Source organism: Dryobates pubescens, chromosome 29 (genome assembly GCF_014839835.1).
Source record: "Dryobates pubescens isolate bDryPub1 chromosome 29, bDryPub1.pri, whole genome shotgun sequence".
Classification (NCBI taxonomy): domain Eukaryota; kingdom Metazoa; phylum Chordata; class Aves; order Piciformes; family Picidae; genus Dryobates; species Dryobates pubescens.
Genome location: NC_071640.1, coordinates 3,595,965 through 3,816,106, shown reverse-complemented (window position 1 = coordinate 3,816,106; position 220,142 = coordinate 3,595,965). Strand labels below are relative to the sequence as shown.

Here is a 220,142-nt window from a genome sequence, read left to right as displayed (position 1 = left end):
ATGAAGCAAGCGTGACGCCTCAGGGCTTTGGGGCCACGACTGATTTCTTCCTGTTTAATATTTAATCCTAGGGTTGTTTTGGTTTTTAATATTTAATCCTGTATTACTCCACACCTCTCACATCTCCACATTTCCAAGAGAGACATGGAGGAAGGGATGTCAGGAGCCTGCTGGTGTTCTCTGCTGAGGAAGGAGACAGTAATTCTTTGTCTGTGTGCCTGGGTCCAGGGAGCTGTAGCTGTAGCTGGAGGCTTCAGTGGTGTCCCTTGGTCTGGCCCAGGTGTGGCAGGTTCTAGAAGTGGTGGAGATGGATCCTGCGGGGGAGCAGCTGAGCAGAAGAGGCAATTGCTGCCACCTGAGATGTGCCTCAACCCTGCCTGAGTCTGCAAAGCCACGAGAGGGGCAGATCAGCAGCTCTAACTGCACTCACCTGATGCTTTTTTGTGTTTCCTTGGCCACCTCCCAGTGTTTTGCTTCTGTGCCCCTTGTGCCAGGGCTGACAGTCCCTGTGAGAGCATCAGCCCCATGCCTGGCAATCCCACCCACAACTAATTTCTTTCTGTTTAATATTTAATCCTAGGTTTTTGGTTTTAAATATTTAATCCTGTATGACTCCACACCTCTCACATCTCCACATTGCCAAGAGAGACAGGGATGAGGGGATGCCAGGTCTTAAAAAGCCAGCATCCCATTGGAAACATTAACTTGCCATACATGTTTGGTTATGTGTTTTTAAAATCTTAGAATGGTCCATTGAAAGAGCAATGCAGAGGGCATGGCAGCCCCTAGAGCAGGCTGGTGTAGCCCTCACAGCTCACTTCTGCTCTCAGGAGCCTTCAGTGTCGGTGTTGTCGCTGCCAGTGGTGTTCTCCCAGTCCGCCTCGTGGTGCCGGTCCTTTGGTACCATTCTCATTGCTCTCTTTCTGAAAAGAAGAGGAGAGGTTGAATTTTTGGAGGTTTTCTGCAAGCAGCTGGTATCTGAATGCTTTGGGGAGTTCAGTGGGGAGGTTCAGTAAGTGTCAATCCACTTGGTATTTAAGTGAACATCACACACCCGACGTTAAGCAAGCACAGGTTAAAAATGGGTCTACACTGATAAGGGCATTCTTACATTTCTTGAAGAGTGGTGTTGTGTGGCTGATACTCAGTTAAAAAAGCTGAAAAATCCTGCCCAAAGTCCTTTCTTTAATAAAAGAAATAGTATTGGCAACTATCACAAGCATAGTTCACAGTGTCATTAAGAGCACTTCTATCTACTGCTAGAACTAAGGTCCCTGGCTGACAAGTTTTCATGTCTCATGCTCCACAGAGGCAGTGACTTCACCAGGCACTTGGAGAAAAGACCTTCAAAACAAGCTTCTGAAGAGGGCAGAGGGGAGGAATCTACTGCCACTCAAGTCATGGGAGCATGGACTTGAATGTCAGCAGTATGTCAGATGGACAAGGAGTGTCACACAGATTTTGCTCACATGAGAGGAATCTATCACATTCATTGAATTAGAAATACTTTAGTCCAGAGCTAATGGGATCATTGCTATCTTGCCTCCCTCTGGTACTAAACCAGGAGGCTCAACCAGTTCAGCAGGAAGCATGAACCTCTGAAGATAAGGTCTAGAATGAATTTATGCCCTCCATGAATCAAGCTGGGGGACAGGGGATGGACAGGAAAGGAGAAATACAAGAAGTTAATCAGTCAAGTCACATGGGTATGTTTAAGTTAGTCCAGCTTACTAAAGTCCAGACCTTCGGTAGCGCTCAAAGCAGTCCTTCATCCTCCTCCTCTCCTTTTCTGCCAGATCCTCATTGGCTAAGCCACACTCCTTCAAGTGGAGGGGGAAAAAAACAACAAAGAGAATCCACACAAATATTAAACTGTAAACTCAGAGATCAAGACCAGAAAGTAATCAGCTGATGTTTCTAAGCACAGGTAGAGAAATTGCCACCATAAAGTGTTTCTGCTGTTCAGAGCTCACCCTTTGGGGAGGGTGAATTTGGCACAAAGTGCTCAGATTTTCAAAGCTCTGCAGCTGTTTACAGGCTTCTCAAACCATCACTAACAAGAACATAAAGATCCCAAGCCCCAGCCACAGTAAAGAAGAGCCTACAAGATGGTCTTACTGTGGGTGACTTTGGAGGCAAACCGCTCTCTCCAGTGCTAAATTGCTGGGTTTGTCCTTCAGGATAATCTTCTGAGAGAAGGAAAAAAATCACTGCTTTAGTCACAGTTGCCATTGCAAAGTAACTTCCTCCCCCCCTTTGCCAATCCCTCAAACAGCAACAGTTTTACTGGAACAGCTACCCAACACTACACAGAGTCAACAGCAGAACTGAAACCAAGTCCCCAAACCTTCAGGATTCATTCACAGGCCTGAGTCACTTCTCATTTCACTCAGACCCTAGATCTTGCTCAAGACGATGAGGTTTCCCATCAGGCTCAGAAAGAGGCAGAAGCTTTCCAATTCCTGCTTGTGCAGGAACAAAATGAACCTTTGCAAAGCAGCAGCTCTGCTTAGCATCATTTAAAACAAAGCCATGTTAGAGGTTATCATGAGGATTCAAGTTGATCATCATTTTAACCATCATTTGTCCCTCCCCCCCAAAAACTAAGTTGTCCATATCACATCATCCTGCATTTTAGTGAAGCCCCTTGTATCGTGAGCAGGTATTGTGAGGCATGTTTTGGACTGAGTGAAGCAGAATAGAAAAGGGCTTTTGGGATCAGTATTGTTCAGCTTTGGTGAAAAAATCTCCCATCTTAAATTAAAAGATGATATTGATCTTCCAGGAGATCAAAGCAGAAAACTGCTGCTGCTGCTGTGCCAGTTTCCTTCATTTCTGAACATGTTCTGAAAGAGAATTTCAGGTTCTTAGAGGAGCCTGTTCATTGCTTTTTCCCCACACTGCTGAATCATTTCCACTGGGGATGCCACAGAAACAGAAGCAGTGACAGCATTAACTACACGGTTCTGCTTTTGTGAGCAGAGCCTGCAACAGAAAAGAGAAGAGGGGAGGGACAGATCCCTGGAGAAAGCCACAGGGTCCAGCTGAAATGGAAGGATGTTTGTTCTGTTCTAGGCTCTGACACAAATGCAAGAGGAGTGAGGAGAAAAAAGGCACCCAGGAGCTCTCTCTCAAAGGCAGCAGGTGCTTTTTCCTGGACAAGTTCAGCAGGCAGATTACCTCAAGAAAAAGCCTCAGGGTCCCAGAGATGGTCTAATGATACCACTTCTCCCAGGTCATTCAGCTACATGAAAGACCCTTTCAGAGATTATGGTAGTGAAAAGCCTGTGGAGCTTTTTATCTTAGAAAAGCTTTCCAGGCATTCACTGTTCCCAGCAGCTGGGGACATGTTCTTCTTTTATAGGTGAGAGAGCTGCTGGTACAGCAGAATGCCTTGATTTATGGGTACCTACTTTGAGTCAACTCAAGGAGGTCTTACTCAGAGTGCCAAGCACACCCCACTGAGAAGCATCACTCCCAAACCAAGTCCCCACTTGGACTACCTGTTCTTCACTAGAAATAAACCCCAGGAATGTCTTTTCCTGCTCTTTTGAAGCACTGAATCATCCTCTCACAAATTTTACTCTACCTGTTCCCAAGCAAAGCCTTACTTTTAGCTGGTTCTGTATCTTCATCTAGATGACCATGAAGAGTAAGCTGTGGGACAGAAACAAAGCACAAATGTGAGAGCTGTCCCTTATTGTGTCTCAGAGTGAGCAGAAACAGATGGAAGAATATAAGAGACCTGACCTTTCCCTAGTGCAGCTTGCTGTGACCAAAACAAGAAACTGAGACAGAAGTTACAGAGCTACTCATCCTCCATGGATAGATCCTGTTCCTTTGGTCTCATTTATACTTTCAGCCTCCAGACACTGTGACACTCACTTCCACACTGAAGTTATGAACTAAGTGAAAACCATTTTTACTACAGATGTCCCTGGGGTGAGATTTATTTTAGCCTGTTCTCCCACAAGGCAGACAATTAGAAGCAACTCAAAATAAATCAAGTCCCCTGATGTGCTTAGACTCAACAAGTCTTGTTGATTGAGGCCATAACTGTGTCCTACCCTTGAAATCTCAGGACACAGGGAGAATCAGTCACTGGTCTGTTTTGCTGCCTGTGTACTTTTTGGTATCACAGAAATGGAGCCTGAGCCATGGACTGAAAACTGCTGTTACCTGGGAAACTCTGAGGAATGTGAAACCATCCCAGCAACATAGTAAAAGGTAAACAGGGCACTGTGCTCACCTCCTGGGAATCTCTGGAGGAGGCATCATCCAGGTCAGAGGTCTGAAATAAAACCAGCATAAATTGTTGGAACTGGAACAGGTTGCCCAAGGAGGTGGTGGAGGCCCCATCCCTGGAGATACTCAAGGTCAGGCTTGATGGGGCTCTGAGCAACCTGATCTACTGAGGATGTCTCTTCTCCCTGCAGGAGGGGTTGGGCTAGGTGACCTCTAGAGGTCCCTTCCAGCTCAGTGCATTCTGTGATTCTAAAGTAATCATTCCTTCTAAGCAAGAAGTGGTACTAAGGGAATAGACAGCAGCCTGAAAGCTCCAGAAACCAGAGAAGTGTGGACTTCCTCCCTCCTACACTCCTGTCTGATGGCTTGGAGAAAGTACACCAGATACCACCCTAATTAAAAGGCCCAATGTATGGAGTTTCATTCCAGAAACCTTTGCTCCCATTTCATCCAAATGGCTCAGACTTGGTCTCTAAACAGAGCTCACTCTTTGGGGCTTGAGGACCCCCTCATCATCTCTGGACATGCTTCAAACACAAAAGGCCTCAACTTGCATCATCTGTGCCTGGAACCAGGGTGATGTAACAGAAACCATCACTTCATTATTCTAAACTCAGCATTTGCAAGGAAATGGTCACCCACACAGCTGCCTGCTGACTTCAAACTGCTCTGGGGCAAAGCCCTCAGAACTGGCCCCAGTTCTGGCCAGCTTCCCAACCCACACCCAGAGGACAGCTCCACAGACACACCGGTGTGGGTAGCTCCAGCTGCAACCTTTTCAGTTTGGCTTGGGTAGCCAGTAACTGGCTCTCCTTCTGGAAGAGCTGCAGCTGCAGTTCGTCACAGCGCTCCCCCAGCTCCCGGACCTGCTTGCGGTGAGCGTCCCTCTCCACCAGGCTCTTGGAGTACTGCGTGTAGAACTGCTCTCGAGTCAGGAGTGCCTGGCGGGAGGGACAGCGTGGTGGCACGTCACACACCAGCACAGTCAGGGTAACAGTACCTGCCCCCCATCAGACTGCAGAGCAGGGATCAGCAGCAGCTCCAAGAAGAGTGTTTTATCACCTGGTCTCTTTCTGAAGCCACTTCCTCCATCTGCTGCAAGACAGCTTCAATTCGCCTTTTGTACATCTGGGAGTCCTTCCTCAGAGATGTGCACTGTAGTTCAAGCATCTCTTTTTCCTCTGCATACTGTTGAGACAAGGTCAAAAGCACCCTGCTTGGGGGCAGAGTCTGACCTGGACTCTCTCCATTCACAACACAGATTGTTATGGCCAGACCTCCATGCAGTGTCAAAGTTTGGCCAGCCTGTCCAGTTGGGGAAAAGCCAACCAGAAGGTTGGTCACCATCACTAAGAGCACTGCTAACATGATGGATTTATGTCAATCATGATAAAAGCTCCAGGCTGAAGCAGGGACTGTTAATTAACACAGCCTTTACCAGGTAACAGTTAATGCCACAGGCAGAGCATGCTAGGACATTAGGGAGCCTTTCTTCAACAAACCAACACAGACACTAGAGTAGGAGCAGCAAGGAATGCTGCTGAGCAGCACCTCTGCTCCACTGGCAAGACACTGCAGTTTTTCCCTCTGCTTATCTTACTTTGTCCTGGAACACCTCAGCTCGCTGCAGCTGCTTGCGAAGGTTGTAAATGGTCTTCAGCAGCTCCCGGCGCTCTTCCAGCATCTGGCTGCAGTCATTCTCCAGAGTCTCCCTGGAGAGGCTCTTCTCCAATCTCTGTTCCCTGGCAACCTGCTGGACATGAAAAAAAAAAAAAAAAGTGAGATACAGCAGCCATCTAACTCCATATGAAGTCTTTTCTCACAGACCTACAAGCTCTATTGGACATGGGAGGAGAAGGCCAGAACAACCCACGCGGTCTTCAGTGCAGCCTCATCACTGCCCTGCCTGCTACAGATAATCACTTCTCAGGAGTCCACTCCCAGCCACTCTCACCAACCTGGAGAGTGTTCTCCAGCTCCTGATTCTTGGCCAAGAGCAACTCCTTCTCCTGCTGGATCTCCCATACCACCTCATGGCTCGGGCGCTGCTCCATGGCGTGTTTCAGTTTCATGCTGTGCTTCCGCTCCAGCCGGCAGTCATCCTCGGCCTTCATGAGGCTGTGCTTCAGGCGATCGATCTGCAGGAAGGTTCAGAGCTCATGAGGAACAGAGAGAAAGCTCTGGACAGCAAAAGCAGTTCTTATTCCCTTCCCCAGACAAAACATGAGACAAGTTTCTCCCCAGCTTTGTTTTCCCCAGGATGCTGTGGTGACCAGAGTCCTGCCTGTGTGCTAAATGGATACATGCTGCTCTTGGGAGGGAGCCCAGTCTTGAAGGAGAGGAAGACTTAATTCTCCACAGCACAGCTTGCAATACGTGGGCCTGCTGAGCTAGACACCACCAGGACATGCCACTGCTAGAGAAGATGCACAGAATCTAATGCTGGACTGGTCTGGACCATGCTGAGCAAAGACAAGTCTGGTGCACAGCCTTCCAGGGATCAGACAGGAAGAGGGAAGCTTTGGACAAGGTTGCCTGACCTCCAGCACCAGGTCGTGGTTCTTCATGAGGGCAGCGCTCTTCTCCTCGCTCTGCCTGGCGTAGTTCATTGCCAGGCTGTAGTTCTCGTCCTTGCACTTCCGCAGCTCCTTGCTCAGGCTGTCCCTCTCCTCCTTTATCTTCTGTGCCCGCTCCTGGTGCTTGTGGAGCAGGCTGTCCCTCACCCACATCTCTCTGATGGTGTCCTCTTTACTGTGCAGCCACACGGTGAGCTCCTGCACCTTCCGCCGCTCCTCCTGCACCGTGCTCTGCAGCTTCATGATCTCGTTCATCAGGAGCTGGCTCAGGCCGGATTCCCCAGCAGTGTCTGTTTGGTGGGCAGGTGTCAGTCCCTGCTGTCCTGTCTGCTCCCCAGCAGCACCTACAGGAGGGGCTCCCACCCACGTATCACTGCAGCTCAGGACCATCACATGCTGTGCACAAGCGTGCAAACCCTGAAGGGGTGTGATCAAATTATTCCCGCAGCTTCCCCCCTGCTCTGTGCCCTTCTGTATCAGTTTCCCTGACAGAACAGGCAGAAGAAAGAATTGATCCTTCTGCTTCCTTTTTCACCCCTTCCAGGTCCAGCCTGTGATGCCAGCAGGGCCCTTCTGTCCAGAACCCTTCAAACCACACAGACTAACCCAGGGAACCTCCTGACTCTGCTCACCAGAGGTGGGGAGAGGCAAAAGGGGAGGTGAATCCCACTTGCACAGCAACACCAACGAGCAGAAGCATTACCTATAATCGTAGAGAAAACCCTGCTGGGCTCCTTGCCAGTTATTTTCTTGTACAGTTGTGGATAATAAAGCTCAAGACTTTCCAGAAATGCCTCAAAACCCTTGTGTCCTGTTCTCTGAAGAATGTCCAGAAGAACACCTGAAACAACAGCAACAGGGTGAATATTCTCTGAGTTTATTGCTTTACCTGTTTCTAACATAACAGAAAATTGCTCCACTTTTTCCACATGCAGATTCAAGGCCCTGGGATCAAATCCCCTCAGCTAATCCTAACCTGCTGTTACTATACAGAAGCATTTTAGTTGTGAACAGTTAAAAGTTAACCCTCGCACCTAGCTCCCATTCAAAAAGCAGATCTCAGAAGAGCACTTTCTGTTACCCTGCTGATAATCACACAAAAGGGGAGTTAAAACAAAGCACCGTGGCTGTTTCTGCAGCTCAAGGCTCCTCTTCCATGTACCAAAGGCAAAAATAGGGGGAAAGGGAGCACTGGTGTAAGAACTCTGCACAAAAGTACAGAGGTAGCAGGGACAAGCCCAACAGAACCTGGACTAAAAAGACTTTGAGCTCAGTTTCCTACTTTGGCTAGAAATACTCTGTACCAAATCAAGGCTGGAAGGGGGGGGTGGGGGTGGTGGTTCTTTTGTGTGATGCAGTTTCCCAGTCTGGAAAACAGGGGAAATAATATTTATTCTTCTTTTTTTCCTGCTCTCAATGACCCTCAGTAATTTATCTGCAAGAGTTAATCCAACCCAGAAGATGTACTAATAGCACAACGCAGTCTTCATTCTCCCTGTCTGGAAGAAGCCCAGCACTGTAAAGAACAGTCACAAAGAGTTTACTTCATGTGCTGCCAGCATTCCCTCAAACCCCAGAAGATAGGAACAAGGGACAATAAATGTGAATTCATCTTGGAAATCTCCCTCTGCAAAAGTATTACACAAGAAAAGCCTCATGGGGGAAGCCCAAGCAACTCCCTCCCTTATGCTAATCAAGAGGTGCAGGGCACCAAAAGGCTGCACACCCCCTCTGCCCAAGGATGCAGTGACAGCTTGAACATAGAAGATTTTACCTCAACATGAGAAGAAACTTCTTTATAGTGAGGGTGACAGAGCACTGGAACAGGCTGCCCAGAGAGGTTGTGGAGTCTCCGATTAGGTGGTGTTGGGTGATAGGTTGGACTCGATCTCAAAGGTCTTTTCCAACCTATTCCATTCTATTTCTATTCTATTCTACTCTCTGGAGACTTTCAAAACCCACCTGGATGCATTCCTGTGCAGACTACCCTAAGTGACCCTGCTTTGGCAGGGGGTTGGACTGGGTGATCTCTTGAGGTCCTTTCCAACCTCTAATGTACTGCGATATTGCCATCTCCATTCCTCCTCTCCCCACAGTGCTGGAGAAAGTGGAGGGGACAGAGGCTGCACAGCAGTGCCTCCACCATTTGTGTAATGCTGTGGTAGCCTAGGAGCAACGCATTCCTTCAGGCCCAGTCTGTTAGCACTCTTCCAGTCTGCTCCTAGGGGGTGACAGAGCATGGGAGCATCTAAGGGGCCAGCAGGTGCTCCTCACCCACCTGCCTTCCGTTTGCGCACCACCAGGCTGGGGTCGTTGAGAACCTGCTCCTCGTCGTCGTGGCCGATGACCTTGCACTGGCGCAGGTAGGGCGTCAGGCGGCAGGGGTCGATCACAGAGATCAGCTTCACACGGAAGTTCTCCAGGTCGTTCCAACATGCCTCATCCTTATCTTCTTCCAACATGCTGGTGAGTGAGCAGCGTCGATGGGCAGCGCTGCTCCGCCTCGAGACAGCAAAGCGGAAGTCCAGCGAGCAGACTCCAAGCCTCCAGAGCAGCGGGGGATGTGTGAAACCAAGAATGTTAGCAGGCTGGCAATGCAAAAGCACCCTTTAGATACAGGAACACGTCTCCCACGTGGGCTTTCACTCAGGGCTTGCAAGTCACCTGCAGAACATGGGGATACAGGACAGCTCTACCTGACAGAGAAGTGAGGAACCAGGCTGGAGGTCTCAGCAGCTGTAAGGCTGGTGCCAGTGCTGCTGACATGTGCAGGAGAGCCAGAAGGAAATCCTGAGAAAGCAGAAGTCACCCAAGCTTGATGATTTTGGACTTGGTGATCTTGGAGGTCTTTTCCAACCTTATTGATTCTATGATTTCCCTCCAACCAGCTGAGCATCTCCCAGATCTCATTGCAAGAGGAAAGCGAAACCATTTAGCAACAGGCCCACAGGTGACAGTCATTGAGGACTCCATGAAGAGAGAGAAATCCAACTCAAGATTCCCAGCAGCCCACCCCAAGGAAGTGCTGTCAAATCTCAGACATCACCATGGACTCTCCAGCTTCTCAGCTATGCTTAGAATTAACTCTTTAATCCCCATAAGCAACACAAAAGGGTGGAACAGAACACAGGGTAAGCTGACAGCAAACCACAGCTTTCCAATTTGAAACTAAACATCCTCTGAAGAAGTGAAAACCTCTCTGAAGTTTTCCCAACCTGCTGTAGCTTCTGCTTTACAAACAGGTCACACTCTTCCTCCTTCATCTCTCAGGGTTCCAGAGGTCCCTGTCTTATCTCTGACCACACAGTCCCCAAGTCCAACACCTACAAAAGGCTCTGTGAACCCCCACCAATGGTGACAGCTGCTGGTTTTCTGCCTGCTGTAACTTTATCCACGTGCAAACATGGAGTTGTCACTTCCAGTGGCTCAGGAAGGCTCTCAAAAACCTTAGCAGTCACATTACAGTATCACAGTACCACAGTATAACTAAGGTTGGAAGAGACCCCAAGGATCATCGAGTCCAACCTGTCTCCACAGACCTCATGACTAGACCATGGCACCAAGTGCCACGTCCAATCTCCCCTTGAACACCTCCAGGGACGGTGACTCCACCACCTCCCTGGGCAGCACATCCCAATGACGAACGACTCGCTCAGTGAAGAACTTTCTCCTCACTTCGAGTCTAAACCTCCCCTGGCACAGCTTGAAATTGTCACCTCCTTAAGGGACAGAGAGAGCAGGAACAGAGTTCTGCACATGGCTGGAATTTCACACACATCTTACTGCCCCTCTCTCCAAGGCCAGCTCAAACCTTCATTGCTTTTCTGCTCCAGCACAGAGAAAGACTCCCAACACCTTCAGCACACACTTGTTACCCATCAGGCTGACAGGTCACTTTACTGACCTGGACTGACAGAGAGTAATTATTGCTTATCACAGAGAAAATGCTCTGCCTGACATCAAACCAGCCCCAGCAGGTTAAAAGAAATGCATTCCCCTGTTGATAAACACCACACCCCTACATCAGAGCTGTAAAAGAAAGGTATTTCCCCTCTTAACATAAACCATTCTGCATTGCAAGGACTGACCTTAGCCTGTGCAGTCAAAAGTCTCCTTGTTTCCTCTGCTGGTCTAGCAACACTTGTCTGTGTCCTGTCTCTGAGCAAACTTGTCTTGGATGCAGCCTCCCTTTGGCTAGAACAAAGATCATTCCAGGAGCAAAACTGGTTTGAGAAAGAGAAAAGGGGGAACTACTCAGCTGTACTCTGATAGGGAAGGGGTGAAAAAAAAAATAAGAAACCCAAAATCCACAACAGATATTTAAAAAGGGGAAGCCAGAATGGGTGACAGGGAAGGAGGGACAGAGCAGTCCCACCGCGAGTCAGCAGCATCACACACGCAGTGGTTTCAGCTTCATTCCTGCTTTGTTTTCCAATCTGTACAACCCAAGCCCCAGCTAGGGTCCAGAAAGTTTCTTTGTGTAGTAGGCAGCTAGACTAGAAAGAGTGAAGGTCACAGCACAGGTCTGTCCAGCTGATTTCAGGGAACAAAACAAGTCACAGTTAAAAGAAAGAGACTCCACAAGTGGCCTTTTAGCCGTTAACACCTTTCCAGAGGAAAGCAGGTGGCAACAAGAACTCTCTCTTGGTTTAGAGCTCAGCTGAAAAGGATGATTTCTATAATGATGCCTCTAATTTTGGATGTCCTTAAGCTTCAAGTATAATTGTGACAACTCAGTATTTTGAGGGAAAGGGATTCAAGTCTTGGCAAAGCAAGGAACATAACCCACGATTCCCAAATTACAGGCTGTGGCTCTAACAGTAATTAAAGGAGCAGCAGAGCAAGCAGCATTGTGATGATGTGAAGCATCAACATCATACCTTTGACTGCCTCCCCGCCTTCCCACAGTCCTAGAACTGGAGCTGCAACAAGAACTCACCAACAGTCTTAAAGCAGACTTGAAAAAGTCTGAGGAACATACACTCTCTGATACCATGGCAGCATGACACATTTTCCCATCAGCTTCCCACTCTCCTCTTTGTTCTGCTTTCTAAGTTTCTGGAGAGTTTCTCCATGTTATCATCAGGAGTGGGGCAGAGATGCTTTAAGCCTCTGCTTCTTGTTAGGCATTACATTAGCTTTAGATTAAAAAGATACAGTACCTCTATTAGCTATGCCCTTGCTGAAGGTAATCAGAATGTCTGCTAATTGACCAATCTAGCCTCAGGAGTTTTTTGTTCTGCAGTGACTGCTCACTTTAATCCTGAAAAAGAGCAAGGACAGCTGCTGCTTATGGTTGCACAAAGTTTTTCCACAAGCTGTGAGATTACAAGGGCATCTCTTGAACAGCATTTGCAAAGGGCAACAACCACCTAGAGCACAGATCACATTCACTACCCACGCCTCATGCCAACAGCCCTGTGGTGAACAGCGCAGAACTGCATGGCAGAGCCTCTGCCACCTCTGAATTTCTTGTGGAAACATTATCTGCACTGGCATATGGAAGAGAGAGCACACTGCAAGAGGAAAGGCACTGCAAAATCCTTCCTTCTGCTCCATACTGTCTTGACACTCAGTTACAGCAACGTTGGTGCTCACTTGTCCCCCTGACCTCAGCTCTGAACTCACAGTGCTCTGAGCTCACCACCACTACACCGTCAGGAAGCTCTGCCAATGCAGTGGGATGAAGCTGTCTGCAGCACTTGCCCACTAGATTTTATCAGCTTTGACTCAGCTAGTCTTGCACCTCTCTGTAAGAGAGAAATTGCTGGGTTATGAGGGAAGAAATAAGTTTTGAAGTGATTTGCTAATGTCTGTATGGGGCAGGCTGTGGAAGGCTCCAAGAATCCAAGCCTAATTCAATGCTGCTATTTTAGCCACATGCATTATTCATTTTCCACACTCTCCCTGCTCTTCAAGCAGCTTGCAAACTTCATTTCTCTCATTAGCAATCCCACTCAGACACACATTTATTAAAAGCACTATTTACCAGGCCCAAAAAAAACCATCCCCAAACCCAAACCACCAACACCCCCAACAGCACACAATTTGTAAGTGAGAAAAATAAAACATCTGTATTTCAACAAATACTCAAGGCTCATTTTGATACAAAATTAAGCTGCTGCTTATTCAGCAGCATCCAGACAGTTAGCTATGGAGCAAAACCACTGTCACAGCACTGAAATAAACCCCCAACAACAAACCCACCCAATGAACAACATATTCTGACTGTGGGTAAACATTGACATAAATAGGGGCTGACTCAAAAAAGGAAATAAATAACCATCGTTGCTGCTTCCCCCACATCTCAGCCACCTTCCTCCAGGGCAGCCATGGCAGGGGCTAGTTTGAAAGAGGTTTGGTCTGTGCCTGAAAGATTTTCCTTCAGCCACTTTTGCTTCACTGTTTGCAGCTTGTCTCAAGGTGCAGACACTTTGTCAGGTGATTGGAAAACCAGTCCAGACATTTCCTTCTCTTCCTCAGCTCTGGCTGGGTCAGTTTGATGGAAGTGTGAAAAGTGAGTAGTGCAAAGAGTCCTCCTAACTGCTGCGTAGGAAGGCAGAGCTCATCCCAGGGACTCCTGTAACAAAGCACAAACAACTCCTGTTAACCACAGCGTTTTCAAGGGGCAGCAGCATGGACCAAAAGGCTGTCAGATGTTGGACCTTCAAGCCTTTGGTGCACACTTTTGTCACACAGACAGCAACTTTCCCTCCCCCTGAGAGTCCAAGTTTTAGGCTTAGTCTATGATTAATGGGTGACTGCAGAACTCTGTCTCCTAAGGGAACAAAATTGAGGTAATTTCAGTCCTTTCCCTAGGGTCATGATTCACTGTCTAAGCTGTACCACAGACAAATGTTTCAGGTTCTCTTCTCAGGCAAGAAAGAGAGGATTCAGTGAGTAGCTACTAACACATTTCCTCCTCAGATCCTCTTCCTTTTCCTGAAGCGAGCACTTCTCCTGATCGGCAGAGCACTGCCATCAGCCACATCAGTGCAGGAGGACAAGGCAGACTGTGCAGCATTCTCTTCAGCTCCCATGCCCTGCAACACAAGCAGAAGCCTATCAACACCATGACTACAAAAGAACCCCTTCAGCCAGCTTTTCATTTTAGAGACCTCAGCAAGATTCCCAAAGCCTTCCATTTACCTTCAAAGTTAAGCATGGGGTGAGATTCTGTTACCATTGTCACAGTGCGCACAGAACACCCTGAAGTTTTCAGAGCTAACCCTCCAGCCAACACTGGCAATTCTTTCTGTTTCTGCTACCAAAGCAGAGCAATTCCTGCAGTAGTTTTCTGTCTGGGCACAACCATTCATTAGAGAGGTCATGTGACACTTTAGTTTCCACTGCTGGAGCCAGACAGTGCCCCAGACAACAGAGGTCAGCACAAAGTTCTGATTCTCACAACACCTACCGCAGCACGAACATTTTACTGGACAGCAGCAGGAGAACCTGGCTATGGTGTTAATAAAAGGAGTGGGAGAGAGTCTGGTGGCAGATGACACAGGACAGAGGCAGGCAGTGAAGAACTGCTGCTGATTCTGGACAGTTCAGACTACACTGAACTTGCTCCAAGTGTAAAAGTCAGAGCTAGAACAAAAGAGAAGTGCTGGCTTCCTATGGGAAAGCTCTGATTTTCTAGGCAGCTCTGCCATCTTTCTGTACAAGCAGCCATTTACCTTGTTTATGCATCTTCATTACTGTTTGATTTGTTTATTTTGGAGCCACAATGACCTGAAATGCAAGGCTGAGCTACACAACCCTCCTGGCATGCTCTGCAGAAACAGTGCTGGCCAGTACTGGCTTTGGCTGAAAAATCAGGGTGGGTTTTAGGCTGGCATGATGGTTTACATTGCTCCTCATGCTCCAGTAATCTCTAGTCATATAAAATAATTTGGGATGAAGACATCAAATGGCAACAGAGGCAAACATAATTCCCTTGGTATTATTTGGAACTAAAGGACACATCTGATGAAAAATAAGGGCCTGATCCCAAAAGCACCAGAGTCCCTGCAGCAGATTCTAAAGTGTAGGAGGAAAGGAGCTTTGATAGCCACTTCCAGGAACTATCATGTCAAGTCTAAAGTGCTACATAAAGCACAGACATTTACCCCTATGAGGACTCAGGGCTCCCAGCTGAGCTTTTCATTTCATCAGCTGCAAAACTGCCTACTCAAAAGGAGCACGTTTCTGCCACACTTCAGAACAGTGGGGGGTTCCCCCTGGGTGCCAGTGCAGCATTTAGCTGGCAGTAACTTTCTGCTTTTAGCCTCTGCACCTCTGCTTTACCTGATTCAGTAAATCAGTGTCTTTGTCTCCAGGCTCATCACCAGCTGTCCCATCTGACTGGTCACCTGTGGATTCATTCCCATCGCTCTCTTCCTCAGACACTTCCTTCTCACTCTGCCACTCTTCTTCATCACTCTCTCTATATTGCTTCCTGCTGGTGGACAGAGTTGTTGTGACTTTTGGAGGAGGCAGAGTTGCTAGCACAGCTGGGAGTGTAAAGGCTGCTAGGAATCTGGCTTTCAGCAGGAGGTAAGCAGGGTTATCGCCAAGCTTCTGCTGCACCAGTTCTGCAATGGCCTGCAAATCCACCCCAGTGCCCTCAGCCTGACTGGCACCAGAAGGCAGAAGATGTGCTGCTTGCTCTTCTAGAGCTGCTTTCTGCAGAAGCAGCTTCGAGAGGGTTTTTAAGTTGCACAGAAAAGGCGGCAGATAGGGCAGCCTGGTTTGCAGTGATGGTACCTGGACACCTTGTTTCCCACTCAGCCACTCCTTCACTAGCCCCTCAGGTTCCAGGGAGATCAGGCTGAAGTCAAGCAGATTCTTTTCTGCACTGGAAGTGGCTGGCTGGGCTGGACCATCAGCAGGCTGTGTGCTCGGAGGTTTGGAGGCAATAGGTCTGTTTTTCACTGCTTGTGCAGCAAGGCCATCAGAGTTCCTGGGGACACTGTTATGGGGAACTGGATCTCCTGGCTGGAGCATGACCCCTTTTGGATTGGAGGTGGTACTGGAGTCTTGGCTCTTTCCCAAACTAGCGAGGCTCGATGCACCTTGGGAATCAGCCCCTTGAGTGCTGGCAGGCAGCTGTGGTTGTGGCAGCAGCACAGCACACAGGCTTGGTGCATCAGCTGGAAGAGCAGTCTGAGCTGCAGAGGAGTCAGAAGCCTTGGAGAAGCCACCTGAACATGCAGGTGCTGCAGAAGAAGCGGTGGCTGTTGTGGCACATGCAGGACTGGCTGAGGTCACAGGCAAGAGAGCTGTGGCACAGTTAGCTGTCCTTGCCAAAGGTACTCCTGCTGCTGACTGGGCACTGGCTGCTTCAGTCTCTGCGCTGCTGGGCTGAGGCAGATCTGCTCCTGCTGGCACAGGAGGCACTGCTGAGCTTGAAACGCTGCCATTGGAAGTCACAGTGGTCTGACATGGACTTCCTACAGCAGCAGCTGGCAGGCCTTGGGGAACACCCACCACAGTTTGTACAGCAGTGGGGAGCAAGGCCTGAGGTGTTACCACCCATGTGAAGGGCAGGAAGCTGTTGGGAATCAAAGGTGAACCAGTCTGGGGAGTCACAATAGCAGGCAGTAGGTTGACTGGTCTCTGCTGTGGTCCATTGCTGCTCAGCTCACAGGTAACTGGTGCAGAAAGAGACAGCTTGCTGGTGCCAGAATCAATGCCAACAGGCACCACTGTAATCTGATGTGGCACAAAAGCTTGGTTTTGCAACACTACTGAAGCTGAGCTACCAGCCAGGACCTGACCGTTGCACCCTCCCTGATTTGGGACCTTCTCTGCTGCAGCTGGATTCACCCCTCCTTCAGGGCTGCTTTCCAAAGCTTGCTCTTGTATTTCCTTACTGGATTGTACTTCTGTTCCTTGCAAGGAACCAGGGTTTTTCCCAGTTTCTGGTACTGATGAGGAATGGTTTTCAAGGACAACAGCAGAAGTTGAACCTGCAACAGAAGTAAATGCTGGCAGTGGAGCTGGTGCACACTGTACCTGGCTATTTGTACAACCAACTGCTGCAGGTTTGCTCCCTGCTTGTGCAGAAGGAATGATCTGCTGTGGTGGGCCCTGGATTATCAGAGGCCCTGAAACCAGCACCTGTGGAGCAACAAATACTGTCCTCTCCATAGCTTTCTTAGCCCGGGATTCCCTGAGCCGCTTCTCCCTCAGCAATTCCGAGACAGTTTTAGGCTTCTGCCTTTGGGCTGGAATTGCTCCCTGTGTGGCAGGAGTGCTGCTTTCAGAGGCAGCAGCTGAAGTCTCCCTCACTTTTAAGGCTACAGGTCTCCTGACAGCATTCCTTGGTATGCCCCTTTGGGAGTTCCTCTGAGTACAAGGTTGTGATGAATTGCCTATGGAAGAAGGGAAACAAGATTAAAGGACTCAGCAGTATTTTCCAAAGCCACTCCTCAGCTATTTAAGTATCAAATACCCTGCATGGGAAGCAGCAAAATTCCTGTTTGTGAGAGTTTCTACAATGCTCTAAGTCTTGATTTAATCAAGTCCAACCCTAACATCCTTCAGGTAATTGATGCAGCAGGCTTGCCACTTGTTCAGTAACGATGGAATTGCCCCTAGAAGTCACACCAGGGCTCGGAATGCACCTTAAGAGTGCACAGGAGGAACTGTCCATGGACACCTTCACACCAGCCAGCATGACAAGGAACTGGGCTTTTGGTTGGAGACAGGCTGAGAGAGCTGGGGCTGCTCAGCCTGGGGAAAAGAAGGCTCCAAGGAGACCTCATAGCAGCCTTCCAGTACCTGAAAGGGGTTACAAGAAAGCTGGGAAGGGACTTTTTACAAGGGCTTGTAGTGATAGGATGAGAAGGAATGGATTGAAGCTTGAGGAGGGAAGATTTAGACTGAAGATTTGAAATAAATTCTTTAAGAGTGAGGGTGGTGAGTCACTGAACAGGTTGCCCAGGAAGGTTGTGGATACCTCCTCCCTGGAGGTGTTCAAGGCCAGGCTGAATGAGGCCTTGAGCAACCTGGGCTGGTGGCAGGTGTCCCTGCCCATGGCAGAGGGGCTGGAACTAGATGATCTTTCAGGTAGCTTCCAACCTAAACCATTCAGTTACTCTATATTCACTACAACCAGCACCTTGCTGGAGAAACATCTAGGAGCAACAGTCTACAGAACTGGTGGCCCAATGCCACTGGTCCCCCAGCCCTTCAGTGTTCTTTCCAGTCCTTACCAAAGGGTAACATGTTTAGCCAATAACTGAAAGATCCAAGAGCTAGGCAAAAGGAGCATGACAAATGCAGTTTTGTTCCACAAGCTCTCCTTCAGTTACACTGGTCATTAACATAATGGTGGAAGAGTTAAGCAAAAGCTCTTGCACATCACAAAACAAATGTTCTGGTAGGTACCTGAAGAAGTCTCCACACTTTGGGAAGCCTGTCAAAAAAATTATATTAAGTTATACTTCTGAGGTATCTGAAGATCATTAAACCAGCACAGATGTGAATTAAACCCACACCTGCCAACACCCCATACAAGTAGCCAGCACTGGATTGTGCTTCTGGGCCAAAACAAAGACTTCCACTGGCCACACAGTTAAAAATCTCTGCTTCACTCAAGCCTTCAGTGGGAAAAGCTTGGAAAGAGGCCATGGACAATACCTGCTGAGGCCTTCTTGTGCTAGCCCGAAGCAGCTCTGCCTGCCTCAGCCTTCTCTCACGGATGATCTTCATGCAGCCGTTGGTATCAATCTGAAAGAGCTGCAAGATGAGAATTGCATTAAGATTTAATTGAGGACAAAAGTGTTCTGGTAGGGCCAGTGACAGTGTGAGATGGATGAGAAAGGCTTCTTCACATGCAAAATTCTGGGGACATGTTTCCATTTCAAGCCCTGCCAGAATTAGATTTTGGATGCAGGACTGATTGAAGAACCATCACCCAAGAGGCAGGAGGTCAGATTAATCCAGCAATTAGAGGACTTGTTTATCAAACAGAGATTTAAGCATCAAATTTCATTTAACCATCAAGCACAGAAATAAAGATCATCACTGTCTGAGAGCAGCTAATGCTGTTAAACCTACCTGAATGAAAAGTGTGAAGAGGGGAGTGCTCACAAGACTGATGGACTTAATCTTCTCTTGAATAGCATCAGCTAGAAAAGGAAATCCAACATCAGGATCAGCTGGGTATTTGCTCAGGGTGTCAGAAAACAGGGACAAAAAGGAGGAGAGTCCTGTCCCTGCTGGGTCACCTCTACCTTTTGTCTGACGAAAAGCCAGCTTCCCAGTTTGCAAGGTGCAAGGCAGGAGCACATTGCCCACCCAAGGTGTCACTGCCATGAGAAGCTTTCTGTCCAGGTTCATCCTCCTCAGCCGCTCTCTCTCTTGCCGAAAAGCCTTCTCTGTGACGTTCTGCAGCCCCTGAGGCTTCTGGCCAGGGGTGCAACCTCCAGATGGCTTTGTTACAATGGCAGGAGGCTTTAGTAACTTTGATTGCTGTGCATGAACAAATACACAATGAAGAGTTCCAGTTAGGAAGGTAATTACTGTAATTTAGTCCCAAGACAAAAATATTCATGGAGGAGTTATGAAATAAATACATGAAAACAATGGACTTGCCCCCTTGAGGCTACAGTGCAGGAAGACTTGTGATTCTGTCAGAAAGCATTTCCCACTAAACATAGCCTGGCAGTGCTCACATCACAAAAGCAGACAAGATAGAAGAGCCACTTACAAGCTTCCTCTGGAAGCACGTGTTGTGTCTCAGTACTCTCCTCACATCCTCCAGGGTAACCCGCAGCACTTGCTTCCCACATCTCGAAGCCTTACAACAAAAGCATACAAGAAAAGATGAGAGAGACACCACAGTTCACTGGACCACACTGCTTTATGAAGATCTGCACAAGCTTTGCCCCTCTGACACTATATGCAGGAAGGAACACTGCTGTCTTCCAGGCAAGGCATGGGGAGGCAGTGCTAGAAATTTCTGCTTAATGTCACAGCTCAGCTGCCAACAGCTCCACCCAATGGCACAGTCAGAAAGCAGCCCAGAGAGGCACAGAAGATTTTGCCATCTCCTCATCACATACTCTCTTTACTGCACTCCCAGGCTGCTCCTGGTCTAAGCTCTAGTCCCACCAAGAACAGACTGAGAATCCCAGGCTTCACCTTGCTCAGGACTTCTGCTGGATTCTTCACAGTGACGTCTGTTGAATGCGGCCGTGCAATGCCCCTCAGGAGGGTGTTTAGCTCTGATGATTTACCAGCAATGCTGCCCTTGTCTCCATCACATGCTGCTCTTGGGACTACACTGCTGCTGCTGCTCTGTGCATCAGCACTTGCAGGAGAGAAAAGGGATGGAGTTTGGTATCTTCCTTTGTTTGACTCCTGTGTATCTGTCCGTGTGGGTACCCACAAATCAATGCTAGGAAAGGCAGGTTTCTCCTCCTTGCTTCTTGTCTCCTCCTCCTCTGAGCTGTCTGATAAGTCCAGTTCAATGTCTTCACTGCTGCTTTCTGAGGAGCTGGAGCTCTCCTCCACGTGCTGGCGTTTTGGTGGCCTGTATTTTTTCTTCTCAAAGGAATCACAGACAAGTTTGAGAATCATAGAATCAACCAGGTTGGAAAAGACCTCAGAGATCAAGTCCAACCTATTACCTAATCCCTAACACCTCCTGACAACTAAACCATGGCTCCAAGTGCCACATCCAAGCCTTTTTTGAACGCTTCCAGGGATGGTGACTCCATCACCATTCTGGGCAGCACATTCCAATGGCCAGTTACTCCTTCTGGGAAGAACTTTCTCCTCACCTCCAGCCTAAACCTCCCCTGGCACAGCTTAAGACTGTGTCCTCTTATTCTGGTGCTGGTTGCCTGAGAGAAGAGACCAACCCCCACCTGTGTATAGCCTCCTTTCAGGGAATTGTAGAGAGCAGTAAGGTCTCCCCTGAGCCTCCTTGTCTCCAGACTAACACCAGTGTTCACCCCTGACTCATCCACCTCTCCAAACAGTAAGTTAAAGTCTCATGGAGCAGTATCCTATCAGTAAGGTGTGGCTTCCAAACAGACAGCTCTGCTTTATTTCTCCTGAGACTAACTACATCCACTGCAGCTGACAACTGGGCTCAGATTTTTATTGGTTTAGACTCTTGTATGCAAAGAAAAACTACAGATAGGGACAAGGCTGTGTTAAGAACTGGTGCAGGAGGAAGTACAAACTAAGTACAGCTGCCTCATCTCGACACATTGAGGCTTTTCACCTAGAGCAGGTGCTTTGCCCATGGGAACAAGACTGTCTGCTTAAGACCACCTAGAAGGTACAGAATTCCTGCAGTGCCTGATACCAAAACTGGGAACTCATGAGGTACCTACATGAAAACCTACATACATCCCATCATAACAGGCACTTCGAAGCAGTCAAGAAATTCTGGATGCTGTACAAGTGTGCAGCAAATCAACTTCAGACCTCCAGGCTGCTTTCACGTATCAAAAACCAGAGCATGAACATCCACACCAAAACACTGTGTGAAATCCCTGCCACTTTGTGTCTTGATTTCACATTTTGGTTGCTTTTAGTTTGGAGAATCCTGATTCTAGACATGGGATTGTGACACTGCAGGATTTGGTACAATACCTTCGAGCCAATCATGAGCTTCCACTTGCTCAGACACTGGGAGCCATTCCGATGTGGCAGTTCAGAAGCTATTTTACTCCAGCGACCTAAAAAGGACGCAGAGCAGAGCACATCTCTGAATGCAACAAGGCCTTGTCAGTGCAGAACATTATTCACACATTAGACCTTTCCCTGTACAAGGCAGTTACTCTGTGAATGGATCTCAAAGCCTTATTACTCATTAGTCGTCTTTGATCAGACTTTGTGCTGCTACACACTCAGCTCAAGTTAGAAACTCCCAGAAAAGGAACCAGTGATTAAAAACTAGAGCAGAGCTACACACTCCCTTGCAGCAGTAAGAGAAGTCTTAGAAGAAAGCTTAAACTGATGTTGAAAAGCTTCTGTTTGTTAAGGGAGGTCGTCTCAGTGTCCTAGGTTAACACAGCCTGCTCTCACAAGCAAGATCCCAGCCCCACGCACACAGGGAAGAGAAAGTAGCACAAAAAAACCCAACCCTGGGTTGAGATAAGGAGTTCAAGGAGATCAAACTATACAATTACTTCAGCAGAAGCAGCAGAAGCCAGCAAGAAAACAGTTCCCCCCCTCCCAGGCACGCAGCAGCCAGCACTGTGGAAAAGCCCAACAGCCCCAAACTGGAAACCAGAAGCAGCAACTGCAACAGGAAGACTCTTGTTACAATTTGAACTTCAAGCCCCCATGGCACTTTGCTTCAGCCAGCACTGAATGACAGCAGCATGGTACTGAACACTTATCAGCAGATTCAACTCAACCCAGGACACTCAGAGGAAATAAGAGAACTCTCACAGGTTCTTTAGAGGGAACTTGCCCCTCTGACACCTTCCAAACACAGCCACACAACTCTTGACCACACAGTCTCTCAGTTAACTTAATATCCAGGCACAGACTGCACACTACAAGGAAGGCTGCAATCATCAGGAGGAAGCAGAGCCTGCTAGTGGCAGCTGCATGGCTTAAAATGAAGGAGGAGAAAAATTAAATGATAATTCTTTAATAACACTTCTCTAAGCTGCTAAAGATCAAGGCACAGAAACACTTACCCAGGCCATGCTTCTGAACCAGTTCAATTAGCTGCTCCTCTTCCTCTAAACTCCACTTGCCTTTCTTCACATCATAGTGCAATGCTTTTAAGTACCTTCAAAATGAGAAAACATTAAAGAGCATTCCCTTCTCCTTGTAAAGCTCCACTCATCACTGCATACTCTGAAGCTGAACAAAACCACCATTCATTTGCAGTCTGTCTTTTGTCTGAAGGGTCCCAGCCCTGCTCCCTTAATTCAACCCAGCCACAATCACTTTGTTCTCCAAAATATCAGGCCAGATGATTAAGAACTACAAGCAGCTGGAGAGCAGGTCACTGAAATTAGGCCATGCTGTACTTGGAGTCTTCTGAAGTTGAGTCCAAGGCTGAAAACTGCTCAGCAGCTCATTATGCTGTTCAGTGACAAGAAGTGACTGTGAAGATCATTTTCACAGATGCACAGACAATACCTGGAGGCCAACCTTCCCTCCCCACAGGCACTTATTCCTGTTTAATGACCCCTTTGCTTTATTTTGCACAACATTCTTCCCAATTTCTGCTAACCCAGAGGCAACTACACTGAGGGAGTAGCACTCCACAGGCAGCAAAGCACATTCTCTGTCAAACTCCCGTTTCACCTCTTTGACTTGTGCAACTACAAATGCAGGGTTACATGGAGGGCCACCAAAATGATCAGGGGGCTGGAGCACCTCTGTTATGAGGACAGGCTGAGGGAGCTAGGGTTGTTGAGCCTGGAGAAGAGAAGGCTCCAGGGAGGCCTAAGAGCAGCCTGTCAGTACCTGAAGGGGGTCTACAGGAAGGAAGGAGAGAGGCTGTTTGCAAAAGCCTGCAGTGATATAATGAAGGACAATGGTTTCAAACTAGAGCAGAGCAGATTTAGAATGGATGCTAGAAACATGTTCTGCACCATGAGGGTGCTGGAACACTTGAAATGAGGCTGGTGTAAGCAAATCAGGTATGTTTATAGAATCAGTGTAACAAAGGTGAAAGCCTGCTGCTCTGAGGGGCCTCACCGATCTCTGCACTGAGCATCGCTCCTCCCCGGCACCTCTGTCCGGATTTTGTACCAGTCACGCTCTCCATACTTCTTCACTGCAGCCAACAGCATCTATGTGGATCAGACAAAGCAGAGGCTGAAATTCTCATCACTCATAATCCTAGCAGGCCTGTGGCAGAAGCAGTTGTATTTGTTTCCACCATGTAGTAAATCTCTCAGAAGAAGTGCTCAGGAGCTTCTAAGCCCTCTAGAGCAGGGTAGATTTAGATGAGGTGTTAGGAAGAAGTTCTTCACCCTAGGGGTGGTGAGACACTGGAACAGGTTGCTCAGGGAGGTGGTGGAAGAACCTATCCCTGGATGTTTTTAAGGCCAGGCTAGATGGGGCTCTGGGTGACTTGATCTAGTGGAGAGTGTCCCTGCCCATGGCAGGGGAGGTTGGAACTAGATGATCTTTGGGGTCCCTTCCAACCCTGACAATTCTGTGATTCTGTAAACTGCCCACCTTGGTCCATTCTACACCCCTTTGTGCCCCTGTTAAGCTCAGATATGTGTAGCCACGGAGCAGCCCAACAGTTTAACCTCCCTACTTCTGCACCCTGCAGTTCAAGGCATCAGAGAAGAGAACTTACAGCATCTTCCTCTGGTGTCCAGGGGCCCTTCTTCAAACTGGGGTCCACGCTCTTTGTCCATCGATAAATCAGCTGAGCAGAATCTCTTCCTTCCATGTAATAAGCAACTAGAAATACAAGGGTGTGTTTCAAAGCCTGTTGCAAGCAGGGTTTCTTCCTTCACATTGTAACTGTGGCATTGTCAAACAGTGGATGGCCACAAACAGCATTTACATCTCAGCCTAAATCCTTCACAATGGTACACAGAAAGAATGGGAAGAGCAAGGCCTACACAACGTGTTGCTGTTCATCGTGGCACTGCCCATGAGACACAATGGCCCAGCAACACACTTCCACCAGCAGAGAACTAGGAAAGGTTTCAGCTCCAGTACACATCTGAGAGGTTCAACATTTGCTGACTCATGGGTGTTACAGGTTTGGATTTGGGACTTTAAATATTTAGTGACTTGGGAGAAGGGAAAAAAAACCCAAACCATCATGGGTGAATGGAAGATAGGAAGACATTTTCACTTGTAGGTCACTTACTTTTCTTGTATGGGATATGACTTCCTACTCTCATCTCTTGAACAAGCTCTAAAAGCATCTGATCTTCACTTCTGGTCCATTCTTTCCTTTTCAGATCTTTGTTATAGACTTGATACTTCTGCAGGCACTGGAAAGGTGTCCTGTTTGTCTTAATACAATGAAAACAGAGCTACTCAGGTCACTGGGGGTTTATGAGGATAGAAAGCAAGAGAGCAAGGCTAAAGTATCAAACTTTTCTGGTATTGTCCTTCAACTCTTCTCAGAAAGGCAACAGCTGACAAGAAATTAACATTAATGTGTCCTCTGAAAATTGACATTAGACACCATGAAGTCAGTCAAGTGACTTCTCACCTCTGGAGCCTGAGCTCAGAAGACCTTACCCCCAGCTCCTGGGCTATTGCCTGCCAGTCCAGGTAACGGTGTTTAGAAGCTATCTTCTTCAGCCTCTGTATTTCCTCCTCAGTCCATTCCTTTTTGTTGATGCTTGGATGCTCCCAGTTTTGCCAAAACTTCCTCAGCTCGTCTGAACTACGTTGTCCATCAAACTAAAAGAAGCAGCAAACACCTGGTTGGTCTTACAGCTGGGACTGAACTTCTGGACAGAAAGGAACACTAAGCCAAGGAATGTATTTTGCATTCCAACTATGTCTTACTGCACTCTGCCAGAATTAAATCAAAGTCAACCTGTGACAGCAAACCTTCAGCACTTCTGTGCTTGCCAGGTTGAGATCACACAACAGTCAGCTTCAAGAAATGCAAGATGGGAATGGTGGATGCAAAACAAACCAGAGCCAGGGAATCCTCAAGAGAGGGGACACAGATAGCAGCAGTAATAAACCAGTTGATCTCCCAACTTACATGGATGTTTGAAATTTTCTCCCAGTCATGCTCATCAAATCTGCTCCCCAACAAGTCACTTTCTGGGAGTTTGCTAAAGCAGAAGGTACAAAGAGAAAGAAAGAACCCCATGAAATGGCTAATTCAGCAGTCACTTTGTCTTGATCTTCCTTCATCTTATTCCTCCCACCTGCTACTGACTTCCAAGCCAGCTGAACACTCGCTGCCTAAAAGCAGCCCAGGCTCTTTAACACACTGACTTTGCCCCAAACTGTATTACTTCTTGAAAGAGTTGCCTACAAGAGAATGCTGGTTCAGCAGAAGCAGCAATCCATGCAGCAGCAAAACACATTGCTCTAGACACATTAAAGAGCAAAAGCTCTGGGGAGATGAGTTTGAAGAGCACTTCATTTTTTTGCAAGTCCACATAAACAAGTGTTCTCCAACATCCTATTTAGAAGGGCTTGAGAAAAGAGAGACTTTTAAAAGGTAAACTATAAGAATAAACTCATTTTCAAGAAGATAAAAGGAAGACATCTCACTTAATTGCCTCTATTTCTTGCTCCACTTCTTTGATTTGCTTTTCCAAGACCTGTTTCTCTGTTTCAGTCTTGACTTTCTCCAGTTTCTGATTCCAGTAACTCATCCTGTTCAAAGACATTGCTATTGTTACTTAACATGACTAGAAGGGAATGAGGTCAGTGGCATCAGAATATACCTGGCAAAGATGATTTCCCCATCAGCATTGTTCTTCCCTTCACATTTATTTCCACACTACACAGAAGTGTTGCTGGTTTAGCTTTTCCCACTCATTATCCTGGTTTTGCCCCTTTAATGCAAATCATCGACCCAGAAGAGGCCTCAGATTAATCATTTTGGTGTTTACAGAGGGAACCAATGGCTGCTGCAACAACAACAAAGCCAGGCCACAGCAGCTCCAGGCAGAGAAAAAACTCTCTCACTGGACACAGCATTATCACAGAACTGCAGAATTGTTTAGGCTGGAAAAGACTTTTTAAGATCTTTTGAGTCCAATCGTTAACCCAGCACTGCCAGGTCATCACTAAACCATGTCCCTCAGCACCACATCTACACAGCTTCTCAATCCCTCCAGGGATGAGGACTCCACCACTTCCCTGAGCAGCCTGTTCCAGGGCTTGACAACCCTTCCAATGAAGAAATTGTTCCTGATGTCCATCCTAAACCTCGCTAAATATCACTATTTCAGCTTCAAGCCCTGTAGGCTATTTTAAGCTCTATCACTGTGTCAGTGGGAAGAAACAGATGGGCAGAGAATGCCACAATACAAACCTAAACATCTCCACTTGCCAGATGCCTGCAAAACAATGATGAAGCAGTTACAGCCCAACCTGAATGCTGTAACCTCTCACTTATGGGCAGAAATTTGCAGGCACCCTTTGGAGCATTGCAGGAACCCTTTGGTTCCACATGCACACACAAATACAGATGTCAAGAGAGAACAGAAGATGCTGCTATCTCCAACAGTATCATCCTCTGCACTGGTGTCCACAGGACAGGGGTGTTCAAGATCACTGCTGTGCTTCACAGAGCAGCTCTCCCAGGCCCAATGCTGACAGTCAAAGTATCTCTGCTATGTTTCATAACCTTAGTGAAGCTCAAACAGTTAACACAAGAGCTCACTGAAGGAAGGTGGAATCTCCCCATATATCCTTCCCTTCCTTCATGTATAACTCCCTCATCAGGAGATTTTTGCACAGTACTTACTTCAGTAACTTTGGCTGAAGCAGGCGCTGCAGGCGGTCACTTACAACTGATTTCAGCAGCAGTGTCTTCTCCCGGCTTTTCCCTAGGCAAAACAAGGCAAGGGAGCATCAGATCAGTGCAAAAACCACTGTCAAAAGAATGAGCCACTGCTTGCAACACCACTATTCAAGCACCCCCCAGGTTTTCAGTACCAGCTCATCTTCATCAGCTACACGATTTTGTTGAGCAAAGCATCCAGGAGAGGGGAGGTAAACTGATCCTCCTCTCCCCCACAATGACTAATGGCAGGTCTGACTTGGGCAAGTTGCAGCCTTGCAAGTTACAAAGAGGTGAAAACAAAGCTCAACACCCATCCAGAGCTGTAAGTGCCCCTTAAACCTCTCTCATCTCAGCACTACCCTTGCACCAGCTCCTTTGGTTTCAGAGTGCTCAGAGCTGTTGTTTAATGATGCATCAAAACAAATGCAAATCATGAATCACTCACTGGATTTACAGAGCATCCCATTTACTCTGAACTATTCTTTGTGTGTGTGTGGAATCAAGTATGAACTATCAGAAATGTTGATGTTTATCAAGTGCAACTGGGAGGGAGGAATTAACAGTATGAATGTATGTGTTTGTTCTAGCTCTTACAGAATGCTGAGCAGCCAATATTGTGACTCACATTTTGCTGAAATCAGTTGCTCAAAAGATTTTATCCCCTGAGCTGCCTTTTCCTTGGTGTCTTCATTGGAAGGAGGGCCCTAGAGAAGGTTAGAAGGGTTAGAAACATTGGAGGAGTCAGACAGGCAGAGAAGTTGATCTTTCTTCTTAGAACTCTAGCGTGGCCTGCTATAGAGAGAGACTGGCAGCTGAAACTTGTGCCAACTGTCACATCCAAACTGCTCAGCTACCCTTTGAAGCACAGGCACCCAGATCATCAGAAGACAAATACATGAAGGAAACAAATACAAACAGATCCTTCAGGCAGGTGAATCTGTCCATGGTTACACAGCAGGCTCAGCTCAGAGCCAGCTCTGCTCACATTAACTGAAGTGGTTGGTTGAAGGAGCATTTTAAATGTGAGGAACACACACACACGATGCACAGAGGTAGCCACTTATGATGTGCTACCAGCTTGAGTAGGATCTAACAGGAAAACTAGCAGTCATTGCTTGCATATTGCATTAATACATGTATGGTAACAGCTGGAAGAGAAGTCATCTCCTTTTGCTAGTGACACTTTAAAAATACATGACAAAAAGCAGCAATAGCTTCCTCAGAAAGCTCTCTTTCAAAGACAATCAGATTTCAGTGAGTACTTTAAACAGCTGCACAGAATCAGACCGTGGAGATGAAGACAAACAATGAAAGTTATGTTGAAAAACAGAATGATCAAGTGCCCCCTAGCTGGAACATCTCTCCTCAGAACTCACCTGCAGATCATAGAATCATAGAATCAATCAGGCTGGAGAAGACCTCAGAGATAAAGTCCAACCTATTACCTAAAACCTAACACCTCCCAACAGCTAAACCATGGCTCCAAGTGCCACATCCAATCCCTTTCTGAACACCTCCAGGGATGGTGACTCCACCACCTCCCTGGGCAGCACATCCCAATGGCCAATTACTCTTTCTGGGAAGAACTTTCTCCTCACCTCCAGCCTAAACCTCCCCTGGCACAGCTTGAGACTGTGTCCTCTTGTTCTGGTGCTGGTTGCGTGAGAGAAGAGACCAACCCCCACCTGGCTACAACCTCCTTTCAGGTAGCTGTACAGAGCAGTAGGGTCTCCCCTGAGCCTCCTCTTCTCCAGGCTAAGCAACCCCAGCTCCCTCAGCCTCTCCTCACAGGGCTGTGCTCCAGACCCCTCCCCAGCCTCGTTGCTCTTCTCTGGACACCTTCAAGTCTCTCAATGTCCTTCTTAAATTGAGGAGCCCAGAACTGGACACAGGACTCAAAGTGTGGCCTAACCACTGCTAAGTACAGGGGCAGATGTCACAGCCAGACATGGAATGAACAAACATTCCCAAAGGAGGGTAAGCAAGCAACAAGTGAGGGGAAAGAAAAAAAAGGAGAGCTGTAACTCAGGAGTGAGTTGGAACTCCCCAGTTACACAGCAGAAAGACAACACAGTTTTAACACAGAACCACAGAAACATTCAGGTTGCAAAAGACCCTCAGGATCACCAAGTCCAACCAATAAACACACTCACAATTTAAATCTATCATTGAGGGACATACCAGGATGCAACTGAGTTATATTTACTTACAATTCCTGTTGTTTTGTCCTTAAAGTAGGGTTTCATAAAATGACCCAAGAATATATTTGCTGGTAGATTTCTACCATCTCCTGCTTTTGCTATCTTTGGACCACTCAGCTCACCCATGAGTTCCTTCTGCAAGACAAGAATGAATTAACCAGTATTAGCATCTCCTTCAAATTCTTCATTGCAGGGAGCAAGTGGCTAAGCCACCACAAACATCCCAGGCAGGGTTCTAAAGAGTCACTGTGTGTGTTAAAGACAGGATTTGGAACTCCCTAAGTTTGTACAAGAACACTGCAGTCAATTAAAACAACAAACAAACAAACACACACAAACCACTAACTTGCTACAATGAGCTAAATGGTGAGCTATCAAATACCCCAGTGGGAGCATTTTTGGTGATAACAAGGCATGGAACCATCAGTCAAACCACATGAAGGGCCAGTCAGTTGACACTGAAGTGCCACAAAGAAAGTGAACCTGGTTCCTGGCCAAGCAAGTGGAGCAGTGGCTGCCCCAGCACATGAGCAAGGGACCATGGCTGCTGCAGCTGATTCCACTGGGAGTAGTGATGGATTAGGAATGTCCTGGAAAGTTTTACTGGGGAAAGTGGCAGATGGCAACCCAGAAAAGCAGAGGAATAAACATTTTACTCCTGTTTCACTCACCTGCTGCTCTCTGTTTTGTGCAATGAGAAGCTCAACCTCCTCAAGCTTCTCCTGGATGACTTCCTGGTACACATGGTTCATCTGCAGACACGTTTCTGGATCCTGTGGCAGGCTACTTTCAGTATCATCATCACTACTGTCATCTTCCCTCTCCATTTCCTTGAAGCAAATAAGGCATTTTAGAGGGGGGGAACTGCTTGCTTTAGAAGCAGGTACCTAAGGCAATTCATTTTGTAACTCAACACTGCCATCACCTTACAAAACTCAGTTCAAAAGATCTGGAGGCTCATAACTGTTTGTCTCCCCCCAGCAGCTGTTCTGAAGACACCCAGAGGCTGTTCCAGGCCTTGCCCAGCTCCCCTTTGCCCTGTTCATTAGTTCAGCCTGCAGCTATTTGACTCCAAACCTTGCCAATGCCAGGTCTTATGCCACCAACTTCAAAACTGTAAGTCAACTGCAAAGAAGCAGCTGCACTGAATTGTCCCCTCATGTACAAACCCAGTGTTCTGCAGGTATGAAGAAAAACAAGATTTATTGATCACAAGCTGATGATTTGTTTCTTATGTGCAATTTCTCAGTGACTTCCTCAGAAGGTGAAGTTTCCAGTGACAGAAAACAACAATCACTAGGACACAGGGCCTCTGGTTTTCACATGAAGTCCCTCTTCCAAGTGAGTTACAAAGTCTTGGGCAGGAATAACTAAACCTCCAGGTCTGCATTAAACCTTCCTGAGCTATGTAGCCAAGTCATAAGCCTGTATTTCCCCAGAAAAGAGTGAAATTCCCCTTCCTCCTGCTCCCTTCCATAGACAAATGAAAAGATGAGCTTAAAAAGAGAAAATGGTTACCATTTCAACAGGAGAATCTGAGTCATCATCTTCACCATCATCATCTGTCAGACAACACAAACACAAAAATGCTGACTGCAGGGAGACTAAAAACAAGTTTCAAACCCAATTAAAGCACACAGAATAAAGCACAGGAGCATCCCAGGCATGACCATTAGAGTTTTCTTCATACTGCCAACACTGGCAAGTAAAAATGAGATTTAGCTACACTCTGTGCATGCACTTCGTTGTTGTTGTAGGGAAGGCAAAAAAGAGCAGCCCCTGCTAACTGCAGATCAATGCAACTACATCTTGGTCTTTCACATCAAGACAAATTACAGGCTCCAGAGAGTGCAGCTTGGTAAATATTTTAACCCAGCAGAACCCAGGAACTTTGTAAGCACCTAACTGCCCTTCCACCCTCTTCAGCAATATTTGGTTTTCCATTCAGTGTGGCTACAGATTTCTAACGTGTTATTCAGACTTGCATGGCCAACACGCAGCTAAATGTTTGTGACAGCAACCACAGGCAGAGAACCTGAACTATTACCACCTCCTCTTCGCTTTGAAATAAATTAATGTTAGGAGACACAGGCAGGCTGCGAAAGGGAGCGGCTCCCACAGCAGAATTTGTGGTGTTCGTTCAAACCGCGTGGAAAAAGCTATTTGGGGAGCTGCTACGTTTCGTGAGTCAGCTCCTTGCCACCTGCCCTGACTAGAAACCTCCATCAGGAGGCGTGACAGCTCTCTCTGCCTTCCCGCTAGCTTCCCGTGGGTTTCATAACGAAAATACGCCAAACGCCGGTGCAGGACGCTTCTCCCGCTTGCCAAGGAAGCCCTGGGAAGATGCCGCGCCTCAGGTCCGCCGGAATTCCTTCCCAGCACCGCCTGTGCGCAGCGACTGGCACGAACGGCGGGCTTAACACGAAAGCGACGCGAGCCTCTCCCCGCCACGCCAGACGAGTCTCGAAGGCCAGAGCAGAAGCACCGGAGAAGGTGAGAGACGGGCGAGCCCGCGCCGCACCGTACCCGTGCCGGAGCTGAGGCTGGAGTCGGACACGGCCATCTCGATGTTAGCCCCGCCGGGCTCCAGGCTCCGTTCCAGCTCCTCGATCTCCCGACGGATCTTCTCCCGCTCCGCATTCAGGTCGAGGGCGGCGGGGGACAGCGCGGCCTCCATGGCGGGCGGGCAGCGGGCCCCGGGCGGGCCCGTCCAGCGGGACATGGCAGGACCGCGGGCTCAGGACCTCGGCCTGGGCCGCGCAGCCCGCCGCTGGGGCCCGCCCCTCTCCCCCCGTTCAATCACTGCCGGGCTCCGTCCCTCCCTCAGTCCAATCACTGAGGAGTTCAGCCCTTTCCTCCGTCCAATCACTGCCGCTCTTCGATACTCCTTCCACCCAATCACCGCCGCCTTCCCCTGTCAGCTGAGCCCCATCCGCGCCACACCACCCAGCCAATCGAGCGCTCCCCGGTGCCTGCTCCCCTCCCTGGCACCACACACAGACCGTGCGGCCACCTGCGCAAGAGTGGCTACACAGCAGCCGGGAAAGGGGTGCAAACCGCCTCCCGAGGCCGAGCCCCGCAGGGACTCACCCCGCCGCATAAACACCCCAACCCCTTTTCTGTCCGCGACGAGAAGACTGTGAGGAGGGCCCCAGCCAGAACCCTGGTAGGGTCCCAGGCAAAACTCGGGGTGCTTGGTGAAGTTCCCAGGCTGAATCTGGGGCTCTCACGGGAACACGAGGTGGGAGAGGAGATGGATTCGAGGGCCCAGGTGAACAGAAGGGACATACTGTGGTCGATTCGGGTTTTAGTGGCTCGTTGGCTGTGTGGTGGGGAAAGAGCAGAAGCCAAGTCTGCAGCAGCACTAAAAGCTTCCCACGTCGTAAATAGTCTTTTTAGAAATTAACTTTTGAGTAGTGGTTTCTGCATAAAAGCAAAGTTCTCCATTTGAGACTGTTTTGAGTCACTGTCCATCCTCTGAGACTTCAGAAATTCTGTCTATTGATTTAAGAAGATCGGCGACAAGCTGCAGCGATTCTGCTCCAGAGACCAGCTGCCTGCAACGTGGGAGAGACAGAGTTAGACTGAAGAGGAGAGCAGGAGGGAGCCCATCATCATGATTTTTGCCCATGCATTGATTTTTCAAGTTTATCTGAACAGAGTATTGGACAAGTATAAGAGAGTTGGAGCATCTAAGTACATCCACAAGTGCCTCGTCCAGTCTCTTCCTAAACACCTCCAGGGACGGTGACTTCACCACCTCCCTGGGCAGCCCATTCCAATGGCCAATCTCTGTGAAGAATTTCTTCCTAACTTCCAGCCTAAACCTCCCCTGGTGCAACTTGAGACTGTGTCCTCTTGTTCTGGTGGTGGTTGCCTGGGAGAAGAGACCAACCCACACCTGGCTACAACCTCGATGGACTTTACCAACCTGGTTAATTCTATTCTATTCTACCTTAAGTGTAAAACTAAGACATCTTCTATCTGTTTGGAGGAAAATCCATCACAGGTAGGTAGGAACATAGATGAGCTGATGTGGCACACAGAATACTCAAATTTCAATCCTAAAAAACCCACTGTTGACATTCAGGTGTGACCTCAGTGATTAGACAAGCATCTGGGACAGTGTTAGGACACTCATCTTAAACACTCACTTGATGGAGGACTGGGAGTTGGTTATCACTGTGAGAAGGTTCTGGAGGGCCAGGTCTGCATTTCGTTTCACTGCAGCCAGACTTGATGACTGGCCCAACCTCAGGGCCTCATTTTCTGTCTTGTAGTTCTTCAGCTGAACCTAGAGAGGGAAAAACTTCACCTGAAAACAGCTGCACCACTGCAATAGATACAACTAAAGCAATGAATGAATATATTGGTACACTGATTTATTAGGTACGACAACTCATGACCAGATCCCATTACAAGCCTGCCTAGAGAGAAGCTATTCCCAGCTCTGCAGAGCTCTCTTGGACAAAGACCTACAACTTGGAAGCCTTGATTTAAACTGAAGATGGATGCAGTATTCTCATGACAGCCTGTCTGCCCTCAAGTGTGCTTGCTTCACAGAACCAATCCAGTGTTGGAGCAGGATGGAATGTGCAGGTGGAAGCTTGACACCGACACTACCACCTAACACCCCACAGGCTCTGCTGAGCTATCTGTAGTATCCCTCAAGCTTCTCTCTCTTCTCCATCAGGAACCTTCCTGCAACTGAACACCTGTTTCCCCTGTTGGATCATGCCATTCACAGGTCCCCAGTGTCAAACAGCATTTGAACACCACACAAAACTTCAGCAGCATTGTACATGAAGCACCACATGGTGCAGAGCTGAAGCTGACAGCCTGTGTGGAGCTGAAATCTTCTAGTCTAAAACATCTTCTGGAGCATTCACTAGAAAAGATGAGGTGCAGTTAAAATTCTTCAGCATCCTTTTTTGGCAGGCTCCATTTCCAGATGTAGACTTTCAACCCTGGTACATTCAGCAAGGCCCTGAGGACACTGCTGCATACCTGAAGGAGTGCGTTCTCCTGTTTCAGTTTTGCAGCACTGTTCTCTGCTTTAACAGCTCGTTTCTGCAACAGAGTAAAGATAAGTTACACTACAGCAGAGCTCAGGGCACAGCAGGCAGCTTGAGCTTCATAGAAACACTTCATTCCAGCACATAAATGGAATAGGTGTTACATCACCTCATCTTCTGAGTGCTTTACACGACAGGGACAGTGCCCCCGGAATGCCTCATCAGCTATTTCCTCCTCATTTCTCCTCACAAGGGTTAAGGAATCACTTCAGCTCCCCTCCCTTTCCTAGGGGAAGAAGGAAAGGGAACCACACAGCTCCCACTACTATGGCAAATACCCACACTTACAGTCATCAGCTGGAGATTTTGTTCCACGTGCTGCACCATTGCTTCCAGATCCTGCGCTTCTTTTTCTTCTTTGATTTTGTTTTCCTGGAGCTTTCTTTCCAGCTTCTTCATCCTTAAACCAAGGGACATTGTACAGTAAGCACTTGCAACAGGAAACAAATTGTAGAGAAGAATTAAGAAACTCTTTTTTGTCTGTTATAAGAAAAATGAAGTCTTCCCACAGAACTCCACTTCCAAGGCTGTGGTTGAGGGGGTTTCTCTGTTCAGCATCCATTGGTATAAATGGCAACAATACAGCTGAAGGCAGAAAGGCCCTACAGACACCAGGGTTGTGTGCCATCAGCCTAGAGAAGGGTAATTCTGAAACAAAGAGTTACCCCATTACCCCAACCCCATGGAAATACCACTTCCCTGAGAGAAACAGCAGAGTGCAGAGGATTCAGATGGGAACTGAAGAAATTGCCAGCCCTAGCTTCTGGAACTTCAGATAATTCAAGTTTCTCCAAATTGCTCACCAGCAAAAACTTTGTGGTTTTTTTTTTTTACTTTAAAAAAGAATGATTCTTTTGTTAATCTGAAGCTCCATAGAAATGCATCCTGTCAAGCCCTACCCTTTCCCTAACCACCTAAGCTGCATGAAGCATAAGCCACACACACACACTAAACAGTCATCAGCTTGCCACTTACTTTCCAAGCCTTTTTCAAGAACAAAACCAAGTTTCTTAAAGCTGTTTTAAAACAAATAGCACAGATTTCAACTACTTTTTTTTTCCCCCTTCTTTAAAGCTGTTGACTCTTCCCACTGAGGACCTCTTCTAAGCTCCTCTCTTATGTGGTTACTTTCCCCCCCTACTGTGGCTTACGCACTTGTCTGCTTGAGTTTCAGAGAGCATCTGAAGCTTATTGATCTTGCTTCTCAAGCTGGCATTCTCTTCTTTTAGCTATAAAAATAAAAAACCTCTCATTAGAAAAAAAGAAGTAACATGGAAAAAGTCTTCAGCTAATTCTAGTGCTGTCTTACACTTCCTACTACATTCACCTGTTCCTTCACACCTGGTTTTTCCCCTCTTGACTACACTAACCCTGGGAAGGGGGTACAAAAACGTGGCACCAAACCATCACTACAGAGGTTGTCTAATCAAATACTGTTAATTCTAAGCTAGTAACACTGCAAAAGCACGAGGAAGCCACCTGGATCATGCCAAAAGCAGTTGGACAGAAAGGTGCTGGATCTGACTCATGCTGCAGAGCAGCTTTTCGAACCTGCTGCTCTTTTTCAAGCTCTTCTAACAACCCTTCCTGACAGCACACTTTGACATCAAGTTCTGCATCAGTCTGACACAGAAGACAGAGCCCGCAGGCGGCGTTAAGGCCCGCACTGAGAAAGGTGCCGAGAGGTCGGCGCAGGTGCTCACCTCCTCGTAGCTGGGCTGCCCCTGGGAACGAAACCTCGGCCCTGGGGGGGCTCCGAGAGAGGCCACGCTCAGGTCCTCGCTGCCTGCCAGCCCCAAGCTCTCCGAGAAGAAGGAGCCAGCGGAGGGTGAGGCGGGACCCACGGCGGCGATATGGGCCTGCTCCACGGCCAAAGGCTGGTAGCTCTCGCTCCACTCATCCTCTTCCTCGTCGTCCTCCGCCTCACCGGGAGGCACTGAATCCGGGAATAAGAGGGGGCCGAGGCTGGGGCCGAGGCTGGCGCCGGGCGGTGCAGCCTGCGGACGGGACGGGAGAGCAGAGCTGAGGTGGGCATGGGGCGGACGCCTCAGCGCGGCGGGGCTCAGGCGCGTCTCCACCTCGGCCCTACCTGGCAGGTGCCGGCCACCTCCTCACCGCTGCGGGCCTTGCTGCGTACAAATTCGCGGAAGGAGAAAGGGTTGGGCTCAGCCGGACCCGCCACAGGCAGCTCTCCTGCAGCCATGACCGCCCCAATTTGCTGCCCCCGCACCCTCGACAGCAGGAAGGGTCCCGCTCGGAGGCAGGGCCCCGCCTCCCCTTGTATCGGACCAATAAACGAGTGCCTGCTGCGGCCGCACCCAATCGCGGCCTCCTCCCCGTCCCGCCTCCCTTCCCAGGGGTCAGTGCAGCCGCGCAGTGGCCGCCGTGCGCACACGTGACCCCGCGGGGGCGGTACCGCGGCTCCCGGGTAACGGCAAGATGGCGGCCGCCATGGCGTGGCTGCGGCGGGGTGTCTGGGCCCCGGCTCGGCGGTGAGAGCTCCCTCTGCTACTATAGGGGCAATTGGGCGGGGAAGGGATGCAGCGCCCAGTACCAATGGCGGGGCAGGTGCTGCCGGGGTGTCTGGCCTCGCTGATCCCCTCTCCCGCTGTCCCGCAGGTGCGGGCTGGCGGCCGGCCGGTGCTACAGTGGCGGCGGCGCTTACCCCAACGTGTCGCTGACCTGCCCGCTGCCAGGCGTGCCCAAGGCGGTTTTCGCGGCGGCGGAGGGCCGGGAGCAGTTCGAGACGCGGGTGACGGTGCTGGAGAACGGGCTGCGCGTCGCCTCCCAGAACAAGTTCGGGCAGTTCTGCACCGTGGGCAGTGAGTATCCGCGCATGGCAAAAGGGGGTTCGGGAGGGGCACCGGTCCGTGCGCTACCCAGGCCTAAGCTGGCCTGGCTAGGGACGTGGCGGTGACACTTCACCTCCCCCAGGAGCCGGGGGTCTTGTCTGTGTGTAAGGACTGGGGTGCCGGTAAAAGACACTGCTGATTTCTCATCTTCTTAACGCTAGTTCTTATCAATTCGGGATCAAGACACGAAGCAAAATACCTCAGTGGCATCTCTCACTTCTTGGAAAAGTTGGCCTTCTCTGTGAGTACCCTACTTGGCACAGCAGTGGCCTGGGGGCTGTGTGAAACAGAAATCTGAGCAGTTAGGGAACCAAAAGCAGCTGAGCTGTGCACCCTGTGATCTGGACTGTTTAAATAGATGGGGGTAGTGTTCCTAGTTAATTATTGTGACCCAAATTACGTTTTGAAAGTCTGTTGTGCTTTCATTTCTAAGCTTTGTCAGTGTTTAGCAAACCCTTTGTAGAATGTAGAACGTGCTTGTTCTGGGCTACACCAAAGGATTACAAAGAGCTGTTGTTTTACTAATTAATAACATTGTTGTCTTCTTTCACAGTCCACAGCTCAGTTTGGCAGCAAAGATGAAATTCTCCTCACATTAGAGAAGCATGGGGGCATTTGTGACTGCCAGGCATCGAGGTACTGTGCTCCTTCCCTTGCTGTTATCTGAGTGGTTTTAACACTGACAAGTTTGAGTTGATTTTTCTGGTGCCACTTTGTGTTTCTAAGGAGCACAAATCCATTTGTGGTGGCTGCTAAAAAAACTACCTTGAAAGGGTTACGCAACTCAGTTCTGTTTGCTTCCAGAAGCATTTAGTAACGGTCAAGAACCTTTGTGCTTACCAAATGATCAGAGAAATGAGTTCTCAGTGCAGATTCCTCTGCTTGTGCTGCAGGGACACCATCATGTATGCTGTTTCTGCTGATGCCAAAGGCCTGGACACGGTGGTCAACTTGCTGGCTGATGTAGCACTACAGCCCAGGTTATCAGGTCTGGAACATCAGTCTCTGCCTCACAGCCAGACTCCTGACACATCCTGCTGTTAGATTTCAGAGTTCTTCACTAGACTGTGCTCACTGAGAAGTTCAGATGGGGTAATCTGTGTGGTGGGTGTCATTTCCTGCTTTCTCTCTGACTACAGATGAGGAGATCGAGATGACTCGCACAGCTATTCGGTTTGAGCTGGAAGACTTGAACATGAGACCTGACCCAGAGCCTCTGCTCACAGAAATGATCCACGCGGTAAAACACTGAGCTCTGCCTCGGGTGCAGTCCCCTGCATCAGCCCTGCTGCCTTCTCTTCTACATAGAATTGTTAGGGTTGGAAGGGACCTCAAGGATCAGCCAGTTCTACCCCCCCTGCCATGGGCTGGGACACCTCACACTACAGCAGGTTGCTCACAGCCGCTCACAGCCACATCCAGCCTGGCTGGATGAGGGATGAGGCTTCCACCACCAACCTGGACAACCTGTGCCAGTCTCTCACCACCCTCATGGGGAAGAACTTCTTCCCAACATCCAATCTGAATCTTCCCATTTTTTTTTTTCCATTCCCCCCAGTCCTATCACTCCCTGACACCCCAAAAAGTACCCCCCCCAGTTTTTCTGTAGGCCCCTTCAGATACTGAAAGGCCACAATAAGGCCTCCTCAGAGCCTTCTCTAGACTGAACAGCCCCAACTCCCTTAGTGTGTCCTTATAGGAGAGGTGCTCTAGCCCACTGATCATCCTTGTGGCCCTTCTCTGGACACACTCCAGCACCTCCAGATCCATCCTGTAATAGTGGCTCCAGAACTGGGTGCACTTTCTCACTTCTTTCTCACTCTTCAGGGTTTATATTCCACTAATCTAAAATCACATTTTTCTGTTATTCAATGAGATTCCAGTGCTGGGAGAGAGAATTTTGCTGTGCTGTCACTTTGAAGTCCTACACACATGAAAGATTTTAACTTGAACTGCCTGGAACTTACCTTTGTTGACAACTTGAGCAACCTGGTCTAGTGGAAGGTGTCCTTCCCCATGGCAGAGGAGTTGGAGCTAGATGTTGTTTAAGGTCCCTTCCAACCCAACCCATTCTGATTCTGTGAGCATGTTAATTTCACATGTTTCTCATCAGTGAAATGCTCAACCTTTCTTCTCTTACATGTCCCAAACAGGCAGAGAAGGTTTAGATGGGGGGGTGTGTGTGAAGTAATATTTGTTACTTTTATCATCTCTCTGTCCTTTTAGGCAGCTTACAGAGAGAACACAGTGGGGCTGAACAGGTTCTGCCCCGTGGAAAACACTGACAGGATCGATCGCGGAGTCCTGCACTCCTACCTGCGCAACTACTACACTCCGGACAGGATGGTGCTTGCTGGGGTGGGCATCGAGCACGAGCAGCTGGTGGAGTGTGCAAGGAAACATCTGCTTGGAGTGGAGCCAGTGTGGGGCAGTGGACAGACCAAGGATGTGGACAGATCTGTGGCTCAGTACACAGGAGGCATTGTCAAGGTAAGAGGGAGGGGGAGGTGGCTTTGTGCCTCTTTGTTGGTGCAGCAGGTTTGGGCTTTGGCTGCCTTCTTTAGGGGCTTTGCTCCTCTAAAAGAAGACATTGTTCAAGAATACGAGTCCCAGCTGGCCATGTTGCTCTGGGCAACCTGACCTAGTTGAGGATACCCCTGCTTACTGCAGAGAGGGATGAACCAGATGACCTTTAGAGGTCCCTTCCAACCCAGACCATTCTGTGATTCTATGACAGTTACCTGGGTAACGAGTTAATTATTGGGAATGTATCAAGCTGGATACAGTGGAGGTGAAAATTGGTCCTCCTCATTTGTGTGCTCTTCCCACAGGTTGAAAAAGATATGTCAGATGTGAGTCTGGGCCCTACTCCCATCCCAGAGCTCACCCACATCATGATTGGGTTAGAAAGCTGCTCATTTTTAGTAAGTATCTACCTAAAATGCTGTGGTTTGGGTCCCCTGTACTTGAAGAATCCCAGGACCCTGTATCTCATCATTCAACATCAGCACTGATGCTGCATGTACAGACAAGCAGCTTTTCACTGGCACTCTGATGAAGGTGCTGACCTTCACAGTCTTCCTGTGCCATGTTTCTGACTCTTCTCCTTTTTCACTCATCCCAGACCATTGAGAGTTCTGCTGTTGACTGAATTTCTTCTTGTAATTCAGGAGGAAGATTTCATTCCCTTTGCAGTATTAAACATGATGATGGGAGGTGGTGGCTCCTTTTCAGCTGGAGGGCCTGGCAAGGGCATGTTCACCCGCCTCTATCTCAATGTGCTCAACAGGTTGGTTTGCCTTTCTCTTTAAGGGATAGCAAAAAAGTCTTCTAAAGAAGGTTCACACTGAAGCCTTCATCTTGAGATAGCAAGCAATGGCCCCAGGTTGTTGGTTGTTGAAAGGTGTTAAGATTCATCAATAGGCATTTTGTGAGGGTGAAAGGGTAGCAGGAATCCTGTCTTCTTCCACTAGCCTATCCCATCCTTTAATCAGGGATATCCTTCCACCTTGAGGTAATCCAGGAGACTAACAGAACTGGCAGTAGGTACCAGTGATACAGCTCCATGTTGCTCTGGGTTTGGTCTCAGGAATGAAGCAGAGAGCAGGAAGCAGATGGCACATACATAGGAAGAGTCACAGGCAGGAACTGATGATTCTCACTGGCTCTGCTGAATATCCTGGAAATGCTCTAGGAGGGGACTTGCTGTCTATGTTTGGCTAATTTTGACATTTCAATTCAGCTTTTAAAATGTTTAAATACTGTTTGTGCACTCACAGGCACCACTGGATGTATAATGCAACCTCTTACCACCACAGTTACGAGGATACAGGTCTCCTGTGTATACATGCCAGTGCAGATCCAAAACAGGTACAGAGTCCTGCATTCAGCCAGGGGCCCTTCAAGAGTAATCACCTCCCTTGCTAGCAGAATAAGCATTGTTCTCATCTTCTTTCAATGACCTGTTTGTCCTAGGTTCGAGAGATGGTGGAAATCATCACCAGAGAATTCATTCTCATGGCAGGAGCAGTAGGAGAGGTCAGCAGCATAACCTGCAGAAGGTCTTTGAGCTGAAATGTTGCATTGCACTGGCAATGGATTTTTGTAGATGAGTACCTTACATATGTCTGTAACAGAATACAGTCATTTCAGCCACACCTTCACCACGAGGAAGGTGCTTGCAGAACTCTTGGGTGGTATCTTGTGTTAGAGAGCAGCAGCCAGGCTCTTTTGAACACCTGTGTGTGCTGCTCACCTACAGGTAGAGCTTGAGCGAGCGAAGACGCAGCTGAAGTCCATGCTCATGATGAACCTCGAGGCTCGGCCAGTGATCTTTGAAGATGTGGGAAGGCAAGTGCTGGCCACAAACACAAGGAAGCTACCTCATGAGCTCTGTGCCCTGATCAGTGAGTAGATGGTGCTTTTCCTCCTTGCCTTGAACTGTAGGTACAATGGGGGGTGGGAGGGAGCAACCTGCAACCTATTCCTGCAGCACAGATGAAGTACCTTAAATAGCCTGGGGCTGTACCTACTGCAGAGAGAGATTTCAAACTGCTAGTGCAATGCCTTTTTTGGGTCAGAAATATGGTAAAGAAGGTCTAGAGTTAGTGATTGGTTTTTCTGAGCATCTGGAGAACAGGTCTGGTGAGGAGGAGCTAAGGGAACTGGGATTGTTTAGTCTTGAGAAAAGGAGGTTGAAGGGAGACCTCATTGCTCTCTACAACTCCCTGAAAGGAGACTGGAGCCATGTGGGGGTTGTTCTCTTCTGTCTATTAACAAGTGATAGGATGAGAGGAAATAGCTTCAAGTTACACCAGGGCAGCTTTAGGTTGGACATTAGAAACTTCTTCACTGAAAGGGTTCTCAAAGACTGGAACAGGCTGCCCAGGGAGATGGTAGAATGCCCATCTCTGGAGGTGCTTAAAAGGTAGAGAGATGTGGTGCTGAGGAACATGGTTCAGTACCAGATGTGGTGGAGGTAGAGAATGGTTGGACTCAAGGCTTTTTCCAACCCAAACAGGTCTGTGACGGTATGCTTCGAAAGCTGCTTCTGGCTGTTTCAGATGTAGTTGTCACAGATCTGGCTTGGTTTGGTTTTTTTCCCTGCAGGTCAGGTGAAACCTACTGATATCAAGAGGGTGGTCACTAAGATGCTTCATAAGAAACCAGCTGTGGCTGCCCTGGGTGACTTAACAGACCTGCCCAGCTACGAACACATCCAGGCAGCGCTTTCCAGCAAGGACGGGCGGCTGCCTCGGCTGTACCGCCTCTTCCGATAGGGCAGCACATCCTGCACACCCTGGACAGACCTGGCTTCTGTTTTAAAGAGGTTTTGGAGATGATAATATTGCTGCAAGCCCTTCCCCTCCCCACCCCGCCATCTTTCCAGGCATCCTGTGCAAATGTGGAGCTATGCTACGGCTGAACAAAGCTGCTTCGGGACTCTGGACTGTGAAGAGGACTTAAAATGCCAACCTGGTTCTGGATGCAGACTTTGACCCTCTGAGTAGGTTAGAAGAGAAGATGCATGTATACAGCTTTCTCTTGGCACTGGGAAGGACACAGCCAGGCAAAATCTCCACCATACAACTGAAAGCTTGTAGCTGGGGTCAGTCAGTGCTGTGTGGTACCACTTCATCACATCAGCAGTAGGAGTGGAGCTGTCACAGTGGAGGTCCTGATGTGTCTCCCATCCCGAGGAATGTGGTGGCCTCTTAAAATCTTGGCTTACATAGCTGAAGTGAAAGGATATTTCTAGTTGTTACCAAAGTGAACACAGACTTGCACAAACCACATGAAGAAAACACTAGGTATTATCCAGGTGAAGCTAGGCAACAAGTTTCCTGCAGCTCAGGTCTTGTTACAAGCATCATGGATCTGTTTCATCAGTGAAGAAAGTTATTGATGTAGTTGCTGCTGCTGTACCTTACACTCACCCACACTTTCTTTGTTGTCACTCAGAAGAACTTAAGGCCTTGCAAAAAGCAGATGTAATGGTCACACTTTGATGTTGCCCAGGTAGGAGTCAGGATCCACAAAATGACAACATGTAGAAATGTTATGATCTGGAAAGTGACTGACCTCCATGTGACAGAGAGACACGAAGCAAAGTGCCACAGACAAGAAATGCAGACCCAAGAGAGGAACAAAGCATTTGATTTAAATAATCCCTTTACAGATGGGCTGTAGAGAGCTGCACTGCACCCCTCCCTGTGCAGTGTAAGGAGCAACCAAACTGGGAGCAGAACTCTGAGGCAGCTGTTACCTGCTTTACCCCACACCTTCCCTCATGCAACAAGGAGAAAATGCATTGCATTGCTTCTTGTGGAACCCCTGGTCTGGAAGAGTCCTGTGCAGTTGTGTATGTTTGTAAGAAAATAAAAAGAGACCTCTGAATGACTGGAACAAATAGTAAGAATTGTGAAATGCATCAGCTAACAGCTGAGTTTCCTCACCTGGCAGGTGAAAAGTGCTTTGTTTCATGCAAGTGAGCCCAAAGAAATCTATCCCCATTTCCCAGCTGAAGACAAAGGGCTCAGGTCCCCCCCAGCACTTGGCACGCACCGCCCAAAGAACTCTAGTTCTGACTCCCCCTCCAAGAAGAGCTGGGTCTCATTTCAGGTATTGCATTAATTTATTTATTTCTTTTCAATTCCTTTAAAAAGAAAGGAAATCCAAGTACCTGATGGCTACAGCCAGGTCAGTGCCAGAAACGTTTGTACCGCAGAACAGAAGCTCTGTCTTGGACAGGTTGCATAGTTAGCAGCACTTCCTCAGAGTTTGCACTGTGGCTTACATACTAAGGTGATTAAAGATCCAGCCAATCTGTGCCCATGAAGAGTTTTTAAGCATTTAGCTGTACTTGACATTTTCCCAGTGCCACACTGGTCCCTGTAGTATGTTTAGCCTTAGGATGACACTACTTTAAAACCAGCAAGGTACTCACAGTTGATTGAATTGGGAAAATGAACCCCAAAGGAATTTACTATCATCAGAGGTAATGGAATTGAGCTGATGTGCTGCAGTGTCTCTGCATACTTCCCTAGTACTCACTTTGGTGAAGCATTACACAGTGGCTGGACTTGGACCATTATTCCCAGCTCCAGTGTCCTGCTGCTGAAGGCAGGTGGTATTTTTACCACCCCTGGGGAGGGTGGGTGAGTTAAGGAAGGGATTGTTTCAAACAGTCTCAGCAGCCAAATACATGGTGTGAGAGATTAACATTTACCCCCTTAGTAACAGAAGGCCTGTAAAATCATTCTTGAAAGGCAATGTTTCTACACTTCCAACATACAGTAGTACATTCACACAGAGCTCGCTGTAGACCAAGGAAAGCCCAACATGGGAGCACCATCCTTGCACAAAACTGCTGAAGGTCCCCTAGCTGGTCCCTGTTACACATTTTACACAGTACTGAACACTGGGCTACAGGTAAGGAAGGAAAAAACTCGACCCCACAACATACATAAGCAAACCAAATCAAAGAGACAGACAAAAAGGTTCACCTTTCTGCAGGCTTTGCTCAGGTCCCCAGTCATGCCAGTTCCAGAAGCTGTGTCCCCTGGGTGGAGTCACCTTAGAACCAAGAGACTGCATCTGATTGCTTCCAAAGATAGCATAGTTAAAAATAAATCCACTTACATCTGTTGGGATGGATGTCCTAAATCAGTGACTCCATTTTCTTCAGCAGAAGCACTTGAGCTACGTGGATTAGCTTATGCAGATGAATCCAGGCTGAGGTTTAAGACATTCTTCCCAAGCCACAGCAACTGCTGGAGGTTCTTAAGCAGACCAATTCCCTGCAGAGTTTGCCATGGCCTGAAATCCTCTTTTGGGGGGCACCTCCAACACAAGCAGAGTCCTCAGCTCAGGAAATGCTACAGATGCTGCTGGATCTTTGGTCCTTTTGCTCTCGCCGTTTCTGAAGCTCCCTTGTAATCCGTCTCTTTATTCCAATTAAATAGAGTTCTCTGTCAAACTGCCCTGCAGCAAGTGGAATGCTACAACACAAACACAAGCAGTGAGAGCAGGGCACAAGAACCTGCTGCTTTGCCCTGTATTCCCCAGCTAGGGCCAGAAACCTAATTTTTGACTTCTAAAGGCATTCAGATACTGCTGTGGGAGAAAATAGGTAAAACAAAGTTGCTCTTCACAGCAACAAGGGGGGGTCTTTAAGGAGGAGTTGGGGACCTGGCAGCAGGGATTTCAGGTATGAAGGGCAAGGTTTAAGCTTTCTTACTGCTCTCACCACTGAGGTGAGAGAGGTTGTGGAGTCTCCTCCTCTGGAGGCTTTTGAAACCTGGATGCATTCCTGTGTGCCTTGCTCTAGGGGATCCTGCTCTGGCAGGGGGGTTGGACTTCATCTCTGGAGGTCCCTTACAACCCCTAACATTGTCTGATTCTGTGATCTCTAGAGATCCCTTCCAACCTTTTAACTTTGATTCTGTGATCTCTAGAGATCCCTTCCAACCTCTTGATTCTATGATCTCTAGAGATCCCTTCCAACCTCTTAACTTTGATTCTGTGATCTCTAGAGCTCCCTTCCAACCTCTACCATCCTGTGATATTTTAGAGAGTATACATTGGGTAAAAACCAAACAGGCTGCAGACAGCTACGCAGGATAAACTATTTCAGGGACTGTCCTGAGAGGACAAACTGCAAGCAGGAGGACTGGAGCATGTGCAGCCAGGGAGAGTGAGAGAAGCAGGTACTCACTTGTCTCTGCCAGGCCTCACTTTGACACGGAACAGGGCGAAGACGGGCCGGTGGTCGGAGGTTTTGATGACGGGACAGGAGGAGTACTTGAGAGCCTGGATGTCATCTTTGTACCGACTGCGGTACACCACTCGGTCCTGGGGGGCAGAGAGACCAGGGAGACTGATGGAACTCCCTTTGCACACCCACCCTGGAAAGAAGCACTGCTCCACAAGAGACAAATCCATTCATTTCTCACGCTCCAGTCAGCAAAAGTCAGTGTCTAGGACAGGGATGCAGTCGTGATGAATGTGAGTCTGATCCCAGCAGTGTCCAGAGAAGGGCAACAAAGCTGGGGAGGGGTTTGAAGCACAAGCCCTGTGAGGAGAGGCTGAGGGAGCTGGGGTTGCTTAGCCTGGAGAAGAGGAAGCTCAGAGGAGACCTTATTGCTCTCTACAGCTACCTGAGGGGTGGTTGTAGCCAGGTGGGGGTTGGTCTCTTCTCCCAGGCAACCAGCACCAGAACATGAGGACACAGTCTCAAGCTGCACCAGGGGAGGTTTAGGCTGGGTGTTAGGAAGAAATTCTTCACAGAAAGAGTGATTTGCCATTGGAATGTGCTGCCCAGGGAGGTGGTGGAGTCACCATCACAGGAAGTGTTTAAAATAAGCCTGAATGAGGCACTTAGTGCCATGGTTTAGTTGATTAAATGGTGTTGGGTGATAGGTTGGACTTGATGATCTCAAAGGTCTTTTCCAACCTGGTTAATTCTGTATTCTGTGCCCAACTCTGAGTGCAGGGCAGAACACACTGGCCAGGATGTAAGGCAAGGAAAATGAGATTAGCAGCCTGTGCCAAACTCTCCCTGTCCTCACAGATCCTTTCTTCCAAACCAGTTTCACACACCCATTGCCTTTAAGCAACAAATCTCAGCATGGTGTTCTCTCACACAGACCAGCTCTGGAAGGCAGCTTTTTCTCAGAGGTGAGGACCCCCTGTGGAGGCAGCCATCAGGCTGAGCAGCCCTTAGCAGCAAGCTGCTCTAGAGCATCCCTTACCGTGTAGGAAGGAGTCCTTTGTTTGGAAGTGGTGTCGTAGCTGTCCTTTCCTATGTCAAACTTGTAAGAAGGACGGAAATGAATGTCAGCCTCTTGGAATCCTTTGAAAATAGAGCCTGCAAGGGGAGGGGAAAACAGCATGAAAACCAAATCCCTCCCTTCTAAGAACCCAGCACACTTTCTGCTTTTATTCATCACTGTTTAACTAACGCTGGCTAGAAACAACAGCCATCTACATACATGACTAGAAAAACCTGGGCTTGGGCTCCAGCAAGGCAGCAAGCTCAAGTTCTTACACACTGAGGATAAAAAGTAGTCAGTGGCTGTTCAGTTAGTGGCTTCTGAAACAAAGAACACTTGGTGCATGCACATCTCTTTCCACTGAAGCTGATGATGTTCTGCAAATGCTAGTTACATCTAAATGCCCAAGACACTGTGTAGGAATCCTGCCCAGTTTATAGAGGAGTCAGATGAAAAAGCAGGAAATTACTTGGGAGCTTACACTAACTACAGCAAAATGTCCCTTGTACAGACTCCCACTGTATTTGACAACAGCTGACTTCCTTTTGTAGGGACCTTAAGAGAAATCAGGAAAGGCCTCCAGGAAACAGGGATTTGGCTGCAATGATTTCTGTGCGTAGATATCTTTGTTCTTGGTGGCTAAGGTGAAAAGCAGCTGTCCCTCACCCCTGCTCATTTCACTAGTGAGTTGGTCATAGGCCAGTAGCTTGGACACATCTGTTCCTGGGTTCTGGTTCAAGATGGAATCCACAGTCTCCCGATCCTTGTTGAGTCGGAAGTTGAAATCACCAAACCAGAACACTTCATCAAATCGAGTTGTGACATCACCTGCAAATTGAAGCCAGAAGTGTCAGCATAAAGGTGAACAACCTGAAAAGTTCTGACAGCAAGAAAGGGACCTCAGCCTTTTCTCCCTCGAATCTCCTTTAGAGGAACATGAAAGTTTATGATGCAGCTACATGCTTATTGAAATGAAACTCACTTAATTCTTCCCAGGTAAGAGCTGTATGATGCACAGCTTACTGAAAGTGCTGCTAGGTATGTGCAAGGAACAGGCATCAATCCTTTCCTTTTTACTACCAGGAGATACTATACTTCATTGAATCCTAGAATGGCTTAGTTTGGAAGGGACCTCAAAGATCATCTACTCTCTACTAGACATGGCTGCTCAAGGTCTCATCCAGCCTGGCCTGGAACACCCCCAGGGAGGGAGCATCCAACTGCCCTGGGAAACCTATTCCAGAGTCCCACCACCCTTGTACTGTAGAATTTCCTAAGACCAGTCTAACCCTACTCCCCCTCAGCTTCAAACCATTCCCTCTTGTCCTAGTGCTAGGCACCCTTCTGAAAAGTCCCTCTCCGGCCTTCCTGTAGGATCTCTTCAGGTAATGGAAATAATCATATGAGTAATAACCATCCTCAGACAAAAGGCCTGTGGTCTCTTGTTATGCCATCTCAAATCAAGACCTTTCTTCTCTCTTCTTTAGTGTAGGCTGGAAGGCAGTGCAGAAGCTCTGCCCTTCTGGGCTCCCACACAAGCATGGTTTCACTTACTGGAACTGGACCGATAAGGGTTTGTGTCCGGAACGTTCTTGGGGAGCGTAAGGGCTTGAATGGTTTTATTGTAGTCCAGTTTCCTCTCATTCACCTTACTGTCCCCAGCTGAAAGACAGAAATCCCATCACTGCCAATGATGCATCATTTTCACTCACTTACCATTTCTACTTAGCACAGGCCATCAGACATTTTCCACATGTAAAATGCTTAACACTCCGACCCAGGAAGCAAACTGAAAACCACTGACAGGAAGTATGGCAAAGGAGATACAACTGTGCAGAGTTCATTTGGGCTTCCTAAGCACAGCTCTTTTGCAAGTTTGCTATTCAAAAATCATAGAATTGTTAGGGTTGGAAGGGACCTCCAGGATCATCTAGTTCCAACCCCCCTGCCATGGGCAGGGACCCCTCAGCTCAGCAGTCCTGAGCTTTGACTTCAGTCTGTCCTGCTCCTCTGCTCCTCAGCAGCCTTTTTTTCCCTTTGTCAAGCAACCCTCTTCCTCCTCCCTCAGTCAGGACACTTCTAACAAGGTTGTAAATGTCTCACATGTAAAGTGGGAGGTGATGAAGAGAAAGGAGGTCCCAAAAAACGTGAAGCAGATTCCCAGAGCTCCCTTGGTTTTGATCTGGGATACAATCCGAGTTGTCACCGTGGCATACTCCACTTCTGGAAAGAGAGAAAGAAGCTGCTTTTACCCCAAAGTATTTAGAGACAGCAAGCAGGGAATCAGGCAAGGGGCAGCCCTGGAGAAGAAGACAAGACAGCAGCAGCCCCTTCACCTCCCTGCCCTCCAGCTCTCACTGGGCCACACACCTGAGCAGAACCAGATGAGGTCCCTCCGGATGAAGACCGACATGTACAGCACGCCATGTGCAGCAGAGTAGAGCATGACGTAGTGAGGGCCCAGCGTCTCCTGCAGGCGGACCTCCCACTCCCTCCTGCAGGAAAGAGCAACAGCTGGACCACAAGGACAGCACGAGAGACCAGGAGAGGAAATCAGTGTGGTGAAAAGAGAGTGATCTCTCTGATAAGGAACACCAAGGAAGTGTAAGCAGAGCCTCCACTGCCACAGCAACGCTGCGGTGGAGGCTCTTCAGTTTGATGTGCAGCTCCACACGTGCCATGCAGCCAGCTCTGCATGCTGCTGAGACAGTGTGACTGCAACTCGGAGGGAAAAGCAGAGGAGGCCACAGAAATTATCTGAGGGCTGGAACCCCTCTGCTGTGAGGACAGACTGAGAAAGCTGGGGTTGCTCAGCCTGAAGAAGAGAAGGCTCCAGGGAGACCTTCTGGTGGCCTCTCAGTTACTTAAAGGGGCTGATCAGAAAGCTGGGGACAGACTTTTTAGCAGGGCCTGTTGTGACAGGACAAGGGGTGATGGTCTGAAACTAAAAGAAGGAGATTCAGACTAGAGAGAAGGAAGAGATTTTTGATGCTGAGGGTGGCCCAGGTTTCCCAGAGAGGAGTCCCATCCCTGAAACCATTGCAGGCCAGGCTGTCTGGGCCTCTGAACCACCTGCTCTGTTTGCAGATGTCCCTGCTGACTGCAGAGGGGTTGGACTAGACGACCTCTAAAGGTCCGTTCCGACCCAAACCAGTCTGTGATTCAGTGAGGCTTTAACCTGCTCCTCTGGGGTTGGTCAGTCTTGGACAGACTTGAAATTTGCAGCAATGCACCACTGATGAGCACGAGGCTGCTATGGCTCACAGCCAGCCCAGCAGACAGCTCACAGGCAGCTCAGAGAAATCAGAGCAGAGTTCTGCTATTAGCTGCCTGGACAGCAGGACCAAGTTCTCCATTTACAGACTTTTATGGCATTTTCTTCTGAACACCATCTCCCCACATGCTCATGCAATGGAATTCAACCTCATGAAGTGAGCTGTTGATTGAAAATATTAAGAGCATGATGATGACTACTTCCAGACTAATTAAACCCAAAGTAATTAGTTAACAATAAAAGAGGATGGTTCATTACATTGTTTTTGCTACCTGTCTGGACAGCCTTCCTGAACCCCAATGACATACATGTCCTGGGCATAGTCAGGATCTGTTGGTAGTAAGAAGTCATCCAGGTTTGCTGGAAGTTCCTATTATTAAAAGAAAAAAGGAAAATCAGAGTATTAGCTATGCAAAAATGTACTAGAAAAGGCCAAGAAAAGTCCAGGGGAAGCTACAAATTCCACAGCACATGCAAACAATTCAGGCTTCAACAGGCAGGCTAAGTGACAGCACTACAACTTCTCCTTCCCAGAGGCAGACTTTGACTGCTGTGGCTCCAGCAGTACCCAAGATTCCACAGGGCAGCCCCGTGACCTTTGGAATTCCCTGTGATTTTGGCCAAGCTTGTGGGGTATTTACTGAACACCCCAAGGGCTGCTTGTGTTCCTCCAAGCACAGCTTCTCAGTCACCTGCTAGAATCAGTCTGGAATCCCCAGGCTATGCAAAGATGTAGGCAGGAGGCTGTGTTCCTTTATCAGAGACAGAAACATTAAATTATCACAGAATCACCAAGGTTGGAAGAGACCTCAAAGATCATCAAGTCCAACCTGTAAGCTCAACAGCCCCAGGGCTCTCAGCCTTTCCTCCTCAGAGATTCTCCAGGCCCATCAGCATCTTTGTAGCCTCCACTGGACTCTCTCCAGTAGTTCCCTGCCTATCTTGAACTGGGGAGCCCACTGGATTCCTGAAGTATCAGCTATCTTCTTATGAAAATGAGACCTCATTGGGGCCTTCCAGTATCTGAAAGGGGCTTAAAAGAAAGCTGGGGAGGGACTTTTGAGGGTGTCAGGGAGTGATAGGACTAGGGGGGATGGGAAAAAAATAGAAATGGGGAGATTCAGATTGGATGTGAGGAAGAAGTTCTTCCCCATGAGAGTGGTGAGACACTGGAAGAGGTGGTGGAAGCCTCATCCCTAGAAGTTTTTAAGACCGAGCTGGATGTGTCTCTGAGCAACCTGATCTAGTGTGAGGTGTCCCTGCCTCTGGCAGGGGGGGTTGGAACTGGATGATCTTTGAGGTCCCTTATAGCCCTAACAGTTCTGTGATTCTGTGACTTTAAGTGCAACAGAGCATAAAGGAGATGCCACAAAAAGCCTGAGTGGCACAAGCAAGCTCACTGCTTTCATACCTAATGTCTGAGGAACCCCATTCCAATAAGGTGAACAAGCAAGAGAGAGGGCCTTCTAATTATATAAAGATGATGAACTCGAGTTGATGAAGAGCAATCATCAACAAAAATCACAGAGCACAGCAGAAGCAGCAGCACATCACACCAGCCCTTGCAGTAAAGCTGGGGGGAACTTCACCACTGGCAAAAGGCCTGGGGACACTTCTGTGCAGCAGTACATCACACCAGTCCTTGCAGTAAAGCTGGGGGGAACTTTACCACTGGCAAAAGGCCTGGGGACACTTCTGTGCAGCAGCAGCACATCACACCAGCCCTTGCAGTAAAGCTGGGGGGAACTTTAGCACTGGAACTTTACCACTTCTGTGCACATACCTTCTGACCTTGCATGTTCCAGGTGGCCACAAAAAGTCCAACAGTCCGATCAGGGAAATATCTGCTAAGTTCTTCTGCTCCCAGTAAGGCACCACTTGCCAGAAGGCTGCCTTCCAAATAGCTTCTGTGGACAGAAGAGCAGTAAAGGAGCATCTAAGGAAAGGGAGTAACAGTTGGAATGGTGACTTGTAACACTTGAGTTAATCAGGAACATACTTTTAGCTCGAGAGAATGGCAGTCAGCATTTACATGCTACATTTATATCCTGTGTGACCTGCTCCAGGTGATCCTGCTCTGGCAGGGGGGTTGCACTAGATGATGTTTCAAGGTCCCTTCCAACCCCTAACGTTCTGGGATTCTGTGATGTATTTCTCTGCTTGCCTGAAGTTCCTCATGGAGTTTCAACCCTTAAAGGTTCATGGAGCATATGCAACAGAACAGAATTCTTGTCATAAACTGATGCTGCACAGGTTCTGTGACAGGAAGACTGGAGCCACTCCAAGCCTTCAGTCTCCCCCCAGTACTCAGCACAGGCACAAAATGCAGAGATGACTTTGATGGTTGAGCATCCTGCAGCAGCTCAGTTTACTTAAAACATGAAAACAGCTCTGTCATTCCCATTGTTCTGCTCCTACAAGGATTCAAACTGACGCTCTCCCTTCAGTTCAGCTCCTCAAATTAGCTTTCGAATAAATGATTTATCGAGTCTGGAATCAGAGGATCACACTGGGAAAGGACAGATCTGCCCCAACCTCCTGCCTCTCCAGACAACACACTGTTTATAAAACCAAGGGGGACTGGCAAAAGGGCTCCAAGTTGAGTAAGCATTTCTAATCTTGCTTAAGCTCTGCAAAGAACGATGCCCCTGCGATGCCAGGAGGCACTCTGCAACACACTGCTCTGCCCAGAGGACTCCAACAGCTCCGCAGCAGGAAGTGAAAGAAAATCTCTCATGGCAAACAAGTAACAATCTGCCCTTGGGGCTGTCTTACCAGGCAGGAACTTCAATTCATCTCAGAATTATTTCCCCTGTACCAATGGCTCCCACTTTCTGGATCAAGATCAGATTTAGCCCTCAAGGTCTTGCCAGGCTGTTGTGTGTCTGAAATGTACAACCTTTAGCTGAGTACTCAGTGTCCTTTGCCTTTTAACCTGCTTCCTCACCTGCAGGGTTATCAATAATAATTGTTGCAGTGTCTGTGCCTCAGATCCCTCTAATCAATCATTTAAACAACTACAAATGAACAACCAGAGTAGGAGGTCAGGGTCACTCTAGGAGAAACTGCTGAGATCTGAGTGGAATCACACTCTTCCTCAAAAGGCTCCTGGAGAAGCTGGGGCAGACCTCCTGTGGGAGACTGAAGCAGTTCACAGAACATCATTTCATCTTGCCTGAAGCCAGACAAGAAATTCCTCCCCATGAGGGTGGTGAGGCACTGGAACACATTGCCTAGAGAGGCTGTGGAGGTTCCAAGCCTGGAAGTGTTCAAAGCCAGGTTGGATGGGGCCTGGTCCAGCAGGAGGTGTCCCTGCCCGTGGCAGAGGAGTTGGAACTAAGTTCTTTACGGTCTCTTCTGACCCAAACCATTCTGTGACTCCTGACACTAAACATTTCAATTCAAGCCCAGTGTATTTTCAGATGTAAAAGAGAATAGCTTTCCCAACTCCTTAGCATGTACAGCTAACACTTCCTCATTTTCACACCACATTACTTCAATATTATGAGCAAGCTGACAACTAATCAAGCTTCCACTTACGCAAACCAATGCCCAGCTGAAAGGGAGCAAATAGAGAGTACCTGCACTAATCTTCTCCACCTTCACAGTTTCCAGTCTCCATGGAGGTTAACAACACAGACCAACTCCTGTGCTTTACTGGCAGCTCCCATTCTCAGCCCAGCAGGATCCTGCAGAGCAGCTGGCTCCCTGCTAACACACCCCAGACTTTGCCACAGGAAGCTGAGGGACATACCTGCTTCTGACATCCTTGGAGCGAATGGGAGTGAGGAGGCTAAAGGTCGATTTCATGGAGTCTGTGGAGCAGCTGTCGCAGACCATGCCGTTGCCATGCAGCCTGGTATCGCTCAGGCTGCTGCTCACCCTCCCAAACTTGTGCTGAGAATAATGCTGGTAATCCACACAATCTGAGTCAATCCTATTAGCCGTCCTCAGCGTGTGAGAGGCCACGTTGAGCTCCAGGGGTGGCAGAGGTCGAGCTGGCAGTATTTGGGCCAGCCGCGGCTTGCCGCCTGCGAACGCCTTTCCCCGCAGAAGGCCACCAAAGGCACTGGAGAGCTCAGAAGCTCGTTTCCCCAGCTCAGAGCCACCTGCTCCCCTGCTCTTGCCCGTGGGACTGGCTTCCGAGGCATCCGCCGAGCCGCTGTGCAAGGAATTCTGCTGGCAGCACTGCTGCCAGGGGCTCGCCCTGCCCCTGACGGGAGGGCTGAGGGATGCTTCCTGCAGAGAGCCATTGGAGGAACTCGTCTCGTTGGGATCAGTCAGGCTCTCCTGGCTGGTTCTGAAGCGCCTCCACCTCCTCCAGCTCTTCTCATCCAAAGAGGCCGCGCGCTCCAGCCGGGGTTTCCGAGGAGGCCTTGGAGTGATGGATTTAATTTTCATATTAGCTTTGAGTTCACCTGGTAGAAGCTTTAAGGCTTCATTTAAAGAGGTGCCTACCCTTGGAGGATCTTCAAAGGTAAGCAGCCCATTGCCCCCAGCCTCCTTCTTAACTGCTTTACCAGCTTTCTTAGCATGCAGGTCCTGGACTGCTCCACCCTCCATGCTCCGAGTAACGCAGGTCCCCGAGTGCAGGGGAAACCCATTTGGAGTCGTCATTTTCCTCTGGGTACCAGCTATGGACACTGCTCCATAGAAGTTCCTCACAGCATAGCTTCCTTCCTTTGCTTACCCTGTAGGTTCACAGGGCTTCAACCAAGCCAGAAGGACATGGAAACTGAAGACAGCTCAGTCTTTGGTTGAGGATGAAGAGCAGGTGTATGTGTGGGCAGATGCATTGTCTGCAGAATTTTGAGAGGGAGAAGCCCTGGATTTCCCCAAGAGAAACATGTGAAAAGTTATTGAGCTGCAAACTCTGCTCCTTACTCAGAAAGCAAGCTCCTCACAGGACCTCTCTCTAACACAAATCAAACCTTAATGTGACCTTGTTAAAAAACCAACATTGTCCTCCTTTTTCTTTCCCAGGAGCAGAGCTGTGGCTTGACCTCCTTGCTGCTGTCAGCATCACAGCTGTGTACAGACATCTTTAAAACAAGGTTGTGTACTCTGTCAGCATAAAAGGAGATTAAAACTGCACATAAATCACAGCTTGTTCTCCTTGCTGTGCACTGAGTCACAACCTCCAGTCTGCCCACAGCATTCAGTGCCAGAGGCCAGGAAATTTCCAGTGGTCTCAGCTTCTCCCCCGATCCCACAGCAGGGTGATTGCTTCCACCTCTTCCTGTCCAGCACCAGCCACTGCTGCTGAAACTGAGGGAGTATCAGAGGACTAGTTTTAGGGATACAGAATCTGGCTTCACGGCAAACTCCAGTCTGGAGAAGCATCTCATTACACTGCAGTTATTGCAAGCCAAACTTCCCACACTGTACAGCTCCATACTGGAAGCACCAAATCCCGTTAAAGCACAGTGGAACGCTGATTCTGCACCCGAGGGGAAGCCGCCCGTGTTCTGACCGGACAGGAGGGATGGCTTCCGCAGCCCCTCACACCTCCGTGTCTCAGCGGACAGGGATGGCTTCCGCAGCCCCTCACACCTCCGTGTCTCAGCGGACAGGGATGGCTTCCGCAGCCCCTCACACCTCCGTGTCTCAGCGGACAGGGATGGCTTCTGCAGCCCCTCACACCTCCGTGTCTCAGCGGACAGCGATGGCTTCCACAGCCCCTCACACCTCCGTGTCTCAGCGGACAGGGATGGCTTCCGCAGCCCCTCACACCTCCGTGTCTCAGCGGACAGGGATGGCTTCCGCAGCCCCTCACACCTCCGTGTCTCAGCGGACAGGGATGGCTTCCACAGCCCCTCACACCTCCGTGTCTCAGCGGACAGGGATGGCTTCCACAGCCCCTCACACCTCCGTGTCTCAGCGGACAGGGATGGCTTCCACAGCCCCTCACACCTCCGTGTCTCAGCGGACAGGGATGGCTTCCGCAGCCCCTCACACCTCCGTGTCTCAGCGGACAGGGATGGCTTCCGCAGCCCCTCACACCGGCCCTCCTCGCCACCACGACCCTAACAGCGGCCGCGCCAGCTCCAGACAACGACCACCGACCCGGGCAGGCCCCGCCGCCACCCGCCACGCTCGGCACTGACCTCCCGGCCCGCGGGGCTCGCTGCCGCCCGGCGAAGGCTGGCTCCGCTGCGCTGGCCTCGGCAGCGCTTCACCCGCTGCTGCGGGCAGGACCCCACCGGCTCCAGCCACCTTCGTCCCCACGAGACCTCCTCGGACGCAGACCCGGCAGCCGGCCCGGCCCGGCGGGCGGTAGAGGCCGCTTCAGCCCCGGCCCCGCTGTGCGGCCCTGGGTCGGCGCGGCCCGTGGCAACGGCGGGCGACAGACGCTGGGCCCACCCTGCAGGCGGCGGGCAGCGGCCCCTGGCGGCTGGAGGACCGCGCCCGTCACCACCCAGGGATGGTTAAGGCGGCACTTGAACGAGCGGTATAAAACATTTCACCCTTCAAATTGCTGACGTTAAGTGTACAGCTTAAAGTGCGAGCGTTCCAGTGAAGGTACCCAGCATGAAGATCATAATATCACGAAGAAATTGAGAGCAGGCCTGCAGAAAAGGCCTAGAAGGTGGAAGCACATGAGCCAGAAACATGCACTTGGAGCCCAGAAGGCAACTCACATCTTGGGCTACAGCAAGAAGCAGCAGGGCCAGCAGGTCGAGAGGAGGTTCTGCCCCTCTGTTCCAGTTTGAAACTGGAGCAGGGTAGATTGAGCTTGGACAGAAAGAAGTTACTCTCAAGTGGTAAAATACTGGGACTGTTGAGCCTGGAGAAGAGCAGCCCGAGAAGGGAATCTTTTCAATGCTCAGCAAGAGGTTAAGGGGGGGGGGGGGGGGCAAGAGGATGGGGCCAGACTCTTCTCACCAAAACCACTACACTAGAACACAGCAGGTTTCACTCAAAAACTGCTTTACTGTGAGCAGGACACTCAGGAGAGGTTGTGGAATCTCCCTTTCTAGAGACTTTCCGAACCCACCTGGACTTCATGATCCTGGTCAACCTACCCTAGGCTAACCTGCTTTGGCAGAGCAGTGGGACTAGATAACCTCCAGAGGTCCACTCCAACATCACGCCAGATCCAGAACAGAACACCCCTGGTGCGAGCCATCACTCTCCATCTCCCTTCCTTTAAATGGATTCCTTCCAAAGGCAGAGGAGAAGTCCCTCCAAGCCACTCCACTAAAGCAATAACCACAAGAAGTAGCAAAATGTGAAAGTGCTCCAGAGCGCAAAATATTTTATTTAAGAATTTACAGTGTCAAATCTTACACTTAGGAAAGATAGCAGCTCCCAGCTCAAAGGAAGCCTTCTTCAAATTAAGTTGTTTGGCAGTCTCTACTGAAAGGAGAAAATAATCAGCAGCCTGGCTGGACGAGAGGAAAGCCCAAGTGTCTGACTGGGTTTGAAATATAGAAAAGTAAACCACATCGACCGCTGCTGACCACCTCTGGAATCAAGTGTGGACCATTATGCAAAGGTTTCTAATCCCTCCCCTCCAACCCTCCCCCCAGCCCAGCATTTTTCCTTCAGCTACATACAAACCTTTCAGGACGTACGTAAGGCTCTCAAGATCTCAGAAAGGTGGCATTATCCAGGACAAAAAAAAACCACCCCCAAACCCCCCCCCCCCAAAACAATCAGGGACCCACAGTGGCAATTTCACATTCACGTTATTTCTACTCCCCGGGCAGAAAATTCAAGTAGTGAAAAAAAAAAAAGAACAAACAACAAATCAAGAGAGTTTTGGTGGCAAGTTCTAAATAAAACCTGGCCTAATGATTCAATAAATTATTTTTAAAAGGTTTATTTCTCTCTCTCTCTCTCTCTCTCTTTGCAGGTAATTCAGATCCTTCAGTGAACAGGCAACGCTGCTCAGCATGGTTTTCAACATTTCCTACGTTAAGCCTAAAGAGATCTTTTTCTTTGAAGTCCGTCGGGAGAGGTCTAAATCTGTCTACTTTTAGCATGTCTGAAATTCAGCTGTTAGCTACTTAAGACCTTGGTTATTTCAGCAATGGAAATTCAAGAAGAGAGAGCATTATGCTGATTCTGGCACTCAACAGGAAGGAAAACAAAAGAGAACAACTTCCAAGCTGTTATCACCTTAGCTGTACAGTGCCAGCAGTTTGAGAGAAAGCAAGGAACCGTATTGCACTTAAAAGAACACTCACTCATCAAATAGTACAGCATTGGCTATGATACAGGAGCTTCTGCCAGACTATACAGTTTGCTTTACAAGTAGTCTAAACCACAAACTACATACAGACTAGGAAAGATCCAATCAAGTTAGTATTAGATTACAGTCACAGTTTTCATTTGATATAGGTCAATTTATTTGGATGAGCTGTGGCTCCCTCCCTCCCCTTCAGGGAGCAAACCAACGCCAGGCCATCTCCCAGAGGAACATCTCTCATTCCAGTCCTGCTTGCTAAGCATCACAATTGTGCATGGTCCTCTTAAGGCCACAGAGTGTTATGTTACAATGTGGACTTGTTGTTTTTTTTCCCCTGCCCCCACTGGGAGGGGAGCAGCCTTTAGAAATCCCCTGAAACTGTCTCTTTCAAGGTCTCCCTAAAAGGTTTAAAATAAACATCAGGAATAAATTGCCAATGCAATTTACACAGAGTTCTTGTAACAGACAGCAACTATCTCCTCCCTCCCATCTATGCTTTACCACAGCAGAGCTATTGCTAGCCAGGGCTTTTTTAAACAGGAAAAATTACCTAGATTTCATGTTTGGTAATGATTTGAGTAGATGAGGTGCAGGCAGGGAGACCCATGGGAAAACAAAATAAATCACCCATCATTAAATTTCTGTTATGTCAACTGCAGTACTGATACCACATCCTGTAAGATTGAACAGCTCTTTGTATCCTCAGAATTCCAAGTACAAAGTCCTTGCATTCTACTTCAATGTAGGGTACTTCCTCTGTCCAATTCTTCCCAATCTTGAACTTCCAGTGACTGCAGGAGACTGGAAAAGAAGAACAGAGATTAAAAAGATCATCACAGAATGCCAGAATCCATCACAGAATGCCAGGTTGGAAGGAACCTGAAGGATCATCTGGTCCAACCTTTCCAGGGGCTAGTGTAGTTTAAATGAACTTGCCCAGCACCCTGTCAAACTGAGTCTTCAAACTGTCCAGTGCAGGGGAATCCACTGCTTCCCTTGTGAGATTCTTCTAATGTTTAACTGTTCCCATGGTGAAAAACAATGTCTTCTGAAGTCCAATCAGAACCTCCCCAGCAATAACTTGTACCTCACTTCTGTGTAAGTGTCCCACTGGGGGCAAGACAAAAGTTGGCAACAAAGTTTTGAACCTAAAGCTGTTAGCCAGGTGCTAGCCAGGTCTCTGTATACATCTAACAGCCTACATGCAACAGCCCAGACTGAGGTAATAAAACATAAAGCCCTAGGTTTGCTCAACAGCTTTGCTCAAAGTCAAGACAAGGCCTTCACTCACTTGTGCAAATTGCGAGGGATTGTAGAACGGTACTGCTCCTGCTGCAGGTCCCCCCGAGGGTGGCACAGCGGCAGGCTGGAAAGTAGAACACACTTCAGTTAGCAGCTGCAGAGCTCCACTGCCTCTCAGAAGCGGTGTGCTTAGTCACACAGAGCCAAAGATTCACAGGAACAATGCCAACAATATGGACAGCGCAGCATATTGTAACGACTGCAAGAGGTGCTGGCATGGTTTGCATCCACATCTTTCAGAGTACTGTTCAATGTAGGAACTGGCAAAACAAAGGCACATGCACCAACTGGAAACAGCTCTGAAAATCCAAAGCATGCAAAACCAAAACAAGACACCAGTGTGGCTTCACTGAATTAGTACCTTCTGCTCTTGTTAGTAGACCTTAGGACTTGCCCCCAGCTAAACATTCTACATCTCGACTAAGAAATACCAGAAAGTTTGTGTCACCCTGTTAGGGTGATCCCCCAGTAGTGGAACATACAGCAGAGATGAAGCATTCCTTTAATTCCTACAGGGGCTTTTGCAGATGAAACAGGCTGTGGCATCACTGATTTGAGACTGGCAGCAGTAGAAGGACAAAGTTTTGCTTGCGAGAGGCTTTTATTTTTATAGGAGTTTGTTTGGTTTCTGATCGTTTAAAGTTAAATGACTTTGGTATCCCAGGAAAGAGGTGATCAAAATTATTAAGTGAATCTCTTAGGAACATGAACATAAAGGAAAAGCATGCCTGGATTACATGCACTTTGATAAACAAAAGAACTCTGAAGTCCCTGTTCGAGTGTTAAAAGGAACACTACATCATGAGTTACTGATGATGTTACTTCTGTGGCATGAGAAGAGGGGCAGGGGGGGAAAGAATGACTGAAGGTAGCATTAGTAAGTATTTGAGCAGATGCAAAATAAAGAAAGGGGGGGGGGGGAAAGGTAAATCAAGTGAAGAGAAATGAGAATGGCCAGCCACATGTACCTGATTAAAATGCTGGCTGACTTCACGTGATAATGAACTCATTGAACTAGAGCGCGAAAGCTACAAAACAGCAAGAACACACAAATACAACAACAACAAAAAAAAAAGAACACAAATAAAAAGAAGTCGTCATGCATGTCACTGCCCCAAGCTTCCAGTCCTTTCATTTTCATTTGCAAAGTTTCACTGCCAAAGGTTAAACCAATTTCAAGTTAACAAAAACAAACACCACACAAAAACCAAGCTAAACCAAACGTCCGGCCGGAAGTTAGTTCAAATCAAAAGGGCTTCTTAAAAAGCACGGAAATTATGGAGGTATAGAAAACATTTAGTAGGAACAGAGGTCATGTTACTCTGCCTGGCACGTAGCAATCTGCACTCCTTGCTGTGTCTTGCACATTAGTGACATTATATGCATGCATGGAGGCAAGAACAGATCCTTGAATTGCTCCTGATACTGGACGCTGAAAAAGGCTTGTAGAAATCTGCTTATACAGGAAAAGGAGATCACACCACAGGGTGTAGCTCGCTGAGGCTGAGCTCCTTGGACAGACTGGAGAGGTCTTTCCAGAGTAGAATAGAATTAACCAGGTTGGAAATCATTGAGATCATCAAGTCCAACCTATCATCCAACACTATCTAATCAACTCAACCAAACGCCCCATCCAGCCTCTTCCTAAACACCTCCAGGGATGGGGACTCCACCACCTCCCTGGGCAGCACATCCCAATGGCCAATCACTCTTTCTAGAAAGAGCTTCTTCCTAACATCCAGCCATATGGTTGCATCTTGGCTACTCAGCAGCATCTGAACCAGCTACTTCTTGTTTGAGATGGCCCATGTTAAGTCCACTATAAACTGACAGTTTAAATACGCTGCAAGTGTCATCAGTTAACCACTTTGTATCAAGCCTTACCTCGCCTGACTGGGAGCCATCGGGGTTAGCCACGGGAAGGCCAGATCCAGGAGGAAGGATTGCAGGGTTTAAATACTAAAGAAAAAAAACAAGGCACTTCTGTTTAGCTTAGTTATGATGCTACTTTGTATTTCTGCTAGACTGATGCAAATGAAACAAAACAGCACGATACATGGAGCCGGGTGAAACATGAAATGGGTGGTGACTCCTGTGCCCTTGCTCTCTTCCCTGACAGACTGCACCCAAAGAACCTGCAGCTGTCAAAACTAGACAACAACTTTCCATGGGCTTCCCATTGTTTCACCTGCATTTGCCTTCTTTAACTACAATGTCATACACCAACATGCCTTGTAGGTACAGTGGCTGTGGAAATCCTCTTTGGAATCATGAGTGGGTTTACAGTTCCAATTTCTGATTCAAAATACAAGCCACTTTTCCTAACCCACCTCTGGTTCAACAGCTGCAGCAGGGTCTGTGTTGGGTTGATTTGCAGCTGGTGTGTGCTCTGCTGCACCACTGCCTTCCAGTGGCTGGGATTCCCCTGGAACTACAAAGGAAATGGGATTTAGTCAAAACCATGCCATGCCAGGGTGTTTGATTCTAAAGAACAAGAAGCAGAGACATCAGCAGAATACTGAACTTCTCCCAAGAAAAAGGTAATTTGAAGAGGGCAGTGTCCTTGTCTCATGATGTCCCAGTCTTCCTACCAGTGAGAGATGCATATGGATATATAGATGCATAGAGGTAACTTTGGTGCAACACAGCATGTAGTGAAAGCAAACAAAGGAGAGAGATGGGAAGGAAGTGTGCAGGTAAGACCTAGCCCCTTCTTTTGCAAACAGCAATCCTGGGACTAGGTACAGATGTCAGAAGTGAGCATGAGGTACTGAGCAGCACAGGAATACACTGCAGTTCACATTCTGCTATTTGGAAAGCCTAGCCACTCTGCAATGGGGAGAGAAAAGGCCTCAAATCCCACACCAAATCCCTTTGTTGGCAGCATGCAGAGCTGGGCTTTACAAACTCATTTGTTTTATTGCACTTCCCAGGCTGATTCTACTTCGAAATCAAACTGTAGTTAATGAGATTGAGCATTATAAAATGGCCACTGGAGGCTACATAACACAACACATCCAGTGTCAAAAGCGATTCAGATAACCACACAACCTCCTCCTCATGTCCTTACTCATTCATGACACACCTGAGTTTGGAACAAACACATTTGCAGGAACTGGCATTGGTGCCAAGGGGGCAAACAGGTCTGTCGGTGCAGGGAGAGCACCACTTGACTTGGTTCCACCTGGATTCAGGACATCCACGTAACGGGCTCTGCTTCCAGCTGAAAGAGGAAAAGCCAGGCATTAGAGAAGTGAGCCTCATCTCCATGTCTGTTTTAACAGTTTGCTGATTAAAACCAGCACCAGAAAATAATGCTGTAGGGATACCACCAATAATAGCCAAGTCACAACACACTTGTGACAGCGATCACGGTTCAGAAAGCTAGGCACAAGCAGAGCCAGCAGTAGACACAAGATCCATGATAACACTGAGCCTCCAGCGGCTCCCAGACAACTCCAGAGAAGCCAAGACTTCCACCTTCACATTTTATGCAATAGAAAATTTGAAGTGTTCCATGCTTCAAGCACCTATGTCACCTCTTACCTGCTCTTCTAGAGAAGATGTTGACAGGGGCACCAGGTGGGCCTCCTGGTCCACCTCCAGGTCCACCTCCAGGTCCAGGTGGAGCAGTCTGAGGAACTTTGGGAAATCCTGTTGGAGGTGGTGGTGGAGGCTTACTCTGCAAGAAGATCAAAATAACATCCAACCACATCACTGACCAAGATTTTTAAACCAAGTATCCATCTGACTTCTCCTTGCCTTTTCCAGAGCACTCAAAACTGGGCATACAGACCTACCTTACCTTCCCCCTGGTAACTAATGTCAGGACATTTCTACAAGCCAACCACACTCACTCTGAAAGAAAACATTTGTGGCAGTGGTTCTTATGTTGAAACAGATCCTTGATTGAGAAGGATGGACAGGATGAGTGACTTGCCTTGCTATACAATGCATTGTCCTTTCAAAACTATAGACTCTTCCTACCTTCCCCCTCTCCCCCCCCCCCATCTTCTGCTTGCAACAACTCAATTAATAATCAATTATCTAGATGATAGCAACCTTTATGAAGAGATACACTGAACTAAGTTCAAAGCAAACTCCCTTGTAAATTCAGCTGCAGGTGCTGGATCCACACCAGCAGCTACAGATAAAAATGGCTCCATAAAGATGCAGGCTGGGAACATGCAACTTGTTTATTAGCTTCAAAATGCTGCTCACTTTAATCCAAACTGAGCAAAAGGGCAGCTCTGCAGAGCCAGTAACAGATTAAAGACAACTGTTTGCTAGCACAGATTTTAGCTTTGCACTTGGAGAAAGGAGCACTCAGATTTTTACCTCTTCTTCTGGTTCATCCAGGTTAACCCAGCGTTGCTTCTGTTCATCCCAAACAATCTACAAGAACATGACAGTCAAAGACCAGGAGCTCAAAGTTGTTAAGACCAAAAAGAAATAGTTCTAACTTGTTTTTACAAGTCAGAGTTGAAATAAGCATAATCTTTAAAGCTTTACTTATTTCTCTGCTTGTCAAAACAATATTCATTTGCCATCCAGGGAAACCTTTTCATAGAATCATAGAATTGTCAGGGTTGGAAGGGACCTCAAGGATCAGCCAGTTCCAAGCCCCCTGCCATGGGCAGGGATACCTCACACTACAGCAGGTTGCTCAGAACCACATCCAGCCTGGCCTTAAAAACATCCAGGGATGAGGCTTCCACCACCTCCCTGGGTAACCTGTGCCAGTGTCTCACCACCCCCATGAGGAAGAACTTCTTCCTAACTTCTAATCTGAATCTACTCATTTCTAGTTGTGCTCCATTCCCCCCAGTCCTATCACTACCCAAAGCAAATAAAATGATATATAAAGATTTTTGTGACTTGGGGCCTTACTGATTTGTTCTTGTCATCTGGAAGGTGAGCTTCATTCTTCTTCCCCATCAACCAGCGAAGCCAGTTTGCACCAGTCTGAAAAGACATTCATCTGTTCAGTTAATTCTCTCACCACTGTCTTTACAGGCAGGTAAAAAGAAACATTCATGCAACAATTCATTTTCTCTTAGAGACCCCAACTCTGAGCCCAAAGTTGCACCCACCAGACTGAGACAGTTTAGTCAGGCCCTCTCAAATGGATACCTGGGCCACATGCACCCTACAGACACCTTTCTTAGAAATGTTACCTTCCTAGGTGCTGCTTCCTTTTTAGCTTCTTTTTTATTCTCTTTCCCTGCAGGAACAGAGGGAGGAGGAGAGGGCTGCTTTGCTGCAGAGTTGGATCTCTCCCGTCCCACAGAATGAGCAGAGGACTCTGAAGTTGTCCTGGACCTTTGCCCATAGCCCTAGATTACAAACACACAGGAAAGCATGAAGCTGTTACTGCTGGAGTGATGGATTTACCTTTCACCTTGCTAAACAAGTTCCTTCATTGCAAAGTTAGTAATAGGAAGAGATACAAAAGCATTTAAAAAGGGGAAAAAAAAACAACCCCAAAGAAAACCAACCATAAATAAAGAATAAAGATTTAGTGAATGAAAGAAGCCTGCTCATGGCATACCATAGGTGCTGAAGACTGAGATGCAGATCTGGATCTTCGTCCTGGTGCCTGGTTAGATATAAAGCCAGGACATGCATCATAAGCAAGCAGCTAAATATTTGCACAACATTCACCTTTATCAAGAATCCCCACACAATTCAAGATACCCAAACTGGTTATTTGGGTCCTTGCACCTCCTGTGGCATGGAGGAGGTACAGAAAAAGAGTTGGAGCCTGGCCAAGTACTTGCACTATGATGGAACTGGTCCATTAAAAGAGTTACATCAGGACACTGCTGCGCAGGTTAACCAGCCCACAAGAGGAAAGAGAAATATGCTACATCAAGGGAGTGGTTGCTGCATTTTCTTTTCCCCTCCAGCATCAAGTTGTTCTTCTAATGTTCATAAAGCAACCCTAGCATAAAATAATAACACAAAAAATCCAATCCCTGTTTCTTCTGTAAGTAAGATCAAGTCCAACTTGTCACCCAACACCTCATGACTACTAAACCATAGCTTCAAGTGCCATGGCCATTTTTTTACACCTCCAGGGAGGGTGACTCCACCACCTCCCTGGGCAGCACATTCCAATGGCTAACAACTCTCTCTGGGAAGAGCTTTCTCCTCACCTCCAGCCTAAACTTCCCCTGGCACAGCTTGAGACTGTGTCCTCTTGTTCTGGTGCTGGTTGCCTGGGAGACGAGACCAACCCCCTCCTGGCTACAACCTCCCTTCAGGTAGTTGTAGAGAGCAACAAGGTCTCTCCTGCACCTCCTCTTCTTCAGGCATTAGGGGGTGGGTGACAGGTTGGACTTGATGGTCTTTGAAGTCTTTTCCAACCTTATTGATTCTATGAATTTCTAGTTCACAAGTCTCCATATCCTTTATCAGTTGCCAAATGTATCCCTGTTAAAAATGTTTGTATCACAGAACCAGAGAATGCTTTAGGTTAGAAGAGACCTTTAAAGGTCATCTAGTCCAACCCTTCTTCAGTGAGCAAGGACATCTTCAACTAGATCAGGCTGATGAATCCTTTCAAACAATTGTCACTTCAGGAGACTAACTTCCAAGGAGATACCAACTTCAGTGCCATTTAAACAGTGAAAACACTAGATAGTCTAAAAAGGAAGTTGGGATTTTGATAAACACCTTCCACACTTCCACTCCTGAGCAAGCAGAAGTCAACTCTGTGCTTTTAAACCTCAGTCACACAGCTGCTCTTTAGGGCCTTGCTTGCCTCATTTGCTGATGCACTCTCTAAGTTCTTCTGGCTATGAAGAATCAGTCTGCAATGTGGGAGAGGAAGGCAGGGCAGAGAAAGAAATTGAATGTTCTCAGACAGCAGCCTGATATTCCCCTCTCCCCCTTTCCAAGAAAAATCATTCCTTTTAAAGAAAATGATGGATAAAATTCTCCTCTTAGTTTGTCATTATTTATTCTATTGAAGGCAAAAGGAAAACTAAGCTTCAAGTCTCACTGAAGAGCAAGAGAGAGCCCAAATACATTCTTGTGTTTGCAAAGAGGTGCAATGCAGATGACAGCTAAAGAATGTGTGAAATAGAGGTACCATGCTAGCCATCCTGCCATAGAAATCCTCCTCTCGCTGCTCAGGGAAAGAGCCTTGTGATGGAGACTCCAGGGCCATCCTCTGCATTCCTTCAAAACCAAATTACATCATGTTAGGAGACACATAACAACCAAAAGAGCCTCAAAAAAAGCCCCTAAACCCCCAGTTTTAAGGCAAAACTTTCCCTAGTTCTGAATTTTGTGCTAGAAAGAGGCTTTTAAAGAATGGCAACCACAGCTGCTTTGATTTTACTTCTCTCCTGCATGGCTGTGATGTTTGCTCCAAATGCAGGTCAGAGCAGGATGAGGGATGCAACCACCCTCAGAATTTAAGGCTTTTCACACCTCTAAACCAGCTTCTGCCCACCCTCACACGTGGCAGGGTCTGCTGTCACAGAATTAAACTTAAGCAGAACCCTAGAAGCTGGTGCCCAGAGGCTCCAGTCACAACCCTTGCAACCTCGACTTCCGATCCCAGTGCACTCAGTGATGATCTGTTTAGGGTCTCAACCATCATCTGCTGAGGCTGACCTCATTCTTAAACTAAGGCAAACAAGCACAATGACCTCTGTAACTTTCCCCAGATGTTTCTGTACCATCACATGGTGGCTTTATGTTTTACTACTCAAACTTTGACTTATTCTCTAAGTACTGCTGTATTTTGTATTACTCCCCAAAATACTTCATCCCCCTTGTAAGGGCAGAAAGCTGTTTACTGAGAACCCTGACCTGTTTCCATGTTTGGCTGATCTTCTGACCGTGGCTCAGTTTCTTGTGGTGGCCCTCCTGGTGGCAGTGCTGATCCTAAATACAGTGGTGGTGGTTCAGCACCATAGGTATTTGAAAATCCTGGAGGTGTAAAGCCAGGTCCTGGACCGATAGGTTGAGGAGCCACAGGGTAGAAAGGGACACTTCGGACAGCTTCCTGGTCACCAGGAGGAATCATAGCAGCTGATCCATCAAGGACAGCCTGAGATACTGCAGCACAGAAAGAAAGTTAAGAGCCATGACTCAAACATTCCAGTCTGTGAACATTTTACCTCATAAAATGACAGGATGCAGAAATGAAGTCTCCCTGTTTCTACCACCCTCTTAAGCGGCTTCTTATACCAGCAAGCTGCAAGGTTCATTTTCTGCCAGGAAGAAGGTTTTGAAACACTAACCTGAAGGCATCAGCTGCACACCTTGCATCTGTTGAGCCATGCTGGGCAATATGGATGCTAGCAATGCATTTTCAGCACCTGGAGCCATGTCACGACCAGCTCCCGCTCCGTCACATTGGCTGCCATGGTCCAGTTCAGAGCTTGGTGTACTACATGCATATGGTGTTGGGGTGGATCTGTCTGTGTTATAAGCTATTGTACCCTCCTGCACAAGAAAGCGAGATCTCACAAACTGTACAAGACACTGAGCTCATAACCAAGGCAACAGACAGCAAAGGAAGTTTTAAGAGGGAGAACAGCACCCAAGTTTTAGCCAGAAATGAGTTGTTAGCCATCTGCAGGCCAAGTTTGGCCAAAATATTTGTTTTGTTTGGGGTTTTTTTGGTTTGGTTTCTGGTGGCTTGTGTGTGTGTGTTTTTGTTGTTGCTGTTGTGGAAGCTTATTTAACTACCTCAGGATTCAAGTTTCTAACGGATCTCTTTAAACAAATGGTAATTGTTTCCACAGTTCCAGTGCAGCTACACTAATTCACACAGAACTCTGACAAGCAGATCACAGAATACATTAAGTTGGAAGGGACCCTCAAAGGTTATCTTGTCCAAGCCCCCTGCAGTGAGCTGGGACACCTCCAACAAGATCAGGCTGCTCAGGGCCCCATCAAGTTGATCTCAGCTTACAGCAGGAGTTAGAATAGAATTAACCAGGTTGGAAAAGACCTTTGAGATCGAGTCCAACCTACCATCCAACACTATCTAATCAAGTAAACCATGGCACCAAGCACCCCATCCAGTCTCTTCCTAAACACCTCCAGGGATGGTGGCTCCACCACCTCCCTGGGCAGCACATTCCAATGGCCAATCACTCTATGAAGAACTTAGTCCTAACATCCAGCCTAAACCTCCCCTGGCACAGCTTGAGACTGTGTCCTCTTGTTCTGGAGCTGCTTGCCTGGAAGTTACTGCAACATAATGAGCCCTGCAATTCTCCTTGCATCACAGCACTAAGAGAAATCTGTCTCATAACATACAGCACCTCTGGACTATCAGGGCACTAAAGTGTGGCAAATCCAGAGTTTAAACCACACCACCTGCACTTTATGGCAGGAAGCTATCACAAGCCACCTCATCTGATTCTGGAATCAGCAGAATCAAGAAACTGGATTCACAGTGATCCTTAGAAGAGGACACTCCATGCTGAGAAGTGCACTCTGTACCTTGATCTGTCCATCCACATGGCGAAGCCTCACTAACCACGAAGGCTCAATCAGAGATTCCTGCTCTGGTTTCTCTTTTATCTGCGGGTCAAAGAGGCGCAGCTGGGATGACATCTGGAGAGAGGAATGGTGGTGAAGTTGAGGTTAACCAGGCAGCAAAAAACCCAACTGCATCTACAACATGACACCACAAACACCTCATTCTGTTACCTGGATTAGCTGGCCTATAAGCACAGGTGAATAGTAATGTGGGTCTTTCAGGACAGTTCTGGAAATCACCTCACAGTAATGGAAAGCCTGAGCAGCAAGTCCCATTTCAGCCAGCCGGCAAGCATAGATGAACTTGAAAACCTGAGCAATGCAAGCAGATGAAATAAACCAATGGGGTCAGAATGTTCTCAGAGGCATCACAAGAAAGGCAGCCTGTCATTTCAGCTGAAAGCTCAGAGATCTTATTATCACATCTATACTAAGCAGGACAAAATGCATCCAAGAAATCACTTCTTTGTTTGCAGTAAAGCAGAAAGGAGCAGCTCTTCACCTGGAAATTGGGCAAGCAGCCAGGCTGAGTTCCCAGTGACTGGGCATATTCATAGGCTTCTGTTCTCTGGATGGCTTCATTGGTGGCAAACTTGAAAAATGGCAAGCTATTGGGAATGGGAGAGGAAAAGTATTATTGACCTTGAGACATTGCTGACAATGAAGAATCTGCAATGAAGTCAGAAATGGAGCTCCATCAGACACGTAACAGCAGTCCTCAGACAAGGATAGGGCATCAGACAACTGGCTCCAAACTAGCTGTGGCTAGTGATGAGGGGAGCAGCACAGTTCTCAAGTCATTAAGGTTTCATTTTTGCATCTAAAAAGTTGTGTTGAAAAAAACCAAACACCTAAAAAAGAAAACACCCACACACATCCCCAAAAACCCAAAACCCATACCAAAAAACCCCCACCAAGAAACCTAGAAAGCCAACCTGTGATTTGATCCAATTAGGACAAGCTTTGTTGTCTTCCTTGTGTACACTCCAAAACCAACTTGGGCCATAAGGTAACAGAAATGAGCAGCATCCAGCAGGCCTTTAGAAGCTGTAGAGAGATAAGGGACAGAATTCAGAGGATTTCCTCTCAGTGGCACACTGCAATTCTGTGCTCTGTGTTGCTTTGGCTTTGCATTCAAACACCTTCACAACAGAGATACACCCATATAAAACTCTTCCACTTCATGTTTTACAAAGCAATTCCTTGTTGTCAGAAACATCAGCTGAGTCATTAAAGCTTTCAGGAAGCTTTTCCTTCAAGTCATCACCCTGCTTATTCCCCAAGAGTTACCAAGAGTGTCTCCCATGGTAGCAATGGTCCTGGATTCCAAGTCCACATTATTGGTCAAGTTGGATAACACCATTGCTAGATGAGGCCTCCAGTCTCCCCATTTCTCATCTCCACAGCACTAAAATCAGAAGAATTACTTAGTCAAATCAGTGACTGGAGCTCTGCATGGGCAAAGAGTTTCAACCTAAAAAGGACCAAAACAACTTATCTGACAATTCCAGGCAAAGCACATGGAAAGATCACTGCTGTGACCTACACTACTCACTGCAGCCCTTTAGCCTCAGCTGGAGCTCACACTCAAATCTTACCGTGGATGCAGCTGGCATCCTTCCAGACATGAGCTGGTAAACAGTCTGCAGAGGGTCATTAATTGGGAGACTGTTGGCAAATCTACAGAGACAGAAACAGAACATGAAGATGGGGTAAGCAGTTAAAGTGTACTGAGAGCAGTTAAAGCCTCAGTGGCAGTTCATCTAGCTTAGTTTGAGAGAAGGAAGTACTGTTTGAAACTACTACACTGAATAAGCAGCTGTCCAGTTCACAAGCAAAACATTACTGGTTAACTGGGTCTGCTACTCTGCCACAGCTCAGTCCAAGCTGGGAGGAGTTTCAGGATTCTCTCACCAGCTGACTAGACTTAGTACATGATTTCACAGGCTCAGGAAGCTGAAAGATTTTCTGTCCATAAACATAGCAGGCACAACATCTGCTTCTTTCAGGCAAGCAGAATAAAGGGTACAGAGTTACTTGGCCTTCAACCAAGCTGGACAGTTGGGTTTTTGCACAAAGTGACAAACAGCACCTCTCAAACAAGTCCACACTGGTCAAACAGCCATTACAAAATTGGCACAGAACAACTTCTCAGGTTTAAGTTTATGGCCAGAAGGCTCCAGAATATAAAGCAGAGGATGACAACCAAATACACAGATAAAGTTCAAGTAAAATTCTTCCATAAGCTACTAGAGATAACTCATGATTTTGACATCAAGATGCCTCTACCTCATTAGCAGAGTAAAGAATCACACTGTACTAACCAACAAGCCAAAGAGTACCTGGTCATAACTCTTGCATGTGTTCTGCTGTCCATTTTGCTGGCAAGCAGCAGAGCGTGACCCCACAAACCATGCTTCATGGCAGACTCCAAGGCATCCTAATTAATACAGAAATTAGTTTACCATACTGCTCAGGTAAACAATGGTTGTTTTACTGCAGTTGTTTTACTGCAGTTGTTTTACTGCAGCACTTTGAGCTTTAAAGTGCTTGTTTAGATCAAATGCTAACAATATTAACACAACTTTGGCTTATATTAAACTGCAGGGCATAGCATTTTTTTTTCCATCTCATGAAATATTATGAGCTCTGCAAGTCACAGACAAGATTTTATCTGATGCCTAAAAATAAGTAAACAAAGCAAGACACATCAAGCGTTAGGGACAAGAGTGTAAGCGTTCACCTTCTTGCGTCCATAAAGCAGCAGCTCCCTGAATCTCTCTGTCTCTTTCTCCAGGCTGTCAATTGTGGTTATAAGACTGTCAGTGAGAAAGGAGAGCTGGGCTTCACCAGATTCCTCTTCAACTTGTTCCAAAGCCTCATTAGTGAAATCAATCAAATTTGCCTCGTTAGGAGACTTCCCAGGAAGCCACACTGTTTTATGATCTCGGAGCAAAAGTTCAGCCAGGTCTGTTCCCACAACAGTCTGTAGGAAGAGAAAAAACAAGGCCAAAACCAATTCCTGTTGTTCCACCACTGCCTTCAATTTATTTGGCAGTTCAAGAGCATTGTGTTAAAAACAGCATCTCTAAGCACCTGAGGACAAGTGACCACTCCACTGGATCCATCAATCTGTGAACTATTCCAAGATCAGTCACTATAGAATCAATAAGGTTGGAAAAGACCTCAAAGAGCATCAAGTCCAACCTGTCACCACAGACCTCATGACTACTAAACCATGGCTCCAAGTGCCACATCCAATCCCCTCTTGAACACCTCCAGGGATGAGGACTTCACCACCTCCCTGGGCAGCACATTCCAAGCGCTAACAACTCTCTCTGTGAAGAACTTTCTCCTCACCTTGAGCCTAAACCTCCCCTGGTGCCGTTTGAGACTGTGTCCTCTTGTTCTGGTGCCGCTTGTCTGGGAGAAGAGGCCAACCCCCTCTTGCCTACAACCTCCCTTCAGGTAGCTATAGACAGCAATAAGGTCTCCCCTGAGCCTCCTCTTTTCCAGGCTAAATAATCCCAGCTCCCTCAGCCTCTCCTCACAGGGCTGTGCTCAAGGCCTCTCCCCAGCTTTGTTGCCCTTCCCTGGATACATTCAAGTGTCTCAATGTCCTTCTTCAATTGAGGGACCCAGAACTGTACACAGTAGTCAAGGTGTGGCCTAACCAGTGCTGAGTACAGGAGCACAGTGACTTCCCTGCTCCTGCTGGCCACATTATTCCTGATGCAGGCCAGGATGCCATTGGCCTTCTTGGCCACCTGTAACACCTATGGACATATTTTTGTCTTACAGAGATAACCTTTTGTGTGGAATATAAAATATTTTAGGAGAGAAAAAATCCCAGCAGTGAGACATACCCCATTCTGCCTGCACAGCAAGACAATAAAGTCCCAAAGCAGACTTGCAGATTCTTTGTCAATCAGATTTTCATTCTTAAAGCACTGTGTAGCTTTGTTTTGTGCAAAATTAATAACATCCACTTTATGGGTGTCATCCCTGGGAAAAGAGAAAAGAAAGAAGAGACAAATTTAAACACAGAGGTTATTATTATGGTTAGAATGAGGAACAAATGCAAAGCTCATGTGTTGCTGAGGTAGGTGAAAAGCCACAAGTAGCTTAAATCAACTTTAATCTGCAGACAAAAGTTCAATGAAGAAATAAATTCTGAATGCATGAAAGTGATTTCTGAAATCTCTAAGAACATACTTGGCAAGAGGACCAGGAAATGCTCTCATCTCTTCTTGCTCTGGAGAGTGTTGTAACATAGTCTGAAACACAAATGCAAACCATGAGAAATTCTTGCAACTATGAGTTTTGCTTTCTATCAATAAAATCCCCAGACCTGAACATAACCTGTAGTGCAATCAAGGCTCAAACAAAACACACATGGCAACTTGCAACCTGCCTAAGGATAATAAATGATGAAATCTACTTGCCATGGAAGTCATCCTGTAGCATCAAAAAAATCATCTCCTTAATGAGAAAAATCACTTAGGTTGGAAGAGACTTTTAGATCAAGTCCAACCATAAAGCTAACACTGCCAAGCCCAAGTTTTCTTGCTGATGTTCTAGTACTTCTAGACAATTCTGTTCCCTAATAGTTCACCAATTAATTCTACCCTCACCACCTAAGCCTCTCCTTCCATAGATTCTACATCACTTGAGTACAGCATTTCTTTGTAGGGGGCACAAGAAGAATGAAAATATAGCCATGAAATCCAACCCCCAGTCCCTGCAGATGGCAGGCAGCCCCTAGCCCTGCAGAGGATGTATGAGGACAATGTTGTCTCTGCAAAAAGCAACACAGAGACAAACACAAATCCAGCCCTTAGAGGATATAAGGATTCCATCTGAACAAAATAAGGAGCTGAAGTAACTGTTTTAGTTATGGTTGCAGCCCAGACAGATAAAGGTAGATGTGTTGACATACTAAAGAAAGAAGTCAGGAAGTTCCCTGTTCACCTTCAAAAGCAACACCTCCCTCCTTCCTTTTGGACTTTACCTCCATACTGTGTATTTCAACCAGAGCTGGCTGTCCTTCTGAAGGCAGGTTTGGTAGCACTTTAATTAAGAAGCCCCCAGGACCAAACCTGGCACAGATATGAGGCACTGAATATTTCTCAGGCGTTGAGGGCCTTAGAGGTGCTGAAACAGGAAAAACACAATAAAATGATACAACAAGAACAAATAACCTGTCCTGCAACTGAGCAAACTTGCTGATGCATTTATCCAATTCACTAATCCTGCAGTATTAGTGGAAAAACCCCTGCTATTCAATTGGGCTAAGCATTCTAAGCCACAACTAATCAGTTCCATTACAGTCCTAAAGATCTGCAACACCAAGAACCAAACTTGACCTACAGCACTGATTATTTTGCAGTGCAGGAGCTTTGCTTGTATCAGACACACATCTGTAACCTCTGTACAAATATATCTTTAGAGCTAATGATACACTTTCAAATACTCTTGGGAAAGCTTTTAGCAGAGAACCAGCAACATGGTAAGAAAAAAAGAATGGAAAAACCTGGTTTAAAGTTAAACTTTAATGACTCCCCATGAAGCACAAGCAGGGTAGTTTACAAATCTAACCATAATAAAGGCATTTACAGATGGGAGTATGCAGCATTTAATAGCAAACTGTCCAGCTGCTACTGCTCTGTGACACACCCAGGTTTCAGCAACTTATTCTCACACTTAAAAGGAAACAAAACTGTTCATGTGCCCATATGCTGCAAAATAGCTTTCCTCTCCTGTCAACAGGCTCCATGAACACAGGAAGGGCATCTCACATGCTACAAACGCTAACAGAAGTGCAAACTGCTACTGCTAGACACCCTCAGAAGCACAGCATCTCCCCTCCTCCTTCCCCAGTGGTGCCAATACCTTGCTCTACAGCTGACCATCCAGTTTCAGTCGGGTAGCCATAATCTGCATAAGGCTGCTGTCCATCAAAGTTAGGAGCATATCCTCCATATGGATAATCCCCGTGGAGCGACACTGCCTGTGCAGTAGTTTCATAGGTATTAGCTGTTAGATCATGATTGCTTCTGTACAGCTGGCTCTAAACAGATCATATTAGTAACTGTTAGCAGAGCATCAAGTTACACAGAGCAAGCAACACTGCAAGCAGGACTAGAGGCAGTCAGCATCGCCTCAGCTTTGAGTCTTTGTACTGTTTATAAATCAGGGTTACAACATCCCTGCACTGGAGAAAACCACCCCCCAAGACACTTGCAGCAACAGGCTAGAGGAGACAGTTAACAGATCTAAGTGATCTCCTTCAGTGTTTTTACTGCTACCATTGGATCTCTTCAGTGCTCACACAACAGTGGCTGTGCTTGTGTGAAGATACACATTACAGGAGGAGTTACAGGTTTGAGTGTTGCTGTTGAACTCCACTGTGACAGAAAAATCTCAGCTGATCCAACCTGAGGAATGCCTAAGTGACTTCAGGTGCCAAAAGAGAAATGCCTAAATGATCACAGAATCATGGAATTGTTTCCCTTGGAAAAGACCTCTAAGATCATCAACTCCAACTGTCAAATTAAGACCACCATGGCCATTTAACCATGTCCATAGGTTTCCTGAACACCTCCAGTGATGGTGACTTCGTCACCTCCCCAGGCAGCCTGTTCCAAAGCCTCACCACTCTTGAAGTAGTTTTTCCTAGTCTCCAACCTAAACCTCCCCACAGCACAGTTTCAGGCCATTTCCTCTCATTCTGTCACTTGATAGGAGGGAGAAGAGACCAACCACCATCTCACTACAACCTCTAAGACTACTTCAAATATTACTGAATGAGTTGGAGGTCAGACTGGAAAGAAACATGATGAGCCAATACAGGAGACTAGAGCTAAAATGACACATCCCAAAGACCTTATCTCAAAAATAACCCAAAGAGTCTCTGTGGTTTTCAGGTACTTGTACTTATAGCATAAGTAGGTGAGAAATCAGTTAGATCTGGGGTTTGCTTTGGGAGTCAAAATAGCATCATACAAATATGGAGTTAGTCTTCTAACAGATCCCAAGTTCAGCAGCAGCATTCATGCTTGTGATGAGAAAAAACACAGAACACAAAGCCAGGCACATTATCAACTACAGCCAAAGCACAGGAAGGGCAAAGTTCTCACAAACAGCAAATGGATTCAGTAGAGGAAATTTTCCATTTCTCTGTGTGTGGCAACTTGCACAGCTGAGTGCTGATTTTGGTTAAAGTTCTCTTGACAACTGTGATAAATATTAAGTTCAAAACTGTATTACAGAACAGCCTTCACTCAAAGAAGAAACATTTTCAGAACACATTTCCCAAGCTAGGCCTCAAAATACATCTGTATTTCTGATGTTTCACCCACCCCTCAGGTTGAGCTAGACTCAGCTGAAAGGATACTTGATGGGACCATTGGAAACTCACCTGCTGAGAGCGAGAGCTGAAGCTGCTCTGGCGACTGTGAATGCTGCGGGAGCTACGGAGGCTGTGACCGGAATGCTCGCTGTGGACACTGCGCCTGTCAAACTCATCTCCATAAGGATCCCTGTGGGGCTCAGACTCATCATCAAAGCTCCCAGCAAAACGAGGATCGTATCTCCAGTTATCTTCATATCGGTCATGCCTGAAGAACAAAGAAATCACAGAGTCCTCGAGGTTGGAAGGGGCCTCTGGAGATGATGCATCCAGTCCAACCCCGCTGCCAGAGCAGGATCACCCCGGGCAGGACACACAGGAACATATCCAGGTGGGTTTTCAAAGTCTCCAGAGAAGGAGACTCCACCACCTCTCTGGGCAGCCTGCTCCAATGCTCTGTCACCCCCACAGTAAAGCAGCATCTCTTCACGTTGAGGTGGAACTTCCTGTGTTCCAGCTCATACCTGTTGTACCCTGTCCTATCGCTGGGCACCACCGAAAAGAGCCTGAGACCTTCATCTTGACATCCACCCCTCAGATATTTATAGACATTCATAAGACCCCCTCTCAGCTTTCTCTTTTCCAGACTGAACAGCCCCAGTTCTCTCAGTCTTTCTTTATAGGGTTCAAGTCCCTTCATAAGGTTCAAGTCCCTTCATAAGGTTCAAGGGGTGGTTGGGACACCGTCCCTGGAGGTGTTTAAGACCAGTCTGGATGAGGCTCTGGCCAGCTTGATCTAGTGTGGGGTGTCCCTGCCCATGGCAGCAGGGGTGGAACTAGATGATCCTTGTGGTCCCTTCCAACCCTGACTGATACTATGATACTATGAATTCCCTTCATTACCCAAAGCCCAAGGGAACTGACTTCACTGGACACTTATCTACCTAACTTTAGAAGAGTTTGTAGATAATTTCCTAGATTGAGGTCTTCAGTGAAGTTAATAAACCAATATTTCTTCAAGAAGTTTATCCAGCATATTCATGATCAAGACCATAGAATCACAGAATCAATAAGGTTGGAAGAGACCTCAAAGATCATCAAGTCCAACCTGTCACCCAACACCTCATGACTACTAAACCATGGCACCAAGTGCCACATCCAATCCCCTCTTGAACACCTCCAGGGATGGGGACTCCACCACCACCATCATGTTCTAGGAAAACTCACAGGATGTTCACCTGATCTGCAAACAAGTCCTGCTGCCTTAAAGCCTTTTCTTGAAAGTAACGTGGCAGCTCACCTGCTTTTTAATCTGTTAAAGCTACAGAGAGGACTGCTGAGATACATCTGTGAAATGTGTAACAGTGCTTTCTTAACTCTGCCACAGGATGCACGAGTACTGTAGAGGATTTTACTTACAAGCTGCAGGACACCCTGAAATTCTGGTGCCTGATACAATTATCACAACAGCTCATAAAATCTGAAGGCTTTGGGGCACATCTTCAGCAAAAAGCACTTCTCTTAGTGTCCAAGCAAAGCCTCAGCATTTGCCTTCACACTCACTGCCACGATGCAATTTTCTGGTGACACATTTGACTATGTGGGACTCAGCCCTGAAGAAACCAGGTTATCTTCCTTCACTCTGATATACACACTGGATCTCTGATGGTCATCAGCACCTAGGCCCTGGAAAGATCCTTAAGAATGTGGACAAACCTGTTGCCATATGGATATGCTTCTCTCTTCTGGTAAGGGTTGTGTTCAGCATCATACCAGTAGCTCTGATACCTAGGATCTCTGTACCTGGGGTCATATGCTGAGTAACGCTCCCAGTGCCTTGGGTCTTTGGAAGAGAAAAGCAAATGGTTTAGGCATTGAAAAGCATTACCTTTAAACCTTCCTTTTCCCTACTGTTTTCTCTTTAGTTACATCCTGATTTGCTCCTGAAGCATAAGGAATACATCAGAATAATGTACATAAAGCTATATAAATGTCCACTCACTTTTTGAAGCAAACAAAAAAAAACCCCAACTGAACAAAATCAATTTCACACCTTTCAGAGAAACTTGGTTGTTGGAGTTAACTCCATACTCTTCAGAGAGCAGTGTTTGCCACCAGAGACAGAAATCTGCTCCAGCAGCTTTAAAACTTGATTATGGCATGATAACTCAACAAATATTAACAAAATCTGTGTGATACTATCATGCTAATTGCCTCAGGATGTGGACAGATGTTGCTCTCTCTCTCCCAGACACTCCAGTGAGTCATTACCTTCAGCTTTCCAACACTAGTCTATCTCTGGGAGCATTCAGATAATCACAGACCAAACCAAATTCCAGTCATGAGTCAATTTCTGTTTACACTCATCTAAAATTCACTTTAGAGGTCTGCCTGCAGGTTGCACACCAGGGATACACCCCAGTAAATGACAAGTTGGAATACACTGAAGGAAACTATTCTGTAGACTGACAATGGTGTCTTTCACCATAGGAAGGTGAATTCAAGTCTGGTAAGGAAGGGAAAACTTACTTCAATTTCTCTTTACTACTTCTATTGAATAAAAGCCACCCAGGAAGGCTGGCATGGTATTAAGAACTGAAGCAAGGCCAAAGATCAATTTTGAGCAAGCATAACTTCAATTCTTGCTGGTTGTGGAAGAAACAGTCCTAATTAATATGGAAAGCCAAACCAATTCTCTGATCTTAAAAGTTTCTCTTCCCCCATAAACTTTTGTTCAAACTTGCAGTTTTCTACAGCAACCCAGAGTTCATTTTGACACCTTACCTCCATAATCATATGAGTTTGGGTAATAGCCTGGATAATAATCACTCCATCCACTTTTTCCATAATATTCATCAGGATATCCTTGCCTGAAAGAGAGAACATAGGTTTAAAAGTGTTATAACTCCTTCTGCAGCCTCTTCTGAAGTCAGCAGAGGGATAAATTATGAGTTTCACACTTAAAAGGAAAGCAAGGAATCATAAAATGAAACCTTACAAACCAATATACCACTAAACAGTTGTGTGCCATCAAAAGCTGGCAGCTCCCACCATACAGTAACTCAGGGGGGTTTGCTAACTGCTTTGGTGCTAAGTTTAACTACTAACAGACAATTAATCATGAAAACTACTACTACTATAATCAGCATCCTTTGAACTGTCTCAACAGTGAAGTCAGTAACTTAAGTGATGAACTAATTGTCCCTCAATTTGAACAGTGCTTTGTGGTACATCTCCTGGGGTTGAAAATAGGACTACAGTCTGGAGAAGGGCTTGTGAGAAAGGGTTAGGACATGAACTGCCTCTCTCATAGATAATTCATAGAATCATAGAATAGTTGGGGTGGGAAAGGAATGCCAAAGGTCATCTAGTCCAACCCCCCCTGCAGTCAGCAGGGACATCTGCTGATTGGTCAGGCTGCTCCAAGCCTTGTTGAGCCTGATCTTGAATTCATCTCCAGGGACAAGGCCTCAACTACCTCCCAGGGCAACCTCTTCCAATGTTTCACCACCTTTACGGTGCACAACTTGTTCCTAACATCCAATCTAGATCTCCTCCTCTCTGATTTCAAACCATTGGCCCTCATCCTATCACTACAGGCCTTTCACAGTTGCAACTTGGTCTGTTTGAAAGGACAAAGAACAAAGCAGATCTGCAGAAAACAGCCTGTAGAAAGAAAAAGATCCTGCTGATGAATCTGAGCAGAGGTTTCAGCCTCCGGGGCTGCTACTGTAGCCTCTGGCACTAGTATGAAACTGTAACAAAAGAGACAAAAGCAAAGTACACTGTAACTCTTAAGACTACCTGGCTGAAGAACTCAATATTCCATCACTCTGCTGACTAGGAGCTGATGGCAGCCTGTGGCTGGCAGGCACACAGAACACTAACCCTGCAGGACCAGCACTGATGCAATCCCAACGTTTTATTTCCACTCTGTGCTCAGCCTGCTTCTCAAGCTCAGCTTTTCAGCAGAGGCAGCAATGTTCTGAGTATCTGCACATCACTGCATTTAACATCTCAGTGAATAAATGAGGCATTGAGCTGCAATTTTACAGCAGGACATCACTGCAGAAATCAATTCAGACTCCCAGGTTTAATAACCTTCTAAATAGGCTCAGATGGACAGTAGGAAAAGGTTGGTTCTCATTTGTGCAATTAGAGGACTGAAAGAATAACAATACTCATTTACAGAGCCCATGTGAGAACACTGCTTGTCCAAATGAACAGAACAAGCACGAGCACCTGAATAAAACCAACACAAAAGTGAGTGTGAATACAGAAGAGGACTACAATACTTTTAAATGGGAAGAGAAAAATTATGAGCCTTTATGGCACACTTCTTTTAGGACACCATCCCACAACTTCTGAGACAAGGCAGAAGATCAATGTTACATGAAAAATGTAGTGTCTACATACACATGTGGGGAGAGGTTTACACATTGATGTGTATGGATAGACATGTGTATATGCATTACCCAAGTGTGTAGACACTCATGAGCACATGCACACATACAGGCACAGGAGGTCAAGATAATTAATGTCAGTGTGGGATGATGGAAACTTTCAGGCTCCTCTACAACTCATCACACAACTCCAAAGTGGCCAAGCAAGTTGAGTGATGTTCCTCCCTGGAATACGTGGGAAGTTTGTTAACATAGCACTTACCCTGCAGAGGAGGAGGAGGAGGTTTGATCTTATCAGATCAGGTTTATCCACTCAACCAACCTTCTCAGTCTCCTTCAGAATGATTTTATTCTTTCTCCTCAAGCAGAGTTTACAAAGCTGCATTATCAGCAATTGCTGCACCAAGGGCAAGTTTCAGCCATGCTATATCACACTGACTTAGCCACTCTTGGACTCTGCTGCCCTGCAGTACCAAACCACAGTCCACAGCTGCCTGCAACGTCACCTCACAAATCAACTGACAGAACTACTCCTAACAGGCTTTGATCTGCCCAAGGCCACCTATAGGGATTTCAGCCTCTTATGAGAATAGTAGATAAGAGCAACACACCCCAGGAAGTGCTCCCAGAGCTTCTTATCTCATTACAAGATCTCACAGTGCACTTAGATCCCCTTAAGATAATGACAGAGGTTATCACATGCAGCCATTGTTCCATACTGCTCAAAGCAAACACACACCCTCCACCTCCCCACCCCCCCCATAATCTTCTGGAGGTGGTAAGCAAAGTGGCACATTTTTAATTTGAAGGCTGCTCCATGAGTGAGCTGCCAACAACAGACAAATACTACAAAGGGTTTCATCATTTCCAGAGAGATAACTGGGGTTCTCTCTGGGAAAGCTGCAAACCCATCCACCAGATAATGCAACAGGAACATTTTGTCATTAACTTGAGGTTCACACAAATCATTTTGCTTTCTGATGATTAAAGCATGTCATCCCTGGAAGGCAATTTGCTGCTTCTTGCTTGAGGAATACTGGAGATTTAATTTCTGCTTTTGATATTTACAAGGAACACCTGAACACACCGTTGCCCTCTTTCTTTTGTTTTTCTTCCATATAATCAGACAGACTGAGGCTTTTAAGCTTCCTTATAACTCATGTGCTACCTGCATCAAAACCCATGGTGAAGTCAGTGTGTGAAACACACCCACAGAGCACCTTAGCTGCATGGAGTGGGGGTTCTGTGAGAAAGTTCACCCACACAGTGGAAGCAATTATCAAATTAACCTGACAGCACCAGGATGTGTCCACTTGATTCACCATCTCTCTTTCCCCAGTATCTGAACCATGGGTCAGTAGGTCACACACACAGCCATGCTTGTGAGGCAAGCCTCAGATGAAGGTGCTGAAGGGCTGTTTATGAAAAAAATTTCGGGCCATGGCTTCAGTGCCAGCCAGAAACTGAACCAGTACTGACTGACAAACCCACAGCCCACACTGCTCCTTCACAGCGTGTGTGAAAAAGAGCTAACCTCAGCACTCTGTCCATCAGACTGAACTCCTGCCTGGCAGAAAAACCAGCAACAACCCAGAGAACTGAATGAAAGGAGGAACAAAGAGTTAGCAACAGAGAAGGCTGCAGAACCATATCCTTTTCAGCTGTGGCATTTGATACCGAGCGTTCCTATGGCAGCACACAAAGAGCTTTTGAACTTCTCAGTGCTGCTTGTGCTCTCAAACTCCAGCAGGCATTGTGACACTCACTGCTTCAGGGCACACCAGATCTTTACTCAGCTCAGGCATTGCATACCTAGAAGAGGGCCTGTCAGAGCAGTGGCTGGCTCTGGAGCTAGGCCGCTCAGGCTCAGGATACCGATAGCTCCCAGGCTCCATGTAGGCAGCGTTGGTGCTGTCATAGTGTCTGTACCGTGGGTCATACTGTCCATAGCTATCCTAGAAAAGAGATTGGACATGTAAGGGCAGAGGCTTCCCACCTCCAAGAATACTCCTTTAAAACCAAACAAGCCACCACACACACCACAACTGTGACAGCTATACAATAGCACAGCTTTTCATAGCTGTTGTGACAAGCTCTATTCAGATCTATTAATATCCTAAACTCAAGAAAACAAAGTATCACACCTGGACTAAAGCAGCTCCACCACTATGTTTGCCACTGCTAAGCTCTTCATAATTCAGGCACCAGATAGGCACCAAATTTGAACAGCTGGGCCCCTAAAGCAGTTATAGAATCACAGAATCTCCAGTCTAAACCTCCCCATTTTAGTTCCAAACCATCATCCCTTGCTCTCTCACAACAGGCTCTGATCTGCCCTCAGCTTTCTGATCAGCCCTTTAAGCACTGAAAGGCCACAAGAAGGTCCCTCCAGAGCCTTCTCTCCTCCAGGCTGAACAACCCCAACTCTCTCAGCCTGTCCTCACAGCAGAGGGGGCTCCACTCTGTGATCATCTTTGTGGCCTCCTCTGGTCTCACTCCAGCAGAGCCAAGTGAAGTGCAGATTCATGGCAGTTGTAACTGCCCATTTTTTCCCAAAGACCCAAATAAATGGCTCTCAGCTGCTGACATCTGTGAGAACTGCAACTGGCATTAACAACCACTTGAAGTATTTCTGATCTTTGTCTAGGAAGTTTTGTGACTTGAACTTTGGCTATTCCCTGCAATCCAATACTTCACCATGAATGCTGCACTGAATGTTGACCCTGACACAACTCCTTCAACTCGTAATGCAAAGATGAAAATTCCTAGAAACATACTGAGGGGGGCAAGGGAATGAAAGAAAACATTTACCATGTAATAAAGAGCTGCTGCTCTGGGGTCTGCAGGGTAAGGCGGTGGGTACGGAGGCTGGTAAGCATCATACGGATCTCTGTAGTAGCCATAAGGGTTCTGGGGCGGCCCAAAGGCTTCCTGAGGAGTCTGAGGCAGGGATGGACGCCGCAGGTCTTGCTGCACACTTGGCATGGCTGCCTGACCAGTGGTGGTAGAAGGGGCTGTGGAAGCTGGAGCACCTGCTGGCTGCCCAGGTGCCGGCTGCTTATCAGGACTCGTCTCATCGTACCTTGCTGCGGGCTGTGCTGAGCTGGCCTCCTGGGGACTAGCAGCTTGAGGATGGTTACTCAGCACCTGGTTCTCATGCTGCTGGGATGCTGGCAGGGCTTTAGTTTGGTTTTTTGAAGGAACTGAGGACTGCCCAGATGTTGGCTGCTGAATTTGAGCTGCTTGCATTTGTGGTTGGGATGGCAACGCTCCCGGTACAGCTCTGTCTGACACAGCCTGGTGCTGTACATCTTTTGTCACCTGTTGATAGAAATGTTGTTGGTCATGCATCTCGGGACCCACCTGACCAGCACTACCAGCAGGCTGTTGAGGATACACTGGACCTCCAGCAAGTGACTGGTTATGCACCTGGACAGAATTACTTGCACTGTTTTTCTCCAACGTCCGTGAGAGTGTGAAATCAAGCGCTCCAGCAGCTTCCTCGTTGCTATTTGGATGGTGTGCAGAATTAGCAGCCTGCACTACAGAGTTACCAGGGGGGACCAGTGCACTTCCACTGGGGAGATTGGTCCCAGAAGAAACAGATGAGTTAGACCCTGGCTTGCCAGCAAATTCAGGAACAAAACCTTCCACATGAACATTCTTTTGCCCTTCTGCAGCCAAACTAAGCGGAGTTTTCATAAGCAGGTTTGCAGGCTGATTAGAGGCAGGATCAGAGGAATTAACAGGGCTTTGTAACAAATTATTTTTTAACAGATTAGTGTTTGGAAGTGCATTGACTAACAGAGATCCAACTTGCATCACAGGTAATGGCATGTTCTCCCCAGAAACAATCCCACCGGCGTGTGAAGCCTGGGGACCCGTTGCAGGCTTGTCCCCAACCCCAGAGTCCTTCACGGGCTGATTGTTTTCATTGCTGCTTAGCTGATTAGATAGAGAAAGGGAAAAATTAATTGGCTGAGCCAAGTTATAGCTTTGATTAGGCTGAGCAATCAGGATAGGCTGATTTTGCAAAGACTCTGTAGGTGGAGAAGACAACAAACTTGCATAACCAGAACTTGCCTGAGACTGGAGGGCCTCCTCTTCTCCCATTTTGGGAGGATTCTCAAGATTTTCAGAAGATATATTTCCAACCTGGGAAAGGTGCACAGCAATAGTCCCTGGTTTACTTGGCTGCTGATTAGACAGGCCTTCCTCTGGTGGCTGAATGACTTCTACAGTCTGTTTGGCAGGTACATACACTGCAGGAGCAGCAGGAGCTAGAAGAACATTTCCCCCAAAATTAGGTAACTCATTATGAGCCCACAAAGTTGTTGCTGGGCTGTCACACTTCTTAACTGCTCCCTGAGCTCTTGTTGAGGACCTTCTCTCAGATACTGATTGTATGTTTTCCACAACAGGTCCAGAGTGCAACACATTTCCAGCTTCCCCAGTGGCTGCAAGAGGCAGTGGGTGTACCTGAGGCATGAAAATAGTTTCCAGATTATCTGGTGGCTGTTCAAGATTACCTGGGGAGGCAGCCAGCACAGCTGTATTCTTCTTGATATTCTTTTGGTTTGAGTGGTTCTCTCTTAATTCAACCACCATCTTTGCTTGGTCAATCTCTGCAGGTTTTATACCAACTCCATGGGACCTCACAGGTTCAAAAGAACTATTTGCACTTGTCTGGAACACTCCTGTAGGCTTAGGAGGACTTGGAGTGGGAGGCTGGGAGAGATTAGCATGGTAGTTCTTGCTCAGGTTTAGCTCACTTGAGTCACCTCCCAAAGGAGAGGAGTCAATCTGTTTGAAGAAGCTGGCAGAAGATTCCTCATCAGGCTTCCCACTTTCTTGCTGAATAAAGGTACCAACCTGCTCTTGAGGTCTTGCTGAGCTAGAAGCACTCCTATGGCTAAGGTTGCTATAGTTTGAAGATACACTGTCTGGTCGGACAGGATGAGGTAATGGATCAGGTGCCTCCAGATTTGGTCCTCCTTCAGCATGGCTCACAACAGCATTCTTTGGAAGCATCTGACCTGGAAAGGATCCGTATCGATACAGATCAGGGCCTGCAGCAGGGGATGAAGCACTGATGTTCTGTGGTTCACTTGGCAACACCTCCTGATTCTGAATGCACTCCAGGTTCTCCACGTTTTCATACTGCGACCCTCCGTTCCCAGACAGGTCACTTGCACGTGCCTTGTCATCACTACTAAACAGAGAGTGCTTAGAAGCCTGCATCTCCTGCTGGCTTACAAGTTTGGGGAAGTACTGGACATCCATTCCTTTTTGTCCCATCTCACTGCCTGAACCTGCACCCAGCTGCCCTTGAGAGAGCACGTTGGTCGCTACCCGCTGGGGATGCGCTGTCTGACCGTACAAGGATGCTGAATTGGGCTGAGAAGCATCAAGCTCGGCTTTCTCCACCATGTAATCTTTGTCAGATGAAAGGATTTCTTCATTTTCCGCCTCATCCCCTTTGAAAAACATGGAGAGAGTTCCTGAATCTGTGGGATAAGGTCTGTTTGATGTTTCAGACACATCTGGAGGCTGGGTTTGGGGCTTGTTCTCCTGAGGTGCAGGAATGACAAAACTGGGGTCTTGGAGAGGTGGCTGTGGGTAGAACTGCTCCTGGTATGGTTGACTTGGCCACGTGGTGGGCATTCCTGTGCTCTGCCTAAACACACTGCCAGGCTGGACACTGTTCATGTGGTGACTGCTGTTCACAGAGCCACTTTTCCCGTTCTTTTCACAACCAGGTAAAGGCGCTTGCATGGTGTTCTGTGGAATACCTTGGTGTACAGGGCCTTGCTGCAAATTCATCTGTGGAGGAGGATGAGAAGCACTAACAGAAGACTGAGAAATGTTATGAACATCAATCTGAGAAGAAGGCTCAGGATAGGGCACAAAATTCCGGACTGGAGACTGCAGGTTGCCTTGAACAGGCCTCCACTGAGACACAGGCTGCTGAGGAGGTGGAGGGAAGAGTGCTGCTGCATTGGGTCCTGGAGGAACGTCATTTGGATCTCTATTAATGTCTTGCCTACCTCCAGGTTTGTTTGATGCAGGCACCATTCCAGGATGCACACTGAAAGAATTTTCAGCTGCTGCTCCTGTATTATAATGCCCAAGTAGTCCAGGATCTGCATTTGGATGCACTTCTGCAGTACTATTGATAACATACCCAGGGGACGGCGAGGGAACCGGAACGTTAGAAAAGGTACTGCTGTTCGTTCCTGGCTGAGATAGAGGAGCTGATAGATACGGATGCAGTCCATGAGGATTGTCTGCTGCACAGGATGGTGAACTCTGTGGAAACATGGCTGGGGGAGGGCTTTGCATCAGCAGTGCATTGCCCTTGGATGGATTATCTAAAGGGGGACCCTGGGGGGTTTGTCTGCCGAAGGCAAAAGGGTCTGTGACAGGCTGCACCGGGGCTGCCGCTGCTGCGTTTGCTCGCTTGCCCAGCGAGCTGTTCCTCCAGTACATGTTCCGAGCAACGCCGGCAGGAGGTGGGGCTGCTGCTCCCGCGGGAACAGCCTGTGGAGGCTGCTGCATGATGGCCTTCCCCGAGGGTCAGATGCTAGATGACAAGCTAGCAGTGGATGCCACAGAGAGATTCTTTCTTCTGTTCTGTCAAGGCAAAACAAGAGAACAAGTCAGTTGCTTCTCTCACAACACAGGCAGCACTTCAGTCACTTTTATTTTAGAACCAAAGCTACTCAGAGAACTTGAAGGGGGAAATTCTCTTTTCTCTAAAACAAGTAAGAAACTTACACCTGACATTGTGTTCCTAAATCCAAGTCTAGTACTAAGAAAGTTTAATGCTGTGTGGTGACAAGGCATATTAGAGGGCTGGAGCACCTGTCCCATGAGGACAGGCTGAGAGTTGGGGTTGTTTATCCTGGAGAAGAGAAGGCTCTGGGGAGACCTCAGAGCAGCCTTACAGGATTTGAAGTGCGCAACACAAGACCTGAAGAGGAACTTGTTACAAGGGCTTGCAGTGATGGGATGAGGAGTAATGGCTCAGAAGTGGAGAGGCTGGATTTAGAACAGACATTAGGAAGAAATTCTTTCCCATGAGGGTGGTGATGCACTGGAACAGGCTGCCCAGAGAGGCTCCAGCCTTGGAAGCAGCCTTGAGTAAGCTGGTCTAGTAGGAGGTGTCCCTGCCCATGACAGGAGGGTTGGAACTAGATGATCTGTAAGGTCCCTGCCAACCCAAAACATTCTATGATCTTTAACCATATTAACAAATAGCTTCAAGTAATTAAACACAGCTCAGTCCTGTACAAATGGTAAACCCTCCAACTGTTAAAGCACTGATGGGACTTCCACTGGTCCGTTTCCCCAGGTCTGCTTCAAGCAGAAACATGCATCATAGACACCATGCAGAAGCAGCCAGCAGACAACAGAACCTGCAAGCACTACAGCAAGCTCAATTTCATTATAAAGAGTTGAGAAATTGTTATCTAATTCTGTTAGAGTTGATCTTCAGCTCTGTTGCACTGCTGCTTATATGAATGGCCCTTTTCACAGGTAAGATGAGAAGCACCCCAAGGATGAATCCATCAGATGTTAATCCCCTCAACAGAACACAGTCTATTTTTGCTTCAATAAAGCAAACATTGTGTAGGGCAGTGGTGTTATTTACTTTGAGAAAGGCAGCTTGGTTTTCATCAGAAATATGATGAATGCTGCATAATAGCCAAACTGCATTTAATAATATAAAAGAATCAATTCTCCCCCACCTGTTAATCAACCAATATTCTTGCTTTCACACTAAGTGGGGACTTTGGCACAGTAACAGAGCTACAGCTGTACTTCAGGATGGAAAGAACAGGCACAGAAGCATTCCAGCTCTGCATTAAAACCTCCAAAAATCACCAGGTAGGAATCTGGCCCACAGGAAGCTCAGTAAATTAATCAAGAACATGTGTTTTTATTTTATCACCTCTTAACAACCTTGTGAGAAGGGAAGCTGAAATAGTTCTTCCTCAGTCCTTGTCCAGTTTAGCTCAGGGAAGCTTTAGCAACATGTGACAGTCTTGTTCCCTAATAGTACACAACAAATATGGTTTCTATCATGTGGAGCACCCACAGCAACTGTTTTGTACCAGATGCACTTCTGTTTGTAGAAGACAGACAAAAGCTGTGCAATTTTTAGTTGGAGGTTTGGTGTTTTTAAACATTCAGCATCTTGTCAGGAAGAGTAATAAAATGGGAAGCCAGGAAAGTCAGATGTTTGTAATCAAGCCAGAAGTTTGCTGTGGAGAAGTTCAAATGCAAGCTGCTTCTGGGATTTGGTTAACAAAACCACACATTGAGTGAACATTGCAAAAGTGTGCCTTTCATACAGATTCATAACGAAATAATTTCATTAAGATACATTTCAGTATGCATCACAGCATGATCTGTACAGGCTTCACTGGACACCAGGACAACCTACCCTAAGAAAAAACTACTCATCACTGCGAAGTCCAGCAGTCCACGTATCACCTAAGTCACTCTTTCAGAGGGCCTTAGCCAAGAGACTGAGGCTCTCAATTTCTCCCCTCCATCCATGTATTTCACAGCCATAGCTGAAGGTAACACTTTGGGAATGAAGATCAGAATCTGACTTCAAGAGAAAAGCATTAAGTACAATGCTTCATCAGTTTCATGCATCATCTGCATTTGTCTTCAAGACCCTTTTACAACCACAGCTATCTGTTAAACTCCTCTCAAGGAATACTCACAAAAAGGATTTAGTGCTTTGCAACCTTTTCTTCTGATACCCAAAGTGAAAGTTTTCCAGCTGCTTACTGCCAACCATGCTACCAGGAAACCCACAGGCTGAAGAACCCCCAGGACATCCCCACTTTCTGGGAATCCCCACTGATTCTTCATCCTGTTCTTTACTGTATTAACCTAACTGCAAGAACTCCTCCCTCCCCTCCAAACAAACCAGTGGGTTTGTGCCACATATTGTGAAGTGGGGAGGAAAACACATTAATTAAAACATCTGCCAGGACAGTTACCTCATGGAAAGGACTAACCTATGTGAGCAATGTTGGTACCTACTCAGCAGTTCTGTTCTCAGCAGAAAAAGCTGTTTCTGAAACACAGCTGAGCACAAAACCTGACTGTATTTACAACTGAAGTACCCACTTCCATATTTCTAGCATGGACACCCCTCCTTAGTGTCTTATCAGATGCACACAAAGATAGCCTAATACTTCACTCTATCTTTGTAACAACCAGTACCAGTAACCAGCTAATTAAGCAGAGAGTTCTACTTAAAAGCACTGGCTGGCCATTCCTCTACTAAGATCTCTGTTGCTGCATGACAGAAGTTCAACAAGAGGGTATCAGCTTCCTTCCAGAAGGCAAGTTAATATTAACAGACTGCACACAGTAGTAAAAGCAAGATGTGAAGAATTAAGTCCAAATAAAATGAACATGGCCCGTGTCAGGTAATTTAAACAGAAGATATCAGCCCGGTGATACCAGTGCTGGGCTGGGGGCAGGGAGGGCTAACAGAAATGCTGATCTGAAAACAAATTATGGAAGAGAACTAACTACCTAAATGAAGAGCAATCCATCCCTGCTTTGGAAATTCTTAACTTTCAGCTGGGGTATTAGTAGATAATACAGTGAGGCCTCCTCAGCGTTAGCAACAACAACTGCAGAAGGTGTTCCCAGACATGCCAAGAAAATGTAAGCAAAGAGAAGGAGAAAAAAGCATGGTAAAAAATACCCTCTAGACAGGGCCATCAACAAATTTCACCTGATGAGCCCTATAGCCATGATTAAACTCTCCTATGAAAATGTATCTGCATGAAGGAATCATTTCTTTGGAAGGAATTAATTTAATCCTATCCCCAAGGGACTCAAGCTAAATAAGTTGCTCTTAAACATGAAATAGTATCCTCACAAAGCACATTACAGAGCATGAATATTCTCATGTGTGCCTATGCATGCATCAAAAAAACCAACATGTTCAAGTACATGACAAGGTGAATAAAAGCCCTGCTGCAACCCCAAGGACATGAACAGCTAGAGAATGAGCTTTGCATCTTTAAAGTCAGTATCTGGGACACTAGATTTTCAGGTTTTTTCCCTGTGCAGACTGCTGCACATCTGCACACATGTAAAGGACACCCAAACTGGGCACATTCTACATCTTTAGCACTCCTGACAGCTTCCTGCTGGCCTCTTCACAAATGACAAGTGTTGTCAGAAGTGCTATACAGCGAAAAGAGCTCTTCAGGAATCAAAGGCACAGGGTTTAATGTGATTCACAGGCAGCAGCAGCAGCAGCATAAAGCATTCCCATGTGTTTTGTAAAGCAGACTGACTAGCAATCCACCACACCAGCAGGTGCCAGTTTCAGGCAACTGTACTCCTGAGTCACCACCAGTTGCTGCTCCAGTAAAGCACAGACCTACGACAAGTAACAAGCAGAAATAAAAGCCCCTGAGTTGTGACAAGAACCGGGACTTGTCAAAGAAGCACACGGCCACCAACCCCAGACAATACTTATAACCGCAGGATCTCTATTTCTCTTCCCCACCCCATAAAATATTACACGGAACGCCTGCAGCGTGTGTCTTGTTCCACCATGGCACTCGAGACGACCCACGACGACCCAAATCCCGCCGGGAAGCCTCCCCGGCGGCACAGCCCCGCTGCCTGCCGCAGCGTTCCACCGCTTCGCCCCTCCTTGCGGCACCACAACCTACCACAACCGGAACCGGGGCCCGAGGCCCGGGACTGCCACCGCCACGCCGCCTCCCTGCGCTGCGACAGCCAGTCCCGGGGGGTGCCACCGCCCTAAGGCACGGCCCCACCGGGCAGCTTCAGCCACACGCAGAGGGGCTCCAGCCCCGGGGCCCGCACCTCGGGCCCTGAGTTCCTCCCGCAGCCCACCCGGGATCCCCCAGCCCTCCGGCTGGGCGCGTCCCTTCTCTCAGCCGCCCCTGCGGTACCTGGCAGCTTCTCACACAGACAGAGTCCCCTCAGCAGCGGGCACCGCCTCCCCTCACGGCCACCGCACCGGCCCCCTCCGCCGCCGCCATCTTGGCACATCCGGCTCTGGAGCTGCGCCGCCGCCGACGTGTCACGGCGCGTCGCGCGATGACGTCACGACGCGTGCACGGCCCGGCGCCGCGCGCACTTGTTTGTGTTTCCTCCGCTCCGCCTCCCCGCGGCGCTGCCTTGCAGCGTGGAAGTGTCGGAGGGTAACAATCCAGTGAGGGCGGAAGCGGCTTCACAGCGTCCGGCGCAGGCGCAACGCCCCTCCCGACCCGTCGCGGGTTCGAGTCCCGCCTGGAGCTACCACGGAATCTGTTCATCTCCCCTTGTCCACTGCTACTACACTCCCGGCGCTCGGAGTGTAGCTGGGTCACGGCTCCGTGGGGGTCGCCGTGTCCTCAGGCAGCCGCTAGGCACGGCTTGGAACACCCGAGCCCTCGGGGCTGGCGGGGCGGATGCAATAGCGAAGGCGGCCACCAGGGCGGGACAGAGGACCGCGGGCGCCGAGCCCAGCCCGCGGCGGGCAGAGGCCGGCGCCCGTCTGTGTCCATGTGGCAGCTGCGGGCAGAGGGGTCGAGGGAGCAGCGCAGTTCAGGAGGCTGCCGAGGGGCTCAGCTGAAGCTGGGAACTAGAAAAATCGGGGAAGAGGAAGCAAATACGAGAGATTGTTAGTTGCTGCTGCAAAGTGAGGTCCCTGGAGGCTTAATTTGCGAAGGCACATTAATGATGTGAAGGGGCACGGATCAAGCGAACGCTTGGAAACCTGGTGTGGAAGCGCTGAAGAGGCGCACGGCAGAGCAGATGCCTCAGTTCAGCCTCACTGCACACAGCTATCCCTGGGATGTGTTAACTTAAAGGCTTATAAAAGCACTTCTCCAGAGAAGCACGCATTTGTGTGGCTTGGTGGGTTTTTTTCTTAGACAAGATTTGTAGCATGGTATCAAACACGAGCATGTCCAACGATTTTTGCTCCGCTGGGCTCTGTGTCAGTTGAAAAAGACCTTTAAGATCGTTGTGCCTGAACCATTACCTAACTCTACCATGTCTGGTGCTAAGCAAGACGTGGCTTGTCGTAGCTCTCCGTTGAGGGGCTGTACCATACAAAGAAAAAAAAGAGAACCTTTTTTAGGGGGAGTCCCTGTTCAAACGTAGGAATTCTGCTCGGTAAGCGCTGGGTTAATAGTTGGACACCATGATCTTAAAAGCCTTTTCCAACCTAAACGATTCTATGGTCCTAAGAAGGCTGTGCCTCGTTCACAGGCGCTGGCCGCCGCACCGCTATTGTCACACTTCTGTACCTGACAACAAGCCTCGGAGAGGAAAATACTAACAACCTAAACAAACATCTTAATCAAGGGTCATTATCAGCACAAGAGCTGTTTCTGCACGCTTGATCATTAAAGCAGGGTAATATCCTCAAATCCCAAGTCCAATCAGGGGAAGCAGCACTTTGATGCTGGTGTGGGAACCAGGGGCTGCGCTGTGATTTGTCAAGTGCCTTTCATCTCCCTCTTTTGTAGGAGCATTCTTGTAACCCAGCTTGTCAAGTACAATTTCCCAACGCAGCCATGAACTACAGATAAAGCCCTGGTCCTCCCTGACATATCCCCCAATGTGTAATTTGAGGGAACATGGTTTTAGTTTTATTTAGCCTGATTATCTTCTTTAAAATGCATTTGTTACTCTGTAAATCCCAGCAACAGCTTACACCTGTAGCTATAGCTATATTTAACCTATTTATGCTTCCCTACACAGTGCCAACACTAACGATGGGATCTCACCTTTGCTGTTCTCCTGGCAAATCTGTGATTGCAAAGAATTGCCACATCAAGACATTCAGCTCTTTTTACCTTGAAGCTTGCTAACTGAGCTGTCGTGCTCTGGGTCTGGACTGGAGAGTGACCCATTTCCAAAAGAAAGGCTTGCTGCTGGGAAGAGGACAGCACCGTGTTCTCTCCTGCTCCATCAGCTTACTTGGGGTGCAGCACAAAAGGGTACCGACCTTTCCCCATTAAATTCTGATCGTTTCTTCACCTTTAAGCTTGCAGGTGACCATAAGCACAGCCCTGCCCTAGGAGGTTGCTGTTAAAAGGATCACTCTCCGAGTTTAGAAACAGGGGAAATGGCTAATGGGGAGTATTGGCATTCTGTATTAGGTTATATCCTGTATCCAAAATTGGACAAGCTGAGCTTTATTTATTTCCCCATTTAGTTGCTGTGATCGTTCGATCTACCCCAGCCACATTAACCTGTATGTAATTCCACCTCGGATGAATTTGGCTCCTTTTGTGCATTCTTCAGAGCGTGATTTGAGCTGCAGCAGCAATTCAGCGATCAGGGTTCAAGCAGCTGGTAGCAACTTTCTGGGCAAACACCGGTAGCCTGGAGGTAAAAGCAATACAGAGTAGCAATTTCTAAACGTCCCATCTAATTGAGCAGGAATAATGAAAACAAAGAAGAAAAAAACCCAAGCCCTCCAGCATGTAAACAAATAGTTCAGGTGTTGATTCCTCATAGCATCAGCACCATCGGAATTGCTTGGTGCTAGTCTTGTGCAAACACTTCTGAACCAGTCCCTTGGCATGGGACGTAATTTTAGTGCTTCTCAGCCTCTTTCACCTGGAGTGCTTAACCAGCTGTGCTTACCGTGACCCATTCATTCCTCAGCAGCTTCCCATGACTCGGGAGCTTCAAATCCAGCTCCCACCCTCTTCACCAACATGAGGTAAAGATAAGCCTGTGGTTGGACAATTTGTTGGTTGGGAGGGACTGGGAGAAGGCAAATCCTCCTGGATAAAGAGCTGATGGGAAAGCCCTAAGTGTGAGTTTGAAAGTGGGGGCATTGCTCTTCTCTTTGATCTTTGCCTCAGAGTCTCAGGTGGGGATCTGTGGCCCCACCATCACCTCTGGCAGGAGTTTGTGGGTCAGCAGACACCTTCATAAATGTAAGAACCCAGACTGTGTATCTTTACTCCTCTACTGCTTAGAAAACCTTTTCTGACTTATTGTTGGAACTACCTGGTGGCAAACGTATTACTTCTGTTCATGTGCCAGTACAGACCTTTTTGGTTTGCCTCTTTCCCTGGTATTTAGCCCACTCTTTCCTCATTGTGTCTCTCTGACCCATCCTGATGGAAAATCACATGCTTTGCAGCCCCTCACTTCCTAAATGATCCACATATGTTTAGTTGTCTCTTGTAATGTCATATTGTTTTGCACATCCTCATAACCCCCCTTTTTGTAATCCATTCCAGGTCAAATTCCCACTTTGACTGTGAGCAACTGGAGTGTCACACACCAGACCTGACAGGAGAGAGTCTTATCAATTCCTCAAATAGGCATGAGGATCTTCCAGTCTCACTGGTGGCACCAGGGCATGCTCTGCTTGCAGCCAGCCATGGATACGAGCACTGGGATGTGTCCATGTGGGAGAAGCCTGGAAGGATGGGCTGCGTGGGAACACAGCTGGATGTTCCCAGACATGATTCATGGAGAGCACATGTGTGAATCGTGGTGAAGGCAAACACACTTCATCTAGTGTATCCCAGATGGGATGCAGCAAGACACAACTTGAGGGAAAAGCACAGCTCAGGAAGCTCTCCAGGGTGTCCCTTGGGGTAACAAAATCCTCACTACTGAACCACATTGTGCAGGGAGAAGAGGGATTTGTCCTCAGTTTAAAATACCTCTTTCCATGGAGTCTGCAGAGAGCACACTCTGGCACATCGGCTCCCTGAGCTTGGAAGGTGCTGTGCTTGCTGCTGGGTGGCACATTAAATGCCAGCACCAGCTTCTGACTGCTTGAACAGCAAATATCTGGCAGCCCTGACTCTGTCTGGGGCTGGATACCAGGTACATGTACACACACGTCCACTCCCTCCCTGGCCACTCAGTGGAAAATACCAGCATTCCAGGAGTTACCAGGCTTATCTGATGCTGGGAGGAGGTCCATGGCTCAGCTATTTATATCCACTCATCTGGGGACTTTGCTCCTGCATTTGGACTGTGGAGTCCCTGTGGGGAAGAGAAGGAATTAAATTAAACTACCTTAAAAATCAAGAGTGCATAAAAGACAGCAACCATTTCTGTGCAGTGTCTGTGCTCAGAATGAAGATGTCCCTTGGGTGCTGCTGCCCTTCATGAACTGAGAGTTGCACTAGATCACCTTTAATGGTCCCTTCCAACCCAAACCATCCTATGATTCTAGCTGCTTCCCAGTTCCCAGCCACCACAGCTGAGAGCCCAGCCATATGCTCAGTGCTGTGTGCAAAGTAGGAGGCACTACACACAACCCTTCACACTGCTTGTAGAGGGCTCTGTTTCCATAGGCACCATGTAATTAAAACCATGTGGCTAGGTTTTACCCTTGGCCACCTCATCAACCAGAGAATGCTCCAAAAAAGCTGTCAAGAAAGTTTTCAAGTGACAGAATCCAGTACCTTGAACATGCCTGAGTGACATTCTTTAAAACAAGACAAGAAAGAATGGGTTCAACTTGAATATAGAAGATTTCACCTCAACATGAAGAGAAACTTCTTTACAGTGAGGGTGATGGAGCCAGGCTGCCCAGAGAGGTTGTGGAGTCATCTTCTCTTTCAAAACCCACCTGGATGCATTCCTGTGTGGACTACCCTAAGTGATCCTGCTTTGGCAGGGGGGTTTGACTGGATGATGTCTTGAGGTCCCTTCCAGCTTCTATGTGCCACGAAAACAGCTTTTCAGTGTTTCTCCTTTTAGATCCTGACTTAACAGCAGAGGCCTGAGAGGACACCAGGGCATCTACAACACAGGCAAAAGGAGGCTAAGATCTACCTGGGCAGAACCCATCCTGGCCAAAAGCTTTGCACAGCTCCTCCTGCCTTGCTCAAACCAGCTGTCTCAACTCAGTGAGAGTTTTGCACAGCTTAAGGAGAAAATTTCATTGTCCAAAGCCCTGCTCTGAGCTTTAACACAGAGGCTAAGCTGTGAGGAAGGCGCTGGCACCTTGTGCCAAGAAGCAGCCCTGCAGTACAGCGAGGCTGCAGCTATCAAACCCCCAGCTACCATCCCACCTGGAAAAAAACCACTAAGTTCCAGTTTTAGTAAAATCTAGATGCCCACACAGCAGCTACTAAACCCCCAGCTACCATCCCACCTGGAAAAAAACACTAAGTTCCAGTTTTAGTAAAATCTAGATGCCCAGACAGCAGCTATCAAACCCCCAGCTACCAACCCACCCAGAACAAAACTTTTGAATGTGTCCAGAGAAGGGCACCGAGGCTGGGGAGAGGCCTCAAGCACAGCCCTGTGAGGAGAGGCTGAGGGAGCTGGGGTTGATTAGCCTGGAGGAGGCTCAGGGGAGACCTTATTGCTCTCTACAACTACCTGAAGGGAGGCTGTAGCCAGGAGGGGGTTGGTCTCTTCTCCCATGCAACCAGCACCAGAACAAGAGGACACAGTCTCAAGCTGTGCCAGGGGAAGTTTAGGCTGGAGGTGAGGAGAAAGTTCTGCACAGAGAGAGTTGTTAGATGTTGGAATGTGCTGCCCAGGGAGGCGGTGGAGTCCCCATCCCTGGGAGGTGTTCAAGAGGGGACTGGTCGTGGCACTTGGTGCCATGGTTTAGTAGGCATGAGGTGTTGGGTGACAGCTTGGACTTGATGATCTTTGAGGTCTTTTCCAACCTTGGTGATTCTACGATTCTACGAAAAAACACCAGGTTCCAGTTTTAGTAAAATCTAGATGCCCAGAAGCATCATTTATTGCAAATCAGTTAACCAGGAAAAAAACCAAACCAAACCAAAAAAGTACATCATTTTTGCAAACTACAACTTTGCATGTAGATAGATTTATTACAGAAGATAGCTTTTTGCTTTCTTTTTTTTTTTTTTTCTTTCTTTCTTTTTTTTTCCCCCCCCCTCCCCTCTTAAACTACACCTCTAGTTTATAAAACATAGGAAGATTCAACACCACGGGATGTCCGTATCACTCCGATTAGGCATGTCACAAGAACAGCGGGCTGAAATGTGAACTAAGATGAGTGCTCAGCAAGGCTCTGTGCCTTGAGGAGTTGCAGGTTTATTTGGTGTTCTGAGAAGAAGGAAGGAGGCTAAGGAACCCTTTCCTTAGGCTCTTCTTGAGTAACTGCTCTCTAGTTGCCTGTCCCATACACATAGTCTAGCCTTAGGGCGTCTGCTGGCCTCTGCACCCGAGTGAGTGATATTCCAACACCTCTCTAAGGTGACATATTTAGGATATATTTTTAAGACTTGCTCATTTAGATTTTTGAAACAAAATCCACCTTTTTCTTTTTCTTTTTTTTTTTTCCTTTCTTTTCCTTTTTTTTTAAAAAACCCAAAACAAACCCACAACTTCCCCTCCCCCCCTCCCCACCCCCCCCCATATTTACAAACATTAAATCTGCCACAGGCTTATACTCTATTTTACATGATACACAGGAAAGAGTGTGACATCAGTATCAAAAAAGATGCAGCACTCCAAGACTAACAAGAACAAAACGTGAAGGTTTCACAGCACAGAGCAGGCTGTGCTGTCCCTCGCCCTCCTGTCTGAACCAGCCCAGCACCACCCCCCCTGCCCACCCAGACAGCGACGGCGCTGCCAGAGGAGCCGGCTGGGGGCAAGCAGGGGGTGGTGGCAGTGTTCTAATGCTTTGCAATCTCACTCAGGCTTGTCTGCATTAACAGACACGCCTTCTGCAGAACAGGCAAGCCATCCTTAAAATAAGGATGTGGTTTTTACACGTTTATATTGGCATTTATTTCTTAAACAGCTCCTCAAACAACACGAAAAACGACGACGACGAGGACAAAAGAAAGCCAGAACAGTAAAGATACTCAAAGTAAAATGAAGTCTCCTTTGCTGCATGAAAAAAAACTCCACTGTTATGGGTTTGGTATAAACTCCACAGTCATGGGCTTGCTCTCTTCAAAGTTTGGCAAATGCACTTTGTTTTTTTTTGTGGGGTTTTATTTTGGGGGGGGGGTAGTGTTCAGGTTTTGCAGGTTGGGTGGTTGCTTTGCTTTTGCTTTTTGTTGGTTTTGTTTTCTTTTTAGCTTCCAACCTGTTCTTACAGGTCTATAATCCCGATTTCTTTCAGCTCATAAAACATTATTTAAATATATATATTTATATATATATTTTTTTATATATATATATATATAAACCCAAGAGAGAACAAAAAACGATTTCTATTATCCAGGCAAATGTACAACTATATAATACTGAAATTCAAACAAAGGCTCGTGGCTGGTACCATTAAAATGTCCTCTCAGATAGAACAGCAAAGGAAACATTTTAAAGTACATTACAAAAAAAAATCTGCCCCTAGTCATTCCCCTTCCCCAACCCCTTCCCTCCCCACCACCAAGAGTGGGCTTTTAAGTCAATTTTTCCTTCCCCTTTTCTTTCTCACCTCTCTTTCTAACTTGAAAGAGACACCCCCCCCCCCCCCCCAAAAAAAAAATTATATATAAATTAATGGCATTTCAGAATCACAAATTGCTGCTTAGAGCTTCACATAAACATTTCCTCTCCAATCAAAGACAATGAACACCCCTCCCACCCCCTCCCACCCCCCCAAACCAAAAGAGAACATCCTCTAAAACACCTAATTGATCCCTTGAAACACAACTGGTGTCCCACGTTGAGTTCTTAACAATAGAACATATAAATAAAGAAGGCAGTGTTTTCATGTCAAATAAAAAGCACATAAATAAATACTAAACAAAAAAAAAAGAGAAACAACCAACCAGACACACACACACACAAAAAAAAAAGGAATTTATTTGTTTTTTTACTTTTTTTCTTTTCTTTTTTTGGTTTTTTTTTTTTTTCCCTCTCTCCCCCCCCCCCTCCCCCTTTTTTTTTTAATATAAAAACATATTTTAAAAAGGGTCCTTTAATAAAAGCATCCAAGGTCCTTTCAGAAAAGGTCTCTTCCCCCCTCTGGAGCTTCTCGCTCCCACTGAGCACCAGCGTCTCTCTCTCTCAAACACTGTCTCTTTCACTTGAAGGCTTCGGGGATGTGTCCCATCTGTGACTGCATACTCGTGGGAGGGCTGGAGATGCCCTCAGACCAGTCGGACACGTTGGAGTGAGGAGAGGAGCTGGACCACTGGTCCGGCGACTCCGGAGACGGCGTTAGGAAAGGGTGGTCGGGCACCTGGAGCTGGTGGCTGGGGGTGTTGTCCAAGGGGGAGGAATAGCTGTGCTGGGAAGGTGGAGTTAGAAACTGCGTGGTGGTCATGGGCTGGGCGAGGGAGGATGGCAGAGACGTGGGCAGCATCTGGGAATCTTGAGGCAGGATGGTGTGGACTGCCATGGTACTGCTGCTCACTGGCTGCATGTCGGGCTGGCTCAGCTCGGTACCAAGGAAATTCTGGCCCATGTGGCCGCTCCCGTTGGAGCTGGGGTTGTGATGCTGCTGCGGCGGCTGCTGCTGCTGGGGCTGCTGCTGGGGTTGCTGCGGCGGCTGCTGCTGCTGCGGCTGCATGTTTTGCTGCTGGAGCTGTTGCTGCTGCATCTGCTGGAGCTGCTGGCTCTGCATCAGGTGAGGCTGGGAAGCCAGCCGGGTGTTGGGCATGGCCTGGTAGCTCATCATCTGCGACAAGCTGGTGGTGGGCAAGCCGTTGTGCAGGGAAGTCATCATGCTGTGCTGAAGGTTTTGCGTCTGCTGATGCGTTCCCGGCTGCATGTTGCCTCTCATGGGGTTGTACTGGTTCTGGACCATGCCGTTCTGCAGCCTGGTCAGCCAGTCACACTGCCCGTTCAGGCCGCCCGCTCCGCCGACAGAGAAACTCATCGGGGCACTGCTCATGGCGGTGCTGGGGCTGGAGACGGGCAGGTGGGAGAGGCGTGGCGGCACCGAATCGAAGGCCATCCTGCTGGAGCTTCCCATGGCCATATCCTGCTTCCCCGCCATGTTGAGGTGATTGATGCTCAGGTGGGCATCGGGCATGCCTGGCAGATGATTCAGAGGCATGGAAGGGGACTGCTGAAACGGAGAGGTCATCAGCGGCGGGGAAGCGACGTCCGACAGGTACCCGTGGGGTGACTCCAGGGAATCCACCGGAGACAACACACTGGAGTTGTCCAGCAGACATCCTTTGCCGTCTTGCGACTTTTTCCTGCGGGCTTTGAGGTCTTTGGCATCCTTGCCATTGCAGCTCAGGCCCTTGGTACTCGGCTTCCTGGCCTTCTTGCCCTGGACGGCAGGTTTCAGGTTGCTGATGTAGCTGTTGGGAGAGCAGAGCGGAGGGGACAGGGTGGGTGCCCCCAGGGGCCCGTTGTGCAGGGGTGGGCTGCGCACCAGGTTGTACTCATCCAGCAGCCTGACGATGTCGTGGTGCATGCGCTCCTGGGCGATGTCCCGCGGCAGCCGGTCCATGTGGTCTGTGATGTCGCGGTTGGCAAAATGGTCCAGCAGGACCTTGGCAGTTTCGTAGCTCCCTTCTCTGGCTGCGAGGAACAGTGGAGTCTCCTCCTGGAAAGCCAGCAGAGGTGGTTGAGTTTAAGCTCACAGATTCTCCTGGCTGTCATTATCCTGAGCTCCATGCCCAACACTATGCAGTTGGGTGGCAAGAGAGGGTAATTGCCTCTCCTCTTTGCTGCTGCCTTTTCCCACCCTGATGAGCCATGTCCTTATACTGATATCAAAGCAGTAGCTCTATGAGTGACCCAGAACACACAAGTAGAAGGCCACAAAAAAGCTTTATCATTCTGCTCATCAAGCACTGCATGGCCCCTCAACATCACCCATAGGACCTAATCCCACAGTGCTCCTTGAAGCTAAACCAAACAGCTTCATGCACAACATCAATCAAATCAGTGACTGAGTGCCAAGCAGTGCTGTATTTTAGGCAAAAATTTCCCTTTAGCAGACTCCCCTAATGGTTCTTCCCTTGCCTATGTCAGTCCAGAAGACTCCTACCTTATTGTTCTGCATATCCTTGTTGGCACCATTCTTCAGGAGGACTACTGCAGCTTCAACATTATTCACAGCAGCTGCCCAGTGCAGTGCTGACTTGCCTGCAGAGGAAGACCAGGAAATACAACATGCATTAGTGAGTGGTCAGAGTAACAGAATTCTAGCAGCCCTTTCCTTCCACCTCAGAGGAAGCCTGCTGTAGTGGCCTGCAGTACCTAGATCATCCACAGCATTGACATCTGCATGGCAGTTGATGAGATCATCCAGCATGCCCTCCACAGCCAGTCGAGCAGCCAGAATCAGAGGAGTGGTCCCATCATGCATTCGGGCGTCAAGATCAGTTGCCCTGTTCCTGATCAGGATCTGCCACAACAAAGGAGAAAGCACAGGGAACACAAATGTTAGGAGGGACAGACAGCAGATGCTCCAGGTACCCAGGTCTCAGGACCTGCAACCACCTCTCCAGAGGCTGGTCATAGAATCATAGCTTTTAGGTTGGAAAGGACTTTTCAGATCATCAAGTCCAGCCACTAACCCAGCACTGCCAGGTCACCACTAAACCATGTCCCTCAGCACCACATCTATAGGGCTTTTAAATCTCACCAGGAATGGAGACTCCACCACTGTCCTGGGCAGCCTGTTCCAGGGCTTGACAACCCTTTCTATGAAGAAATTTTTCCTAATATCAAACCTAAACCTCCCCAGGTGCAACTTGAGGCCATTTCCTCATCCTATTGTTTGTTACAAGAGACTGACCCCCACCTTGCTCCAACCTCCTTTCAGGGAGTTGTAGAGAGTGAGAAAGGTCTCTCCACAGCCTCCTTTTCTTCAGGCTAAACAACCTCAGGCCCTCTTTCAGTCCAGGGCTGCATGTCCAAGGGCAGATCTGGAATTGCCCTGAGCTAACAAGGGCCTCAGTTTTCAAGACTTTCACCCTGCACCTCACCAGGACAAACTGAAGCCCCTGGGATAAGCTCAGCTGTGTGACCGGCTCAGCAGGCAGCACCAGCGCTTGCCCCAGAAAAACCTGAGAGTGGTGGCAAAAGGACCAATTACCTGGAAGACTCCTTGGGCATCTGCAGAGACAGCAGCATGGAGAGGTGTCCTGCCCATGTTGTCTTGGATGTTTGCATCAGCACTGGCTTCCAGCAGGCGCTTGGCAGCGTCGGAGCGCGAGTACCTGGCAGCCAGGTGCAGAGCGGTCTCGCCGGTGCGGTCAGTCTGGTTGTGTAAGCTGGCTCCTTGGTAAATGAAATCTGAGATGACAGCAGGAGCATCGTCCTCCTCTTCACTATTGCCGGTCTCCAGCCCTCCTCCACTGCATGAGGCGATCATCAGCGGGGTGAAGCCATCTGAAAAGCACAGGGGAACTCAGTGGGAAAAGGCTTTTCACCCTCCTGTAATGCAGGAGGCTCAGCAAGATGCTCTGTCTGCCATAGATGTTTATCCTCCTGGGTGCATCAAGCTCGAGTTCCTGACTGGTTCTAAACATCAAACACGAATATCCTTCCTCTGATATAGATCTGAAATTCCTTAGTGGTATCTCACCATGCACTGCTTTTCCTATTTCATCTGCTGGCTTCCACATGAATATGTGAGGAGCAATTTCTAAGGAAGGCTGCTCAAAGCAAACTTGTGTATGCTACAGACAATTGTGTGGACAGCAACACAGATGTGGAGGAGACCAAATGTGTGTAACGATTTAGAAGCCTATGAACTAGTAACATAGTTAAAAACCTAAAAAGAAAATTGTGAAACGTGCAGTTTGGTGGGAGGAGAAGAATTTAGGAGTGGCAGAGGGGATTCTTTACTGTGAGGGTGGTGAGACACAAGAACAGGTTGCCCAGAGAAATTGCAGAAGCATTTAAAACCAAGCTGGATGAGGCTTTGGGCAATCTGGTCTAGTGGGAGGTGTCCCTGCCAATGGCAGGGGGGTTAGAATTAGATGATCTTTAGGGTCCTTTCCAACTCAAGCCATTCTATGATTTCATAGGTACTTCTGTATTCTCTGATTTCCAGCTCAGAGACTGAACAAAAGAGATTTCATGGAAAGCAGAATGGGACAAGGTCTGTCTCTAAATCACACACAACAGCAACTGTGCAACGCAGAATGAGTCCACACTAGAAACAGAGCCAGGCAGGGCTGTCTGGAGCTGTTCATCTGCAAGGGGTAAGGAAGGGTTTTTAGATTAGCTGACAAGCAGCCCAGAAGTCAAAGGAGTCCAGCTTACCAGGGCCTCTGACGTTGACATCCATACAGTCTGCATCAATTTCCCCCTGCGGTGGAGTAGGTGCCATGGAGGATATGCGCAGGTCAGCGGCGTCCAGGTGCTGCTGGGTCCACTGCCTGTGATCTGTCTGATCGTCTGTGTCCGGCAGCATCGCCTGCTCCTCGAACTGAGCAACAAGAGAGCAAAGCGCCCAGGGTCAGGGTGGGAGGAGGGGGTTGAGCTCCAGCCTGGCAAGCTCTGCAGGTCTCAAGGGTGCATTTGTCACATTCAGGTTTGCAGAGGAGCTATAGGCAGCAACGTGAGCTGGGCCCCTGAAGGTGCCTCTGCTCTGCTGCATTCTGCAGCACTCTGCTCCTTCTGTAAGTGACCGCAAGTGACCGACTTACTGGGCAGCACAGGAAGGGACTGTGGCAGTGAGCTTACCCTGAACTTCTTGGTGTCCAGGGTCTCCTCATCACCCCACTCATTTTGGTTGTCATCCATCAGCGTGCCATCTGAAGGATTTTTGAGGGGTCTTTAAAAATAAAACCATGCAACAAACAAATTAGCTCCTCTGCAGGAACATGATGGACAATGTTCATCTGCATGCACAAAGAAGAATCAACAAGGCAATATCCAGGAGGCTGCCCCTAGGGACATCTTTCATATTTTGACCGAGTGCAAATGGACCACAAAGCATTAAGAAACCTCCTCCAGATGGGAACAGTTTTCCCCATGCAGAACTTTAAGAATCCTGGTTTTTTTCTCCTCCCTTCCACACCAACAAGATGCACCAGAGAATGACTTCAAGAAACCTGATTTTTTCTCCTCCCTACCACACCAACAAGATGCACCAGAGAATGACTTCAAGAAACCTGATTTTTTTCTCCTCCCTACCACACCAACAAGATGCACCAGAGAATGACTTCAAGAAACCTGATTTTTTTCTCCTCCCTACCACACCAACATGATGCACCACAGTATGACTTCAAGAAATCTGATTTTTCTTCTCCCCACAAAACCAGAGAACAAAATTCAGGTGGCTTCTTTCCAGAGCCCCGAGCAGCCCTGCTGCACTGTGTTTAATGGGTTAGCAAGCAAATTACTCACTTCAGTCCAACAGAATCCTCCCCAAGTGGTTCTCGTCGCTTCTTCTTGCTCGACTCTGTCACTTTGAAGCCTTCTGGGAACCAAAGCTGCCCATGCTCCCTGCGCCGCTTCCGAGACACCAGCACTCCCACTCCAATGAAGGCAAGCAAGACCAGCACAGCCACCCCCACCACGTACATAGGATACAGCTGGGAGTTCTTTGTGGGCTCAGCTGTTTCACCTACAAAACAGCGGGGCACAGAGAGATGCTGAAACATGAAGCTGCATAGCAAACCAGTGGCAGAGTGGAAATGAAGGAAAATTAGTTAATAGAGGTACCTAAGTCTGATCTAAATCAGTTCACCACCCCACCCTACCCCCCACCCCCCCCCCCCCCAAAAAAAAAGAAGGTCATTTTATACGCTATTAATCAGAATTGCAAACTATTGGCAAATTCTCTGCTGCACAAGCCAGGCTGCATCAGGAGACAGCTTCACTTTTTTCTCCTTTAAGGAAAAGGATTAGCAAACTTCAAATCATTGCGCTTGCATTGAGCTGTTAAGACAAAAGGATTTAGGGGGGATTTTCAAGATACAAACTTCAACTCCTTGCATGTCTCTGATTGATTGGAGCTGGTTGGCTTTGCTTTTTCTTCCCTGCCTTTCCTGTTTTATTTTATTTTGGTTTTATTAACTTTTATAGTGGTAATGATTTTGAAATGAACCTGAAATAAGGAAGAAGACCAACCAAACGAAAAACAAACCAAACATTGGTTTTGCCAATTGTTTTAGAGAGCAGACTTAAAGAGAAAAATAAAGATGCAAGGTTATCAAACCCAGGCTGTGCTCAAACACTGACACGGATAAGGCTGGGACGTTTTGGCTGTCTCTCCTTCCCCAGCTGACCATAGAATCATTAAATTGTCAAGGTTGGAAGGGACCTCAAGGATCATCTAGTTCCAGCCATACTTACTTTTAACAGCTTCTATTTTGTAGGGTATGTTCAGGTTGCCAAGAGAGGCCAAGGCACCCAGGAAGGCTGCCACATCGGTTGCACTCTGGAAGCACTGGGAAGAGGACTGGATGCACTGGCGGTTATCAATCTCCAAGTAGACAATGGAGCTGTGTGAGAGAAGAGTCAGTGAGGAACGTGAAGCAATGACCACACTGTGAAGGCAGATGAGCCCCATCTCCCTTCTCCCCTCAACCTCCCCTCAGTGGGAACCAGAAGGTGGGAAGCCATCTCCTTGCTTCCCTGTGGCCCAAGCCCTGTGGCTCACACTCGTAGTCTGTTGGATTTGCCTCAATGAATACTGTGAAATCTGCCTCCTCATCTACAGGAATGGCAGGGAGTCTCTGCTTCACAGCATTGTACAATCACTCAGACACTACAGTGTCTTAAATAATGCTGTTTGGGAGCCTTCAGATCTTTTCACATCAGTTTCGCTGCTCTAACTCCTTTCCTTTCGGTGGCTTTTGATTGAGCCCACAGAGAGGGGGAAGGTTAGATCCATATGTTTATTCCAAAGATCTCCAAACACAGCTAGCTGTAATTGAGTTTTACAACAAAGCTGTAGAAAGAATTTCCCAGGGAGAAACTGAGGCTTAACTTAATGACTTCCTGAAGTCAGACAGTTGGTCAGGCCAGCCTCTGCTTCCAGGTCCCACCCAGCCCAGCCCAAGCTCCCAACAATACACAGGACTCCTTCAATGGTGAGAGCTGGTGCAGCATTGTGTCCGGGATTCCTGAGCGACCACTCGCTCTTCCCGCGTGAGAGCAGAGTCCGGCTTCTATTCACACAGAAAGCAACATCCAAATACAATCATCTGGCCTACATCCTTCCCTTTGCAGCAACACACAACCCAAACCCTGCTCGCTGAGAAAGGAACCCGTCGTTCCCCCTTACCCTCTGATGTCCATCTGATCAAGCTCTCTCTTCTGCCTTCTGCCAGCCCTGGAGTAGAGGCTGCTCTTCACTTTGTTGATGACAGCACTAGACATATCTGACCAGTCCTCTGTTGACCTCTTGATGTAATGCTTTTTCAGCTCCTCCTCATTACCATAGTATGGGAAGATCATATACTCTCCCTTGGGGTTCTTCTTGAAGACCACGTTGGTGTGCAGCACGCGGCTCAGCTCCCGCAGGAAGTTGAAGGAGTTGTTCTTCAGGTTCTCAGGAGTGATCAGGACCACCACCACCAGTGTGCCATCTGCAAGCTTCTCTGGCATGTTGTTTGCACAATCCAGACCATCCCACTCACACTCAAAGTTATTGCAGCCCTGGTCACAGTGACCATCTGAGAAGTGATCTTTGCAGTACTGATCATACAGAGGGCTGGGCAGGAGAAAAAGAAAGGCAGGAGAATGAATTAGACCAAGCACTGCACATACTGCCTGGCTGCTGGGAAAATCAGTGATGGTCCACAAGGACCTCTCTTTTGTGCAAGTACTCTTCATTCTGATGGACACTGATCCACTTTACATGGAAGGCCACTGTTTCATGCAGTGCTGTGAAGCATTCAGCAATGGGGGTGAAAGCAGCTGTTGCAATTTAGACGCCAGAAAATGGGACAAAATTACTGTGACTCAGACACAGGGACACAGAACAATTACTCAGACCAGAGTTTCTCCAGGAATCTGGGATTAAGTTCCTGCTGTTGCCAAAGACAATGTTTGGTAAATGCCTGGATGTTAACATCACTACGATGTTTTCTGGCTGCTCTTCCAGCTGGGGTCTCCCTTCCACTGAAACTCACTGTGTTACTACTCTGAGTTGGAGAATTCACTTCTATGGTGTGATACAGGGAAGCCATCTGCAATGAGCAAGACCCAGAGAGCTTCCAAGTGTGTGTAAACTCAGTAAGACCACGGGGAAGTGTGGTTGCTTGAATAGCAGCCCCACAGGCAGCAGAACAGAATGTAGGGAGTGAACAACAGGTCTGTACTTAGGAGCTTCATGAGATGAAAGCAGAACATGCTCCTAGATGACCAGCACAGAGGTCACAGAATCACATAAGGGTAGGGGTTGGAAGGGATCTCTGAGGATCATTAGGACCAACCCCTGTGCCAGAGCAGGATCACATGAAGTAGACCACACAGGAACACATTCAGGCAGGCCTTGAAAGTCTCCAGAGATGGAGACTCCACCACCTCTCTGGGCAGCCTTTTTTAGTGCTCTACCACCCCTTCTCATGTTTAGATGAAACTTCCTATGTTCCAAGTTTACGCCCAAGGTCCTCGCTTTAAAACAAGGTCACTGAGCAAGTCACTTACTTGCACTGCCCTTCGTACTTCTGGCAGTCAAAGCCGTCATAGAGGCAGCCAGCGTTGTTGCACTGGGAGTCACACTTGCCATCGTTGAAGTACTTCCAGCACTGCAGGGACTGGGAGCAGTTCTTCCAGGGGTCGTTGAAGTTGAGGGAGCAGTCGCCCCCGTCCCAGCCGCAGGCGTGGTTGTTGCACTTCCCATCGCAGATCTTGTTGCCGGCGTACCCCGCGCACACGGCGATCTCGCACTTCTCCTCAATTTTGGGTGGGATGATGTCCTGCCCGATCCCACCTTGGAAATCAAAGTCAAGGATGTGGCAGTTGAGGCCATTGAAGTTGGCAGGGCAGTTGCAGCGGTAGTAGGGAGAGGCATCACTGAAGAACTCGCAGGTGCCCCCGTTGTAGCAGGGGTTGGAGGTGCAGGGGCTGCTGGCTGGGTACTGGCACTCAGGACCCGTGAAGGCCGGCGTGCACATGCACTTGGAGCTCTTGTGGATGGAGATGCAGGTGCCACCGTTCAGGCAGTGCAGGTTCCCACAGGTGCGGGAGTCGTTCTCGCAAGTGGCACCCACGAATCCCTGGGGAGGTGACAGCAAGGAGGGAGTCAGAACTGGTGACACTTTGCTACAAGCAGCCTAACACATGTAGGTGCTTTGGAAGCTCACCACGGCCCTGGTGTGTCCTCTGAAACCAGTGATGGGCAAGAACAACCTAGATGTAAACCCTCCCAGAGCGTCCCTCTCAAAATGAAGGCAGCTCTTCTCCACAGCTGCTTGCTCCACCTTTATGTGGTGCAAATGATGATCAGCTAGGCAAGTCTGTCCTGCAGACCTCTGCATCCAACACAGAGCACAGCCATCTCCTTCTCCCTGATCCTAACCCAGTCTTACAGAATCACAGCCCCCCAGCATGGTGAAGTTTGGAAGGGACCTCTGATCACCTAGACCAACCTTCCGGCTAAAGCAGGTTGCCCAGGATCGCAATGTCCAAGTGGGTTTGGAATGTCTCCACAGGAGACCTCTCTGGGCAGCCTACTCCAGGGCCACAGCACCCTCACAGGAAAAGTTCTTTTCTCATCTTCAGATGGAACTTCCTGCGTTCCAGTTTGTGCCTGTTGCCCCTTGTCCTATTAGATGAAGTGGGGCTTTGACCAACCTGGTCTATCAGGAGATGTCCCTGCTCATGGCTGAGAGGTTGGAACTAGATGATCTTTAAGGACCCTTCCAACCCTTCAAAGATTTTTCTATGACTGTAATATCATTGGGCACCACTGAAAGGAGTCTGGCCCCAGCTTCTTGTCCCCTGCCCTTTAAATATTGATGGGCATTGAGAAGATTCCCTCTCAGTCTTCTCTTCTCCAGTCTAAACAGCCCCAGTCTCCTTGCAAGTGAGGAGGGTCTCCCTGCACAGATGTATCTCCATCCACTGAGCACCCACAGCAAAGCATCTTCCCCTCCACGCTCACCCCTGGCTATCCCAGCTGGAGCAGCCTCGGGGGCTCAGCTGTCCCCTTGAGTGTCTTTCTCTGCAAGGGGCTGACATGCAGGTCCCATGCAACACCCTGTGCTGAGAGCTGGTACCTACCGGGGGACATTTGCAGATGAAGCCACGGCCAGTGTTGCTGGCAACGGCGCAGGTCCCCCCGTTCCTGCAGGGTTTGCCTTTGCAGCCGTCCACCACGGTGTCACAGCGCCGGCCTGCCGAGGGAGAGGAGGGCGTGAGGGGCAGAAGAAGGCGTGCAAGGTGCTGGTGGGGGCTGAGAGGCTGGGGGGCTGAGCGCTGGGGGCGAGGGGGACGCGGTGCTCACCCGCATAGCCAGGCCGGCACTCGCATCGGTAGTCGTTGACCCGCTGCACGCAGTTCTGGGTGCCGCGGGCGTCGCAGGGGTTGGACAGGCACTCGTTGACATCTCCCTCGCAGCGCTCCCCTACAAAGCCAGGGGGGCAGATGCAGCTGTAGCCACCTACCCGATCCGTGCACTTGCCATTGTTAAAGCACTTGGGCCCCAGGGTGACGGGATCAAAGAAAGGGCTGCAGTCATCCACATTGATCTCACAGTGCACCCCTAGAGAAATGGGGGAACAACCCACACAGCTCATCAAACAGTATCGGGGGGCCTGGTGGTCCCTTGTGTGAGCCCTCCCTGCGAAGGGGCTGAGCCTGCCCAGCTCAATGGCAGCCTGAGCTGCTGCTCTGGCAGGGGGCATGCAGCACCACGCAACTCATGGCCAGGCTTGCCTGGCCTTGATGACTAAGCTCATGAGCAAGCACAACCCCTCTACCCCTGCATTTGCTCCTGCTAGCCTGAGCAGCTAATGAGCAGATATCTGAGGATATCAGTGCTCAGCCCACTAATGCCCCAGCCTGGGGAATTAATTTACCTTGAGTTCCTCTGGGGCAGGAGCATTTGTAGGTATTGATGAGATCGATGCAGGTTCCTCCATTCTGACATGGGTGGGACAAGCACTCATTGATCTCCTCCGAGCAGTTAACTCCATGATAACCAGCCACACACTGTAAGGAGGGAAGAAGGGAACTATTAGGGAGGTTCACTCAATTCTCACACGGCTGCAGAGCTTAAGCTCAGTAAGGGAGCACCGAGCCAGTCTGAAGCTGGGGCATCTCCACATGCATCAGAAAGGCAGAAACTGGTGATATGCATGTCTGCCCTAGCAGCACTCACCTCGCAGGAGTAGCCTCCAAGGTAGTCTGTGCAGGTGGCTCCATTCTGGCAGGGGTTGGGGGAACATTCATCCACCTGCTCCTCACAGTAGCTGCCGGTGTAGCCGGCCTGGCAGCGGCAGAAGTGAGTGTTGCCAGTGTCTACACAGAGCCCTGAATTTCTGCAGAGATGTGCTACATCAATGCCTGTGAGGGAGAGCAGAGCAAGGTATGGGGACCTGAATGACACCCTTACCATCATACATCCCACTGAGGACCACAGCTCTGGAACCGCAGCCTCAGAGGGCACACATTACAGCAATCCTTGAAGTCACTCTGGTTGTGCCAAAGACCACCCCACACGAGCATACCCCTCCACAGAGCCATTGGGAGCCCTCCCCAGCCCCGTGCGGCCTTACACACAGCAGGGACTGACCTTGCTGCTTAGCAGCCACCTCGCAGGAGACGCTGGGGACGTCGCAGTAGAGCCCTGTCCAGCCGCTGTTGCACTCGCAGCGGTACAGGTTGTTGGTCTGCCAGCACTTGCCTCCGTTTTTGCAGGGAGAGGAGTCACACCAGCGCACCAGGTTCTGCAGGGAGCAAAGCAAGAGATGGGGGTCAGGACCCAGCAGGGCTTCTGCAGGACTGGAGGCTGCAGTGATCCCCAACAAATCCACACAGCCAGCACACACAGATGGACACTGGGGTCAGTGGCTGACAGCCCAAGGCTGCTCTACCTGGCAGTTGAGCCCGGTGTATCCTTGGGGACAAGTGCACTTGTATGTCCCATAGCTGTCCTGACACGTGCCTCCATTCAGGCATGGCTTGGAGTCACACTCATTAATGTCATGCTCACAGTAGCTGCCCGTGAAGCCAGTTGGACAGATGCAGGTGAAGGTGTTGATGCCATCCACACAGGTCCCACCGTTGAAGCAGGAGCTGGGAACACAAACATCACATCCCAGTGAGTCACCACTGGTCACACTCCACACCAAAGCGCCCCCCACCCCAAATCAGCCTAGGGCTATGGGGCAGCACAGGGACCTCAGCCCCTTGCTCCAGCCCAACAAAGGCTGTGCCAGGCTGTACCTCTCCGTGCAGTCAGGTGTGTTGTTCTCGCAGTGGATGCCACTGAAGCCAGAGGGACAAGTGCAGGTGTAGCTGTTGACGCAGTCTGTGCAGTTGGCACCATTCTTGCAGGGGTTGCTGGCACACTCATTGATGTCCTCCTCACACTTGGGCCCACGGAAACCAGCCAGGCACTCACAGAAGAATGTGCCAATGCCATCAGAGCAGGAGCCACCATTGTGGCATGGATCTGGAGAGGATGGACATAGAATGGAATCATAGAATCATTTTGGTTGGAAAAGACCTTTAAGATCATGAAGTCTAGCCATGGGGTGTGTGTGTGTGTGTGTGTGTGTGTGTGTGTGTGAAAATGCAATGGGGCCAGTCCTGGTGCTGCAGCCCTGCCTGGGACCTGCCCCACAGAACTGTTCCCACATGTGCCCTGGCCGCACAGAGGGATGTGACAGAGCCCACAGACCAGGCAGAGGCCAGCCCAACCCCAAGTGACTGGGAACAAGGGAGGCATATGGGACACACTTGCTCACTGCCTGCTCATCACTCTCCCCCTCCAGCTCCTTCCTGCCAGCTCCCATCTGACCTTGGACTGATGCAGCTCAACTAGGACATGCTTGAGGTGGCCCAAAAGCCCAAGCAGGGCTTGCAGCATGGCCCAAACTGAAGCAGAAGCCAAGGCCTGCCCATGGGGAGAAGGATCCCAGCCCCAGGACTGGCAAGAGAAGCCAAGAGCTTGGGACCAGGTGTGCAGAGCAGCCCCTGCTCTTACTGGGCTTGCAGTCGTCGATGTCGGTGTCGCAGTTGCGGCCGCTGAAGCCGGCGCGGCAGGCGCAGCGGTAGCTGCCGTTGGTGTTCTGGCAGGTGGCTCCGTTGCGGCAGGGACTCTTCACACACTCGTTGATGTCGATCTCGCAGGTCTGACCTGGGGGACAGAGACCACGTGAGCTGGAGGTGCTGGGGAGAGCCCTGGGGATGATGATGATGTCATGCGCGCTGCTTGCACCAGGGCAGAAGCCCTCGCAGCAGACTGCCCTTGCCCAGGGGTGCAGGTGACAGCAGTGTCCCCTCCCCCAGGCTGAGCCATGGGCCAGGACCCTCCCTGCAGTTGGGCATCATGCAGGGCTGCTCCTGTCTGGCAGAGCAGATGGGCAGACACCTGCCCACTGCTCCCTGGCCACGCTCCCTCCCCTCTATCTTCCACTCCCCAAGCAGCCAAGGAGAGCAGGGTGTGCTGAACCCCGAGATGGGCCATGCCCCTACCTTGCCAGCCAGGGGGGCAACTGCAGGAGAAGCTCTCATAGTCTTCTGACTCCCGGCACTCGCCACCGTTCTTGCAGGGGCCACCAGCACACGGGGCCAGCACGTCCTCACAGGTGGCTCCTGCACAGACACAAGCACCCACTGACACCCTCTCCAAAACAACAGGTCACCCAAGACCCCACTACTCCTGTCCCCAGCCCTGGGGCAGGCTCTGATCTTTTCTACCACCCCATGGCAGCCCAGCTGGGGCTGTCTCCTCTGTTGCTGGTCTTCTGTGACCCCAGGCTCCCCACAAATCCTTTAGGCTCTGGCAACCTGGGCTGCATTAAAGCTCTGCACACTTCCTTTGGCAGGGAAGTGCTGTTCGGGGTGTCCTTCCCCCCTTACACTCCCCCCTGTCCCTCTCAGCTGCTTTTCCTGTTTACATCCAGCCAAGGGACACATTCCCTCCGAACTCTTATCTTCCCTGTCAGCCAGTATCTCCCCAACTGGCCTTTGCTATTTTCCAGAGCCTTCCCCTCCCTGCCTGCCCCATTCCCTGTCCCCCTCCAGGGGTTTCTATGGCCACTGCCTAGGGAAGGAAACGGCTCATGGCTTCCTGCAATTGTGCACTGACTGCTGCTCTGTGCGAGCGGAAGCTGGAGGCCAGCAAACAGGAATTGGCTCAGCAGAATCCTCCAGCCCCTCAGCCTAGGCTTGCATTTTCCAGCACAAGCATCATGGCAGGAGAATAGGGCCACCACCAGCACTGACCCCCCAGGGTGGTAGGGTGTGAGTGAGGGGTGGCTGCCCAGTGCTGCTGCCACGGGTGCAAGCTGTGGCCAAGTCACCGCCTTGGTGCCTTTCAAGAGGAGGAGGAAGAGGAGAAGGAGGAGGAGGGAAGAAGCTCTGGCTAGTTTCCCAAAGCTCCTCTACATTTCCTCCAGCTGCACCATGGCACAGGGAGGTGGAGCCATGGCCATGACTAGTCCCATGGCAGGGTGAGGGAAGCCTCTGTGCTTGGTGCTGGCTTGTGCACTTAGAGGGACCCATTTGGTGTCACAGGTGAAGCAGCAGCTCCACAGAGCCCTGGCAAGGACCTGGAGGGCATGGAGTGCTCTCCTTACCTGTGTAGGGCAGGAGGCAGTTGCAGGTGTAGCCAGCAACATCATCGATGCAGGTGCCCTGGTTCAGGCAGGGGTTGGAAGCACATTCATTGATATTGGTCTGGCAGTTGGGTCCTAGATAAACAGATGAAAAAGAGGCTGTGATGGAGGTGTGCTGGTGGGAGGGAGCTGAGACTATGGTGGAGATGTGGTGACAATAACAATGTCCCACCCATCACCCTGGAAGAGCCTCCCACTCTCGGCTCCAGCTACAGGCACCCAAAGTCAGCCCACCCACAGCTCCCACCAAGGCCCCAGAACAGTGGCTGCTCCCTTACCGCTGAAGCCTTCCCTGCAGGTGCAGATGTAGCCACTGGTCATGTCCTTGCAGGTGCCACCGTTCATGCAGGGATTGGATTCACACTCATTATTGTTAATGTCACAGTTTGTCCCACTCCAGCCTGGGTCACAGTCACACCTGTAGCTTTGGGGAAAAATTGGGGCATGAAGCACAGGATCTGGCCCAGCTTGGCACTGTTGGCTACACCAGTCACCACTGACCCAGCAAAACCCAGCTCCCAATTTGTACCCCTGCAGGGAAACCTTCCCCCAGCACTTTGCACAGAGCATGGATGAGCACTGGAACTGGGGGAAAGTCTCCTCACCCCTTCCCCAGCTTTGTGGGATCCCCCTTTGGTTCCAGCAGCCCCCCACACCCTCCAGCCTACCCATTCAGCCCGTCGTGGCATTTCCCATGGATGCAGGGGTTGCTGTTGCACTCATTCACTTCAGACAGGCACTTGGGGTCATGGAAGCCTTCAGGGCAGAGGCAGGTGAAGCCGTTGATGCCATCCTTGCAGGTGCCCCCATTGTGGCAGGGGTTGCTGGCACACTCGTCAATGTTGATGTTGCACATGCGCCCTGGGGAAGCGGGGGGTGAGGAAACGTTACCCCATAGGCTGCACAGCATGGGGGGTACCCACTGGGCAGGCTCCCCTCCAGCCCCCCCAGAAAATGGCTTCTGGAGGCTCTAATCTCTGGGAACACGTGTGCCAGCCGTGTTGGAGAGGGCTGCTCCCCAGGCAGGGAGGCTTCACACCCCTGCAGTGCCTGCCTGGCTTAGTTAAAGGTGACTGGGAAGAGGCTGTGCCTTGGGCTCGTTTGGTCCAGGAGGGAATAAGGAAGGGAGCTGATTTCAGCCTGTAACCCTACCTGCTGCAGCCGACAAAGCCAGGCTTTCTTGCGGCTCCCGGCGGGCAGGAGGACAAGGGGCCGCGGGAGCGGGGAGAGGCGGGGGCTGCTCCCATCAAAGCCTTCCGCCATTTCCAGCAGCCATCAAACAAACCAGTTGGACAAGGCAAGCAACCTGATACCCATGGGAGTGGGCACAGCAGGAGTTGAATTCGTGGCACCAGACACCCCTTTGATTTCGCCCTGAGCCGAGGTCACCCTCCTGAACAAGCAGGAGCAGTGGAGGGTGCAAAACCTCTGGCAAGTGGCATGGCAGCACCTTCCCTCACCCTGGCTGCATGAGGCACCATCCCTGCACTGCTGCAGGCACAGGGGACATCCCAGGGCTACTCAAAGCATGGCTGGATCTGGACCAGGTCCCCAGGATGTGAAGGTGGCCACCGTGTCCTGCTCTCACCTGTGTACCCTGGCTCGCAGGTGCACTCATAGCCATTGATCTTGTCGATGCACTTGCCATAGTCACAGGGGCTGCTGGCACAGTCATCCAGGTTGATCTCACAGTTGGGCCCTGAGGAGGAGATTGGTGCCATTAGGGGGTCCCCAGCCTTGCTGACAAGGCAAAACGAAGCCTGACAGCGCCAGTCACTGCCACTGCTCCACAACAAAACACCTCCGCCAGAAGCAGCTCCAGGACTCCCAGCTGGGGTGCAGTTCCTCCCAGAGCCAGGCACCAAACCAGGAGAACTCGCTTGCACCAAGGATGCCCCAGGCCAGCCCTGGCACCGAGGAGGCTGCTGGTGGAAGCCCAGGGCCAACCCACCCATGGATGGGACCAAGGTGCCACATGGGATGGCCAGCCTGCATGGAGCCCCTGGGAGCTCCCTCCCGCTCACCTGTGGTCCCTTTGAGGCAGAGGCAGTTGTAGGCATTGTTCCTGTCCTGGCAGGTGCCCCCATTTTTGCAGGGCTGGCTCTGGCACTCGTTGATGTTAATGTCACAGCGGTGGCCTGTGTAGCCAGGCTGGCAGAGGCAGGTGAAGGAGGCGATGCTGTCCTTGCAGGTCCCATAGTGGCATGGGTCAGGGTCACACTCATCAATGTCAATCTCACAGTGAGCACCTGTGAAACCTGCCGCCAGAGAGAGGGACACAGGGTCAGGATCGGGAACGTGGAATCAGGATTGGGGATATGGGGTGAGGATGTGAGATGTGGAATCAGGATTCAGGGTCAGGATGGAACATGGAGTGAGTATGGAGGATACAGGGTCAAGGATTGTGGATGTGAGGTCAGGATGGGGAACTGCACCTTGGCCAGGTACGAGGCAGTACATCAGGGTGGCTTCACCTGCCCACCTGCCCCGCTGCAAGCCCTGAGACTGCCAGGAGCGGGGTGCAGGCAGGGGAGCACCCTGGTATGCCAGCAGTGGGGCCGGTCAGACCCCGGCTCGCAGGCTTTGTCCCGGGGCACACAATGACCTGCATTAAGCTGCCTCAGCTCAGGAGCGGGGCCCCGCGCTCGCCCGCAGCTTGTCCTGGAGTGTGTGGGGGGGTTGGGTGGAGGGGGTGGCCCACAGGCACCCCCGAATAATAACCCCCCCTCGGCAGATCCTATTCTCCTGGCCCTCTCCCTCCCCACCGAGTTTGGGGGTGGAGAAGCGAGGACAAAGTACAGCTTTGACTAGACCCCGCCAAGCCCACATAGCAGCTTTTCATCGGGGCTTGGCATTAGCAAGACACTAATTAGAGGCCATTGAGCTGGAAGATTTCTGGCGGGAGCTGCTCCACAAAAGAGCCACTGTTTGCCATCGGGGCTCAAGTCATCATTCTGTGCAACCGCTCCTTGGGTTTCGCTCGGCGAGCCCCCCGCAGCCCTGCACCTTGCGGCCCCATAGAGGCAGCTTTATTCCTTCCTTCCTGCCGTCCCCCATCGCTGCCGCCCGCCGCCGAGGCGGGAGCACGGCGGGACGGCTGCTGCGGGGCCACACCTAATGAGCGCTGGGCTCCTAGCGCCCGGCTCCGAAGCCGGCGAGCAGCCGGGCTCGACTCGCTCCACCGATACCTCTGCACAGTACTACCCTACGGGAGTCACAGGGACTAACCACACTGCTGGGGGTTCAAGGACAGCCTCCACGGCAGGTGGGCACTTAGTAGTAATTCAGCAACTTTGTGGCCCCATGGCAGAGCACAAGGCAAAAGGTAGCCGGGCAGGACTCCCAAAACCCCTAGAGCCCTCACCTTCGGTGCACTCGCAGCTGTAGGTGTTGGGGCCATCCACGCACTTGGCACCGTTCTTGCAGGGGGTGCTGGCACACTCGTCGATGTCGAACTGGCACAGGTGCCCGTTGAAGCCTGGAACACAGGGAGAAGTCACGTCCCCGCAACCCGGCCGGACCCACCAGCCTCCCCCTGCCACTTGGGCAGCTCCCGCCGGGCCCCCCACGTCCCGGCCGGGGCGCTGGGTTTCCATGGGGATGGCTGCTGGGGGCCCTGAATGTGGGGCTGCGACCTGCCATTGAGAGCATCTTATTTACATCTCTAGAGGAGCAAAGTCTCTGAACTTCAAAACCTCCTTTCACAGATTAACCGTCTCCCCATTCTCCGCTCCACCCCGTGACTTTGACACCGTATTCAAAGCCGCTGGTGCAGGCCCCCCCCGGCCCCCAGCCCTCCTTCCCAAAGAGAGGCCTTTTCAAGTGCAAAGCTGTGGGGTTTAATCCTCCTTCCCCTCTCCCATGGGCCGGACCCCGAGCAGCATTGCCTGCGCAGGGCTCAGCCCCGCACTGCATTGGGGAACCTCCTACCCAAAGCACTGAGAGGTGCTCGGTTCTCTTGCTCTAAACTTTAGTGAGCTCATTTCAGCTCCTTCTTGGCTGAAGCTGGGATCCATTATGGCTTTGCATGCACCATGATGCGGTGGGATGGACGCCACGTACCAGTGGGACACTCGCAGTGGAACTCGTTGATCTTGTCAAGGCAGTTGCCATTGTGCAGGCAGGGGCTGCTGGCACACTCATCCGTGTTGATCTCACAGTAAACTCCTTCATAACCTACAGAGAGACCCAGGGCACCATCAGCACTGTGGCCTGGGACTGCATGGGATGGGCAGCTTATACCAGAGCACATCTGGTCCCCTCATCTTTACAAAGGCAGCTCAGGAGCTGTGCTACAGGTGGTAGGATCTGATGGACAAGCTGCTCCATGGTTGCCCACTCCCAATCTCTCTGCCCTTGGCTTGACTCAAGCCAACAAGGTCAAAGAGAGGAGTCCAGAGGAGGGCTGATGATGCCCAACTCTCATCTCTGGGCCCCACACTATTACAGGAGTCCATGCAATCTTCACCAAGCTCATTTATCTCAGTGCTGTCCCCAGGCTCCCGTGGGTCCACCCAAACCAACACCAAGCTGAAGTTCAAGAGCACCTAGAGCCCTCCCACCACCCAAATCCAGCAGCAGGGTAGCTGTCTGTGGGGCTGCCCACCCACCAGGCATGCAGATGCACTGGAACTCCCCAATCTGGTCCAGACAGGTGGCATCGTTCTGGCAGGGGTTGGAGAGGCACTCGTTGACATCGATCTCGCAGCGAGGGCCTGAGTAGCCCTGCAAGCACTGGCACTGGAAGGACCCCTGGGTGTTGATGCATTTCCCTGCATGCTCACAAGGGTTGGCTCCTGCAAGACACAAGTGTGGCTCAAAGAACATGCCCTCAGTTGAAGTGGTGCTTTCCCCAGCTGCTCCTTTGCCACTCATGCAAGCTCAGCCCCAGTGCTCACCCAGCGAGCATTCATCCACGTCCTGGTTGCAGGCTGGCCCCATGTACCCTGAGGGACACGTGCAGATGGCTTTGCCATTGACAGGGTTGGTGTCACAGTTGGAGCCCTCATTGCAGGGGTTGCTGATGCAGGCATCATCGAGGTGGCACAGCAAACCTGGGCAGCAAAAGACAGGTGATGGGCACACAAGTCATCACACACCAAGGTCTCAGCTAGGAGCCAGGGGACACGTGGGGAGCTGTCACCCTGCACTGCAAGCAGGGGGTAAGATGGCAAGAGAGCTCACCTGTGCGGCCGTGGGGACATTCGCAGTAGAAGGAGGCCACCCGGTCATGGCATGTGGCCCCGTGGAAGCAGGCAGCCATGGCACAGTCATCAATGTTCTCACTGCAGTCCTCGCCCGTCCAGCCATTGACACAGACACAGTTGTAGCCACCATGGTTGTTGTGGCAGGTTCCTCCATTCTGGCAGGCATTGGGCATCAGCTGGCACTCATCCACATCCTCAGTGCAGTACTGACCTGTGAGAGGACAGGGCGCCTGCATGAGGCTGGTGCTGCCCAGCTCCCACAGGCTCCATTAGCATCACTGTGAAGCAGGAGAGCTCTTCCCACGTGGTCCTCAGCATCTGCCATGGTAGGACCTGTCCTCCCAGCCCCATGCCACCCTTGTTGTCATCATTGGCATTACCTGTCCACTCAGGAGGGCACTGGCAGTTGTAGGTGTTGACACCATCCACACAGGTGCCCCCATTCTTGCAGTTGTTGCCTGGACAGTCATTTATGTTCTCCTCACAGTTCTGACCTGTGAAACCTGCACAGAGAAGACACGTCCTGTGATGCCAACCAGCTGTGCCACTGCCTCAGCCCTCTGACACCCCCCCACTGACAGCATGTTGCTTGTTACTGGGTGCTGAGATTGTGCCAGGCACTCCCAGCACAGCTTTGAAGCCACCCAGGTTCATCCCCAGCCCCATCTCATCTCTCCCGTGGCCTGGTTCCACTGCACAGGTCCCCTGCCTGGGCACCATCAGCAGAGCCTGGCAAGCGGGGCAGACAGGGCGTCCCCAGAGCCAGGCTCGCCTGCCAAAGCCCCCAGCTCTGGAGCTGCTCGCCTCGAGCAGCGGAGGATCTGGCTCGGCAGCAAGCTGGGATGCAGCGGGGCTGCTCCCACGGAGGCTTGCGGCAGCCGGTGCTGAATCACCGGTTTTTAATTTCCCATGTAAAGAGCCTCAGCAGCAGCGCTTCCCCCGAGGGGGATCCAAGTCCCTGGCAGGGTGAGCCACCACCCCACGCAGCGCTGTGCCCAACCCAGCCTGGCTCCTGTGCGGTGAGCCCGGCTTTGGGTTATCATCTCCACCTGATGGTGCAGCAAGCAGGGAAAGCCTGCCACCCCCGGCCTCTCCCCACCGTGTCTGCAGCAGAAATGAAACGGCCAGGCCCTCCTCAGGGCATCTGACAAGTCACCCTGTCCCTCTTCACTTGGGTGAAGAGCAGCATTTACTGTACCCAGCTGCCATCCAAGCTTTTGGGGTCAGGACAGCGATGCCAACCCACGGTGCCGGCATGCACCTGCAGCTCCCCTAAACTCCCCAAGGCATTCTGCAGGTCCAGGCCAGGCTGCTCGCCCGCACAGGCAGCTCACCACATCACCTCCTCCTCAAAGGGGAAGGAACTGGGTGCCCAGGCTCACCTGTGGGACCCCAGCCCCTGGCCCAGCTGGGGTTTTCTCCCCCTCACTCTTTCTGTGTTTCCCTCTCCCCCGCAGCCTCAGCCCCATCACAGCATTTGCAGCAAGAGCTGTTTTACGACGGCTGGTTGGAGCCCAAAGCAGATAACGTTGATTTGTGCCTGGTTTTTAAGCAGCTGGGCTGCGACTGCACAGCACTAACTGGCAATGTCCTAGATACCAGGATTAACTCATTTTGAACCATCCCAGTGAGTAATTAGTACTGCAATTACTTTAAACTCAGGGTTACATGCTACAGTGATGGCATGATAAAACAGCCCAGATTCGTTTAACTTGGAGAAGCCCGGCAGGGCCAGACCTCTCGGGGAATGAAAAGGGGACATTGTTTCAGGTCTGCTGCGCTGCATACCAGCGTATCAATCACCCTCTTATCATGAGAAGCAGCCCCCCCTGGCCCTCCTGCCCCTGTCTGAAGCCCATGCAGCTCCTGCAGCGAGGCAGAGGTGCCACAGGACACCCCCCCCCCGCCATCCCCTGGGAGCGGGGAGTGAACCAGCTCGTGCAGCATGCAAATCTCCTGGAAGCAGCCCACGAAGCCGCAGCTGGGTGTGAAAGCGCCGATCCCCCCACAACAAGGATGCTCCCCCAGGGCCATGCCTCACCCCAGCGTTTGGGATGCTGCAGGGAAAGTGCCTCATCAGCAGAATGGCAGGGCAGGACCAGCACCGCTCCTCCTGCCCCCTCCCCTCCCCTGTCTCTCCTTGCAGCAGTGCCGCTTAGCCAAGATGGGACTCAGAGATGCTCCTGTGGAGCATTGGTCCTGGGAGCTCCTATCTGCACTAGCTCATCCTGCATGGAAAGTCCTCCTTCTCCAGCAGTGTTCTCCTGGTCAGTCCCGACATCTTGCTGTCCATAAGGGCAGGAGTAGGCATGCAGGGCAAGCAGGAGGGCCTACAGGGCTCTAGCTATTCTGGGAGGTTAATGAGTTTCCTAGGTTACTGGAGCCACCAAAAGCTTTGGGAAGGGGATTGAATGCCTGAGACGGTGTCAGAGATCCCCCATGCTGCCCCACAGGGATTGTGCATCTTCCCTTGGCACTGGGCTGGGCTCCCAGCAGGATGCAGGTACATCTGTGTCAGCTGGGAGACCTTACAAGGACAGGCTGAGAGACCTGAAGATGAAGAGCAGCCTCAAGGGGATTTTCTGAATGCTCAGTGAGAGCTAAAGGGCAGGGGCAAGACTCATTTCAAAGGTTCCCAGCCACAGGGCAAAGGGCAATGGGCACAAAATGGAACCCAGAAGGTTCCATCTGAAAATGAGGGCAAAAATTCTTTGCTGTGAGGGTGCTGGAGCCTTGGAGCATGCTGCCCAGAGAGGTTGTGGAGTCTTCTTCACTGAAGAAATTCCAAACCCAGCTGGACATTGTGTGACTCTGCTTTAGAAGGGGGTTTGGACTAGATGATCTCCAGAGGTCACTTCCAGCCCCTTCCAGTGGGGATTGTGTGATCCCTACCCCAATGCCATATCCCCAGCAGTGGAGGGGCAGGATGCTGGAAGCTCCCTGCAGTAATGCCAAGCTGCATGCAGAGCACAGAAGCTGCCTACCCCTGGTTCCTGCAGGGTTACAGGCAACCAGAAGAGATCAAAGCAATCCCATGAGAGATTTCTCATGCAGCTCAGCACTGCCCACAGCTTCCTTCCAAGGGAGAGGGCGGATGTGTCCCCTCCATGTCTGCTGCAGCTGGCCAGCACAGCTGGCAAGGGTGAGAAATGGCACCCACTGCCCAGCAAACACAGCCTGGTCTGAGCATGGCGCTGCGTGGCTCTGGGCTGTGCTGGCAGGAAACTCCACTATTTCATTTCTCCAGCCAGCACAGGGGGGTAACATGGGGCCATGCTCAGCCCCTTCCGCTCCCTGCTCTGACCGCGCCGCAGACCGCAGCCCAAGTGCAGAAGCGAAAGGGCTCGCAGGGGTCAGGGGGCCCTTTCACAACTGCTTTTCTTTCCTCTGGCATGCAGGGTGCTGAGTGCCTGTGTAGAGTGCTAAGCTCCTGTTCAGGATGCTGAGCTCCTGTGTAGCATGCTAAGTGCCTGTTCAGGGTGCTGAGCTCCTGTGTAGAGTGCTGAACAACTCCTCTTCAGGGTGCTGAGCTCCTGTGTAGCGTGCTAAGCTCCTGCTCAGGGTGCTGAGCTCCTCTGTAGAGTGCTGAACAACTCCGCTTCAGGGTGCTGAGCTCCTCTGTAGAGTGCTAAGTGCCTGTTCAGGGTGCTGCGCTCCCAGGACAGCCCCCACTGGGCCCCCTGCTGCAAGAGCCCCTCATTTCAGAGGCTGGAGCTGGGCTGGGCTGCTTGCTGAAGGGAGCAGCAGTGAGCATGCAGAGGGTCTCCCTTCCCCACATTCATTTGCGGTCGGAAACTTTCCAAAATAGCTATTCCGGGCTAATTATTGCACTCTGGAAGTGGATAGAGCTCAAGCGGAAAAAGGCACTCTTATTCTGGAATATGAGCATCCGCAGAGGGCCCTCTGCTCAAACAGTTGTTTTGGAGGAGCTATTTTGATGAATCACCAAGTGTAAAAAGCCCCCAGATGACCTCTTTGGGCAACATCTTCCCAAATGCTCACAGTCCAGCAAGCTCACAGCCCCTGGGTTTTGCCCTGCCCAGAGCCATAACCCAGGGGAAGATTAAGAACTACTCAGTGGGGACAAAGGTGCTGCCAGGAGGTCTCCTAACCCTGTTCCCCCACCCTCCTCCAGCAATCTCCTACCTGGCAAGCACGTGCAGTCATAGGTGGTGTCTCCGATCTGGCGGCACGTCCCCCCGTTCTGGCAGGGCGAGGGGTTGCAGGGCACGTAGAGGTGCTCACAGTTCTGCCCAGTGTAGGCTGGCTTGCAGGAGCACTGGTAGGTGCCCACCTCGTTGGTGCAGCTCCCACCATTCTTGCAGATAGGTGGTGTGATGTTGCACTCATTGACGTCCTGCTTGCAGTTGGCCCCGTGGAAGCCAGCGGTGCACCGGCAGATGTAGTGGGCATCAAAGGGGACGCAGTGGCCACCATTGGCACAGGGGTTGGAGGCACAGGGGTCGGCCTGCTGGCAGGTTTTGCCTGGGGAGGGCAGGGAAGAAGGATGAGGATGCAAAGTGCAGCTCAGGCTCTTGGTGGGAGCAGATTTTTGCTGTAGGACTGGGTTTGTGAGGGTTGCAACTAATCCCCCCCAACCTCTGTCCTTGAAGAACCCTGATCCATGCAAGAGGCTTGTGGATGGCTCACCCAGGCAGAGACCCTCCAGCTCCAGTTTGCAGACCACCCCCAGCACCAGCAGAAGCCGAAATGGGAGCCAATACTCTTCTCCATCCATGGGGGTCTCCCAGGACCACCCCTCTTCCCCACGAGCAGGGTGCCAGGGCCTCACCTGACCAGCCGGGCGGGCAGCGGCACTTGTACTCGCTGAGCGTCAGCAGCTCGCAGGTGCCGCCGTTGCGGCAGGGGTTGCTGAGGCAGACGTTGTCGCGGGGCGTCAGGCAGAGCTCGTCGCTGAAGCCCAGGCGGCAGCTGCAGGTGTAGTCCACGGTGCTGCCGCGCACCACCCAGGTGCAGGTGCCGGCGTTCTTGCAGGGGGAGCTCAGGCAGGGGTTGGGCAGCTGGCATCGCTCGCCCACATAGGCACTGCTACACCTGGCGAGGGTAAGACACACTGTCAGCGGGGTCGGCCCCGAGGGGATGGTGGGCACCCAGAGACGCCCCAGGGAGCACCTCCCCGTGCCCGCCGCCGCCGCGAGCCGGCAGGTCAGGTTTGGTGATGGCAAGGCTCTGCCCTGGCTGTTCCAGGCTAAGAGGAAGATGAAAGAGGCGCCAGGAACAAAGGTGTCCCCCATGGAGGAGCCTGCGCTGACTTGCAAAACCACAGCCTTTGGTGCCGACGTCCTGCTTCTCAGCACAGTGTGTGTTTGGCACCCCTTCATCTTGCTGAAGAGGAAACCAAGGCACGAGGGGAGATGTGGTGGGGCCAGGAGGGGCATCCCCATACCAACACCCAACCAGGGCACCTAAAGACCCCATGGGAGAGAAAACCCCACAGTGACCCATGGGGACAATGAGCACAAGGGACAGCCCTGCACCCCTGCCTTCACCAGCTTGATTTTTATCCTCTGGCATCTTAAGAAATCACTCAAACACAATCAAACAGGGACTCAGCATCGGCTGGTAGCAGGTGGCACATATTACTGCTCCTCACAGCAAACTGAGATCTTCTCTGAAGATAAACCCTGCACAAGGAGGAATCAGCGGCCCTGGCTGCTGCATCTGGGGACCCTGAGAAATGGCCTCCCAATGTGGCCACCAGTTCACCCATCTGTCACCATGGGCTGGAGCTGCTGCAGGATTGGGGCAGGCAACAGAGACATGTTGCTAGGGTGAATCCACATCAGCCATCAGGATGTGGGGCCAGCAAAGGGCCTTCCAGAGCAGGGAGCTGCCCCCCAGGAAAGGGAGGACAGGGCAAAGCTGTGCACAGAGAGAGAGAGGGCACCTGACAACAAAAGAGGATCCTGGGGATGAGGCCCTTCAGCACCTCCCCAGCACAAACCCTCCTGCACAGCATCTCTTGTATCACATCTGCAACATGAGATCCACACGTTGTACCCCCGACCAGCTCTGCTCACATTACACCACTTCCAGAGTGGGATTTTCTGCCTTGGCTGGGCTGCACCAAGCTGCCTTTGTGAGCAGGGCATGGGAGGAGCGAGACAGCGCTGGCAGGCTGCTGTCCCACACCACAATGGCAGTGCCACTGCAGCACAGCAGTGCATGCCATGCTCAGCTCATGCTGGGCATGGGGGTGACATCTGGGGGTGGTTCCACGTATTACTGCAAGTTCAGGGTATGGCAATCACCACTGGAGGTGATGGGGAAGACACCACCACCCAGGCGCTGGGGGGCTGTGGACCCCACTGTGCTTTGGAATGTGCTTAGAGCACCTGCCATGTGCTTGCACCCATCGCCCCTCAAGACGGTGGGACCTTGCTTCCCCAAGCTTTGTCCGTGGTCTCTTAAGGCTCCCATGGCAGGCAGCACCCCTGGTGTGAGCAGGGAGGGTCCTGAGGAATACTGCAGCCCCACCTACAAACCCCCAAACAAGACCGTGGGGCTCCTGCAGTGAAGCAACCAGCAAACCCTCACCCTCAGCCAGCCCCAGCCCCGAGCCATGCCGGCAGCAGGACCACTTTGAGCCCTGCTCCCTCTCTCCTCTTCCTCTACTTCTTTCTTCTTTTTTTTTCTCCTTTCTTTTCTTTTTTTTTTTTTTTTTTAACCCAATTCTGATTTCATTGTTGAGGATTGTGTGAGAATTTGTCAGGATTCGGAGACATTTTGAGTTAATGAGACAGCATTATCCAGGCCAAATGAAAAAGAAAATGTGTATAATAATAAATCAGGGCATCTGCTCAGCACACAAAGGGCGGCGGGGAGCAGGTGTGCATCCTAATGAGGCAGAGCAGCTGCCGGCGCCCGCGGCCCGATGCCCGGCTCGCCGGCGGCTCCGAGCCCGGGGCGCCGCGGCCGCGGGGCGACGACGACGACGACGACGACGCTTCTGGGTGGCTGCGCCGCGGCCCCGCGCGGGGGAATGCGAGGGTTGGGGCCACGGTCGCCTTGAGAGGGGCCATTGTGCGGGGTTGGGTGGCCGGCGCAGGCACGCCGTCGGCAAACCGCTCAAGTGTGCAGTCATCTGTTAAAGGCAGCGCCGGCCCCCGCCGGCCCCCGCCGCCCCGCACCACACACGCTTTTTTTCTTAAAACAATCCTCCCGGCTCTTGCGGGCGGCTGGCGGAGAGGGGAGCGTCACGAGGTTCTCCAATGGGAGAGAAAAAGGCCGGGTTGGGAAAAAAAAATGAAAAAAAGAAAAAAAAAGGAAAAGAATAAGAGAGAAGAAAAATGATGCTGGACAAAGAGCCCCGAGAGCAGCGCGGGAATGGCTGAGCGCGCCGAAAGCACCGCTGGAACCGCCGTGGCTTGGGAACCACCAGGGCACGGGAGCCACCACAGCACGAGAACCACCACGGCACAGGAATCACCACAGCACGAGAACCGCCACGGCACAGGAATCACCACAGCACGAGAACCACCAGGGCACAGGAATCACCACAGCACGAGAACCACCACGGCACAGGAATCACCACAGCATGAGAACCATCACGGCACAGGAATCACCACAGCATGAGAACCACCAGGGCACAGGAATCACCACAGCACGAGAACCATCACGGCACAGGAATCACCACAGCATGAGAACCACCACGGCACAGGAATCACCACAGCACGAGAACCGCCACGGCACAGGAATCACCACAGCACGAGAACCGCCACGGCACAGGAATCACCACAGCACGAGAACCACCAGGGCACAGGAATCACCACAGCACGAGAACCACCACGGCACAGGAATCACCGCAGCACGAGAACCACCACGGCACAGGAATCACCACAGCACGAGAACCGCCACGGCACAGGAATCACCGCAGCACGAGAACCACCACGGCACAGGAATCACCGCAGCACGAGAACCACCAGGGCACAGGAATCACCACAGCACGAGAACCGCCACGGCACAGGAATCACCATAGCACGAGAACCGCCACGGCACAGGAATCACCACAGCACAAGAAGCACCACGGCACAGGAATCACCACAGCACAAGAACCACCAGGGCACAGGAATCACCACAGCACAAGAACCACCAGGGCACAGGAATCACCACAGCACGAGAACCGCCACGGCACAGGAATCACCACAGCACAAGAACCGCCACGGCACAGGAATCACCACAGCATGGGAACCATCACGGCACAGGAATCACCGCAGCATGAGAACCACCAGGGCACAGGAATCACCACAGCACGAGAACCATCATGGCACAGGAATCACCATAGCACGAGAACCACCACGGCACAGGAATCACCACGGCACCAAGGCTCAGGAATTGCCACAGTTCAGGAACCACTATAGCTCAGGAACTGCCACAGCTTGGGAAACCACTATGGCTTGGGAACAACGGTGGCACAGGAAGCAGCATGACACAGGATAACCACCACAGCTCAAGAACCAGCACGTCTCAAAAGCACCTTGGCTTTGGCTCATAGGTGGTGCTACCATGGGCAGCCAGAAGTGGAAAGTAATGCTCTGCATCCCAAGCTGAAATGGGATTAGGGTTCCTGCACCGTGAGGGACTTAAATGAGGCCAGGGCAAGGGGCACAGAGCTGAAAGCCCTCCCACCCAACTAGTTATGAGACCATTTCCAATTTCAGTGCAGGCAAGTGGTGCTTTGAGCTCCGGGATGGGAAGCCAGAGCAGAGCCCAGCTCAAGGCATGGTTATTAGCCAGGAGGTTAATTAGTGATTGGAGGAACTCCCCTCGGGGTTGAGGCCCCTGGCAGTGCACAGGCTGGGCGCTGGCTGCCCCATGCCTGGCTGGGCTGCCTGGGTGCTTTCCAGGCTTTTACTTCAGGAAGTCCCTTAAGTTTCACAGAGTCAGCAGATACTCCTTTTTTCTTTCTTTCTTTTTTTCATAGTTTTTGTTTTATTTGTTTGAAGAGCTGGTTTATGGACACAATCCGCTCAAGAAGCAAGGGAGGTGCAGAAGACACCAGTGAAGGGTTCAGCATGGGTCTGTCCTGGCTAGAAGGGACTGAGCTGGGCAATGGGCACATGTGGGCAGGTGGGACTAGGGTACACTCATGCATCACACCTCATTCCTGCAAGTGTTTAAGACTAGGCTGGATGAGGTCTTGAGCAACCTGATCTAGTAGGAGGTGTTCCTGCCCATGGCTGGGGGGTTGGAACTAGGTGATCTTTAAGGTCACTTCCAACTCAAGTCATTCTATGATCACATTTCTCCTCCCTGCAGTGGAGGCATTCCAGCCACTAAGAAGTGCTAGTGAAGCAACCCTTCAGACAAAAAAGCAGTATCACACAGGCACCACTATGGTCCAGTACTCACCACTATAACCCACAGAGGAGTTTGCACCCTGCAGAGCTGGGCTATGTGGCACACACCCTAAAGATTCCCAACTCACAACCATAACTGGGACAGGGACAGGGACTGGGCCAGCCCTCACATACCCACTGCTCCCAGCTCAGGGAGCCCTCTCAAACTCCCTCAGAGAATCAGAATGGAAGGGTTGGAAGAGACTTTAAAGATCATCTAGTTCCAACCTCCCTGCCCTGGGCAGGGACACCTCCCACTAGACCAGGTTGCTCAAGGGCCTGCAGAATGGTAGGGGTTGGAAGGGACCTTCCATGGCTTCTAAGTCATCTCAGTTTCTCTTCAAGGTTTCAGAGCAAAAGGTCTCTGATGGCAGGGGTATCACTATCATGATATCATGACAGTGATACTGCAGCTCAGAAAGAGCATGAAAAGAGGACACTGGATGTTCCTCTGCTCCACACATGGCAGTACGTGGATGTGAGACACTGGAACAGGTTGCCCAGGGAGGTGGTAGAAGCCTCATCCCTGGAGGTTTTTAAAGCCAGGCTGGATGTGGCTGTGAGCAACCTGATCTAGTGTGAGGAGTCCCTGCCCACGGCAGGGGGGTTGGAACTAGATGATCCTTGAGGTCCCTTCCAACCCTAACAATTCTATGATTCTATGAACATGGGCAACTTTACACCTGGTGGCTTTAGCACTGCTCCTGTATCATCTGAAGGCACTTCTACCCAGAAATTATGCTATTGCTGCCCAGGTTTCCAACAGCAAGTCTCAGAGAGGTAGGGAAGAACACAGCTGCAGAACAAAGCCCTGGGGATGAATTTCACTCTTTGCTCCCTGTGCAAGTCCCAGAGCTCAGTCAGACTCTGAAGTTGCATTTAAAAGCCCAACAACCACAAGAGCTTGAGAGTCCCTGCTGCAGAACAAAGCCTGGAGACAAGCCTTGCATGCAAAGCAAGAGATCAAAAACCAGGTGAAGAATAAGGCTAGCCCAAGACACAGTCATTGTTCAGCTGTTTCAGGTCTAGAAAGGCTGGGCTCAGCAGAGCCAGCCTCAGCTCTCAGCTGTTCTGCAACCTCAGCATGTGTCCACCTACTTCTCCAGGGGCTAAAAACTTCTCCTGAAGTTCAGCCCATGGAGCTAAGCTTTATAATATGTAAAAAGCAGACCGGCAGGCGGTGGCGTCAGGGCTCCCAGGTGAGCAGACATGGAGGATGCGACGTCCCCGCAGGCTCAGCCAGGTGAAGATCACCTTGTGGTTTTTCCTTTGGCATTTCCCAAGCAAGGGCTACCCAAACCAAACCCCAAGCAGCTTATGGAAATTACCATAAGAGACATGAAAGCTATGCTTTAATTATAGATATATGTGTCGGCCGAGGACAGGGCGGGTGCTCCAGGATCAAAACAGCTCAGAAGGGCCATTAGAAAGCAGCTCTGAGGCAGTGAAAGGTGGTTGAGCTCCTGATGACCTGAGGAGCCTCTGCAGCATCCCCAGAGAGGCCAGTGAAGCCATAGAACTGTTGAGGTTGGAAGAGATCTTTGAGATCCTCGAGCCCAACCATCACCCCAACACCTCCACACTCCCAGCCCCAGGCATGACGCAGGCCCCATCCAGGCAGGAATGGCTAAAAATACCAATGTCTGTCCTGCCCCTGAGCGTGCAGCTGAGAAACGTTTCCGTTGACTCAATAACCTGCTGAAGAGGCACCAAACACTCCAGCTGTGACCCACCCCTCCGGTTTGGATGGTGACAGGGAGTGATGGCATCCTGACTGCAGTGACGGCCAAGCCAGGCTCCCGTGCACACTGCTGCCTCTGCCGGCACAAGGAGCAAGTCAGAGAGGAGGGTCTCATAACCCTTCAGTTCTAGGGTATTCTCTACATGGCATAACCAAGGGACTGGGGCTGTCCCCAAAGCACCAAACAGGACAGGGGACAGTGATACAGCAGTTGGTCCCCAACCCTGTGGCTAGGGATGCTGCATGTGCTCCTTGCAGGTGTGAACCCACTGATTTACACCCCTTGAGTGTCTGGAGCTGCTGTCCATCCTGGTGGCTTTTTGTTTCGGGGGGTCAGGCAGAGGCTGGGGGTTGGATTCTCACGACACTGGGCTGTGAAGCATCTTCCCCCTCCGCACCGGCCCCGAGCGAGCTCCCGCGCCCGGAGAGCAAACTGCTGCGAGGGGGGAGCGCCATTAATCATGCACCATGCTCCCAACCCATAAATCTCCAGCACGATTCATGACCGATGTGAAGGGCGATGGAGAAGGCCTTGTCCAAGGTCAGACAGTGAGTCCCAGGGGATGGCCTGGGAACGGGAACAGCGGCCCCAAATTCCCACCCTGCTCCCAGCGCCCGGCCCAAGCCAAATCTGGATCTGCTCAGCGTGGGCACGTGCATTTGTTGTGTCTGCTGCACATCCTTCACGAGTTACAGTGACCCAACGCTGAAGTTAGTTCAGCTAGGCTGCAGAAAAGCTTGGCAGATCACAGAACCATGGAGCATCGGAGCAGATGATCTCCACAGGTCACTTCCAACCTCCACCTCAACCGAGCTGCAGAAATACCAGAGAGCAAACAAGCTCTGTGCCACGCTGCTGCCCCAGCTCTGCACGACACATCCTTGCCCAGGCACCGTGGCTCCCAGCACCCCCACACACACCCCCCGAGCAGTGCTGGCAAAGCTGAGGTGCCCATTTCAGACCCGCCACAGCCCCCGCTCTGGCTGCTCCCTGTGTGCGTCCCCGCGCGCGCTGCCGGCCCTTTGTTCGCTTCCTCCTCGCTCGCAGCGCGCAAAGCTTTTCCTCCACCCCACCAGCAACAGGTTTTGTCCCTCCGCAGCAATGCAGGCACTGAAAGCATCCCGAGGCAGATGTTTCTGTGACCTCTGACCCAAGACTAATGTTTTCCTTTCTGTGCTAAGCTGCCATCTGCCACGGCCAGCACAGATGACACCCAGGCGCTCCCACAGCCCACCCCGGCACGGCTCCCGCACGGCAGCACGGGGGCTTTGTTCAAATCTGGGATGTGTCAGCCCTGCACCGGCACAGCCCAAGCTCTTGGGGGGTATTTCAGAGGTGCTGGGTGCATGGGGGCTGCCCTGGATGCAGGGAGGGGGCTCAGACTGCATTAGCCCACAGCTGAGAGCAGCCACGCTCCCACCACCCAATGCTCTCCTGCTTGGCCCCAGGGTGTCCCCCCCAAGGGCTGGGACTATAGCAGGGTTGGAGTCAAAACCCACTTTAGGCTTAAAAAGCACAAAATAAGCCAACAAGCAAAATGCAAACCAGAGACAAGCTGAAGCATGAACATTGGACACAGAGGGGCTGCCCCCCATCCTCATCCCATTAAGGGGGGCAGGTCCAGGGGGCAGCTGTGGGAGGGGACAGAGGACTGGCAGGCAGCCCCATGCCGGCTGCTGGCCCCACATCCAGGCTGCCTCTTATCTGCACTGCTATCACATAACCTCTTCCTCACCCTCATCTGCTGGAAGCATAAAGGGCCCTGGCTGTTTTCCCCAAGGTATGAGCACCGTGGGAAAGCTGAGGAGGGGAGGCTCGGGTCTTTACCCAGGCCCCATTTTGGGGTTACTTGAGACTAGTGGGGCCAGTAGAGACCCCACTGCCTTTGGGGCAGCAGCAAACCTAGGCCCCCACCCTGCTACCTGTCCCCAGATGCAGGCTGGGCTGTATGGGATGCTCTGTAGTGCTCATGGCCCAGAGCAGCCACCCCAGACAAGTCATTGTCCCTGCACCCCAGAGTCCCCAGCAGCGCTACCACAGTGCAGAGCTGGCTGAGAAACCACAACTGTGACTTTGCAAGGTGCAGAAGGTCCCCACCAAGGGACCACAACACGCACAAAGCCCTCTGCAAATGCTGCATGACCAAGTGGATGCCTGTGCCAGTGTGGTCTGGACCCCATGGAGTGAAGCAAGTGGCCAAACACGAGCAGGACACTCAGGTTTCATGTGTATGCTGGCAACAGCTGAGGGAAGGAGAAATCACCACCAGGAAAGTTTCCTCACAGGACCACAGCCTCTGCTGCTCCCAGCTGCAGAGCAGTGACACCACCCAGCCCCATTGTGCCCACACCTCTCAGGGTAACTGTCAGTCATCCTTAGGCTGATGAAGGGGAACCACAACTGCCTCCTTTCACCCCTTCCCCTGCACAGCTCCAACAGGTGCAGACCCTGGGCGTTCAACTTGCTTTCCGTGAGGCATCCACACACAAGAGTCACTTTTCCAGTTGTGCCAGTGGCTTCCCACTTGGCACAGCCTGGAAGCAATACCCCAGCTTCCTCCTGAAGTTACACCCTTTCCCCTAAGACATACTTGCTTGGTGCCAGCCTGGAGGATCCTGATCTTCCACAGCTCCAATCCAACCAGAGAAAGGGCTGGTGCTCTGGGATATGTCTCCTCATCACTAAGGGATCCGCTCCTTACTCCAGCTTCCCATCCCATCTCATTTCATTGCCTCCCCACGAGCCATGGGTTCCTGCATGGAGCACCACTGGAGACCACTTTTTTGTACAACTGACTATGGGATGGCTTCCCAATGGCATCACCTCACCTCAGATATGCCTCACCAAGTGTGGGAGTGCATTCCAGAGCCAAAAAGCTTGGAAAGCAAAGCTCAATACCCTGCATCCTGGTCCTATCTCCTGCTCAGTTCCCACTGTGGCATCACCACCCTGTTCAGGATGGCAAGGCACTCCTGAAACTGGCAGGACAAGATGGGTGCAGGGAAACAAGGAACACTTTTGGACACTGCCCTGGGACATGCAGGACCGTGGATGTCCCTCCTGCTCTAACAGCCAGGGGCTCAGGGAGGCACTTGAGACCCCTCCCGGCAGCAGCTATGGCCAGGCTCACCACACCTCACCTGCAGCTTTGCTCTGGCACCCGTTAAGAACCCAAAGGTTTCACAGGAGAGCCAAGGAAGGGGAGGCAGAGCTACCCAGCTCCCCCGTGCCCCCATGGGGCACCCCAGCTGGGTGATGCACCCCAAAGCCCTCGGTGCCAGCGTGGCCACACAAACATCTCCACCAGCCGTGACGCATCTCCCAACACCAAAACCCAGCACTAAACCAAACCAGTGGGGTTTTTTATGAACTTCTGCCCAGGCTCTGCTTTATTAAACACTCTGGGACACCAGCCTGGGAAAAAACCAGAGTTTCACACTGGGAGGGTGGTTGGCAAAGCAGCAGGTTCCTTCGAGTGACACCAGGTTAATAAAGCAAGAGCAGATCCCCAGTCCTGTTTAATTACAAAAAGCAAACTGCAATCCACAGTCTTTGATGTTGGTTTGGGGTTTTTTTTTGTGTGTGTGTGTGTGTGTTGTTCCAGTTCATTTTTGACCTAGCCCAAGCCATCTAATTGAGATTTTAAGACCTAGACTTTCATCTGGAGAGAAACTAAAGGAATTCTCAAAACTGGATATACTTATGGACAGAAGTCAGGGGGGAAAAAACCTGCTCAGAGCTCTGTTCCTCCTCCCAGCTTCAAGGGGAGAGGGGAGGGAAAAAAAGAAAAACCAACAAAAAAAACCCCAACAAATGGCTTTGTTTCTTAGGGCAGACATTAGTCAGGATGGTTTGGGAATCAAAGTTTCCATTGTAATGAAAAACAATATAATCCCATTACTAAGCAAAGTGGCCCTGGCTACCTGGGAAGGAGCTGCCTTTGAATGGAGCTTCATTCACAATAAACATGAAAGATGTCGAAGGAAGGGACCAAGACAAAACTTGCCTCATTCCCACCCTCAACAATGGCTCCTATGAAATATTACTATTTTGTTTTTAGCTCCAGTGGATGTTTTTTACATCCTCTCCCGGTGTAAAGCTGCACAGCCCCCACTGGTTGTGGGAGGAGGCTGCCCCGTGCCGAGCCCTGCTCTTCCCACTCATCCCAGTCCCTGCTCCTTCTCCTGGAGGAGCCTGTTTATGGGGTGAAGGATGAGCTTCCAGCAGAGGATCCCCAGGGAAGACAACCTGGCTGAGCCTGGCAGATGATTCTGTGATACTATGGTTCTGTGGTCCTGGGGCAGCTCCTCGAGCAGGTGCCCACACTGGTGACACCTGTAAGGTGCCCAGCTCTGCCTTCCCCCCATGGTGCCACCCAGCAACTGCTACATTCCAGAGCACCCTCTCCCACTACTCCCTGCTGCAATTTTTCATCTGTAAACATTTTCCCCTTTAAAAATATTTCATTCTTCAAGCCAGCAAAAGAAAAAGTTGAAATTTGGGGGAGCTGAGGAATTTCCACCTCCCCAGCTTGTCTGCCATCCACCACTGCTGGTGCCCGAGGCCCCTTACCCTTTTCTCCATCCTTTTGGGGGAGATGAGGAATTTCCACCTCCCCAGCTCATCTGCCATCCACCACTGCTGGTGCCTGAGGCCCCTTACCCTTTTCTCCATCCTTTTGGGGGTAAATCCCCATTTTCACCCACTCTGGACACAGTGCTGCCCACACTCACTGCCTGTGCAGGCTGAATTCACTCTGCCATGCTCCCAGGAGCTCTGGCACACAGTGTTGGTGTTACTATCTCATTACATGATGATGAACTCTCATTTTTTCCCCCCTTTTCCCCCTCAAAGCAAGTTTTGGCTAAACACTGCACTGCCAGAGAGCCAAATATGGAAAACTCCCACCCAGGACACGCGTGACCCTTCCATCCCACTCATCTAATCCTGAACATAAAACCTGAGATTAGGATCTGAATAGCCACCAGGACTTTAAACAAGCTATATTTAGCTCTGATATTTATAAACAGGAGGAGAGGAGGGGGTTTTGGCAGAGCACAAGGGTGCCCCCGCAGCACAAACCCTCCCCACAGCCAGAGCACTTCATGCTGGGGCTGCTTTGGTGGGATGGTGAGTGGGCAAAGGTTGCAACGGCCACTGATGGATCCAGCTCTCCCAGCCTCACAACCACGAAGCTTTGCAAGCAAAGCAAAACTCCCCAAATCACTTAGTAGCAACAAAACCCTCAGCCTCTTGGAATCCGCAGGCTGAGGGATGTGAAGGAGCTCTGAGCTGGAGGAGATGTGCTCCCAGGATCTCTATCCCGGGATTGCTGTCGCTGGTGAGTTTAACCAAGGAAACGGAGAGGGAGGGAGGGAAGACTCTGCCTCTGACACCTTTTGCCGGCAGAAATCCTTGTGTCAACATGACGCCCTCGCCGAGGGAGCGGGACAATGGTGGCGGCTCTGCCCTCCGGCCGCAGCCTGCATTCCTGCCCCCCTCCCCTGGAAACCCTCCTTTTGTGGGGAGCAGCAGGCCCTGTGAAAGGGCCGTCTGTCGCCCTGCCTTTTGACTTGGAGGTCTGTGTCTAACATTTTAATAGGGGCTGGGGGCCGGGGACAGTCGTGTCCCCCCCTTCTCTGGGACGGCTCCTCCATAGGGTCACTCTCCCAGCCCGCCCCAAAGCCGACATGCAGGGCTCCGGCTGCTGATGGGCAGCGGCTGCGAGGGTGGGAGCTGCACATCCCGCCATCGACAGCCACATTCCTCCACTTGCCCCAGAAGGAGATGTCTGGTGGGTCAACGTGCCATAAGTGCCTCTGGGAGGGTCTTTTTCTGATCCATCTGCACAAGGCTGCACCAGTGGGGTGGGAGCACTGGAGACCTGCTGTCCTGCTCATTGACAGCAGGTAATTTCCATCTTAAAATGAACCCCTGCATGCCCACAAGCACTCAGTCCCCCAAGTAGTGATGCTGGTAGGGAGTTGAAGGTCTCCAGGGTCCCCATCACCATGCTGATGCCAGCTCTCTTGGCATGGAGAGCAGCTGACAAAGTGAAGATCCTCCTTCGACTGCTCCTCTTGAGGACAGTCCTGGTCACATCACACCAAGAGCCAGAGGAGGCTGACCTCTCCCTAGAGGTGTTCAAAGCCAGGATGGATGGGGTCTTGAGCAACCTGCTCTAGTGATATGTGACCCTGCCCATGGCAAGGGGATTGGAACTAGATGGTCTTTAAGGTTCTTTCCAACCCAAACCATACTGTTTGCATGAGGAGGAATCAGCAGCAGGAGGCAAGGCTCGGCACTGCAGCCCCAGCCCTCACAACACCCTGGGACTGATCCTGCACAAGTCCAAGCACAGCCTGGCACCATTGCTCTCAGCTAGTCAACTTCAGACCCCGACCAAGGCACCACTCTCCCACCAGGAGCCAGTCTACCCAGTCCTCCCAGCCCACCACCACACAGCTGCTTCCCTGCAGCATGCCCCTTCTATTAAATCAGGGCAACGTTATAGCATCATTAAAACTTAATAAATCCATTTCCCATATAAATACCATTAAATTCAGGTTTTGGGGAAGGGAATTAGGGTGAAAACTTGTTAAAAGAAAATGACTTGGGCACAAATAAATTTTTGCAACTTGACTGAGCGTGAAAGTTTCCCATTAAAATGCAACCCTGCTCCCTTTGCTGGAAATGTGCAAGAGCCTAATAACCAGCACCTAAACATTAACTCTTTAACTGGCCCTTCCAATATTAACTCCAGGCTGCTGTGGGGGAAGGGGAGGATGTGATGGGTGAAAGCTTAAAGCAGGCATTAATTACTGCTGTGCAAGAGAAGCTCGCCCGCAGCCAGCACGGCTCAGGGCTCACCCACGTCCTGCTCCCAACAGCCCTCTGCAAAGACAGATGTGGGACAGGAGCCCCACTCTGCCTGGGGTGCTGGGCAGGATGCTGCCCCATCAGATGGGCTAGATGATCACTGCAGGTCCCTTCCAGCTGAAAATCACAGGATCCCATAGAAGCATGGTGGGGTTCAGAAAGGACCTCTGGAGATCATCTAGTCCCTGCTAAAGTAGGATCACCCAGAGCAGGTTGCCCATGGGTTTGGAATCTCTCCAGAGAAGACTACAGCCTCTCTAGGCAGCCTGCTCCAGGGCTCTGGCACCCTCTCAGGGAATCTTTTCCCTTATGGAAATATCCTGTTTGTTCTATTATGGAGCAGAGCTCCCCAGATGGATCAGCCAAACTTCTCTTCCCCATTCCCAGCCCTTCATAAGGACTTTAATTGTGGTCCCGATCCTGCACCTCTCACACCAAGCGCTGCATTTACCAGTGGATGCCTTCCTCTCCTAATTCACCTTCACAAGCCAGGATATGCCTGGAGGGTCCTGCTGCTCCAGCTCACACCAGGATAGGTTTTGGTTCAGATAAACAAAGCAAATGGAGGAAACTGAGGCACTAAGCAATCCTTCCTTGATGTATTTGGAAACCCCAACACCATCCTGCAGACCCCTGTCCATAGGGTACCTGCCAACACAGGGAGGTGAGGGAAGAGGACCTGATCTGCCAGACACAAGCTAGACTGGTAGACAGAAGCCCTCCCAACAGGTACCAGTGCTGCTGAGCAATGAGGAAGGCAAAGTCCAGACAAGAATGGTACAAAGGGCACCTTCACACCTTGGCAAGAAGGCCAGCTAGAAGCAGCACTGAGCTGTTCCCCTAACAAGACTCAGATGTCAAAGTGAAGATGGAGTGTCCCTGGGTGGCCATCTCTAACTGTTGAGCTCTACAAGCAAGCAGATGAGAGCTGCCATGGTCTGGTGTCACTACGACCAGGGTGCTGCAAGGGCTTCCCAACATGACACACAATAGATGCACAAAGATGTTTGTGCTACTACATCCAACTAGGGCTCCCTCAGCCACTCAGAGCTCCAGCTCTGCAACCCTGATCAGAACCTGCCGATGCTGGTGGTAACAAAGCAGGGCCCTGGCCCTCACACGGTTCTGCTCCTGCTCCTGGATGTCTCCACGTTCAGATACCCAAGAAGTGAAAATGCAAAGAGCCCCTCAACACCAGAGTAGCATTTCTGCTGCTCATTCTGGATCTCTGGCTGCTGTGAGTAGCTGTAGTTTTCCCTCAGACCAACCCACAAGCTGAGCCCTGGGCTGATGACCACCCAACACAACACCCACGGCCAGCAGCCCTTGGATGGTGGCAATGTCAACCTGCTGCTACTACCTCTTCAGGCCAAACCCAAGGAACCCAGCACTGCAGGATGAAGCCTTTCCATGGACAGATGGAAAGTTGGGATGCCTCTTCCTCACAGCAAATCCAGGCTCATGAGGGCACCATGCAGCAAGGCAGCTTCTGAGACCTGCAGAATTTTGGCACAGGCACTTCCAGGCACTGAGGCTCAGAGCTGTGTGCCAAAGGCACGCACTGAGGTGAAAACACCATTCAGCATTCGGAATCACCCCAAACGTTCACCTCTCCAGCCTGATGGTCTTCTTAACCCTGGACCACAAAGGAAGGGCTGCAGGAGCCCAAGACCAGCCTGGCGAGCAGTGAGCAAGCCGCCCAAGTGCCCTCTGGCAAGCAGGAGTCAGCTGAACACAAAGCCACAGACTTGCAGTGAAGCAGACAGACCCCAATCACCTTTTTGGCTCCTGGGATGGAGGCAGGACTCAGCTGAGACCCCACTGCAGCCCTACTTTCCCGGGGGGCATTAAGTTGTATCCCAGAGGCTCTTCCACTCCGTGGCCCCAATACATGGTCCAAACCCTTCACCTGGAGTTTGGCAATGTGTTAACCATGAAGAAGCCTCCATCCAGATCCAGAGCTTACCAGCTCTTGGTAAGTGCACCCTGAGGCTACTCCCTCGTTAAACACACTGATGCTCTATAAATTTCACATTCCACTCCTGTACACACGCCGTTACCATTTGGGACACCTACCAACACGAGCAAAACAAGGGGCACCACCCCTCCAGGCCTGGAAAGAGCAGGTTAATTTCCAAACAATGTTATTTTAAAACTTGCTAACTGCCTCCTGATTATGTTATCCAAGCCCTTAATTGGTGAATAGCTTGGTCCTGCGGTGACTTAGACGTGTCTCACTCGTGCTACATGCACAAAAAACCCAGCAAAGCCTTGGAGGTGAGACCAGGGCATGTAGAATCAGGTGGAACAAATGGACATATTGTGGCTCCTGGCAGGTAGGAAGACAGGAAGTCAGGTGGTTGAGATGGAAGAGATTTTGGTGGAATAAAACACACCCTGAGCAGAGCCCCATGCACTGCATCACATCTTTAAGAGCGACAAGTCCCTGGTGGGGAACAGCCCTCTCTGATCTCAGGTGATGATGGCCATTGCCAATACCTCATTGCCAATACCTCTGCATGCTTGGGAGCCTCTCAACAAATCCATCTCAGCAGGCATCGTCCTATCTCCTCTGCTCATCTCTGTGCCGCTGGTACTGCTGAGGGGCCTGCAAAGATATCTCCTCCTGGACACGCTGGCCCCTGCCTGAACACAGTACAACCTTCTGGCTGGCCACCACAAGTATCCAAGACATGAGAAAAATCAAGCAGAAAAAACCCTCAGTCCAAGCAATAAAATCCCCAAGGCAAGCTAGCAGGAGGCAGTGGGACCACCTGAGACAACTGATAACCATCAAGACACGGCGCAGAGAGATGTAAACAGAGATTCTTCTAGAAAAGGGCTGCACAACCCTGCTGCTGCCCCAGTGACCTCACCAGCTGGACTTTTCAGCTAAGTTTCTCTTCTACTGGAATCTGCAACAGGTGACTCTTTTGTGTTTTTAATCTCCCCTCTTACCCATTTCCACCTTGTTCTTCCCGAGAATGAGATCAGACTCGAAAAGAGCCATCAAGAGTTCTCAACATGGCTGAATCACCACTCGTCTACTTCTTTAAGAGCTTCCTCTGGCTGATTGTTCAATACCCCACCCTCTTCCTCTCCAGCACGGAGACTGCATTTTTTCTTTGTTATTATTTCATGGAAATAACGTTGAGTTAAAGCACATGAGAAAAAAAAAAACCCAAACCAGAAGGAAACTTCCGCCCTTTACCACGAGATAACAATGACTGAGCAGTTGAGTAACTTGAAGGGCAGTGAGAACTGCAGGGCTTAGATCCCTTCTTGGTCTTCCTGGTTGTCTCCTGGAAGAGTTTTGAGCTAAAATAATCCTCTCTTCCCACTAAGGTTCTCCCTTTGAAGGTTTCGTCCAGTCTTTCTGGCCCGCTGCCCATGGAAGCTGGTGGTGGCAACAGGCACCAGCTCAGGAGCCACTGCCTGGCTGAACTGCAGCGCTGTGCTGATTCATAAACAGAGGAAGTACTTTAGCAAGCCGACTTTTCCCCCTTTTCAGCCCAAGACCAGAGATTAATTTAACTTATTCTTTTCCTTTGCCGTCTCCTTTGCTTCTCTGGGCAAGAGCACGACAGCCCAGGCACAGCTCCTCTGGCTTTAATGGTGACAGGCTGGTGGAGCGGGGTTGGAAGCTCAGCCCTCCTCTATGCCATCTGCTTTTAACTAGTGGAGCAAGGGAGGTCCTGGGAATAAATGTCACATGGCACGGCAATCTAAAATCAGCCCAAGTCATTGCAGGGATGCCAGTCAAAACTATGGTTATCCAACAGTCTAATTAGGAGCTATCAAAAGTCAAAGGGACCTACTGGAAAACCTTCTCATTTTGTCTGGGAAAATACTGTAGTGAAAGGCAAAGGCCTTTTTGGGAAAGCCACAGCTCCCCAGCTCCGTGGGACCAGACGTCAAACACCCCAGCAGCCACCGCCTGCGGACCAGACCCTTCCGAAGCTCCGCATCTGGTGCGAGTGCCACGCGTGGGACAGAAACACCTCCTGCCTTCAGCTGGGGGCAAGATGCACAAAACTCTGCTGCTGCTCTTCCAACACTGAAAAGACCCAGCTACCTCTGCCAAGATGGGAAGCAGTTCCAAAGGCTGCTTAATTAGGCTGTTTCTGTCGCTGGCCCTTCAGCCCATCAAATGCTCAGTCCTCTGCATTCAATTAAAGCCCTGCGTGCCCCGGACAGCCTGGCAAAGGGACAAGCAAGATAAAGCACCTGGAGATTTCACACCATCACCGTGAAATAACCCCAGCAGAAACAGCTCCTCGTCTCGCCCCAGCGATTCCCTTTCCGTAGCGGGGCTGATAGCTCAGGTTTGGGAGTTATCAGAGTCGTCTTCACGTAACCCGAACGAGCTCCCTCCCCGCCACAAGCGCCTGTCCACGGGAGCAGCGTCTCCCTCGTACGCTATTTATTTCACTCCACTTTCTAATTGGATTTGTGGGGGCAGCACAATGGGGCTTTATGGCCAAACTTTGTTAAGTGCCAGGCCGAGAGGAGATGTGGCCAGCAGCCAAAATGGTGCATTTCACGCAGGCGCCAAAGGGCAGTGCCAAGCTTTCCTGCGTCTGGTATCTGTGTTCTTGGCTCTGCTTTGTTTAAGAAGCTTGGAAGCAAAACTCCTCGTAAAGAGATATTCGAACAAGTGAAAAAACCAGGGGTTTGCTATCAGATACGTTGGAAAGCTGCACCTCCTCCAGCCTGGCAGGAGCTCTGATAGCAGCTCCCATCACTGGCAGAGCGCACCCTGCATGGGACAAGCACCGAGAGCGCGCACCTTGGTTTCCAGCAAAACCAACTCTCACGCGCACTCATGAAGCCATCCTGGCGTAACCAGGTGGTTATTCACGGCTAGCAACGAGGAAGTTCTTGAAAGTTAACTTTTTCCCTTAAAAAACAACCTGCCCCAAGCCTGCTTTGGAGGCTTCTCCTCCAAATAGAGCTCGCACACATCAGATCTAATTAGATTCCATCACCATCTGCACATGAAATGTAAATCAGGAGTTGCAGAGACTTAAGGAAAAAAAAGGGAAGAATGACCACAAGGAAAAGGAGGGGTGTAAGGTTGGGGAGGGGGTGGAGGGTTGGGCATTCTGGGAAGCCATACATGATTAGTCACACAGCATTAATCTGCCTCCCTTAACAATAGCTGCCGAATTTCGACCGAATCCCAGCTGTCGCTCTTTGAATGAAAGAAAACAAGATTTAGAGCGTCAAGCGTTGGTAAGGGCTTCTGTGCAAAAAAAAGTGGCGTGCATTCATTAGTGGCTCACAAAGGGACCCAGCCTTTGTCCATTAAATTGCTCATGTGCCTGATTGATTTGCTGATTTATTTGTACCAAAGGGTTGGGGGGCTCTGCTCGGAGAGAAGGGGGTGGGAGGTGCCCGGCTACTGGGCAGAGTAACGGCACCCAAGGCGGATTTGCAGGAGAGCAACAGACATTGTCAAGGGAAGCTGCCATTCAACAGGTTGGGATTGGAAATGCCTTCAGGTTCCTCCGCCGAGGACTTCCTCTTTGGAAATTTGGGGTGGGTGGGAACGTCTCCCCGCCTGCTCTCAAGCTCGGGCCACGTTCAACAGGCAGAGGGGAAATCTGGCCGGAAAACAGAGCCTTGCCCATTCACATTTCTTTTATGGAATAGTTTTAAAAGGGAGCTGGAGCCTTATTCATTTCTCTTGGTTATTGTTCCCTGGGAGCCTGGAGTGAATCGGCCATCGCTGCGGTGGGTCGGTTGGTCCTTCAAAGAGCCCCAACGCTTTACACATCCGTTTTCCCCACAATCGGCTCGGAGAAAGCCCCTGCCTGGGTGCCAGGTCCCGCCAGAAATGCCAGGCTGGATTGCAGCCTGGCACCAGTGCCAGCAGGGCTGTGGGTGGAGGTGACCGTGCTCCCTTGCAATATCCCCCAGACCAACAGACGTCAACGGGGCAGCTCCGTCAGCCAGAGCCACGCCACAAAACTCTCTCTTGAAGGTTTATTGGAGGTGTACTGGACACTGCCCCACAAAGTGCCAGGGTGCAAGGAACTGAAAGGCAACGCTTCAGGGCCAGGAGGGAGTAGCTGGAAGACAGACAGACAGACAGCCTCCCTCCCTGCCCGACGGTCCAACAAGTGCTGCAGGCTGGCCCTACCTCCTGCTCCATCAGCAGGGCAGTCTGCATAGGTTACCACCAGCAAAACATGGCCCTTTGCCCATGTTTTTCCACCCAGCTAGGAACAAAGCCCGATCCTGCCAAACTCGCGGCGACTCCTACACAAGCAGGTTATTCTTGCCACTCAAGGAAAGAAAACGCATCTTGCCCTATTAAATCCAGAGCCTTCAAAGCAAAGTCAACATTCATGGCAATACTTTGGTCGGGGGGAGATGAAAATCCTGTGGCTCTTCCATACTTACTGGCACACCTCTGTCCCGTTGAGAAAAGTTTCACACTTGCCCCCGTTGAGGCAGGATTCAGCAGGCTGCGTGCATCGTAAACCTGCAAACAGAAGGAGGGTGTTAGCCACAGTGCAGGTCCGGGGGGCAGCAGAGGGGGCTGCATCCTCTAGTGTCGCCTGGACCGGGGACAGGCTTGCCGAGACCCCTCAGCCTGGTGAGATGGGGGCTGCATCCTCTAGTGTCACCTGCACCGTGGACAGGCTCGCCAAGACATCACAGCCTATTGAGTTGGGGGCTGCATCCTCTAGTGTCACCCAGACAAGGGACAGGCTCAGAGACCCCACAGTCTGGTGAGACAGGAGCTGCATCCTCTACAGTCATCCAGACCAACAGCAGGCTCACTGTGATCCTGCAGCCCTGTGAGATGGAGGCTGCATCCCTTAGTGTCACCTGGGCTAGGGGTGGGCTCATCGAGACCCCGCAGCCTGGTGTGATGGGGGTTGCAGTGCCCAGTGGTCTCCACCGGCAGTGTGATGGAGGCAGGCAGGGAACACATGGCCTCGGCACAAAGAGCCTCACCTAAAAATAAACTTGGGGTGGGCTTGAGGGCAGGCTCTGCCTTCTCCTCCAGCAGGAGGTCTGACAGAGAGAAAGCCCAGATCACGCCCTTGAGTGACAAATGCCATTTGGGAAACCATCCGCCCGAGGGCCCACAAGTTACCATTAACTCGGTAACGAAATGAGTCGCCCGTCACAACTTGCTATGAGTAAAGGTTTCATTGTCTGTCCCTCGGAGCCTGAATCTGCAGTTACCCCAGCAACTTGCTGAAAGCACCAGAATCGCTTCCGATTCCCACCCCAGCTCGCTCTTCCCCTTCGGTCCCACTTCACAGTAACCAGTTCTGCCACACGCGTGTGCAGACAGAGCAGTTCTACAGTGCGTGACGATGACTTCACACCATCACCACCACCATCACCAAACGTCTCCCCCCTGAATGGCTGCCGAGCCCCACGCACTTCGGGGACACCCCACATGTCCCACGGGGGATTCTAGGAGGGGTGCTGGGGACTGCTCCAGCTGGGCACAACTTTCTGCAAACTTTCCCTCCGAGGAGCTGGGTGCCAGACAGCAGAGGGATGGCAGTCTCGCTGCTTTCCCTTCCCCACATCCTCCCAGGACACTTCTGCTCCGGATAAGACTCCTCGCTCGGCCCCGAGGTGGGGAGCGGGGTGGCAGCTCCCCTCTCCGCCTCGCACCTCCGGCCACTTTCAGGGCTCTTTGCCCCGGTCCCACCGGTTGCCCCTTTCGAGCGAGCTCTGCGGCGAAGCACCCAGACCCAGCCCGGCCGGGGTGGCGCTCGGGGGTGGGGGCTCGGCTGACTTTCAAGAAACAGGGAACCGATTAAAAATTGCAAAACGGTCAAAAACTCTCGTAGAACAACAGGCAGGAGCGCGGCCGCTCTGCGCGCCCCTCTGCCGGGACGAGCCCGTCCCGAACTCCGGTTCCCCTGGTTCCCGCCGCGCCCTGCTCCGGCCGCGCGCGGTACCGGGCTCCGCTTCCCATGGCCGGCCGCCGTACCGAGCTCCGGTTCGCCCCGACCGACCGCTATACCGAGCTCCGGTCCGTACGACCGACCGCTGTATCGAGCTCCAGTCCACACGACCGACCGCCGTACTGAGCTCCGGTCCCACCAACTGACCGCCGTACCGAGCTCCGGTCCCTCCGACCGATCGCGGTATTGAGCTCGGCTACACACGACCGACCGCGGTACCGAGCTCCGCTCCCCTCGACGGCAGCGAGCGCACCTCCCCGCGGCACCCCCCGGTACCAAGCTGCAGTTCCCGGCGGCCCCGAGCACAGTTTCCCCCACCACCTCCTCCGGGACAGCGAGCCCTGGCCCTCTCTCTCTCTCTCCCGCGGAGATGAGCCCCGCTCCCACCACGGTTCCGGCCCCACTTCCCCCGGCAGCACCGAGCTCCGTTTCTCCCGCTGGAGCCGAGCCCGGTTCCCAGGCATCCCACGGCACCAAGTCCCGGTTCCCACGGGGACCACTTCCCACCCCCATCCCCGACAGCGCACGGCTCCGGTGCCCAGCCGGGACGGGGACACACTCGGCGGCCAGCCCCGCTCTCAGCAAACTTCCTGCCGGCGGAGGGGCCCGTCCCGGCGGCCCTCACCTCGCGTCAGGGCGGGGAGCAGGAGCACCATGAGGCCGGGCGCCAGGAGCCGCTCCATCCCGCTCTGCTCCCGCCGCTCACAGCTGCATAGATCCGGAGGGCCTCGGCCGAGCCGAGCCGGTGCCGGTCCGCGTTGCCCCACTGGGAGCCCCCAAACACACCGCGCCCCAGCGCCGAGCGCAGCGACTCCCAGCGCCGGCGCCTCCCGCGGCTGCTCAGCCCCGGCGGGCCGGGCCGGGCCGGGCCGGGCGGGAGGGCGGGAGGTGGAGGGGGGGGGTGGGGAGGGCGGGACGGCGTGGGGCGGGACGCCGCGGCGCGGCACAGCACAGCACGGGATGGGACGAAACGGGACCGGACGGGACGCTCCTCCCTACCCAGCCTGGGGGCCCGCCGGTGGGACCCACTGCCCCGACACGGAGAATCGGGGTGGGAGTAGGATAGCGGGGTTCGGGCAGCAGCCCCAGACGCTCCTGGTGCAGCCCCCTAATGCCGGCGCCGGACACCCTCAGTGAAGCTTCACCATGCAGCCCCGAACACCCCCGCTAGAGCAGCCCTCCTTCCCTCTCCCCCCTTCCCAAGCAGCCCTCCGGACACCCCCTGTGCAACACTCCTACACAGTTACCAAATACCCCCAGTGCAACCTTCCCACGCTGGCACCAGACACCCCCAATGAAACTTCCCCATGCAGCCCTAGACACCCCCGATGCAGCCCCTCTATCCAGCCATTGGACACCCCCTGTGCAAACCCCACCATGCAGCCCCCACAACCCCAATACAGCTCCAGCACAGCCCGCCCATGCAGCCACTACAGAGCTTCAGTACAGATCTGGACATTTCCATGAAACCACCCTTATGGAGCCCCCACACAGTCCCAGCACAGCCCCAGACAGCTGCAGTTCGGCCCCCGCCACCTCAGCCCCGGTGCAGCCCCTCCATTCACACTCTGCACAATCCCAGTGCAGTTCACCCCTATAGTCCCAGTACATCCTCTCTGAGCCCTCTAGCAGCCACTTTAACCAACCTCAGCACAGCTTTCCCAGTGCAGCCCCACTGGGAACACGGCCCCTGTGGGCTGCAGCACCTACTTCAGGATCTCAGAAGGACCTAGAGCCCCAGGGTGACCCACAGCATGTCTATGTAGGGCCCCTTGGAGCACAACCGGTGGAGGGGACAAGCTGTAAATGGATGGGGCAGCTGTAAATGGCCAGTTGCATTGGGGGTAACAGGGCTTGGCCTGGGCATCCCTGAGGGTGTCAGAAGATGCAGCAGGGGACACAGGGTGGGATTCACCCTCTGTCCCACACCATAATGCAGGTGCATGCAGGTAGCTGAGCCATTTCCTATCCTCTTTCACCATGCCATGCAGAGGCAGCTATGGGGTGGGGGGGTAGGATGTTGTTTGTTTTGTGCTCTGAACTCATGAACCCACAGCAGAGCCCTGGCCAGCCCCATGTGCTGCATCCACAAGTAAACAAACAGATGAGGAGGAGCAAGGAAGCCAAACCCAGGAGGCAGCCCCACAACCCCCAGATGTTCACAGGCTTCCTGTGCATGCAGCTCTGCCTGTGGGTCACAGAATCCCAGAATCACAGACTGGTGGGGGTTGGAAGGGACCTCTGAAGGTCATTTGTTCCAATCCTTCAGTTAAAACAGGGTCACCCAAAGCAGGTTACCCAGGATCATGTCCAGGCAGGTTTGGAATCTTTCCAGAGAAGGAGACTCCACACCCTCTCTGGGCAGCCTGGCCCAGGGCTCTGGTACCCTGAAGCTAAGGAAGAGTCTCTGGATTCATCCCTGTGTCCTCAGAGTCAATGCTGAGGTTGAGCCCAGCACACCAACCTCCCTCAGAACATCTGGGATGGAAGTATGGGGATGTCCCACCCAAAACCCAGGCAGGCCTTGAGCCCAAGCAGAGGCTTAAGCAGTTGAACTGCTCTGTGCTCGTGTCACCCAAGACCTGTTCCTGCAGTGAGGTGTTCAGCAGCTGTACCCACAGAGCACCCCAGCCAGAAACAGCCCCTGTGAGGGTGTTAATGCGTGATGCTTCCTCAGGGGGTTGTGGGGCCAACCCTGCACAGCGACGCCCACGGTGACCTTGGTCTCCTATGTCACACCATGGCAGCCTGGTGCCTGCCACCACAGCACCATGCCCCCTGCTGCCTGCAGATGTGGGGGCAAAAGCTCAGAGCACAGAGAATTTGGGGTACTAGCTGCGCCAAGGACAGGGGCATCTAAATCCCACCGGAATGCTGGATGTCCTCTTAAGCTCCTACAAAGTGTGGCTGTTGGAGGCCGTGGGATGGCTCTTTTACAGCTCTCAAGTATGGGGACATGTGGGACTGCTGCTGGCCTTTGGCTGAACGCTTGGGGAAAAGGAGGAGAGAGGGTCAGCAATGAGCTAATGAGAAGGAGGTGACACCGTTGTCATCTGTGTCTTTCATCACGGGGCACCTCTCTTCCAGCCCCCAGGCTCATCCCATCCCATCCCATGCCAGGCCCACTGTTATCCCACTGCTTCCTGTTGTAAATTATTTCCAGAGCAAGTGTGAAACAATTAAACAATCCAACGGGCAGAGTCTGCTGCTCAGATCAAAGGAGTGAGCCCTGCAGCGGTGCCTCACTCCCGAGTGCTCCCCTCCTGCCCTGCTCCTCCTGCCTTCCTTGCTTTGGGTCCTGACCCACACTGGGGAGTGGGGGCTCTGTGCAGAGCATGGTGCCACTCGGGGTTTGGGTACATCTGGGAGATCAAACCCCCTCTGAAACCTTAAAGCATCCCAGGGAGGTGCCACTTGGCTTGCTTCATCATGGTGGATCGGGGGCAAGGCCAGGTCGTTGGCATGTCTCCCATGCCAGAGGACACAAGGCTGCAGTGCCTTCTCACCCTGATTTTTCTGTCCTTGGCAGGGAAGTGGTCCCCTAGTTTTATCCTCTCTGCAGACAGGAGGAAGATGGCAGCAGCTGAGCAGCAAGGTACAGCCTCTGCTTCTACCCTGGCTGAGCAAAGTCCCTGTGCCACCACAACACACCACCACAACACACCACCACAACACACCACCACAACACACCACCACTGTCACCTGAGCTAGAAGCATGGCAGCTGCAACGGCAGCCTGAGGTTCCCACCACTCTGGCTGCCTTGGAGATGGACACTTCTGCTCTCTTTCTCTGTCTTTTCCCTTTCTCCCTCCTCATCTGAGCCCAGCAAGCAGGGAGCATCTCAGCTCTACCTGCCTGGAAATACCATCTGTATTTTGCCCGGGCTTGTTCCCCACATGCAGAAAGCACTGCGTGCTCAGCTTCGCTGTGCTCAGGGGCTCGCTCCCCAAAACTGGAAAGAGCATCTCCCAGCCCCACTGGACCATCATGGCCATACATGGTACCACTGGGGCCCTTCCATGCCCAAGTTGTCTGGAGAGGGATGTGGTGGCAGGAACCAGTGGTGGAGACACTCAGCCCTTGCTTCTTGCCCCAGCACTGCTGCAGCAGGCACTGCCAGATGACTGGGTGGTCCTGGCAGTGGCTGTCCTCGGGGTGCTGGACACCCACGAGTTTAGAGCCAGAAGAGCTCTGTGAGCCCTGGTCCTGGTTTTCCTCTGTGGCCGGGAGGGCCTTCCCGAGATGCCCAGGGGCAAGACTACTGATAAATCCAAACACTCCAGTGCATGCAGCTGTGCAGCTCTGACACCTCACCCCTCAAACAGAAAGGTCAAACACATCTTTTAATTGCCATCACCCAATGCTGCTGTCACCCCACGGCAATGGGGCAGTTCTTGCCATGGAGGATGTAAAAGGCTCCTCGGTGGTTTCCCGTGGGCAGGATGAGGACATGAAGACAACTCCTCCAGCCAGGCACTGCCAAGAGATGCCCAACTTTAATCTGGTGCCATCCTACCCCTGGTACAGGGGAAAACTGCTGCAAGATTCCTCCCAGGGAACCTCCTTGAGTTTCCTTCTCCAAAATACCTCCCCCAGAGGCTGGTGCTAGTTAAGAGAACAAGAGGAGGAAGGGAAAAGGCAGCGTTCAGCATAAATCTTTATTTTCAATAAAAGGCAACAGAGACATAAATCCAAAGCAGCTTTTTTTTTTTTTTCTTTTTTTTTCCCTTGGAGTGGTCTTCAGGGGTTAAAAATAATGGGATTTTAGGTACTCTTAAAAATAGCCTTCATAAAAGGCTTTAATAGAGACCTTGGCAAGCGGCCACGCGATTAGCGACGTAAAAACCACGCAGGCTTCCCCCCCCGACAAAAGTTGTAATAAGTTAACATGAAAATGAGTGAAACTCTGGGAATTGGGTTTGGGTGGTTGGTTTGGGGTGTTGTTTCGGTTTTGGTGTTGTTGTTTGCTGGGTTTGTTTGGTTTTTTTTTTTTGTTACTGCAAGCTAAGAAAATCCTCTCAGTCGAGCAAAAACTTCACACAAACACAAACAGGTAAACGCACATCTGTAAATTATTTTCGTGTCTCCAGGGGCTGGAAAAGAGAAGGGGGGGGGGGGGGGGGGGGGGGAGGGGAGGGGAAAACAAAAGCACAACCAAAAGGAGAGAGAAAAAAAAAACAACCCACCCCAACCCTAAGTGAGACCAGCATTCTTATATATATTTTGCCTTGACAGCTCAGGAAAAAAAATTTGCCAAAACCCAGAGTTAGAGCACTGGGCTGGCGTGGGAAAGTTGGTTTAGTGAGAAATTTGCCCTAGGCTATTTAAATAAAAACAGGCGTGTGTTTTGTGTGTTTCTTTCTTTCTTTCTGTCTTTCTTTTTTTTTTGTTCTGTAATGGCAAATGCCTGTTAAACACAACCAAGGCAGCTTCCAATCTGCCTGAGTAACGAGTGCACCTCTTCCTTCTTGATACTTTCATCTTGTTATCGTCACAATCAATATTTCACTCGTACACGTTCGGGGCAATAAAAAGGAGAAGCAGGGCTGATAAAGGCAGGCACCTAACTGGATCTCTCCTGCTCTCCCCACAGTGCTTTGGCACTCCTCTGCCGGCTGGGGTTTTGGAGAGGGACCCACACCCTCGCTCCTGCTCTCAGCTGAAGCTGTTTTTAGTCATTAAGTGTGAATCAAAGTGGGCAGAGCATCCTGAGGAGATAAAAATACAGCTGAGATGTAAAACTGCCCCAGACGGAGCTGCCCCGTAATGGGATTAAGCTCTGATTCCTCAGGGCTGCATTGGCAAGAACAGTCGAAATCCTGACTTCTCTTTCTGAGTGGAGGGTTGTGAATGGCCATAGGATAAACCACACTGATTGCACCACCTCTGTGGCACAGTGCTGATGGCAGAACCTCTGGCACCGCATGCCCATGGAGAATGACTTTCCTCCTAGCAGGAAACCAGTACCACTAGGGTGCCTGGATGGGACAGAGGAAAACCAGTCCTCACTGCCATGTGCAGAGAGGTTGGTGCCATGCTTGTCCCTGCCCCCAGCACGGCTGCTGTGCTCAGGCTTGGCACGCGTGAGGTTTTCCTCCTCGCGGGCTGCTGAAACTGGTTTTAATTGCAGGGTTGCTCCTGGCCATCATTTCTCAGTGTGTAAAGGCAGTTTAGTAACTCACCCACGAGATTAGCGACAGGCAAGGAGAGGTCCTGGAGGAGCAGATCTCCCTGCACTGTTTGTACCTGGGTGAAAGGTGCTGCTGTGCTGTTGAGCTATAAAATCTGTGTCATGTTTAAAATAAAACTCCTTTATGGGCTGTGAAGGGGGGAGCAGGTGTTGGGCAGGCGTCCCTCAGCCCTGCCTTGCTGTCTCCTGCGCTGCTCTTGTTCCCCTCCATAAAACAACTGAAACATTCACTGTTGTGTAAACAGAGGCTGATGAGGTTTATGGAGCTGCGGGTGACAATGTCCCTGTCCCCAGGCCTGCCCCATCCCTTGTGGGTGCCAGGGCGTGGGTGCACCCACCCACATGGTTTGGCTTGGGATGTGAGTTCCCCCCATCCCTTGGTGCATGTCTCTGTCCCCTTCATGCTTGCTCTTGTCTCTGCAGACCCTGAGTGTCCCCATTCCCTTCCCCCCTGTCACTGAGGAGCATTGCAGTCACACAAACTTGGGGTGAGGGGTTGGCTCTGCACCCACTGATTCTTGCCCGTGATGGGGACACAGGTGATGATCCCGGTGCTTTCAAAGCACAGATCCCAGCCCTGGTGGCATGCAGGACATATTTGCACCCTATGCTTCACAGAGTCATAGAATGGTTTCAGTTGGAAAAGACCTCCAAGATCATCGAGTCCAAACGCTGACCCATCGCTGGCCATTAAACCATGCCTCAGAGTGCCATGTCTACACCTTTTCTGAACACCTCCAGGGATGGTGAGTTCACCACTTCCATGTGCTTTCTCTCAAAACCATTTCTTTGCTTTTTTCCTCCCATTCCTCCTTTTCCTGCTGAGGCAAACAGGACTTTTCATCACCTCAGCAAAGAAACTGCTCACTGCAGCGTTCGGAGGGGCCAGGATCAGACCTCTCTTGATATTTACATTAACTAATTGAAAACCATTGCTTGCAGCAGTGAAAACCCAAGCATGAGTCTGTGCTCACAAGCCCGGGCATGATCCTGATACTGGGTTTCTGGACCGCCGTGCGGTGCCAGGCACATCCGAGCTGTGCTGGCCCCCCTGTGGTTTCACCCAGCTCCGTGCCGCTGGGATTCGCCCCTCGCAGGGAGAGAGCTCCAGAGAAGACGTCATGTCACGACGACACTCGCTCCCTGCGGCTTTGTGGGCAGGGTTTTTTTCGGGAGACATCTCTCCCGGAGACCCAGACATGTCCCTTCTTGCTGTGCTGGCCCCAGGAGAGGCTGAGTTGCAGGGTCTTGGAATGCCACCGGTGCCAGCAGGTAGTTTCAGGGCCAGTTCAGTGCCAGCTCTGTCCTCAAGAGCAATGGGATTTGAGACTTGGGAGCTCCTGTGCTGGGCTGAAACCAGCTGAAATTCTTAAGTGATTACAAAAAAAAAAGAGGATGAAAAAGTGCTTTCTGCACCCCAGCCCTTGCTGCTAGCTCCGTTTGCGGGCGCTCCCACCCACCGCCCCCTCTTTCCTTCCGTGTGGAAGCGGGAAGATTTGGAGATGTTTGATTTCACAGAACAGCTGCAAAACAGCCCTTTCCCCGCCAAAACATGTGCAGAAGGGACTGCACCTCCTCCACACCAATCTTTTGGGCTATGAGCACCCAGGACGGCAGCCCCGCTGCCGGGGTGATAGGGGGGCTACTGTGTCCCCCCAGCCACTGCTGGGTGCATGTGCGAGGGCTGCTGTTGGGGAAGGCTTCCCACCCAGCTCTGACCTTGGTGCCTCCCAGCAAAAACACCTCCTGGCAAGGGGCCAAGTACAATAGCCAGTTCCTTCTACTCCCTTCCTTCACAGGCAGCCACATTATCACAGGGCTCGGCTGTGAATCAAAGCCAGGCACACGAAGATGGGAACCAGGAGAAATGGGTTGAAAGATGTCATTTCCGCTGGGAGAGGAGAGCCTGTGGGGCAGTGGCTGCCTCCCCAGAGCCGCCTGCTCTATCATGGGGTGCCCCATCATGGAGGGCTCCATGCCTGGGAGGGAAGGAGGGAGTGAAGACCCCCCTGAACTGTGCTTAAGTGTACTCAGGAGCACCAGGAAACACCACACACGTCCCTCGGGCTGGGGCACTGAGAGTTCCCCTGCTCTGTGCCATGGCAGCTCCCATGGGGCTGGCTGCACTCAGGGGTTTTTGTGGTGCCAAAGGGTTTGGAGAAGCCCCACAGCCCTGTCCTCAACCTCTGTCCGCTGGCAGCAGTAGGTGAGAGAATTTTTTCCTGGAAAATAGTTGCAGATTTTCTTTAGAATTAGGGTGAAAAACGAAGTATTGAGAGAGCCTCTGTGGTGCCATGACCCTTTGTCCCTCTGTGGGGTCCCAAGCCCTTCTGTTTGGTGAGGGCTGATGCCCTCTGCCTCCCTCGACAGGACCTGGGGGCTCTTGCTCAGGCTGTGCCTCCTCAGGGTCTTGTCTGGATCACAAGGTTTCCCCCCAGCCCCGCACAGGGATGGTTCCACTGCTTCCATGGCACGGTGCAGGCACAGGGCTGGTGGCACGGGCCGGGCCGTGTGCCGTACCACCCACCGGCAGCACCCCTCCCCATGGCACGGGCCGGTGCGGGTGACAGGCTGGGAACCGGCCAGCAAAGAGATGCCAGCAAGGTGTGAGCCCTCCCCTGCCACCCCCAGCCGCTGACTTCAAAGCCTGGTGACCTTTCAAATGCATCTGCTCTTGCACGGGGTGGGTGAGATCACAGATGAGGAGGAAGCAGGGAGTGTGGGGGAGATCCATGCACTCCTGAACCCACCAGAGGGTTGGAAACAACCTCCCTGCCCCAGCACACGGGGACAGGTTGATGCTGCCTGGTGAGACCTCCGTGTCACTGCCAGCTCCCCAGTCCTGGCATGATCCTGTGCACCAGAAATGGTCAGGCAGGGCTCTTGCTGCTGCCTGGACTTTGGAGCCTAGGAGCTGCCAAGAGTTGTGGTATGCTCCCTCCCTCCTGCTCCAGCACCTTGCCAAGCTGTGCCTCTCTGGCACACAGGCTGTGCCAGGGCCCCGGTATGGTCAGAGATGCTGTGTTCAGAGCCGTGGTCCCCACGTCACCGTGCAGGGAGCTGTGGGCGCCCACAAGGCGATGCTCCCACGGACATCCAGCAGCAAAAACACATCAAAGCTCATCCTGATGGCAGCGAGTAAACAGGAAGGGAGAGAAAGACAAACACAGCTCCTTGCAACTGTCGGGGGAGAAAAACAACTCTCTCTCCAGGCGGGAGAAGGTTTGCTGCCCTCAGCTGCAACCCTGCAGAGAAAAGTGGCAAATGAGCCAAATGAGCCAAAAGGACTCCGGACCACCTGCTCCAAATGCTGCTGGCTGTGTGGCTGTGGAGGGCTGTGCCCCACTGGTGGGGGCTGCAGGAGTCCAGGGTGCCCATGCATAGCCATGCCTGCCAGGGAGTTGTGCTCAGAGTTCTTGAGAGCAAAGTGGGTTTGGGAAAACTGGTGGAGATGGAGCTGAGCAGGGTGGTGCCTGTGCTTGCTTTTGCAGCAGCAGCTCAGGGCGTTGCAGGCTCCTTCCTTGCCCACTGTCCCAGTGCCTCGCAGTGAGGCCAGTTCCCAGGGCTGCCCAGTGAGGCTGCACCAGGGGCCAGTAATAGGATTAGAGGCCTCCTTGCTCCGTCATCCCATCCTAATCCTGCTGGGAGGGGAAAAGTCAGGCTGGGACAAAAGGCATTAGCTGTCCGTGCCTGGTCGTGGCCTGCTGACCCCTGAGCAGGCGGCAGGGACAAGGCACCAGCCACAGACCCCTTGCTGCTGCCACTCTGGTGGTCAGTGCCTGCCGGGCTGGTGGCACCTGTTGTCATGTTGGGGCCCCCAAGTGTGTGGGGCATTGGGCACTGGAGCACTGTGCGGCCCTGGCACAGTTTGGCTGCGTGTCAGTGGGATGAGCTGATTCACTGCCTCGGAGCAGCTGCTGGCCAGCAGAGTTCCTGTTTTTCAGTGAAATCCCTAACTCCATGCATGGAAAAAACAAATAGGAGCCAAGCAGGTGCCTGGGCCTGCACAAGGTGGCTGTGGGGGCTCAGTCCCCGCTGTCTGTTGGGAGCACAAACTCCAGAGCTGGACCAGTCCACACTCACAAACCCATGAAAGCAAACTCAAAATACTCCCTCTCCCAACCCCCCCCTCCAAACCTCCATCCCAAGGATTTGGGAGGAAGTCAAACCCTTCTCTAGAGCATGAGACAAACTCAAGAGGTGAGAAAACCAAAAGGAAACTTTCCCTGGAGATGCATTAGCCCCACTGTGCTGGCTGTCTTCTGCCTGGCATCACTGCTGCCTGCTCACCCAGTGTCCCCAGGGCAGCCCAGCAGGACCCCCATCCCTGCAGAGTCCTGGGCAGTGTAGCCAAATCCACCTCTGCAACCATGGGAGCTGACTCAAAGTGTTGGATCTGGGCTGTCCCAGGTGCTCAGATGTTATTGATATACCTCTTTGTATAGGCATGGTGCTCTGGGAGCAAAGTGTGGTACCCAGAGAAATGAAGTGCATTCCACCTCCCCATCCCCACAAAGAGGAGGCTGAGGCGAGACCTTGCTGCTCTCTACAGTGCCCTGAAAGGAGGTTATAGGGAGGTGGAGGTCAGTCTCTTCTCCCTGGTATCAAGTGACAGAATGAGAGGAAATGGTCTGAAGTTGCACCAGGGGAGGGTTAGGTTGGATATCAGGAAAAACTTCTTTGCTGCAAGAGTGGTCAGACATTGGACAAGGCTGCCCAGGGAGGTGGTGGAGTCACCACCCCTGGAGGTGTACAAACAACGAGGAGACATGGCACTTCTAAACATGGCTTAATGAGCATGGTGGTCTTAGGTTGATAGTTGGACTTAATGATCTTGGAGGTCTTTTCCAACCAAAATGATTCTACAATTCCACAGTACTCCCAGATTCAGCCAGGAGCAGTGCTGGAAAGAGCCCACACCACCTCCTGCAAAGTGCATTTAGGGAACATGAAGGTGAAGGTCTCAGCAGGTCTGTTCCCAGACCCTAAACCTCCTGGAGTGCCACCCAGCACCTGAAGCACCACTGGGCTGTCAGGATGGGCACAGGGAGAGGGAAGGGCACCTGACTGAGAGCGGGCTGGCTTTAGCCTGTGTGGCTTCGGTTTGCTGAGTGGGATGTTTTCAAACCTGCTCTTAAGGGAGGAGGTTTGCCAACGGAAATATGTAACTGACTGTAAATAATGGCTTTTATCTGCGGCGGGACCGTGAAATGAACGAGCTCCCCAGCAGCAGCGGCAGCAGCGGGGCAGAGCCGGCACAGCTGCTCAGGTGACAGCGCAGGGTGTCGGGTTACGGACTCCCCATCAGCGCCAGAGCCCCCCGATGACTTGTGACAGGTTCATAAGCTGAGAAATGCGATGCTTTTGCAAGGTTCAGTAAATATTAGAACTACTCCTCCCTCTTTTTTTTTGGTGCAGGTTTAATTGCTGGGATAATTCATGAGAGCACAAGGGGAAGGGAAAAAAAAACAACACCCAAACCAAACCAACAAACCAACCCCAAACACATCTGGGAAAATAGGACCTGTTAAATAGCATCCATTAATAACAAAATAATTGTTCCTCTGCATGTGATTCAGCCAGCTGCCTAATTGTTAATTACCTCGATAGGAGAATAACAGGTAATTATGAGGCTCCATCACGAGGAGCTGAGTTTCCCCCCCTCCCCCCTTTTAATTTCTGCTTCTTTTCTTCTGGTGAGTATTGGAGACAGAGCATGCCCCAGCAGGTCACGCCGGGACTCGGCGGGGAGATGCTCCCCAGGCAGAGCTCCTCCTGAGGAGGTGAGGTGGGAGCTCTGGGTTCCAGCCACGTCCTGAAGCTGTTGCTGCTTTTGGATCACAGGATGTCAGGGGTTGGAAGGGACCCAAAGAGATCATCGAGTCCAAACCCCCCTGCCAGAGCAGGACCATACAGTCTAGCTCAGGTCACAGAGGAACACATTCAGACAGGCCTTGAAAGCCTCCAGAGAAGGAGACTTCACAACCTCTCTGGGCAGCCTGTTCCAGCACTCTGTGACCCTTACAGTAAAGAAGTTCCCCCTTGTGTTGAGCTGGAACCTCATGTGCTGCAGCTTGCATCCATTGCTCCTTGTCCTATCCCAGGGAGCAAGTGAGCAGAGCCTGTCCCCTCCCTCCTGACCCCCAGCCCTCAGATATTTGTAAACATTTACTAAATCCCCTCTCAGTCTTCTCTTTTCCAGACTAAAAAGCCCCAGGTCCCTCAGCCTCTCCTCATAAGGCACATGCCCTGTGGTTAACCCATCCTACAGCACACAGCTGTCCTCAGATGGGGAGCTGGGGACCAGCAACCTTCCTCATCTGTGAGACCAGCAACCTTCCTCATCTGTGGGACCCTGCCCACGTGGAGAGCAGAGCCCAGCTCTGCGCTGAGCAAACAAGAAGAGAAAGTTGTTGGTGACCTTGGCTGTGAAATTCCCCAAGACTGCTCTATTCAAGAGGCATTCTTGTAATGTTTTACTCCTGTTTGCCTGTTGCAAAATGTGCTTTCTCTGTGAGCACACACTGACACACTCAAACCCACGGGCACACATGTGAAGCACACACTCATGTGTGTGTAAACTCCAAGTAAGTAAACACACAGACAAGACTCTGCCCTAAGGTTTTTTTTGGACCACGAGATGTTCCTGGGTTCCATTTTCTAGAGGTGAGAAGGTGCAGAGATATCCAGGCACTGCTGAAGGAGGTGATAACATCTGTGCAATTAGTGCTGCTGCTGCTGATTTGCCATCGATGGTTTTGTGCAATTAGTGCCTTTGGCTTCTTTTGCCAGCCAGGAGATAGCTGAGTAATGTGGAATTTGGGGCAGATGAGAGTGAATGGAGAGAGCTGTTTGAGACCTGATTGGAGGAGGAGGCAGACCAAATGTGGTCCCGTTCCCCTCTCAAAGCCAAGTGCCTTTAATCCCCTGCATGCGCTTTGTATTTCAGCTCAGCAGTGCACTTCACATGGGAGTGCTGGTGACCCAGTGGCAGAACAGCCCTGCCAGAGAGCCAAAAGTGGGGTAAGAAACCAGAATGAGGGCTGAAGCTGCTCAGGAGTTGGGCAGGCTCCCCGTTGCAGGCACGGGGAGCGTGGCAGCAGCCCTTGCTGCCTCCCCTTCATGGGCCTGATCCAGTGCCAGTAAAGCTGGTGCTGTTTCCCACGTGCGAGGGGAACTGGTCACCAGTCAGCAGAGATCTCTGCAGGATGCAGTGCTGATATCAGCCCTGGAGACGGTGACACATCTTTTCCTCCAGCCACCCAGCCAGCCAGCACTGGAGAGCATGAGCTGCTGCAGGGTCTTGACACTGCGGGTGCAGGATCCTATCCTGCAGCCTCTTCCATCCCTGTTTCCATTGCCTATAGCAAAGACACCACACCCCCTCTTTTAGAGCCCCAGCTGAGGGGTGGCAGCTCTCTGGCAACTGCTCTTTGCCCTGTGAGGATGAAGGCGATGGGGCAGCGCCAGCCCTGTGCCCGCTCTTGCCTTTGCAAAGCACTTAGAGCCAGCACGCAGCTGGACATGCCCAGCCCAGTAGCCCTGGGCCTGGGCACGTCCCACTGCTCGCAACGTGCTGGGGAGGGAGGGATGCTCTCCTCCTCATCCCAGCTTCCTGCAGGCAAAAATAGCCCCGAGCCCCGGGTTCCTGTGGATCTCATGTATTTATAGTGTGAATGGCTCTGGGAGGCTCTGCCCTTTGGCTCTCACCTGCGTTTTGGGGAGGAAACATCACCTCCCTGCCGTGTGTTCCTGCGCGTCTTTCACACCAGAGAGGCCTCAGCGCTTCCCACGTCCATCAGGTCCCAGCAGCAGGATCTACGTGACCACATCCCCCTGTGCTGGCTGATAGGCATGAGGACAGAGCTGGTCCAGGGAGGGACGCTGTGCGGGCATGGTGAGTGTGTGTGGGCACGGTGGGTGTGTGCCCAGTGCTGCCATCCAACACCCGTATTTGACAGCAAGGGCAAAGTCCACAGGAAGACAAAATCCTTTTGAGAAGCAAAAAGGACCTAATGTGGAAGGCAGCTCCCAGCTCAGCACTGACCGAGCAAGCTGGGGACACAAACAGCAGCGGTGCAGGGGGACGATGGCTGCCAGCTTCGCTGGGCTGCCTGGGGGCCTGGCGGTGCTGGTGAGGGCAGGGCTGGCACAAATCACTACCCACAGCAGTGACAGGAGCTTATTTTTCTAAGCAATTTGCCAAAGAGGCTAAATATACATTTTCCATTCAGTTCCCCAAAGCAGCGATAGCCCAGAGCCTAAAAATAAACCCCTTTTGATTGTGCCTGGGCCAGAATTAGACTGACTCTGGACCAAGCCCCGTTCTGCTTCATCCCAACTTCAGTCTCCCTCTATCCCTGTGGGCTCCCAGGGGCGTGGGACAGGGTGGCCCCATGGCCCCTCCACCTTCCCCAGCTCCAGCTCTGGAGGTGCTGTGTTGGCGTGTGCCAAGGAGCAGCCATGAGCAGAAGAGAGTCCACAGCCAGCATCTCTTGCAAGGCTCATCTGCTGGAAGAGCTCATGTTTTGCAAGGCTTTCCTCAGCTCAGTGTGTGCCAGATGCTGGCCCAAAACCCAGCGTGTCCTTCAGCACAGCCTTCCCTGCCACACGACAAGCCCCCAGCTCCAGCTGCCCAGAAGCTCACAGCCCTATTTTCAGCTCCTCTGCAGCCCCACAAGTTTTGCCTGTAGCAAACCATGCAAGGAGGGTCTGACTGGGTGGTGAGACACTGGAACAGGTTGCCCAGGGAGGCTGTGCATGCCCTCTTCCTGGAGGTGTTAAAGACCAGGTTGGACAGAATGGTGAAGCCCTGGAATGGGTTGTCCAGGGAGGTGGTTGAGGCCCCATCCCTGGAGGTGTTTAAGCCCGGGCTGGATGAGGCTCTGGCCAGCCTGATCTAGTGTGAGGTGTCCCTGCCCATGGCAGGGGGGTTGGAACTAGATGATCCTTGTGGTCCCTTCCAACCCTGACTGATACTATGATACTATGACAAGGCCTTGAGCAGCCTGGTCTAGTGGGAGGTGTCCCTGCCCATGGCGAGGGCATTGGAACTTGGTGATCTTTAAGGTCCCTTCCAACCCTGTTGTGATGCTGTGATTCTATGACTCCACAATTCCGTGCCCCTGTGACTGCTTCTCTTCCATCTGACAGATGCCCACCTCAGAGGGCTTTGAGGGCTCAAAGGTCCATGCTGAGCTCTTGACCAGCCCCAGCTCGTCCTTCCCTGTGCTGTGCAAGTCGTAACCACCGTTACATCTCAGTGAAATAACACATCTGAAAGACAAGGGGGGGAGAGAGAGAGAGAGAGAGAGAAAAGAAAAATACCCTAAACCCTGTAAAACTGAAATTGTAGTTCTCCTGGGATGCAGAGTCTGAAATATTCCCACAACCTTTGCATAATGCATTGCTCATGTCAGACCTCAGGAGACAGAAATTAATAGCTAACAGCAAGCAGGCATGGCACACACGTGGGCTTCCCTTCGCTCCACGCTCCCGGGGGCTTGGGCCTTGCTTTCCCCACCCCACCCCCTTTCCATTCAGCTCAAATCATTCCTGGTTTAAAAAGACACCAGAAGGGGAAAGGAAAAAAAAAAAAGCCCATAGAGGAGGCAAAGTGTATTTGTGCCAAACAGGAAATATTCAATAAATGTTTATCCTCTCACACAATGGTGGGGTTTCAAAAGTTTTCTGTGGATGTGGTTTAAGGTTTGAAGGGAGGTGGAGAAGATTTTCCTCCCCCCCCCCCCCCCAACTCCACTCCAGCCTCTGGATGAGCGAGAGCTGAGTTTGGGCTCTGCCCACGGCAATGAATTCCTCATCTAGGCAGCTGCTTATTGCTGATGGAGGTGTGATCTGGATCATACCACCACCCCCCCAGCTGCACCCACGCAGGGATGGGGCAGGAGTTGGAGATTTCCCCCTCAGCCAGGAGGCTGCCCTGGTGGGATGCTTCGTGCCTCAGTTTCCCCACCGAGCCCCCTGTTCCCAGGATCGCAGTGCAGAAACTGGGCTGTGCTCACCAGCCCCCTTACAAATCTGCTCCTTCCCTTTGCTTCCCTAGTCCTGCTTTTTCCCAAACCATCTTCCCCTCCCCCCTAAACATGTGTAAAAAATAGCTCCATCTGGATGCTGTTTCCACCCAGGCACAGGCCTCGGGGCTGGGAGCCAAGAGAGCAGTGCCTGTGAACGGCAGACGTGGGAGCCGGGGAGGATGTGACGGCGAAGCTGTGAGAAAAGCCTGAGGTCGGCAAACCTTCAGCCTCACCATGGGAGCTGCTCTGTCTCGCAGGAGAGGGCTCAGTAGCCCTAGATGCAGGGCAATGCCAGCCCTCAGCTCAAGGGATGTGGCAATCCTGGCTGGGGATGGCCTCTGGAGATGTGCAAAGGGACGGAGAGAGGAGGGACAAATCCTGTCCAGCAGCTCTGTGCTGAGCCAGCGCTGCCCTGAGGACCCTTTTCCACCCCATCTCAGAGTGGGGCATCCCATGGGACCACGGTGGTGGCTGCTTCAGGCTGTCAATGTGGAGCGGCCCCAGGGATGCCGCACAGCTCCTGCAGCAGCAGCTCCAGCCCCGAGCCCTCCAGCCACCACTTCAAGCTCTCCAGCCTCCACCATGGGAGGGGACAGGACGGCTTCCCACTTCCCAGACTTCCCACGCCAGCACGTGTTATTTATGACTCCCAGGTTTTCAAATTCATCATAAATTAGCGGAGGGAGGGGGGAGCAGAGGTCCCACCGCACGGTGACCGCCACAGGAGGAGCAACCTCGCTGCGGGAACGGGGACAGCCTCAGCCGGCATGGGAGGAGTTAAGTCGCCCGGCATGGGGAAGCCACCTCCATCCTCCAAAATACAATCGACCAGGAAATAAACAGGAGCTTGTGTTTGTTTCAGTTCACAAGTGAAAAATAAAAGGATTTCCTGTGGGCCAGGGCGCCCGGGGTCCTGCAGCCCGGCCGCCGAGCCGCCCGCTGCCCGGCACCCATTGTTCACCCCAGCTCTGCCATGGGGGACATTGTTCCCTCAAAACGTCCCATCAGATAAAGGAGATGAAAATGACTCCCTGGGCTGTGCTGGCGATGAGTTTTGCAGGGCCACTAGCCCGGGTGAGAGCAAGCCCGTGGGCTGTATCCAAGCCTTGGGCGCCCCAGGCGTAGCCCCCAGATCAGGTCCTGCAGGCACCTCTGATGGCATCAGTGAGAGGGTCACATCCTGCCCTCTGCCCCAGGACCAAGATGAGGGGCAGGCAGAGAGAGGGTCACATCCTTCCTTCTGCCTCACGACCAGGCAGCAACGACCCAGCACATTTACAGCTGACCTGCAGCACATCTCCCCACCCTAAGTGGGCCCCAAATCTGGGTGTCTGAACAGACAAGGGGTGCAGGGAGGCTGGAGGCAGCACAAGGAGACTTTGCACCCTCTGAGAGGGCTTCACTCTTCCTCTTTTTTTATCAGCAGAATCTCACTGAAGCAGTAAACCCTCACGTTTCCTACTGTTTAATGACACTTGCTGACTGCAGTGTCACAACAGCCGCACCGGATGAGTGGAAAGAAAATAGATGCTAGAAAAATAACCCTGCGTGGAGGCACGTGGGGGTGCTGAGCCCTGACAGCCCTGGGGCTCCTGGTCAGCAGAAACCCCTTGCTGAGGCTGATGCTCCTGGAAAGCAGCAGACAGTTGAAGGGAAACCTTTCAGCAGCCTCTGGCTGGCCTTGGGCTGGAGGCACCTGTGAGGTTTTGCAAGGCTGCTGGTGGTGCTGGTGGTGTTGGTGGTGCTAGTGGTGCTGGTGGTGCTGGTGGTGCTGGTGGTGTTGGTGGTGCTGGTAGTGCTGGTGGTGCTGGTGGTGCTGGTGGTGCTGGTGGTGTTGGTGGTGCTGGTGGTGCTGGTGGTGCTGGTAGTGCTGGTGGTGCTGGTGGTGTTGGTAGTGCTGGTGGTGCTGGTGGTGCTGGTGGTGTTGGTGGTGCTGGTGGTGCTGGTAGTGCTGGTGGTGTTGGTGGTGCTGGTGGTGCTGGTAGTGTTGGTGGTGCTGGTGGTGTTGGTAGTGTTGGTGGTGCTGGTGGTGTTGGTAGTGCTGGTGGTGCTGGTGGTGCTGGTGGTGTTGGTGGTGCTGGTGGTGCTGGTGGTGTTGGTGGTGCTGGTGGTGTTGGTGGTGCTGGTGGTGCTGGTAGTGCTGGTGGTGCTGGTGGTGTTGGTAGTGCTGTGGTGCTGGTGGTGCTGGTAGTGCTGGTGGGCTGCACACCTCGGTGTGAAGTGCTCGCTGAGGCTGCAGCACGCTTTCACTGCTGGCTGATTGATGTGTTAAGAGCGTCTGAAAGTGAGGGGGATTTTGCATTTCAAGTTGTTTCCCACCTACTGTCACTGAAGAGGGGCAAGACCACTGCCTGTAAGAAACTCCCAACCCCTGGTGGGAGGCATTTTGGCAGAAAAAGTAATTGGAACCACAGACTGTTTCAGTTGGGAAAGGCCTCTAAGAGCGAGTCCAACCATCACCCTAACACCACTATGGCCATTAAACTATGTCCCATAGTGCCATGCCCATGTGGTTTCTTGAACACTTCCAGGGATGGTGACTTCACCACCTTCCTGGGCAGGCTGTTCCAATTACCACAGTGGCCACAGGGGCTCTAGGGACTGGCAAGGAGCTGGAGGCTGCAAGAGCTTCCTGAGATTTAGCCCTGGGTGGATAAACAACCGCACACAGAAGCCAAGGCAGTGAAGTATCTCCAGCAGAGTAAATACAGTTCATAACTTCTGGGTTGGTTTTTTCCCCCCCCTTCAGTCTGATCCCAGGCCCTGTCTGTTTGTACTCTTGCCTTTGTTTTGTTTTTGGTTGTGTTTTGTCGTGGGTTTGGGTTTTTTTTAACCAGCATTTGATGGCAACCTCCCAACACCACGTTCAGGCTGCTGGAAGGGCCTCATTTTGCTGTGGCCCAGGCAGCAGCTTTCATTGATGGTCCAAATCACTAGGCTTGGAAAAAGACAACAATGCTACCACACTCAGAGGGTTTTCAGAGGAAAAAAGGGGATCCAAAAGAGATTTTCTGGGGGGGTTTATTTTTTGCCTTTGCCAACTGTAAACTAGAACCACAGTGAGTCAGAATCACAGAATCAGAATCATAGAAACAGTCAGGGTTGGAAGGGACCACAAGGATCAGCTAGTTCCAACCCCCCTGCCATGGGCAGGGACACCCCACACTAGATCAGGCTGGCCAGAGCCTCATCCAGCCTGGGCTTAAACACCTCCAGGGATGGGGCCTCAACCACCTCCCTGGACAACCCATTCCAGGGCTTCATCACTCTCATGGGGAAGAACTTCCTCCTCACCTCCAGCCTGAATCTCCCCACCTCCAGTTTCATTCCATTCCCCCTAGTCCTATCACTACCTGAAGAAGTCCCTCCCCAGCCTTCCTGTAGGCCCCCTTCAGATACTGGGAAGCCACAATAAGGTCACCTCAGAGCCTTCTCCTCTCCAGACTGAACAGCCCCAACTCTTTCTATCATGTCTTAGCTGATAGGAGCATGGCTTCTTCTGCTTGGGTACCCCTCTGATGCCCACTGCCCCAGTTCCCTTCATTTTCCAACTCAGTCAACCAAGTTCCAAAGCTGGTGGTTGGTTAACCAGTGCCCAGCTGGCATTTCAGGGGTGCTGCTATGCAGATGCAGCTAATTGCCACACTGGGGCTGATGGTGCAATGCCTGCCCACCACCACTGCAGGCTGCAAATTGCTGTGTCTGGTTTTGGCTGATTAATTTTCAGGCATTTGCCTCTCTTCATAGCTCCTTTTGGGGGTGTTTGTTGGTTTTCCTCATCAGCAAACCTGAAAAAATGGACAGGCAAGATGAACCCTAGGTGGTGGGCAGGCAATGGGACACCCAAACCCTTCCTGGTGAGCATCTTGCCCTGATGTTCTCCTGGTACTTGCTGCTGCTCCTCCTTGGTGACTTGTCCTGAGCATTCATGGTGATGATGTGGTGCATAGCTCCAAGCATGGTCTCAATGCAAGACCTTGGCCTCCTCTCACTCCTGTTTCAGTACAAACAGGGTATTCCCAGATGGGAGCAGGAGCTGTTGTGCATGGTGGCTGTGCTGGTACCACTGCCTGCATCAGGGCTCTGGGGGGCTGGAGGGCTGGCTGTGGCTGTCCAGGCTGCTTTTCACAGGCAGATGAGAGATTTCACACCCATCAGCGAAGTGAGGCCTCTGAGGGGCATTAAAAACACCCGGAGGGAAGTCACCTCTGGGAACACTGATCCCAGGAGCCAGAGCTGCCTCACTGCCCTCTCCTGCCTGCTCCCTTGCCTGGCCCCTGCTCCCCAGGAGACCCAAGCCCAGGGGTGGGAAAGTGCCATTCCTCCAGGGCCACCAGTGCAGGCAGGTGGGGAACAGCCCTGCTCTGCTCAGAGCAGCCATCTCCAGGAAGGAACTGAAACCTGCCTCATAATGGCAGGGAAACCCTCCCCACCAGGGTGGCAGAGCCACCACCAGCCTGTGCCTCACTCTTCCTGCAGCTGGTTGGGTTCCTCGAAAACCAGTTCCCAGAAGGTCCCAGAAGTGGGATTTTGCCCAGTGCAGCTTTGCAAACAAATCCAGAAATGATAATGACAAAGTGCCCAGCCCTGCTTTGGTGTCCTCTCACTGTATTTTTCTTGCACATTGCAGCTTTCCACCATGATCCAGAGGGGGCTGGAGGGGCTGCATCAGTATCACAGTATCACCAAGGTTGGAAGAGACCTCGAGGATCATGGAGTCCAACCTGTCACCACAGACCTCATGACTAGACCATGGCACCAAGAGCCACATCCAATCCCCTCTTGAACACCTCCAGGGATGGTGACTCCACCACCTCCCTGGGCAGCACATCCCAATGACGACGACTCGCTCGGTGAAGAACTTTCTCCTCACCTCGAGCCACAGCCCCTTTGACTACGAAGCAGGAGCAGGGAGAAGGATCTCCATATTTGGAGCTCCTTGCTATAGAGGAGCACATCAGGTACTGGCAAGGTTGAGCCTTCACTCCTGCCCTCCTGGAGGTGCCACCTGGCTGTGTCCTGCAGAGCTGGGGCAGGCTTACTAGCCCAGAAACCTGGCAGCCCATCACCTGAGCCTCCAGCCTGCTGTCCCATCCCAAGGTCATGCTGCACCACCTGCCAGGTGAGGAAATGCTTGAAGGCAAGCAACGTGGCAGGGAAAGGGAGAAGTGGCTCCAGCCATGCCCTAACACATGGCACAGAGAAGGCAAGAAACATCCTGGGACAAACCTGGGGGAGTTGGGGGCAGAGGAAGCCAAGGGCATCCCATGGGAACACACATACATGTTCGGGCAGCGAGAACAGAAGTGCTCATTACTCATGAAATAAACCCCACAGAAGTTCTTTTCAGGCATCAGCTTCCAGTAACAAAGCCAGATTGATGGAAAAAGGAAAAAAAAAAAAAGAAAGAAAAAGAAAAAGAAAAGGGGGGGGGGAAAGTGCTTTTATTTTTCATTCGCCAATGGAGAAGCTAAAAAAAGGATGCAAAGAATAACTGGGGGAATGTAAAGAGTCAGCTGAGGGAGCTGGGTCCCAGGGGTGCTCAGACAATGCCTCCTGCCCCCGGGCTTTTAATGATTGTGCTCAGGAAATCAAACAAGCGTGCTATTATTTATTCGGAGGAGGCATCGCTTTCCCCGGGCTCTACAGGGGTTTGCCTGGGCAGCCCACGGCTGGGGAGGGATGGCTCCTGGGGAGGCTGCTTAGTGCACGAGGAGGGACTGCCCAAACCGCTCTCGGGTTGCATCAGGTGGTGGGAGAGGAGCCAGGGCCCCACTCATCTCCCCAGGCAAGGGGTGCTGCCCGCTTTGGGGTGCCGAGGTGGGGAGCAAAGCCTCAGCTCGGTCCCAGTGCAGCCCTGATTCGCAGTAGCTTGGTCATGCTTGGCCATGGTCTGCTGCTTCCAAGCTAGGACCGGGAGCACGCTCTGAGTGTCCATCCCGGTGCCCAGCAGGTGGGTGCTGGCCATAGGCTGCAGCGTCCTCCCCTTGCCATCCCCTCCTGCTCCCGATCCTCCCTTCCTCCCTGCTCCCCCTCCTCCCACCCCGCCGAGCCCCGAAAGGAGCCCTTGGTATGTTGTGTGAGTTGCAGCTCAAGTGAGTTTTATTCAGCTCCACTAACCTTGGCAGACAGACCCCAGGGAAAGGGACAAAAGGACAATTGTTTGCAGCAATTTTGCCCTCAATTGGTTTCCCCATCAGCTTGCAGAGCGGCACAGCCAGCCAGGCACTGCCTGACTAACAGCATTAAATTCAACTCGCGCTGCTGTGAGCTGGGGGGTGGTGGGGGGGGGAGCAAAGGAAATGAAACTTTTGGGGGCCGTTTCTACCCTTTCCACACACAAAATCTGAAATGAAAGACAGCTGAGCTGTCCCTGCAGCCCTGCTCCCTGGGCAGGCTGCGGGATGGCAGCTGAGGTGCTGGTGCCTACATCCCTGGTGCCATTGCTGTGCCCAGCCGTGCCACATGCTCCCCCCCCCGCCCCGGCCGGAGCATGCTGCCTGCACAGCGAGGGGGTGCCGAGCTGCTTGTGCTCCAGCTGGAGCCATCCCAGCGCTGGGGCAGTGAGCTGGGCACTGCTGGTGCAGCAGCCACCAGTTCTGCTGCCTGCCACCGCCGTGTCCCCGTCCTGCAGCGGGCTGGCTGCAGCTGCTCTTCTGCACGAACCCCAGAAGGAGAGAGCTTGTGCTCCAAAGCATCACTGGTGTGAGGGCAAGCCTGGCAGAGACCCTTCCCGGCCTCTGGAGAGGCTTTCCAAAGTCGTGGCTATGGAGAGGCTGTTGGGGTAATTGAAGCTGCCTTCCAGCACGCCCACGGCTCACTGCCGGCCCTCCCACCCCCCTGAGCCTCCTCAGTGCCGAGGTGTCGCTTGAGCAGCAGGCACATCTCTGCCAAAGATGTTCAGTTTTAACCTTAGTGATCCCAGTGGAGGGAGGGTTCGAGATGTCTTTCCTTGCTGCTCACCCCCTACAGTTACAGCCCAAAACTTTTCCAGTCTCTCCCTGCTTCCACTGTGCCTGGCTGGGATTTGACCCCTTAGTGTCCCCATGGGAGAAGGAATACCCTCTGTGTCTCCATCAGGAAGCTGTTCTGGGAGCAGCCTGGCTGGTGGGAGCAGGGAATCATCTCACATTGCTGAATGAACGCAAGGCCAGCCAGCCACGTGGCAGAGACCAGCTAAACCTTTCACCACCGTCCCCAAGACCATGCCAGCACAGCCATCCCAGGGCCCAAACCACAGCTACCCAGCTGCCCCCCTGGCACACTCTCCTGGGACAGCAGCTCCTGTGAGGTGAGGAGTGGGGGCTGCCTGGGAAAGGGCGGGGGGCGGGGAGCTTGCTAGCCCCAAAACCTCTGGTGCTGGTGTGTTGTTGAGCAGGGAACCCCACAGGGCTCCCCCCCCAGAGCTCTGGCACCACGGACTGGGGTTTTCTAGCACCAGAAGGACACAGCTGATGGGTGACTGGGGAAGGGCAGGGGCTGCAGGTCGGCTGGGCTTGGGCACTTTTCCTCTCTGCCCTGGGACTGTGGTTGCTGTAAAGCCCAGTCTGAGATCTGGACCATAACGAATGGGTTGGTTTTGGCTGAGCTCCAGCTGGAGCCCTGCCTGCAGCGTGAAACCAGCCTGTCTGCGGCAACCTGGTGGTCAGCTCAGCACCAAACCGCCCCCTGCCCACGCACCTCCAGGGTGGTTTTGGCAGCGTGGGGAAGCCTGGCTGGGCTTCACCCAGCTGGGACCCTTCCTTTTCAACCCAAGAGGGTTTGCAGTGGCAGCATGGGGAAGCTGGCTGGGCTTCACCCAGCTGGGACCCTTCCTTTTCAACCCAAGAGGGTTTGCAGTGGCAGCGTGGGGAAGCCTGGCTGGGGTTCACCCAGCTGGGACCCTTCCTTTTCAACCCAAGAGGGTTTGCAGTGCTGCTGAAGCAGGCAGGGGTAAGGTGTCCCTCTCCATGCACCCCAGGACATCTCTGCACATTTGAACTCCAGGAGAGCGAGTTTTTGGGTGGCTGCATTTTAGAGCTGGGGAATGTGCCCGGGCACATCCCCACAGCGTGAGGGCACTGGGAAGAAGAGTTGTTCCCCAACCACCCTTTGCTATGCCATGTCTTGGCACTGTGGGATGGGGTGGCAGATGGATGTAGGGGCACGTGTGGCACTGGACCAGCATGTCCCAGACCCTGCCGTGCTGGGGAGGTGACTGTCTGCAAAACTCACAAGGGAACCTCATCCTCAGGCTGCAGTGGTGGTGAGGAGCAATCATAATTACTGTGGCTCCCGAGGCCAAATTCCTTCCCTGGCTCTGGTGGGTAGGAGCTGGATGGGAGTCAGGCTGCCCAGCTCAGCGGCAGTGCCTGCAGCAGGAGGGAGCGCTTGCACGAAGCACCCCAAAGTGGATCTGCTGTGGCATGGCTGGGCTCAGAGTCTGGAGGCAGCTGACATCCAGGAGACTGAAAGGGCCCAGGAGAGGCTTTCTGTAGTTTATCTCCAGTGTAATTAGGTAATTAACAAAGCAAATGAATTTCAGTTTCTGTCTTCAGGGTTGGATTTGGCATCGTGCTTGCCCTCATTTTGGGGCTCTGTGAGGAGCATGAGGTGAACCAGGGTGTGCAAATGCTCCCAGCCATCCCTGCCATCCCCCTGACATCTTCCTGCAGTGCAGCAGACACTGCCCAGAGCTGGAGGTGAACCCTGGGCGGGCTCTGCAGGGCTGCAGGATGGCTCAGCACCCACTGAAAGCCTCTGATTTCCCCTCAGGTCTTTGCTCCCAGGATGCTGCCTGCAGGAGGGACAGGTCCTTGGGACAGGGCAGCGTCTCCTGCGAGCCTGTATGCCCTGACCTGAGACTCAGGGGGTTCTCAGACTGCTTTTCATCAAGCACAGTGCCTTTGAACCATTTGCTCCCATGCCCTGGGAGACAGGAGCTCCTCTGGTTCTGCCAGAGTGGAGTCTGCAGACATGAGTGCCTGAAATCTCTTGCAAACTTGGCTCTGAATTCCTACAGAGCAGACTTTTCACTTCCCTGCTTGCTCAGCCTCTCTTCCCTTGGCCCATGCAGAAGGGGAAGAGGTGGGAAGTGGAGCTTTGTGCCGTCCCGAGCCCATCACTGATGGAGATTTTGGGGAGAGACAGGATCTTTCTTGCCAAACCACTTTGCATCAACAGTCAGCCCAGACTGCTTTTGCTGCAGGGACTGGCAAAGGGAGAGGCTGTGGAACAAAGGAGGAACTTCTCCACACATACCACACACAAATATTTGCCGTAGCAGCAGGAACAAAATAGCAAATTAGCAGCAAACGAGGCGATCCTGCACAGTGCAGGTTACCCGGGTAGGAAAGTCCCCCTCGAACGTTACACCAGGCAGGTGAAATGCACCCTTGGAGCAGCCCCAGCCCTGCCAGCACAGCTGACACCAGGTCAATGTATTCCTCCCTGCCGCTTCCTTCCCCAACGGCTGCTGGTCCACCGGCTCGGAAGAAAGGCAGGAGGGGAGGAAGGGAGGGAGGCAGCGTGGGCAGGAGCTTGGCTGTGCCGAGTGATGCTCGGGCAGCAGCAGGCACAGAGGGGCCAGGCAGTGGGGCAGGCGCTGGCTGGGGTTGGCAGGGAGCTGCCATGGTAACCTGCAGGCGTGATGCCGAGCCCCGCGTCCTGCCCGCGCTGGGGCTTGCGCGAAGCAAAGGGGACAATGGGGCTGGAGGGGCAGAGCTGCCTCCCCAAGCTGTCCTACTTTGCTGCTCTGTCCCATCTGTGAGCTGTCAGGCGCCCCCACGGCTTCGTCCTCCGGCTGCTCCTGCAGCAGGGCTGGGACCCCCTCCTCTGCAGGCAGTGTGGTGTGGGCTGGGGGCTGCTCTGGGGAAGTCTGTGCAGTAAAAGGCAGCCAGCCTAGGGGGGTGCTCAGGGGAAGTGTCTCTGTTAAGCATGGATGGTCTCTGGCTGCTGTAGGGGTGTGCAAGCAGCCTGTGATGAGCCAAGGTGTCTCCTTGGGACTGATATTTCTCTTTTCTTTCTTTCTTTCTTTCCAAGCCCTGGAGCAGGCTGCCCAGAGAGGTTGTGGAGTCTCCTTCTCTGGAGCCTTTCAAGACCCATCTGGATGCATTGCTATGTGGCCTGCCTTAGGTGATCCTGCTCTGGCAGCAGGGTTTGACATCATGATCTCTGAAGGTCCCTTCCAAACCCCACCATTCTATGTTTCTGTGAGGAGTGGATGGCTGGGTGGATGCAAACCAGGCAGAAAACCCTAGAAAGAAAAGGCACCTCCAACCTGCCTCCCAGTCACCAACCCTCTGGAGCTGAAAAGACAAAGCTTTTCCTGTCACAGGTCCCCACTTTCCACTCGTGGCTGACACCTGCTCCATGCACTGTCTTGGGGTTTTGATTGGCACAGGGATCTGCTATCTTGGTTGGGTTTCTACCACCACCCCCCACCAAGGTCTGGATGTGGGGGGGGGCGGGGTGCTTCCCCAAGCAGGAGCAGGGAGCTGGGTGCTGTGGGAGGCTTGCAGGCCCTGGCAGGAGCTGCACAGGGTGCAGGAGCATGCCCAAATCAAAGGGAGGCTTTAATTAAGGTTTCCTCCAGAGTGAGATAGTGAAATGAGGAGATCTGGGCCCTCAGCACAGCGGCTGGGAGCCTCCCTCTGTCTGCATTGGCATGCCAGCACCATTTGCATTTTTTAACAGAGTGGTTTTTAATTGATATTGGGCTTGGATAGCATGAGGAAGGAAAATCAGAGAGGTCTTTTCATGTCTGAGCTCCAGCTCTCTTATAAAGCCCCAGGTCCCCCAGGGAGCCCAGGGAGCTCTTGGGTGCTGCCAGGGTCAGGGTGCTGGGACCTGTAGGATGCAATCCTGCTGCCTGCAGGGGTAGAGCAGGGCTCTGCTGTGCTTCTCCCTCTGCATACCCAGAGCCTGGCATTGCACAAGGGGAGGATGTGGGGAGCTTTGCACTGTGCATTTTTAAAGCATTTAGGAGTGAACGTGACTGTGGAGCAGCTCCCAGCAGCACTTCACTCCTCGCACCACACCACGCCCAGCACCTTCCCTGGGTGCTGGCAAACTGTTTGTCCTTGCACTTGGCCTCTCCCCCAGGAAAGCTCAGGAGCCTCCATGCACAGACATCTGCAAGGGACCTCTCCCAGAACCGGGTGCACCGTCCTCTCTGGAGGGACCCTCACACAGGAGCAGCAGGAGGGGGGGAGGCGGCACGGCCACGCTTGCCGGCAAAGCCATTTGAGGAACCCATGCCAAATACATCAGGCAGCTTCATTCAGCTCCGATTCTGCCCTGGAGAAAGGGAAGCCTTTGTGGGGAGCGAGGCAGCCGAGCCAGCCATCCACCTGCCCCGCAGCCTGCATGGCCAGCTCCGGCGCCAGCGGCAGCAGCTGGCCCAGCCACCCGCCCCGGCGCCTGCCAAGGGTGCCAGCATGGCCCTAAATGCTCCCTTTGAGGGCATCTGCCAAGGGCCAGGATGAGGCACGGGGCTGAGAGCTGCTGGTGACGCCTGTGGGGTCCCGATGAGGGTGTAGGGTGCTGCACCCCGACCCGACTTGTCGTGGCCAGCAGGTGCTGACTGACCTCTCAGCTGGTCACACATCCCCTCCAGGAGCTCCTTCTCCCCGTTGCTATCTTTAACCAAGGGCAGGGGCAGGCAGCCCCCCACCATTTGCTCTGATTCTTGGGATGCTCCACGTGCCGCAGAGCCTGGACCCCGATGAGTGCTCCCCGGTGGGGGCTGGGAGAGGGGCTCGCAGGGCTTTGATCCATCCCACATGCCCCCCACCCCCATTTTCCAGACTGGATTACTGCCCCAGCTCGCCTCTGCTCCATGCACAGCTGAGCCCACGGGCGCCAGCATGGCCCTGGCACCACTGCGGCCATGACCTTCCCGGGTGGCAAGCAGCTGGGGTGGAGAGGAGAGGAGGCACTGCTCATTTTCGTTCATCCTCTGGCCGCTCCTGTTGTTCTCCTCACGGCTCGGAGGACCCGGAGGGGTCGGAGAGCTGGGACGTGCTGGGGAGAGAGCCTCCCCCTCGGCCCCGCCAGCTGTGACACCCGGGAGCATGCGCTGCTTCCGGAGAGGAAAATGACATAATTCATACCCAGAATAATTCCCTCCTCAGAGCAAACCCAGCCCTATCTCCCGACGGACAGCGAGGCCCCAACCCCCTCTCTCGTTCCCTAATCTCCAGCTCAAGCTGTGAGGGCCGGCTGGAGGAGGAGGAGGAGAGGTCCAGGATGGTGCTATTTAGGACATGGATCCGGCAAATCAGTGCTGGGCAGGGGGTTAAGGGCTCCGCAGACGACGGAGTCCCTAATTACAGCTGCTTAGCCAAGATTTTTGGCAACAGCATCAGAAAGGAGCTAAAGCTGCCTAATTCCTGCTTAGCCCCGAAATAGCCCCAAGCAGACATGGCTGAGGTGGGGACATGGCCCGGAGCCACCCTGGGGACGGCAGTCATGGGCGGTAGCAATGCCAGAGGACCCCACAGCCCTCACACACCTCCCAGCTCTGAGGACAGAGGGGAGTGGAGGGGTTTGGGGCTGGAGCCCCTTGCTCCCCCCCTCCTCCAGCTTTGCCTCAGAGAGATGTTTCCCACTGGGGCCGGGGCTGGCTGCCGCAGAGGGGCTGCGCCTGGTTATCTCCCCAACGAGGGGCCTGGAGCCATCAAGATCTGCTCCAAACAATCGTTTCCTTTCCCAGGCACCTTCCAAAAAAAAAAAAAAAAAAGAAAAAAAAAAGAACAAAACCCCCCCAACAATAACAAAAGAGGAAAAAAAAAAGCAGCAGACTTTTCCCAGTGCTGCTGCATTTCCCTGCCTTGTGTTTTCCTGCCTCCCCCTCCCCCCAACATCTTCCTTACTCAGGGATTGTCCCCAGCTGCCTCAAGCAGGGCTCTCCACTGCTCCAGGCTGATGCTTGTGGGGATCAGCACGAGGGCATCCGTGCCCCCCAGATGTGTGGGACCTAGGGAATGGCCTCAGGTTGCACCAGGGGAGGTTGAGGTAGGATAGTAAGAAAAAAAATTCTTCCCCCAAAGGGTTGTGAAGCCCTGGGACAGGCTGCCTGGCGCAGTGGGGGAGTCCCCAGTCCCTGGAGGGGTTTCAAAGCTGTGTAGATGTGGTGCTGAGCGATATGGTTTAGGGGTGACCTGGCGGTGCTGGGTTAAGGGTTGGATTTGATGATCTGAAAAGTGTCTTCCAATCAAAACAGTTCCAGGATTCTATGCCAGGGTGAGCAAAACTCTGATGGGCCACCCTGGCACAGACAGGGATCAATCCTGCAGGCAGCCAGCCTTCTTCTCTCTGCGTTTTGGAAACCCTCCTGCAGCTCCATTGTCAACTTGCTCCAAACCTCTGCAAGCTGAGCCCAGCACTCAGGTGGCTTTAATAATGACATCCCCTTCCCAGACGTTTTCCTGGTAAAAGGGGAAAGGCTGATGGATTTATGGGGTGGATTGCCCTTTCCCAGCCTGTGAGCTCCAGTGGGAGCAGGAACAGGAGCAGGAGCAGCTCCAGGACAGCTCTGCAGCGTGGCACAGCCGCTGCGCTTCACCGCAAAGCGGGGCTGCCAGGGCAGCGCGGAGGATGTGGGTCCCATCCTGAGCTGGCTGCTCTCCCCGCTGCCAAGTGCTGGTTCCCAGGACCAGCCATCCCTGGGGAGGCCCAGGGAGGCAGATGTAGGGGCTGAACCCAAGCAGCACCTTCTGCCACGGAGACCAGCGGCGTGGGGCCATAATTCACAGAGCCCAGCCCAGGCTGCTGGCGATCGTTCCCAGGGCTGGGCTTGTCACTGGGGACGACGCCAGCGTCCAGCCCCTGCTCCTTTCAGCCCTTCAACCTCACAACCTGCACCAGACAGGCCCTGACCTGGGTGCTGACCTCCTGCTTGCTGTGGTTGATGTTTCAAGGGGAGCACACACTCCTGGTCTTGTGTGCAGACCCCTGCCCATGCACCCCACAGCACTGCTTGTCTCTCCGCTTGGCTTGGGCAGCAGCAGCAGGGAATCAGACTTCACTCTGCTCAGCACTGAGGGTTTTTGTGACTTTGGGGCCAAACTCTGACTCCAGTGGGACACAAGGCACCTGCACTGGGTGTTTATGGTATTCTGGCAGTGGTTCCCTGGCTCCTGAATCGGTCAGCTTTGTAGCACAGGTGGCAATCACAGAATGCATCAGCTTAGAAGGGACTTTTGAAGGTCATCCTGTCCAACCCCCCCTGAAGTCAACAGGGACATCTCCAACTAGATGGTTATGGGCACATCTGAACAGGGTTTTAAGGGAAACCCTGAGCATGGCCTGACTCCCTGACACTGGCCAATGGGCACCCTCCATCCAGGGCCAGCATTGAGGAGGTTGCCTGCAAGGGAACTGAGACAGGGCCACCAGAACTCTCCTTTTGGGGGGAATTGAGACAGGGCCCCAGCACTCCTTTCAGGGGCTATCACCCACCTGGGTGAAGCATCTCTTTGTCTCCTTCATGCACAGACCAGTGGGTTGGAGCTCTCCTGATCTACCACTGTGCAAAGTCCTGATGCTAATCAGGCTACTTGGAGATGAGCTGAGAGCCAGAGAGGCTCTGGGGCTGGTGAACCACAGCTTCCCCTCACTGGTGTGGCATGGAGGGCTGAGTGCTGCCCACAGGAAGCCAGGGTGATAGCTCCCCTTGGCCACTATCTGTCTGTCTTGTGCTCAGAGTTTCCCATGTGCAGAGCAGCTCTGTCTCTGTGTGATAAGACCAGGGCAAGACAGAGGGAAAATGCCCATGGGGGCTTGGTGTGTGTGGACCCCACCATGCTTGCATGTTGGGCTGGGCTGTGTGCCTCTCCCCATGTTTGGAATCATTCAGGGGCTACACAGGCTCTGTGCTCCTTTTGGGGCATCTCTCAGGCTCCTTTCTGTCCCACATTATGTCCTTGGTGCTCAGGCATGAGTCCTTGGGCTGTACAACCCTTTCTGCCCAACTGCATTGGCTCATGTCCCCCCATAAGCATCCTGGGGTGCTATGATGCCCTATGGGAGAGCAGTGCCCGGCCCTGGGGTCTTCCACTGGGGAAAATTCATCTCCCAGTGATTCATCTTCCCTCCTGTGGGAGCCTGACCCATTTTGGCAGTGTGTGTTCCTGTTTGGTTGTGGTTTTGATTCTCTTCTTGTGTTTTTGTTGCAGCAGCAGCAGGTCTCTCCTCCTCATGGGTACCAGGAAGATGTTTATTTTGGAGGATAAGCTGGGTGAGCAGCCAAGGGACTCAGCACTGGGGCTGAACCTTCAATTCTTTCACTTTCCCCACAGTAGCTAGACCTTGGGTACTGGCACTTGATGAGGACAGCCCAGGCTGTTCCCAGAACACAGGGAGATGACTGAGGAGGACAGATGTTGGCTCCCAGGGAGCACAGTGAAGCTTTTCCTGTATTTTGGGGGATCCTGAGGGAGCAGGACCGTGGCTGTGCCAGGGAAAGCTGTGTTTATCCACCTGACAGACCCACCAGGCTCACCTGGGACAATGGGCTCATGTGGATCTTGAGGGAGCTGGGAGCATCCCCAGGTGCAGTGGCAGTTGGTGCTTTCCAAGGATGCAGGACCAGCCTCCTCCAGCTTGCTGCCTTATTTGTCAGTAATAAAAGTCAGCGTTTTGAATCTGCAGCAGGACAGGCAGGGAGGGTTTTTCCAAGCCCCTGGGCCAGGGCTGGGTGCCAGCACGGGAGCAGGAGCAGGGCTGGGAGCCTGCTGGGGGGAGCCCCGTGGCACTGGCTGCTCCTCCAGCGCCTGCCCTGCTCCTGGACAGGCAAAACCGAGGCACAGGCTGCGCTCGCTTCGTGGTGGTGAAATCAGAGCCAGCTGCTCACCCCCCTTGCAAGCCTGAGACTTGAAGTGGGATTTCTTCTTCACAGATTGTTGGTGGTTGCATGCTCCAGCCCCCCCTTCCCCCCTGCTCTTTTGCAAGCCGAGGGTCTTTCGTAAGAGCAGGGAGGGGGAAGTTTTGCAAGCGCAGAAAACCTGCACGTGCCTTCTGAAACCAAGCCTGACCTCAGGCCCTGGGGACTGTGCCTCTTGCCTCCATCTTCCCCTTCCTGCCTGCAGAGCTGAGCCTGAAGTGTCACTCCTGCCAGCCACCCCTGCCATGAAGTTTGCTCTGGCTCAGCTGAGCTCAGGTGGGAAGGGGAACCCTGAGAGCACCACAGCTGAGAGCTGGGGTGTCATGGGGTGGTGGTTGCAACACCCCAGTGCTTTGTGCCATCTCCCTTTGCTCTACTTGGCTGGGTAGGGAGGGTGTGCTGGATGTGATGGTGCTGCTGACCCTGCTCCCTGCCTTGCAGCTGGAGCTGGGAATCTCTCCATCTTCTATGACCATGGCTCTTGCAGAGCCACCAGCCCCCTTGGGACATCTCTGGAGCTCTGTTTGGATGTGATTTGAATCAGAGCAGCAGGCTCTGGCCATGTCCATTGACATGCAGCAAACGTGGGTGCTGATAGCACCTCTCTGGTGTGAGGCTGGTCCCCCCCTGTCCCACATCCCACCAGAGAGCAGCACCAGGGAGCTGAGTGATCTGGAAGGACTCAGTTACCTAATAGGAAGGGGTGGGTGTGGGTGTGGGTGTGATAAATATGAGCAGATAATTTTACTTCAGGGTAAGTCAATAAATTACTGAAGAGCCTTTGATTGTGCTCTCAGTGGTGCATGTTGATTCAAAAACCCAAGACATTTAGCCTCAATTATGTCTATTTGTGTGTCTTTCCTGCCTCACTTCTCTGTGGTGCAGGGGAAATAACCCTGCCTTGTCTGCATTCCCACACCTCTCCCACCTCGGCCTCGCTCCAGATTTCACTCCTGTCCTGATAACCCTTCCAGTGGTGACTGGGAGAGGATCAGCTCTTGGCACGGTTCCTCTCTGGCTGTGGCCAGCTCTCTGTGCTGGCTGTGACCAGAAGGACAAGGAGCAAATGCTCCCGGTGCAATGGGGCTGGCCCAATGGGTGGGATGGTTTCGGGCTCGGCAGGGTTGTGGCTTCCCTTGCTCCCCCTCTGGCAGAGTGCAGAGCCTGTCGTGACAGGACAAGCGGTGATAGGTTTAAAATAAAAGAGGGAAGATTTAGACTAGATCTATGGAAGACATTTTTCACAGTGAGGATCCTGACCCAGGCTGCCCAGAGAGGTGGTAGATGGGATGCCCCCTCCCTGGAGCTGTTCCAGGTGGGGCTCTGAGAAACGTGCTCTAGTCACAGTTGTCCCTGGTCACTGCAGGAGGGTTGGACTGGATGACCTTTAAAGGTCCCTTCCAACCCAAGCCAGTCTGTGATTCTGTGATTCCGTGATGGGAAGCTGGCCTTGCTCCACCCTGCAGGAGTGCACACCAGGTTTTCCAGGAAGACCCTGCCCAGGCAAAGGACCCTAACGCTGCTCCCCTTTGCCTCTGCAGCCCGACCAGCATCGCTGCCCGCGGGCTGTGGCACGGCACCGCTTTGCCCTGTGCAGCCTCTCGGCAGCGTGTGCGGGGAGCGAGCCCCCGCGGGGCCGGATCGAAGTGATGCTCAGACCACACAGGTCCCTTCAGCCGCCGAGGATTCGGCTTTAAAGGCAAGTTGGCACCGGCACTGCTGCTGCTGCCCGTGCTGGGTGGCTCGGCTGGGGGACATGCAGCCACGCGAGGGAACAGCTTGCAGCGCGGGAGGGCTGCTGCTGCTGTCGCTGCTATCAAAGGAGCACAGACCGTGCCGAGGATCGGCTCTGCTCTGCCCTGCCCTGCTGCGGGGCGATGGGCACCGAGCTGCTCCTCTTTCCCAGGACTCTGCTCCTCTGCCTGTCCCCAGAGCAAGGCCAGCAGCTGGAGGAGCTGGCTCGCAGGGGCATCGCTGCTATTCCTAAATCAGGAATGCAAAGTCACATTCCAGAGTGGGAGGTCATGGTCAAAGCCCCTTTCGCGACGGATGGCAGGAGCTGTCGGGGCTGTGCGCTGAGGAACGAGCTCCTTCCACTGGGGGGACGCTTGCTTCTCTCTGGGAAATCTCAGCAGAGGGTCATTAATCAGCAGACAGGGCAGAGCTGTCTGCTCCTCCGTTGGGCATGGGTTTAGCACACGTGCTGGCGGGGGATTTGCCACTCTGCTTTACCGGGTGCTGTGGGCATCCCGGGAGAGCAGCCTGGTGCTGCTCGTAGGTGTGCAGACGAGGTATGCAATAGGAAACGGGATTGCTCTGGAAACCAGAGGACATCCTTTCTGCTCCTGGGCCGACTGCCTACATGTTTGCGAATGCAAATTTGACAGTGGCTTTTCAAGTGCAAATCTCCTGTGGAAACAAAAAGGAATCCCGAAACTGGAGCACATGTTGCACTCAATGAAGCTGTTCTTGCAACATCCACCCAGAAGCTGTGTGGAGATCCTGCTTCCCCCCCCACCTCCCCATGCCCTGAGCCTGCAGAGGTGCACCCAGCACCTTCTTTCTCTGGGCTCTGCCATCTATTTTTAGCCTGCACAGGGGAAGCTCAGGTTATCCTCCAGCTACCACCCACCCTCAGCAGACACTTCTGCTCAGCAGAGCTGACACACAACTTAGTCGAGTGTGCCTGACTGCCTGGGGCTTTGCCTCAGTGAAGGTCTTTACCTGATGAGATTAGACAGGGAAAGGGAAGGCAGTGGGATGTGGCAGGGACATGCTGCAGTGCTGCACTGGCATGAAGGGTCTGGCCCCACTTCCAGTCCCAGCCTGCAGGCAGGGAGGGAAAGGGCTGCTGGGGTGCAAGGTTTTACACTGGGGAGGCAAAATGTAATCCCTAAATCTTCCCTAAGTCCCACGTGGCTTCTCCCAGGTGCTTGTTGCACCCTAGGCAGGGTGTGAGGCTGCTTGGGAAGCAGGCCCCCCATCCCATGGGTGCCCCTGGACAGGCTCTGCTGGCTGCTGGGAGATGTCAAAAGCTGAATGCAGCAACGTGACAAGTGGAAACCTGCAATGGGTCATCAGCTCAGGGCAGCTGGGTCACGACTGGAGCAGCCCATCATGCAAACTGCCCTGGTTCAGCATGGTTTGATGCCCCCAGCACCTTCCTGCACAGCTAACCAGTGGGACACAGTGGGTTCCTGACACATCTGCAGGACAGGACCACGGATGACACAGGGCTGTGGCAACATCATCAGTCTGGAGTGTGTCCACAGCCTCAGGGCTCTCTACACCACAAGCTGTTGAGTCACTACCCAGGGCTATTTTTACCCCCTGGGGAGGGCTGGCTGGGTCATTCCCAGTTCCTAATTGCCGTGATCAGGCCTTTATAAATCTCACTCAAAAGAGGAAGTCTGGGAAATCGAAATCTCCTGCTAGCAGGCAGGCTGAGCTGCGGCCAGGCACCGGCAGCACCGTGCAGGAACCGCTCCTGCCAGAGCAGGGTGAGGGGCGACGGGAAGTGCCGAGCCCTGACTTGCTGCTGGTCAGACCTGGCATCCCCACAGGGATGTTTTGGCTGACATTTTGCTAAGGCCACCACCGGGACAGCCTTTTTCCCACCTCCTCCTCCATTCCTGGCCTCTCCCTGATTGCTTTAGTGCTCCCAAGCTCCCTGGTGTAGCCAAGCCAAGCTGAGCAGAGCCAAACCAAGCCAAGGCAGGGGAGCAGTGCTGGAAGAAAAAAGCCAGCCCCTGATCTCTTACCCAAAAGCTGCGCCACACCCAAGCATCTGAAAAGCCTTCGTTGAAGAGTTTGTTGGCTATTTCTGTCACTGCCTCTGCCCTTCCTGGCCAGGGCTCAGATAAGAAGCAGTAATGCCACACCACAGAGGATGAGATAACCGAGTCCTGGGCACGGATGGAGGAGGAACTTTGGGACATCTTGCTAGGAAGGTTTTGGAGATATTTGGGCATCACTGGACCTTGATGCTCTGTACTTTCAGGTCTGGGTCGTGGTTGGGCTCCCACGGGAGGTCCTGCTGATGCTGCTGGGAAGGAGAGATCTGCGGAGATACGCAGAGCACTGAAACATTGCCATCTGCTGACACGTCCGGGCACGCAGCTCGGACCTTGCCATGCCGCCGGTCACCATCTGCAAACGGCCCAGGCACGGGGCACCAGCTGCTGTCCTCACTAGGCTGAGGTGTCCTGGGCTGGTGGCAGGGCAGGCGTGTGGTGGGGTGGCTGTGGGAGGACCAGGTGGTCAACGCTGACATGCTGCACGCAAAGCTGTGGCCACAGGGCTGGAGGCTGAACTCCCACCACGGTGCTGTTACTGCTCACAAGCCAGGAGGCGATGGAGATTGGTCCTGCTCATCCCAGAAGAGTGAATGAACCTTTGCCCTGCTGCAAAGAGCAACTTCAAAGTGCTGGGGCAGCATCCAGCACGGCAGCCATGTGCAGACAGAGAGGGCAAGTTGTGGTAATTACAGCCTCTGATGCAAGAGCTGCAAAGCATTTGGGAAAATGCAGACTTGGCTGCAATAAAAGGTTTTGATTCCCTTCATTTCTTCTCCCCCTGAGCTCCCCCCAGTGCCCTTCAGCTACAGAGCCTGGAGATGCATGTTTTGGACTGGGTTTGCTTTGTTTCAAGTTTCCTGGGAATCTGGCACTGGTGTTACCCAGAGAAAGGGTGCTTCCAGCTTCCCAAGCACTGGGGCTTTGCCACAGTGGGGAGAGAGCTGGGAGCTCCCTGATGCTCTGGATCTGCTGCACCTGCTGAGAGCAGCCACCAGCCCCCAGGAGTAGAAATGCAAGCCCACACCTCACTGGGGACCAGCCCTGCACACCCCAGGGTGCAAACTTGTCCTTGAATGGGTGAGGGACTGCTGCACGTAGCACTGGGTGTGGGCAGCGGGGTGTGTGCTTCACCCGTCCCTGGGGATGCCAGCACCCAGCACTGGTGGCAGCAGGCAGGAGATGGGAATGATGCAGCTGCCAGTTCCTTGCAGCAGGAGCCAGTGACGTGGGCAGGCGTGTGGGGGCACGCTGGGGCTGCCTGCAGCCTCCCACTGGCACCTGTCTCGCAGCAGGATTCACCCTCGGTGCAGGCACCGTGTCGGATGGGTGCCCCGTGGCCTGTCCTCCCCACGTCCTGTCCTTTGGCCCAAGGACCAAGAGATGAGCTCAGCTGGGCTCTTCCCGTGGTTTATCCTTGCTCTAGCTTCCTCTCTCCCAGCTGGAAGATGCTGCTCCCCCAGCCCACCCCTGGTTCCCTTCCGTGCAGCCTCTCAGCTCCCCGGGGCCATGAGCAGGTGCACACCTCCCTCACTGCTTTCCCACCGCCCCTCACAGCCCCCCTGGCTGGGCTGCTGCCAGAGAGGGATGGGGTCATGCTCTCAGGGGGGTAGGATGGGCTGGGGAAGGTGTGTCAGGGCCATGAACAGCCCCAAAGGCTCCCCGAAAAGAGGCTGCTGCAGAACTGGAGGGCAGAACAGAGGCTAGGGAAGGAACTGGGGCTCCCTGCCTAAAGCAGGTGCACTGAACACCAGAGCTGAGCCTTTCTCCTGCAGGTCTTGCTGAGCTTGTCTGCAGACTGGGACCCTGCTCTAGGGCAGAAGTAACTCTGGGCATGACTCGGTGCTCAAGCTCCTCAAGCCTCAGGGGTACTGGGCTATGTCTTCCTCATCTGCTATCCTACAAGGGAACCCCCTTTGCAGAGGGACCTTTGCCCTGTGCCAGGTTGGGCACTTGTGGTATCTCTGGACATGAGGACTGGGAGATGGCTACAGGAGTCTCTTCTAAGCCATGACCACCTTGGTGGGGGGGACACACCTCCAAACCTGTGACCACCTCAGGGCTCTCTGCAAAGCCATGACAGGATACATCTCCCTGCTCTGGGCTCAGCGTGGTGGTGAGGAAGGGCAGGACAGTGCTGCCTCTGCTGGATTTGCCCTTCCCTGCGATGGTGCCTGGGCAGCAGCATCCCCCTGGGCCCATGCAGGACGTGGTGCTGCTGCAGGGGGTGCAGAGAAGCCATTCCAGGCTGGGAGCTACCCCAGCCGGGTGGAGCGTCCTGGGGGCACAGGCAAACCCAGGCACGTCCCGAGCGAAGCAGCACATTTCCCTTTCTCGGCTTGGCTGGTGACCTGGCAGCCAAGGCAGCATTTCACTCCTGTGTCAACATTTGGAAGAAAGGGGGGGGGGTGGTGGTGGAAATAGTCATTTCTGTCAACCCCTGGGAATGTGGATGCCCCGAAAACAAACAGAAGCTCTGTTTCTCCAGTGAAAGGCCGTTGTAAATCTGGTGGGCTGCCAAAAAGTGATAAAAATGATTGCTGTTCCGGCCCCAGAGAAGAGTTCTGTTGGAAATGTCACATCCCCCTCTCCATGCAGCCTCCCCCCAAATCTCAGTTTTATGAAAACACCGTTTTTTATCAGGAGGCTGGCAGGCAGATGTCTGGCCCAGGCTCCCGTGGAGCTCCAGATGCACCCAAACTGCCATTTCCATCCGGATTTGTGTCATCTGTTGACTGGCAGCTGTCAGTCACCTCGGGCAGGGGCTCAGTGTGCTCTGGAGATCCAACTCCTCCCTGCCCTGAGCTTCTCTGATGGCTTTAGTAAGAGTGTTCCCTAGGGAAGGGTCACCCCATACCATTCCTAGGTACCCCCTCCCACACAGTGGGAGGACACAGTCTCAGGCTGCGCCAGGGGAGGTTTAGGCTGGAGGTTAGGAGGAAGTTTTACACAGAGAGAGTGACTGCCCATTGGAATGGGCTGCCCAGGGAGGTGGTGGAGTCACCATCACTGGAGGTGTTCAGGAGGAGACTTGATAGGGTGCTTGGTTGCATGGTTTAGTTGGTTGGGTGGTGTTGGATGATAGGTTGGACACGATGATCTTGAAGGTCTCTTCCAACCTGGTCTATTCTATTCTATTCTATTCTATTCTATTCTATTCTATTCTATTCTCCCTGGAGGTGTTCAAGACCAGGTTGGACAAAGCCTTGGGCAACCTGCTCTAGTGGAAAATATCCCTACCCATGGCAGGGGGGTTGGGACTAGATGACCTTTAGTGTCTCTCCCAACCCAACCCATTCTCTGATTCTATGGACAAGACCATTCCTCACCTTGCAGCAATGTGCTCAGTGCCCAGCACAAAGTGGGTGTGGAATGGGCAGCGTGGCCCTGCTGGGAGCTTGGACCAGGAGTGTGGCTTTGCTGGGATGAAGCATGGCTGATTCCTAGGACAAAGCCACCGGTCCTGGCCAGCACAGCAGCTGCCTGCTGGCTGTGATCCCCAGCCCTGGAGAGCACAGGAGGAGGATGCTCTCCATCTGTGCTTACAGGGCTTTCTAAAGGGCACAGGGAAGAGAAAGTGGTTGTGTCACTGGCACTGAGAGCTGGACCTGTCAGGGCTCATCCCCTGTTTGTTTCTGAACAGTGGCAGGGTTCCAGTCAGTTGTTTTCCTGGTGTAATATTAAACTCCCAACCTTTTGTTCCAAGGCATCGCTCTGGCTCAGGTACCTCAGCCCCACTGCTACACTGCTCCCTCTTTCAGCTGGGGCAGCATCCAGCCCTTTTCAGAGGGGCAGGGCAGGGGCAGGGGATGGCTTGGTGGGATGTGAATGCATGAGGGCAGCTCTCAGTGTCCCCTCTGCTCGTCCTGGCATGGCTCACTGGGGCTTTCCGGGTGAATTCATGAGTCAGGTGCTACCTGATGGACGCCCTAGCCCCAGGCTGGTGCCATGGTGGCAGGGACAGAGGGTCCTGCCAAGGCCTCCAGCACTGCTGGCATCCCTCACTCACAAGGAAGGCATGGACAGGCTGCTGCACTCATGTACCTGCAGAGCAGTCCTCTGAAAGCCACAGAACCATGGAATTGTTTGGATTCATAGATTCATACATTGGTTTGGTTTGGAAGGGACTTTAAAGATCATCTAGTTCCATCCCCTCTGCCATGGACAGGGACACTTCCACTAGCCCAGGTTGCTCAAGGCTTCATCCAACCTGGCCTTGAACACCTCCAGGAAGGAGATACCCACAACCTCCCTGGGCAGCCTGTTCCTATGTCTCACCACCCTCACTGTAAAGCATTTCTTCCTAATCTCCAGTCTAAATCTACCCTCCTTAAGCTCATCAAATCCAACCATTAGCCTAACACTGCCAAGTCCACCACTAAACTCATGTGGTTTAAAGGCTGGGTATGAACATTTCCTCTGCTACAGCCCTGTTGTGGGTCTTCACAGTATTGCATCCTCTTGGCCTCTTCTCCCAGGCACCTAATAACAGGAGAAGAGGTAATGGCCTCAAGCTGCACCAGGCAAGGTTTAGATTGGATACAAGGAAGAATTTCTTCACTGAAAGAGTGGTCAGGCATTAAGACAGGCTGCCCAAGGAGGTGGTAGAATCACCATCCCTGGAGGTGCTGAAAAAATGAGTAGATGTTGTGCTTCAGGACACAGTCCAGTGGTCATGGAGGTGTTGGGTAGAAGGCTGAACTTGATCTTTTACAACATTAATGATTCTTTGATCCCTTATGGACAGCTTTTGGACCTGCAAGGAGACAACTCAAGGGCTGGAGAGGGACCAAAGCAGAGCTGAAGCATGGCCATGCAGATGCTTGGGGGCACTGGAAGGGACTGTCCTGCTCTGGCTGTACTTTGAACCTCACCTCTGGGCAGAATCCATCTATATAGGCTCCCCTCCCTCATCAGCACACCGACAGCCCCCATCCCTCAAGGCTTTGGGGAGGACAAGAGGAAAAGCCTGAGCTGGGCTGAGCAGCTGGGGTGAGCTCAGGGCCGTGGCGATGCACAGCCCCAGTGCCTGGGGGCAGCTGAGTGCTGCTGGCTGCGAGGACGTGCCCGGGCACGGCCGCTCCCCCGCGCCGCCGCTCTGCAGGCTGAGAAATCCCACGGTGGGGAGCCTCCTTCCACACGGGGAGCCGCGGGAGGGGAGCTGGCAGGTGGAGCGCCCGGGGGCACAGTTCCTGATCAAAACCCCACACGTGTCCCGGCCCCGATAAGGAGGCGAGAGCCAGCCTCCAGGACCTGAGCGGAAAGGCTTTTGCCGGGAGAGCTGGAGGCGAGCCGCTCGTGCCCTGCTCCCAAGCTGGGCCCTGGCTGCTGCTGCACACCCAGGCAGAAATCACCACAGGGACCACGGCCAGGTTCCCAATTAATCGACAGAGCAGCCCGTTTTCGGGGTGGGTTTACCTCCCCCTGCTCAGGAGCATCTGTGCGTGGTGGGGAAGGGCAGCCCGGGGCACTGCTGGGCTTGGGGCTGAAGGCTCTGCTTGCCCCCAGCCACTGCTCTGCAGGGACGTTGGTTGTGAAGCAGGCTGTGCCCTTGCTGCTCAGTCCCTGCTGTCTGTGGCTCAGCCACATCTCCATGTAGGAAAAACTCCCTTGTTGTGGCTGCAGCCTCACGTGGGGAAGGCACAAAGGCTGGGGAAGGAGCAGACCTCCCTCCAGACAGCTACATCCTCTCCTGCCCCGTGTCCCAGTGGATGTGCTGACGAGATGCTCCAGCATGTCCAGGATCTGGATGTGGAGCCTGCATCCTTCTGGAGCATGTGTCTTTAAGCATCTCTCCCTTCTTAAACTTTGGGTGGTGATGATCAGGCAGGCTGGTCATGGAGAGCAGGAGAGTGGCTGCTTTTGGGGGGCCTGGGACCTGATGCCCATTGGGAAATGGCAACAAGCAATTGCTGGGAGCCTGGCCCTACTTCTCCTGCAAGCAGGATGGGTCATTTCACACTGTCAAAGGACCTCCCTGCCCAGGGACGTGGTGGAGTCACCATCACTGGAGGTGTTTAGGAAGAGCCTGGATGGGGCACTTGGTGCCATGGTTTAGTTGATTGGTTGGTGTTGGGTGATAGGTTGGACTCGATGATCTCAAAGGTCTTTTCCAAACTGGTTAATTCTATTCTATTCTATTCTATTCTATTCTATTCTATTCTATTCTATTCTATTCTATTCTATTCTATTCTATTCTATTCTATTCTATTCTATTCCATTCCATTCCATTCCATTCCATTCTATTCCATTCTACTCTATTCCATTCCTGTTCTCTCACTGCTGCCCTGCTGACACCACACCATGCTCCAGGAGCACAGGGAGAGAGCTGGGCTCCTTTGGCCATTACTTTAATGATAATTAGGCTGAATTATTCTAGACAACCTCAAGAGCTGCAGTACTGAATAGCAGGCAGGGAGCTTCTCCATGGAGCTGAGTTTGCTTGTTGTGTTTATTTCATCTCCTGAGGGATCTGGAGGGGCACAGGGGGCTCGCTGGGGACCTGCCCCAGAGCTCCTGCCTGCACCAAATCCCCTGCACAGAGGCAGCATCTCTGGAGCATGCAGTGGCTGATATCTGCAGCAGGGAGCTGGCTTATGCCCGGACATGTCCCACAACCTGCTAGGAGATGAGGGCTGTGCTCCCCAGGCTGCTTTCTGTCTTCATAGCGGAATGGAAGCAGTGCTGGTGAAAGGAGCTGGATGTGGTGTCCTAGAGCATCTTGAGAAGAGTTTGGGTCTCCCCATCCAGCTGTGAGATATCATCCCCCCTTGGTTCAATCTCTCAGCCAGCACTAGAGCTGCCATAAATGCAGACAGCCAAAGAGGTGGGGAGCTGAGGCCACCCTGGGACCTTCTGATCTCCACAGCATCATTACCTGGAGCTGAGTGGAAAGGTTGTTTCGCTGCCTAAGAAGCAACAAGTTGTTTCTGCTGCTTCTTTCAGCAGAATCCTCTCACACAGAATCACAGAATCCATAAGGTTGGAAATGACCTCAAAGATCATCAAGTCCAGCCTGTCACCCAACACCTCATGACTACTAGACCATGGCTCCAAGTGCCACATCCAATCCCCTCTTGAACACCTCCAGGGATGGTGACTCCACCACCTCCCTGGGCAGCACATTCCAAAGGCTAACAACTCTCTCTGTGAAGAACTTTCTCCTCACCTCCAGCCTAAACTTCCCCTGGTGCAGCTTGAGACTGTGTCCTCTTGTTCTGGTGCTGGTTGCCTGGGAGAAGAGACCAACTCCCTCCTGGCTACAACCTCCCTTCATGTACATGGCTGGTCCCCAGAGCTGTCTGCACCGTGGGCAGGGAGGTGGCAGCTCCCTGCTCTCTGCAGGTCTCTGCCCCAAGTGTTTCTGGCCGTGGAGGTGGTAGAGAGCCGTGCGTGACTTGGGCTTTGCTTGGTTTACTTTCAGACTTGCTAGTTTGGAGGGTCCATCCCGAGAGCCTGTGGGCTCAACCAGGCTGGTCCTGGGGTGGGGAAGGGGGCCAAGGCTGCGGAGCTGTGTGTCAAGGCTGCGGAGCTGCGTGGAGCTCCGCGTGGTCTCAGCGGGTGCCTGCAGCCAGCCGTCGGCGCGAGAAGTCGGGGTGCAGCCTGGCACCCGGCGTGTCGCTGGGTGCCCGTGGGCAGCGCTGTGCCGAACACGTGCGTGGCAAGCCCAAACCTAGGAAGCTGCCACGTGGAGAGGGATGGAGGAACCCAAAAATCCCAACTCCACCATAAAAATATCAATCATCTCCAAACATCCGTGCGGCGCTGAGCCTTCCCTCTCCGCCTGGTATTTTCTCACGCTCCGAAGCTGGCAGCAGGCACCGGGAAGCGGTGTTGGGACTTGTCCTGCCGTCCCATCAAGGCAGTTTATCTCCAGCATCAAGCCCCAGAGCTGGAAGAGCTGCAAGTAGGGGCAGGGCACGCTCCTGCTTGCCGCTTTCCCTTGCGTCACTTCGGCACAGAATGAGTGAATAAGCGAACGCCCGAGGGCCGTATCCCACACACAGCACCCTGCCTGGTCCTGCAAAGCACGGCGTCCTCCCGACGGCCCGGTGCTGCGCCGCTGATTGATAGGACACAGGGACCCTAATGATCCCCCCGAGCGTCACTGGCAGCCCTCCCTTGCTCTCCCTTCCCAACAGCCTGCAAGGAACCAGTGTGTGAGTGCTCTGCACCCCTCCTGAAAGTCATAATGCTGCACAGCCAGGCTGACCCCTGGTGTGACCCTTGCGCTCTGATGGGGATGGAGAAGCTGGTTGGGAGCCACCTCCAGAGCAGAACACGGCCCAGGCCGAATGCTCACAGTGGGAGACTGGGACAGGAGGGAATGGTGACACTGGCCAGGTAGGGGATGATGAGGCACCTGTTCTTAGCATGGATGGCACAGCCCTCAACCTGGTGTGCTCAGTGTGGGATCCTGCTTGGAGGGAGCCTGGTTAATTAATGTAATTATGAGGCAGGCTGCTCCCTTGCCCCTCCCTTGCTGGCTCCTGCATGAACCAATGAGTTTGAAAACTCAGCCAGCCTGCTCCACACCCTCCACTGAGTTCCCAGCTGCAGCCACTGATGGCTTTGAACACAAACAACTGAGATTCCTCCCCCAAGCCCTGGCCAGTGCTAGCCTGCAGAGCCCTTCTCCTCCTCAGGGCTCCTCACTTGCACCAGGGCTTGGCCACCATGGCACAGCATGGCTTGGTCAGCTGTGTGGCACCACATGGCATGGCACTGCTTGATGTGGGACAGCTTAGCACCGTGTGCTGTGTCATGACATGGCATATCATGGGATGGCATGGAGTGGCATGGCATCACCCAGCCTCAGACTGGGGAAGGGGCAGTGCAGCCCTGGGGAGGGCGATGCCTTGGGCTCCTCCATCACAACCCAGACAGGCACTTGCTGTCCATTGCTGGATCTCTGCCTGGGCTGTGTTGCCACCAGAAGTTAGTAGAGATCACAGCACTAGGACCACAAGTCCTGTGAACCTTATCCTTCCCACCCCTTGCTATGCCCAAGCCAAGCAGATGTCCCATCCCTCAGTTCCCAGGGAAGCTTGTGTCTCCATCCTGGGGCCTGGAAGCTTCATGGCAAGGGGTGCCTGCCAGATGGATCTGATCCTCCTTTTCATGGAGAATCTGGCCCTGGTTGCTGGCCAAGAGCATGCTCTTATCAATAGGGGAAGCAAAAGTTCAGCAAAGCATTATGTGATGCCATGGTGATTCCTGATGCAGCTGCACAGCCATGGGCACAGGGGTGGCTGCTGGTGGCCCCTGGGAGGGCAGAGCTGCCATGAGCCCCACGGGACTGCAGTGCTACACTGTATGGCAGCTGGCACAGATGGAGCTGGGTCTCAGCTGGGGGTCATGGCATGAAGGAGGGCCATGAGCAGCACAGGCAAGACAGGAAACCAGTCTGGTTTCCTACACACTGATCACTCAGAGGGCTTCTTGTGTGTGTGTGCTCTGCTGTTCAATAAGAAGGCTGAGCTCCCCACAGCCTCTTTCTCTGAGGTGACACCACCACTGACACCAACAGAGCCTCTTTGACCTCTAATTCCACCACCTACGCACTCAAAACTTGCTGGCAGCCAACAGCTTTGAGATTGTTCCCCCTGGCTCAGAGGAGGCTGGATGTGGCCCCTTGTGCTCCTGCACAGATGGAGCTGTGCTGGCCACAAAGCAGTGGCAGCTCCAGGGCTGGTGGTGTGGCCAAGGGAAGGCAGGAGGAGGCTTGTTTGGCTTGTGCAAACCCCACACGGGCAGAGAAAGCTTCTCTTTGCAAAGCCACACATTCAAATGTGTTCTTTTGGGACCAGCAAACCCAATTTTGAGTTAATTAAACAAAAACCCAGCCAACAACCAAACAAGCCAGCAAGCCCACATTTGAGGAGCACTGCAAGGTGAGGAGCTCTTGTTAATTTGGGGAGAATTTAGCAAAGGCACCTTGCCAGGCTGGACAGATGGGCAGAGTCCAAGGGCAGGAGATTGAACACATCCAAGTGCCAGGTTCTACACAGTGGCCACAGCAACCCCATGCAGTGCTACAGGCTGGGGTCAGAGTGGCTGGAGAGCAGCCAGGCAGAGAGGGACCTGGGGGTACTGGTTGATAGCAGGCTGAACATGAACCAGCAGTGTGCCCAGGTGGCCAAGAAGGCCAGTGGCATCCTGGCCTGCATCAGGAACAGTGTGGCCAGCAGGAGCAGGGAGGTCATTCTGCTCTGTACCCAGCATTGGTTAGGCCACACTTTGAGTCCTGTCTCCAGTTCTGGGCTCCTCAGGTTAGGAAAGATGTTGAGATGCTGGAAGGTGTCCAGAGAAGGGCAACAAAGCTGGGGAGGGGTCTGGAGCACAGCCCTGGGAGGAGAGGCTGAGGGAGCTGGGGTTGCTTAGCCTGCAGAAGAGGAGGCTCAGGGGAGACCTTCTTGCTCTCTCCAACTCCCTGAAGGGAGGTTGTAGCCAGGTGGGGGTTGGTCTCTTCTCCCAGGCAAGCAGCACCAGAACAAGAAGACACAGTCTCAAGCTGTGCCAGGGGAGGTTTAGGCTGGAGGTGAGGAAGAAGTTCTTCATAGAAAGAGAGACTGGCCTTTGGGTTGTGCTGCCCAGGGAGGTGGTGGAGTCCCCATCCCTGGAGGTGTTTAGGAAGAGACTTGATGGGGTGCTTGGTGCCATGGTTGAGTTGATTAGATGGTGCTGGGTGATAGGTTGGACTGGATGATCTCAAAGGTCTCTTCCAGCCTGGTTAATTCTATTCTAATTGAGAAGCCACAGATGGCTGGTGCTGAAAGTGTTAAAAGCAAACACGCAGAGTATTTGTCTTTGGCCAGCCAAGTACTTGTTTTACTAAGAGGGAAAAAACAACAACAACAGATCTATTTCCAAATCACCACAATCCTTTTGCTCCCCCGGGTCTGGATGTCCCTCTGGGTTAGCTCCGGGATGGGTTTTCCCACCCTTGGAAACAACTTAGCTCTCTCCAAAAATATTTCTAAGCACTAAAAATAAAGAAAAAAAAATAAAAGGCAAAGCTGCAAAAGTTTGGTGACTGCACCGATGTCCTGTTTCGGTCATTTCCTGGCTCGCCAGGGTGGGAGTTTGTGTGAGCAGCATCCCATCAGCACAGGGCAGATCGCAGGGCTGCGCTGGGAAGTGAGGCTGGCTCAGGGCTAGCCCAGCATCCACTCTCTGTGTTGGCCACCTTGCCTCGGGGGCTGCTGGATACGGGGAGCTGGGCTGCGATGGGCAGGAAGAAGGAAACGAAAAAGCCAAACCAAACCAAAAAATACCCACCCCAAAGCGAGCTGTTTTGATGGCAAGGAATCAAATGTCCCTCTGCACCCTGACCTTCATTGTGTGGGGAAGGAGGGAGCCACTGAGAAAACGTGATAAGGATTGCCAGAGGCGCCCGGGCTTGACACCGACGCTGGGTTCCAGCCACGCGTGCCAGGCTGTGCGGTGAGCTTGCCGGTGCTCAGCAGCAGGGGACACGGAGTTCCGGGTGCTGCGGCAGCGCTGGAGCCAGCAGGACTGCCCCAGCGAGAGGGGCTGGAGGAGGAGGGAAAGCTCCCGACCGCCTGGTGCCCCCAGAAGCAGGGGTGGAACCAAAAGAAAACAGACCTCGCTGGAGGAGTCAGGACTGGAGAGCTGGGGGATAAAGATGCTGCTGGATGGAGCTGCTCCGGGGGGAGTCTGTAGTGGTTTTTCCCTGTCCCCAAAATGGGGGTGCCTGTGCAGGACAGGGCGGGAAATTACGGCTTCTCTCACTTGGGACCTTGCCTCATCTCTGGCCCACAGGGTGCAGTGCCAGCCCGGGGAGGTCAGACCCACTCACAGCACTGCGGCAGGCAGGGAGTGGGGGGCACCAGGAGCCTTTACTCTCCCCCCCACCCCCGAGCACTGGGGAGGCTTGGGGGGACAGCATGCTGTGCCACCTCCTGCTCCAGCACGACAAACGGCGCAATTAGGACCGAGAGCTTAACTGAGTGTGCTAATTTGACATCTGGAGATCTGATCAGGCTACAGAAACTGTTTACATTCACCTTCCACCGGGTTCGGTTTGCGGTAGCAGCCCGACAGAAGGCGATGCTGCTGCGGCTCTCCTTCTTCCCAGCGGGTTGTGGGGGGGGTTTCCTATGAGAAAAGCAGCGATAAAGCTGAGCCCTGGCGCAGCCCATCCAGACCTCCTCACCTCGATTGGTGTGTTTTGTTGTCCTTTATTTTTTTCTTCCAAACTATGTTTAGCCTTTACCTCCTCGCCAATAAAAAGGAGCAATTGAAAACTTTTCGCAATAAACCAATTCAAACAGAAGTCAGCCTCCAGCTCTGCACCGAGGGGGAGAGGGCTCCTGCTATTTGCTTAATTACAGGCTTTTGTTTGTCGAGCACTTGCGGGGTGAATTGTTTGCAAATAACAGGAGTTTATTCATGCTCGGAGCCCTGAGCTCTGAGATTAGCGCTGGGCTGGGAGATAGGAAGCTGAAGGGTGCTTAGGGCTGTGGGTGACCTCTGGAAAGTCCCTGCTGTCTGGTCCTGGAGGGCTTCGAGGGACCTGGGGTCAGGGTGCTGGCGGTTCCATGGGGGACCTGAGCACAGAGGGCTGCAGGGATGTGATGCTGTTTTGTTGGAGGTTGGTGTCTTGTGCAGCTTCAGTCTTAATCATCTGCAGTTTATCCTTTTATAAATTGCAGATAAGGATTAACTACTTTATGGAGTCACTGTGTAAAACAGAGTCCATTAAAGGGGAGTGGATGGAGGCTGCCTCGCCTTTGGGCACATCACTGTTCAGAGACCAGTCTGGGCCACTGATTCCCAGGTGGTTTCAGACCATCTGTATGTCCACAGGAGATAACAACTCTCCTTAGGACTTCTCCCCCACTTTATGATGCAGATAAGGGCGTTTTGGGGTGTTGGGAGGAGAAACAGCTGCCAGGTGCTCTGCTGATGCAATGGTGAGAGTAGGTGGATTTGAGCTTAGAGGAGCTGGGATGGACATGGGATCTGTGTGACCGCAGCTGGTCTCAGCCATTTTTGGGCCATCCAGCTGCTAGCACTGGAGCATGGTCTGGAGCATGTCCAGACTGATGGAAAGGGCAGCTGCCCTGCGTGTGTGGAGCAGGGAAATGACACCAGGCAGGGGAACATGGCCTCAGCCAGAAAAAACAGCATGCAGGAGGCAAACATGTCCCTGCAGCCACCCACCTCCCTTTCCAAGGGCTACAGAGAGCAGAAGTCCAGGTGTTCAGATGGAAAAGCGTTCCCAAAGCTTTGCTGGCAAGGGAAAAAAAACACAACAACAATAACAACAAAACCCCAGTGCTTGGAGCCTCCACACCAAGGAAGAGATGCACCTAAAGCTGTGCTTCTGCTCCCAGGGCTGTCAGGACTCTGAAAAGGAGCTTGAGGCCAAAGTGATGAGGAGCACATGAAAGGGCAGCAGTCACATCTCCACCTCCTGTCCTGCTCCTCCAGCATCTGCCCAGACCCTGCTTGGCCAAGCCCACATGAGCCCTGCAGCGGTGTCCGGCGTGGGGGCGAAGGGCTGCGAGGCAGCTGCCTTGCGCTGGGTGCAGGTCTTGAACCGGGATCAGAGGAGAGGCTGAGCCGGCGCGGGGTGACTCAGGGCCAAGTCACGCAGCACCCATTTCACCCCTCCAGCTCCCTGCAATCGCTGCTCCGCCTGAGCCTGCGCCTGCACATTGTGCTGGGGGTGATAGGGAGCCGGCACGGAGCCACGGGTGATCCCGAGCCATGATTCTGGAGTGTGGGAAAAGCGCAATCGCTGCGAACAATCAGAGGCAAAGCCGGCAGCAGCACGCAGCGAGCCAGCGAGGAATTTGGAAGCACATTCCAGCAGGGATGACAGAGGAGGGGCCGGGAGCTGGGCTCGGAGTGCAGAAAAAAAAACATGCTCCGATTTGTTTTGGTTTCTCTCCCTCCCAGCAGAGCCATCGCAGCCTGCCTGGCTTTCGAGTACAGCCCCTGGGTGCTGCAAGTGGGTGGCACGGCAGGGAGCTGGGACGCGGCAAGCCCTGGGTGGCACAGCACTGTCCTGCTGCCACCGGGGGAAAAGGGCAGCTCTGCCTTCCTCTCCCACATCTCAGCCACACTTCCTGTGGTCGGGATCTGGGCCACAGGGACTCGTCTCCATCGTACGTGCGGCCATAGAGCATGGCGTTGGCTGCTGATGGACGGCGTTGAGGGCCACAGCCAATAAGCCATGTGCCAGGAGACACCCAGATGGCTCAGCACCCACCCACCAGCATGTACAGCAGCACTGGCATCGCCTCCTCCTGCCACAGCTGCTGACTTTGGGCAGGCTGCTTCCCCACTCGGTGTCCCAGCTTCTCCTTCAGTGCAATGAAAACCCACATCTCTGCACCTCGGAGACTGCCAGGGCTTTGCCCTGGATGGGGTCAGTTTTGGGCATGGGCACATGTCCCTGGGCATCCTCTGCCCACTGCAGGCAGAGCAGGCAGAAGTGCTGGCATGCAGGAGCCATGGTGGCCATGGCCATGGAGCAGGAGGAGGGGACACTGGCATGGCTGCTGGTGCATTGTGTGGTGACCAGCGGCACGGTGTGCCGGTGGCTGCTGCATGGGCAGGACATGGGCATGGTGCTGGGTGCTGCCCAGGCTCTGAGAGAGGACCTGCAGCTGCATGGTTTTCTCTTGCCCACTGCCCTGTGTGGGACCTGTTCGAGGTTGTGGTTGCTCTAGAAAGCCCTGCACACGAGTGGTCACCACTCACGTTGGTGTCACTCACCCTCGTGGGAAGGGAAGGTGTGGGGCAGAGCTGGAGGGCCAAGAGGGGGCAGGAGCTTGACGGGAGATCTCAGCCTCTCCAACTGACAACGTTCACAACCCTCCACGTCTTTGGTGCCTGTCTTCAAACCATCCCACCAGCATCGTCCTCCCTTGTATGGGTGCCTGGTGGGCAGAGGCTCCTTCAGAGGCACAAGTGAGGGATAATTGCTCGAGTGTGCAGGGTGCCTTGCGCAGTCTTTCACTCATTGCTTCAGGCAGAGCAGCCATCCGGGAGCTAAAAGCATTCAATTGTTCACTGACGCTTTTCTTTGAAGCCCTCATTCATCCTCCAAGGTCTGTATTGATTGGGGACTCCAGGAAAGCATCTGCCCTTCTCTGCCTTCATCAATGACTTTCCCACATTAATCCACCTCTTCCCTTGATAACCACACTAATTACTCTCAGCTAAGTTGACTCTGGCAGGTCACTGGAGGCTGGGAAGAGCAACCTGCTCTGCAGCCTGGCTGTGCCTTAAAGCTGCAGATCTGTGCAGTGCTGGACGCCGGTGCTGGAGGGAACTGGCAACACTGGGAGCACGAACGCTGTAGCATGGGTCCGGCCGTGGGGGAGCACAGGAATCTGGCAGGGGCCACACTGAGGATGTGTGCTGCTGATAGAGATGTTTGCTTTCCATTGTTGAGGCTTGTGTAGCTCCCAGGGAGTCACTGATGCTTTGGTATGGATGGGGACCCTGGACCCTGCCCCGGTGGGGTGCACATCCACACTCCCTACCTGAGCTGAGGCTCAGGGGTTCTGCACTGTGAAGGGCTTTCCTCTGGTGTGCTGCAGGGTGTTTCAGACCACCAGGGGAGGTTCACACCCCTCACCCCGGGCTGGTCCAGGCATAAAATGAGATCTTTTCTATTTCTCCACCTGTGTTTCCTTGGAGGCAGGAGGAACTAGAGGAGAGCATTTCTCTGACCTCCCCTCTGCTCTCAGCCATGATCAGGCAGTGCTGTGGCTCTTGAGCAGCCCCACAGAAGAACCTGAGCAGAGGGAAGCCCAGATGGGCTTTGAGGGGCTGAATGTCCTGCTGGAGGGCTTCCATGTTCACATCACTCCCAGGAAGGTAAGAGCTGTCTCACTGTTGCTGCTGCTTTGCAGTGGGCAGCATCCAAAGGCTTCCAGTGCACATGGGAGGCACAGAGGGAAAGAAGAGATGATCCAGAGAATGTGGGTGGTGCAGAGGGAGATGCATGGAAGAGATGATCCTGGTTAAGTGATGCAGAGCCTGCTCTCACTGGCAATTAATGCAGGAGGGAATGTCTTGACCTATGCACTCAGAGCTGCAGAGGTCAGGAACGTGCTGAAGGGACCTGTTCAAGGGAATGTGAAAGCCTGAGGACAGGAACTGGCTCAACAGCTGGGAAAATTGGAAGGAGATCTCAAGGGAGAGACAGGTTTAGCCCTGACTCATCTGGGATCAGCTTGGCAGCTGTGGGACAACCCCATGCCACTCTTCAGGGTTAGGTTACATACCCACTGGCTTTCTGAAGCAGGTTGATTCCACTTTGCCCAACATTTTGCTGGGTTAAAATTGCAATGACTTAAAAAAAAAGATGTCAGTCTGGCAAGGAGAGGGAGAGATCTCATCCTGCCATGGCAGTCTGCTCATGACCTAGCAGATACTGGCTTTAGGGCTCCCTCAGGAAAACCCCTTCTTGTATCTTCTAACTCAAACCCTGTTTTTCTCTCCTTCTCCAACTGATTGCATTTTGCTAACTGTTTTATTGTTCATCGTGGGCAGCTCAGTGGCTGCCAGATGAGCATGGCCTGTGTGGTTAGATGAATTCCCTGAGATTCATCTAATTGAATTCCTGCTGCTTCTTGCCTGGGAACAAAAATAGCCTTTTAGCCCTGCAACAGACTCAGGTTGGAGGGTTGAAAAGAGAGAGGAAAAAGTAAAGCTTGCAGGAGGGAAGATGGACCACGGACCCGCAGGGAGTGTGCTGGAGCTGTCCTGAAGACAACTTTGCTGCTGAGGTCTTGACCAGCAGGAATGATCCTGTGAGGTGTTGGGTGGCAGGTTGGACTTGATGATCTTTGAGGTCTTTTCCAACCTTATTGATTCTATGATTCCATCAGGTGAGGCCGCACCAAGCAGAGAAGGAAAAGCCTCCACTCAAACTGAAAGAAGGTTGGTTTAGGTTAGATAGTAGGAAGAAATGTTCTCCTGTGAGGGTGGTGAGGCACTAGAACAGGTTGCCCAGGGAAGCTGTGCATGCTCCCTCCCTGGAGGTGTTCAAGACCAGGCTGGATGAGGCTTTGAGCAAGCTGGGCTGGTGGAAGGTGTCCCTGCCCATGGCCGAAGGGCTGGAAGAAAGATGATCTTTCAGGTTCCTTCCAATCCAAACCATTCTGTGTTTCTTTGGTGATTCACTGGCTGAGTTAGATCATGTCTTTCTTTACTCATGGGTGATTGCAACATAGGCCTCCCTTCCCTGTCCCTGTGTGCCATCTTTTGTCCTGGGTGATGGTGGTAACAATCCACGCCTGGGTAAATGCCCACAGGTGGGGGCTCGCAATGCCCACAGGTGGGGGCTCACAATGAGACGTGCTGACCACTGGGCCCTATGAGCACACTGCTGACCCACTCCATCCTTGTGAGGCTGTGAGAACCAGGGAGCCCTTGACCAGCCCAGCCTGCCCTTGCCCTTCCCAGTGAGGACAATGGCAGCTGCCAAGCCCCCAGCCCCGCCACAAGCATCCCTTTGTCTTGCTGGCAAGACAGTTGGTGAGACCCCCTTGCTCTTGGCTCTGTCTGGACGGCTGTGGGGCAGCGGTAGGGCCCAGGGAGGGTGAGCACTCTCCTCCATGCTGCCATCTGCTGTGCTGCAGCTGGCTCCTGTGCTTCTTGCCATGGCCCTGCAAGAAGCTCTCCTTCACTGGTGCCATTCATGCACCCAAGCTGGGCTGGGAATCAGGGGCCAGGTGGACAGCAGTGCCCTGCATGTTGTCCTCCTCCTCCTTGTGGTCTCTGCGGGGTGCATGCCAGGGAATCAGAGAATTGTTTTGGTTGGAACAGACCTTTAAGACTACCAAGTCCAACCACTAACCCAACACTGCCAGGTCACCACTAAACCCTGTCCCTCAGCACCACATCTACACAACTTCCCAGTCCCTCCAGGGATGGGGACTCCATCACGGGGAAGAAATTGTTCCAACCTAAACCTCCCCTGCTGCAACTCGAAGCAGTTTCCTCTTGTCCTCTCTCGTGTTCCTTGTGCCTGGCACTGGCTCTGAACGCCCTCCACGGCAGCCTCCGCTGGTGTCTGTGGGAACACGGGGTACCAGGAGTCCCCGGGCCACCCTACGAGGACGGGGGACGCCCGGGCTGGCACACGCCATGCCCCGGTGGCTATTTCTGAGGTGTCGCTGCCACCTAGTGACACGCAGCCAGGCTGTCCCCAGCCGATCCCCAGGGCAGGTGCTGGCCCTGGCCTTGTCCTTGTCCCTGCTCCCATCCCCGTCCTTATCCCTGCTCCCGTCCCCGTCCTTGTCCCTGCTCCCGTCCCCGTCCTTGTCTCTGTTTCCATCCCCGTCCTTGTCTCTGTTTCCATCCCTGTCCTTGTCTGTGTCCCCATCTTTGTCCCCATCTTTGTCCCCACAGTCCCTCAGCTCCTCAGGGGAAAGCTGAAGTGCTAGAGGTGCAGAGCCAAAGCCAGGGGTGGGAGCAGGAGTGGGGTCCCCCCCACGCCAAGTGGGGTGAGGCAGTGCAGAAACACCAACGTGCAAACACCAGCGTGGTTGATTGGTTTGGTTTATTCTAAAGCTCATTTCCTGACAGGGTTTGTGAGGGAAACTCTTCCCCTCTCTGTGGACCTGGCTGCAGAACCCAGCTGCAGGGCCACTGCCCTCCCTGGGGTGCCTCCAGAACCCCCCCAGCTCCATGGGGATGTGGGAGTCCCATGCCCCACTCATGGGGACCCAACTGTCTCCTTCCTTCAATACCACCTGTGAGCACAACAGGACAAGTCCAGAGGAAGACCCCTGCCCTACAGGTGAGCAAAAGGAAGGGCTGATCCCTGTCCTTGTGCCCAGCCTGCCCAGAGCCACCAACAGCGACAACCAAACCTCGCCTGGCCCCAGCCTTGGCGGCCCAAATTCTTCCCACCCCGTGCTGCTCCTTCACTACATTCAGGGCCACCATTATATCTTCAAGCCCCCCACAAGGTCCTCTTTCTGCCTCCAGAAACTGAACAAAGGCTCTGCTCGTCCCTCTGGAGGGGGCACGGGCCGGGCCGGCTCTTGTTCCCGCTCCATTTTCTTCCCTCTGGCTGCGGAGAAAAGGGATTCAGCCATGCCCAGCGCCTGTGAAAAGCTCCTGCCTGCCTTGTGTTTTATGAAGGAAAAGCTCCTTGGGAGAGCAGCCAAACGTTCCCAGCCTCCTGCTGGGTGCTTCAGACGGGCGTGCTGGAGGATGTGAGGGCCAGGGCGGTGCTGGGGGCTTGGGGGGAGAGCAGGGGGATGGGGATGGGAGCTGCTGGGCTCTGCGAAAACCACAGCCAGACTGAACCAGGGGGTGAGACAAGAAGGTCACTGCCTTGCTTGGGTGGCCAGAGCCTGCTCTGCATCTGATTGAAAGGAAAGAGTTTCACTGTTGGGCAGAGGATGCTGAGCTCTGTCTACATCCCTTAGTAAAGGCGGTGGAAAGATGGAGTCTGGCTGTGTCTGCTGTGACCTGGGCACCGGCTGTGCCACTGTGGGCCAGGCAAGGTCCCATGTGCCTTCCAAAGGAGGCTGGTTCTGCTGGCCCCTCTCTTGTCTGGATAGTCTCCTTTATCACCCACATAGTTTTCCTATCCTTTTCTCTTCCTGCCTGATCTTCTCCCCCCAACACCACCACCTCCAACATCCCTCCTGGACCACACAGCCCCCATGCACGAGAGACCTTGCAGACCTATTTCAAAGGCAGCCAAAGAGCCCCCAGGGCTGCAGCCCACCAAACCAAACTCAGATTTGCAGCTCATATACTAACATCATGCATCTGGAGGAGGGGGCTCTGCTGGCACACAGAGCAGATAAACACAAACACATGGCTGAGCCTGGAAGAGCAGCAGCCTCAGGAGTCCCTGCGAGCTGGGGCTTGTGGAAGGCTCTCAACTAGCAGCACCCAAAGTGAGCTGATCACACCCAAACTATAGCTGCAATGGGCACTGCCAGGCCCATTGTGTGCCCAGGTCCACAGCAGGGCTCCACTTGAGAGCTCAGGGGGCAAAAATGGGGCTGGAATGGAGGTTTCTACTCTGAGCTAAACCCCACAAGAATAAAGTCAGATTCAGACCCAGTGCTGTGTTTCCTTTTCTGGTTTGTTGTGCTGGTGTTGTGTTCCAACTGAGATGAAAACCTTCATTTCTTTCTTGGGGGCTATCCTTTAAAGGCATTTTCCCCCCACCCCCTTCCTTTTTAGGCTGGGACTAATTTCTCAGGGTAAATGCCCCTTCCCAAAAGCACATTTCAGGCCTGAAAGCGATGAAACAAAACCCCTTAGGAGCTCCAGAAGCAAACCTTTTATTGGGAAGCCTGGTGCAAAGCTTTTACTGCACCCAAGCTCCTTCCCCTTTCTCTGTGAAGCCTCAGTTTGACCCACCCGAGCAGACAGCTTCACTCCTTGCCAAACTTTGAATCTCTCATTTGCAAAGCCAGCAGAGAAACCTCTGCTCTTAAACCCTGCAGCTCCTGCTAGCGTGGCTCTCCCACTCCCCCTTCCTGCCGCCTGGAGATGCTGCTCCTCCTTGCTTTTTACATTCTGTCCTCCACACCTTCCTGAAATGTGTTTATGAGCTTTAAAACAGCTTTGGGGAAAAGAGAGAAAAAGCCTCTGGGCCTCCAGAACTCTCCCTGCTGCCTTTGGGTGTGTAACCCAGAGGTGAGGACTCAGCTTTGCAGTGGTAGCAGAGGTTGAGCAGCCCTGCAGCCACTCAGGACATTCCCTGGACACCCATCTCCTGCCTGCACTGTCTGGAGGGGCACTGGGATGTTTCTGTGCAAAAGCACACCCCGTTTCCACACATTTTTCGTGGACAGGGTGAAGCAGGGAATACCTCCTCCCAGTAGCTGTCTCCTTTTCTGCTTCTCCCTTTGGAGACTGGTAGCATGCAAAGGGCAGCTCCCAGTCCCCACACTCCCTCACTCCTGGGCAGCTCCCAGTCCCTACACTCCCTCACTCCTGGGCAGCTCCCAGTCCCTACACTCCCTCACTCCTGGGCAGCTCCCAGTCCCTACTCTCCCTCACTCCTGGGCAGATCCCAGTCCCTACTCTCCCTCACTCCTGGGCAGATCCCAGTCCCCACACTCCCTCACTCCTGGGCAGATCCCAGTCCCTACACTCCCTCAGTCCTGGGCAGCTCCCAGTCCCTACTCTCCCTCACTCCTGGGCAGATTCCAGTCCCTACTCTCCCTCACTCCTGGGCAGATCCCAGTCCCCACACTCCCTCACTCCTGGGCAGATCCCAGTCCCTACACTCCCTCACTCCTGGGCAGCTCCCAGTCCCTACACTCCCTCAGTCCTGTATTTTCCTGCTGGAGAGTCCCAATGTCCCCCTTGGTGGCTACCAAGAGGTTGGAAACTCCCTTTTTAAAGACTCCAATGGAAAAGACAAGGGGTGCTGGGGGCAAGTCACTGCTGGGGAGATTCCCACTGGAATCCAGAAGAAAATGTTTCCCCATGAGAAGAGCTGGCCATTGGAATCATCTCCCAAGGAAAGCATGGGGCAGTTTTGAGAGTCTACTTGCCAGGGTGCTGGGCCAGCTCATTTCAACTACACTGCCACCTAGAAAGGTTGCACCAGATGATCCTTGGGCCCCCTTCCAACCTGGCATTCTGTGATTCCATGAGTCTAACAAGTTCACTGGAGGTGGGAGATGCCCCATCCCTGGAACCATTCCAGGTCAGGGCGGACAGGGCTGTGAGCAGCCTGCTGCAGGTGAAGATCTCCTGGCTGACTGCAGTGGGGTTGGACTAGATGAAGGCTCCTTCCAACCCAAGCCGTTGTGTGACACCGACTCCAAGTGTGCAGGCAGCCACAGTGGGGTGTGCTTTTCCTTCCTATGTGAGCTGGGAGGGAGCAGTGCAGGCAGCCACAGGCAGCATGCACAGGCACCTCCCACTCCACAGCCCAAGAAACTGCACGTGTGTCTCTTCCCTTCCCAACTCTTGCTTTTGCTTCCTCCTCCTCCTCCTCCTCCTCACATCATGGTCTATATTTAGTCCCTTTTGCACGAGTCCTGTGGAGTGCCTGGCAGGATCAGGGCTGGTACTCCTTATGGTAATTCTTTGGGCTGGGCACACCCCCACCAGCACGGACAGCAAATAAGGAGGGCAGTTCCTGGAGCACAGGATCCTGATCCCCACCACGCTGGGGGCTTCATGACAGGTCTGCCTCCACGCCAACAAGCAGGCTTTAGCCGGCACAGCTCAGGAGAGTGACCCAAGGCAAACCTCCCACGGGTACCAGAGGAGGGCAGGAGGAGGCAGGGAGATCAGGGCCCCAGCGAGTCTCCCCTGCTCAGCCCGTGTGTTCAGGCTTTGTGTCTCCGCTCCTGCTGCTGGCCCGGTGTGACAGGGGGGTGGCTCTCAGCTGCCACATGCACAGCCTCCCTGTGCACAGCTTGCAGAGGGCTTGGGCTGCAATGTGGCTCTTGGGGTCCCCAGCCTTCTGCCCAGCCCCTCCCTTCCAGGAATGCCTCCTGGAAAGCACATTTTCCCACACTGCTCATTCACACCAGGGGCAGAAAGGGGATAAGGGGTTTCATGGGATGGTTCCCTTTCACCTCCACTTCAAAGCCCTGTTTATCACCAGGTCCTGGTGGGATGAGGAGATGCTTGCTGGCTCCTTTCAGACAGGCTGAGAGGTTAAGGGGTCAGGGCCTGTGCTTGGTGACTTGGCCAAAGTCTGTGGTTTAACCACTGAGCAGCACTGCTCTGCCCCAAGTCTCTTTGAGTGACCAAGTCTCACCAGGCAGATGACCAGGGACCTGCTGCTGGGGTCCCATTGCCCTGAGGAAGGAACTGTGGATTTCTGCAGGGTTTGGGATGTAAGTGAAGCTCTTTCATCCTTATTGTGACACAGGCTCATGGGAGGACCTAGGGGCCTCCAGCTCCAACAGCCCCTCCGGCAGTGGGGAGATGGATGGGTTTGGTGTAGTGAGAAGGCACAGGGGAGAGAGTTTAGCACATTCAGGAGGAGGATGAAGCACAGCAGGGGGTTAAAAGTCAACCACTTTCCCCCTCCCAGCTCCCTCAGGTCAGAGGGAGCTTTCCAAGGTTATCAGCTGGGGTCAGCTGCTGGGATGAAGGTGATAGGAGGCTGGAGGGGAGGCTGGGGTGAGGGAGCTCAGCAAAAGTCACTCCACCAAGCTGGCTGCTGCCTGCAGTGGTGCACAGCAAGACAACAGCGTGACTTTGGGGTACAGTTACTGTATCTTTAGGCTGCTCCCCAAGAACTGCCTGGAATGCACACACAAATGCATGGATATGGAAATACTGGGGGAGGAACCAACCCTCCCAGCTGGATGAAGCAGGACAGCAAAGGAAACTCAGGGCACTCGGTGCAGTCCGTGCTGCCAGTGGGCTGAGCCTGGTTGTTGGGGACCTGGCCCTGTTGTCCCCAGTGCCACTGAGGCACAACTTATGGCTTGAGTCATTTGCACCCTGCTCAAGATGCTGCACCACAGTCCATCAGCCCAGCTCCATGGGAAGCTCTGTGGGACCCTCTTGGCTTGCTGGGTGTGAGGTGAGGCCCAAACTCTGCTGCAGTTGCCCTGTTCTGATGCAGTTAATGTGACAAGCTGAATTAATTAAGTGCTTTTGGAGAAGGCTCTGGTGTTCATCCCTTTTCAAGGGGCTTTACTTCAAAGGCAAGCAAACAATCAAGGCATCTCCCTCTCTGAAGTGCCTTGGTGTATCATGTCAAGGCAGCCCTCCTCAGCTGACCCCAGGCCGAGGACACATCCCACCCTCCCATGGCCAGAGACAAACAGCCACAGTGGGGCCAGGAGCTCTCCTGTTGGTGTGAGGAGAGCTGGCTTGGGCACCACACAGCTCACAGCCTAGGGAGGATGATCTGGGAATTTCAGGAGCATCAAAACCATTTCTGTGCAGATGGCCACCAAAGCTGAGGTCTAGACCACAATGACCACGTCAGAAACATTCCTGCAGCTTGTCAGCTTCCCATGTGGGTGCTCCCCATCGGCCACTAGACCTGCAGTCCTCCCAGCTCTGCTCCAGCACAGCCAGCAAAACACAACCCTGTGCCAGGGAGCAGCTTCTGACTCACTTTCTCCAAAGAGCTTGACCCAGACAGCTGTGCCTGGAAGCTGGGAACAAGCTGGCTTTTTGTAAAAGCCCCAAGAAGCTGAAGAGCTGTTTCACACTCCTGCTGGGTTTGTCCTCACAACCCAAGGCTGTTACAGAGCTCCCTTTGCATGTTTCCTTTGCCTGGCTCTCTCTGAGTCTCTTGCCCCAGTTTGCTGGGTTTGTGACAATGGCCTTCAAAGCCCTGCTGGAGAGGATGGCAGCTGTGAGAGGAGCCCTCACCTGCACTGGCAAAGAGCAGAAGGCTTTCAGAGCTGGGGGAAGTGCTGCTTTTAATATCAAAATAGCACCTGAGAGTGTTGGCTCATGGCTGTGGAGTCAGCTCTGCCCCAAGCAGCCCTCAGCCTCCTTGAGCAGAGGCAGATTTACCTGGAGAGGTAGAGGCACAGAGCAGGGATGAGTGTCTGTCCTGCTCCCTCATTCAGTCTCTCATCCATCTGGGCTGATGTGTTACCTACTCACTGCTCTCCTTGATTCCCCAGCATGGCCAGAAGTGTCTTACCCACAGCATCCACCAGCAGCTGGTTGATGTGTGCTGGCAGCTCACTTAGAACTGTGTTCAGGGCTGGTTATCAGGGGAGGCTTCCTGGGCCACTCTGCCTCATCCCTTACCTGGGCTCTGCAAGCTGGCATCATTGAGTGGAAGGTTTGACAGTAAAGGTGCAGAGAAGTGCAAAGCAAAAGTAGGAGTAGGGAGTGCACTTCCCTGGGGAGCTCACTCCTTATCCAGCCCCACTCCCATTTCCTTCTGGGATGAACCAGGGCTGGGTGGATTCGGTTCCCTTCACTTTGCAGCTGGTGTGGCCAGCCCAGACCTCCCCACAGCGCTGCCTCCATGGGTGGATGGGGAAGAGCCTCCAAATCCTCTGCCTGGGGTGGTTTGAGAATCAGCCACGCTCCAAGGCCAGGGTGGGAAGGCTGTGGAAAATTCTCTTAGCAGGGCCTCTTGGTGGAGAGCAAAGTGGAGGCTCAGGGGGTCCAATTACAATGTAGTTAACATTTCTGAGCTCGGTGGGGCCTCGCTGTCTCACAACTGGGTCATGCAATCAGCCCAGAGCTGCACTGTCAAACTGGCTCAAGGATTAAGTGTGTTGTAACTGGAGCCCGAGCCAGGCACGCTGGGAGGGGGAGACTTTTATCTGGCCGTGATTACCAGGAGGGAGCAGGGGTGAGCTCTGCCGACCTGTGCTTTGCAAAGCACTCAGCCACGGGTGGTGGGAGGATGTCTCAGAGGGCTGGCTGGAGCATTTGTGTGGCAGTGTGTCCTCACCTCTGCTTTGTGGGAGTGAGCCCTTTTGAAGAGCTTTTGAAGGGCAGTCTGGTACTGCTGGGTGGTCTGGTCAAGTGCTGTTTGTAGATCACAGGATGGTAAAGGTTGAAAGAGACCTCTGGAGATCATCCAGTCCACCACCACCCCCCACCAAAACAGGATCACCTAGGGCAGGTCACACAGGAGTGCATCCAGGTAGGTCTTGAAAGTCTGTAGTGAAGGAGACTCCACAAGCACTCTGGGAGAACAAAGAGGACAAAAGTGGGGGGGGGGGGGGGAGGTGGGAAACTGGAGAGAAAGGAGGTGGGGTGAAAAGAGCACTGCTGGGTGAAAAGCAGATCTGCCCTTCCAAACATGCCCTTCAGCCCCAGGTTAATGGTTGCCACAGTCTCCCTTTGCAGGAATGGTCACAAGTGCTGGGTCTGCTGGATGCTGGCTGAGGACTGGTAGCCATTGCCCTTGGATTTCCCCCTTCCCCAGAGCTCTGCTCACATTTCTTGCTCTCTGGCTTGCCCTCACTACAGTGGTGTGTGTGTGCGTGGAGTTTCCTGTTGTGAAGCTGTCTGGGGGAGACCTGGGTTTGAGTTGTCTGCAGAGAGAGTTCTGACTCATGACACTCCCATAATGGATGGAAAATGAAACAACCCCAGAGCTCAGATGTCGTGTCAACCCAAGAACAGGAGAGCAGAGCACTCCTCATTTTGGGTTGATCAACATTTACTTTAGACTCTGAAATCTTGAAAGATGACTGCACTTCCTCCCAGGGACAGGAGCTGCTGCCTCTCTGAAGGAGGTGAAAGGCAGCAACCTGCCCTGGCTGGGATAGTTCCTCAAACAATGTGTGTCCCTGAAGGTGTCTGCACAGCCCATGGCAGGAGTCTGGGGAGAGATGCTCCCCTCTGCTGTCACAGCAGTCCCACCTCCCTCTCTTAGGCATCTGGGGAAGCCAAATCTCCTTGCCTGTGCAGTGGGGGAATACTCTGTTTCATGGACACAGAGATGTAGTGCTGAGGGACAGGGTTCAGAGGTGACCAGGCAGTGCTGGGTTAACAGCTGGACTTGATCTTTAAGGCCTTTTCCAACCAAAAGGACTCTGATATGTGCTAGGAGGGGATTCAGGAGCCAGGAGTGGAGGAAGCCCTATGTGTGCAGGGAAAGCAACCAGCCCTGAGCTTTGGCTGGCCTGGCTCCATCTGCCAGAGTCAAGCAGGTCTAGTTGCCATTGTAGGGAAGTGGAAGTGAGAAGACAATCCTGTAGGGTTGTCTTGCTCAGAGAGGGACAAAGGGGGTTTGAATCAAAGGCTCAGCTTTGCTTTCCCGTGCTGGGCTTTGCTTTGTTCTGTGGCTCAGCTTTCCCCCCTTGGCTATCAGGTCCTGTCCCCAGAGGAAGCTGTCAGCCCTGGCTGCTCTGGAGCCATCGTGTGGCTATTGTGACTGCACAGATGGACAAACAAACAGGTCGTGGGCTTGGGGCACACGGGGCAGCCCCCAGCCCGGCCCTGCATGCCTCGGGCTGGGAGGGGTGTTGGAGGGGGGGCAGCTTGTTGCATCCTCTCTAGCAGGGTCCCTGAGGTCAGGGACTGCGGGAAGTGTGATCTGGTGGAGCAGGAAAACAGGAAACGGGGCTGGTGGCAGGAATTCGTTTCATTTGGTGTTTCACCTCTCAGCCTGGGGAGGTGTGGAGCTTGAGTGGTTGCATCACACTGCTGGAAGGCTAAGCCTCAAGCAGGCACACTCCAAGCAGCCCTTCTCCCTCACTAGCTATGATGTCTTCCTGGGGAGTCCTGGGCACTGTCTCAAGAGCAGGTCTGGTGAGGAGCAGATGAGGGAACTGGGGTTGCTTAGTCTGGAGAAAAGGAGGCTGAAGGGAGACCTTAATCTCTACAACTACATGAAAGGAGGCTGGAGCAACATGGGGGTTGGTCTCTTCTCCCTAGTAACAAGTGATAAGGCAAGGGGAAATGGCCCCAGGTTGCACCAAGGGAGGTTTAGGTTGGTTTTAGAAGAGGTTTCTTCACTGAAAGGGTTGTCCAAGACTACAACAGGCTCCTCAGGGAGTTGGCTGAATCCCCATTCCTAAAAGGGTGGTGCTGAGGGACACTAGAGTCAGTGAGTTAGAGAATGGTTGGACTGGATGATCTTAAAGGTCTTTTCCAATCAAAATGATTCTGTGATCAGCTCTGATGCACCTGCATCCAACTCCACTGAGGTCTGGACACTGTGAAATGGGTTAGGATGATTCCAAGCAGACAGCAATGCCCATTGCACATGCTGCTCCTCCAGCTCCAATAAAGACCTTGTCCTGCTGATGCTGACTCCAGGGTTCCAGGGTGGGTGCATGATGTGGATCCTTGCCCCATGCTGTGCTCCTCATCTGCCTGGGATGCCCCAGCTCATCACAGGGATGAGTGGCTTCAAACCAGACACCCCATGCTGTACAGAGTGGCTCCCTGCATTGTGTGCTGAAGGAGAAAGACAGAGCCTTGTTGGATGGGGCCTTGAGCAACCTGGGCTAGTGGAAGGTGTCCCTACCCTTGGCAGGGGGTTTGGAACTACATGATCTTTGAGGTCCCTTCCAACCCAACCCATTCTGTGAAAGGCCAGGGACCATCCAGATGGCCAGTGGCCACAGTGCTGTGGTGGGGAGCAGCACATGGCCAGGCCCAGCAGGACAGCCTGTGTTACCTGTGCTCAAACATCTGCACCATGCCTTCACAGCAAGATTTGCTCCCTACAGACCACCAACAGCCCCAGGGCTCACTCCAGGACGTTTTCCTGCACAGTGAACACTTGAAATCCTCACTGCTGCCAGGATGCCATGGTGGGAAGGGACTGGGATGGATTTCTGGCTCATGGCTCTCAGTTGCTACCTGCAAAGTCAGCTTGTCCCATGGCTGCTCTACTTCTGGCAAGCTGCATCCAGGGGAGTGGTGCCCACTCAGGGAAGTACCTGGGCCCCTTGGACCCAAGCACTGTTCCTGCTGCTCACACAGCAGCCGTGGCCTCGCCAGGGCTGCCAGGCAGGCACCGCCCCGAGGCCCGGAAAGCTCTGCTTTGATGATCCACCGAACGGCCAAGTGGCCCTGGTGTAAACCGTCTTTGTGTTCCTGGGGAAACAATGCTGCTCACATTGTTTGGGGCTGAAATAGCGTCCCGGAGAGCCTCTCAGCCTTTGGAAAGCCCTTGGCTTTCTATAAATACCGAGAGGCAGCCGGGAAGGGGGAATGGAGCTTGTGACAGTTGGCAGGAGGAAGCTTTCTGCCCGTCTCCAGGTTGTGCTGCACCTGCTTGCGGTCCGGGGTCAGCCGGACCGCGGGGAAGCGCGGCCAAGGGGCTGGCTCAGCATCCTTTGAACGGGACCAGGCTCGGGCGAGCCGCGAAGGGGGCCGTGCCTTCCCGGCAGAGGCTCCGTGGGGCTCCCGGTTGCGCTGCAGCCCCGGCCGTGCGCACAGCGGCACACGCGTCCCGCTCCCGGCCCCGCTCCCGGCCCCGCTCGCACCGGCTCCCGCTTCCTGCCGCCGCGGCCGCAGCGGGCGGGGTCAGTGATTTATTAATGAAGCGGAGGGACCGTGCCGCTGGGGCGTGCCAGGCGGAAATGTCTGCTCCGAGAGATTGGATAACCCTCTGGCCCGCTTCCCCTCGCAGCCTTCAAACGGCCGCTGCTCCCAGAAGCACCATATCCTCTTCCTCTCCTTGCCGGCTCCCTCCCTCCCTGGGGCAGGCCGGCTGCCGCTGGAGGCAGAGGAGGGATGCAGGGACAGAATCACAGAATGGTAGGTGTGGAAAGGGACCTCTGGAGATCATCCAGACCAGCCAGAGCAGGATCCCCTAGAGTGAATAACCAAGGAACGCATCCAGGCAGATTCTGAGTGCCTCCAGAGACTCCACAACCTGGCCCATCGCTGTGACATCCTCATTCAATCCAGAGGGGTAAAAATCCATGGTGGGAGCTCCTCGAGGAAAGGGAAGGTCCATGAGCTAGCTCTGGTCCTGTCTTTGCACAGCACCTTGCCCAAAGATGCTGTGATCCTACTGGGGGCTATTACTCGTGATCTGATCAATGCTGATCAATATTTCAGGGGTAGGTATCAGGAGGATGGCACCAGCCTGTTTCTCAGTGGTGCCCAGTGACAGGACAAGGGGTAGCAGGCACAAACATGAACAGAAAAAGTTCCATCTAAACATGGTGAAGATGATGGAGCATTAAGGGTGATGGAGCCCTGGAGCAGATTGCTCAGGGAGGTTGTGGGGTACTTGAAGCCATGGTTTAGTAGCCATGAGGTCTGTGGTGACAGGTTGGACTTGATGATCTTTGAGGTCTTTTCCAACCTTATTGATTCTATGGTGACTTATCTCTGGAGACATTCAAACCCCACCTGGATGTTTTCCTGTGTGACCTTCTTTAGGTGATGCTGCTTTGGCAGCAGGATTGGACTCAATGATCTCCAAAGATCTTTCCCAAGCCTTACTGCTCTGTGATTCTGTGATGAGCTGATTCTAGGAGTGATGTGAGCCCTCCTTCCTACACCCTACCACCTCCATCAGCCTTGCTCTGAGTCTCATGGCTGCACCTGGCTCATCTTTGGGTTACTTTAGAATCATAGAATGGTAGGGGTTGGAAGGGACCTCCAGAGATCACCTAGTCCAACCTCCCTGCCCAGGCAGGCACACCTAGGGCAGGTCACAGAGGAACACATCCAGATGGGTCTTGAAAGTCTCTAGAGAAGGAGACTTCACAACCTTTTTGGGCAGCCTGCTCCAGGGCTCTGACACCCTTACAGTAAGGAGGTTTTTCCTCATTTAGAGCATGTGGGGAACAGCTTTGCTCTTGAGCTGGGCTGGGTGGCAGCTAAACCAGGCTCACAAATGAATCCAAAAGTAAAGATGCAAACTGCACTGCCTTTGATAGAGAATAATTGAATTTAGCACGCCCTGTGCAGTGTGTATCTGCTTTGAGCTCATAAGCACTTGCACAAACATCCTGAAACCAGTCAAAACCAAACTGTACAGACAGTTTGTGCAGCCTTTCAACCTGGGAGATCTGAGCTTTGCTTTGCACCCACAAACCTCAAACCCCAGACTCTGCACAAGGTGTTCAAAAGGTGGCCAAATGCTCCTTGAAGCCCTTGGCTGAGTGTGGAGCTCCAGCACACAGAGGGGAGGGCAGGAGCTCAGCTCTCTTGAGTTCAGTGTGATTGGTGGCACCAGACACAGGATCAAGGTTTTGCTATTTGCTTGCCCCATGATCCACAACTGCTAAGAGGCATTGCCATTCCAGTTGCTCCAGGAATAAAGCTGTGTTTAACTCTGGGGAATTCTAAAAGTAAACAGCCAGGGAGGAACCAGCCCTGTGAGCAGCAGCTTTTGGGCTGAAACCTTGCCTGTGGAAGCTGCAGCCAGGAGCAAATATTTATGGCTGAAGTGTAAACACCTGGAGAAGGTTTCTATGGCAGGAGCTGCTGGCCCTCCACGCTGTGCCAGCTCAAACTCTGCTCCTACACGGGTGGGCTCTGGGCTATGTACACCAGGACCTGTCTGCAAGGTGCTTGGGCCTCCACTTTATGATAAACATTTAAAAAAGGGATCCATCTCCTGGGGTTTCCAGGCCTGGAGAGCCTGTGGCCAGCAGCAGGGTTCCCAGCATGGCTGTGACCAGCTAGCATTGAGCATGGGGGGTGTGCACCCACACGCTGCAGCCTGTGCATCCCACAGCAGCCATGCTCCTGCCCACCTCTGTCAGCACAAAGTGCTTCCAGGAAAGGAGCTGGGAGAGGAAACAGGCACAAAAGAAGAATCCCTTGGTGAAAAATGGGTTTCTATGACTGGTAGGTTATTTTGTCCTTGAGAGGCTGGGGAGGGAGATAATAAACCAACCTCATTGCATTGCAGCCTTGGCTTTGGGGATGCTGATGCTGTGGTCTCCTATCGAGGCCCCTCTTGCCTTGTGCTGCTGTGTGAGACAAAGTATCTTCTGTGGGGCTGCTCCTCTGCAGCCAAGTGCTGCTCCTGCATCTTGATGATCTTGAAGATCTTTTCCATCCTAAACAATCCTGTGATTCTCTCTGCCATGACTGCTCAGGCCTCCTACCTCGTCCCCACCATGCAGCATCCCTGGCATGAGCTTCCTGCCCTGATCCTCAGCTCATGGCAAACAGAGCATCAGCTCTGAGACCAGCAGGAGCCCTGCAGCCTCAGGGAGAGTGGAGTGACCAGCTGGCTGATGTTATCCTTCACTGAACAGAAACAGAGGTGACTGTAAAGTGAGGTGCATCTGAAGAGCCAAACCCACAGTTCTCTCTTCAGAAGGAGCCTGGGGAAAAGTAAATTATTAAGAGGTGCTCCCTCCTTTCAGTTCAGAAGGGATTTATGCAGGAGTCCCTGGGGGTTAACTCCTGCCTGAGTGTGTGCCAGGCCAGGCACAGGCAAGTAGCAGGGACTGTCACCATTGTTTGCAGTGGTGCCCAGCAGCAGGACAACGGGCAGCAGGCATCACCTGGAACCCAGGAGGTTTCACCTGAACAAGACATGGACTAGGTGATCCCCAGAGGTTCCTTACAACTCCCACCATGCTGGGATTCTGTGATTGTGTCACAGCCATGAAACACTTGGTGAGCACCCTCCAGCCATGAGCTGGGGCATTTGGTGAGGCTGGCAGGGACCTGAGCTGTCCTGGGAGCTGAATGCATACGCAGGACAGCAGTCAGCACTGGAGCTGCTTGCTGGGGCTCTGGGGCTGTCCTGGGTTCCTGAGTGGTGTTTTTCCTGTGGGCCTCTGACTGCGTTTCGTCTCCTGCCCTCAGGAGTGACTCAAGCCAGGAAACTGGAGGACATGGCAGCCTGCTTCCACCATGCTGGGATACCTCTCACATCCTCCTCAGGCTCCTGGGGCAGTTCCCAGCCTGGAGCTGCTGGCTGCTCCACACCCTGGGGTGGCCAGGGTACTCACACCCCGGGGAGGTCAGGGTACCCACGCCCCGCGGTGCCCAGGGTACCCACGCCCCGCGGTGCCCAGGGTACCCACACCCCGGGGTGGCCAGGGTACCCACGCCCCGCGGTGCCCAAGGTACCCACACCCTGGGGTGCCCAGGGTACCCACACCCCGCGGTGCCCAGGGTACCCACGCCCCAGCTGAGCAGGCAGCGTGCCGCGGGCAGCGCGGCCGCTCGGCGTCCCGCGGGCAGACGGCAGCAACGACATTCCTTCGGAGATGGGACGTTTCTGCTCAGGAAGGCCTGAAAAAAGCCAGGGACAAAGGGGGGAAGTGATGGTGGCTGTGTCTGGAGTTATCTTGCCGCCGCACTTGTGGGGGCTGCTGAGTGACAGCGCTTTTCTGTTTCGCTCCTGAGAGCCAGGAAACACTCATCTCCGCCGGCTCCCTTCCTGCCCTGCCTCGCCCCGTGCTGCGGTTCAGCAGGCTCTGGGCAAGGGGATGGAGGCCAGCTGCCTCTCCCAGTGGTGCCCAGCACCGGTGGGTACCGCTGAGGAAGAGCTCTGTATCCCTGTGCCGGCACGTCCCGAATCTCCTCAGCTAAAGTTCAGAAGCCAGGAGAGCTTCTTGCGCGGGCAGCTCATCAGCCGAGGTGGCAACGGAGCATAAAAGCTTTTTACCCAAACTGACTTGCTCCAGTGGGTGTGAAATTAGTCCAATAGCTCCAGTCAGCTTGAAGAGCCCCAAACCAGCTGCTTTCCACTGTTTCCTCACTCTGTTAGTTCATTTAAGTCAGATTGTTTCACTGACCTGGCTTCTTAGCAGAGCCCTGAGTGAGGGAAGATGACAGTGGCATTGCTGGCAGCTCTCTGGCTCCCAGCCCTGAGCTGGAAGCAGCAAGGGTTGGAAAGGTCAGGATGTTACACCTAGTGCCCCGTCTGGTGGGCACAGGAGCCTGGGATAAGGCATGAACCACCCTGGTCATGCTGCTGAGCTGCAGGAAGCTGCAGGATAGAAATGCAGCCTCAGTTCCACAGCCAAACTGGCCCTGGGGGAACCCGGGGACAACTGTGCAGGGAGGGGAACCTCCTAGCACACGTTAGTGCGGGGTGCAGGGCCATTGGATCACCCTCCCTGAAATGGGAAGTGAAAGAGTAAAAGGATGTTTAGCTTAACTCCCGTCTGCTTTGGAGTATCCTGTGCTGAAATGTTGCTTTACAGCTTCTTTCCAGAGTGGAGCAGACTCCACTCTGGATGCCAGCAATGCACCTGGGACTTGACCAGAAACAAAGGACTCTGGTTCACCTCCACTTAGGAGTGGAAGAATCACAATAATGTTTTCAGTTGGAAAGCTTTTTTTCCTTTCACCATGAAAAAAACCCAAGTGTTTTATTTTTTGCTAATGATACTTAGCACTTCTGGAGCCAAATCCAGCCCCAAAGGTCTTGGCTGGACTGAGCTGTGGCTTCTGCTGCTCTTCTCCTGCCTCTGTCTCAGTGAGGTATGATCTGCCTGTGGGGCTCTCTGTGTCAGTGGTGAGACAGGGACAAGGATTCTCCTGAAGAAAGAAGTTTATAGAGCACAGCAAAATGTGATTGGAATCAGGTTTTACCCCCACAGTGACTCTTACCAGGCTCCCCTGGTGTTGAAGGTGCATTTCAGTAACTTTCAAACATGATTTTCTTACAGCTCACTTCTCAGTCAGGTTCTTTGCTAAGGCTGCCCCGGTCCAAAGCTCCCACATAGTCCTGGTGTGGCTTCAAACCCCCTCTGATTACTTTTACAACCCTGTTCAGTCTCATTTGCTTCGCTGTTGCAAACAGCAGGTCTGACAGGGCAGCATTTGCAGCAGCTTCTCCAACGCGTGGGGCTGATAAAGAGCAGCAGCCACAGCCTCAGCCCTGCCAGAGCTGAGCTGCCAGCCCTGAACGAAGGGGAAGGGCAGCAATTAAGAAGCCAGCAGGAAAGCAAGCGATTTCTGTCACTGCTGCTCCGTCTCTCAGCCTGAAACTGCAGCAGCCACAGAGGTCAGGGAGCCCCTGGAAACTGGCAGGCTGGGCAGGGTGAGGGTCTGCTCCATTCTTGGGGCAAGGTCAACAAGGGGGGCTGTAGCCAGGCCCTCCTTCCAGCTGGTGAAGATATCACTGCTGAAGAATCTGTTTCCCTCTTCAGGCTCTTAAAGTTATTTGAGCAGGGATTTCCACAGTGATTCATAGCTTTAGAAATATGGGTGCTGTGTTGTCAGTGCCACGAAGGACTTCAGAGGGGTGCCACCTGTCAGAACTGAAAGGGAAACATTTGCTGGGGCACAGGCTGTGGTGCAGACCCCAACTCTAACCCCTCTGTGTCTGGAGATGGGGTTTGCTCTCCTCCACTGCTCCCACATCCAAGACCTTGCTTTGAGCTGACGTTGGCTCCCTGTGATGGAAACGTCCCAGCAGCTGGCTGCAAACCTGCCACATTCCCTGGGCTGAGCACTTCTATGCTAATAACGGTTGGTTGGTTTTTTTTTCCCCCTAGGGCCAGGCTCCTAAAACCCCACAAAAAACCCAAGGCTTTGTCATGGAAATGCTGAGACAACATTAACGGCAGTGTCCCCAACGCAGCTCTAATTAAAGAGAGGAAGGAGAACTGAAGCAGGATGTCCTGTTTGGCTGCCCAGGATGGAAAGCCTGTCACAAATAAAGTGCATTCTCCTACTTTGTCTCTGTCCCCCTGCTCAAGGCTTTCCCAGATTTTGCAGACATTCATTTTCTTATCTCTCCTGGATCCTTGGTTCCTTTTCTTTTGCAACAGCTCCTCACAGGAACGTGCTTTCTGTGCTGCACTCCCCACCAAGCTCCCAAACTCACCAATCAGGCACATGTCATCTCCTCCAACACAAAGTGAATGTGGGGTGTTTTTTTTCATTCCCTGAACAACATCACTTGGGCACCATAGCTGGTTTGGCTCCCTGCAAAGAAACTTTCCTTTTCATGTCGTGGAATAAGCTCTGGCAAGCCAGCAGGGACAGGCAAATCAAAGCTGGGAGCAAGATGGGCAAAGGTTTCCCTTTGAAAAACAGGCTTCCCACTCAATTAGCCCAGGGTATGTCACAACCAATCCCCGAGCAGGAAAAGAAAACCAAATCAAAACACATCAGAAAGGGGACAAAAAGAGGGGGGAAACAAAAAAGAGTATTTCAGAAGCAACACCAAAGGAATTCAGTTCACTCTGTGCCACAAGAGCCCTGATCCAACCAGGCTGCTTTTTTTGGGTGCTTCTATAGAACCTGTGGAGTGTTGGTGGGTTTGCACCTGGGACTAGTCTCAGTCACAGCTCAGATTTAAGGCTGATCCTGGAGCTCAAAGCACTGTCCCAGCAGTGCTCTCCTGCAAATCCAGGATGTAAATTCTGGTGTTTATGGAAAATCAGATGCACAGCCCGGGCTGAGCTGGGCACGTGACGACCTCCTGCTCCAATGGCTTTGACTTCTCTGCTACCAACTGATCTAGATCTTATCACTCCTGCTGTGACATTGGCCACGCTGCCTTTGCTGACCTGCTCTTTGCTTGCAGCACAGACCCTCTCTGGGCTGGTGCCAAGGAGGCAGCAGCACAGACCCTCTCTGGGCTGGTGCCAAGGAGGCAGCAGCACAGACCCTCTCTGGGCTGGTGCCAAGGAGGCAGCAGCACAGACCCTCTCTGGGCTGGTGCCAAGGAGGCAGCAGCTCCAGGGCTGCCGTGCAGGGTGGATTTCTATGAATAAAGCAGCTGAAGGCTCCCCCGCAGTGTGCTGGGCTGGCACAGCTTCCAGAAGCCTCAATGAGCCTCAGCTCCCCCAGCAGTGCAGGGAAAGTGCCCTTCTGCTTGATGAAAGTTGGGTCATTCCCAGAGTTTCTGCTGGATAAGTTGTCTCCATGCTTATGGATCGCTGGTTGGGACTGACTTATGCTGCCTTGTGATGGGCAAAGCAAAGATTGGAGAGGGAATGAGCTTGCTCCAGCCCCACGGGGTTTTGGCAGCCCTGTGGCGGATGTGGAGCTCAGGGGTCCTCTCCTTGCACCTCCAGCTCTGCCACCGCCCCTGTCCTTGCACAAGCACTCACGACCTGTCACGATCTGCCCTGCCTCGGCGTCCCCACAGGGTGGTGCCTGCCTGGTCCCACCTTAGTGGTGTTTAGTCTCCAAACTCGGTCGGGAGTCCCGAACCCAGTGGCATAGCTCTGCTAAACTCATTCTGCCTGTGGGACGGACAAAATACCTCCTGTTACCCAGCCTTACACATCCAATGCCATTGGCACCAGCTCCCTGCTCTTCAGAGAACCTGCCCCGGCTGCAAACCAGCGCTGTCCCCGTGTCCTCAGCCTGCCGGTCACACAGCACTTTCTCTCTTGGCCAACGGGGACAGCCCTACCAGGGAAAAACCATCAGGTGTGAGCAAGGTGAACTGGGATTTGTGCTGTCCCTTCCCTGCCCATGCCCTGAGGGTGCCCTCTGGGCTCTCCTGGACTTTGCACCTTTCCCTTGTACCTCTTTGTCACTGCCTCTCCCCTCTGCCCTGCTCAGAGGGTGCATTCCTGCAGAGCTGTGTACACTTCCCCCACACTGCTGGCACTGCTCCAGGAGCCTGTGCCTGGCACACCAGCATGACTGAGAGCTGTCCCAGTGACTAGGGGAAAGTTTAGGCCTCCTGCTTCTTGCAGGTTAATGAATTACCTTTATGCACCAAGGTGTTGGCTGGGAGTTAGAGTGGAACAGAAATAAGAATAGAATACCGTGGGGGTGGTAAGTTCCCGGTGCACTCACTCACACCACCCTTGTGCTGACATCCTGGGCTGCACACAGGGATGGGCTCACCCAGCTTGACTCCCTTGAGGCCAACAGACCTATATGCAGAACCTGAGTTACACTCGGGCTTTAGCTGAGGAGGGCTTGGTCTGAGAGACTTGTGGTAGTCAAAGGTAAAAGTGTCTGTTGGGGGTGGTGGCAGCAGTGGAGCTGAGGGAGCAGACCTGCTGCTGAGAGCTGGAGAGTGACACCATTTCCTCACTCAGTGAGTCATCACCACAGCTTTTCCAGATGCACCTTTGCCTAGCACCAGGCTCCGCAGGCGTGGGACCTTAGCGGAGGTGATGCCTGACCTGCTTCTGTCCTTCTGGCTCTCCATTGGCTCCCGCTTGAGTGCCGGTGGGGGCATCCCTCCAGCTGCACACATTGAGGCCAGGCAGCTTGGGAGAAGAAAGGTGGAAGCCTGCCAAGATATGTTTGGAGGACCTCAGCTTTGGTACCGAGAGGTGATTTCATCCGAGCTCAGCTGTGAGGTGTCTGTGATGTGCTGTCAGGGGGCTCTGCACCCGGCTTGCTTTGTCCCAGGGTAAGTCACCAGAGCCAGGTGAGCCGCTGGCCCTGGTCAGACTCAGTGAGGCTGCCTGCCTGGATAAAATCAGGCTGGAGGCACCAAGAGAGCACAAAATAATCTATTTAACCATTAGGCCACATCCATGCTTCCTGCAGTGATGGCAGGGGAGCTCCCCCGGGGAGGAATTTGGCCCATTTTATCTAATTAGTTTCTCTCCTGCTGACACTTGCTGCTGACATTGCCCAGCCCCAGCTTCACATTCTGAGCAAATATTTTGCTTGGATGGAAGAAAATCAGCTCTGTGGAGCTTGTGTGAGTATGTGGGAACCCACACTGGAGCTGGATCCCCTGTGCTCCTTCAAGCTCCTGTTTATTACCTGCAACCCTAGAGGAAAGTGGGCCTGGGAAAGTGATGCTCTCTCTGCAGCGTGCATGATGCAAGCTGGTAGCCTGAGCTCTGCTTTGCAGAAAGCCCTCATGCAGGTTTGTTCTGGGGGTTTGACAGAGCTGTGACTGTGAAAAGAGGGAAGGGTGATGAGTCCCTCAGCTGCAGAAGGTTATGAACTAATGCTGTTTACCCAGGGTTGCTCTGGCAAAGCACTAGGTACCATGAGGAGGTCCCAGACTGTGGTACCCA

General features: G+C 52.1%; 7 protein-coding genes across 12 annotated transcripts; 1 reads left to right on the top strand and 6 right to left on the bottom strand.

Annotated features, from left to right (window-relative positions):
* Positions 1 to 738: 738 nt before the first annotated feature.
* Positions 739 to 9,289, bottom strand: CARD9 (caspase recruitment domain family member 9). 2 transcript variants are annotated; one of them, XM_009907453.2, is made up of 12 exons: positions 9,100 to 9,283; positions 7,525 to 7,662; positions 6,786 to 7,111; positions 6,204 to 6,383; positions 5,846 to 5,995; positions 5,308 to 5,433; positions 4,995 to 5,186; positions 4,250 to 4,291; positions 3,612 to 3,657; positions 2,119 to 2,189; positions 1,744 to 1,820; positions 739 to 923 (listed from the first exon to the last, which is right to left on the bottom strand). In XM_009907453.2, exons 1-12 carry the CDS (start codon positions 9,281 to 9,283, stop codon positions 827 to 829), a joined length of 1,629 nt encoding a protein of 542 aa, XP_009905755.2. In that variant the 3' UTR covers positions 739 to 826. The 2 variants fall into 2 exon arrangements, with proteins under 2 accessions (XP_009905755.2, XP_054030464.1); XM_054174489.1 differs by lacking the exons at positions 739 to 923; positions 1,744 to 1,820; positions 2,119 to 2,189 and having other exon boundaries at positions 2,710 to 3,657; positions 5,846 to 5,998; positions 9,100 to 9,289.
* Positions 9,290 to 12,863: 3,574 nt separating this feature from the next.
* SNAPC4 (small nuclear RNA activating complex polypeptide 4) lies at positions 12,864 to 32,321 on the bottom strand. Its single transcript, XM_054174320.1, has 23 exons — positions 31,983 to 32,321; positions 30,975 to 31,018; positions 30,128 to 30,286; positions 29,466 to 29,591; positions 27,881 to 27,959; positions 27,217 to 27,298; positions 26,013 to 26,117; positions 25,492 to 25,564; positions 25,014 to 25,178; positions 24,634 to 24,781; positions 24,109 to 24,215; positions 23,496 to 23,590; positions 22,481 to 22,575; positions 21,423 to 21,508; positions 19,959 to 20,360; positions 19,525 to 19,614; positions 19,049 to 19,286; positions 18,873 to 18,943; positions 18,453 to 18,551; positions 18,201 to 18,228; positions 15,114 to 17,182; positions 13,734 to 13,864; positions 12,864 to 13,401 (listed from the first exon to the last, which is right to left on the bottom strand). The coding sequence occupies exons 1-22, from the start codon at positions 32,176 to 32,178 to the stop codon at positions 13,745 to 13,747; spliced, it is 4,677 nt and encodes a 1,558-aa protein (XP_054030295.1). The 5' UTR covers positions 32,179 to 32,321; the 3' UTR covers positions 12,864 to 13,401; positions 13,734 to 13,744.
* Positions 32,322 to 32,855: 534 nt separating this feature from the next.
* Positions 32,856 to 36,734, bottom strand: ENTR1 (endosome associated trafficking regulator 1). The gene is made up of 7 exons (XM_054174175.1): positions 36,621 to 36,734; positions 36,235 to 36,528; positions 35,687 to 35,760; positions 34,820 to 34,931; positions 34,464 to 34,526; positions 33,611 to 33,750; positions 32,856 to 33,013 (listed from the first exon to the last, which is right to left on the bottom strand). Exons 1-7 carry the CDS (start codon positions 36,732 to 36,734, stop codon positions 32,920 to 32,922), a joined length of 891 nt encoding a protein of 296 aa, XP_054030150.1. The 3' UTR covers positions 32,856 to 32,919.
* Positions 36,735 to 36,927: 193 nt separating this feature from the next.
* PMPCA (peptidase, mitochondrial processing subunit alpha) lies at positions 36,928 to 43,792 on the top strand. Its single transcript, XM_054174250.1, has 13 exons — positions 36,928 to 37,023; positions 37,151 to 37,353; positions 37,545 to 37,624; positions 37,937 to 38,019; positions 38,277 to 38,371; positions 38,523 to 38,623; positions 39,610 to 39,873; positions 40,215 to 40,307; positions 40,554 to 40,672; positions 41,163 to 41,253; positions 41,359 to 41,421; positions 41,645 to 41,789; positions 42,493 to 43,792. The coding sequence occupies exons 1-13, from the start codon at positions 36,971 to 36,973 to the stop codon at positions 42,660 to 42,662; spliced, it is 1,560 nt and encodes a 519-aa protein (XP_054030225.1). The 5' UTR covers positions 36,928 to 36,970; the 3' UTR covers positions 42,663 to 43,792.
* A 235-nt stretch (positions 43,793 to 44,027) lies between these two features.
* INPP5E (inositol polyphosphate-5-phosphatase E) lies at positions 44,028 to 55,128 on the bottom strand. Its single transcript, XM_009907452.2, has 10 exons — positions 54,185 to 55,128; positions 52,214 to 52,337; positions 50,703 to 50,800; positions 49,527 to 49,651; positions 49,260 to 49,379; positions 48,711 to 48,818; positions 47,823 to 47,984; positions 47,136 to 47,251; positions 46,100 to 46,236; positions 44,028 to 45,383 (listed from the first exon to the last, which is right to left on the bottom strand). The coding sequence occupies exons 1-10, from the start codon at positions 55,045 to 55,047 to the stop codon at positions 45,251 to 45,253; spliced, it is 1,986 nt and encodes a 661-aa protein (XP_009905754.1). The 5' UTR covers positions 55,048 to 55,128; the 3' UTR covers positions 44,028 to 45,250.
* Positions 55,129 to 58,166: 3,038 nt separating this feature from the next.
* Positions 58,167 to 92,268, bottom strand: SEC16A (SEC16 homolog A, endoplasmic reticulum export factor). Of its 4 annotated transcripts, none has more exons than XM_054174153.1 (32): positions 92,161 to 92,268; positions 84,002 to 87,823; positions 83,003 to 83,145; positions 79,572 to 79,657; positions 78,504 to 78,630; positions 76,857 to 77,055; positions 75,329 to 75,506; positions 74,448 to 74,590; positions 73,652 to 73,713; positions 73,303 to 73,441; positions 72,180 to 72,422; positions 71,779 to 71,876; positions 71,035 to 71,116; positions 70,727 to 70,844; positions 70,372 to 70,483; positions 69,939 to 70,044; positions 69,608 to 69,748; positions 69,398 to 69,511; positions 68,185 to 68,389; positions 67,751 to 67,999; positions 67,023 to 67,111; positions 65,478 to 65,525; positions 65,104 to 65,262; positions 64,817 to 64,891; positions 64,265 to 64,321; positions 63,473 to 63,608; positions 63,012 to 63,149; positions 62,257 to 62,357; positions 61,811 to 61,885; positions 60,895 to 60,954; positions 59,916 to 59,990; positions 58,167 to 59,425 (listed from the first exon to the last, which is right to left on the bottom strand). In XM_054174153.1, exons 2-32 carry the CDS (start codon positions 87,746 to 87,748, stop codon positions 59,357 to 59,359), a joined length of 7,374 nt encoding a protein of 2,457 aa, XP_054030128.1. In that variant the 5' UTR covers positions 87,749 to 87,823; positions 92,161 to 92,268; the 3' UTR covers positions 58,167 to 59,356. The 4 variants fall into 4 exon arrangements, with proteins under 4 accessions (XP_054030128.1, XP_054030131.1, XP_054030130.1 ...); XM_054174156.1 differs by having other exon boundaries at positions 75,329 to 75,446; XM_054174155.1 differs by lacking the exon at positions 60,895 to 60,954.
* A 7,924-nt stretch (positions 92,269 to 100,192) lies between these two features.
* On the bottom strand, positions 100,193 to 146,815 carry NOTCH1 (notch receptor 1). Of its 2 annotated transcripts, none has more exons than XM_054174218.1 (34): positions 146,602 to 146,815; positions 144,442 to 144,523; positions 124,846 to 125,108; positions 124,200 to 124,538; positions 120,434 to 120,556; positions 120,031 to 120,264; positions 119,745 to 119,900; positions 119,457 to 119,642; positions 118,909 to 119,022; positions 118,211 to 118,324; positions 116,871 to 117,104; positions 116,435 to 116,545; positions 115,515 to 115,707; positions 115,125 to 115,270; positions 114,808 to 114,921; positions 113,702 to 113,821; positions 113,211 to 113,363; positions 112,448 to 112,676; positions 112,096 to 112,297; positions 111,795 to 111,948; positions 111,381 to 111,565; positions 111,079 to 111,211; positions 110,505 to 110,762; positions 110,282 to 110,394; positions 108,704 to 109,275; positions 107,337 to 107,765; positions 106,403 to 106,551; positions 105,452 to 105,671; positions 104,786 to 104,876; positions 104,363 to 104,528; positions 103,188 to 103,483; positions 102,347 to 102,494; positions 102,135 to 102,232; positions 100,193 to 101,687 (listed from the first exon to the last, which is right to left on the bottom strand). In XM_054174218.1, the coding sequence occupies exons 1-34, from the start codon at positions 146,657 to 146,659 to the stop codon at positions 100,209 to 100,211; spliced, it is 7,662 nt and encodes a 2,553-aa protein (XP_054030193.1). In that variant the 5' UTR covers positions 146,660 to 146,815; the 3' UTR covers positions 100,193 to 100,208. The 2 variants fall into 2 exon arrangements, with proteins under 2 accessions (XP_054030193.1, XP_054030194.1); XM_054174219.1 differs by having other exon boundaries at positions 110,505 to 110,624.
* Between the last annotated feature and the right edge of the window lie 73,327 nt (positions 146,816 to 220,142).

What these genes read in the sequence shown, in the direction of transcription:
- CARD9 (XM_009907453.2), bottom strand. Translation starts at nt 9,283, where the DNA reads ATGTTGGAAGAAGATAAGGATGAGGCATGTTGGAACGACCTGGAGAAC. An exon ending in ACCACGACCTGGTGCTGGAG is followed by an intron (nt 6,384 to 6,785) that starts GTCAGGCAACCT and finishes ACCTTCCTGCAG; the next exon opens with ATCGATCGCCTGAAGCACAG. An exon ending in TGCTTTGAGCGCTACCGAAG is followed by an intron (nt 924 to 1,743) that starts GTCTGGACTTTA and finishes TCTTCTTTTCAG; the next exon opens with AAAGAGAGCAATGAGAATGG.
- SNAPC4 (XM_054174320.1), bottom strand. Translation starts at nt 32,178, where the DNA reads ATGTCCCGCTGGACGGGCCCGCCCGGGGCCCGCTGCCCGCCCGCCATG. An exon ending in CAAGAAATAGAGGCAATTAA is followed by an intron (nt 25,565 to 26,012) that starts GTGAGATGTCTT and finishes CTTCTGCTTTAG; the next exon opens with CAAACTCCCAGAAAGTGACT. An exon ending in GGTTCAGAAGCATGGCCTGG is followed by an intron (nt 21,509 to 22,480) that starts GTAAGTGTTTCT and finishes CGTCCTTTTTAG; the next exon opens with GTCGCTGGAGTAAAATAGCT.
- ENTR1 (XM_054174175.1), bottom strand. Translation starts at nt 36,734, where the DNA reads ATGGCTGCAGGAGAGCTGCCTGTGGCGGGTCCGGCTGAGCCCAACCCT. An exon ending in AGGTGGCCGGCACCTGCCAG is followed by an intron (nt 36,529 to 36,620) that starts GTAGGGCCGAGG and finishes TCCCGTCCGCAG; the next exon opens with GCTGCACCGCCCGGCGCCAG. An exon ending in AACTCCCAGTCCTCCATCAA is followed by an intron (nt 33,014 to 33,610) that starts GTGAGTGTTTAA and finishes CCCACGTTGCAG; the next exon opens with GCAGCTGGTCTCTGGAGCAG.
- PMPCA (XM_054174250.1), top strand. Translation starts at nt 36,971, where the DNA reads ATGGCGGCCGCCATGGCGTGGCTGCGGCGGGGTGTCTGGGCCCCGGCT. An exon ending in TATCTCAATGTGCTCAACAG is followed by an intron (nt 40,673 to 41,162) that starts GTTGGTTTGCCT and finishes GTGCACTCACAG; the next exon opens with GCACCACTGGATGTATAATG. An exon ending in CCAGTGCAGATCCAAAACAG is followed by an intron (nt 41,254 to 41,358) that starts GTACAGAGTCCT and finishes TGTTTGTCCTAG; the next exon opens with GTTCGAGAGATGGTGGAAAT.
- INPP5E (XM_009907452.2), bottom strand. Translation starts at nt 55,047, where the DNA reads ATGACGACTCCAAATGGGTTTCCCCTGCACTCGGGGACCTGCGTTACT. An exon ending in TCCAAGGATGTCAGAAGCAG is followed by an intron (nt 52,338 to 54,184) that starts GTATGTCCCTCA and finishes TTCTGTCCACAG; the next exon opens with AAGCTATTTGGAAGGCAGCC. An exon ending in AAAGGACTCCTTCCTACACG is followed by an intron (nt 46,237 to 47,135) that starts GTAAGGGATGCT and finishes TCTGCCCCCCAG; the next exon opens with GACCGAGTGGTGTACCGCAG.
- SEC16A (XM_054174153.1), bottom strand. Translation starts at nt 87,748, where the DNA reads ATGCAGCAGCCTCCACAGGCTGTTCCCGCGGGAGCAGCAGCCCCACCT. An exon ending in GCATATCCATATGGCAACAG is followed by an intron (nt 77,056 to 78,503) that starts GTTTGTCCACAT and finishes TTTGTTCTTCAG; the next exon opens with GCATGACCGATATGAAGATA. An exon ending in TGTGTTTGTTCCAAACTCAG is followed by an intron (nt 62,358 to 63,011) that starts GTGTGTCATGAA and finishes TTTCCTTTGTAG; the next exon opens with TTCCAGGGGAATCCCAGCCA.
- NOTCH1 (XM_054174218.1), bottom strand. Translation starts at nt 146,659, where the DNA reads ATGGAGCGGCTCCTGGCGCCCGGCCTCATGGTGCTCCTGCTCCCCGCC. An exon ending in GTGCCGGCCTGGCTATGCGG is followed by an intron (nt 110,395 to 110,504) that starts GTGAGCACCGCG and finishes CTCCCTCGGCAG; the next exon opens with GCCGGCGCTGTGACACCGTG. An exon ending in AAGTACGAAGGGCAGTGCAA is followed by an intron (nt 107,766 to 108,703) that starts GTAAGTGACTTG and finishes TCTCCTGCCCAG; the next exon opens with CCCTCTGTATGATCAGTACT.